At 41.3% G+C, this 235533-nt stretch overlaps 1 protein-coding gene across 18 annotated transcripts; it reads left to right on the top strand.

Annotated features, from left to right (window-relative positions):
• The first annotated feature begins 93962 nt into the window (after positions 1–93962).
• Positions 93963–225323, top strand: SVIL (supervillin). Of its 18 annotated transcripts, XM_079302057.1 has the most exons (42): positions 93963–94071; positions 120953–121037; positions 161607–161673; positions 166719–166810; positions 171455–171512; positions 171638–171789; positions 172178–172841; positions 177689–177772; positions 179772–180659; positions 180980–181144; positions 181755–181789; positions 182836–182897; positions 183252–183391; positions 184125–184220; positions 185432–185684; positions 187157–187180; positions 188211–188682; positions 190241–190457; positions 195676–195805; positions 199771–199848; positions 200433–200501; positions 206128–206278; positions 208933–209016; positions 209099–209185; positions 210239–210416; positions 210657–210829; positions 212063–212218; positions 212993–213129; positions 213651–213798; positions 213926–214071; positions 214876–215051; positions 215152–215296; positions 215737–216013; positions 217678–217829; positions 219004–219109; positions 219920–220127; positions 220914–221047; positions 221708–221863; positions 222045–222188; positions 222869–222990; positions 223762–223917; positions 224042–225323. In XM_079302057.1, exons 5-42 carry the CDS (start codon positions 171505–171507, stop codon positions 224126–224128), a joined length of 6660 nt encoding a protein of 2219 aa, XP_079158183.1. In that variant the 5' UTR covers positions 93963–94071; positions 120953–121037; positions 161607–161673; positions 166719–166810; positions 171455–171504; the 3' UTR covers positions 224129–225323. The 18 variants fall into 18 exon arrangements, with proteins under 18 accessions (XP_079158183.1, XP_079158185.1, XP_079158191.1 ...); XM_079302065.1 differs by lacking the exons at positions 93963–94071; positions 120953–121037 and adding an exon at positions 125971–126099 and having other exon boundaries at positions 177692–177772; XM_079302054.1 differs by lacking the exons at positions 93963–94071; positions 120953–121037 and adding an exon at positions 125971–126099.
• Positions 225324–235533: the final 10210 nt, after the last annotated feature.

The following is a 235533-nucleotide window of genomic DNA, read 5'->3' as shown; positions in this document are numbered from 1 at the left end:
TGACTTAAAAGCCTTTATGTCCATTCTTGTATGTTTTTTGTAAGTACCTGTGTACTAACATTCTTCTGATGACTTGTTCATTTACTTCACCAGTCTGTTCTATTGGCCTTTTCTGGGTTTTAGCATAATTTTTTTTTTTAAATCTTGTAATTTCTTGAAATATTTTTTCTTAAGTCTGTAATTTGGAAAGAACAATCGGGAAAAACACTCATCCTGTGTTTTGGCAGCAAGACTTTCTTGTCTGTAACACATGATTCTGTTACATATGGACTATTTAAAGCTTGCTTGAAAAGAAAATGTGGTGTATAATTTATTTTATTAACTCTTGTGCATGCTGTGTAGCAATACTTTTTGACAAACTGTTCCTACCACTCTTACTATAGTCACCTCTCTTCATCACCGTCTAGGATATCTGGGGACTTGTAAATAGCTACAAAACATGATCCCCCCCACCTGTGCCCCTCCACCTGAATCCTGCCCATAAAAAACAGTTCTTAAAGACCTTCATCAACTCTCATCTTCCCACTTAACCAGTGAAGATGAGATGCATAGCAATTAATTGAAAGTTTTAATTTAAACTTGTTTGCTGAAGAACTTTAAATTGTGCCATATAAACATTCCTGTGTTACCTTCTGTTGAGGTCTCGATGGAACAAAAGTTTTCTGTGCATGTTATTTTCTTCTGATAGGAATAGGTTAATTGATTCTGCAGTGTGTCTGTTTCATCAGTCATGTCAAGTAATTACTTTTCCAAAGCACATAAAGAGCCAAAAGCTAAAAAAAAAAAAAAAAAAAAAAAAAAAAAAAAAGCAACAATATTGCAGGGAAAGTTTTATTGGCCAAAACAAAAATAAATTAAAAACTAAATAGTGGATAAGCTTTGTTTTGCAGTAGTTTGTGACTGACCAGTGGATAAAGGAGCAGAGTTAGTAGTCTTTTAGAAATGGTGTGTTCCACTAACAGCACTGGTAGTTCCATTTGACACTATGATACAGACAACTGAGAAATCCATAGGGTACAGTTTTCTGAACAATTTTGCCTCAGTGTTTCTACCGTGTCAATGCCATGGATCAGCTATTGGAACGGACTGGATGGTACTGTAGCTGAACCAGCTTTCCAGAAACCTTTTGCCAGTTTGCAGTCAACAGGGAGCCCCTTTTACACCAGACATGGTTGAAAACCAGAAAATGGTGCCTGCCAGTGCCTGTCTCAATGGGTACATAAAACTGTCTTGGCAACAGCTGTCACTGGTAATGGCACCAGCAGAAGCTCAGGGCTGAGCGGGTGCAGAGGTGGAGGATGCAGCAGGCTGCTTCCAGTGCCTCTTGCAGTGCAAGCACAGTGAAAAGTGAGCAACTCTGTCTTTATTCTAGGTGGGAAATCAGAACTAGAACCTCAGAAATTACGTTTTTAGATCGTGCTGTGTATCCAGCTCATGCTGCTGCTAGTGTTGTTGTAGCTGGGGAAGGTGAGGTCGGTGGAAGATACTGATTTCATGGGCATTCTCAGAAATCCATGCAAAAAACCCACAAACTTCAAGGATTCATACATTTAAAAAAAACCAAAAAAAAAGTTTAACGGGGACACTCGGGACCTGGATGGCTAAAGACCTGCCATCTCCTTCCCTTTACCGTGTTGAAATCCAGAAGGGACAGTCACATCCTGAGGAGCTGGTGCCAGTAAGGACGGGTGGTGGCAGAGAGATAAAAACGAGCACGACATTCCAGGCTGCTATCTCCTATCTGAGGAAGAGAAGCCACCCGTGAAGCCCGGGGCTGCTGAGCAGCCCGAGCCCCGCGGGCAGGGCAGGACGGCCTCTCCCGGTGCGGCAGAGGCGGGGAGCGGGAGCGGGACTGGGAGCGGGACTGCGATTGGGATCGGGGCTGGGAGCGGGATCGGGGCTGGGAGCTGGATCGGGACTGGGAGCGGGATCGGGGCTGGGAGCGGGACTGGGATTGGGATCGGGGCTGGGAGCGGGATCGGGGCTGGGATCGGGATCGGGGCTGGGATCGGGACTGGGATTGGGATCAGGGCTGGGAGCGGGATCGGGGCTGGGAGCGGGATCGGGGCTGGGAGCGGGATCGGGGCTGGGAGCGGGCGGCTCCGCCGGGGCGGCGCACCTGGGGAGGGCAGCGCGCTCCCTCCTGCGGTTCCCGAGCGCCAGCAGGACATTGGTTTCCCTGAAGAACCGCTGTTTGCGGGCCCCACGCCATCCTCCTTGCTAGAGTCGTCTGGAACTAGTCAAAGTGCAGCCTGAGCAGAGCTCTTGAGTGTTTGAAATGCCACCAGCAGCCCAGCTAAAGGAGGGGATGGGAAGGCAAAGGAGGGAAATGCCTCTGAATGACCTGAGAGCTCCAGTGACAGAAATGTCCAGTGATACAATACACCTGATCCAACCATTGCTCGTCAGATATTCACTAAGGAAGCCTTCCTCAGGCATAAGAAGAAGGGCTGTTGTATTTCATACCACAGGTTTGTCTGTATCGAAAATACCAGCATGGTATATCAAAACGATCGTTTCCTTGACTCAGCTCCTGATATGGGGAGCAAGTTTTTGTACTGAAATATCCAATGACTCTGGGAAAACAAGAAGGACATCAATGCTTAAAATGGTGAAGTCACAGAACTAACCTCTCACCCTTAGAAAATAATCAGTCCTATCAAGCTTATTTAAGGATAAATATTGAAATTTTGTAAACTATTTCTGTTTAGTATCACAAATCAAAATAAATATCTAGAGTCAACATTCTATTGCCTTTGCCACATGGACAGCCAGTTGAATGTTAGCTCTATAGTGCACAACTTTCTCTTTGGGTTAAAATCTTGATATCTTCTTCACTGCCTCCTTTCAAAGGGAAAAAAAAAAAAAAACAGTGGAGTGATTGGGAGAAATGCAGAAATCAAATGTTCTTGCATTTTGAATGACAAAAGTTCTTGCAATTGCAAAGTGGGTCCTTTTGTCCAGCTTCAAAATCTGATAGAAGCAAGTATATGTGAGAAATGAATCTTTACTTGGCAGGAGCCTTCAGCTGAAAGAAGATAGACAAAACAGTGCTAAACGGAAAGGAGAGAAGTGACAGCTTGTCAGACTTTTGAATGTTTTGTGTAAAGCTGTCCTTTTGGAAGACATTGGTATTTTCTTGGTTGAGGATCAAACAATCCCCTAATTTCCCTCCACTGGCAATAAGCCACAGTGCTGTAGCCCTAATTTACTGGAGTGGATTTTAATTACAAATGGAGTCTACAAAATTTAAACTTCTTTTCTTCTGCATAATCCAAATAAAGGTTCAAGCTGAAGATTTCATGAGATGACAACTATATCACTGAATTAATTAGAAAAGTTGGAAAATTGTGATTTCTTAATCAAATTTGCATGAAAATGTTTACTGTCCCTTCCCTTTGGACTAAATGAAACATGTTTACCATCAATTCTATTTTCAAAGGAAAAAAAATATTTTAACAGAGAAAAAGGGAAATCCTGATAGCAATAGCAAAGCCCAAGCTACAGTGCTACCTCCCACCCATGCTGAAAAATATGTTTGCAATATGGCATGCAGAGCTGCACAGCAGGGAGAGGGTGAGGGGAACTTAAATCAGAATTGACCGACACATGGCTGAGATTAGAAATAGAAATGAAATTTCCCAGCCAAGAGAAACCACAATAACATACATATTATAAAATGAAGGAGGAACTTTCTACCCTTAACAGCCACAATCTCAGCTTTCTTTAGAGCTCTGAACCAGCAGAGAAAATAATCAGAACCATTCTGAAAGTCATTCCTGACCTGGAAAGAAAACAAGGAGATATATATACTAGACAGTGAATCATTATCCATGTGTCTTTGTCTTTATACAATACAGATAAGTTTCCACACTGACTTTTAAGATACTGTGGCCTTTCTCCAAAACTAATACTATGTCATTGCCTTGGTTTTCTTCCCTCACTAGTCCACAGGCGGATTTAGTGGGATAAAAATAGAGGAAATAGATGTAAGCAATTATACTACTATTTATATGATATCAGAAGATGAATGTATTTTAAGGTTTCTTTGTATTTTTTCCTGCACAATGCAAATACTGTTTCTAGGCTTACATGTTAACTAGAGGGGTGCTGTTTTCAAGACAAGACATTTTACAAATAAAGATTTTGCATGAGTATGCTACTCGATGATGTTGATGCTGTTGTCATGAGGGAAAATGGAGCATGTGCTCTGATGTTTGCACTGGCTTCAAGAAAGGTAAATGTATTGGTGAAGTGTTAAAAGGCTGCAGTATTCTCCAGAGGTCTTCTACTTCCAAACCTGTTGTCTACAGCATGAGGTACAGAATTTTTTTTACTTTAAAGAATTTCTTTCCACATCCACACTGTCTCAGACCAGCACAGACATTCATTTCCAGGTTGTGTTCTGTTTGTTTGCTACCTGCAGGTTGTGTTCTGCCTCTGTTCAAGGGTGGATTCCTCCTTTACTGCCTGGCAACCAGCCATGTGCACCAGCCAAACCCAACCATCAGAGCATTTTCCACTCCATGTCAGTGCTTTCCCCTCCCTTTGCAAAAGTTGATATGGCACTGGGATAGTTTACTTTGGCTCTGTTGCAGTAAAGAATGGCATGTTCTGTATCTGTGCTGATAGGACTTCAAGAGAGCTAAGTTATCAAGTTAATACAATTTCTTTTTCCCCCAGGCAAAAGTTTAGGTTGCTCATGGCTAGAACGTGCAGCTCTGTCTTTTGTCACTGGCTCACAAGCAGGTTAGATATTACTGTCACACTCACATGTATTGCTGTGTAGAAGCAGTGGATTCATCCCAGGACCTCTCACGTGTCACCAACAAACCTCTGGAACAAAAGACCCAACAGATCTGGGGAGGCTGAAGATAGAAATCATTGTGGCAGTTTTGCTCTCCTCTTCATCATCCAGCCAACCTGATCTCACTGTACCCTCTCCTTCCCCACCTGCTTGAAGCATAAAAATCTCTAGTCCAGCATAATCCCACCTTCCGCCCAGTTTGAGACTAGATACCAATTTTCCTACATTTTTTTTCTGCACGTAGGAATATGCAGGCATTCAGTTCTTTTCAATTGCTGATATGTGGGGGATTTTGTTTCTACTCTTTACCTAGTTTTGATCCCTGAATCAATTCAAGCATGCTGTTAATTACCTTTCCCAGAAACACATAACAGAATGGGCCCATTTGCTATCAGCTACAAAAGGCAGAAGTGCCCTGGGTCCAAACTCTCCTGTTACATTAAGACCCAACATTTTGAAGAAAGGAGCTGGCCATATGTTGGGGAACCCACACACAGCACCATAGGAGAGGTGAAAGAATAAGAGCAGAGACCTTTCTGACTCACCACCACCCACCCTCCCTGCTGCAGCAAGGCTGGTGCCAGCCCCTCCAGCAGGGAGCCATCTCTCACTTTTGCTCTTGGATGTCACCAGGCCAGCACTCTCATGCCATGCTTCAGGGGCACACGTTCTGCTTGCAGCTACCAGACAGGGACTGGGGCTGGCCAACACTCAGTGCTCCCACCAAGCAAACCTGTCAGTGCTCAGGCCACCCTGGCCTGCAGAGCACATCAGTGGGAAAGTGTAGTGTTGGCTAAGGATGAGCAGAGGTTGCTCAGCTCTCATTCAGAAGTTTCCTTGCTAAGTTAATCAAAAACACTTCCAGATGTAGGGTTTCCCTTCTCCCCCTCTCCAGCATTAATTGTGAGAGCCACCAGGTCACTCATCCTTTGCCACTCTAGCCCACACATGCCTGACCCTTGATAATCCATAAGACTCTCAGCTCTTATCTTACTCTACACACATCTCATCTCCTTTATCTTTCCCACTGAGCTCTCAGCCCCTTTGTTTGACCTTTCTGGGCAACAATGGTATGTTACCATGTTCGGTTAAAGCTGTTTTATCTCTCAAAATCATCCCTTTCTTGGGGGAAAGAAAAACAGCCCCCCCTGGGGAATCCCTTTGCACCATTTATGCAGTGAGGTGTTAACACCAGCCTGAATAAGTGTGATACCTCAGGAGATTATGCAGAAAGGAAGGAAGCCAACTCCTTCTTACTATACCTTAAAAGAAGATAACATTGTAACAATATTAAGATCAAGGCAAATTCCTGGGGGGAAAAAAAAAGGAAAAAAAAATTAAAATCTCAAGGTGCTATATTGTGCTCTGTAGCAGTGTATTTATAGGCCTGCTGTACCTCACTTGGCCATCCTTGGGAAGGGGTGGGTAGATGTTGTCCTAACCAGGGAGCTTCAGCTTCTCTTCTGACCCCTTCCCTACATGATTTAGTCTGCAGCATGTTTAGACTTTCCTTCCATGTACTGTCCAAGGTACAGCCTTTAGCCTTTCAGCATAGTAACAATACCACCAGTACCCTGAAACCCACATGAGTGTGGTGACCTGGCCAGCTCGTGTCATTTGAAGTGGCAGGGGATTATGACATTTTTTGGGCAGGAAAGCCTGTCATTTGTCCTATTTTCTCATTATTATTGTAGTGTAATGTTTAGAGTATAAAGGAAGTCCTCTGCTCTCCCAGTGGTGGGTCACACTATAAATACCCCAGATGGCACAGGACAAGGAGGGCTGTAAAACTCAGGATGTGGGTCACAGGATGGCTGTCTGCTTGCTGTCTGGGGGAACAGATAATAAACTCTTGCAAAGAGCTCTGATAACACCACATGAAAGGAGTACAAACACTGTAGAGGAGATCTTCAGCTGCTGTAAAATGTCACCGCTTTCTTCAGTTCATGATATGCTGCTTTTCTTATTTCCTTCCCTTCTCAGCCTCCTCCTGAGTGCCTGGAGTTGAAAAATATCCACAAATCATTTTTTTCTTTCTGCATTACTTTTCAGCTCCTTTTCCGTCTCAGTGCAGACACGCCTCCATGTTCCTGCAACCTTCTCCTTGCAATTCTGACACTTAGCCAAGAGTCCCCTGAAGGATATCAGCACCATGCCAAAAATACAGAGCCCTTTCCCCTGCCCCCAAGAGTCACAGGCACAGCAGGGAGGTGAGTCAGGACAGTCAGAGGCCATCAGGTTCCTGGGACAGATTTTAAACAGAAACATTCCTTATATAAAAATCATCCTTTGTTCTCCTGGAGAAGTTAAAAACAAAATTCAGGAATTTTGTCAAGTCATGCAGTAAGAGGATGTTAATTAAGAACATTGTGCCTTTTACTGCAGTTTTAATATCAAAATATTATTGGCTATGTCATTGGTGTTTAAATAATCCTGGGATAATATTTTTTGAAAGATTTAGAAAGAGTATTGGAGAGGAGCGGAAATAAAGAAACAGTGGTGGATTGATTGCAAACCTTTAGAAATGGTCTTTGCAAACTCCCTTTTCCCTCTACCCCAAAAATAGTTATTAATGGTTTTGACCAGTGTACCTCCATATTTCCCCACCCTCAACCTTTCAAACCACCGAATCCTGGTGTGGACCACAGCCCTATGGAGTGTCTATTGTGGCTAAAGTTCAGTGGTTGGTAAATATTTGGGACTGCATTTATATCTGTACAGTATTGTTAATGGCTTAGAAATTACACTGCTTTAGCTATGCAAGTGAAGCAATATAGTTTTGTAATGTAAGTCCACATTTCACCCAGACAGGGTTGAAAGGTGCAACTCATGGCTCCTGAGGCAAAGGAGATTTATTTCTTTTTTATTCTCCCTCCCCCTGAGATAGGAACTGCCCTCTGCTGCTGAATCAGCAGGATGTGCCCCGTGACACTGACTTCAGCTGGCTGGAGAGCTGTTAATGGGTCTGAAATCCATCCCCTATCCCACAGCGGGCACGGGAGAGGCAGGGAGCCGAGCAAACAGCACGGGAGAGGGAAGCGAGCCCCCTGAACACACAGCTGCTCTCGGTGATAAGCTGCATCCTGTGCCACGCTCCGCCTCGCTGCAGCGGGGAAGGCGTTTGAACTCCGGGACCTTCCCAGCTCAATCCCTATCTGACAAACACACAGCAGGCAGCTGCAGGGGGAAAAGCAGAGTTCAGCCACATGACTCAGTTTCTAAGATTTCTGACCAATTTCCTAAAACTCTGCCCTGAGGATTATTTTAGGCAGTGTCGGTATATTTGAACCATATAAATAATGAAGAAGTTCATAATGGCTGTGGGGTGGAGATGCAAAGAGATCGAGGTGAGATGGGAGTAAAAAACTTCAATTATGGGCAGGCAGGGCGGTAAAAAAAAAAAAAAAATTAAAAAAAGCTTTCAGGAGAGCATCTTGGCTGCAGCTGAGCTCGGTCTGCCATCGAACCCACCCGAGTGTGGCTGCTGCTTGCGTGTCCCCTTCGCACTGAGACTGTCCCTATGGAGCCGGGTGCGACGGGGCTCTTGAGCAGAAACAGCCCATCTCCTTCCCCACATCCTCCTCCTTTCATCCTCCCCACGTTAGCAGTGACAAAAGTCACGGCTGTAATGTGTGTCTGTCTGAACTTGGTCTCATCTTTGCCATGCGGCGCTGCCCCGCCTCTGCTCAGGTGTGTCCGGACCCTCAGCCCGGCGGTGCCGCCCGCTCCTGTGGGGGAAGGCTGCCACCGCGCCTGGCTACCTGCTTGTTTCTTTTCGTCACTGGAAACTTAGTTCGCTTTTGTTTTGTTCACGTTGGCGCTCTCTTCGAGCAAAAGGCGAGCGGCTCTCGCCCCTCAGGCCGCTCGGGCCCGGCGCGGCAGCGCCACCTGCGGGCCGGGAGATGGGAAATGGCGCCGGGCCCGCGGCCCTCAGGGAGCGGCGGGAGAGGCCGAGGGGCTGAGGGGACAACTGGCACCGAAACAGGCTGAGACAGGAGAGTTTGGCATTCAGGGATAGCGTGGGAAGGGAGGCAGGCAGGTGGGATAGATAGGAGGCGTTGGGTCCAAATCCTGTTGGGCTGGAGCCTGGACATGGGGCAGAAAAGGCTGGAGAGCTGAGGGGAGCTGAGGGGAGCTGAGCGTAGAGAGGCCAGGTATGTAAGGTGTGTTGGCTTGTTGGTGTAGCCGTGACATACTGTTAGAAGCATTGTTTGGCAGACCTGGATGAGGACAAAACATTCAGAAACCTTTCAATTGAGCTCACACTTCCTTGGGTTTACCTGCAAGGCGTGTGTCATAGAATCATAGAATATCTACCCTGAGTTGTAAGGGACTCACAAGATACAGCACCTTGTGCTTCCAGGTGCCCAGCCCATGTACTCATCAACCAAATCATCCTCTCAGCATCCCTGGGACACATGGGCTGTGCTTCAGCAGATTCCACAAAGGCAGGGGTACCCACAACTTTGCTGCAAGAGGATTTCCCAGGATTAGGAATTGATCACAACGTGGATGAAATTACTCCAGTGCCACCATGCTCACCAGCTGCCACTGCCCTTTGAAACTTTTCTGTCTGCTTTGCTGACATGTGCTCTTGATTCTGAACAAAACACCTCTACGCTCACTTCTGCCAAAACCACATTACCAACATTTGACTCTTCAGTAAACCCCTTGAGAGCATCCTACTTGCCATCCCTCCCACAGCCATCCCTGCCCTTGGTGTCATGCCTGGCTTCATCTCATTAACACCTTGCACTCTGGCCAAAACCCTTGGTTTTTAACCCTTTCCTCTTTTTTTAAACTGGAATGCTAGTAATCAGTCATCCATCTACACCAACTAATAGCCTATATGGACACACTTTGTCCTAATCTTACTGAATATCAATTTTTAAAATACAAAATTGGACTCTTCTAGAGGGAAGGACAGAGACATTACCTGAAATTTTAATTAAAAGGAATAAAAGCCAATGCATGGGAGCCACAGTCTTCTCTGTCTGGTACAAAACCAAATTATAAGGTTGGACTTAGGTACTCCAGGCTACTGTACTCTTCTGGCAAGGGAGAATCTTCGTTTTTAATGAATATTTCAAAAGACATGCGGTTTATTCAAATTATGGTTTTCATGGAAGCAGAGCAATATGATACTATTTTCAAAACTGCATTAAACACAGTTTCTTCCCACTTGCCAAACCCTAGCAACCAGAGTTCCATAACTTTTTTCATGCCAGCCATCCTATATCCCAGTCCCAAACATGTAACCCATAATCCCATTTAACTTTGATACCACAACTGAATTGTCCCGTCCCAATCCTGTGGTTTCAGACTCAGCATAGGCAAATTTGACATTTCACATTTGTATGGAAAATAGCTTGAAGGCTAAAAAGTCTGTGGAGATTGGGTTTGTTCTTCATTGTTGATTGGGTGGAGATGGCTAATGAATGATTGGGAAGGGAATAGGCATGTTAGCTTCATGCTAGATGAGGAAAGCTGTGTCTTGGCGTTTCTTTCATGGGTAATTGAGTTCCAGGGTCACTGGGAACACCCACTGAGTGGAATAATTAATTGTTGAGCTGCTCATTAAACTCACACATCACTTACATATTTTTTCTCAATGTTTGAAAAAGCTGTTGTCAAATCAACACCATTTTTTTCCCGAAATCCATCTCAATTCCAAGTCTAACTTAGATTTTTCTCCATCTTTGAACTCAGAGAACCTCAGTTATGAGGACAGAAACATTTATATTGAAACATGTCACAAAATGAGTTGGGACAAAGAGTGCAGTAGCATGGAGGTAATTTTTCACTCTTGATTCTCATGTAAACACATTTGGTGAACATGGCAATGGGTTTTGTGTTCTTCCCATCTTATAAAGTAGTGAAGCATTTTGAGATCTGAAGGTAAAAATATATTGTACTAACACTACATATTTATGACTGTGTTCTTTGTTGTTTCTCATCTGGTTTTCTTAAAATGTTTGTTTTTCCATCTGTCTATCCATCTCCTCCTTCCTGGGAGACTGCAAATGCCTTGCTCCACCTCCTTCTCTGTAGTGACACTAAAAGGCAGGCAGTGCAATCACATTGTCAGCCCTGGTTTGATACACAGTCCTTGGAATTCATACACCAAGTCACACAGCATGGTATAAAATTTTTTATCTATGCTGATCCCTTTGGACTTATGGACTAAAACAATGAAGTGCAAGCAATCCAGATCTACCTGGGTGGGACAAAACACATGGCAACTGCACTTCTTTTGTCTCCCCTTCTCCCCTCAGCTTCTAATACTGCCTTTGATAAGGTAGGATATTCTTCTGAAATAGAGGGAGAAAATCCACAGTCAGGATAGCAGGGAAAAAAAACCAAAAAAAGAAACAGGAAAAGTTACAAGTCGTGTGAAAAGAAGCTACTCTTGTTTCAAATGAGTAGTGTATCAGTCTCTCCTCTGCAGATCTCCAGAAGTGTTTGTAGGGCTTTTTCTACTGAACTGACCAAAATCACAGCACAGGCTGCCCTAGAGGGAAGTGCCTGCCAGACACAACCTCCAAATATATATTTCTCAAATTAAGGTGTTTTTTTTGTTTGTTTTTTTTTTTTTTTTTTTTTTTTTTAACAAGAAAAACACAAAATCCAGCCTGATAAAAATCTGCATGTGATGGAAAGAGTCAAGCATCCCCCTTCTGCTTGAAGCCAGGAAGGGGTGAAACCTTTTCAGGGACAACCTCTGCTTCGTCAGGCTCATCTTCCTGCTCCCACTGTACTAAAGGCCAGGTCTGAGTCCACAGCTGCAAATCTGACCCTCTGGCCAGTTCCCAGCACCTGCAGGCTGCTTCCTACAGAGCCACGCCAGCTGCTTTCTCAGGTCTCTAAAGGGCATAGATTTTTCTTACACTGTTTTTCTGCACAGTTTTATTTGCATAAAATGAAAGTTCTTTAAACTCAGATTTTTATTTTTTTTTTTTCTTTTTTAAGATCAAAAGCCTAGTGCCCTTTATTGCAGCTGTGTGTGTTGCTTAGCATGTAAGCCAGTTTTAAAAATCGACACAAACCAGCTTTGGGGGACTCTTCTTTCCTGCAGTGCAAGAGGCTTTAGGGAAAACATATATCAGTGAAAAGTAAATTCAAAAGAATAGACATGAACATAAAGCCAAAATCCTGAAACGTAAATTGGAATTATAAATATTCCAGCATATCTTACATTAGGTATCTAAACCAGAACCTTTTTGGAGTTCCTGTTTCAGTGCCTACATTTTAGCCCACAGGAAAATAGGTACTGAGAGGCAACACTCATACAGACAGTGTCAAAATAATGCTTTTCCTTTCTCTTCCAAACAGGCTTTCTACAAATGAACAGTAACATTTTGAAGAAATCATCTTCAGAAAGAAGGTGATTTATACAAGTATTTGTTTTCACCTTGATCTAATAAGTGATCCATTATGGTCTGTGAATTAGTCCTACAAATTGTTAGTGTAGAACAGAAATCTAGCAATTCAGTCTGAAGAGACTTGCTACTCACATTAAGCAAGAGGCACTATCACTTTTTGGCTGTGGATTTAGTTCAGTACAACTCTTGGTGTCAGTCTAATCTCAGTGAATGTCTAGAGGCAGACGTAGAGCATTTGCTGCAATCCTTCCACATCTATAAAATACACCAGTCCTTAGTTTATCAACTTTGAACCCTATGTGGAGAAATGCTGAATATCACATGAAGTGATATTTTGGAGAGATCTAGCAAGTCTACTCATTACTTGGGTTGAAGAGTTTTCTAAATCCTCAGTCTTTGTGATTTTGACAAACTTTTAAAAATGTTTCAGCAGGAGATTTTCCATGACATCCAGCTTAAGCTACTTTCAAGATCCAAGTTAAGGATCAAAAAATGCTGTTTTTTTAATGGCCTGAGATTTCTGAGTGGCCTTTCTTGTATGGGCATTGGGATGACTGACAGTTCTTCCATTCTTTGGAAAGGGTTCACAATGTGGCAAAAGAACTGACTAGAGTGCAAAGCATGGAGAAAAAGAACTGCCTTTGAAAGACCAGAGCAGTTTTCAAGGAACATTTAGACTGTGATTTTAGAACCTCACAGAGTCCATCTTCTCTGAGCACAAACAGAAGGGAAGCACATATTACAACCAGGAAGGACAGGAATAGAATGGATAGCATTGCCCCAAAAATGGACTGCCCTGTCCCTCTGTCCCAGGTGATACAGGGCACTGCATTCACACAGTCTTTGAAGAGACTGAAAGTCTTCTTTGGGCAAATGAGGTGCCAGGTTTTAAAATCCTGAAAAATCAGGGACAAACAGAAAAATCAATTTTCTGGCAGGCTCCAGCTGTCTTGATTTATATTGGTGAGTACAGAAGGGCTCTTCATTCATGGAGATACTAATTGCACAGACCATGTGTTTTCTGTGGAGGACAATGATGACTCCCCCATTCAAAGTTCTGAAACTGAGCATAATGACCTTATTTCTGGTATTGCCTGGCTTTTGAATCCTTATCTTGGCAACCTTTGGATTGTTCATCTAATCGAAGTTTTATGTGCCATAATATGACTCCTACAGGCTGGAATGCTAATTATTAGGCAGGCTTCTTAATCTCTTTCTAGTTTTACTGTTCCAAGACAGAAAAAGCTCAGCCTTGAAAGTGGGTTATGAAATATGATTGATCTAAAACTACAGTTTTCAGTCATCAGATCTCTGGAACAACTGCTGTGGAGTTTGTCCAAGGGAACTGCTTGTTGTCAGTCAGCTTGCATTTCAAATCCAGGCTCCTCCCCTCTACTACACGGTTCTTGCTTTGCAAATTGAAAACACGGATTTGAAGAATCAAGGCTGGTTTTCCTGGTGTTCTATTGCTGATGGCTTGCCAGTGGGGTTTAACTAGACATATCTGAATGTTGCCATGTGATTAGAACAGAATAAACTTTTTGGAATAAAGATAATCTTTGGATGGTTTAACTTTGTGTGTGTGTGTGTGTGTGTGAATTGACCACAAGCAAGTTATGACTATTAACAACATTTTTGCTTAATCAAAATTACTCATAGGATAACTCCCTGGTTAAAAGCAATTTAAGAGCAACCTATATCTAATATGCACTATTTAGACACTGAGTGATTTGAATGAATTCATGACTCATAAGGGTGGTTTTGCACCTTGTTCTCCCATTGGCCAAGTAAAATTTAGCTTCACGTTTTATGCAAGATCACTCCCACTGCACAAGTCCAAAATTTCCCTTTTCTGTGAATGTTACCAAATGTTCCTTAAAAATCTACTGCTTGGCATAAACAGTAGATGCTGTCAAATTCAATGTGCACTCGGACACCTGCAGGGACTCTGGAAAGCAGCTCCTGATTGCTGGACAAGTATGAACAACTTAAAGGCAGTAAATGCTTCACTTCACACTTCCTTTTTATTAAAAAGCCAATAAACTTTTTTGGCTTATATGATATCCCTAAGTAAAGATGTGAAAGAATGTTTCCAGAAAATCATTTGTACATACAAGATGTGGCCAGGGAATTTGCTTGGTTTTGTATACAGGACACCCTCTGGAAGAGCTGTGTGTCACATGTAGGTCACTGCAGCATATTAGATCTGCAAGAGCAAAATACTTATAACATCACATCATAATCAAAACAAGTAACAGTTTCCCTTGGTCACTTCTATGGTCTGTTAACTCCTGGCTGTCGTGGATTTTGACTAGCTCAAACATGTCTGATACTAAGCTGTACATTACTCACTGGCTTTGTTAATCACATTATAGCTTTTTATGAATTTTGAGAGAAAAATCTCATTAAAAAATTAGAAACTTCCCCATTTTTTGGATAAAATAATTTTCTTTAAAATAACAAATATAAAGGGTCAGTTAAAGAACAGGAAGTTTTACTCAATTGTTTTGCCCTCTAGACATAAAGGCTAACAGGCATAAACTGTTTTTAGAGGAGAGGGAAGAGAGAAGGAGACTAGAATAATTTTGATCTATCCTCAGGATTTCCCCATCTGCATCCAGTTGTTGTTTTGCTTCTGCCAATACAGACAGCACTGTACATAGCTGTGCTGTTTGTATTCTGCCTCTTGGGTAACTGTGACTTGAAGACTGCAATTGATACAGGACCTGTGGAGAGACTTCACCTCGTCTGGGTCCAGTCAGCCCCTGGCTGCTTTGGTAGGCAATGAAAAGATGGGGGCTGTTGGAGAGCCTGTTGGTTTAGGTACACATTAAGCATGAGACATGCTCAAGTCTCCACTGCTCACACTGACCAGGTCCCTGCTTGTATTATTATTTATGATGCCATTATTTATTATTGCCATTATTATTTATTATGCCATACCCAGATGCCATGCATGTCTCTTGCACTGTAGCTCATACACCACTCACACCTGAGCTGCAGCTGCCCTTCATAACCTTGCTGGGCTGTACTTGCAAGTCTGGCTGGAAGTCACTCAAAGTGTGAAAGGTGTCTGCAGGGCCTCAGCATTTAGCTGTGTGGTTTTCTGAGACAGGAGAGCTGCACTGGGGAGGCAGTGAGCAGTGGGAGCTGGGACTCCCTCATTCCTTGCAGCTCTCCTAGAGCTACTGGAGCACACAGGAGAGGAGGAGCAGGGTGGTGTACACAGGACCACAACAATCCCAGTGTGGTTTCATCTTGCTGAGACATCTCCTGGGATGTCAGCAGGTAAGAGGAGGGATTGAATTCTTTCTCCGGATCTGTGTCACATTTCCATATGAAACTATTCTCATTCCAAGAACCTTGCTCACAGGCACTTCTCCCCATAATTCAGATTTTTCTTTCCTCTGTAAATCACATGCACTATGGAGCCTCATTTATGAAAACAAGATCTATGACAAAACCCTCCAAACACCAGTAAATCTTCTTTTAATGAATTGGGCCTGTAGCATCAATTATGAATCTGGGATGTGAAGGCTGCTGAGTGAGCCATGCCAACAACAACACTGAGGCAGATCACTGTCATAAGGGTGTTAGGAGAGTCTTGGGAAAGACTTGGATGGTCCCCCTTTCCCTTCAAGCACTTTCACATCTGCACTTCATTATATCCCTATCCAGATGACTTTGCTGGGATCTCCAGTGCTCTTGGGAGTATTTACATTATAAGAAAAAACCCATGAATTTATTTGTTCAGTCTTCCACATAAATACACCCATAGTCTAGTGTGAAACAGCTCACATTTATCTGGTTTGCTTTGTTTTCAAATGCAACTAGCCTGGATTTTCAGTTTTAGTGTATGTAAAGAATAAAACCCTTTAATTACATTATAAAACCTCTGGATCTTTTCTTTTTACCCTGTTTCTGTGCAATGTATACCATAAGATGCTACTGTCCTTCAACATTACTGGGAATAAAGCACTTTAAGGTACCTTGTAGGAGTTGAATGAGCCTTTTACAGGGAGGGGCAGATCTAGTGGCTCCCACATGGACAGGTGATGTGGGAAGGATGAAGGTGCTATTTCTATCCCCTCCCTTGGGAAGTCCATTTGGGCCATCCATAAGAAAGGGTGTTGTCAAGTCCAGTTTTTTATTTACCATTGAGAAATTGCCAGTGGATTGACACATGATAGGTGATGCTCTTATCCTTCTGGCCTTGGGAACAGAGAAAGCAGCAAAGCACAAAACAAATCCTCACCCTCAAACCCTCCGACACCCATCTGTGACCAGTGTGATGATAAAGGCAATGGGGAGGAGGGATCAGATTGCCTCAGGTCTAGGAAGTTTTAATATGTTCTTGTCGTATTGATACCAGTAGCAAGATTTTCTGGCTACTTCCTTCTGCTGCTCTCCCAGGGCAGCTCTCTTGAGTTTTGGTGCCACAGTAAAACTCAGTATTGCAGAGGATCTCTTTGACTCCATTTTAATATTTGAAAGTCTGCACTTTTCCTGTCCTCTGTCCTCCTGCATCAACCTGGGTCATGTTGATTTAGTGATTGGAAGATCCCTTGGTTGAGAAATGGGAGAAGGGAATATTAAAACAATAAATTTTACATACTGGAATGCTTGGCCAAGAGACACCTGTTTCTGTGTATTTCCATCACTTGGAGTGGATGCTGGTCTAGGAGCTACTGCAGCACATAGGTACTCTTGTGGACTGCAAGGTGGACTGCAAGTTTCCTAAAGAGAGCTGGATCAAACTTTACTATTGCTTTTGTTTCTGTGAAAGTGCCTGGTTTGTGCAGCAGTTTCAGTTTGGGAGAAATTTCAAAAATTTTGGGGAATATTTAGCTGCAGACTTTGTGGTTTTCTTATTAAAAAAACAGTGTACAGCTGCTGGAAGAAAGGTAACAGCTGTCACCTGTGTGTGTACCCAAGCTCAGGAGAAAGGCTGCAGATGTTTCAGCTCCTGAAGGGCCACAGCATTTTGGGGTGTGGCAGAGGAGGGATGTGTGGGTGTGCATTTTTCATCCTGGTGACAGCCACGTGACATCTATGGCGCTTGGGAATTTGAGGATGAGTATTTCCCCTGATAGCACAGTTTCTGAAAACCAGCTGGGGGCACATCAGTAAGGTCAGGCATTACTCATGAGTCAAAAATGAGTCACTCCTTATCTAGATATCAAACTGCACATGTTCTGGAAAATCATTTTGCCGGTATAGACTAACCCCATGGACTTGGGCTCAGCTGCATAGCCCAGAAGGAGATTGCAGGCAAGGGTGTGGCTGAGAAAGCAAGAGAAAAGACCCTAGGACTGTGGCCAGTTTTAGTCAGAGGAACTGCTTTGTTATTGTACTACAGCTGCACAGTGTTTTTAACTGAAAACTGCTTCAGACTCAGGCTGAAATGGGTGCCACAGCAGTTTGTATGGCAAAACAAATTACAAATCCCTCATGACACGCTGCTTGAAAGTCCTTTGAAAGCATTGTTTGGGCAGCAGCAGGACTCTTTTCAAACCCTACTAGGGTTGCAGATCTTATTTCTAAAGGTACAGCTATACAAACAAGTGACTGTGGGGACATGCATATACATCACATCATGTTTTCCACACCAAGATCCCATTCACAGCCTATGGTAAGTGAAAAGCTCCCTAACCATAAAGGGAAATTTGCTTCAAGGCAAGAGGAAGAAGTTGCCACGAGCAGCTACACTGACACTGTAAATCCACACCTCCACTTCATTCAGAAATATCTGTAGCTGTGCCCTGTGTTACTAAAGCACTGGTTAGAGATACAGTGGTGCAAGAAGCACCACAGAAGCAGGATGTACTTGGAAAGTGCACGGGGTGCTGGAAATGGATACAGTACTTGTGCTGTCAATGGGAAAAGGGAAGTGTGTCCCTTTATATGCCTATGTGTTAGAGTGTTATCTGCCTCCTCTATCCATTTCCTGGAAAATTCTGGCTATTGGGATGTTTTCTATGTGGATCCCAATCTAAACTCTCACAATTAAAAGGAAATGGGCTGAATTTGCTGCATTGGACACAATGAAATGCAGAAATGCTGCTGCAGGTACTTGCAGCATCACAGGAAAACAGCTCCTGCACTTCTGATGAGCTCCTACGAGCACAGCACAGCCTGGGCTGGTGGAAGGTCCATCTCAATGTGTGGAGAGGCCATAGACTCAGTACAGACTTCATTTTATGGACTTTATTCACAGACCTCATTTTATCTGCTGCTCTCCTTTATATGAGTTAAAGGAAAACTGTGAGTGAATGGGACAAGGATTGCATTTGAAGTCTACCCATACTTCCCCTCCAGCTAGGATTTCAAGTGCCTCTCCCTAAATTAGTGACAAGGTTAAATACTGCCAGAGAAATATGGGCTAAGGTTGGAGCTCCAGCTAGCCAATATCTAAGTAATAATTTAAAATGTATTATTCATGAACACTTTATTACTGTTCACATTAAATTATAATTCTTTCAGTACCAATGTCCCTGCTTCACATGAGTGATGTTTAATATTAGCTGCTGTTCAGCCCTTTCCAGTCAAATAAAACCATTCTTAGTTGATTCTGTCCTGCTTGGATCAACAAAGATGGAACTTAATGAACTCCCCTGTGACTTGCATTGCCAGGATGGGAGGGGGAACACACCACCACAAAACATCCTGCAGAACTTTCCTTTGGCTGCACACAGTCCAACTTGTACAAGGACCATGGCAGTGCCACAGGATGCTGCACCTGCCAGCTCCTCTGTCTGCCAGCACAGGAGAGCCACTGTGCCTGCCCTCCTCAACACAGCTGCTTTGGGAGGGCACTTCAGCAATGCAGTGCCTCCTATAGTCAGTCTGCTTCCCAGAAAGACTCACTGGGGGTTATTCCCTCTTCCTCTCTCATCCCCAGTAGCACCTGTCCAGGGCAGCAGTTTTTGACAATGTGAGAGCAACCCTGGTGCTGGTTTGGAAGCACAGAAGGTCCAGCTATGCAGCATATAATGTTAAACCAGCCCATCCCTTGAGTGAGGCTGACATATAATGATGGGGACTGGAAATTTTGGGTACACCCAAACCCAAACCAATCTCTCTTAAGAGTTTGAAAGCTGGACACTGGGAATGTTTTTGAACTACGAAAGCAATGCCAAGAAGAAAACCATAGAATAATGTCAGGTTCTTTTGATTAAATCTAAAATGTTCCCAGTATTACATGAAAACTAAAAGCAGACAAAATTATCCATCATGTTATGGATAACTTGGCTGCAGAAATATGGCATCAGCATATGCTGAAAAGTAAAAGCTAACATGATTAGTAGACTATTAGTTCTAGCATCAGACTTGCCTACATGAGATCCACATGTACAGAAAATAAAGTCTTTGGAGCAAAGACCAAAGTTTCTGTGTATCTGTAAAGCAGGTGGAATAGGTCTGAGCATTAGAATAAAAACTGTGATATTGAAAAACTGGCAATGGCCTTCAAAACTATTTGCACATTTGAAGAGTTGCCACAGACTTGTGCTTCTATTGAAGCTGGATGATATCCATATGTTTAATTCCCCTGAGCTGGTTAGGCTAACTTGGATCTGGCATCCAGGTATGTCTATCCAGAAACTAGGTTTTAAAAGCACACTGCAGCTCCTGGAGTTCATAAAAGCTCTGATTACAGAATTTGTAGTCAGTGCAGTTTGCATGATAACTGGCCCCCAGATCTCCCAAGCCTCTGGGGTTTTGCACTTAACTCAGAAACTGCAAATAACTCTTTCCTCATTTATAGTGGAGGGGAAAGGGACTTGATTAAAGACTTTTAGATACTTGCTAATATTAGATTAGATTAGACCCATGGAACTGCAGTGGTTTTCATTTCCCAGGGAACATGAAGAAGAAATTGCATCCTGCTGAGTTTTGACATTGGAAGGTACATAAAGAAAACACTATCAGTAGAGGTCTTGTGAAAAACAAACTTCAAGATTGCTTGATTCAAAAAGTCCTGTTAAATAATGTTAAATATTTTTTATGCATCCACAAAGGATTTGACAGCTAGTGTCTTCATATCACTGCAGCCTGGATTAAGCCCTCCTCTGCTGGTCTCCCTCTCATGAGTCCATCTTAGCCCTTCCAAATCAATTTGGCCATAGCATTTTCTGGCCTGGTCTTCAGTCTCCAACACTAATAATGTGTGTTGCAGTTTATTAATCCCAGGATTTTTGTTTTCTCTGTGGGATCTGAGGAAATTCATGTTCTGTTTCCTGGGAAAAGCAGTGACTTCCTAGTGGTAGATGAAAACTTGCCACTCTCTGCTGAAATAGCTCTTCCCACCCAGGAACATGCTGTGCTGTGAAGCTCCCAGCCATGCCTCATCTGACCTCCAGTAATCACCCCATACCCCATCTCAGTCATGGGAATTTTGACAGCCAGAGCAAACCCACAGAAGGTCAGAGATCAGGAGACCCTTCCCTATCCATGACCTCTCTATCATTTTAATGTTACCACATTTAATTAATTCCAGAAATTCTTATGTTAAAAATCTCATTTACAGGTGAAGGAGAAACTCACTACATACCACTGGAAATGTGAACAATAATTTGAAAATTACTGCTAGTCTAGATTTGATTGTTACAAAGAAAGAAAGAATAACAGTGCAGTTAAAATTGTTTCACACACACCTGGTTTCTCCCCTTTTCCTGGTGTCAGGCTGCTCCTCCATGCCTGAGCTGGGTGGGCTCCGTCTGGTAGGGCTGGGGCATTGCAGAGAGTCAGGGACATCCAATGGGTTTTGCAAGGAGAATTGTGATGTTCAGATTGATGTTCAGGTTGGTGTTCAGGTTGGTGTTTCCTTTCTTGATCTAGGATCCCCTTGGAATAGTTTTCCTAAGTTTTCTAACTTACTTTTTTCACACCTTTCTCTTTCTGCACTGGTCTGCAGCTCCATGTTGCTCTGGAATTTACTGTATATAGTGCCTTCTACATATGTTTAGAACGGTTTCTTTTTCTTATTTTACTCTAAAACCAGGTTTGTCCAATTCCACACTTCATTGAACTAACTCTACTTGAATTTTATTGGAGGGAGAGATATTTATAGCTGTGTGATCAGCAGTCCCTGTCCGTTCCACATCTCTGCCATCCCATGCCTGTGCTCCTCTGTACTGCATCCTTACATCCACTTCTCCATAGATGTTGTGGCTGACTTGTCCACCCCTGCACTGCATTATTGTACTGATCAAAAATAGCTTACTCTGCATAGAGTAAGTATAGTCTCTGTAAAGCTATGGCCATAACAGGCAAAGATGTGCAAAAGTAAAACCAACTAACTTTGTACATGTGGTCACTTCAAGAATTTACTGCCACATCTAAATGAAGCAAAACAAAGTAAAACAAAACTGCAAGCAGATCAAGAAGAGTTCAGATAGAGCAGAGCCTGGAAATCTCAGTCCTGAGTATTTTGAAATCCAGTGCAAGGCTTCTGGCCTGAGAAAATCAGTGGTGCACTTCAGGGCTACCTCATCACATGATGCCCTGCTCAGCTTCACAGACAATAATTTTTCCAGTGCCTTACATGAAAATAAGATTGCAGGCACTGGAGCATGTGAGGATAGATGACAGTGGCACATGAAGGCAACAGTGTCTTTCAAGTGTTAGACCAGTTTGTGCTTGCTTTTTTATTTAGCTGTTCAACATCTGCTAGTGGGGAAGTGCTGCTGTGGGTGATGGAGCAGGTACCTCCTCTTTTTGTCTCTTGAGCTTCTGGCCTATTTTAGCAGAGGCAAAGGCTGGGTTTGACACCCCAGCTGTATCTCAGCAGGACTGGGAAGGTGCCCATCTTCAGGGTTACCCTGCTTGCTTCCAGAAGACAGCAAAACACTTCACATTTGGCATGGGCAGCATGTCAAAATTATTTTCTTTTCACTTTCAGACACATTGTTTCACAGATAAATAGCATCTAATGACTTCTGGCATCACTGAGGTATATTCTATTCTTTAAAGAGATATGAGTGTCCACATCTGCATCAGTCTGGCTTTCACTGAATTAGAACCATGGGGAACTGGGAACTTTTATCCCAAGCTGTCAATAGATCTCTGACCCTGACAGTCCTCTGTAATAAGGTGCCTAGTGCCACTGAGCAAGGAAAATGCCATTTCTGTTTGCAAAATGGACACACTTCCTTGGGTAATAAGTAAATGAAGCAGGTCACTGTCTGTATGGGCTGACAGTTATCTTCAGCTCCTTTCTCTTTGATTTACTCTGTGTGGGAGCAGCTTGGCACATCAATATTGCAAATTAAATACCAAGCAGATAGGTGATCATTTGAGTTTGCATCTGGGAAGGAAATAGCTTTCAAACAGAGGTTCAGCTCTCCTTCAGTTCAAATCATGTCACTCAACTAATGTTTGATCAGCAGTTTCTAATGCAGTCCCAGTTTGTACAGTCTATTCTGGGCTTTTTCTTCTCCCTCTTCCTCTCTCTGCCTCTCTTTTGCAGCAGTCAAATTCTACTTCAAAGGCTGGTTGAAGCTTTTAGACTAGTATTACACCACTCACTGTTTAAGTGAAAGCTGCTTAAAATGCTGCATAACTGCATTGTCTTTGTTTATCTGTTTTCCTTGGGGCCCTCCTGGTGGGCTCCAGATTCCAAGATTCCTCGTGTGGAATCAGTGGGTCTCAGGACTATTAGGGCCAGGCACAATTTAGCCAATGAAAATGCTAATTAGGATGAAGAAATATATTGTATGCATTCTACATGTTTAGCCCTAAAAAATATGAAAAATCCATAGCCTTAACACTCTAAAAATGCCAGATATTTTCTCAGATGATGTCTTGGGTGTTCTATGAGCCTTGGCAAAGAAAATTTTGTTAATGCCTCCCCGATAATTAGATCCACATGCACACAGGATACACCATGAGCCCTGCCTTGCCTTTTAGCTTCAGGCCTGTGACAGTGCTTTGTGCTGAACTTCAGGGTGTGTTTTAAAATAACACAGAAATATGTCAGCTAAGTATTGAAGCTACCAAATGAAGCCCCTGGGCTAGGAGAGGCCAGTACCCAGCCCTCATGTGTGCCTTGTGTCACATTCTTCACAGGCTGGTGCCCCATCTCCTATAGGACCTCTGTCCCACCTGGGATACAGCCTAATTAACCAACAGCTAATCAAGAGGTGGGTTTCATCCTGTTCCTCATAGGGTAATCCAGGACCCTGGCTCCTGTGGCTAGGGCAGGGTCAGAGCTCAGGCCCCACAGGTGGAGCTCAGTAGCCAGTTGCCAGCACCCAGTAGAGCTGTGAGGATGTGGCTGTCCTCTGCCTTCTGCAGATAACCCATCCACCCCGACAGAATGGCTCCTTCCTCTTTATCATCCTTCCCTTCTCCTTTTGGGCAGACCCTTCTGGTTTCTCTGTCCTTTACTTCCAGCTAAAGGCAGGATGTTGAATCCTGTCCCTTGTCACTCTGTTGGCAAAGGGACATTTGGGGTCCTGTGAGGGAGTGTGTGCCAGCAGAGGGAGACCCTGGAGCAGCCCAGAGCTGCTCAGTGCCTGCAGCAGCAGGAACGTGGCTTCTGGTGGCACATCTGGGCCATGCAGCAACAAAGGGCAGTGGGACAAGCTCACTGCTGGGGCACCTCGAGAGCTGGGCAGCTTCTGTCTCTGTAAAGCACGTGGGAAGTGCAAGTTCTCTGAGGCAAGAGCGACCCTTCACTCAGGGAATGTTCTCAGAAGGGCATATATCTGTAATGGCAATGCCAAACCACTGCTGCAGCACAGGGGTAGCTGGAGGAAGCTCATCAGAAGGGCTACAGAGGAGGCTGTTAATGTTTACAGTGGGCTGAGCAATGTGTGTTTTATCTTAGCCTTACACTTGGAAATGGATGAACTGTTTTAAACTGCACTCTCAGTGTCACAGGGCCTCTTATAACATCAGCACTTTGCTACAGACCATTTCTGAAAGATGAAGGAGGTGAGAGCACATTTGCACCCACTGGAGGAAGGGCTCACTTGCTTTACAACCTCCCCACCTGCTCCTTGTGCTGGGTCCACGAAGCCTCTCTGCTCTGGCATGGGCTCAGGAGAGAAGAGGCACGAGGGGATGGTTTCCCCACATGCCTGGCCTGTGTCAGGATTTGCCTTCCTTCGGCCCCAGGGCTGCTGGAGACACGGAGATTATGCATTAGTGAAGAAGAGGGGATCCTCTCCCATGGAGGAAGAGAGCATTAAAGCATAAATAACTGCAGAAAATGAAAATGATGTTAAGAAAATAAGTCCAAAGGTTTTAACTGTTAAAGTGGAAAAATAATGTTTTATAAACATAATCTTCCTAATACTCCATAATGTACTTCTCCATGTCATGCAGCACAATAATTTCCTGTTCAGCTTCACTTTCTGAGCAAAAGCAGAGCCCAGGATTGGCAAGCTGTAAGGTGAGAGCCCGGGCTCATCCCCAGCCCGGCCGCCTGAGATCCTGCTTTCTCCTGCCTGCTCCCAGCAAAAGCCTGCTCAGCCGCCGGGTGATCCTCTTGAATCGCTTTTTAGCCGAGTCAAGAAGACTTCTATGGCAACAGCCTTGTTTGTGTGGAGTAAGGAAAGGGATTTGTAGCGAAGTAGTGAAGGGGGAGGGAAGAGAAAACATTTGGCTAAGAACTGCTTACACAAGTAAAAACCATATTTCCTCCACATCTTGCTTCTTGCTATTTGGAGAATGGGACCTCTAGAAACATGTAATTACCATTTGCTTTCTCTACAGATTTTTTTTTTATTTCTGTCTTTACGGTGCTGCCGCGGTGGGAGCAGCTGGCTCTGCAGGCTGTAGGTGTGTCTGGGCTGCTGTCGGTCTGTCCGTCCCGCTGCCCGAGCGCGGCTCCGCCGTGCGGGCGCGGCTGCGCCCCGACTGTTCTCCCGTTCTGGCGGGGCTGTGTTTAGGCTGCCCAGCAACTCTGCCCTGGACTTGCTAAATAAATCGACGCGCAAGGCCCTGATTTAGCGGAGCGCAGCCTGCCCTGGCTTTGAACAGCCGCGGGCAGAGACCCCGGTCCAAGCCCGGGTTTAACCAGACTCAGCTCCTGGCCCGCTCTGCCCTTGCTGCCACCTGCTGACCCGCGCTCAGGTTAATACAGCCCCGCTATGAGTGCAGCTGAATCACAGATTTGCACCTATGCAGAGAGGTCAGAGCTCCTGGCCTCTTTTCCTATTTTAACCATAGCTCGATACATATTTAGATTTGTATGAAAAAATAGCCGCCCGTCTTCGACCTCTGTAGGAAACAAGTCAAACAAAACAATCTCTTCTATTGCAAGTTTGGTCCTAAATCTGTATTTTAATACCAGGGATCTACTTACAAACTGAACCAAAGGTTCAGTTTACAATCTGAACAATTACTGACTGTAATTTTCCTAAGTTGTTCTGCAAAACTTGGAGAGCCAGGCACAAGAAATTTTTTCCTCAGTCATCAAATACCTTTTTTTTTCCCCCCCCTAACATGGACTGGACGTTGTGGAGCTAGTTAGAAAGTAAGTCTGCAGGAATTAGGCCTCAAAGCTTAAATACAAACTCCCCTTATTTCAAAATATAAAGACTGATTTTGGCCCATGTCCTCACCAAACAGTGGCTGGGTTTGTAGCCACATGCTGCCACTCTATCTTGCTGATACTTTGCAGTGTTTCTGTAAGGCTCACTGGCATATTTATCTTGCAGAGCAGCCAGTGATGCTCCCTGCACACAGACATCAGCTGGTGCTGGTAGCATCATTCAGAGGTATTTGCAGAATTGAATTCCCACTGGGCTGGCAAGGCTGTGTGCCAGCAGCCTGTCTGGCCCCACAGAGTGGAGGATCTCCAAGATGAAACTGAGTTTCATACCTAAAATATCAGCCTTGAAGACAACCACAGTGTCCTTTATTTAGAACTCATTTGAGACAATGTCAGTAATTAATTTGCTGTTCAGTTTTTGTGGTTGGGATAGGATTTTTATCAAGCTCATGTAGTCGAAGCACACATGGGTTACATTTATAAATAAAAGGTATCATTGCTGGGGTCATGTAGATCTTGAACAGCACACAGTTGTTCACTGAGGTGCAAACTTGACAGGCAATATGAACTTCCAAAGTTCAAAGGAATGGTCAAAACCTACCAAATGGCAACATTTCTCATAAATATAAATGCTCCAATGTATCAGCTGTCAGGAATTCAGTGCCTAATCTGTCCCATCATTGGAGTGATAGGGGCACTGCAGTTGGAAGGATGCCATTCTGGGAAGCAATCACATATAGTCTGTCAATTAATTTTTGAAGATTTTCAGCAGTTTTGTCTAATCAGCATTTTTATTGCTGTTTTCTTTATAAGATATCTTGTGACTTCTGCTCCAGTGATCTGGCCAAACCCAAGAGTGAGGGGCTGAGAAGCTTCAAATCAAATCAGATGTGAGACCTAAATAAGTTGGGGGGTTCTTGGCAAGGCTTCTCAGAAACATAGAAACAGATGTAAAAAGAGGCACAGAAGAAACAGCAATGCCTCATCTGCTCCTAATGAGGGTCCCAGCAGGGAGCTAGTTAACCCTGCTCAGGGGCTTGCAGGCTCCTGGCTAACCAGAGGAGAACCTAAAAATGCAGTGTCAGCACATGTGAAAGTTAAAATGGCTCTTTCCAACCTCGTAAGCTGACACCACATGCTGCTGGTACTGTGCTGTGGCATGTATTGCACAGCCTAGCAAGGATTCTGTCTGTCTTGGGAGCTCTTGTGCAGCAACCCTGAAATGATCAGTCCTCCCATTTTTGGCAAAGCTTGACTAGAGAATATGTCTGAGAAAATGCAGAAATGCATGGACTGTCACTGTCATTAATGTAGCCTTTTTGGTGGGAAATTCAAGGTATATGAAGGATTCAAGAAGAGTAATTTTCCACTGGTGCCAGATTTGGGGCCTGTCATGCTGCACCGGTGGTGTCAGCCAGCTCTTTACTGAAAGGAAAAAAAAATAGAAAATACATCATAACACCCTCCCCAGAAGAAAGGTTGCTCTGAGCACTGGCTGGAAAAATTCCCATGCACTCCAAGTGCCTGTGGTTGTGTTAGTCATGAGAAAGTGGCCTGCCCTGGGGGCTCTGTTGGTGGTGAATGGGGGAGTGGGATGGAGCTGGCTGCTCCCAGCTCTTCCACCTTTCCTTTCCAGACCAACAACACTGACAAACATGCATGGCAGCTCAGGTCTGAGCCAGGAAAACTGATTTGTTGTTGAAGCCATGCTGAGGACAGCAGGAGAGGAAGACATGCCCTGGTTATTTTCAAGTACAGAGAAGCAATACTTTAGCAAATGTTCTGAAATGCAAACAAGGAGAAGTTTACTGTGTAATATTTCCTGGCTCTGAGGTAATCTTTGTTACAAAAACAAGTTATCACTTGTAGATTTTTTGTTCATTCCTGATTAACCAAACTTCAGACTGCCTGCCTCTGAAATAGTCCTATTTTGTGACTCTGTCATAGTTAGAAAATTAAAAAGAGAACCCTTGACTGACATGAAAGCTTCTTTCTTGCCTTTTTTGGTAGCATGTCTTACTACAATAATTCTGCCGAAACACAAACAAAGGGCACTTTCTAATTTCTAAGCAAAAAGCAAAACAAAAAGTATCAAATATTCAGTGGGGTAACCCATGCTTTAAATATGGTATTTTTGAGCATTGTGTCACATTCTGAAATGAGTGGTAAAGTCCTGCATCTCCTCTAGTGCTGAGGTTTGCCATGCTGATATCCAGCAGGTAGGTAAAGAACTACAGAGTGATGTAAAACTACTTTTTTTTTTTTTTTTTTTTTCCACATGGGAAAGAAATTAATGAAAAAGTAACCAAAATTGACCCTTACTTTTGCTGAAAACCAGGTATTGGAGTAAGTATATTTCCCAGCAGTGGCTCACAGGCTCATTCCACTGCTGGGGTGCAGCTCCCATGACAGACTGAGCCTCACATGGTGTCCCAGGTGTCCCCTAAGCCCGAGGAGGAAGAGAAACATGGAGCTCAATCCAGTGGTAATTTAGGAATGGCAAAACATAAAAGATTCTGGTTTCTTATGGTTTCTAGGAGTCCACTTGTTCCATATAAAGCCAACACTCTGAAAACTGAGTGGCACTAGAAATGTAGTTTTCACAGAGGAGTTAGACTGCCTGGAAAGATGTTGGCCACCTATAGCAACAAAAAGAACATGCTGGTGAGCCAGTCCTAGGGGGATACCTGCAAAGCTGAATGTGCCCCATAGTTAGGAGGTTTCCATGCCTCTGCATTCCTGGCCAGACAGGAAGGGCTGAGTTTGGACACAGAGGATCCCAGTGGAATGCAAGGCAGGTCACGAGCTGCAGCAAGGACAGTCAGATGGCCAGGGGTAGGTGTTCAGTGTATCTGTCTCTTGGTTGTACAAAGTGAATTTGAAGTATCTATATAAGGAGAAGCTGAGGTAGGTATAATCCATTAGATTTGACAAGGAACATTACTGGATATAATATTGTTTCCTAGTGGTCTTAGAGCCCCTGTTGCAAAAGCTATTCCTATTTGTCTTGTTATCCTTGCTAACCCCTATTTATCTCCTCTCTTTGTGTTTATCCCTGCATTTCTTTTAGATAGCACTTGCAGCATCCTGTGGTATTGGGGAGAAAATTTGGATGTGAAATTGCACAGCAGGGAGAAAGATCTCTGTAGAAGTAACAAGCAACAAGGAAAGATATGCAACGTTTAACTTATTTCTTGCTTCCTTGCCCTGGGCAGGCTGGTACAAATTGTATCTTGTGTCAGACTACAAGAATCACAGAGGGAACATGGGATACCAAGGGATTTAGCTAACAGGAGGCAGAATGTGTTTGTATTAATTGCTTAGTGCTCAAATGTGTTAGAAATATTTATATAACTATAACAATCTATTTCATAGCTTACGTATGACTTGGTATTTCCAAAAACACTGTTAAACAACAGTGCTTGCTGGAGTCTCTGACAGTGAGGACAGCTGGTATGCACATTTAAATGGATAGGTTGTACGTAAGTAGACATTATATTCTCTAACAGAAGTCCCAAATTCAGATCTAAAACTTGGGAAATTGATGGAGTTATGCATCCTTAACAGAAAGTTTGGGAAAGATTATCTTTTGGTACTGCAGCCAGGGGGAGCATCTACAGATACAAAGACAAAAAACCACCAGCACACAAAATTTTCAAGAAATCTGCAGCTCTCTCATATAAATATGTTTTATGAGTGTCCAGAACTGCTTTAAATCTTTCCTTGTCAAAGTGGAGTCTCAGTGTTGAGGAGAACAGCTAGAAAATAAATTATGAGTAAACCAAGCTGTACCAAAATTAATTGTCAGCTGTACTACAGCCTCACAGACAATATATGATTGAAACTCCGCATAGCTGTGATGTGTGTGTCTGAGGCAGCTGGACTGGCATTGACCTTCTTTGCAGAAAAAGAAAAAAAAGAAAAACAAAAACAACCAGAAATCTCACCAAAGGAGGGGGTAGGGGGGAAGAGAAAAGCCCATTCCAGATAACGAGACCGCAGAGCAACTCTTTGTTTGGAAGTTGGTTTCTCACTGAGCCGCTGTGTCTGCAAGGGGCTGAGCTAATCCCCAGTCATAAGCACCAGCAGGATTGATCTTGGCTGAACTTTGTGACTCTTGTCTGTCATGCTCAGTGAGAGAGGAGCCAGGAGTCCCTCAAATGCCCTTTCCTCCCCTGGCTGGGCAGTTGCCCTCCGTGGCTGTGTGAGCAGATTCCTGCTCCTCGCATGCTGAGCTGCTGGTGCCAGGGTGAGAGAAGAGTGCTGCAGACTGTTCAGCAGCTGTGCCCATCACAGGACCCTGCTGCTGAAAAGGGACTCTACTGAATAGTTCAACTCTGGTTGGCCTTAAAAATAAGAATGAAGGAAAAGCATGAGAAGCCCATTGAACCTCCAAGGTTTGTCAGCATCTGGCTGAGCCAGCTTGCTCAGAACAGGGGAATGCAGCAGGAGGGCTAGTGTGTCCCTCTAGCTTGCGTGTGTGAAGTGACCAACCCAAACAAATCAAAGTGGTTTATAGCCTGCTCAGAAGTCAGACTGGTTAAACTAACACAGATCTTTATGCTATAACAAAACCTGCTTTTCTTGAAACAAATATTTGAGACCTTGAACAACACATCTGAGAAACTATAGAATAAGAATAAATGTAGATCTCCTTGGAATAATTACCTTGTGTGCACCTTTGAAACACTCAACACCCTGACAAACCTTTCAGTAAATTTCCTGAAACTTCATGGACCTCATTATTAAAGGTATTGAAGTCATTTTTATGAAGGAAAGATGGAATGCTTTCTCTGCATCACTTCACACTGAACCTGCATCAACTCCATTTGATTTTATGTCATTTCTTGTAAACATGACCCAAGCCCACTCCAACATCAGAGGAGAGAGAAAAGGTCAGAACCATAAATTTGTGACCTTGCTGGGTGAAAGTAGACATTACACTCAAATCCCTGTTACTAATGGTTGCTATACTTCATGGCAGTGCAGGCAGCCCAAAAGGGCACCAGCAATGACATCTTTCATCACTTGTGCTAAAATGCTCTTCGCTTACTGCCTCTTGCATGGGGTGCCAGCAAAATGAGATGTAAATGGATCTGTTGACAAACAGGTTAAATGTCAACACTCACAATGATGCGTTGTTAATAGTGAGGGCACAAGATATTACAGAATTGTTTAAAAGGGGCAAGTGCTGAAAGGTGAGCAAAGTTGTCATCGCGGTTATTTACTGCCTAAGGACCGTGGTTGGACTGCTGGCTCTGGTTCAAGGCAGCTCTCATCCTAATCTTCCTCTTCTTTCTGCCAGCCTTGCTCCAGGCTTTGCTGCTGAGCACCCCCAACCCTGTGGCTCCCCTGCCAGGGCTGCAAAGCAGCAGAAGCCTCAGAAGACACAGGGAGGCACTGAGCCCTCCTGGGACCCCAGCTGGGCACCAAAATGCCTTTGCTTGGTGGGAGCTGCTCTGGGGCATGGTGAGAGCTCTAGTAAGAGATGTTGTGCAACTCAGGGCAGCTATTGGATGCAACACTCCTTCTGTGTGCTCTGACTTGTTTGCCTTAGAGGGAGACTTTTTAATCACACTGGTATTTATGTTGTTTTGCAATGCTTTTATTGCTATTCTGAGTCTCTGTTCAGGGCAAAGAGTCTCTGTTTTGCTAGGCACAACTTAATAACTTAATGCTGTTATTCTCACTCGATTTTCTTCTGTAATAAGGATCTTGAGACACTGACAGTTGCTACTAAGGGAAGCAAACTGAAAACTTCCCCTTCTCCAATATTGAAATACACAGGTTTTTTTCATGGGTATGGTGCTGGAGTGAGTGACTGCTGTTTGTTTCCACCATACCTCAGGCAAAAGAGGAAGGATCCTACAGAAATATATTAGAAACATACACAGACAAGGTGGTATTTGTGAATGACTTAGTGTCTTCCATGCAAAATAGTTTATAAGCAGGATAGCAATTAAACAAATGATTCATTCTTTTTGTAAGGCTGTATTACTGTGTCATGTTTAATCCACAGTCATGCCCCATGTCCCATGCAGGCTGCAGTCTTGGGTGATGTGTAAACATGGTGAGATATACAATGGGCAAGATTAGACTTATTCCAGTCAGTTTTTGATGAATAAATATTGTGATGGTATATTTTAATGATGTGAATGCAGAAACTATCCCATGAAAGGATGTTAATAAAAAATAGCCAAAGGGAAAAGGAACTTCTAACGAGATATGCACAGCCCTGAAATCAGTGTTTCCCATCTTAAGTTGATGGATTTGTCACTTCCTCCCTTGGCTCTTTCCCAAATGTAGATGCCAAATGAAACAAAAATAATAACTACAGATTAAAATCATCCTAGAGATTTAGAAGAATCAAAAATCTCCATGCAGACCATTGGCAGAGTATCTCCAGGAAAACTGAATTTCAACATAAAATGTAAGAATGTTTCTTACTAGAAAAAGAGAATATTTTAAACAATAAAAGGAAAGCATGGCATGTAAAGTCAGCAGGAACTTCTGTGTAAACAGGACTGGTTTATGGCTCAATCAGGGATCATCTCAGATATTTCTCACAGCTAATCCTTAAATAACTTCTTCTTCAGCTAAAACAATGTAACTTTGAAATGAGAAACCAGGGGGAAAGTAAGAATTCCTGGCACAGAAAAAAATACTTAGTAGTTTCTATATTTTGGAATTAGAGATTTGAGGGAATGCTCTATTAAAGATATTTTCAAAAATGCCTTTTCAAAGGTATTTTTCAAACCAATGTTTGAAAACAAAGAATGGCCACTTACACTCTGAGCTGAACAATGGAATGGATCTAAATTTTGAGGCCCTAGAGCAGAATGGCACCTCTCTCCTGGGGAAACCTTTCCTTGCAACATCTTTTCCCTAATGTCAGCTTCCCCACTGTTCCTTCCTCAGTGTCCATAGCTGTCATTCCACAGGAGGTGCTGGCTGTGAGTGTGATCCAGAGCAGCAGTTCCTTGGTCCCCCACAGAAGAAATAATGGAAACATGGGAATATCCCAGACACAGTGGTGATGAGTCATTAGGCTACATGGCAGCTACCAGGACTCTGCTTGCTCTCCAAGCTCTCTGCATCCCACTTTGGATGTGACCTCCAACTCCTCCTGGCTTTCTGCTTCCATTTGCTTTTTCCCTGTGTTATTCTTAGGGCTCCTTCTTTCTGCTCTCTAACAAGGCAGCTCCATCTGGCTCCTTCTAGTGCTTATTTTGTTTCATGGTTTCCCCATGTGTCCCTCACAGTGTGCCAGGTAGGAGCATACAGGTACTGATAGCTCTCTTATTGTTTGCAATAACAAGAAAGGGAGTATTATATGGCCCTTATATATGAAATTTCTTGCAGGATTACAAAGCTCTCCCTGCTGTGGTGCTAAAATGCTCACTCCACCTCAAGCTGTATAGTCCTGCATATCCCTCCTCACAGATGCCTTCATCCTGTAATAAAGGAAGTACCTGGAAACTGTCCATTTATAGGACAATACTTGAGTGCTCTTTGCTTGAGTAGTGCATCAGTTTTGCTTCTACCTACTCCTTCCTCTCTTTCTCTTTTCTCCACAGTAATTCCCATGCTTTGAGCCTGACCTCCCTTCCTCTGCCTGTTCATTAATCCTGTGTCTCTTGGCCAGGTCCTGGCTCTTGGCAATTTGTACAAACCAAGGAACTTCCTTCTCTCCAGACCTCTGCTGAAGTCCAGATCTCTCCTATCTTTCCTGCCTTCTCTTCTACCACTTCTTGTGTCTCTCAGCAGTCACAGAACATCTTCCAGTTCCAGCTATCCATAGCTGTGAATTCAATACCTGTCTCTCAAACCCAGTAACAGCAGTAAATATTTATACTGTATCAGCATTTAAACTGGTATTCAGTTATTACTGAATTATTGCACAAGCTCAAAGGGAAGCAATCTTTGGCCAGACAGCAAAAGCTGCAGAAGGTGGGTTCAGCAGTGCCTCAGGGCAGGTGTATCAAAGGGTGTCTGTGCTGTGCTGAAGAACTCTGTCTTTTCAAGTGGGAACTTGAAAAACTTCTGTGTACCATAAATTTGCAGCCTGTGTTCTGCTCTCCTGTCACTGTGTTGCCATACAAATCCCAGCCAAATCACTCAAACTGCATACTAAGCACTGGTTAAAGAACATCACACATTACATTAACTTACATAAACCACTAAGGTTACCAAAGATTTAACTTCCCAAAACAACAATATCTTACAGCTCTAAGACCGTAGCATGAACTTCCTCAGGAAATACCTCATCACTTCTGCCCTCAGCATAAACTCTGTTTCTTTGATGTTACCTTCTTTTAAATATATAATAACATGTGTGTGTTGTTAGAAAATTCAAATAACTGTATATACTGGAAGCGAGAGTAAAAGAGAGCAAGCACGTGAGAAGCTAATCCCAGTGGGGAGCTCAGGAAGGAGCTCAGATGTGTTGATGGAGTGTATAAGTTTCAGTGTGGGAAGGATGGAGTAGCTGAGTGGCTTGCCAGGATGAAGAAGTGACTTTGTACTGATGTAGGAAGGGACTGACTCACAAGGTCTGACTCCAGGCTCTTTGCTTGATCAGTTTTTGCAATTAAGAAAAGAAACCCCCTTTCTTCCTACCATAACAGGCACTATTCAAAATAAGACATTAACAACATCACAATGTAGTTTACCACAGTTCAACCCTAAGGTGAGGGTAGAGATAACATTATTCCTCCAGTATTTCTTCCTGGCCTTCAGCTCTGGTCAAGTGCAAGGCTATTTAATGGTGTCAGTGGGTAACTGCAGGACTTGATAAACTTGTCTTTATCAGTGAATTCAGAGCATGTTATCATCAAATGCATATGGATTCTGTGTTTTGCTATAGTATAGCCTTTTCTGACACTTAAAGATGTGCTAAGTTTCCTTGACAGAAAACAGACATTTTAATAAAATGGCTGTCATTTAACTAGAAACTCCTGGGCAAAGCTCTATGGGAAACAGTTCCCATGACCTTCAGGGGGGAAAAAATATTTGTCTTTTAATAGGGTTCCATTCTGTAAAAAAAAGTCCTTACTCTGCAGTATCCAGGCTTTTTTAACACAACCCTAATGATGCAACTCCTGAGGAACTGCATATGCCCTTTGCAGAAACATATTGTTAATCACATTAGTCTTTACTTTCAGATAAAGAAACTTTGAACTATTTCAGAACAATGAATTTGAAACAGAGTAAGATTGAAGCAGAATCTTCTGTAATGCATCTAATTTCATTACACAGTGCATTTTAAATTTTAAATGACAATTGCATATTGATTTACTTACCCATTTATGCAGCTGACTGATAGTTTTGTGTGTCTGGCAATTCATACTTGTACTTTGCATTGGTTTTGTTTTGGATCATATCTAAGTTCACATTTAATGTATTTTTTAAATATAAATCATGTTTTACAAAAGTAGCAGAACCTATAACCCAGCTGTCTTTATTCAGCATATTCTGTTCATGCTTAAGGGTCACCAGCTTGAATAAGGTCCTTATTCAACATTGCAGGATTGTTTATAGGCTGCACATGTCACTGAGCAATTGTAAGAAAAAACTTATTTATGAGCTGCCCTGCCTGGGAGTGCTCCCCAGTGGCAAGACAAGAAGTGAGCAGTGGGAGCTGAAGTTGCAAAGGAAGTTGCACCATCTGTCTTGAAAGCCAGACACAGGTGAGAGATAGAGAAGGGATGAAAAGGGGCATTCATAAAAAGCTGATTCATCACTAATTTGCTTGTACTCAAACAAAGAAAACAATAGCTTGTTTTGTGATAATGTTCTGCCCTTCCAAAGCTGCATTCCCCTTTGTCAGGGAGAGTGTTGTGTATGCCACAAACCAGAGGTGATTTGCTTCATTTCACCAAAGAGCTTCTGCTGAAACTCCAGTTTTTGTCTGTGTTGGCACAGAAAGAGAATGGGTCTACTGGGCAAGTAAAAAATGAGAGAAGTTCTGCAGAGTCCCCCTGGACCCATTGCTGTGCTGTTTGGCAGAGCTGGATGGGCAGCCCTGCTGGATGTGAAACCTGTGCAGCTCCTCAGGCAGCTTTGGCTCTGACCCACCAAGGGTCACTGCTCACCCCATCTGCAGTGGCACCACCTCTGTGCATCACTAATTCAGTCCCATAGCCTTAATTACCTAAGTGTCACATGGCCTGTGGGCTTGTGCTGTGTGTGCTGTGCCCACTCTGTACAGCTTAAAGTCGACCTGGGTTTAAAATAACAGCAAGTTTCTGTCTTTTTCTTGCACACATATGAATAAAAATAATTTTAAATTAAAAAAATAGCACAGTCCTTTCTTCCTGCTTCCTCTGGTAGGGGCTTTTGCCAGCAGTGTGCCTTACCCTGGCATTTGTGCCACCCTCAGTTTTCCCTTGGAGCTGCAGCATTTCTCCATAGTAGGATGGCTGGCTGGCCCCTGAGCACAGCCCCACAGGCTGCTGCACTCATGAGGAGGGAGCCCACTGCTGCACACAGAACCTCCACACTGCTCTCCTGGCACTGTCCCACACGTGTGTCCCCAGCTCACAGTGCAACCCATGACCTATGCCAATGCATAGTAAGGCAAATAAAGGTCACATACATGTGGTAAAACAAGAGAATCCAAGAGGGGTGAAGATTTTCTGAGCCTTTTAGCAGCTGCAGAAAGAAATCCTTCTAGAAAAAGGCTTGCACACTTTTTGACCAGCCTGTTTTCCAAAGAAATGATGCTGGTGAGGCTGCACTCTGTCAGACTCCTTTCCTCTCCTTTCCTCTCCTCCAGCCAGCACCTTTCCAGCTTGTGTGATGATGAGTTGGAACAGGATGAGGCTCCCAAAAGGCTCTTTCTCCCTGTCACATGAGACCTGGGGGCTGCTCAAAGGACTAAGACCCAGGTCAGTGCCTGCCCTGGGGGAAAAGCCCCCAGTGGTGTTCAGCAATCACCCAGTCCAGTTAGATCACTTGCTGGCAGAGCAGTTCATGACTATCTGTGCAGGGGAACACCAGATATTGATACCAGAAAACATTTCTTCAATTCATGGGTCATGAGAAGGAAAGGAAGAATTCACATGGTGACATCAGGCTGCTCAACTGCTGATTAAACAGGATTTTCTGTGTTGGATTTCAACAGGGAGAAAATCACAGCATTTTTACAGGCTTTGATTGCAGAGCAGATAAAACACAAAATGAGGGTCTCCATTTTTCAACACGTTTTTCACACCTGAAATGAGAATCACTGGGACTTGAGGCTTTGCTAGTTACAACATGATAATAATTGCAGACCTTTGTTTTTAGAGGGAAGGCAGGTAGAAGAATGGTATTCATGGAAGAAAATTTCTGGCTGGGTGTATAAAGAGCAAATATTACCTCCTGCTTTTGATGTGAGTTTTCTTGCAAAGGTTCAATTAATCCTATATGGAGGGGGATGTCTTTTCACTGTAGGCAGCATGGGAACATCTTGGTGTCCCAAACACCAAAGGCAAAGGACAGTCTGGAGCAGGCACTTGGGGCTGTGATGCCACTCAGGCAGTGCAGAGGAAAGAAAACTGCACAGCCAAAACTGGTCTGAGCACTTTGGGTTACTCAAGTTACCTCTCAGATAAATTGCTTTCATGACAGTGGGTGCTGAAGTAACATTCTTATCCTGTCAAGAGATACACCCCCAAAGATAGACAAAAGAACTTTGCACTGCTGAAAGCAAGAGAAAAAAACCATTTTATGCAGATAATTGAGGGTAGTAACAATTGTTATTTGACTTACTGTAAACATTATGGGAGAGGCTCTTGGAGAGCTCTTAGTGAACTTGCACATTTCACACAACTTGCAGAAGGAAGAGAGAACAAAAATAGCAAATTGTTTAGTCTTCAAGTTGTACTTTAAAATTATAATGGCAAGGCAGGAAAGGTGTAAAGCAGCACCATTCCATGTATATATTAGTTTATAAATGCCTGTCTTCACATTTTTATTGCAGCAAACAAAATTTCATTAATAATTTTAACCACTTTCATGGAAAAATTAGTGACAAAAGATTGAAAGCAAATTACCAAGCAGCTTGTCCATGTTTAAGGAAAATTGTACTAGGGACTGGTCTAAGCTCTATTTTCAGTCATATTCTTCAATTTATTAAAATATTTTGAGTTTTTAATGCCCTTTCTCTCTTCAAGTGCAGAAACAGAAATAATATTTTCTTTGTATAAACAAGCTGCAACAGAGCTCTACAGACAGAGTTTTATGAATTGGAAAAAAATCCATCAGACTAAAATTGTCTATAAGTAATGTCTTCAAAAAACCTGAATTATATTGAAGGGCAGTAGCAGTGTATACTTAAGAAGGAAATGAATCATCTCTAATGGAGATATAGTACCTCTGACTATCCCATTGAACAAAAAGTTGTTCCACATTTGTGCCTTATATCCAACCAATACAGGCTGTGGTACTAACCACCATGTTGTTGCCAAATGGGAATACCTACAGAAGATACAAAACTTATTTACTTGCTGAAAGACACCATCACCCCAGCATGAATATGGGGAACAGAAGTAAAAAGTGAGGGGCTCAGGGTGGTGGTCTACAGGTGGGTGACTGGCATGGTAGAAAGAATAAAATTCAGAAAAGGGAATTATGAGGGAATAAGAGGGAATTGAGACCACAAGAGAAATATGGTATATGGGTTGCTGAGTAATGGTCCATGAATGTACCATGAGGTGATGCTAGCCACCAGATCATGTGCAATTCAGCCCATTAGCTGAGCTGCATCCAGCAAAATCTGATATTTCTTCTGGCTCACTCCTAATACAGTGCAGCTCACAATGTGTGACAACTGCAGTGCCAAGCACACAGTGGCTATCAGCCTGTGGCTTACAGACATGGGGCTTGTCAAAAGTAACAAAGAAAAGACAGGTTATCATACAGGTTCCAACTACCTAGAATGTTTCTCTCTTCAAAAATATCAGAGCTACTCAAGCCATGGAGGGTCCAAAGATGGCTCAGTACATAATATCCAGTGATGTCATCTGTTCATTGTCAGAGGATAGCTCAGTGGTCTGATGGATTTTAACACTGATGTGCAATTTCAGTGTAGCAGAGCTTCATAAATTACTGCCATGCCTGTCTGGTGTTGTTAGCTATCATTCATCTCCCAGTGCAGGCACTGCAGGAGATTTTGTGCTCGTGTGATAAGAACCCATGCATGATAATGATGCCAAAGTGAAAGGAGGAGATTTATATAAGGTATAATCCACTTAATGAGGTCTATTTCCTTCCAGTGTAAGTCTGTGAAATTCACTCAGCTGCTCAACACCTGCAGATGCAGCTACATGTCTGTAATTAGATGTGGTCACTGACATTGCCAGCAGTGCTCAGTACCATTGTACAAAGGAAATTCAGAAGCAGTGCATGGGTGTCTCAATGACAGCCACATGAGTGGTGACCTCTTCAAGCCTCTATGATATTCAGGCTCATTACATCCACTACAGTTACAGAATATCACCTCTTCCCTTCTTTTCCATTGTGCTCTTGTGAAAAGCTTCACACAGGGAAGAGCACTCTCTGCACTGAAGGTGATTTTTTGCCCACCACTTCATGAAAATACAACCACAACTGCATCTACAGGACAGAGAAACATGAAAAATCCTTATCTTATTATTTGTGTCATCTGAGTTGCTGTCTCTGGATAATAATTATCTCCTGATAATGTTTTAGCTTGCACTTTGAATCTTGCGTCACCATGTTTGTAAACTTAAAAAGAAACTTCTGTTAAAAAGAGGCATCCTGAGCTACCAACAGACTGCACAAGACTCCTTTTCAAAGAGCAGAACCCTGCTGCTGGTGCTGAGTTGTGGCCCAGGAGCTGGCCACAGCCTTGGAAAAGCATGCACCACCACGGCTCCTGTCAGCCTTCAGGGAAGGAAGGGAGGGAGAGCAGCAGCAACAGGACTTGATTTTTCAAAAGACAGGGTAATCTTCAGAGATAGTAAGAAAAAAATAGCAAAATGACTTCCAACTTGCATAAAACTCAATATCATGTGGAGCTCATCATGTAGTGACATTTTTTTTTTTACTCTAGCTGCTCCTCATCTAATAATGAAGGTCCTCAGATTTCCATCCAGAAGACTTGTGTTTTGATAATCTACTCTACTGTTTCCCCAAATCCCCTTCCCTTTGTAATCAGACCATCAGTCACTACAAAGGATCAAAATTGCCACATTTAAATACTATTCTTCTTGTGAGAAACTACCATCTGATCAAAGATTAACAGCATGAAATACGTTTCTTGTTTTTGCAGTAAACCTGCATGTCCCTTGTTGTCGATCCAAGTTCATGGAGGTTTATTTTCAAAGCAAATCTCTTGTTTTCCTTTCACCAGAGAGCTGTTATAAAGCCAGCTATTGTTATTGCAGAGTATAACTTTATTTTTTTAGCCCAGCTACTAGAAGCAAATGGTTTTCATCAGGTAAAAAGTCGTTGTATACAGCATTATATAGACAGGTCCTGGACACAACAAGCAGTTAATGTTTTTTAATTAAATAGAGTGAGACAGGACACTCGAGGAGTGACCCAAGGATTACTTGTAGAGGAAGTTTCTCTCATGACTAATAGTGACTACAAATAAGATGGGGTATTACAATAAAATTCTACTGCTGACAAAAATATTAGCAGTAAACGATGACAGAGCCTTCATCTGGGACTAGGAGAGCATCTGGAATATATTAAGACTGTAAAATTTCCCTTTAAGTGTGGATTGCTAAAGTTAAAACCAGCCACCCAGAAACTATGGCACTCAGAGAAACTCAATATTTTTTTTCATTAAAAATTACTTAAGGAGATTTACATCTTCCCTTGGTTGACATTGTGATGTTCTGCTTGTCCAGACTTTGAGTCCTGAAAATATGCATGTGATGAGAAGGAATGGAGAAAAAAATTGTCTCAAAAATGTCCTGCCTATGTTGATCTGGGAAAACAACCCCAGTTCCAGGCATCCTTCTGCAATGCAATCAGTCAGATGCTCTTGCAACCACTCTGTGCAGATACCCACTGCTTACTAAAACCACATGTGAAGCTGATGAATTATGTATCTAGAAATGCAATATAAGCACCAGATATTGACAGAGATAAACAGGAGTGAAGAGGGATGTGCTGGGAGATCATTACAGAAAAGGAAAATTTGCTTTAAACAAAGGACAAGGACAGAGTGCTAAAAGGCCAGCATGGAAGCAAAGTTCCTGCTTCCCAGCCTCCTTTCTCCCTGTCCCCAATGGTCATGACACCTCTCACTGCAATCCTGTCTCAGTATGGACTGTGAGTTCCTGGAGACAGAAACTGTCCTGTGACTTGCATCTACTGTGTGCAGCACAAGAAGGGCTCCAGCCTCTCCTGGATATTCAAGTGGTGTTTGGTAGGCAGCTGCACTGGGAGCTCAGTGTGTCTGCAGGTGCCCTGGGAGCTCCATGTGTCTGCAGTGAACTGGGAGCTCCATGTGTCTGCAGCTGCTCTGTGAGCTCCATGTGTCTGCAGCTGCACTGTGAGCTCCATGTGTCTGCAGGTGCCCTAGGAGCTCCATGTGTCTGCAGGTGCCCTAGGAGCTCCATGTATCTGCAGGTTCATTGGGAGCTCCATGTGTTTGCAGGTGCCCTGGGAGCTCCATGTGTGTGCAGCTGCACTGGGAGCTCCATGTGTCTGCAGCTGCTCTGTGAGCTCCATGTGTCTGCAGCTGCACTGTGAGCTCCATGTGTCTGCAGGTGCCCTAGGAGCTCCATGTCTGCAGCTGCACTGGGAGCTCCATGTATCTGCAGGTTCATTGGGAGCTCCATGTGTTTGCAGGTGCCCTGGGAGCTCCATGTGTGTGCAGCTGAACTAGGAGCTCCATGTGTCTGCAGCTGCACTGAGAGCTCCATGTCTGCAGCTGCAATGGGAGCTCCATGTATCTGCAGTGGACTGGGAGCTCCATGTCTGCAGCTGCACTGGGAGCTCCATGTGTGTGCAGCTGCACTGGGAGCTCCATGTGTGTACAGCTGCATTGGGAGCTCCATGTGTGTGCAGATGAACTGGGAGCTCCATGTGTGTGCAGATGAACTGGGAGCTCCATGTGTCTGCAGCTGCACTGAGGGCTCCATGTCTGCAGCTGCACTGGGAGCTCCATTTGTCTGCAGCTGCCCTGGGGGCTCCATATGTCTGCAGCTGCACTGGGAGCTCCATGTGTCTGCAGCTGCACTGGGAACTACATGTGTCTGCAGCTGCACTGGGAGCTCCATGTGTCTGCAGCTGCACTGGGAGCTCCATGTCTGCAGCTGCACTGGGAACTACATGTGTCTGCAGCTGCACTGGGAGCTCCATGTGTCTGCAGCTGCATTGGGAGCTCCATGTGTCTGCAGCTGCACTGGGAGCTCCATGTGTCTGCAGCTGCATTGGGAGCTCCATGTCTCGCACAGTGTTCCTGGGAGGGCACTCAGCACTTGCTCCTGTAAAACTGGTCCAGCTGAGGTCTCAAGCCACCAAGAATTAGGAATAACCAGCCATCTTGTACTGACTACCATTTTCAGAGTAAAACCCAGATGATGTTGGCTTGAGGAGCTCCCAAAAGGCAAGTCCAGGTTTGAAGAAGAAACTGAGAGACAAAGGGTGGCAGTGAATTCCTGTTCTCAGCAAACAAGACCAAAACCTGAGAGATAAAAAGTCCATCAACTGTGTTCAGGAATCAATCCCTCCGAAGAACTTTCCTGCCCTATGTTTTCCACCATGAGGTGCCTCCTGTTTGTGGAGGAGGCTTGGAAATGGGAGTGCAGCACAGCTCAGCACATGAAGCACAGGAGGCCTTAATTTGCCATCAGTTAGCAGTGGTAGGTTGTGGTATCTCTTGGAGCCAAGGATCCCACAATGAAAGAGATTCACAAATACAGAACAGAGAGTTGATCCAGAATAAAAGCCAACTCACTGGGTGGCCTTGGTAAACATCTTATGTCCCAGTTGAATATTTGTTTTTATTTCCATTCATGCAGCATCTCCTCAGAACAGGGGAACATGAACTTTCCTGTAAACCTTCAACACAATTCCTGATGTTGAGGTAACAACCCATATTCAAAGATCAAAAAATTGTGTTAGGGAGAATAAATGAATCTTCTCTCTCCTCTTACCACCTCCCTCCACCTCTCATTTCCTCCTTCTTCTGACCATGTATTTGTGTGAGTGAAACATTCAAAAGTAGTGATAGAAATAAGATCAAGTTTTTCAGAGACTGTCAAGGAACATCTTTCCATCATGATCCTTACACATTGACAGCACACAGGACCTAAGCTCTGACGAGCCTGTAGCTACCTTTTCTGGCATCTAAGAGGAAATTTTGAAATGACAGCCTGCAGTTTTAAGAAGGACAAAACCCTGTACATGTCTCCCATTAGGGAAATCTGAAGCTCTTGATCTACCCCACGTCTCATCCTACCAAGAAGTTGGTGAATGCTATCAAAACAAACCAAACCACAGAGAGAAAGTCTGCTCCTGGAAATATTCTGTAAGGAGAAAAATACAGATGTACACTGCCCTGGGCACTAGTTCTTACCACCCAGCCCCACTTCAGGGCTTGGCAGTAAGGGAGTGATGTGTGTGTGTAGGAGACAAACTAGGGGAGCTGGAATAATCCACTAATGTCCTCAAATTTTCCCTCCTATCAGTAAGTCCTTGCTGCTAAATGCAATGAAGGAAACCTGCCAAATATAACAGCTAAAACCGACACCCTGAAAAACATAACATTTAGGAGAAGTTGTGTGCTGGGTCCAGCTTGTGCCAGCTGCCAAGTCTGCAACCAGGAGAGGCCCAGGGCATGGGGAGGTGTCCAGGAAAGCCCCTGCTGGTGGCCAGGCACAGGACAAACCCTGCCCCTGTGCAGACAGGGGACTGTGACCCTCACAGCTGATGCATGTCCTGCTGGCAGCAGGGAGGGCTCAGTTCCCCTCCCTTCAGCTGCTCTTTGCAAATGGGATGGAGAGAAATGCTGGTGACTGTCCCAGGCAGGGATGCATGGTCTTGGTGAGCAGTGTTCTGACAAGGACTGAGGCCATGACTCCAGCTCACAGGGCCTTAGCAGGAGCTCAGCACCAGCATGGAGTGAAATAGGGCCTTAGGGAAGACTTGGACCTGCTAGAGTCCCGTGGATGTTATTGGACAGGAATATGGAAGTTCTTTTCTAACTCATCTCTGTTAGGATGAGGGCAGTACAATTCCTTTCTCTGTGCTTCTGGGGGGATGTTGGGAGGGATGCACATCATGACACAGGGATGGGGGACACCTTGTTAGAGTTGAGAAGACTGATGTGGAATATGCAAAGAATTCCCCATTCTCCCTGTTTATATACCTGGGGCCTAATTTGGGCATACAGTGAAACTCCTTTTCTCTACATGGAGATGGCATTGCCTGGTTACCCTGCAGGGGGATTTTGATTGAGGAATTGTGTGTGGATTTTACAAGGGTGATTCCTGATCTTTTGCTGGTAGCAATGAGTAGCTCTAGTCCATGAGGATTTGTGTGTCTTTGTCTAATTCATGGTTATGGGCTCCAGCAGTAAGTAACTAGGCAAAATTTTACTGGCTAAATACCTAATTTGCAGGTAGTTTGATCTTCTGGCCCTAAGCTCAATGAAATCCATGGCTTTGGGTCCATGTGAGGTGCTCATCAGCTGTTTCTCTCAGCCAATGTTGCTGTCCTTGGCATTAAATTCTCCTGAGAAGCCTGGGACTTGAGGCCATGGTGTTCAAAACTAGTATGGCTTGGGATGAGTAGTGGTGATTTCTTCCAGTAGATGTGAACTTTGGAGCACAGCTGAGCACCTGTTCTCCAGTCAGGCCTGTTCAAGCACAGCAGATACATATCCAAGGGTCAGGTTTGCTGGCTCCACATTTCCTGTGAGCTCTGCAAAGCTTCTCCCGCACCAGACAGACCTTGTTGGAGCACAGTTTCTGGGGAAGCAGAAACAGCGTTCACTGTACATCATAAAAAGTTTACCTGCTTATTTTTGATGGTCATCTCTGTCTAAAAGCTGCCACAAAACAGCTTTTACAAACTTCACAAGTTCTTCCTAAGAGATCGCCTTAATTTTCCAGTATCCGAAAGCCTCTTCTCCCCCTGGGGCTCCTGGGAGCCATTGCAATTGCTCCTGTCTTGCTTCTCCTTGCAATTTTCTGCACACACTCTCACTCAGCTGCTATTCCTGTGCTCGTTTTTATCTTCACGCCAGGCTTGAGCTGTGGCTCATTGTGACAATATTTCCTCATAAGGCTGTGCTTAAAAAGTGAGGAGCTTGTGTTTGTTGGTGCTGGGTGGTGGCATGTGAGGCTGCACAAAGGAAAACAAATGTTTGAGATGTTTCTGAAGGTGCTGTCATGAGACAAAACAGGGCCCTCATTGCTAAGTTTACTTGTGCTTGGATGTACCAGAGACTGTTCAGGCTCTTTAATAACTCTGCCCTGGGAAGTTTCCATCACCTCCCTTCCCTTCCTCCCCTCCTGCCAGCTCTGCTTGCTACCAGAGCTGAGCACTTTGCAGGGATTGTGGGGACAATCTCCCCACCCTGGAGTCTGACCAGCACTGCCAGCTTGCAAAGGCCACTTCTTCTGCCCTGTTTGCCACATGGGTGACACAGCTGGGAAACCTCCTGCAGTCACAGCAAGGCTGCATTTGTTCTACTCCAGGGAAGAGTTCCACTCAGACCCCAGAGATTTAAGCATTCCAGAGGCTTTGTCCTGGCTCTAAGCAGTTAAGGTATCCATGCAATATCCACTCAGCTCAGGAGAAGCTGTAAGAGGAAGCACTAAGTCTTATCTCTCTCAGGGTCAGGGCAGAGGAAGGGACAATGAATTGGCCACTGCACCAAACTGAGCTTGCTTGCTCCTTATCCAGCCTGATTTGGAAGCAGAGCTGAAAAGCTGTTTGCTTAGGAGGTTTGTTATAGCTATGAAAGCTAAGGCTGGAGTTATGCTGAGCAGCAGGGCAGAGGGTAAAGCAATATTTTATCCCTAAGTTAAAACACTGTCAGCAGGGTAAAGTAAGTCGTGTGCTCTGTCAGCAGCTGGTGTGTGCAGGGTGGGATCACCTGTGGGTGCCCCCATTGGGGCTTTCTCCAGGGCTGCCTGGGGTGGGAATGCTGCACCTTTGGGTCATCACCTCACCCTCCCTATCCTCTGGACTCCCTGCTGATTCTCTGGGGTGAGAAATGGGGATTATTTCACTAGCCAGCCAATCCCAGGGAAAACAGCTCTGTTAAAGCCCTCAGAATGTAAGACCTTCTTTCCCCACATATGAGGTTTAGAGCTGTGAAGTTATGATTCCTGGAAACTGGTGTCTTCTCCTACAATATTTATGTGGACTGAGTAACAAAGCACTACTAGTACTGAGGAGAAGATTTCTTTTGGGCTTGGAAATGTTTGCTACTGGTCTGGCCAAAGAGCTGTGCTCTTCTTTGAAATAAAACTCTATCAGGCTTTTAAACTATGGAATTTCTTAGTTCTCTTTTTTTTTTTTGTTTTTCTCTTCTAAAATTTGGGTACCGATTTGCCCTGGAAATGAGATATGCAAAGGAAATACATTTTTAAGGAAGAACTGTGCTCTGAATATGAGAAAGTGAAATCCCAGGAGGTGAAGGAACTTGCCCCAAGCCCCATAGGGAGCTTGTCCCACACTGTAGAACTAAGGAACCTTTTGAACATTAAAACTTTTTCTTAGTTGTAGTTTTCTTGTAAATATTTGGGTCTCAGGTTTCAAAGTTCAAGCTGGGTTAATCACAAAGAATGCAGCTCTTCCTGCTTTCCATGCAGGGTGTAAGGTAACAGTCTGTGGTGCCCTTCCAGACACCCCATGCATCTGCATGGGTTTCAAGTGACAGCTGGTCTTTTAACTCAGTATCACACATACAGATTAATCATTACCTGGCTGCTGTCCTGGCTTCCAATCAGTTCCACTTTATTGACTTAGCCTGGGCTCAACAATGGTTTATTAATCTTGCCTTTGTGTCTACACAGCAGCCTTATTGTGATTAAATAGTTCCCCAGTTTTATTAGCCAGGGTTGGTACTGTAAGGCACTAAGGACTTTGTTAGCTGGGGCTACCTGTCTGCAGACTGGAACAAAGGTGAGATCCTTACCAGGGTCAGATCAAATTCCACTGCGTGGGAACTTTCTCATATGGAGAGACATAACAAGATGCTGCTGCACCCTGAGGAAAACACAGGAATGGACCTGGGACACTGTCAACACCTGGAAGTTGCCGATGCCAGGAGGTGCCATCAGAGACTGTGATGCAGCCTAGGCTTGCAGGGCAGGGATATCTGTGTGGCAGAGATATCTGTGTGGCTTAAGGTAGCAAACATGTTGGGAAAGTTGCTCCAAACCATCCACCAGAGCCTGTTCCTGGAAACAGATAATTCAAAACATTTGTCTGAAGGATGATTTGTGGGATAACCACAAGCATTTATATCACAGAGCAAATATTTGAGGCACATCCAGATCAGCTATTACTGATGTTATTGCTTTCAATCATCTTTCAGAGGAGTTCCTCAGGGCTGCCTGCACTGGGAAGTGACAGGAGGAGAGCTGGGGCATGAGGTGCACCCCAGAATGATGATTCATCTGCTCTTTGCAGATGCAAGTCCCACTGCAAGCATGGATCTGAGAGCCTGGGATGGTGATGCAGAACCTCCAAAGGTTTATTTTTAGGGAGGCAACCTGCACATGAGGAGAAAAAAGAGCCTATTATAAAAAAGCAGAGGCAAACAGCAGCTGTAAAAACTAAAACTTCCAACAATACAACAAACAGAAAATTACATTTCCCTTCATTGTGTGGAAGGAGCCAAGCTTCTAGCCAGCTGTGGAGGAAATAAGGAGTTTACATTATTTGCAGTGTCAGTGAGGACCAACATACAAATTTCCTGTCTGTCTCTCTCTACAAATTAGCAAAACTTTGACAAAAAGTACACTTTCATTTTATTAATTTTATTCATTTTTCTGTTTCCGTGGGGAGAAGATGCAGCCCAAGCAGTGTGGTCACAAATAGAGAAGCTGAAAAGTGTCGGGGAAGCTGAGCAAACAGGAGATCAGAAGAAAAATACAGAAATGGGATGCCAGAGCAACACAATTCTGCCCCTCACATTTCTGGGCCCAGACAGAGCAGCAGCTTCCAGGTATGTGTCAATGTCTGTGGTCTCACAGAGCAGCACATGCCATTTACTCACAAACCCAAGCTCAAAGATTTTACAACATCTCTTGCCATGCAGAAAATTACCTCCCCCTATGTTTGTTTTAAGTTTCAAAGCATTGACGTGTAAACTTAAATTATTATAAAAAAAATGACATATTCTGTCTTGGTGCTTGCTTATTCAGTCTGTGTAAGCAGAAACCACAGCTCATATGTGCCAGAGAGTTTTCCATGCCTTCCTGCACTGCAGCACAGGGTATGTCAGCCAGTGTGGGCAGGCATGAGCCCCACAAGATGCTGGCCCTGGGTGGAGGCTGGCGTTCCTGCTGCTTTCCCAGCTGCTTCCAGCATCCTGTGACTGATGTTGCTGGGCAGGAAGAAAAGCAAACATGCAGAGTCAGCAAAGTACAAGTCAGGTGTACGTAAAATGAAGCAGTTGATAGTCATGAGCAAACTGCTCAGCATGGCACAGGCTTCCTGAGGTACACTGGGGGACTGTCAGGGGTGCAAAGTGTCCTGACTTTGCATTCTCTTTCAGTCAATCCCACTGAAAATAAAACCAGTATTACCAGCTCATCTTCCTATCCAAAATTACAACTTTTATGTTCCTAATTTAAGGCCAGCTCCTGCCTGCCCTTTGCCTGTGTTTGAGGTATGCTGGCTGCTGGGTCTCTGGTCTGAGTGTCTTGGAATAAATAGCAGAGCAGTCATCTGCCCTGTTCCAGGATAGTTGGAGTCATCAGGGAGCATTTCAGGGGACCAAGGGAGGAATATTTCAAACTTCTTCACTTGAAACAAGGGAAAGAGCATGGAGGAACCTCCAAATGAAAAGAGCTGGATTTCACATTAAGTTCTGTATTACAAATTGACCTAATTTAACTGCTCTCTTTTCTGTAGCCAAAGAGATGACCTCCCCTTGCTTGGTGCTTCCAAGACTCCTCTTCCTCTGCTACTGGGTGCCCTGTGCAATGGGGGCACTTTCCATGGGGGGCCCTCCCAGGGCAGCCCATGAGCCACTGCTGATGGAGGAGGATGGCCAGGAAGGGGGGTCAAGGGGCCAGGCTGAGGTCTAGGAAGAGATTGCACTAGAAAAGAGACAGAGCTCTGCTTTGGGAATGGCTACAAGGATTGCTGGCTCCAGGGTCTCCCAAGCTGATTAACTTCTGGTGCAGAGTAGGCTCATGTGTTTACCTTCTCAGGAGATGAAAAACAGAGTGAGGTTTTGCAGCACTCAGATTCCCTGAATTTTTAAAAGATTTTGATTAATCATGAGGCATTTTGGCAGCCTCCTTGGATACTCCATCACCCCTGTTTAATCAGTCACTGACAGTGCTTGCTCTGCCTGGTCTCAACTGCAAGGTTGACACTACAGGGGAATGGGTGGGCCTCAAGATGCTGGTGGGGCAGGCAGCTGGCTCTGCTCAGGGTCTGTGCCAATATCCCCTTGGTTTCTGCAAGGGGAGACCTCATGACAAATGCCCTTACATGGATGTAAGGCATAAAATAACCTTAGTTTATATTCTGTGCAGTGACAGTTGGTCTGTGGGGCTCAAGGAAATAAAAAGAGCCAGTCTTCATGGACCTGGAGGCAATCATCGTTAAAGCTGGACAATTATGCCATCAGTATTATAACAGTGAGGTTGAGGAAGTATTGCCAGACTGGTAATAAAAGTGGGTTTTCACTGTGCTCTTCAGCTCTCTGAGTGTCTCTGCTGTGCCAGTGAGGGACCCCCTGAACTGTCTGTGTCTCCATTAACAACTTAGTGCAGACCAGGATGAGACTTCTAAAGCAAAAGTCTCTGTGTGTCATGTTTTATTATGACAGAGAGGTTTTGGAGGATGTGAACTGCATAATCTTTCACACAAATGGGAATGCACTCCAGACATGCATTTGACAGCACGTGGGACCACATCCAGATAGTGCAAAGCAATCCCTCCTTAGTGTGTAGGTATGGCCCCACACATGCACTTTCCACTTTCCACTCAGCAATTTTGCTCCCTGGGCAATGATACACAGCCAGTACTGAGCTGGTCAAAAAGATAGATACCCTTTTCCTGTCCCTTGTGCATGATGGAGAGCTTGTTCAGTTCCAAAAGGAGCTGGGTGGTACCTCCTGTTAGCAAAACAGCTTTTCTTGTGTTTTACTGAGATGGAAAAGCTGCTTCTGTACACAGAAAGTACAAACATGATTTGCAGAAAAATCTTTTCTCTCAGACAGAATTGAAGCTGTGCTTCATTTTCCCTTCTAAATATTTGCTTGCCTAAACCAGGAAAATTTAGCATTCTTCCTTCCAAAAAATGAATTCCAGGAATATGCATAAATATGCCACATTGCAGACCTTGAATAATAATATAGGCCACTGATTAGCCTAACAAAGTAAAACCAAGCATGTCTGAAAGAACATGATGAGCATAAATTGGCACGAGAATAAAGATGAACTTCTACAGTAATGTGTCACTTATGTCTTACAGTGTAGGAGAATTTAAAAATGTACAGTTCCCTGCTGATTGCAAGTTCATTTGGATTTACTACATTTGGGAACATCATGTTTCCATCATCACTGTGTACCCATTCCTTGGCTTCTTCTGTGGTGATGAATGTGGCTGGTACATGCACAGTATCAGAAGTGTCATCTGTCTCTTCTTCAGTAACCCAAGCAGATTTTCCTACCAATCTTCTTTGTGCACCATCTGCCATGGGGGTGCAGGCTCTTAATTACCTGGTTTTGCATTCACAGCAAGGAGCTGATGAGTGGATTCCTTTCTGATATGTCTTGAAGACTCCTACTGGTGCTGTATTTACATGTTAAACAGAGTCAAAAGTGTATAATGAATCACAATGTCTTAGTCTCGGGCATTTCCATCAAAGGATGGAGCATGGACTGGCTGAGAGCAAGCAAAGCTCATGTGGGAATTGTTCAGCAAGTTATGTGTGCAGGAAAGCTGTCAGCTGTCTTACCTGCCTCTTCCTCTGTAGTCAAGTCTGCACTGTGACAGCCATCAGATTTTGGGTGCACTATAACCATTCTTTCTGATAAAGTGATAAAACAATTTGTTCCTCATTTATTGTTACAGCTGAATGACATGAAAATAATATTGATGCTGTTGGGGAATACAGCTGAGACTGTTGCAAGTTTTAAGCTATATGGCATTTAGTTAGTTGTGAAAAAAGGCTTGTTCAGATAACCAAGCATTCAGTTAAATGCCACGCAGACAGTTTGTACTGAGTGTCCTGGGATCTCTTTTTCTCACAATTCCTGAGAAACTAAAAAAGTAAAGGACAGTTTTCTGCAGGAATTTCCCTCATGGAGGTATTTATTAGTTCAAGAAATATCAACATTATTAGGGGAACATTAGAGGGAACATTGACCTCTAACTGGAACCAAATTGTTATCCAAAAGAACACTCTACTCCTTGAAACCCCATGTTTATTTTGCAGCTGTCAGCAGCAGGAGAGGTACATGTGATCTGAAATATGCTGCAGAAATGCTCACTGACATTTCCTGATCAGGCCTGTAGCTGGGCCAGGCAGATGTGCAGTGAGACTCTTTTTCCCCAAGAATTATACAACTGGCACTGATTTGTCTTGAACTCTCAAGCTGCTAGGACAGACTGTTCACACATGAGTTCAACAATGGCAGTGGAATAAAATATCCCCCTTGTCTTCCTTGTTGCTGGTTCCAGCTGTAGATTGCTCAGCAGCTTTCCTGTGTCTATCCTCAGACTAGAGAAAGATCAAAACTGTGCTCAGCCAGTGCCCCTTAAAAATTCTGAAGAGCCAGTGGAAAATACCTAATGAATAACTTGTGCCCATGTGAATTTTAGTATTTTGATGCTGCCATTTCCCTCACTGCTGGGGCAGAGTGCAGTAAGGGTAGAAAATAAACCAATGAGGACAAGAAGTAAGAAACAGATTATTCATTGCTCTTGCAGCTCCTGCTGCACAGGGTGCTGTGTCCTCTGTTTAATAGCTGATGGAACTTCCATGTCTGTGGCAACTCAAGCTCCCTCATGTGCTGTACTTCCTATCTATCTGAAATAGTGAAATATGAGGAGAGAAGATTATTCTTAAGCCTTAAAAGGCTGGAAATATAATCTTTAATACAGCATTGAAAGCTTGGGACTTTCTGTATCTTGCCTCGAGCTTTAGGTTCTCAGTCCCCAGTTCCAATTTGTACCTTCATGGGAATTACTGGGATAAAACAGCACACCACAGAGCTCTGCAGCTCTGATTTAGGTTTACACATCCAATGGGGGAATGGGAAAAAGGGGTTTACTCCAATTATTAAGTTCTTTGGACCATTGCATTGTGTGCAAGGGGGAAGTTTGCAGAAAAATAGTGATCCACGATTCCTGGACATCACTAAATTAAGCAACTAGAGACAAGATAGGAACTGCAAAACTGCGCCAAGAAAACTGGAAAAAAGTTATCCTTTAAATTAATAAAACATGTCACCCACAATAAACAGAGTTTAATACAGATCTGAATGCATCAAATAAAATAGAACTAGATGGAAAAATCAATTATGTGTTCTACAGAACTGAAATAGAGACCTGGCTGGAAGCCTTCCAATGGAAAAATTTTACTTGCAAAACATTGACTGTAGTTAATTGTCTTGAGGATACTTTTGGCCTTCAATTAATAAAATCAACTGAAGGGAAAAATTGAGATATAATTTTCTTAATATTGAATATTTTTCTATTTGGACATCATCAGTCTTTTTCTTTGTATTATGAGCTATAATCTATTCCCAAAAGCTTATTTCAATCAAAGTCTTCATTTTTCTTAGTACAAGAAGTTTCAAGATGTTTTAACAATCTTGTATTTCTTTCACAATTAGGATTCATTTCCAATATTCATTCTGGAATAAAAAAAAAAAAAACCCCAAAGAAGTAAAATTTTCTCTGCAATGAAAACTCTAACTTTTGGATTAGCTGTTTATGTTCCTCTCAGAATATCTTTACTTACTGGCCTTTCTTTTATTTATTTTATAACATATTCCAGCTTTTGAAATAAAAGCACAGTTGTTGACTAGGACATTCTTCTAACACCTTATAATATGTCTGCACAAGAATGCAAGCAAATTTTACACTCTTTGATGTATACCATGTTCCTAGAAATGGTTGTATGATAAACATGTGTCTAAGTAACTCAGATATATTAAGTTCTGCCAGAAGGTTTGAAAAGCTCCATTATATTATTTATTGAATTTATTTTTTCTCTTTTGTTCATCCCTAAGACTCAGACTGAATATTTCCCCAGTCTGTATGGAATCCTTCACGGAGACAAGGAAAATATCTGCATTTTTAAATTTTTTTGTCTGGATTTTCTCTTTTCTTATGGAAATAGGAATGAAAAAGACCACAGAGAACTTCTCTAACAGAGATTTGATGATTTTAAAAAATGTAGAAAAAGCCTGCTTGAGAGGTTCCAGGGAATGGAAGAAAGACAAGAGGCAAGGAGAGATGACACTTTCTTGAGCAAGTCATGGTGCAGGGATGAACATCCTAATTAGTCTGGTGACTAGCCTGGCTGAAACAGAGCCTTCAGGAGCCACAGGGAAACAAAAGTTGTGGAAACTATATTGTATGAATTAAGTATGATGCATGGGAAATAGAGGAAAGTCAGAGGCAAGAGAGAGGCAAGAACAAACCAGGAGCAAGGGGGCAGGAGGTGGCAAAGGTGGATTTGCTACTGGTGATGTCCTTCAAGGTTCAGGACCCAGAACTCATACAGAGAAACAGCACATTTGTCTGACAAGCTGACAGAACACCAGGCTGGGGGAGATGCAGGAGCTGGCAGAGGACACAGCAAAGAAAATTACAGCACACATCCAGCAGCAGCTAGCAGGTGACATCTAGAGGAAGGGGAATCCCTTGGATAGAAACATTGGTAAAAGAAAAAGACCATGTTTCACTGCTCAAGGATGTTGCAACTGTTGGCAAAAGACTTAAACTTATTGCATTTTTTTAAATCAGTCTTTGCTGTAACCAGGTAACCAGTTAATTACATATTAGGGGAAAAGAGGAAAGGCTTTGTCATTAATAGTTAATTTTAATAGTCTCAGTATTCAAAAAATCATAAGCAAGGAAATAAATAGCACTCAGCATGGAATTGTCAGAAACAAAGTTATTTTCCCCCTAGGGTAAATAGCAGGCTTTGTGGGGGAGGGCAAACAGTTTCATTTTAGCCAGGCACTGAATGCCATGTTTGGCCATTTTCAGAAGCAGGGCATGGAAATGTGGTGTTGATGGAGGGAATGGACACCTTTGAGAGGAGGCTACACAGATAACTGTGAACGCTTATAAGGTGAAACTTTTAGAGACCAGAGAAGAGATAAGGGATTGTTGGAGCATTTTCCCTTGTGTTTTTCTATATTTCTGTAAGTTCACATGCACATCAATTATTATTATTTCTTACTATGTTTTGCATTCTGTTCTTGTCCTGCTTTGAATCCCATGCTGTTTTTCCTTCCCTAATTGACACTGAGTTCAGTGGCTGCTGAATTATATCACAAGTGTTTCTTAGTTCCAAGTGGCATCGAGATCTGACAGCCTCTTTTGCCAGAGGAGTTTCTTTCTTCTTTGAAGTCATTACATTCAGTAACACAGGAGACATGACAAGGCAGAGAGAAGGGATTGCAAACAAGAGAAGCCAGACTCCATGGAATCCATAGCAAAGCTGACAACTGAACCCAAATATCTTGGATCCCCAGAGAGTGTCTCATGTGAATGACTGTCCTATTAATCATGGGGGCAGGACAGCCTGTCACGAGCCACATCAGCAGCTGCCATCTTCTCTCTTTCTCAAGTTAAGTGAGTACAGGAACTATTGGACTGAGTCTGAACTGTGAAAGCCCAGGAATTACTCCTGAGGCTCCAACATCCCAATGAATGCGAAGTTTTGATCTCAGCATCTCGAGCTAATGAGCCTTTCAAAGCTCCCCTCAGGTTGTCTGGAGCCACTCCCCAGCCACAGACTTAATTTTCTCTATACACTCTGAAAAATGTAGTCTATTTAATATTCTACCCACAAGCTGGCTTGAGGCTACTTGAAGCTATTGTTTAGGGTTTTTTTCCGGTCTGTTAATTATACCTAAAATTGGCAAACCACCATTTCTGATGTAAAGCTACATGTGATGTGTCCCTAAGCCAAATCACATACTATTTTAGCCTGGAAAGCTGGCAGCTAGCAGCCAAACACAGCAAAACCTGGGCTCTGGAGGTGTCCCCTGAGCATGTGTAGGCAGCAGCAAAGACAAAATGAGGAGGTGCCCGAAGGGCAGATCCTGCAGCACTTGTTCAGTTTTTATGGCAATCCTTTGCTCAGGCAAAACTCTTATTTGTTTTAGGAAAGTGAAGACGTTGGAGTGTGGATTTGCAGCACTTACAGGCAGACAACCCTTGGGGAAAGATCATGTACTACTGTGTTGGGTTGATGTGGCCAGAAATGTGTATTCTATCAGCTGTTAAAGCCAGGTGGGGCAGTGATTCCTTATCTCCATGGCACATATTATCTGCTAATGGGCCATCTTTAAGACAAGGTGGGGCAATCATCTTTATTTTTTCCACAACCCATCCTCCCTCCTGGAAGATATCATCTGCTGCTGGGCCATTGAGTCCCACTATATGACTGATAAAATTACATCATCCCACTGGGAGATGCTCCAGGGGGAGGAGCCAAGCCTTTCCTACCCAGATAAAAACTGATATTTTGGACAGCTCAGGCCTAAGCAGCCATGACTTTTAGTTGCTGCAATAAGAAATGGAAATGGAATGGAAAATGGAAAAAATCTAACCAGAATGGAATAAAAAATATTTTCATTTTGCAGAGCCTGAAGTGAATATTGTTCTACACTTTTTGCAATTCGTGGAATGTTTTTGAAGTATTTCGTCTTTTTTGGTAGTTTAGCTTTTAGTTTCTTATTTGCTGCCAAGTATAATAGACTAAGTAGTGGTCACAGAGTAGCACTTTTCCCCACTTTCTAAAATATACCCTTGTCACCCTAAGCTTTCAAGACATTATAAAATTGTGGAAGTTCTGAAAAATTAAAGAGTGGCAGAAAGAAAATCATAAGAAAAGTGATGAGTGAGGAGAAGAACAGGGGTTATTCAAGAAAAAAAAAGATCAATAGACTCTCATCTGGCAAACGGGCATTTTCTCAGAAATCTGGACAGACTGAATGGCAGTCACAGGGCCACCCTCACACAGTTTGTGCAGCCTCTGTCTCCTCAGCCTCTGACTGTTAGATGTGCTGTGCAAAATGATTTTGTGGCACAACATTTATGCTTTAATTACATGTGCATTCCATGCCATGTAGCAAAGAAATCTGAGGAAACTTAATTTTGCCAATTACTCTAAGATCATGGCTAGTGAAGTCTCTTACATAAACAATTGCCTATGCAACCCATTTCCTTCTTTGCACAAATAAACCTCTCCCTTCTGTAAAATTTTGCACACAGAATAAAATTGGCTAGAGCAAGTCCCCTGGTAGAAAGGCTGCTTTCTGCAGCTACTCAAAAGAGATATTTTACAAGCAAATCTATAAAGTTGTGTGAAACAATGCTCCAGCCCCAAGAACAAAATGGGGTGAGCTGGCTGGATCTTGGGCTGTGGCTGTGGAGGGGAAGGGCTGGGTCAGCAGCAGCCAGTGTGGTGGCAGTGCCACTCTGGGTGGTCCCTGGTGGGTTTGGGGCCCGTGGCTCTGCAGGCACTGCTGCAGGGCTCACAGGGGACTGGGCAGCCTGGCAGTGCAAAGCTGCTTCCCCAGTCTGGCAGCTGTGACTGGGCTCAGGCTCAGGTGATGAAACTGCAATATTACAGAAACACAGAATTTAACAACAAAAAAAAAGATACATTTTCCTTCTCACCTTAACAAATTACTCAACAGAATGTTTTGTTTGTAGAAAATTTTAGAAATTTGATCACTGCTTTATATTAAAACCCTGTTATTCCCTTGTCACCCTTGCATGATGCAGGGTTGAAACCACTGTGATCTGGCAAACAGCAAGAGAGGGGAAGAGGAAAGACATGCCAAAGGTGTCCACATATTTTAGCAGTTACCTCTTACTGAATATATCTGAACCAGTCATCATTGCTTGGAAATAAAATAATGTAAGAGAATTTAGAGGGCAACATCTGTTTTAGTGTCAGAATTCATTAGTGAAGGAAAGGGGAAAACAGGTACACTAGGGGGATTTGGAAAACCTGAGATTACAAGCAAATGTGTCATTCAACATACACTATTTTCTGTTTCTTGCAACTTTGCTTGACAGATGAAAAGAATTTGAGTACAGCTAAAGAGTGTATGTGAGGCTAGAAGTATTATGGCACTCATTATCCTTCATGGAATCCTCCTTAATGATTTGTTCTGTGGCCATATAAAAGATCACAAATGCAATAAAAGTGGGAAATATTGAGTTAAAGCAATGTCTGGCATGCTGATGTCATCTACACGATAAACAAATGTCAATGTGGAGCTATAAATAATCTCTTTATCATAATCCTGAATTGATCCCATACCAGATGTATACACACTTCATGAAAATTCCTTAGCTTTGAAGAAAGAGGACAATAGCCTGTAACACGAAGCTGTATGAATATCTGTGTGTGTTTCCTGTGGGTAGTGTGTGCTATGGCAAGAGGGCACAGGGCTGTTCTGTCCTGCTGTCAATGCCTCTGTGCAAGCACGACACACTCCTGTGAGCATGCAGACTGCAAGGGTCACTGTGGCCTGGAAAAGGCCTCCCCAGGGACAGGGGGCTCCTTGGAAGGTTAGAAAAAAATTAGCAAAGAACATCTAATTTATGAGAGAGATCTGAGCACACCTGAGCTTTCCCTCTCCAAGGCAAAGTGAAGTACATAGTGATGAAACACCACATGAACAGACATCCGTGCTGAGATACCACTCTTGGGCATCTAAATCCATCCTTCTGTTTCAGACCTCTTTTTAATGCTGCTTACATGAGATATTTCTGTCCAACAGTAGCTTTTACACTGTAATGATTGCATTAAAAAAATAAAAAAAAATCCATTTCATCGGTCAAGCAGCATCTTGGGGCTGACTCAAGCCAATGAGAATCTTTCCATTGACGTCACTAAGCTTTTATTCAGGCCCTTAATCTGCAATCAATCAACCTTTAATATTATTCCATGCAGAGCTCCATGCCTTCCTTTGGTGATAGAAAAAGATGAGACCAAGCACTTGTCCCAGCTACCAGTCCTGGCAAATGAGCTGGTCATGATTGCATTTCCAGGGAGCCTCAGTCAGGAATTATCCTGAAATGCACTGTTTTGCTTTTTCTCCCTTGTGTACATTCCTCCAGCTTCATGTTTTGGCTCATGCTGCATGGGTCTGCTCCTGCTGATCCCAGCTGGAGAGCCCAGCCCTGTGGCATCCCTGTGGCTGCTGGGGACAGCCTGAGCCATGGGCTGTCTGCAGGGCAGGCAGTGTGTCCCAAAGGCAGGCTCTGGGATGGTAAATCCTCCTACAGTAGCACAAGGTATTTACTAACAGCTGAGGAGCTGCATGAGATTGTCAGGGGAAAAAAAAAGCAAAAAACCCTGATCTTCCCTGGTCTCTCCCAGCAATGCATACTCCTCATTTAACTTTTTCCTCTCCAATGGCCATGGCTGCATTTTCTCTGCACAAGCTGCCAGAATAAGGAACTTCTGTCTAGGGCTTTGATGACAGGGACTTTATCTCCTGTTATGTTCTGGTGGTCTTTCTGCTATGTTTCCATCATACCTTTTTTTAGAGGAAAGAGAACAGGAGCCTGGGTCTACTCCTGCAGGGAAAGTTTCACAGGACCATATACAGCTCAATGAATCACACACACCAGGACTATGACGTGTCTGTAATGGGTGAAACAATATTCCTCATGTAGCAGCAGAAAAGAACAGGCAAAAAAGGAAGAACTGAGATGCAGGGCATTATCAGAGGTGATGAAACATGGTCTGGTACACTGGACATTGAGAGGATACCTGGAAGAGGAGTGACATAAGGGAAGGCTGCACACCAGAAATAAATTCACACAGGCACAATAGTGACTGCAGAGGTGCCAGAGATGGCGAGGTCCCATGTGGGAATTGTGCCTTGCTGCTTCCTATAGTAAGTCTGTCACTTACATTTGGAAATCATTCAATGAAGCCTTGGCTTTATTTGCTTCAGTGCCAAGTTGCCCCTGAAAGAATAAAAATTAACCAGCAACCCCATGAGGTCAGATAACAGGGAGAATGGTCTTAGCTTTCATGGACAGGGAGTTCAGGATAGCTCTCAGGGCTAAAGACAGCAGAGCTGCAAGTACCCACCTGTACTTGAAGGTGTCAGAGTCCTGGCCCAGTCATGAACTGGAGACCAAATGGACAGATTTAAAGGAGTACAGAGCACCCAAACAGAAACTGCAGGTCCAGAGAGTGTCCATGTGTCTAAAGCAGACCAGGAGCAGAGGAGGAATCACTTCCATGTCTCTCCAAATTTGTTTCCATATTTTATTCATGCCAACTCCATCATTCATGCCATGGATTGAGGAGTGAAGTGTGCAGTCAGACAGAAAGGAAACTCCTGGGCAGAGGGATGCAGGGCTCAGGGCTGGCCTGCTGTGCCAGCAGACAGCAGCTTTCCCCCAGACCAGGGGCACACAGGGCTGCTTTTGTGGGCTTTAGAGGTGGGGAACCCCCAAGGGCAGAGCTGAGGCTCAGGGAGAAAGGAGAGGAGCAGTAGAGTTCAGAAGCCTGAACTGTGCACATCTGGGTGAGGGTAAAGATGGTCAGGGATCACTCACAGGAGGTTGGTGTGGCAAAGAACCTTACTGTATCTGTAGCTTCATTGCAATGCTAAAGATTAAATACTTGCCACTTAAGAGTTAATTTGAGGTGAAACCATAAATTAAATTTTTTGTATCTCTCACCATTCATCTTTTCTGGGAGGATATAAGCATATACAAGTCAGAGCTGGAAAATGAGGAGTAACTGATGGAGCAGCCAGAGGGCTTTGTTGTAGACACATTCATTTCGTGCTTGTGAATTATGCCAACAACAGCAAATAGATTTACATTAATAGCACATTCAGGATAATCTCTTGATGTGTAAAATATGCACAGGTACCCTGATAGTACAGATTCTGCAGAGATGTGCTTTATCAACAACACACAGCTTTGTTTCTGAATTAATACTGAATATTCCAGGTGCTCTGTAAGAATGAAGGCCTTTGCACTATAAATCACAGGAGAGCAATAATTTCAGCCTTTTACTATGAGAAAGCTTGTTCTGGGAAATCTTTCCCTCTTGAAGGCCTCCTCTTTACTTTGAGTAGTTTGGGCTTGCAGGTCTCTCTAAATTTCTAGGCTAGAATTTGCAGATAAAAACGTAAAAAACAGGTCTCTCAATATTTGTCCCAAGTGTGAATATAATATGACACTAAGGCAATGATGCTCAGCTGGGGGACGTGAGACCTTTTCTTTTGTGACTTAGGGCCACAGGAAATTAAAAACTTTAAGCTGAGAAGGGACAAAATACAGTATGTGTAATATTGTTTCTTACATTGCTTCCCTCTGGCATCAGGGGACCCACTGATAGCCTGACTCTGCCACAAGGTTTCTGCCATTTCAGGTGTCCTTGGAATATTACCATCTGGACATGCAAGAAATGCAAATGTCAGTTCACAAGACACATTTTCTTCCTTTCAGCACAGCAGGAAAAGAAACTCACCTGGAAAATGTGAAATTAATATAATTAATGACTCTCAGAAATTGAGAGGAGAAAGTATCCAAAGTAAGTAATTGTAGAAATCTCATGATGTTTAAATTGAAGTGCTTGTGTCTGATTGAACAGGCTGTTTTCAGAGGTGTATCAGCCCTGCAACCAGATAAGCCAGCCTTTTTTCAGCATTGTAAAACTGTTAAAAATGGATGATACCCCAATTTTCCCCTTTTAATGCTGCTTGGCCAACTTCAGTTGAATGAATCTGATAAGTAAACAGCTGCAAAGTGGTGCTGGTTGTGTTGGAGCTCAAAATCTCTCTGCCATGCAAACCAGAGCTCCATCATAAAAGCAGGAGAGGGACCAGAGCCTGGCTGGGAAATGCAGGAAGGCAGGATGGGCTGTGAGCAGCCTGGTGTGGGAGGAAGGCTGAGCTGCCTGTGCTGAACCTGCCTCCCTTGGCTGCATCAGCAAGTGCTGGGGTCAGCTGCACCAAGTGAAAAACCCTGAGCAAAACCATGGCTGGAGCTCTGCAAAAACTACCTTGTTTCTGTCTTACTTAAAAACAAGAAAAAGAATTAAAAAGTAATCATCTATCTGGGTCAAGTGAAGGAGGAGGATTACGATGCAGGGAGGTACCTGGACAAGCATTTGTGCAGAGGGGATTAGCACAGCTGGGCTCATGAGCTGGGTTTCCAGCTGTTTTGCTTCCCCATCTCTGGCCTCCCCAGGCTGGGACACCTGCAGTAAGCTCCTGGAGCACTGTGGCCAAGTAGCCTGGCTCCCAGGGGACTTCTGCCTTTGAGCAGAGGAGCTCACCAGCCTGGGGAAAGCTGCAATTCACTTGCTTTTTAACTGGTCCTGTCCAGCCTTTTGTTCCCAGCCACCAGAAGGTGAATTAAGGAGGATTGGGGTTGCACTGTTATTCTTCTAGATAAATGCTACTGACGTCTGGCCACCCTTGCCTGGCAGTTATTTTGGATTTCTAATATATTTGCATATTTTAGAAAGAAAAGAAAAACAGCTGAGGTCACAAGCTAGGTACTTTCAGCTAATCTCAGAGAAGAAAACAAACCGAAACCCAAGGAAAACCAACACAAAACTGTCTAATAAAGGTGCACTTAGAAGATGGCTATGTCAGTGTGCTGCCCACTGGCCCTGGGCAGGGAGGGGCACACTGAGGTGGACACAGGCACCAGTGTGGCAGGGAAAGCTGGGCCAGCCTGCAAAACCATGCAGCTCCTGTGGGGCTGCAACCAGGGGGCACTTTCTGAGCCCCTCCAGGCCGTGTCCTAGATGAACTCTCAGCCTGGGCTCTGCAGATCCTGCACTTTGCAAAGGCGTGCTGCAAACTCAGCCAGCATGTCAGCACAGCCTGAAGGCACCCAGCAGGGAAACAAGCCCAGGTCTGGCTTTTTCACTCTTTCTAAATATATGGGCAGTGACAGGTGTAAAATTACACCAACCAAGCAATAACTCAGACCTGTTTGAGTGCCAATTATGTGTCTTTTTACAACATTGGGCCTCTGCCTGAACACATCATTTAGGAGAAAAATATGTTGTAAAAGTGTATTCACTCTAAAGAATGCTATAAAAAATGATTCTTAATATTGGTCTCACTTGTTTAATCTTCAATCTTTTCCTCTGCTCCTCCCTCATCCTGGGATAAAGGAGTTTTGGATGCCCTGTGTTTCATGCACAATCTTGCAGGGTTAGCGAATAGGCCATCGAAAATAAATATACATAAATCTTTGCCATGTATGGTCTCCAGACGGGGAAAATGGCTCACAAAACACAGAAAGATGACCACCCATTAAAAAAATGCTGGGCAGTGTTATTTTGATGGCAGGCTGCACAGTTTACAGAAGAGGCTGCTGGTTGAACACACTGGCTTGGCAGGCACAGCAGCGCCCAGGGCACAGGGTCAGGCTGGGCTATGCTGATTGCCACCACAGCTAACAGTTGAGCCTGTGTTATCTGGTTAATAACAACTAAAAATTAAGTTTAGATGGTGGGAATCCTGTCTCTAAAACATACCAGTGTGGATTCTGTCCTTTGCTAACAGGATGCTTTGCATATGCTCACATTGTGGGTGGAACCACTGCCTGCTCTGAGCCATGGGGGACTTCTGCAGGCAATTAACAAAACTTATCCATGGAAGAAGGCTTGAAGAAGATAAGCAAGAATGATGTGCTTATGAAGCTCAGAAAACCACACAGGAAGTGACCACAGATGCAGTACAGGAAGCTGAACTTTACACAAAGAGGGCCAGAGGGTGGCCTGCATTTTAGATAAACAGCTGTATCTGTTGAGTGGGTCAACTGGTTGTGAAAATGGCCCTTCCTGAGATGATTAACAGGCAGTATTATCTTCCTAAGCCAGCCATACCAGCATGGGGGAAAACAATTCATGGTTCAGCCTCACACAGAGTCTAAAAGTCAAAAAAAATGGGCCCTGAAGAGAACAATGGGGCTGAGCTGCTCTCAGCCAGTAGTGGCAATCACGTATTACAATCCAACTGTTTATCCAATTTGCTTTATTGTGTTTGCCTTGTGATTTCAGGACATTGCTATATCAGCCTGTTACATCAGAATTCCATGCAGTGTCAAATACCTACTAATAAGTAAGTTTGATACTAAACATCAAACCTTCTTGAGTGAAACATCTGAAAGAACTTGGTCAGAGGATGACAATCATCTTATTGGGTCAATCAATTGAGTCATGACAATTCCACATGTTACCTTTCCCAGGAGATAGGCTTAGGAATTGGTTTCCCAAGCCCTTTTGGAGCATGTTACTCCTGTCAGTAAAGCTGAGTGCATATATATTCCTGCAGACTGTATCACACTTAGTGTCACTGCAGTTTCCAATATTTCCTGGCCTGCAGATGATTCAGGGAACTAATGTGAAACCACAACTTCTTTGCAAACTTCCCAAAGCACTGCATAGGCCTCTAGAAACCCTCTTACCCCCATGCCCCCAAGTTTCTATCCAGGCTCTTCTCCCTCATTTCCTTATCCCTTGGGTTGCTCACAATCACTGTGGGACTCAAGTGAACAGAAAAATCATGTGCTTATTATTGTTCATATTCTGAACAGCTGAAGGGGGAAGGCTGAACCCATATTCTTGAACAGAAGTAAGCAGAACAATTCAAAGCACGCCCATGCTTTTATTTACATGTTTATAATTATATTATACACAATTACAACATCCTATAATGTGGTATTATAATAGCAAAATATTTGAATATTTTTATTATTACATATGGTGATGTATTTTTACATTTAAATGTGTAAGCTTATAATGTTTAGCCAACTAGTGTAAACACTGAAGCCTTAAACTAGTTGAAATGTATCAGATGAATGTGGTAGTGCTTTGTCTTGTGGCACAGACATATTCATAAGGAATCATTTGACACATGCAGTTATTCTGCTGAGAGACAGTTTTCTTTTGCTGACACTGTATTCCTCAGTCTGCAGAAGCTGTTTCTTCCCTTACAAGTCCTGCTTTAATAACACTTCAAGCCATTTAAAAAGGCACAGTGCAAGCTGAGTGGAGGGGTGTAGAGCAGTGTGGAAGTCAGGGTGAGGAGCATGCAGCAGGCCTGGGGCTGCACAGATGTGCTGTGCACAGCTGCAGAGGCACCCTTTGGTGAGGGAGCTGCAGAGCAGGGCTCAGGGGCTGCACATTCCCATGCACAGCAGAAACACTCTTTGGCTGCCATAAGAAATGATCTGCACCCAGTCTCAGACACAGGTTCCCTGGCTCCAGCTTCTGCTAGCTCCTTTTGAAATGAGGTCTCTTGCTGTAAGTTTTTTATGTGAATTCATGACAAAGCCTGAGGTAGCTGCTCTGCTTTGACCTTCTCAATATCCTCCTGGCCTGGGGCTGCCTTTACCCTTTCTTAATTTGCTCCCAAAGTCCCAGTTCACAGCAACCTCATTTCAGCTGTGAAAAAGAAGATGCTTCCAAACTCTTGAGCATTTCTGATCATCATCAATATTTCTGAGCATCATCACAACCCTTCCTTCCCTCCCACTGCCATTGCCAAACACTGAACTAAAAGTTTACCATTTCTGTCCTATTTATATTTCAAATTTGTATCGATGAAAACAACAAAGCTAAAAGAGACTTTGTGCTCCATGAAACAATCAGACACTGAAAGGCATTACCTTTGTCCATGGGAGGAACCTGGGTGCAAGGCTTATTTCTCTCCCAGGCATTGCAGAGGGAAGTGGGGGGAGAGCTGGGGACTTCTGGGTTTGGGACATTTAGAGTTCTCAGGACTCCATCAGATTCAGATCTAGCAAATTGGTGGACAGTGGTATTGAGTATCTTTTAGAAACCTAAAAAAAACCCAGTCAATGTAATGGTCCAGTGGTTCTGAGGCAGTCAGCAATTAACAGTCCCCTGGGGGAGAGTCTGTGGAAATTGGTTTATAGAACTGATTAAACTGGGAGAAACATCAAAAAACAGATTATAAGAAAGAATGAGAATGCACTTGTGAAAGGAGATTTTAATCACTGTAAAAGGGCAGCAAAGAGGCTGCAATAGCTGCTTGTTTTACCTATTTGCCTTGGAAAGGCCAAATCCTGCAAATATAACACCTCAGATATGTTCTGTATGGTGTCCTGGCATCAGCTTGGTTCTATTTCCAGAATACCTGATGAAATAATTATGTGTTTCAGGTCTGTAGAGAATAGTGATATTAGAGGCAATACAAACTAAAATGCCTTTTATTCAAAAGGCTTTGGCTTGTTACTGAGATTGGACCAGCAGATGGTAAATACCAGCTTGTAATACAGTATAATGCAGTTTGCTGCAAAAAAATGTAACATAATTTAATGTGAGAGTAAGGAACCAATCAGTCAGCGCAATGAGCAGGGAAGGGATTGAGAGTATTACAGAAAAATCATTGAAACCATGAGGCCAGCACACAGCTGCAGTAATAAAGTCTGCCATAAAGTGGAAGGGACTGTAAGAGGGGACTTAGTGTAGATGGTATTAGTCAGAGCCCATCTGCTCTAAGCCCCACACCACACAAGGGAGATGTTAATGGCTCAGAGGGGCACAGGGCAGCTCGGGGTGAGGGCACCTCTCTTACTGCCAGGTTTATGGGAAGGAGTGACCCACATGGAGGTTCCAGCAGGAGCAGGATGCTCTCCTACAACAGGCAGGGCAGCAGGAAGGGAGCTGAACCCAGGTTTGTAGCTGCCAGGCCTTCAGGTCTTTACATAGAGAAAACTTGTTGTATTCTTTGCATGATTTATGTTTAATTGCGAGTAAGACCCAAAAAGATGTTTCATTATTTGTGTGACCAGCCTGCAAATGTGGACCATCCCTGGTACCTGTATGTCAAGTAAGGATTTTACAAATGCTTCACTGGTTAGTGAGCTTACCTCTCCTTAAGCCCACCTGCCTCCCAGCAAACCTTTCCAGAGAAAACAATAATCTTCCTCCAATTCCACAAAACCTGGGTTAGATTTCTCAAGTGAAATATTGGAAGACCACTGAATTATTTAATACCATTATTCTGAATTTTTGGCAAAGTTCTGTCTCAGATGATCATGATTTTCTGATTTGTTGAGCAAAAAGATTCACTTTAGATGTGAAAGTCAAGCTGAAGTTCCCCTCCCTGTGTCTCATGCCAGCCCAAACAGCCTGAGACCTGGCTAAGCTGCATTGCCCCTGTGTGGTGCATGTCATTGTACCCCATCCCTCCACACCAGGCACCTTCTTTGTCTTCTGTGGGATTGCAGGGTGATGAATGAGTGCAGAATCTGACTGAGCAGGAATTAATGAAGTTTAATACTGTCTTTGGCCAGACACAGTGACCACTACTTGATAGCTGAAGAAACGATTGCATTCCACAAGAAACCATATAATTAAACCTACAGGAACCTCCACATCAAACACAAGTATGTGTCACTGCCCCAGATGAAAGTACACATGAGGCATAGAAGGGGGGAGAGTTTTACTGCCTCTCTTTCACAAAGGCTTATGTGTTTGAGAAAGAGGCTGTGCAGCCAAGGGGAGCTAGCAGAGAAGATGTAAAAGAAGCCCTCAAAAACCCCATCCCAATAGTGCAGTATAAAAAGCTCTGCAGAAAAGAAAGGATGTTTGACTGGGTTAGAAGTGTAAAACAAGAGATTATCCCCTTTTGTCTGATTTTTCCTGTGATTTGTGGCCAGTGCATACCCTTAGTGCATTAACAGATGTGTACCAAAAGGTCTTTCTTCATTGTCATTTTTCCTTTTAAAGGAAATAGTCCACTATTCCTCATTTGGCTAAAAGCTTAGGGTTAAAAGAGAAGTGCAATACTGCTGTTGCCTGAGATTCAAGAGTGCAACTCAGCCTCTCTACCAGCAACACAAAAAAGGAGCATGTGAAAAAAATTCTTGCCATTGAAGTCACTAGACCGGTATTTTGATTTCACACATGGAATATATCTGTTAAGGAAGCAGATGCCAATTTTATACAGGCAGTCTTTAGACCAAAACCACACTTTAAATAATGAGGGAGTGAGGAAGTGCATCAAAGGCTGGAATGAAACTTCATGCTAGCATGAATAAAGGCTAGCAGGGCTCTGGATGCATTCAGAATTGAATCTTTGTGATATTCTCTCAAATAAGGGAGGTGAGTGTGATGGAATTTTACACACATTAATTCACTTCCCACAGATACAGGAACACAAGGCATCCCTAACCCTGTCCCTGTCCTGGACCCAGGCCCAGTTACCCAAGCTGATGTCCTGGTTGTGTGCACAGCCTCAGAGCCACTCCTGGCCCACTCCCCTCCTTTGCCTGCGTGCTCAGCATCCCTGGAGACACAGAGCTTGCTAGAGCCAATCCCAACCCCACCAGGGCCAGAAAGGGCCAAACCCACTCCCACAGGCAGGAGCAAGGCTGGATGTCTGTGCTGCAGTAAAGCCAGGGGCAGGACTGGAAGCAGTGCCACAGCTACACAAACATCTTGGAGGCCTTCTGACCATGAAATCTGCAGTCTGCCTTTTGAACATGCAGAAGTGCAGAGGGCTTTGGGCATGGGGGAAGGATCCAGTTATGACACCTGCGTGCTGGAAGGATGACTCCCTTCCCACCTTGTGCTGCCTGACTGTACAGTGGGTTCATTCTCTCTCCTCATTAACCAAAAGAAATCCATGGGTTCACTGAAGCTCATTACATCTGTCAGAGGCAGCAGAGAGAGTCTTTCTGTGAGCAGTTAGATTAGTTTAGCTCCATTCTATCCCCAGCACATCACCATGTCCTTGTCAGATGTACAACAGACTGTGGTGTAAAAGGGATCCCTACAGAACTGGCAGCCTTTAAGGGACTTTTATTTTTTCAATGTACTTTGGGATAATTGTTCCAAACAACTACAAACAAGGTTAAGAAAAATACCTCCACTCTTCATTTTAACCTCAGTTGCTAATTTGTAGCTGTTCCTGTATACATTGATCCTTACATGCCATAACAATCTTTGATCTGGCATTAATCCTTTCTTAAGGAGGAAAGGACCAAACAAAAGGCCATGTTCTGAAACACTCACCATGACATTCAGATCATTTTGAAACATCTGCATAACCCTAGCACAGATCAAAGCCTGCATGCCTGAAAATGCTCCCCTGACGATGAATGTGGGATTACAGTGTCCATCACATGACAGGTGCTGGGGTACCAAAGGATCATATTTCTGGAATCACTTAGGTTATGTGCCAGGAGGAGTTTCACACATGAAACAGATCAATCAAAAGCAGCCTTGAGCTCCACTTTGAAGATGTAGAAACCTCTTGGTCCTCACCTGGCTGCTGCTGCAGGTCAGTGCTGGAGGCAGGACTGGCACCTCAGTGCTGGGCTGTGCTGCTGGCAGGGCAGGGACAGGGACAGGGACATGGATCTAAACACCCTGAGCTCCTCTGGGCACAGCACTTGAGTCAAGGAGCTCTCAGGCACAGCATGGCCTTATCTTTTATCACCCTAAGACACAGCCCTTATCATGGGGTGCTGATCTGCAAGTTACAACAGTTAAGGTAATTAAATTCTTTCTTGCCAGTAAATTTTAGACCCCTTTAGGCTATTGCTTTCAATGATGAGAAAGCTGGTAGTTACTGTTTATGAAGCCAAGCTTGGTAACAAGCTACACTGTAAGGAAGGTTCCACTCTGGGAACTACTTTTCAGGGATTGTTAAAAAAGAATGGTTTTCTTTAAATTCCAGTGCCATCTCAGTACATGTAACTATAGATCCATATATATATATGTTAATGCACATGCATAAAAATAAATTTTATATATATGGTACTTATATATTTGCAGTTATTTATAAAATAATTTTCCCACTAGACAAGTTCAGTGCCAAAAATAATGCTCTTTGCATTGCATTTGCTTTAACTTTCACAACAGAAGGATGAAAAGGAATTTTCTTTAAAATTTGAATATGTTTTAGAGGCTTGTTTAAGCTGCCTTTTGCAGCCCATCCAGCTGCTAGAAATGGGATTCTGTCAGGCACAGGAAGTTGAAGGGCACTGTCCTCTTCAATGACAATCCCAGCACAATACCCTAGAGAACAGTGTAAAAGCCTTGCACTGCATAAGCATAAACCCAGTATAAGTAGATTTAATGGGATCTTCCCCTGGCCTGAATTTTACAGCACACTCTTTCATCATGTGCTGTAAACAAAATGCAATCTATTTACCTAAATCTTATCAAAGAGTTTGCAGTGAAACTGTGGCAACTTCATATAGATATTGTGGATGAAGAAATTCTGTTCTCCCAGAGAACACACAAAGAAAAGTTTATGTCCTTCCTTACTTTGATGGTATGGCTCTGCCCTGCAGCTGACCTCCCACACTCATCTGTCACCAGAAACAACACTGGTGTGCACCTGCATCCCTTTGGGAAGCAATTGTGAAGGTTACCCACTCTTGCTAAGAGAATAAACACAGGTTTAGGAGCCCAGGCTTAAAACTGGCCTTGAGACTGCATGTTACTCAGTTAGAAACAAGAACTTGGTGTCATTAAAGAGAAATTGAAAAGAGTGATGCTCACAAAGTAACACCTTCCAGTAGTTGAGAATGTGTTGGCTCACAGCCAGCATCACTCACTCTGAACCAATTTTAAGGTAAAAGGTCATTCATTAAAAAGTGTTGCTCAAGAACAAAGCAGTGCAGGTGAAGAATCAGGATGAGCTCTGTGCCAGGGCAGTGGTCTGGGCACATCCCACGTCTCCTCAGCTGCAGTCCCTTGGTCAGAGGGGACAGTACAACACCACAGCATCCCCAGGTGCAGTGTCCTTCTAACCAGGGCTAGAAACCTGCAGCCTCAACAGCCCTGCTTCTCCCAGCCTGATGTAAACCACAGTGAATCCCAGAGGGAGCTGCAAATGACCAATGGTGACTGAATGTTACACTGCCTGTGATTTTCTGCTTTGCATTTTTGGATAGAAATTATTCATTCTAGGCTAATATCCAACAGACTGATTTATTTGTAAAATTTCATACAAATGATTAAATATTAGGTAACAAAATTATCTGTCAACTAGCTTATAAATAGATATCTCAGTTACTGCACTGCATTCCAGGCCCCAGGGACAGCCCTAACGAGCTGATACAGACAACCCTATTAGGAAAAGGTTTTGCCATGGTTTTGATTGGGGTTTCACTTCAGATGAAGAACTTTTTGACAACTTATTCTTGAGAAATAAATGCAAAAAAAATTTTGTACCTGTAACAGAAAAAGAGTAAGGTGGGGGAGGTGGGCAAAGAGGGAGGAAGGGAGAGAGGGGGAGAGGGAGGAAACAGGATTGTTAGATATTCACTCTTTATTTCCACAAGTAACTCATGAGCAACAAATTTAACCATAAAAATGTCATTGGAACAGATTTTGGATAGCACACCCCTACCTAACAGCAGTCCCATTGGGGCCTCCCTCTTCTGATCCTATTACAATTAGCAAATAGCAATAGTTTGCTGCTCAGCAGAAACAGAGTTGTCCTCATAGAGGGCACAGACTTTCCCACTTCAGGGGCCTTCAGGGGCAAGGACACACATCTATCTCTCTCTGGATTGGTTCCACAAGGTATGAATTATTCCTGTTTAAAATTTTTCTCCCGTTTTTGCAACCAGAAAACACAGCCAGGTCTGAAGCTCCTTTTTTTCTTTAATTTTGAACAGGCCTAATTTTGTGTCAAAATGATCTGCAGCAACAAACTAAAGCATGGTTACAGCCATATTTATTGGCATTCCAGAACCATGACTCACATGGAATTAGCTCTTGAAGCAGAACAATGTGAGCTGAAGAGGTTTACACTTGAGGCATAAACAAAGCAGATGGATTGAGGATCCAACCTACAAGAGATCACATTTAGGAGGGCATTGGTGCAGTACAATTTTGTTAGTTACTGGGCTTTCTCCTTTTCTTCTTTTCTTCCCTGACATTGAGGGTGAGGTTTTTGGTCAGTGATGCTGAGGTTTCATAGTTAATCTTTCAGAGTGAAATGGGTAACAGCAGATACCCTGCCTTTGTGCACGCTACCTGACTGTGCTTTTTTCAACTTGCCACTAAGAAAAAAATGTTCAGTGACTAAAATGAGGAAAAGGATTAGGCCATGAATTACAGTTTATCCTTGAGGAATTTATTAGGTTTTTATTCAGAGCTCACCACAATATTCACAAAATCCTTTAAAGACCAGGCTCATAGGATGAGTTCTGCACATGGGAATTTCTCACCTTACTGGGGCAGTTGATAAAGATTCTGGCACTCCTTTTTTTACTGCTGTACTTCATTTAGAGTCTGGAGGGCAGACAGTGCCTTTTGAAAGTTGCACAAGTTTCCATGTTTCTGTGAGTCTGCACTCCCAGAGTTGTATCCTCCATCTCCATTCACCACCCAGCAGCTGGAGGCTACCTGACAAGTTTATATAAATGTAGGCACTGTTTTACATGCAGCCTCCTAATTTCTTCAGGATTCAGCTCATTTCAGTTGTACAGTGCTGAAAGCTGGTGGCTGCTGATGGGGCAGAGCTCCAGTGAGCTGTCGGTGCAAGTGCAGAACCAAGCAGTGTCTGGAGAAAGGCACAGCTGAGGGCAGTGACACCCAGAACAAGCTGGAGAAAGAGCAGATGTCATAGCAGGAGGCACACTAGGGCCAGAAATGTGGATCAGGCCTCGGAACAGATGGCTCCAGGGGCCACAGCCTGAGCTCCTGTGTGGACAGGGTGGATAAAAACCAGCTCAGGGAAGGGGCAGAGCTGGGATGGGATGAGCAGGGGGAGCAATGGCCTCAGTGTTTGCTTGTTACAGGTGAAGTTCTGCATGAATACAGTTGCTGTGGAGGGCAGTGCATGAAATGGGATGGTTTTGCTTCATTTAATGGTGAAAGGCATTTCACTTCTTGGAGGTCCCTTTTTCTCTTCCCCACCCCCCCCCCCCCACCATCTCTGTGCGTGATCCAGACTGGATTCCAAATGGGAGGAAGAAAGGAAACTCACAATTATTGACTTGCTCTGCCAAAGTTTGAATAGATTCCTTGGAAAACAAATGAAAGCCTGTTTAACTGGCCTGGAAAACATGAATGTGAACAACATTATGGACTGGCCTTTTTGTAACTCTATCACACTGGGAGATCATTATAGCAAAAGACAGAACAACATTATCCCCAGCTGCCTGAATTATAAATCCCAAGGGCTGTACTACACTAAAAAATCCCTGGGTGATGGCAAGAGTTGGTCTTTTTCCCTTACCTAGGCAGGGAACATCAGCTTCTTAGCTCAGCATCTCATTAACTTTTTGTGTCTGCTTTCTTCCTCTGCCCAGCTCCCAGCTGGTGTCTGAGGCTTCAAAATATTTAATGCAAGAGAAACTCGAGACAGTCCACCAGAATTTGGAGTAGAAACAAAACCCCTGCCACCTTGCTTGTAATTTGCCACTCCTTTTGAGTCCCAGTCTGGCTGGTGAATTAGTAGATGTGGAAAAATCTCCTTCACACAAAGAAATGATCTAGCAATGAAACATCTCCCACAAATAGACAGATTCAGTTTTTCAAGCTGCTCACTTCCAGCACAAATAAATTTAAATTTACTTTTAGAACCACTTGTTGATCTGACTCTATTAAATATCATGGTGATTTCCCAAAATTTCTTAATTTTCTTCATTTTTTACCAAGGCACTGAACCTTAAATGCTTATGATACTGCACCTCTGGGCTAGCAGCAGCTTCTGCACAGGCTAATGGGCAGGGGCAGAAAGGGGGCTACAAACCACCTTTGCTAACCCTTTCAGCTCAGTTTCAGCCCTATCCGGGCTATGTTTGTCTCTGCACTAACTTGTGTGAACCATATAATTTGACAACTAAGTCTTGAAGTGTAGTCCATGAAATAAATTACATAAAGTGAGGTTACAGTGAGGTTACAGTGCATTCACACAAGACAAATGGGGCATTGCCACAGCATGAAGGCATAGAAAATGCCTTGAAAAGCTAAGAAGAACTAGGCTTAAGAAGGCTTCACTGCAGACAAGCTGTTCTCTCCAGAGCACACACAGGGGCAAGGGTGACCAGTTATGCTGTTGCTGCCCCAGTAGGTATTTCTGGCTGCATGGTGTCCCCATACATGATCCCTTCAAGGTCACAGTAACATCAGAAGGTTGGACATTATTGTTGTGGAATTTTTGAGAAGAATTGAGAAGATGGGAATGGACATCTTATTTCTTCTTCTTCAAGTCTTCAGAAATATATTGGTTGAAAGAAGGAAATAGGAAGAGCAAACAATTATGGATAACATCTGTTTTAAGATAGATGCAAACTATGAATGAGGAAAAAACTTATAATAATTACAGTGAAAATGTTTAAAATGGAAAATTTCATAAATGTTTCTCCAGTTAGCCACAAACAGTGGAAGCAACTACCTGCAGAGAGCTGCCCCATCCCACAAGATGTCAGTGTCATCAGCTAAGGAAGTTTCTAGAGCAGGACTCTGCTTTGGAGGCAGACTGTAACTGAAATGCACCTGAAATGCTCCCATGAGTAAGGTTTTAGATGTTTATGATGGTTTCTATTTCCTTTTGGAATGAGGACCAAAAAAGAAAAAATATCACAAGAAAAAGCTCACTTTGCAGGGTTCCTAGCCCCTGCCAGAAGTCAGAGAGCTGAGAATTGTCATGTGAGAGTGTTTTACTGGTCCTTCATCTGGTGAAATATGGGGTATATGTAAATGCCAGGTAAACTTTACCTTTCAGGTATTTGACTGAGCCCAGACTCTGAAAACTGTGAAAACTACACAACCCTGTTTCTGATTTTTCTTTTTTTTTTTTTTTTTTTTTTTTTTTTTTTTAGGTCAAAACACATAGAGAATCAAAGCATAGCCCTCAAAATGGATGCAACTGAAACAACTTTCAAGAACCACACTTTTTTACTGCTCCCTCTGAAGGACACTTGAAATTATTCTCCAGTGCTTTTTTTCATCTGAGTAGGTTAGAAACCAAGACAATTTAAAACATTCTTTCCTGCTCTGTTTCTAATAACTTGTACTTTGGAATAACAAATAATTCAGTGGGTGATTAGGCAGTCTGTGGAATCAGTGTATCATTGCACCTTTTTTGAAACATTACTGTGGGGAAACAAACCTTCTTGGCCATCAGTCAACTACCTGGCTCTAGGAAGAAACTTGTCTTGGGCAGCCTAACCTTAGACTATCTACTCATAAAGTTACTTGCACATTTTTCTGAAATATCTGGCATTAACCACTGCCAAAGAAGGAACTAAATAGGATGAATCATTAACCAAATGTGGGAAATACACTGTGATTAAGGTGCAAGAGTTTGCCATGTTAGCTTGGTTTTGTGACAACATTTCAATATCAAGAAATCTCTCAAAAAGACATTGAGAAATCTCTCAAAATTTATACAGAGCTGCTTCCCTTTGCCTAATTGTCTTTTCCTAAAGAGAGACAGACAAAGTCAAAGCAGTTCCTACTCAAGCTGAGTGCTGACCCTGCTCATGGTGCCAGCAAGATCCCCTTTTCCCTCTCACCTCTGGTTCCCAAGCTGTCATTTTCCTCAGACCAATGCCAACTACAAAAGCAGAATTAGGAAATGGATTTGATCTTCTGAGAACACATCCAGAATTTAAAATCTCCATTTTTCTATTGTCTGACTTGATTTGCCATGTCACTTTGTGGAACCTTCTGGGGAATGGTTCTCCTCTGAGTTAGGCTGGTAAGTGTGGGGATGGCATTTCCATTCAAGCTTTGCAGACCACTTATAAGTTCTCTGTGAATGTGTTTTCACAAAGAATTCGATGTGAGTTGAGTAACCAGGCCTGCTTATCTACAGAACAAACATAGTAGGAGGTAAAACAGAGAAGTGAAACCTCTTGTGCAGGCTCATGAACTGGGTTATCAACAGAGAGATGGGAATAAGCCAGGTCTCCTGAATTCAAGGTTAAACCACAGCCCCATTTCCACATTTCCAGAAAGTGAGTTAATGAACTTGCTAACTGTTTGTTCATTCCCATCATCTTAGCTCTCTGCCTTGATACACTCTGCTGTGTCAAAACAGTTTGACAGCTCCAGTCTTGAAACTGGAAAGCTTTAAACAAACCTTAAAGTGCCTCCCTGTCACTACACTGAAAAGGAGCTTGGGCAGCTCTGCCATACACATGGACACCAGGGACTGATGCCTGTGCACAAAGGTAAATGGCCCCTGATATATCTGAGTCTACAAGGTGCAGCCTGAGATAACTGCCTAGCACAACAATAGATGCACCACTCCTGTCAAAATATGTGCAGATGTATGGACAAAATAATTTATTTTTCTAAAAGCTGATAACAAACTAAGAGCCTTGGAGGCAATGCTCTTAATTCCAGTCATACCTGGATGTGTAGTGACAATACAAAGGAATCACTAAACCCCTATTTGGAGTTAAAAGATCTCTGCAGAAGATAATTGGGGACAAAATGGGCTTGACAAGGTACTTGGCTTGGACGGTGAAGCTCTGGACAGAACGAAACTCTGACTGCAGGTGGGTCAATTAGGATGTGGTGTTAGGGAATTCTTAGCAGATGGCTTTCATCCAGGAGGGATCTAAGGAGGTGTCTCTATGACATTTCTCAGCTCTGTGCCCAATTCACTAAGGAAAATCTTGGGTTTGAACATCTAGGGTTTCCTCCAAGGAATCTGCCATACAATTGCAGGAAAATAATACAAATGGCTATTCCAAGTTTGGCAAAAGTGAGAAAATCCATTGTCAGGGCTGAGTAAGCTTCTGCATTTCTTATAGTCCAGAGGCTTGCTTTTTCTTTTGGTTCAACTCCAGCCAAAGCACACCTGAGACTCTCAGTTACTGTAATTAATATAATAGCAATGCCCCAAGCAGAAATTAGGTCCCCACTGAATGCTGTGCTGTCCAAATGCATGCAAAGATAGAGTTCCTGGCCTTAATAACTTGCAAGTTGAAAGAGCAAACAATGGTCAAGTTTGTGGGATATAATACCAGAGACAAATCAAGGGAGGGGTGATGATAGATGCATGGCTTGTTAGCTCCACTTCTTTCTGACTCATTTGCTGTACTTATATTACATAAACCTGGTTTCAGGGGATGTCGTGGGGAAATTATTATTGATTTAGGAGACGAGAGGGACTGTTGGAATAGGAGGAAAGGTGGGGTCAATTCAAGACTGTTACTGCACTCAGGACTCTGAGATGTAGGAAAAGGGAAAACAAAGGAGCAAAAGATGAGCAAGAGGAAAAGCTGAGCCCACTCATCCAACAGCAACAGAGCAGGAAACTGATGGCTTCCCTTTCTTCTAAGAGCTCATTACTTTAAACAATGCTGAGTACCAGCCTGCCCAGTTTCTTTATTTGACCAGTTGTTAGAAGGGGCCTGTGCTGGCTCCTCTCCTGGCCTGGGAAAAGAATCAACCAGGGAACTGGGCAGCTTTCCTCTCCAGAGCCTTGAACAGGCTAGCCCTGAAAGTGCTATGGCAGCTGGCACAGGTTCTTTTGGTGAAAATTCCTGTGGAAATTCAGGCAATCTCATGACCTTTGAGAACCAGGCCTTTCTCTAAGCCAAGAGTCAAGACAGCCTGAGTATGCCCAAAGCCGGAGAGAACCAGAGGGCCAAAGTTTCCTGCTCTCTCAGCCCATTAATCACCCATCTCAGGGACTTGCTGCCACCTCTTCAGGTCTCAGATGAAGGCACTCCTGTCTCAAAGCCCTGGCTTTGACCTCCAGTGCTGCTGGTGCTCTTCTTCCAAAAACCAACTGTTCAGTGTTTTAAACATATCAGGAATAGCATACATGGTGGTAACATTGCAACTGCTATGTGCAGGATCACTGCCTGGGTAAGATGTATCTATCATTCTCCAGGGACAACAACCCACTGCAAACCATCTTCAGGGAAAGTATCCTTTACAGCTGACTCCTTTTCCCACTCTCCTTTAATTTCAAGGTACCCTTTCACACTGAACAGGTGGCAAGCATCATTGGTTACTTTGCTCTGTACATCACTTTTGTGTAGCAAAGTTCATTTACATGAGTCCATATGCTGTCCCTCACTAAGTGGTAATGAGATATTTCTAGTGTCTTCCCAGAACATGGTTCAGCTGAGTGTTTGATGTTCCAAATCAACAGTGCAGTGTCAAAACTGTTTAGTAGAGTCCCTTTATAATTGTAGGATTTATTTGGTGGCTGTCACCATGATAAATAGTGCTTTACAAGGCTTAGTTGGAATACAAACCACATGAATAGTTTCCTAGTTTTATCAGGGTTTTATTGACAAATGGTTTCCAGAGCTTGTTTCTGACCCTCGTCTTGTAGAAATAATGGTGTCTCCTTAAGCCAGAGTTTGTCCTACATTAATGTCTGTCTGTAGCTACAAATCTAAAATAGGCAGAGGAAAATTAGAAATGAGCTAATTTGCCAGTGTTTCTGTATTTAAACTTTCCTCTCCTTTGAAGTAAATCCACAGGTATTTAACAATACTGGCTTCCAGAGAACACAAGTATTTCCTCAGATAATTATCATCTGGAACTTTCTGCATAAATTCTTTTTTAAAACTAAACAGGCAGAGTGACAAGGCCAACAGGAGGGAGAAAGAAATGAGGAAAGAAGGAAAGAATGAGAAAGAAAGAGAGAGAGAAAGAGAGAGACAGAAAGTGGAAAAAAAAAAAAAAGAGAGAAAAAGAAGGAAAGAAGGAAAGAGAGAAAAGAAAGAAAGAAGGAAAAGATGGAAGGAAGGAAGGAAGGAAGGAAGGAAGGAAGGAAGGAAGGAAGGAAGGAAGGAAGGAAGGAAGGAAGGAAGGAAGGAAGGAAGGAAGGAAGGAAGGAAGGAAGGAAGGAAGGAAGGAAGGAAGGGAGGAAGGGAGGAAGGGAGGAAGGGAGGAAGGGAGGAAGGGAGGAAGGGAGGAAGGGAGGAAGGGAGGAAGGGAGGAAGGGAGGAAGGGAGGAAGGGAGGAAGGGAGGAAGGGAGGAAGGGAGGAAGGGAGGAAGAGAGGAGGGGAAGAGGGGAGGAAGGGGGGAAGGGAGGAGGGGGGGAGGGGAGGAGGGGAGGAAGGGGGAAGGGAGGAAGGGAGGAAGGGAGGAAGGGAGGAAGGGAGGAAGGGAGGAAGGGAGGAAGGGAGGAAGGGAGGAAGGGAGGAAGGGAGGAAGGGAGGAAGGGAGGAAGGGAGGAAGGGAGGAAGGGAGGAAGGGAGGAAAGAGAGAAAGAGAGAAAGAGAGAAAGAGAGAAAAAGAGAAGTTACCATCTTGACAGCAAGGAGCTAACAATCATGAAGAGAGAGCCTTAAGGCTCTTTTTCCAAATAAACTAAGCAGTTGGAGCCACACTGCTTTGTCTTTTTCTTGGGTGTGAGTCCTGCAAATATGAAATGTTTGAGACATAATGGAAATCTTGCACATATGCACTTCAATAGCATAACCATAACTACACTTGCTGCACACTCACCATAGCAGGAGAGAAGTCCTGCCTCTGTAAAGGGCACCTGGGAAGATTTTACGGGCATTAGCAGTACAGCTAGCTATATATATTGGTTCTAAAATGTAAAATCGATTTATATTATTATAGTTAAATAATATATTATTTGATAATAGTATTTTTCTTAGTAATTTATATTATATATTTGGGTTGCTTTCTGGGCATAAATCCAGAAAACATAGAAATGTAGTCAGATTAAGCCAGTACTAAGCCAGCTCAATGTTGACTTTCTGTTTGTGCCCATTACCCCAGTAGTTACATCTGTTTGAATGGATGGGAAAGGACTCCCACAGCTCCCCAGATGGGCAGGAGTCTGTGACACCACTAATCAACACCACTTCCTTAAATAAACAACTCAAATCCTGCTACATGTGAAAAACAACCCCATACCTGGCAGAGATTCCCTCCTCCCCTGCAGCTGATGTTGCAGAATAAAAACTCGTCAGCCGCAGGAAGAGCGTTGGCACCGGCTCGGCATCAGCACACGGCTGAAATTTTTGGGGACAGGAAAGTTGCTCACCCCTCCCTCCCAGGAGCACAAGGAGACTCGGCTCCAGTTTAGATTGGTGCAAATCTGCCCGGGCAAGGGCGGGGAGGGATAAAGCCGGTGCCAGCTTCTGCTGTGGCTGTTTAAACATGATGGTGGAAGTAGGGCTGGGCTCAGCCAATATCCTCTTTTGGTTTGAATGGATAGTTAAGAATCATTTATGGAGAGAAATCTGCCAGTCTGCCTTGGTGCTGTTCTACTGAAATCTAAGAGGAATCAGTATTTTAATTTCTGTCGTGTCTTTTATACTTTGTGTTAATTCCTTGTGCTTTCTGGCAAAAAGAGTTGCCCTAATTTTGGTCATTTCATGGCTTCAGAAATGCATGTGTAATTTTTAATTTTTAACCCTATGTACACACTCATTCTTATTTTTAGATTTTGAACAGTTTTAGAATAGAAATACATTCTCCATCCACCTTTAAAGCAGGAGTTAGGAAGCTGCTTGTGCTCACACCTGGGCTGGTACCTGGATTGAGTAGGAGCCTTAAGTCTCTTCAAAGTATGTCTGCTTTTGATATGGTTGCTAAATCTGGTTCTTGTCCTTGTTAAGTTTGGCTGCCTCGTTGGACTAAGTCACTTTTCCACAGAACAGATGACTAGAAAAGCTGGTTGCATTTTTCAAGCAGTTCCCTTTTGGGGATGATCAGATTACTGCAAATGCATTGGAATTTGCACAAATAAAAATGTATTTTAATTTCAATGGCTTGGGATTTTTTAAAGTGGCAACACAACTGCAGAAAATGTGAAAAATATAACATCTGTTAGAGGTCTACAGTGCTTGGGAGGCTGGAGCACGACTTAAAAGCAGAGGCTGAGGCAATTTGGTCTGTTCAGCCTGGAGAAAAGGCTGAAAGTAGAGATCTAATTTCTGTCCTAGCTAGAGACTGGGTGGTTTAATACAGAAGATAAAACATACTTATCTTAGAGGTCATCAGTCAAAAAGGCAACAGAGATAAACTGCAAGAAGGAAATTCCAATTAGGAAAATATTCCTTGGGGGCAGCCAAACACCAGAACAAGCTGTCCAAAGAGCCTGCAGAGATCTGATCCTTGCAGATACTCAAATCTCAACTGGATGAGCAACCTGGTTGAATATTGAAGCTAGTCCTGTTTTAAGAAGGGGATCAGACCAGATGATTTCCAGGAGCTGTTTCCAACCCAAACTCTGCTTTGAATCTATGAAAAATATTGGAACTAGTTACCAAATCAGACCAAGGGGATAGGTACACCACAAACAGTGCAAGGAAAAAAATTTTTTTTAATTGTTTCAAGAAGTAGTTTGTTCTGCCAATATAGGAATATAAACTACAGAAAATATACTTATTACAAAGTCCTTTTATCTTTACTGGTTGAGCCTGGATTGCCAAGTGTCACAGCCTGTGCCTGAGGCTGGTGAGGTCCAGCAGCTTCCTAAGGAAGCCAAGACCTTTGCAAATCCCTCACTAGCATAAAAGAATCATTTCTCAGCCCTGTACCACAGGGGTTAGAGAAGATGCTCTTGAAGGATGTGTTTTTGTTTGTTTTCCATTCTGGAATGCACAGATCTGCATTTAATCAATCACAGAAGCTACAAGGCTGGAAACTCATTGGGCTGTTCCTGTTCAGGCTTCCAGTGGTACATCTGGTGAGGTGGACACTTTTCCTGCATCCACCCAGAAACCCTGACTGGCTTCACAAAAGAAATGTGGGGAATAATAGACACATTCTTCTTGGTTAGCAGGGCAAAGGGTAACTGCAACACACCCTGGAGCTATGATAAAGCAGCCATAATTTGGGATGAAATAATAGAACTCAAACCTTTACAGACATGGAGAATTGAGTGCTATATGATCATTTCTCTCTCCAGGGCATGCTTCAGAAGTGGGGTTGGACCAAATATGTGGAATAATTCAAGTTGAACTGTCAAGTAATCACAAATTTAAGAGTTCAATATGTGAAGTAATTTCAAACTTACTCCAAAAAACAGGTTTGGGAGGATTGGATGAGGGTTTTTTGAGGGGAAAATAATTGCTTGTAGCCAAATCTGAGTTAAGCATTTTGTCTAACTCCATTCTTATAGAAAATTTGGAGAAAGAGACATGTATAGATGTCAAATCACTTCATTCAGAGCTATGTATGTGTTTAGGATGGTGATGCTTACATCAGGTCAAATGGATGCCACACAAAGGTTTCTGTTCAAGAATGCTGAAAATTAAATACTGAGTTTGGAAAAAAGGAAATTATTTTGTCCTTTCTTTTCTCTTTTAAAAAAGGTGCTATCTAAATAAGAAAGTGTTTTGATGATAATTATAAAATTAAAAAGGGGGAATGAACTTCAAATAATTATTTTTCAGTTTTTCTATTTATCTGCAAAACAGAAAAAAATCTACACTGACTTTTGTTCTACAAGTCCAATATCATACCTATTGTGTGTGGGGTTGAGTCAGTATTTACAGAGCAAGACAAAAAAACTTCCTAAGTAGCAAATAGAGTTGCTAATAAGCTGAAGAATGCCTTCTGTTAATTTGTAGTATTATTAATCTGTTGCCTTATTTAGCATTTCCTCCAAATGCTTGTGGTTACTAACTTTTCATTTATTTTAGAAAAGTAATTATCCTCTAGAAGCAGAATATGTTAAGGTTTGATATTTTTATCCCCTGATTTATGATTCTATTTTAAATTAATAGTCATCCAGTCAAGAAAAAACAATGCATGAGAGTGCAAACACACAACACAGATAAAAGCATGGAAATGCCCAAAGGAAGCTGTTTCAAAGAGCCAAAGGGCTGCAAATTATTTGGGGAAGGTATTCAACAAGGAAAGTAGGTGAAAAGCAACACTAAAACATTAAAAAGCTCAATTCACATTTTTTTCCCTTTCCAAAAATAATGGTAAATCCATAACAAACAGTTCAGCCAGCTCTAGACTCAGCTGGGATCTGATCCAGTCATTATTTTGGTACTTGAAATCAAAAGGGATTTGATGGGAATGTATGATAGATTATTTTCTGCACATTTTTAATTGGGTGACTTCTTCCCTTAAAGGGTCTGTAATTTTTCACACATGTCTCCAAACATCCTCTGCCAATATTAAATTCTGCTCAGATGGATTTTCTGTTAGAGAAAAATTTGGCAGTTACAACTGTTTGGCCAAAATCCAGTAAATTCAGATGGGTGGAGCCAGTCAATGGAAATGCTTTATGTAGATAGTATGTTACTAGTTCATGCATCCAGATTTACATATTCTTGGAAGAAATAAAGTCTAGAAATTTATTTTGGTTCCTTTTTGACTTTGAAAAAAGCAAAAAAAAAAAAAAAAAAAAAAAAAGCTGCAGTAGCAAAGAACTTTCTCCCAAATCTTTGGAGTTTTCTCTCTGGTCTTTGGTATAACAGAAGTCACCCAGCTGAGTTTACATTGCCTACATATCTCTTCCCCTTTGTCCATCTTGCAGCATAAAACCTGCTCAAGGCACTTCTAGAAATAAGAAGTGATTTGGTGTCTTGAATTACCAATATTCTTCCTAGGCAGGATCAGTAAGGTGAATGTTTTATGATGTTATATCCTACATAGATATTCTGTCTTTTAATCTTCTGAAAAGAGATTTAAGAGAGAGAAATCACTAGTTAAATTTACTTGAAAAATAAAAAAATAAAAGTCTCAGGCTTAATGTGAATAAATTGTTCAGAGAGAGAATGGATTTCCAAGCTTGTAGATGAATATTTAAGTATGCCAATAATGAGCAGTTGAAATAGCACAGCTAAGCAAAGCAAGGCAGCTTTAAAAGGCCCCAAATGGTTCCATTCAGATTTCATGATTTTATGAGTGATTATTTCTGCCACAGATTTAAACAAAATCCATCTTCTCATTCCAGCCTGAGGAAAAGAGTGACCAGAAGAACAGCTTGTATCATACCAGTGATGTGTCCTTGACACCACAGAGTCTGAGGGCAGGCACAGGTTTATTGTTGGAAAGCTCTTGCTTATGAGAACTCCATCTCCAATAGAGACTATTGCAGGTATGCTTGAGTTACTGAGGACATGCTCATCATAAAAACTGCGTAAGTTATTTCTTCTCACAACTTTTTTTCCTTTTATTTCTCTCCTGCAAGTTTGGATTTATTTGTATTAAGGTAATTAACCACTGTTTCCCAATCTAAAGGCTCCACAGACAAGACTATGGCAGAGCTGGAACTTCTGTTTCACAGGAAATTCTGACATTTTGAAACATGTCCAGATTTGGAGTAGAAAAAGATCAGAGAATTCATAAATATCTATAAAATAATATGTTTTTTAAAAGTCATGTCAATGGAAACATATAACTTTGTTAAAATTCAATAGAATATCAATTTAGTTTTATGTTTGTTTGCTTACTTTTTTAATGAATTAAAGTTTTTCTGAAAGAGGAATAAAAAAGAAAAATATTTTTCAAAGACTTTTGCAATAAGCTTTAACCAAATTTCCTTTTACTGAGCATGAATATTTCCAATATAAAATTTCCACCTTGACATACTCTTACTGATGATTCAGCATTTTCAAAATGGAGAACATTTAGAAAACATTTTCCTAGCACTAGGAATAGATTGGGAAACTGCTTCAAAGTATTTGTTTGTTTCTGTTTTCAAATAACTGTTACTAAAAAGTACCATAAATGTTATATAAGTGTTCTCCATCTCCTGTACTTGGCATAGTTTGCATGAAAGTTAGCAGCACACTCACCTGGTGATTGTCTCAATGGACTGGAAAGAAGTTTGCTCAGGAATCACCTTCTTGGCACCAGCCAGAACATCTCAGGTGCTGCTGGCAGCAGGCTGCTCCTTTGCCACTTTGGGATTTTTGTGCAGCATTAAAAGGCCTTGCATTGCTCATTTTCACTCAGGTCCCAATGGTCACAAAGAAGCAGAAGACAGGACAGCAGTGGACATCTGAAGAACAAACTTCCTGACTCATTGTCCCCATCAATGAGATGTTTATCTACACACTTTCCTCCCACCTTTCACATTTATTGGCATTATTATCACTGGGAAAAACAACTTGGTGGTCTTGCAGAGCTGCTTCCATTTTCCTAATTCAGCCACTCCTAAGTTACCTGAATTTTCTCCCCTTGTGTTTCTGGATTTGGTTTGATTTGATTTGATTTGTGTGTGATCTGCACACATGAAACACCCTAAACTCCATCCATTCATAGGTGCAAACACTGTCAAGGAGAAGTAGTATTACTGTTTTTCTTGCTGCTTCTAGCATAAAATATAACATTTCATGAGTTTTTCATGGCTTGTTTGTGTAGTAATGAAATATAATTATATTCACATCAGATTGGGTAAGGTTATCTGCTTTAGTGAGAATGATAATAAGAATATAAAAAATTAGACCTGAGTATAAAGATGCCTGACACAGAAACCCAGAGCAGCACAGGAAGAAAATCCCACCCTATCATAGGAGGATGCAGTTTCCAAAACAGTGAGCTAAGTCTGCCCAAGTCAGGCCAAAACTGTGAATCTACAAGCAATCCCACCCAAATGTGTTCATTATATAGACCTGTGCAGCAGATTTAAAGTTCCTTGACGTCTTTGTGGCAGGTACTGGCTTTCTTTATTGGTTTTGGACAGGCTTCAAGATCATGGATTTACAGATTATTTGAACACACTGAGACATTTTAATTGGCTAAAATGCAAACATTTTGCAGTTAATGAGGGGTAGCTTTAGAACCTGATTTTCCACTGCCTTGTACCTTGTGTAGCCATTAGTTCACAGCAGGAGAAAGGTCTCACAGTGCTCAGTGCTTATGACCTTCCCATGACATTAAGCCCACTGAGCTTTTAGAAACCTTCTGTGTGGCTGGTTCTGTTCTGGCTCCTCCACACTGTCACAGCAACATGATGGGGTTCAGAGTTAATGCAACTGGTTCCCACAGATTTTCCCAACCTTTTTCCAAGGCACTCCCTTGCTCATCTCCAACTTCAGTACCCAGATTTTGGAGGATATCAATGGAGAGAGATTTGTTGCCAGATCATTTTGAATTTCAGCCTTTTATTTATTTTTTTTTATTTTTATCCACCCCCAGCTATTACAGCACTTGGTAGAACCTCAAATACCTGAAGAAAATGAGAAGCAATCCCAGAGCTTGAAGTACCAATGTCTTTTGCTACAAACCTCAATCAATCACAGTTTGTAAGGTCAGCAAAAACCTGGCAAATCACTTTAGCTTAACTTAAAGTCTTGCACTTCAACTATTTTATTCTGAGTATTACTACTGTGTTATTTGAGAGAACTGTTGGTTTTGAGTATATATTTTATGGTAAATAATTTCTGATCTTTACAAAATTATCATCATTATATGGAAATTACTCCTTGACACAGTGTTACTGCTGGAATTATTATGTTTCACATTTTGTTTTTCTTATTACCAGACACAAATCTTTGGAAACAGTACCTCCAGGCCTGGAGGAAAAGTGTGTGAAATTGTCAGTACTGCAAATGAATTTATAAGCAAGTCTCTTAAAACACTTTTTGTACCTTCTGCCTTACTGCCTACAATATAGTCACAATATTCTGGATTGCTTTGGAGATGTGTGCAGTGGTTCTCACACTCAAAGTGTACAACCAGAGAAAGAGTTTTCAGCTGAAAGACACTCTAACCTGCGTTTCTGTGTTTGGGAGTTGCAGCTGATGACCCACCCTGATTTCCATTTAATCTTACTACCCGAGTCATGTTGTAGATACCAGTGAATATAGAAGAGTATTAGCAATGTAATTTATAATGAAGACAATATTTACATCCCACAACACAGTGACATTGATGATGTTTTTGAAATATCACAGTACAATCATTCCACAACAAATTGCCAGGTCACCAAAGTACTTTCCATATCACTTGGTAGTAAACAGGAATTTGCTTCATAAAATCTTTCTATAAAATTCCTGCCTTGAAAGTTTTATATTTAGGCCTAGAAGAATTTGGGGCATTTCATTATGAGACAAAACATCTCTGTTTAGCTTTTTGCTCCTTCATTAATTCAGTTTGCTGAAAAAGCTCTGAGTTGTACAGAGTGTTACTTGTTTAAATTAGGGCTTTCCTATTCAAATAACCTTATTCTATTTCTCTGAAAAGTTGCTTCAGGCAAGCCAAAAATGAGATCTTTATTTCACAGATGAGATGTGGCCTGGAGGAGGATGGGTCCCATGTTCTTTTCTGAGACAAACACTGCCAGTGAGATTGCAAACATTTTCATTCTTGTAGACAGAAGTCACTCTAAGCTCCTGTTTCCCCTCCTGCAGTCTTTTACCCTTTGATGTGGATTGCCCATAAGAAGTGTCTCCATTGTTTCTGGGGGTTTTTGTGGCTCTCATATCTGTTGCTGGCACATGACTTTAAGATGGAAAATAAATAATGAATGCATATTAAACTGCAGGATCCTAGTGAAACATTGCAACAAACTCAGGCTTTCCTTGGGAGTGTAAATATTAATCATACTTTATGTTTATATGGCACTGGCAGCTCTAAGACTCTAAGAGGGATTAATTTAAAAAGATTGTGCTTTTCACATATTTCTAACTATTTGCAGTTGCAGAACTTCATGGGAAGTCTGTGTTTAACCACAAGAGTTCTCCAGAAAACTTATTATTGCTAGTGGATCAATCAGGACCATATATTTCCATCTTCTCCAGCCACAGTGATCCTTGCTCCAGCTAATGAGACAAGACACAGCTTCATGTAGAGGATTACTGGATGTCTGAGCTGTGGCCAGAGCTCTCCCATGAAAACAATAGGTCATGGACTTCTAATTCAGTGAGCTACAATATTTTTGAAAAAAGGTAAAATTTGAAAACTTTCAAAGTTGTGATTTTTCCAAGGAGTTTTGTCTCATGCTTAAATTTATTTAACTTTATTTATTTAGCTGTTTTTGCAGCTCTTTTAAAAATTAAACCAACTATAAAACTGACCTGGTACCTTCAAATTGAAATTTCAGTTTAAAATATCACCATTAAACATTTAGTGTTTCTGATTGTCCTCCTTCTATTTTCCAGTTGAAGCGATTAAGAAAATTAAACTGACATTCCAAAATACTGTTGTCTCATTGAATACAACTTGTTTATTGACTTGACTGTGTAAAATAAAATCCTTGTTACTCCAAAGTAGTGCAAAACAATCCTTTTTCTAAACCTGAGCAGTTCTGCAGCAAAAGCACTCCCACTAGGAGCTCTGCTCTCATACTCTCCCATGCAAGCAATCAAAGTTTGTGTACACATGAGGAACTAAAGCTCTAGTTGTAGATGTTTGCCAGTAAAGACTTTGCTTTCATACAAGGCTTTCAAGAAAAGTTAATGTATGTTAAGACTTTGTGAGTGAACTGCTTAAAGTACTGGTATTTTTATTTACATCATTTCTTGTAAATGGAATATGTCCTTGAAGTGTTGGAAACACAAGTGCAACCCTTGCAGAACACCAGCTCTGGGGGAACAGAGCTGAAAGGGCAATGGACAAAACAATCAACTGGTAAGGTCAGTCACACAAGTGCAAGGACTGAAAACAAGCAACCAGCAGGGTTTTGGCACAAGGAGGAGCCCTGCATGTGAAGGGCCCACACGGATTTTGCTCCATCTCTTTGTGCCATTGCAGGAAGCCACAACAGACTCCAAACTCCTGCCACAATTACACAGCTCACCAGGGCTGGAAGGCTGAGGAATTGCTTGTAGGTTCCTTGCATATTTCAAAGCCATTAACATCAGAGATTACCATCTCCACTGTGCCACAGGCACGTCAGAGGAATGACTGCACCGTGTCTGTGCAGAGGACACAAGGCTTTGTGCAGTCACTGGGGTGCCCTGGGTGCTGCTGGACCATGAATATTTGATGCCAGGAACTCTTCACTCTCTAACTCTCTTGTGAACAGCAAAATGAGATTGCTCATGGTGAGCTTCCTTGTCATTATGGAATTACTATTTTTGTTCCTCTTGCATGTTAATTGTTTTACAGCTTAATATCTGTTACAAGACTGCTGGTTGGTACTGGAGTCCAAGCTGAGGAATGACAGTCAAAATCCCATATATTATTCTACAGGCACTAGAATTTTGTATTTTAATAACTGTGACCAAATAATGTGAAGAAAACTGTGAGACAGGCCCACTGCCTTTGCTGAAATCTGTATGTCAGTGCCAGCCACTTTCTGAAGAGGCTTTCAGCTTCTTCTTGATATTTTTCAGATGCTGCCAGTAGCTAAAAGCTTCATTCAGCATGACCCTGTGCTCCAACACTCTACTGAGTTCAGTGGTTTGGGTGCAACCTCAAACTACAACAGTCTTGCTGAATTTTGTGACTGGTTTCAAGCAAAAATCAGGTTTTTTTCCCCAGGTAACAGTGTCTCATTGTGGGGAGACATGCAAACAAGTAAATAAAAAGTCAATTAGTTTGTATCAAAGAAATACTATGTAGAATTCTATCAGTATGTGAAGAACAGAAAATCACCATAAACCTGGCATGTCCAAGTATCAGAGGTACAGTGCATAAATTACAGTTAATCTGACTTTGCACAGTAAATGGGTTTAGTATGGGCTGTGCAGTTCATCTGGGCAACATATGCTCAGAAGGTTTAACACTGTGGAAGTACTGCAGACTTGGTAGAGTAGATCTGCAATGCACATGAATAAGTCTAGGATTTCCAGGTATCCAGCAGCTCAGGCAAAGTTGCTATTCTGGAGACACTGTTCCAAACAATTGTTAGCATTCTCAAATTTGTCCCCAAGAAAATTGCCAGGAATGTAATAGGACATTTCTGGTAAAAGCCAGGTAAAGGTAGGTAAGAAAAAAAAATCCTACCATATATATCAAACTTTTATTAATGACCTTATTCCAGTGCCTCAGACTAAGTCACCTCCTCAAGACCAATAAGAAACAACTCAATAACCTAATGTGCTAAATAGATGACAAATAAAAGAATTAAATAAAAAGCCAAATTAAAAATCAACCAACCAACCAACCCCAGTTCTACATATAGTTCCTAAACAGAAATACACAGCTCCATTGTCAGGCCAGGGAGAACAGGACAAACCCCTCAGTGTGACTCCCATGAGAACCTGGAGAAGCAAATATGCACTTGGTGTCTGAGAGCTGCAGTGGTTCTAAATGCAGCTGTGACCCTCTTCCAATATTCTTCCTCCTTAGAACTGAAGCCACTCACTGCAGTGGAGAGCAGGAATTTCCTGGGAAGTGAGGTGAGCACGGCAAAGCAGGTCACTGGAAGGCAGCATGTTCTGGGCCAGTAACCCCATTCATCCAGCCAGGATTCCTTTTCTGTCACACACTGTCTAGTGTTACTGCCCTTGGTATTGATTGCCAGGGAACTTTGACATTTGCTTGCTGTTGTTTGATGAAAGCAGCTAATTGGAGTGCTTCCTCTGAGGAAAACCTTTCACATGTGTGGAGCCCTTTGTACCTGTGCATATGGAGGTGATACATCCTGAAACGACATAAAGAAAAGCTGTTTACATGTAGCATAAATGTAACTAACTGCTCTTGCTTTGCTAAACATTCACTCATAACTTGCAATTCAATTCCATCACCTGTAACAAAATACTCGAGACAACTGTAAACTAAATGTCAGCCCTCTTTCTTCTCAGAGAAGCTGCCTTTTTCATTCCAACCTATCTTACTTTAAAAACACTTTTCTCTTTCGGAAAATACCCAGAGGGTTGGGTTTTTAAAGCAGTCTTAGAGAACCTCAATTGAAAATAATATGAAGTGATTCAAATAGAAAGGACTGAGAAGTGGAATATAAATCCTGACATAATACTTTTTTACCTACAAACTTTTTTTTAACCTTGGTACTCATCCATGTTATATGGCAAAATGAACAAGCAGAATCAGAGACCAACAGTAAAGCACAAAAAAAAATGTATTTCCATACTGTGCATGAAATTTAAAACAAATCATATGCTACAGAACAGTTTCTCCAAACATCTTTTTCCAAACTCAACAGCTTCTTGGTAAGATGATTTAGGTGATGAGCATGCTTGTATAAATGCCATGTGGACCACAAAATATGTACTCCACCTGTAGAAACTGCTGTCCTAACTTATCCAAACTTCCTTTGCACCCCCCATTTTCATTTTTTTCCAGTGCAATAATTGCAATAGCACTGACATAAGGCAGGACTTACTCCAACATTCTCCACAGCTCCATTTAGAAAATACATGAGAGTTTGTAATGAAAGGATCTCCTGACAAACAGGAGATCTCTTGGGGATTGTGTTGCCATCCCCTCTCCCCACCTGCCCCTTCTCTTCTCTTTATTTTTTGTTGCTTATGAGATGGATGGTTATTATCAGTTTATTATTACTGCTTTTCCACAGACTTTCTCAAATGTCAAGTGAATCTGATCTGGAGTTCAGGCCCATAATTACACTGGACCAACTCCAGGAACTCGTAAATAAATCGGTGGTGGCTGCTATGGTTGCCAGAGCTCTGTCATTTTGCTCTTCTGAGAGTGGACAGAGGCTTTGGCTCTTTTCTAAAATTCTACACTTGCTACAGAGTTTTTCACACCTTATTTTAAAAGACTCTAGGCTTTCTCACTCTAGTTTGGCAAAGTTTTACCACAGGCTCAGTAAGCTACTAGACTGCCACATTGTTGAATGTGTTCACTTACAAAAGCAGCTGAAATGTGAATTGTTATTTTTAGGGTTTTTTTTTCTTCTTTCTCTATATGTGGGAACCTTGCAGGAACAGACATTATTTCTGTCTCTCTGCTCTGGCCTCTTTGTTGACATTAATAGTTTACACTGGGCTCTACAATGAGGCTCATCTTTGTCACACTTTGTCACAGTGTATTGACTGTGCTCAGCCACAGAGGTCAGCCCCAAGAAAGTCCCTCAAGTGCAGAGATGTCTGGATTCCAGATCAGGGCTTTAAGAGGAGTGGGCACAGCATTCATTCCCAGACCTGGCTTACTGAGGTCTGAGAAGTTTACTGGTGATTTTCAGTGTAACTTTCAAGCCTGTTTCTAATCATGTCAATGCACATACAGCACAGCATCTGGTTACAGAACTGAATCTCCAGCCAGTCCAGGCTTGAACCGAAAATGTTGCAGATATTTATCTTCTGATATTTCTGACACTGTTTTCCTGAAAACCTTTAAATAAACTACTGAAGCACACCATGGCAGTTCATCCAGAATATGTAACTATTCAGAACGTGGTTCCTCTCCTTCAGCCTCCTCTGCAATTACAGCTAGTCCCCACATCAGCCATTCATTGATGCAGATGGCAGCACAGATCACAGCTTGCACAACTTGATCTACAGTGAGTTTTTACCAGAAGCTAAAATAATTCCTGAAATCAGAACTAACCCACAGTGCAGACAAGGCCTCAGACTGCCAACTAGCTCCAAATGTTTTTAAGATGTGAATACTTGTGTGTTGCCAGTGAGACCGAGATGACCAATTCTTTTCACGTGGATCACTCCAAGGCCAGCAAAAGGTATCAGCATTTCCCCAGAGCCACCCTGGCTCACAGACACACCAGTCACATAAAGGTGAAAGTTGCTGGATTCCTATATGGATTGAGTCATTGTGTCTTCTGCAAAGCACTTTTCAAAACAAAGCAAAATACTTTATGGAGTGGAAAACACTGAATTATTTGCAAAAAAAATGTCATTTCTTTTCTATATCACTCCCCAGGGAGCCCATTGTTCAAGTAAGTATTTGCTTGTACCCCAAAGTACAGATGTTTTTGACTCTTGTCATAAATCAAGCATGCTTATGTCTAACACATTAAAAAAAAGAGTAGAAAATTGCAGGCATGGATTAAGATGGTTGGTCTGGCCCAAATTGTAGTTCTTCAAAACTGTTAATTTTTTGCTGATTCTTTTGGAAACAAAAGGTTCGACACATCATTGTGCCTCCCTCTTCTCCCTTGGAATTAAAATCAATCTTTTACTCCTTTTGAAATGTAAATTTGAAATAATCATGTATCTGGATCATGGATTAAGTTTGCAGGAGAAAAATCTCTGGCAGAAGATGGCAGGGACCGTGCCTAAAGCTAAATCCAGACACACAAATCAGCTCTGAGCTAGGCTGAAAACAGAGTTCTGGTTAAATGGGTTGCAGGCTTTCAGTTGCAAAAGTTCCATCAAGAAACCAATCTGATATTTGAAAACAAGTAAGAACAGCCTTATGTCATTTGCAAGAAAAGCAAATTTAGCATTCCAATTACTTTTTTCTCCCCTCAGACATTTCTCTCAGGCCTGTGTTAAATGGCATTTTTTTTCAGAATCAGAATTCCATCTGTAAACCTTGACAATTCTAGTGAGATGGTGCTGCCTTTTTTTTTATATTTTTTTTTTTTATTATTATTTTTTTAAGGAAAGACAAACCTTTGATAGTTTCAAGTAGGTGTGTTGAACAGGACAAATTGTCTTAAAAGGTAGCAAGATAAACCATATTTTCAAGGCCAGTTTTTTAATCCATGGCTTTTAACCTTGCTATGATTTATGTTTAATCTCCTTTCCACAATAGTTTTCTTCCTTCTCTCCTTCAGACTGAAAGGACACATCTATGCTTTGTATTTGATGTGGGTTTCATGTATCTGCACAAAGTAATTCATAACCACTTGGCAAAGGCATGTGCCCACACCACATCATTATCCTGCAATTAAGAAAATTCTCCCTGCCACAAAGCTATAAAGCCCAGTGATGTTTCAAGCTAAGCCCTCAATATTCATTCTGAATTCATCTAGGGCACAAAGCTGCTGTAGTGCTGCAGAGAGATTTTGTGCTTCATAAAATAATTGTTGAGTGTTGATTGGAAATTCAAGTTTGCCTCATCTCAGCATGTTTCCATATCCATTTTCTTCTGCTTCTCTGCACAGAACTTCACACAGATATGGAGAAGACAGCTCTTCTCTGCAACTGAATGGAACAAAAGCATGTATTGTGTATGGTTCTGTGCATCCTCTACTTAAGTGGTCAGGTTTAACACATTCTTCAAATGATTTTTAGATTTTTGATTATTCTCTCTGTGTTATTAGTCAGGTTGCTTTTTAAGACTTGATCAAGCAGGTCTTGAATTATCCATGTAATTCACTTTTAAAATCTTTGATTTAAGTAAAAGATTGAAGTGAAAGTAAGATAAAAAGATTCTACCCCCTGAGATGTTTAACATGAGTCAGTTTCAATGCCCTGTTTCTCTTTCACTGTGTGGAGGAACACCTTTGCTGCATCAGAGGTGAAGTCTATAGCATTTTGTTTGTATTTCCTCCACCTTCCTAATGATGCCTAGATTTTAAATAAGTAGATCCGAGGGGAAAAGGTTTCACCTTTAAATAAAATGTGGTGATGACTTTCCAACTTCTACCTCATGTGGCCCCAGTAGTAGGGAGAGAGCAGGACATTATGGAATTACTCCTTTAGACAGCCTTCTCCCCAGGGTCTTCCAGGATCTGCTGCAGCCCAGCAGGAGCAAACTCTTCCATCAGGTCGAGACAGCTTGGAAAGGTCGTGCAAGTCAATAAAGAATGGTGGTGTGCCTCTGAATGCACGCTACCGAGAAACACTGTCCAGAAAGGCTGCCAGCGCAGGAGCTGCCCATAAACGAAGGGGAGTGACGCTGCACTGGAGCTCTCTCGCTGGGCCTGCTCTTCTTTGAACGATTGACGATTCTATTGGCCAGGCGCGGTGAAAGGAACCCAAAAATGCCGCTCCCCGCCGCGCCGGGCGCGGCTCCTTTAAGGCGCGGAGCGGAGCCCGCGGGAGCGCGTTCGGTCCGGTCCCGCTCGGTCCGGTCCCGCTCGGTCCTTGCCCAGGAGCATCCACCCGGCCCCGCCGCCCCCGGCCCGCTGCGGGGGGTTCCGAGCCCCGGTCCCGCCCCGGTCCCGCCCGGCCCGGTCCCGCCCCGCCGGCAGGAGGGGGCCGCTCCCGCCCCCCGCAGCCCCCGCCGCGCTCCGCCCCGCCACCGGCCGGAGGCACGGACGGACGGACGGACTGACGGACGGACGAGGCCGCCGGAGGCAGCGGCTGCCCCCGAGCCGCCGGTGAGAGGTGAGAGGCGGCGGCCGCGCTGTCGCCGCGCTGCCCGCGGGAGGGGACCCGGCCGGGCGCTGCCCCGGGCTCGGTCCCTGCCCCGGGCTCGGTCCCTGCCCCGCCGCCGTGCTGGAGGCGCCGCGGGCTCCCCGCGCTCCCGGGCAGCGCCGGCGGTGCGGCGGTGCCGAGCCAAAGTTGCCCGGTGCTCCGGCGCTGTCACCCCGCTCGGGCTCTCCCGGCAGCCGCGGCGGTGCGGGCTCGTCCCGCACTCGCCCCGCAGCACCTGCTCCGGGCCGGGCTCAGCCGGGGCTCCGCGGGTTCGGCTCGGAGCCCGGGCAGCGGCGAGCGGGGCCGCGGCGCAGGAGCCGCTCCCGGGCCGCCCGCGGCGCTGGGGCCGCCCCGCAGCGGGGTGAGAAATGTTTGAAGGAGTTTCGTCTCCTTTCAGCTGGAAAAGGAAAGGCAGCGGCGGTGGCAGCAGCGCGCACGTGTGATGTAAAGAAAGAGGCACTTTATGATGCTGGCTCGGTAGGATACCGGGAAAGGCGGGCAGAATCAACAGGGTGCTCGTTGAGCGGTGCACGGAACCGCTTCGGCCCAGAGCCCCCGAACTGGTTTGGAGAGACTGAGTGCTCAGCCTGACTTAAATTGGTCAGCAGTGGGGTTCCAGCTTGCCCCGACTTGTCCAAACTGCAGAAAACAACATGACGTTTAGAAAGGGGGAAACAATGTGGTATTGTGATTGATGGGAGAAAAATGGGTAGGGTATGCTGAGAGTTATCAGTGCAGTGCTTGTAGGGTTTTACATAAAGCTTGGATATCCAGTGCTGCTATTACACCTTTGCATCCATTCTGCTAATAACACTTACTGGAGTCTGATGGATTATGATCATGTGTTATGACTCTTTTGATGAGAGACTTATGTGGTCTTTCTAAGCCTGAGTGTACTCAAGTTTATTACTTGGCAGGGGGCAGCAGCATGAAGCCTGGGAATGAAAATAGGAAGTGAACATTACTCATTTAGTTTTGATATTGTGTCTTTGACGGTTATAAGTGTCATCATAGACTGATCCTAGCTCAGATAGCATCTCATGTGCTGAGAGACATTACTCTTGTCCTGGTTAATACCTACTTCTAGCTGTGCAAGCACTCCCTCTGATATGGAATATGTTCTGAACAAGTCTGGTTATTTCTATAATGGGCGAATGTGTTTCTGGAAGAGTAAACCAAACTGTATCATACTGAAGAATGTTCTCAGCCTGTCATATCTTAATCTTATGCATTCAAATTGAAAACAGCAGCCACCGGAAAACTGAAACCACTCTTGACTGATTCACATGGCTAATGAGGTTTATGACAACAGAACTGTGTGCAGTGTTACTGCACTGAGGTGTGGTTACCTCACTCCTGGAAGTGTGGCTCGAGATGAGGATGTGCTGTCTGCTGGCTCTGTGTAACCAGCAGTGGCAGGGGTCCAGCCTGAGTTTTCAGAGAAACAGTCCTGGCTTCTTTATGGTCATTTTGGGGCCTTCATGAGATAGAAGTGCTTGTTCTGTGGACTGGGAAGGAATGGTGGTAATGTGCCCCAATCCTGAAGCACAGGCTTGACAGCTGTTCTTGCCAAGAGATTTGTTTCCCTGGTGGGACATTGAGAGGCTTGGGATGCCACCCTGTTTTTCTCTGCCCCCCAACGCCACAATAAAAGGGTTTTGGCCTGATCCTTAAATGCATCTGGCTGTAGGTAGCAGCATGGTGAAATGCACTAAAGTAGTTTGCTCAGTTTCAATTCTGCTTTGTTTATCTGTCTGAAGGCTTTGTCAGATGTTACTGTGTTAAGTGAGATGCACTTAAAATTTTGATTTGCTATTCTGACAGGAAATGTGCTTCAGCTTTCACTTTAAAGTAGGTGAGTGTTAATTGTAATGCTTAAGGATCTGTATCCTAGCATGGATGTGCATGCCTTTATCTGGCCATGGTATGCTTACTAACCTCCTTGATCAGGCAGGACCAAAGTGTCTCATCCTGTATAGAAACTTCTGAGGTCACCAGAAGAAAGTCATGGGCTTTTTCACAATAAAGCTCTGAACAAAATTCCTGTCTTCAGGTGAGTGTTAGCTCCTGCTAGGTGTGGCCTGACTGTATTCCCCTGGGGGAATCATTTCACGCCCTTTGTTTCCCTAGAAAATTTATGGTTCCCAACTGCACTGCTCAGTTCTGAGTGGATGCAAACCGTGCTGACTCATATGCTGAACTGCAGCCTTGCTCAGTGTAAACACAAGCACACTTCTAAAATATTTAATTTGTAATGTCCTCTGTGGAGAGCTATCCCACAGCTCCTGGCATAATTCCCAGAAGCAGCAGATTTTGGGGTTCTGGGAGTTTCAAAGGCCATGGGTGCCCAGCGGGATAATCATCTGAACGAGTTTAGTGTAGTTTATCCTGGCACTGGGACAGTTCAAACTGAACAGGTATTTAATCTTGCTTAAAGCAAGTCTGCTTTGAACAATACATGGTATGTGTATGAACGATCTGGAGCCTGTTGGGACATGGCTGTCAGGAGATCTACATGGAGGGAAATCTTTGTTATGGCAAGTACACTCTGGTGTAGATGTACCTCCCAACAATTTCTAAAACAACCTCTGTGGGCAGTTATAGTAAAATCAGGAATAAGCTATTAGAATATTTGTTTTCTTAGTTCCTCTCTGGCGAATACCAGAGATAATTGTCTTGTAAAACACCCAAGTTTATATCCACAGGTAAAATGCATGTTACAAAAAACTTATTAGAAATACAGAAACTCACTCCTATTCATGTACACAAAAAATCTTATTATTTTAATTGAAAATAAGTTACAGTATATGATTTGGCTACAAAGGAGGAAAGTGGAACCAAAGAATGATTTCTATGTACACTTATTTTGTCTGTACCTGCTAAGTACATTATTGGAGTTTAAGACAAATATCTTCTCCTTTAAAAGAGTAATTAATTCAGTGGAGACTAGTTGATAAGAAATCAGAGTTCCTTGGTTCTTATGTGACTTTTAAAATTTGGGTTTGTTTTTTTGGTTATTACTGTGAGCTGGGTTGAAAGAGTGATCCATTACAGTAAGTACAGGTAATTTGGGGGAGGTTCAGTGCATCTTATGGGTGGTCTGGATCAATCCCATATCTCTTGCTCAGGTGGGCTGACTGTCAGTGCATTACCTGAAATTGTTAAGCATCATCTGTTTGCTGAACTGAGCTCAGCTTCACTGATGTTGTGACATCATCCCAACATCCTGCAAAGTTTTCAGTTCCATTCTTAATTTTCTGCTTTGTGATCAGGATTCTAGAAACGCTAGGGTAGTGAGATGTGCTCAAAACTGGGTGAGTCTGGGTAGCAGAAGTGGTTCCAAACCCTGGAGGAAAAGCCCCTGGTGCAGATGGGGCTCTGGAGCTCACTGAGGTCTCTGGGGGATACAAACATCATTCCCAATGCCACAGCATGGCAGCACTTGCATCCATGCACCGTCAGTGCAGCAGGAAAAGCAAATCTGTGCTCTTACCTTTGCAGATGGTAGGATTTGAAGGTAGTGTGCCTGTCACTTTGACTGGGGAAGGGTACCTGGCATAGTACTGTTTTGCTACAAGAAGCATCTTTTCTGTGAGTATGAGTCAAAGCTCAACTTACTTTTCTTCTTTATTAATATAGGGAATTTCCTTACAAATGTGGCTTAAACCACAAATTAATTTCCCTAGAAAGACTACCTGAAGTCTGAAATAGAAGTGTACAGATGTGGCATTTTGTTACTTGATTGTGCTGAGAGATAAGCTTGCCATTAGCAGAGTCCCATTAGCTACAAGGTAGTCTTACAACCCATATTTCAAAATCCTGCTGTCTATGATGGCTGCTAGTGGCATTTTTCTTTGTAAAAGCAAAGGAAGTTAAAAATTGTGTCTGCATCTGTTATTGTTGCTATGACAGCTGTCTTTGTCCAGTTTTAACCATCCTATTCTGAGTAGCTCCTAACTGGGGTTGTAACATCAATGGTTATGTGTAGAGGAAGTAGAAGTGGAGGTCTTTGAGTGCTGTCTCCTTCTCTCAGTCAAAAAATATTTGAGTTACACTAGTTTTAATCAAGATGCAATGAGTCGAAACATTCCACTCTGTTTTGGTGCCTAGTGTAATTAGGACTGATATGGTTACAATATAAATTAGCAGCCAGTTCCTTAGCAATATTTAATCATGGTTTGTCTTGAGCAAGACAGATGGTACCACTGATACTGTGCTTCTGAGACTTGAAACTGGGAAGATCACTTGAAATAAGGTGATGCAATTTTTGTAGGAGGTCACGTACAAAGTTGTCCTCTTCAGATGGCAATTGTGAAACAAACCAGTGCTCCTTGCAACATGCTATCAGTTATTGCATAAGTAGGCACGAAGTAAGGGCCACCCCTGTGTCTAGGTGAGCAGTGGGATGTGCTGTCTTCAGGTGCCAACTAACTTTCACACCGATGTACAACACCAGTGTAAAAAAAGATGTAGAATAGCCCATGTTTATTCAAACCCTCCTTTCTAGCATACTCAACATCTTCCTCTGAAGTGGAAAGCTAACTTCTGTGTAGTCAGAGTCTATATTAAGAGTTTGTAAATGGCTGTCTTCCTGGCTCTAGCTGGGAAATACTGTCATGAGAGAAGTTTTTTTGTAAGTTAGATGGCAACCAGTTAGTGTGAGTAACACATGACTGGAAACTGTTGGTGGTAAAGTAGCAGCTTGGAAAGCTCTGTGACCCTAATCCAGACTTGTTTTAGAGGGTAACTTCTAATACAGAATCTTGTACAGTTTGGTCCAGTTGGAAGGTCAGCTGTCTATTTTGGAGCTCAGACTGCTGCCTTTTAAGATGAAAGCTGTATTTTGTGAATATGAAGTCCTTTTTATCTGTTTGCTTGCCCTGTCTGAGGGCAGGAGCAGCTGTAGTCCGTTCTCCAGACCTGCATTTGGCTGTTGCTGCCATTGTGTTGTGTGTAAACATGTACCATTATTTTGGATCATATAGCAGCCTGTTCAAAAGGGTCTCGCATTCCCCAGCTGTTCTGCAACTTTTCCATCTCTGAGCTTGCCAGCTGCTTAATACAGGCAACTGTAGCTGCATTTGTTTCTCTGGTGTTAAGTATTAGTGGAGATAAAATTGACTTGTTAAATGTTAGGTGCTGTGAGCCCCTCTCCTGCTTCGAATGGACTTAAAACAAAAGCAGACTGTTCTTACCACAGTGAAGTCGTTACAAGTTTTCTTTGTCACTAGTTGAACAGATTGTATAAAAATCTTTGTTTTGTAGGTTTGAAACAGACAGGAAATACAATTGTGTTTACATATATATATAGCCACAGGTTGTAGCAACAACTACTCTGAAAGAACTGGGTTACAAAAGGTGTGCCTTAAAGCCGTGTCAACAGCTCATTTGTTTATCCACTTCTCTGAACAATGTTCAGTTTGACAAGGCATCCTGTGCTCTCTTGTCAGCCAGCCCTTTTGTTTATTGAATCTGGGGACTTTTGTTTCAGTGGCAGCACTGCTCAGGCTGGATGTCAGGGAAGGAGCAGCGGCTCTGCAATGTCTTGGACCTGCAGGGAGTGCTCAGTCCAGGTGGGGAACCACAGGCTGAGACCTGCCTTTTACAGCCTGCTCTCCCTGCTATGAAAATGATAGCAAATGTCTGGAAAATGGTTTGTGTGACTAAACTCCTCTTTACTGCAGCCATGAATCCAGAGCTATCTGCCTGGAGATACAGAAGTTAAAAGTCAGTGTAAATTCAAGCTCCTTTGGAAAAAGGAGATAATTCTGTTCATGACTGAAGTTACTATTCTAACCACTTAACCTGTTCTATGATGTCAGTAAAAAACTTGGGGTGAGGAGGAGTGTATCCTTGGTTTCTGCAAGAGACTGCTAAAGATAGACATAAAGCAAGGTTTTTAGAGGCTTGAGCCATTAGTTAATATTCCTTACTCCCATACAAGAGCATTAATACAAACCACCATAGTGATAAATCAGATATTCACTAGAAATCATATTTAATGCAGTTTGTATTTGAAAAATGTAGATTTGGTTTTTGATGGTTCTGCCATTCATTTCATGGTGAAGGAGACTGGAAGGGAATGACTTGTGCATTCTTGCTCCTGATAGCAGAAAAGACTGCCTCTGCCCCAGGGTCCAAGTTACCCATTGTAACTGGCCTGAATACCCTATTATTCAGAGAGGAAATTTCCAGGTGACTGTAATTTTTTTTTTCCCACCCTTTCACCAGACCTGCTCTATCCTTGCTGGTTGTAGCTTTCATGTTAAACATCAACACTACCTAAATCATGCTAGGATGACTCTGCCTTCATAATAGAGACTTGGCCTGTAAAAACAAAAGCAAAACTATAGAAAAGTCTCTTGATTTAAGGTCGCATGTTTCAGGATCTGTGTTTTGTATCTCCAAATAGCTGAGAGTTTGAACTTTTCCATTCTAATGCCAGTGGCTTAAAAGAAGTTGAAACACTATTTGGCTAGATGCTTGCATTTGTCTTCTGGAAAGTTGATTTTTCGAAGTCAGTATTAGAGCACTAAATCACTATTTTTCTGAAATTATAGCAGAAATACAGGCCTATAGTTTGAATTGATCATACTAGATACATAGTTATGTTAGCTGAGCAGTCATGGATACTAGATTACAATGTCCAGCTAACACAGAAACTGTAGAAATTCATGTGTGTTCTGGATTTAATATGAATGAAAAGTTCTTTAGAAAACAGGTAACAGGGAATTCTCTTTCAGAACAGCAGACTGACCACACTTCAAAAATAGAATAAGGAAACAGAGTGTGATACTGAGGGAATGGAGAAAGGGTAGGGAATGGGGAAGGAACTTCTGTCACAGAGAATGTTAGGGAGAGCATCTTAACATTTTCTTTCTTTTTAGTGCTGCTGATTAATTCACAAACCCCTTTGGAATGAGTTTAGGGAATGGACATAGGGGAGATTGGGAGAAGTAGATTTTGAGAAGTAAGAAAGTAAAGAAGTGTTGGTTTGTCCTCAGTTGAACAGAAGAGGAATGCAATCTGATTAATAAGTATTGTTCAATTATTGAAGGTTCTAGGATAAATAAATATTTCTTTCAGAACATTGTGGGAAGTGAAGTGAAAAGACTTTAAATGGCTTTAAATTGCTTAAATGCGTTTAAAATAATGGGGGGAAAGAAAGCATTACCCTCTCAACCCACCTCCAATGACTGTTTTTAATTGTTTTAAGTTGGTGGAAGTTTTGGGAAGGCATAAAAAGAAAGCATTTGAGAAAGCTTTTTGTTAGGTGATTTTGTTTCTTTCTTTCAAATAAAAGGTTCTGCCAGTGTTTTTAACTTGGCTTAGATTTGCTCCATCCTCTACAGGGGAAAATATTTATTTTAAAGTTTCCTCTAAACTTAAATTGGCTTCCCAGCCAATTTAAAGACATGTCTATGTAATACCTTCCAATCCAGGAAAACTGAAAACTCTAAGGCTTAATGAAGGAGGAGACCTTGTTGATTGCACAGGAGAGCAGCATTTCCAGCAGCAGAAAAATTGCTGTTCTGAAAATGTAGCTTGAATTAATCCCTTCCACCTTTGTTTCCTTTTGCTGTTGTTAATGATTTCCTTTACTCAGCTAGTGGTAAGTGTTGTTGTGCCTGCCTCACTCCACTGATTCTTCCACTACTCTCTGGGATTGAAAATTATAGTATGTGTCAATTTAAAGACAGAAATAGACCAATGGCAGATAGAGCTTCTTCACTAAGCTGCAAGCTTATGGGAATTATGATCTTTAACTTTGACACCTAGTATTTTTCTCCAGGGTGGTCACTGCAGCTCTCAGTGTGGGTTGTCCTGCACACTGATGAGTTTGGGTGCCTGTAATCTCACAGGCTGTGTGGATCAAGTCTCTGCCCTGTATGTAGCTTATCAGCCCCATGAACTGCTCCCCAGGGACCACAAAATTGTCTCTATCACTGGAAAAATTCAAGCCTTTGAAAGAAGGTTGCTTAAGCAAAAGATGCGATAATGAACACAATTACAAAAAGAAACAATCTGTTTACTCAGGTAATATGTGAGGACCTGGCTCAGTTAGGCTCTGTTGTTAAGATTGCCTGTTACAGCTGTTTGAGTTCTGGATGCTTTGCCTTGTTTGTGTGCTCTCATCTGTAATCAGCATTAGGTGTAAACTGCTCAAAAGTACCAGTACTGCTGCTTCTCCCACCTTACCCCACAACACTGCTTAGCTGAGGTGTTCCTGTTCAGATCACACTGCTGGCTTTAGGCTTAAACTACTTTAGTCAGAGTCTTCTGTCTTTGTGGTTTAAAGTATATGCTGTGACAAATATTACTTCAAAGGAGTTTGTACAAAACTTGACCCTTGCAAAGCTCAGAGAATAAGGACTCTCCAGAACTTTATAAACAGCCTGACCATGGGATTGCACCAAACCTCTTCTCCCCCTGGGCCTGTCCCCTTCCTTCCTGTTGCATTGCACAGTGCCAGTAGTTGACAGGCAGAGGGTTTGTTTTTCCTGAAATACACTTGTTTGTCTTGTCTCCATAATATTTGTTGCATGCCTGACCCAACGACTTGCATGCAAATGCCTATTTTTGTACTGTTTCTGTGGGTTGGCAACAAAGCAACTGTGGCTTCCTACTGCAAGCAAAAGCCTGGTGTATGGAAGTGAGTTGTTTATATGGATTCCTGGTATGGAATGCAAGTTTAATTCTTTTAGCTTGAAATTAAATTGTGTTGAGTAAAATTAACTTTAAATTTAAGTGGCAGTGAACCCAGCTAAACAATTTTCTAGGGCTTACATTAATAAAAGGGAGCTATAGCACAGCTAACTTCTGCTAGGGATGCATTTCAGGTTCTTAAAATTTGTGGTTTAAGAGGGGAATGCTCAGCTTATACTTCTGTAATAAACTTCATGTCTGATGTGCACTGTATGGTGTACCCTGCTGGGATGTACAGCCACAGATAACCTGAAGGGATTTGTGTAGGCAGGGAGAAGGCAAATGAGACATTCCAGGTGAGATACAAATTTCCATGGCCTGGTTTGGGAACCTAACCTGCCTGACAGTAAGAGATGGGGGAAAAAGAAGTTACCAGTGATTTTCTTTCATCTGACCTACTGTTAGAGGACCTAGTAGCCTTTTAAAAGAAATCTTTAAATATTTGTTTGAATGTGCTTTTTCTGGACTCCCAGGAGGTGCTTGCCAGCAAGGAGCTGCTGACATCAAAAGCAGAACCCCGACAGGCCCATATATGTGTGTGAAGTAAGGAAACCAGGAATGAGAGTGGTTTTGTGCTGAACTTCAGCTGAAAGATCTTTCCAAATGCAATAAAGAAACAGAGCACCTTAATTACTGCCTTCAAGAGTTATGATGACTTGTGAGATTCCTAGAGTAACATGCTAATGAAGGCAGTGTCCTTGCAATAAAACAAATCTTGCTTCATTAAATGGTTCTTATGCAAGGACCAATATGAGAACTTCTAATCACACCAATCACCTCTGGAACAAAGCGAGCAATCTTGGTGTTACAGAGGTTTGTTTCTTAAGGAAGCCCTGAAAAAACTTTTTCCATGAACACGTTGGTATGAATTGGCATTCTTCCTTGCACAGGAAACCACAAATTCTTACTGCGGAAAACTTCTAACTCTTGTAAAACAGTCATTAGTTTTGTGTCTTAAATGTTCAGAATGTTCTAGTTATTGGTGTTTTTTGGTGGTTGTTTTTGTTTTGTTTCTTTTTTTTTTTTTTTCCTTGTGTGGCCTCTGGAGAGCTGCTCTAAGAAATGCTTCTCTTTTGATAAACAGAAGATCACTTGCTCAGATGTTTCCAGGCCCTTGTAGTCTCTGTGCATGCTGCTCGGGCTTGGATACTTCTCAAATGCCTACAAGCCTGAGACCATCTTTATTGCTCAATTATTTTTACCCCCTCAAGTCTGACAGTTGCAGCAACTGAACATGATCCCTGTATGAAATGCAGCAATGTGTTTGAGGAGTTGCTTTGCTTTGTTAGGGTTTCTGGAACTGGGGCACTTGAGATTGCCTTTGGTGGTGGGGCAGCTCCCAGACCAGCATCACTCAGTGCTCACACACAGACAAACTGTGCTTGGGTGCACTCCTTGGAACACCTGTGTGCAATGTCAGTGTGGCTTGTGCACCTCTAGTGTGTGATGTGTACTACAGGCTGGGAGCTTGAGTTTCAGGTGACTGGAAAAATTACTTCTGTGACTTCACTGAGCATCCCTTTTTTTCTTTATGCTAGTCTTTTTGCTAGTCTTTATGCTAGTCTTTTTCAGTGTTTTCCTCTTCCTTTATTTATTTATTTATTTTTCCCAAGCCTCTATTGTGGATTTGGTATGCAATCTATTATCAAACATCACGTGAAGTAAAACCCTTTCTTAACTAAGTTTTCATTCGTTTTTCTTCCTTTCAAACACACTATTAAGAGTAGAACTCAAATGTAAAACTCAAATTACAAATCACATTCTTTTTATTTTTTTTAATGACAGAGGAAAGGACAGTGGGTGGGGATGTAGCAAATCACATAAGCTAGCAGTGACAAAAGTGTTTGTTGGGGGTTTTTTTGCAGTGCAGGCTACTTGTCTGAAACAGATTTATCATATCTACATCAGTGTTTTATAGTTTCTACTATTTTGGAGTGTAAGCTGGGTTCTCAAATACTGGAACGCTACTGCTGCTATTTAAAGCAGGACATCTGTCATGATGTGTCTAGAGTCTGATTTCCCCAAGCCTGAACAATTCTTGCCTTTATGCTCTACCTATGCAGCCCTTGCTCTTTCTACAACCTAAAAATAACATGGAAGTTAAACAACTCTTTGAAAGTCTGTAATTTCTGAGAGCAGCAACTTGCCAGTAGCTGTGTCTTGTGTCATCTGGACAATGCTTTGGCAGAGTTTTAAGAATTTGCTAAACTAGGCCAAATTAACTTTTCTTTCTGGTCAGCTGTAGCTTTCTGTACTGGAAGGATGTGCACAAAATAAATGCATGCTTCTCACAAACAGTGTGAGCACTGCCTCATGCTGCACCCACTGAGGCTCCTGTGACCCATCCCAGCAGCATCCTCCTGGTGTCCTCCCTTGGTTTCCTCCCTTGCTTCTGGAAGTCATGTCTTGCACATTGACTGTCTTGGGATTTGGGACTTTCCCCATCAGTAGCCTCAGTGTTAGCTGCTCTCTCTGCTCTGGTTTGTGTCCCAACAGCTGTTCAGTTTGCAGACTTTCATTGTAAACACTTTGTACAATATTATTACAGTATTATCAAGTATGCTGTGCACAGGATGATGAGGCTACTCTGTGGAGCCTCAGAGCTCTTCTGTAGAACAGGCAGACTCTTTTAATCTAGAGAAATTATTCCCCTTCTCCCTCTGAAACCCTACCCTGAAAACTTTGTTCTAGAGTTTAATGAGTTTTGAAACCTGTATCACAGTTTTCAGAACAACCCCTTTGTCTGTTGCCTTGCAATAATGCCATTTTTGGGATGAAAGTTTATTGCTCTAACAGCTCTCTTCCCATTTCCCTCTTTCTGTCCTGCTCCCAGCTGTATGCATGTGCTGATTATTCTGGGGTGGTTCCAGTCCACTCCTTCAACTTTGTAAGCTGCTTTATCTCAGGTTTTGGTTGTTGGATCAGCAGATCAGTGTCTGCTGTTAGTGAACCAAGGGAGGTCTCAGACCTCCAAGGCATGTGGGAGGTGGTGCAGTGGGGACAGTGTCAGACTGAACAGAAAATCTGTTCTCTGCACAGTTCACTTTGCCTAACATGGATCTGTAGATGAATATGAGTTTTCTGATTGTGCCTCTCAGTTCTGATTTGACAAATTAAAAGCTTTCAAGTGGAACCCTGAAGCAGTGTTCATTTGAAGCTTAAAATGCTGGAATTGGATTCTTTTTCCTTTGTATTTGTAACTCCTATACCACACTATGTTTTTACATGTTTTTTGTTTAAAGGAAACTTTGCACTTCCCAGGAAGATTGCAGCTGGGAAAGGCCTGAAACTATTGCAGTTGCTTGGCTCTATTGCATTGTATGTATGACTCTTACTAACCTAAAATTGTAGATGCCTTATTGTTTGTTAGATTGTAAAAATGCTGTGAGACCATCCAGCATCTTTTAAAATTAGGCTGAGTTACATAATTTTGGAGTTAGAATGGTCATGATGACAGCATGTCTCTCTGTACTAGTGGAGAAAATTAGAGAGAGTGGGGAATAAATGCTAAGGAGTAAGGAGATTTGAAATAACTATACATGGATCAATCCAAACAATATAGGAAGTTTTGGGAAGCTTTGTAAAATGGGTTGAGTACTTAAAGGTTTACTGGAGAGTAATACATGCTGTTGAACCTGATGGCTTTGGCTGGTGATCACCAGTGAAGGCCTGTTTTTTTACCTAGTTTTGCAACTGGGAATTTATCTGGGAAGATAAGTTTCTTATTTGAGTTAGCAGAAGACATGGAAACATTCCCAGCAATGATCTGATTCCTACCCTTTTCTGTAACTTCTCAATAGTGCCACCAATGCATATTTGGCCACAAAATAGTTATGACAACTTGCATAAACTCCAGGATTTTTTAATGTCTGAAAACACTTTAATATAGCTGGTCATTTATAAACACTGGCTTAGATAAAGTAATCAGATTTAACAGAACAGCTTGGTAGATGGTCAGTTCCAGGTGCCCTGGCTTCCTAGGAAGTTCCAGCTGAGTTTATCAGAATTATTCCTTCTGCCTGCTGAGTTCATGGCATCCCAGGCTGCAGTTGGTAAAGTGGCTGCCAGCCCCTGGCCCTGCACACCTTCCTCACAGCTCAGGAGTCTTGTGACTGAAGACAGCATCTCCCAGACCAAGATCTCCAGATTATTGCTGGGCTTTGTTTGGAAAGGACACCTGAGCTGCTCTGTTCCTTGCTGCAGGTGTTGAATTGCTGCAGTGTTTTAGAGGAGGCTGTGCTGTAGTATCAGCATCTATTCTGCAGGCTAATTCATATATACATTTTTGACCAAAACAACAAATCACCAAAACAAAGCAATTTGATTTCTCACTTCATTCTGGCAGTAGAGGCACATCCAGTGTGTGAAGGGAAGACACATGACTGTGTTAAGCTCCAGATGTGAGAGGGTGATCTGCACTACAGGTAGATGAAATAAATTTCAGAGCCATCTGGCAATGAGCAGAGTGCAACTGCTTGACTGCTGTGAGCCTCACTTGTATAAATGAACCTCTTCACAGGTTTTCTTTCGAGGAGTGTCCTGAAAAGATTGTCATTAGATTGTTAATTTTTTTTTTTATGTTGTTGTCTGGTGATTTTATTGTACAAAATACTGCATAATTTGGATTTGAGATTTAGATTCAAAGTTAATATATCTCCATAGCAAAGTCCATGTTGTTCAGAGATTTTGCCATGTTAATTGTTAACAAAGGTGCTCTTGCTGCTCAGCAGAGCTGCAGGGTTGGTTAGCTGAGCACTGCTTGCAGCACTCTGTTGTTTAAGTGCTGTTTTTGATGTCTCACAGCACCAACATGTGTAATTTGATTGATGTGACATGGAGGAGCATTATTCTGAAATGTGCTTCTGGAGCTTAGTTGGGACTGTTCAGATTATGCTCAAAAATTCCACTTTAAGTTTTCTCCAGGGTTAATTGCACCATCAATTCAGTTCATTCAATTTAAATAATATACTTACTTTGATCTTTGAGCATAAGATCTGATTTTATTTGGTTGTTCATGGCAACCTGAGCATTGTGTTTTATGTTTGTTTTTAGTTTTTTTATCCTTGTAATACCTTCTTTATTCAGTGCTGTTTAGAATGAGGATTTATTTGTGTGTGCACCTTGTTCACAAGATTCATTGTTGTGTTTCAGGTATCTTCAGAGTCTTGCTTCACCTTGTCCACTGCCTTTGCTTTGTTTCTTTCTTGTGTGGTGCTACCCATTTGCAAGACCTTGGAACTACAGCTCTCTCTCTCATTATAGGCAACTCTTTTGTCTTGTTCCATAATTGCTCAGTGAAGAAATCTGAATTGTTGTCAAGGAAGCTTGAGATGCTTTGAGGTGTTGCAGATCAAAAAACAATTGTAGTTCTGTAAGAGTTGCTCTGTTCTCCAGTGTGGTCACTAACAGAGTGTTTTTGAAAATTCACATAGGTGAACAGAAATGCAGTGGGCTGCATGAGTCCAAAATGTCCCCTTAATATGCTATTTTGTTTGAAAAATACGTATTTTTAAAACTTTAGGAATTCCTATTGAATTTATTTTTAATGAAATTAGTTCCATTAGTAAGGGAGTTGTTTTCAGTCATGCTTTCACAAAATGCTTAAGTCCAGGAGATAAATCTAAATGTGGGGGATGTCTTGAATGCCTTGTAAAGTGATGATCTCAATGGACTTACTGGTTAAGGGTCCTGCATGATTAGTCATGTGTTTCTGACTTGTCTGAGGAAATCAATGTTTCATGTTCCTTCCATTTCTGAATGTTTATAGAGACTGTACTTAGCAGTGACTGGTGCCTTTGGTAGGAAATTCAGCTGTTTCTAATTCAGATTTTATGGTCTTCTTTCTATCATTAGTAGATTTTTGGGTATTTGGGAAGTTTCTTTGGTGTGTATTCCTCCTTATCTTGCTCCAAAGATTTCGTTGTTAAACACCAACCACATCCAGTTGATATTCAAGTAGTCCAAATAGCTGAGATAACTTGTTTTCTGTTGGAGATGGATGATGAGTAATAACCTGAGCAGGAGAGATGCCTGTGGAAAAAAGAAGAGGAAAGCAGGATTCCTAATTATGTGACTTCTTATTAGTTTTAGGGAAAGGGCTGCTGGAAGGCAGGTATATTTTAAGAGACTACTTTTTTATTATGAGTCTGCATAACTCAAATTCTCATTTGGCACTTCAGCCTTTGCCTGGCCTCCATCAAATGTTTTTATTTAGCCATATTGGCAGTATCTTTCTTTTCTGGAAAGAAAAAAAAAAAAAAAAAAAAAAAAAAAAAAAAAAAAAAAAAAGCACATTTTAATATGTCATTTTTTTTGCACTACTCTATAATTTTGCCAGAGTGGGGAAGTAGTGTGAGTTTGGAAGGAGGATGTGAGTTATGTGAATGATATTGTCTCAACAAGTTTTGTAGGTGTAGACTCAATAGGGGTTAAAAAAAAACCAAAACAACCCTCCAACTCTCTTTTTGAGAGTTTTTGAAAGCAAACTAATTTGTTTTTGAGAGCAGACTTACCTGAAGTACTTGATGTTCAAAACATGATTATTATATGTAGAACTTTCTTTTCAAAAGATATTTTCCCCCTTAATTCTTGCGCAGCAGAAATGGACACCTGTCTCTGTTTGGATAAGTGCTGGCAAATTCAAAACTGTCAGTGGTTTTTATGATGAACTGGAATTTCAGAGGTAACACTGCTGTCAAGTCTTGTCTGTGTCCTTGACTGTAGCAACTGTTCCTCTGTGGTCCCATGGTGAACACTTGTGATCTCTCCACTTCTTGGCATGTAAGGAGTTGAGCATCTTTAAAGCAATGAATACTTCATGCTGCTAATGGCTTTGGAATAACTAATTTAAGTAGAAACTGAGCAGTCTCTGACTTAAATGTGCTTCAAATTGTGTTTGTAAACATTCTAGAGATTAATTGCTGCATCTGACTTTCAGTATTTCTCATATATTTCAGGGAGACAGTAAAGTATCAAAATTGATGTGAAATTGATTTGTTTTGGAGAAAGAGCACAGACTGACTTGAAGGAATGACTCTCCTGACTTTAGTGCTTGGTATAAACACTGAAACTTTTGTACTGGGAATGCCATAGACTTAAATTGCAGTAAGGAGATGGCAGAAAAATGAGTCAGAGAAGTGAGGTAATCTAAGGAAGTAAAATAAAATTTACCTTGTAATAATGGATTATTGAATGTATGGGGATTTTTGAAGAGATGGTTAAGAACTGTAATCTGCATAATGGAATGTGTGTTCTAAAGGAAAAATCTGCTACTGTTAGGAAATCAGAACATGCAAATGTTTCTGAGAATGAAGAAATGTTTCAAAAATTCATTTTGAGGACTTGGAAGCCAATCTAATAAGCATTTATGGAAATCTGCTCCATAGTACTAACGAGACTAAGGACCTTATAATTTGGTTTTGCTTCTTTTCAGAAGATGTCCTACATAATTGATGCCCCTGCCAAAGGAGCTAAGGGAGGCATTGTAATGAAACCATCTCTGATGTCACATTTTAGTTGTTAAGGAGCTATTAAATAATGAAACTTTTAAACCTAAGATCATATTTTGTTTTGGCTAAAACTGTAATTTATTTACTTACATATGTGCTCCATTTCTAGGGAGTTTGTGGGGAAATTTTGAAAGTTGTAATTGTTGTTGCTCAGGTGAATAGTTGAGCAGGCAATTGACTGCAGGTCTCATCAGACATTGGTGTTTGCCTGTGTTAGGATGGATGGCTGTGACTTGAATTAATGGCAGCTGGTTACAGGTACAGAAGGGATCTTCTCTTTACCAGGTGCATCTTAGTCAACTTTGCTGAAGTTATTTGAATGTACAGTCAAGTGTATACAGGGATCTGGGTAAAACTTGGACTGTTTATCATTGGGATACCCACTCTTGTGTAGCAGTTGCAGAACTTTAAAAAGTTCTGAACTTTAAAAAGTTCTGCAGCTGGTGCTTGGCTTTTATTCTGGTGCATCTAACTGATATGTAGAAGGAATTCAAGCTGCAGATTAAGGAGTGAGTGTGCCTGTGAGGGCTCAAGCAGTGAGATTTGCCCTCTGAACTCCTGACTGAAGCTCTGACCACAGTCTGTGTTCCTGTCCCTGGCAGTCTGTCAGGAGGGGTTCCCACTGCTGTTATTTGCACACTGCCCATGTCAGGGGGAGCTCCCAGCAGGAGTGCAAATAGCACAGCCCCAGTTTCTACCCAAGACCTGAGCAGAGCTGGGCAGTGCAGGTTAGGAGTCACTGAGATAACAAACAGCACACTTGGGTCTGCCAGCTGGCTGATACACAAAGTGAGAGTTTTACAGCACACACTCTCTGAACTGCAGGGAAGATACTGAAGACAAGAGTTGATTCCCAGATATAGGAGTTCCTCTGTGCTGTCAACCCAGGAGTTTTAATCTGTTTGTTTGTGCTATGAAGGTTGGTTTGGGACTTTTTTTTTCCCTGCCCTTTTTTCACCTGTAAGTAGTGAAATTCATTTGAATTTAGATGAATTTCAACAGTGATGCAAATAGTTACTTTTTGCATTAGAACAGCAGCTTACCTGGCTGAAAGGGCATTGCTTTCTACACTTTACCTTTTCAGTGGCCATTACTAGCCTTAAAGAACACTCACTCATTTAAAGTGAAGCATAGTTGTCCAAAACTCAATTAAAAATAAAAAAAAAATAGAATGTACCTGTTGTGTGTGTTTCAGGGACAGCACTTGCCTGCTGCTGGCTAAGTGGCAGACTGAACATCTGCCCTGGTTAGGAATTTCCATGGGGCTGGGGAAGAGTGAGAGGACACCCTGTGCAGGGCAGGCTGTGCTGGCATCCCTGCTCTGCAGTTTCTCAAGCTGTGGAGCAGGGAGGGCTGTGCTTGGGATGCTTTCCCAGCTGTGTGGTGGAGGAGAGGAGTGCTGGCTGAGCTTGCCAGCAGTGATAAGGCTCCAGGTGGGGGGATCACAGTAAACATGCTGTGGGAATCAGCTTTCCCAGCAGTTACACCAGGCAAAGATGTTCTTCTGTCACTTGTTCTGCTGGAAGCTTTTTGCTGCTAACAACTAAATATGCAAATCAAACTTGTGGCTCTTCCAGCCTTCCTGGTGTTCTGACTTATGGTACTTGCTTCTGTTTTCAAAACTGAATTTGTCAGCACAGACTATCTCTGAAAATGTAAAATCTTGCCATAAGTTATTCTTGTGTTACAATAAACATACATAACTTTCCTTTAGATAATCTGCATATCATGCTTGCTTTTTCTCCCCACTGTTTATTCACTACCCTGCCAGCAGCATAGGTATCTTCTGAGCAGGTTTATAAAAACTGGCAGATTGAATGGTAAAGTCATTGCTTCTAGTGAATTCAGACTATTGTACTCCATACAGAGTATTCACAGCTGTATTACTGACTAACAAGACTGCTGTTGGCTACAATGAAGTGCACCACAAAATTGCTCAGATCTAAGGCTTAGGTTATAATTTGAGACAGTTATCCTAAACCAAAAGAACCTAAGTCCATAAATAAACTGTTAAGCAATGTAAACTTTATAATGGCAGAGATAGTTAACAAGGAACTATGAAAACCCCCCAGGCCAAGATAATCTCTACCATAATTATGTAGTCTACTAAGTGAGAAAAATTCCAGAGTTTTGCTTATGAATAAGATTGGATTATTTGTGATGCGATTTCATAAAATAAACAAAGAGACTAAAGGCTCCAGAGGCTACTTAAGGTTTTGCAGAAGGGTAAATGTTAATACTTAATTGTTTAAAGATGTGTGAAGTGATACATGGCAAAGTTGTGCAAAGTTGTACAAAGTATGCCTTAAGAAGTAACTTATTGTTAGATATGTGGTGAATTTCTTTACCCATATAGCTGTTATTCCTACAGGTCACTTCAGTAATCTATTCAAAATAGCCTTGAAATGTACAGTGAGCTTTTTGCTACTTGTTCTGCTAGATAATATATATTGGTAAATACTTTCTCTTCTGTATTCTAATCGTGGTAATAAAGTGAGCATTGCTGTGACCTTTCTTGTTCTGCTTTGGTACTGTTAACACATCTCTGTTCTGATCCCATTTATCCCATCTAATTCTACCCCTAAGACAGCTGTGCCAACAGAAGCACTGGGAAGAATAAAACAGTTGCACTAGAAAAAAGTGCTCCCCATAAGATGGGTTCTGGAGGAGAGTGTGGCTGAGATGCTGGAGTTGATGGAGTTGATGGACTTCATCCTAAGGGCTTGTCCTGCCTGCACTTTGAGCCAGCCCCAAAGAGCCACAGAGATACAGACAACACTCTGGAGATCTTGGGGAACTGTAGCTTCCTTTTGGGTGCTTTAAGAATGAATTGTGTCTCCTCCATTTTTTGAGAGAGGAAAAGAGTTCCATCTTTTGGGGACACCTTATCTAGGGAGCATCCTCAAGACTGTCTTATCTCTTTTTTTTAATGCTAATTTTATCCAGTTGAGATAAAGCACTATGGATGCTTCTGATACAGGAATTTGTACTTGTTCAGATAAATCTGTGTCATGCTCCACACCCAGACACAGAAGGAACCACAGAAAGAAGCAGCAGAAAATGGTGATCTTGTATGGGAAGGCCCCTTCTGTGCCTTTTCCCTTTTACATCCCTTGTACTGGAGCTGCCTGCAAAGCAAACCTGTTCTGGAGTCTCTTCCTCAGCATGGATCCCTTTGTAAGCTTTATTTTACTTCACTAAGTCTCTGACTCAAAATCCCTATGGAGCTTAGAAATTTGAGTGGTGGAAGCCAAAGACTTAGACCAAAATGGGTGTTTGGTAAAAAAAAATCCCCTTCCTAAGACAAATAATCTAAGCAATTGCCCCAGTGGGTTAGTATGAATCTCAGTGTTTTTTACACCTTCTGTTACTGATGCTCACCAGACTCCTGTGAAATTGAGGAGTTCCCTTTATGTGAATGATGGGTTATGGGGCTGCTGCCACATTCTCACCCACATGTACCAGCTTCCCCTCACCCTGCTCTGCCCTCCTGACCTGCACTGAGTCATCTCTGTTTAACAGGTACGAGAACAATTGAATTATTTTTATGGTTGCTGGTCTGCAGTGAGTCAGTGCAGGGTCAAACATGTGGAGCAGGGAAGGGAGAGGAGTGGGAATCTGGCAGCCAGCAGCTTGGAGCCACAGACCAACCCCAGTGACTTTGCCAAGGTCACACAAGCTTCTGTCAGCAGGAAACTGAAACCTCTTGTTTTATACAGGGTGCTGACCACAGCTCTGTCAAATGCATAACTGGCAGGAAGTGGCTTTAGATTTATTTTACTTATTTTATTGTTTGTTTGCTAATACTGATGTATGAATTAATAGTTGCTTTCTAGTGTGTGCTTTCTATTAATAGATGTGTTCAATTAAAATTAATAATATTATTAATATTTATTTGTTAATATTAATAATTCTAGTGTATGCCAAAATCCAAACATATTGAACTGGAATTCATAATTAGCTCGAGCTAACTTTCCTTTAGAAATGTGATTTTTGTATAGGTAGTGATCCCTCAACTACAGCATAATTCTGTATAAGAGCTACTGCCCTTTAATAAAGATAGCTCAGGAGTTAGTGCCTGAAAGAAATCATTGCATGGTATTATATTGCCATTTTGGTAAAAAAATCAGTTGCTTGATAACTCACACAATCTGCAGCTGATACTTTATCACTGGCCTAATACAGAATTTAGAATGGAGCTTTTCACCAATCCTGGGCACACAAATTTCTGGATACACTCAAGTTTCTGGATGCACAGCATTTTGAGCTGCGTACATTATGAAAGCAGTGCTTAAAGTAAAGGTGTGAGGGCTTAGGTCATGCATTCCAGCATCAATTTCCATGCTTTACTTTTCTGTTTGAATTCATTTGGGAGCAAAGAAACTAAGAAACTTCTTTGAGTGCAGATTTTGGAGCTCTGTGCTGGTTATAAAGTTATCTGCATCAATTCTGTCTTTTTAAAGTTTCTTTAGAAAAAGGGCTTGCTAAAAATATTCTGGCTGTGATTGTATGTAACATATGTGCATTTTCTTTACACAATACACGGCAGTTAATTCAATTTGAAGGGCTTTCTCCTAGCTCTGACAAATCTTGTCAACCTACCACTTGACTTAGTTTCTGTATCTGTTTATATTTTTGTTTTGTTTGTTTGAGTTTTTTTTAACTTCTTGAAATCAAAGGAAGCTTGTTGCAGGTGCGCTTTTTGGTTTTGTTTTGTTTTTTTATTTTTAAGAAGGATAATACTGGAGAAACCTGTCTCCAGCAATCTAATATATTGCCTGGTGTTCTTCTAGGAACAAATATATCATGCAGATTTTTATGTAGGAGGCTTTTTAGACTTTTAAAGGCTGGGTATTAGCCATAAGGTTCATGTGACATGACAAATGTGGAACATCTGTGTACTGGTGCACATCACTGTTCTAAAAGTCATTCCCCTCACCACATGCATTGAATTAAACACAAGAATTTAGAGAAAAAATAGTTGGAAGGACACATTCTGTCAAATACAATGGGAAGGATCTGTTGTGCAAGCTGTTGGAGCTCACTCACACAATTCTCCAGTCACTAATTCAGGGTCTGGTGTGCTCTGTGCCTCAGCTCTTCCTCCCTTGGAGCTGGGAGAGTGCTATTGTGCCTTCCTAGCTGGTGGTAAGCTGTTTTCTGCATGGAAATTAAAGTTGAGCATAATGTTAACCTCTAAAGGGATTTCTAATAAACTACAGGGATTTCTCAATGTAGTTTCTTGTTTGAGTGGTCTGAAATTGTTGGGTGTGGACACATCATTAAGTGTTAGGTTTTTAAAGTCATTTAAAGCTAGCTTTTAGATGTTGTCATTGCAGATAAGGGTTTATTGATACAGCTATAAACCAATATTAAAAATGTGGTCCTTACTTCCAGACTCAAGTCTAGGACTGCAAATGTAAAGGACTTCTTCTAGCTGACCTGAACTTAGTTTCAAACATTTACCTCTGAGAGGACTTCTGAATATTTCCTTTATACATTATGATGGCTGCTTTCATGCTGTGCTTAATTCTTTATGAATTTCGTATTTCTAAGTCTTTTAAAATCTTGTTCAAAAGGTAGTTTATAAGAGCTCCTGCTCTAGAGTGCATGTAAAAGCTATTTTTCCAGCACAGCCACCTATGCCAGACTTGGGAAAGCTTGTTCATGTTGAAAATATCACTTCACTTGGAAACAGCCTCTGGATGATTCCTTGCTTTTAAAGGAGGTGTGAGAAGTGGTCTGGAGTAAAGGAAGCATCTCTGGGATTTGTTGTCCAGAGGCAGGTGCATAGGGAGTGGACAGAAGTGGCATGCATGCCTAAAGAATTTGGGCATCCATTTCAATTGTTCTGGTTTCTTAGAATTTGCTGCTCTAATTAAGTAATTCTTGTCATAAAACTCTAGTTAGCTCATAACAGAATGCAGATTCTATAATCTTAGAAGTTGTGGGGAAACCTTCCTTGTTTAAAACAGTTTTTGAAACTAACTTAATTTTGTTTTGTTTGTGTTTTTTTTGTTTGGTGTTGATAGGCTGTGTTTTTACCCTCTTCAAAAGCTGCTAACCCAAACCAAGCAGCCCCTCTCTCACCCAGCCTGCCTGGGCTCAGAGGGCACCTCCCTGCACCTTTGGGAGCCCTGAGTCTCAGGGAGTGAGCACTCATGCAGATTTCTGTATTGCATTTTCAGCAAACTGCAGTGCTGGCTGCAGGACATTCATCTGCCTGTATTCCTAAACTGTATTTAGGGAAAAAATCTACACATTCAGAATGTGTAGGTGTTAAATTCAGCTGGGTTCAAAGAAGTGACATGCAGCTTTGATGTAAATTGCTTTATCTAAACACAGTAGGAACTTCACATCTGTTGAACAATTTGAGTTCTGTAGCTTCTTTCACCCTTGCTCCAGTTTTCTCAAACAATTGAGAGTAATCCTGGGAGACTCTTCTGACTTGAGTCTGTTTTACTGCATGAAAATATTCTTCAGAGTCCTGGAAAAAAAGCTGATAATTTTTCTGTCTTTGAAGAGGCTTCTGATGTTTTGAGTCTTTATTACACTAGAGGTCAGTGTATGATGGGAGCTTCTGTGCTGTGGTATAGAGTTTCTTGCAGAATCCTATTTCATCAACTTTGAAACCAGATTCTAAGAGAAACTGTAGCCTGTTACTATGGAAAAAACTTAACATTGAAGTGTCTTGTGACTTTCTTGGCTAAAGGACTTTTTTAAGCTTCCTACTTTGAACTCTCCTGGCCTAACAAATGCAAGGCAAATATCAGTGAGTGTACTTCGGTGTGGTGAGCATGAATATGCACCCCAAATATTCATCTTCCATTGCAATGCCATGGGTTTTTGGTTCATATTCCTGTATGCCAGGGTATTTCCAGGAGTCATCCTCAGCTTGTGCACTGCCCCTCTTAAGGGCATGGTGGGAGAATTGCACGTGCATCTATTATTTTTAGAGTAGGTGTCAGCTTCCTGAGCACTGAGCTGGTAATTTCCAGGTGGGAGGCTTCACTTTTGGGTGTTGAGGGAAGCACAGTCAAGTATGACTGTCATGATACATGTAGAGATTCTTTCCTCAGCAGGTCTTCTTCAATTCTCAGATAAGTAATTTATTTAAACATCTGGAATGCCATGTCCTGCTGACATCATTGAGCAGATATCTGTTTGAAACACAGCAGTGTTATGTGATGGGGAATGGGAGGGAAATGCCCTGGAAGAATCCTGCAGACTGGGGCAGGTTACAGCACAAATGACAATTGGAGTAAGATGCTGGAAATACTCCACTAGGGTGGATTTGAGCTCTTGGATGTTTTTTTATGAGAAATGACTGCAAACAAAAGTGGCTGTATCCTGTTGCTCTTGTATAGAATTCTCCTTAAATGCCTCAGAAAAATAAAAGAACAGGGGATGTTACAAGTTTACAGGCTTGCACCAATGTAGAGGATAAGTGCAGGCAGAGAGCAGAATTTTGCTGTTTTAAAGTGATTTTCTGAGTGTTCAAGAGACTTGGACTGATGAACATCTTTGTGGTCTTTCTTTTTGATGAGGTGGAAGTGGGAGGGACATAGCAAGAGGAAAACCAGCAGTCTGAAAATGCCCTTTGCACCTGGCTGCTGCCCAGTATGTTGTGCTACATGCCTCTGGAGCATTGAGAAGGGCAACACTCAGCTGAGATAGTGTGAAGGAGCTGCTAGACTCTGCTTTAATTGAACTGTCTGTGAGGATTCCTGGCTGCACAGGAGAGATATTGCACTCTTCTACCTCTTTCCTGAGTTTTTCCAGGCAGCATTTATTTTTTTTTCTGTAAAAAAATTAAAATGTACCAAGGCTTTTCAGAATGGAGCTTTATCAAAACATCTCTGTGATGTTAGGCTTCATTTGTTTGGGGAAGAGCCTGAAAAGGCTTTACAGCACTGTGTAATGACAGTCATCAAGCAACAAATAAAGCCTCCTAAAAATTGCTTTCTTTTTCTTATCCTTTTCTGATTGTAGGGCATGCAACCTTAATTTGTTTCAGTGGAACTCATCAAAATCTGTTCTGCATCTAAGAGCTCAGGATATGAGAGGCTTATCTTGAAGAAAAGAAAGTGATGTAAAGGTGTCCTGGAGCCAACAAAGTGAACAACCTGATTGATCACTGCAGATTCTTGTCTGTTGAACATAGTTACAGTCTTTCTTAGTTTACCTGCCTAGTGTTAAATCAGTCCAAGTGTTGATGCTATCTCCACCTGAAGAATATTTGTGTAGAAGAAATGTAAGTTTGATTATTCTCTTGGATCAAAAATGATGAATCTTTGTGGCTAAACAGAGATGATTATCCACTAGCCCCTCTTTCTAGTTCATAATATGAAGTATCCAAATGCTATTTTCATGTCTGTCTTTCCTTCATGATATACTGACTATTTCTGGTATCTGTCTGTTGTGTAATAGAGTCCATCAAAAAGGCAAAAAATTGGTATTTGGAGTGTCTTTTCCTGCTTTTGTTCTAAGCTCTCAAAGTGCAGGGCTTATCAGACATACAGTTCAAGTGGCTTGCCAGGCATTTCTCAGATGAACTTCAGAGAGAGCACAAAAAGCTGCAGTTTTGAAAAGATTCTTTTACAATTTAATTGTCAGCCCTCACATTTTGATTTCAATCTCAAAAGTTTCCTGATGGGTGATCTGTATTTGTTAGATATTATGTTTTTCTTGTCATGTGTTCTTGCCAATACTTCTCCTATGACTCCTGACAGTATCAAAGATCTGTAAATATAGTGACACAGGCAAATACATGAATATATAAAAAGCCCCAAACCACTCTGTCAAGATATTTCAACTTTCACCAGTTACTCAAGGTTCCTTTAAAAGGGTAAACTTTGACAGGCTTCAAAGCTGCAGGCTTTGAAAAAAAGGAAGGAATTTACCCAAAAAATGAAGAAGAATTAATAAAATGTATTAGTGCGACAGTGGCAGTGTGCACCAGGTTTAGTGTGTTCTGTGCATTATAAATGTCCTCTATTCCCACCTCACAGCTGCATCCTGGAAGTCTCTGAAGAAGTTGACCAAAATGATTGCTGGATTTAAGATCCTTTCTTTTCTATTTTTTTTTTTTTTAATACATAAAGAGGAAGAAAGTAGGAACAGCAGAAGTAATCAGGCAACCCTATAATTAAGTAGCAAGAAGAAATACGGAACCAATAATTAAGTAATGGTGGAAAATCTAGTTTATCTTTTTTTCCAACTATCCATTGCTGACCATTTAATTTCTTCACCTTTCCTACCACCCTGAAGTGCCCACTAATTTACCCTTCTAAAGTGCAGGAGTGCTCATTTGAGGGGGAAACAATGGCATGTAGTTTACCATATTCTTTAGGCTAGTTTCCTCCCTGAAATGCAGAGATAAATGTGGGTAGATCTTAAAAACTGTCTTAGTTCAATTGCTGTGAACAGTTACATAGCATTAGGGACAAGACTGTTTTGCTGCCTTACCTGTCCTTCTGCACTCTAAGGTAGTCTGTGTTTGGGGGTCTGTTTGTCTTCCAAAATCAGAATTTTTCCTGACTAAGGCAAAATTTCTGTCTTATCTGTCTTTTCAATGAATTATTTTTGTTTTGACCTCTTCTCTAGATGCTGTTATTAGAGTCTGACATGTTCAGCAGCTGCAGGAAGCAGAGCAGTGACCTGGCTGCTCTTGAAAGTTGTTGCTCTAGTCTCATAGGATATCATGACTTCATTTTGTACCTCCTAATAGATTGAAAAAAAAAAAAAAAAGAAGTTGAATAAAGCAGTTATGAAAGTGAAAACAGTATATTTGGCACTTAAACATACACAAGTGAGCTGAGCCTGAGCTGAGCAAGAGTAAAAATGTAATTTCACTTAGCAGCTGTAAGAGGAGGGAGACAATAATCTGTGCAATAGCATGGGCTGCTTCAGGTGGTTCAGGTCTGCATTGGAGAGCTCTTCACTCTCTGGAAAGAAACAACAGCATATGGTACAGAATAGAGAAAGAAGCCCAGAGCAGTTGGTTGTTTAAGTTTTTATAGCTTCAGGGAATTGGCATCTTTAAGGACAATGTAGTGCTCGGATAATTCAGCTAGTTTGAAACAATCTAACTTGAATACTTAATCAGCATGAGTATCCACATGGGCTGAATCACCCTGCAGATGATGTTGCAGGCACAGCCAGAGGTGGTTTTATTTGCCAAAGAATAAAATAAAACCAGTTGTGGCTCAAGGTGTGGGGATCAGAAATCAGGCCATGTGTTTGCAGAATTGCTTGACAGGTCAGGGGCTCTGCACTGGGTTGGGTCTGTCTTCTGGCTGCTGTGAGAATTGGCTTTCAGTTGCATTCAGTGAGTATGGATTTTGAGAGTAATAGTATTTTGGTAGATGCTTCTGGTTTTGCTATTATCTCCAGTGCTGCTGGACCTTATTGAAAGACTGAATTTACAATAATAAGGACATCCTCTGTGGTGGCTGAGGAAAAGTTCAGCTCTTGTCTATATGGATGGGCAAGGTAGCAATGTGCTCTAAGCTGCTCAGCCCTTGCAGTCAATCAGTTCATTGCCTTTGTGCATCTGCCTGCCAGTTCTGAAATGGTCTCCTTATCCTGGGATGCACTGTGATTCTTACCCATGATTTTGTGTTTGTTTCTTGTAGGAGGAGTGCCTTTGGACTGTGAGCCACCTGGACAAAGTGATGCTGTTGTACCCAGAGGGTCAGGCCTGGATGGCTGGGATTTAAGGTAAACCTTTGCTGAAAAATGCATGCAGATCTGAAACAAGAACTATGGGTTGTTGTTTTTCTTCTTCCTTTTTTTTTTTTTTTTTTAATTTTTTTGCTGGAGGTGTTTGCATCAAGCATTTAAAGAAGTCTGTGTGTCCCTTCTAGTGCATATGTACTTTAATAAAATGAAGTGATATAATAGTTAAGGTTCAAGAGTAGCCCATGGGAGCTTCAGAAAAGCTGATTGGTATTTAAATACCTAGAGGTGCTAATGCTGCCTTGGGAAGAAATGTTGCTCAATAAGAAAGTAACAATAACAAAACAACTTCTCAGAATTTGCTGAGATACAGCAAGCAGCTAAGATGGACCTCTTGTTCAGCCTTTCTATTATTCCTTCTTCCAAATATTGTATAAGAAAGAGAGAGTAGCTTCAACCACTCTAGACAATGTACAATACCTTATAATATTATATATAATATAATATTTTAATTATTTACAGGTCTGTATTTTCTTTGATGCTGCACACTCTTCATGTTGAAGACTTTTGATTAAATATTTGTAGTTTAGATTTGATTTTTTCAGCTCTTAGCTTTGGAAAAACCTTTCCCTATGTGAACATTAACCAAGAACAAAAGAGACATTTTTTTATGTGGAAGTGCATACCAGGCTCTGTAGGTCTCACAAGGCAGAGCTTGCAAAATTTCTGTGAAGTGTCAATTCCTGGAGAATTGTGTAATTTCACTGGAGAGATGTGATTTCTTGGATGTGATCAGGAATGTCTCAGTGGTTTTGAATCAGCAAAATTAGTATGTAGATGATATAATTTAACCTTCCTAAAAGAGAATTGATATTTAATTCTGGTCATACTGCCAGACAAGAGCTGTCATCCTATTAGTTCTCTTGCCACATTTTTCCCTAAGTTTTCCAGCCTTTCTAGGCTCTAAGTAGTCTAAGTTATAATACTCAAAGGTATGAAAGGCACCATTTTCAGCTGTTGCTCCAGAATTACATAAGAACTGTTTTCCTTGCAACTTATCATGGCTTCTGAAGTCTGGGGAAACACTCTGTGAAGAGTGGAAGTTGGAGTGAAATCATCATCTGCTGGTTTTAGCATCTTACTTAAAAAGAAGGAAAGTGAGAGACTGGGAGCAGTGCTCACTCTTACATGTGATAAAAAGCCTGAAAAGTTGTAAGGCCTTGCAGTAGAAAAGCAAAACCTAACCTTGGTTCCTGAAGATTTGAGCTTGGAGCATGAAAATGGAAGACATTAACTGGATTTTGATAAATCAGGATTAAAACATATGAATAAAGTCTCCTCAAAATGTTAGAGCAAGCACATCACATCACACTTGTTAGCTGTGTGCTTTCTATGCAGAGAATAATTTAATGGAGGTGAGCAGAAGTAGTGTGGTCTTGTAAGACTAATGCAGATACTGAAAATTATGTGAATAGTCATGGGAATTTATTTTTTAAGGGTAATATGGGTTTAACTTCTTACAACAAAGACTCAAATCAAGCCTTCAGAGAATTTCTTGCTGAAATTCTTGTTTTTTAGTATACACCATCATAAAATGGTTGTAAGCTTCAGAAGATGATGCTATTAGACCATGTGAATGAGTATTCTGCTGTATTTTAAAAAAATCAGCAACAAAAAAGAGGTTTATTTTAGTAGAGAATTTACAGAGCTAGAGTTTGTTACCAGTATGCAATTTGCACACTTGATGTGCCATAGCTGGACCTTGTCAGATAACTAAGCCATGGGCTATTTGGATACAGCCTTCAGATGAATGTGCTCGTGTTTTTCCACAGCATCTTGGAATATTGTGCAGTATTTCCTGCAGCTGTTACTGCCTTGTGATATATATTCATTAAGCAATTACATGGAATTCAGATTATCAGACTGAAAAGTGATGGGAAAAAAAAATTGGTAGTTTCTGGAGGTCATGACCAGCTTTCTACTTCATTGCTGGAGTTGCATCTAAGACTGGCCAGTTGACTTTAAAGGCTGGGAAATGTGCACAGTCAGAGTCTCTTATCAGATGAGTCACCCTCTTTTCATAACATTACAATAGAAACAGTTTATGGACTGTTTTAGGTATTTGTTTTTTTAATTTATACAATTCTAACATTGCTAGCAGCATACCATTTATCATGTGCTGTCTGTATTGCATGGCTTCCATAAAGTCAACAAAGCCAAGGCTTTATGTGCAAATTCATGTGCTGTCTTGCTGGACACTTTAGCAGCCTTGCTGATATGTGAAGAAACATACACTGTTCACTCTAATACTGGTGTATTTTTAGTTGCATAAATTTCAGCCAATGTAGGCTAACACAGCTTGACAAACAGTGAATGGGTTAATTTCTGCCATCTAGAATAGAATTGGAACGTTGGGGATGTCCAGCTTTTGTAAATCCTGTCTGTGCAGCAGTCCCCTTCAGCTTAATGTTCTTGCTAGTCTAAGTGGAAGCTTCCTTCTCTCCCTTCTGAAGGCAGAGATGTATTTCCTGTTTATTTTTCTAGGATATCATTAAGATTTCCCCCCCCCTATGGTTTCAATTCAGCTGTTTTTCCAAATACTTTGTAAGCTGAATTATTAATGCAGTTTTAAAAAATAGTGCATGCAGTACCTCACAATCCATTGCTGACCCAGCAGTTGAGGTTTGGTTTTTGTTCTTGTTGTTCTGAGAAGTTTGCTTGAACTTCTGCATTTTGCTGTTCCAGGACAATGCTACTGAACTTATTGCAAAAGGCAAGCTTACAGGAAATGTCATCCTGTCAAAAGTGGTTTGTTCTTGCTCAGCATATGATAATACTTTTCTCAAAATGTATTTGTTTGGCATAGGACCTGTTGTGCCTGATATTCTCTGGCAGTGTTATTCACTCAGTTTACCTGAGGATGGGAGTGTTAATGTTGGGTTTTCCTGGTGTCTTGGCAGAGTTGAGGTCTTCACTTGAACTTAAAGCTCTTCCCTCTACCAGCTCTTCCCTTTCTACCTTCTTGTAAGGACAAGTGTTACACTCTTTTCTCCACACAGTTCCTCCAGTCTTTGGGATTGCATTACTTGAAGGCATCCTCAGAACTGATTTTTGTTGTCAAGAATTTTATTTAGACCATTGGAAATTTTTAATGAAGGTGTCAGGTGAAGAAGGGTGAAATAGGAGGAGTGCAAAAGTATCTTCCTTATTGCTGCATTTTTCTTCAGACTAATAATTATTAGTGAGAAAGAAGCTATGCCTGATATCAATCCCAAAATTTAACATGTCTGCACATGGTCTGGGCTGTTGCCAAATGTCCTTAGCTATTTATTATGGTCAAAACATTGTCCTGACTATTTGTGAATTGTGAACTTTGGATGAAGCCAGGAATCCATTCAGTTGTGACACTGCACTTCTTTCTGTAGTGTGGCTTTTGAGGAGCAGCCTGTCCACTTGGGTCCTTTCTCCCTAATTCCCATTCACTGAAAGATTTCATTTCTCTTTCTGGAATCTGGATTACTCCTACCTCTTCCCAAAGCTTTTATTGCAGTGCCCTACAAAAAACATCAGAAATTTTCAACCTTAGGAATGTGTTTCCCCCAAACTCTTGTGCCTCAGGTGTGTTGCTGTAAAGCCACACTACAAAGTGAGAGAGGGTCAAGAAATCTGAGAAGCAATGATGCAATTGTACTGTTTTTGCTGATTTCTTTGAATTGTGCATTCTGACTTCATAAGTAGTGTCTACAAACCTTGGTGTTTGTGACTTGCAACTGATACCTTTTCTAAAAACAGAAGGAGGCAAGAGAGAGAGTACTCTGTTTATTTCAACAACCACAAGCAACACTTCCAAAATACACTTGTGGTTGTATCGCAGAGTTATGAATCTTGGGTTATCTGGTGGTGAGTAATGTGGTGAGACACTGGCCTAATATGTCCAGGCTTTATTTAGAAAAGGTAGTTCCTGTCAGGGGCAAGGAGCACTGGTGTTTCATTCTCTGTGCCTGCTGAATCCCTAAGGACAGACAGATATCACCCTGTTGACAGTGTATGGTGCCAAGACACAGCACCTCCCTCTTGGGGTCTGACTGCAAGTTCTTAAGGATTTTGCAATATAAAATAAATAAATTCCTTCCCCCCTCCAGCTGCTCACTCAACTGCTCTTTTTAGTCTGTCCTGTGGTTTCATCAAAATTAACAATGCGCTTTGATATCTCTTGACCAGATAGATTTATTTATTTTATTTTATTGTTTTACACTATTATCTTACTAGAGAGGAGGCTCACAAATAGATTGTAACAGCTTTCCAAATTCTTCAGACCGAGCCTAGATTGTACCAATTATTGCACCTAAATAATCCTGGAGATTAAGAAAATATTAGTTAATTTTCCTCACTGCAGAGTTAAACCTGGGTGTGTGTCTTCACTAAGGCAATAATCTTTTACTGTTTTACCTACTTAAAAATAAAATGGAAGAGCAAATCCTCCCTGATAAACCAGGAGATGCTCAGTTTTGGGATTATATACAGTTTGCATTGAAGATAAACTGGGCTGGGGGCATGGGTTTTGACACAAAACATGTGGCTTTATTCCCATGGACAGACAATGCAGCAGAACTGGGGATTACTGGAGACTGTGGGACTGTCCTCCCTGAATTGCCACCTTTTCTCCTTGATTCAGAGCACAGGGAATTGTTCATCCCTGTGGCAATAACATCACTGCAATTTGTGTCTGATAGTGAAGGAATGAATGATTTCTTCTCCCAGAAAAACAGAAGGTGTTTGTGTTGGGTTTGGGCTTTTTGTTTTTTAACATTGTTGGTGTTTGGCTTTTTCTAAGATAAATAAAAAATCCTCTGTGAGTCATTTTTAGCTCTCACAGAAACACGAATGTGCTAAATGAGTAGGTTCCCCTGGCTGAGCCAATGGGGATGGCCAGGCACAGGCAACACTTTTATCCCACGAAAGGGAGGAGGGGTGAATGAGCCAGAAGATATAAGCTGAAACAAAGCCATGCTGTCCTTCTGAGTCATTCGCACACTCTGGATGGGTAAGGCTTCCTGCTTCCTGGGACACACAAGTGGGGTCATGATTCTAACAATGGATGCTGGTAAGTCGCTTTTTATTAAATTTGTCTGGGGTTTTTTCCCTGGGAAGTCTCTCCTTCCCCTCCTCCCCCAGCTGAAAAGAAGATATCTGTAAACTGGGAAGCTGAATTGTTAAATAAGAGAATGCTTAATCCAGACTTTGCACACTGTGTGAACTTCATTGTGTGTTACCCTGGTGTTATTTCTTGAGTTTTACTCATTGAAGCACTTATCCTCTCCTGCAAAGCAAGACTTCAGAATCAAAAGTGTGTTTGTTAGTTTGTGCTTCTGTCTTTGTTGGGTCAGAACCTGTGGCCTGAGAAGTGTGTGATGTCTCTGTCTTTGATGATTGAGCTGATAGTGTCTAGAAGATACATTCTAGATGTTATGCTTGTTGTAAAGGGATAGTGGTTAACTACTCTCCTGTCTGTGGCTTCCTCTACTCTGTGTTTACAGAAATTTTGTATTGGGAGAAAGAGGAAGAAACTTCTGTATTTCTGTGGTAGGCAGCTCTGTTTTATGTGCTTGTAGTCAAGGGAGTCTATGTTATATGAAAAAGCACATTCAAGATTTTTATTTGTTTTTTAAATTAAGTACAAACATGAAATCTGCAACATAGTTTCTCATGTGATATGGAGAATGAATGTAGAGTGGTTTCTATAAAAGAAACAAGCAATCCCTGTCTTGCTTCTAGAGGGGGTGTGTTTCCATGTCATAACTTGCATCCTTCAAATTCCACAGTAATAAAAGACCTTGGATTTTAATGGTTATGGATAGGGCATAAAGCACCAGTGGTTGTGGCAGAATCTCTCGGCTGCTCTTTCTCTGTACCAGCTGCAAGCATGCCTTCTGCATTTTTGAGAGCTCTGTTGAACTTTTGTGAGCAGTTGGTTCAGATTCTTCTTTTTTTTTTTCACCACAATGCAGAAGCATAATGTGACATGTTCTACAAGCTCTGTTCAAAGTGATAAACTTTTGATAAACAGGCAGATCTTGCTGGTGTGTTTTATCTACTTGTCACATGCTGAGTTTACTCCATGCTAATGAAAAGCTCACTGTCCCACAAATATCTGAATTGATTCAGTTGGGCATTTGCTAGGTCCTAAGAGAAAACTGTCTGTGCCTTTGTATAGCTCTGTGACTTTACTGAGACTTCCAGAAGGTGACCCAGCTGGGTTCTTCGTGCACAATTTAGAGAGACAGCAAACCAATTCATTTCACCCACCCACACTTAATTGAGGTTGTTTTGTTATTGTCTTGTAGTCTAGAGACTCTTTTTGTGTTCAAGGTATGTTACATGCTTTGCAAATCAGTTAAAACCTTTAACTAAGATGATAAAATTTAACACAAGTGTGAAGAGGAATACGATGGTTTATGGCTGACAATTTTCCATTAAGTACAAGCTGGTGATTTTTATATTTTGACCTTTTCAATAGAGTAGCTTCTAGAGGCCCTTAAAGCAGTTTGCATACCAGGAATGGGCAATCCTCTTTACCCTTGCTTCAATAAAAAGGATGGATGCCTGCATGTGGATGTCCTGCCCAGTATTTCAGGAGGATGCCCTGGCAATGTTCAGAATTTACACACTTGTGGGAGATAAAGATACAGACTTTGCCACAAGACACTTCTTCCCCTTTGAAATGCCAAGTACTCCTGTACTGCACTGGAGTAATTGGTGTTTTGGGATGTCATGTTTTGGAAAGACTGGTGGGATGTTAATAATACATGTTAGAAAAAAATACCTTTTATTTGCATGTACTTACGTGCTTCATTGTGTACTGTTTCTTGGCACTGCGAGGTGAGCCATGAAGATCATACTGCTCACCTATGTTTTGTTGGATCCAAACCTGCTTTTTTTCTCAGAACAATGTCACTGCACTGGTTTCTTAGTAATTACCATGCTCTAGTACTCCTAGTGGTAATTTTCAGTTATACCAACTTACATGGTTAGTAAATATATATTTTGGAAGCTTTTAATTCCGTGAGAATTCTTAAATTACAGTTCTCAACTTCTTTGTGGGAAAATGGTTCTAACTACCTGAAAGGAAACATTATAGTTTAAGGATTTATAACAGGGTATTCTAGTACTTCTCAAGTGTATTTAGGTTACAGAAAAAAATATGCAAATAATTCAGTGCCTTATGCCTTATTCTGGGACATGGATACTGCTCCATGAAGTTTATCTGCTTAGTTTCACCCACCTTTTAAAGCTGTGCTTGCTGCTCCTGGAACTGTTTGCTTATTTCAATTTATGTGTTTGCTTTATAAGTCAGGGCTGATAACTTCTTTTTTTATGGGCATCAAATACTTAAGCTGTTTTTTAAGAGAATAAAACTTGTCTTCCTTCAGGTAATTGTAAGAATACTGTGCATGTGTTTCAAAATTTATTTAATGTGCTTGATTCTGCTGTTTGCCTTAGCAGCTTCTAATTTCTGTCAGGAGGAGGACTGAAAATGTTTTGGACCAGGGGAATAAAAGGGAGAGCTGCAAGCCAGAGTTGACAGTATAATTGGATTTGAAGCAGCTACAGGCTGGGACTGTTGCAACAGCTGATTTGATCCTTCTGAGTTTCAAGAGCTATTTATGGTAGATTAGCTGTATCAAAGCTCTACTGTTCCAACCATAAAAGGCTGGTCCTATGTGAAGTTGCCACACTGCATTTGGCTTAGTCCTCAGAGGTTGGGGAGCCTATAGCTTTTTATGTGGATAAATCCAGTGATGGATGGAAATACTAAAGGCAGATCAAGGAATCACACTGTTGAGGACTTCAGATGGCAGCGAACTCTTAAAAGGAGATTTTCACTAATAAATTTTTTGCTCTGATGTTTGGAATCAGCACTTGGATATAGCTCCTGCATATTTACTGCATTTGGTGAACGCATGCTTTTAGGAAAGCGCTGTTCTAAATTTATCTGACTTATCTGAATCATCTTGACTGCACATGTACTTGCCAGCCATGCATGTTGATATTTGGTAACTTTTGTGAAGTCACTTTTCTGTTTTCTAAGTGGGTGAGTGTCAGGTTCTTGGGAAAAGAATCTTAGCTGGTGCGAGAAACTTCTTTAAAACAAGAATTATGAAGTACTTGGCCAAAGAGAGCTACTGGCGTTATCAGTAACTATTTTGAGAAGACTTTGACCCCTTTTGCTGCATCTGTCCTCTTTGTGCAGAGGCAGACAAGTGGATTTTTTACAGGATTCTGAAGTAAGTAGCACCTCACTCGGGGAGCCTGCACGCAGTTGCTGGAGCATTTGTTTGAGAATATTCACAGCATTGTCAGGCTGAAATGCAAGTGGGTTTATTCCAGCCTGTGCATGCCAGTCCTTCTTGTGCTTTTATTCTCGTGGTTTTGCTTAGAAGATGAGTTCATTCTGCTGTGAATGGAAAGTCCTGTTGCTGGTTGGTTTATGTGTGTGTTTCTCTTTTCTTTTTCAGTTTTATTATATTAACCTTAGCCACAGTACTACAAGTGGCTGTAAGAACACTTCTGTAATAACAAAACTTTTCAGTGGCAATTTTCTCTTGTGCTTAAAAAGTTCTATAAATACATGTGTGTACTGTTGCATTGGATAACTCTGCTCTATTTTGAGACCTGGAGCATTCTGAGGAAATCTTGTTCCAACTTTCCATTCTCTTAATTTTAAACATTACCAGGACACTGCAGGTAGAAGAGGTATAAGTTACTGGCAGTATTTTACTTTCTTCTCCTGCAGCAATATCTTTGCTTGCAATTCCTTCAGCCATTTGTTTGAGAAAATTTGCAGCATTGTCAGTTTGAAATGTGAGTGGTTTTATTCCAGCCTGCTTAAAGGGGGGGAGCATAAGGGGCAGGGGGATTGGAGGGTGAGTTTCCTTGCTTCAAGGATATTCCAGGTGCTGTATTTTAATCACCAGAAACACAACAATAGTGTCCTTGAAAAAAAAAATAATCTACTTCTCAATTTTCCTTTTAGGAACTAGCAATTTAAGGTGACCTTCTGATTTATTTGGATTATAAATCTGTATTTATCTGTCAAATGGATCTAGAATTTTTATTCTGAATTTTATAAACCTTTGTTTTAGCCCTGGGAATACCAGAAGACATATATGGAGCATTACTATTTTAAAACCACTTTATGAGTTTTGTGATAGGAATATTGTATTGGAATAAACTGCCCCATGTAGTGAATTACTCTCCCATAGACTTTGTTAGATAAATATTTTAATTATCACCTATATCTGCATGTTTCATAGGAGGTTGAATCCTTCTACCTGCAGAAGCAGTGAGGGCTAGGAAGAAACTCCTGATAAACATACCCCTTCAGACATCTTAATTTTTGTATTGTGCAACAGATGTGTGCTTCAGTCTCATACTGACTTTTAAATGTTTTTACATTGCTTCCAATAAAATGAGTATTTTTAATAAGCATCCTTTTTATGTGATCTGATTTTCTTTTCCTTTACTAATTATATTTTAAACAGCAAGTTGCTATAAATTTCTCCACCATTTTAATATGCCTGTTGTGTTCCTGTAAACCTGCTAGAAGGTGTCAATGCCTTTAAGTCTTAAAACAGATCATAGAGACATCACATATGGAAGTTAAATACCTCAGAGTGTGCAGAAGCTCTTAACTTGAATTTCAGACTGAAGTTCACTAAGGGTGGAATGCAGGAAACATTTTGATTGATGAGAAGTAACAATATCAGCTTCTCTTTGTACAGCAGAGGTTTAAACTTGTTAGAACAGGTACATTTTCTTCCCTATCTCAATTTAAAAGTTAATTCTGCCTCTCCCATGTTGTTTTGTCTTGATTCCATTGCTAAATGACATTTTTGGCAAAAGTTTCCAGTAGGAAGGAGGAATTCAGATTTCTCTGAATTTTATTCAGCAGTGCACTTGACATTTATTTGCTAAATTCTTTGTTTTTGATACTTTATATGGGATAAAGGTGGAGGGGGGCATAAAGCAGTTTTAATATGTATTTAACTCAGCCATATTTACTTTTTTATACAGAGAAGGAGGATTACACTACAACTGTACACAGAGCTCCCCAGAACTATGTAGTAGAGGAAAAGGGAAATGGAAGTGCACATTGCTCCTTCACAGTGAGTCCAGGTGGACTCAGAGATGGTGGAGGTGAGCATTTGTGACCATTAGACAGATCATTGGAATCTTTTGCCAATTTTCTGTTTGGAAAGTGTCTGTCTTGCACATCAAAACCCAGTATGAGCTGAGGTTTCTCTTGGCTCTATGTTGATGAACTGGTTGGAAAGCTGTATATAGTTTAGTACATTTGTTTATGCAAAAGGTGATTAAGAATGTGTGGAATTTGTGGTTTGTGGTTTTGGGTTTTTTTAAATGCAGCATTGTTATTTTGCTTTCTTAGAACATGTTCACAAGATCAGGTGTCTATGAAACCTTTAATGTAATGAACAGAGGAGAAAATTGCACAAGCTTATTTAGTTTAAATTGCCATTGTTTGAGTTCATGTTTCTCCCCAGTGTCTTGGCTGTTGTGGATGGAAATTTCACTGTAATTTTCAGGAGGCAAAAGCTGTGGAACAGTTTGCAGTACCAGGGTGGCTGAGATTATCCTCTTTGCAGAGGCCTGGCAGTCTGCAGTGTGCTTTTCTTGCTGAATGCAAAAGTTCTGTCTCCTGTTCCTGCATGGAGAAGCTTCCCTTTGGCTGCTGCAGGGCAGCAGTGAGATTGCAAAGGAATTAATGTGCTCAGTGGTCTCACCTTGTTGATTCCTTGCTTTTGCTATATTCCCAACTAAGAGTTAATAGACATGGAAGGTCGTGATTTTTAATGAGCAAAACATGTCCTACTTGGAGTCTGCCTTAAGCAGATAAGAATGCATTGGGTAATTGGTGATAAAAATGCTTCTGATGTCACTGCTTCACGTGGTGGTGTGTTGAAGGGAGTCTTTCAGTAGAGAGGGTACAGCAATTATGCATTAACTCTTTGATGATTTATTTGGATTTAGTTGTTGGAATGTCTCTTTGTTCTAATGATGCTCAGTTTTCAGAGTTAAAAAAAAATACATCTGTAAAGTCAGTTTTCAAAGACCAGATTAAAATTATTTGGCTTTCCAGACATGTCACTCTTCATGTAGACAAAAAAAACCATCACGAGGAACTTGGACATCAAGCATCATGTGTCATAATATTTAAGGCCAGATATATTTCTAAAGCAACTTGAGTCTCCATCAGACCCTGATGAAGGAAGTGTGCAATTTCCTGACAGAACTGAGCCATTTGACACAAAAAATGCTATGCTGTTACCAGTGTCTGTTACAAAGGGACTGCACTCAGGTGTTAGTCCAGAGATGGTGTGCCAAAGTCCTGTGAGAAGTAAATAATATTTCTGTGGGGTTAATGACTGCCAAATGTGTTCCTTTTGGCTTATACCTGTAAAACTCTTGGCAGTCAGCAAAGATGTGCAGGATTTCATTCTTCCTCTGTTATATCAGCCTTAGATTTAGACAAAATTACTGTCTATTCCCTGAAATAAAACAAAGGTAGCACTGTCTCCCATCAGCTCTCTGTGGAGTGTGGATTACTGTTTTTAAACAGTTGCACCAAATGGTCTAGAGAATATGCAAGTCATATGTGCTTCACATATGACTTTTTCAATCTTTCCCTTTCTGACAAGAAGCCCAGTTAAGCCTCAGAGACAACTAGAATAACTCTTAGAAAATAATTGTCCCAACTGTTTATATTAGAGTGAATAATGGACAGTATTTCAATGTCATTTTCCATTAAGTGACAACTGGCCCTGAAAGCAAGGTGAAATCCTACTGAAAGCAGCATTTCAGGCAGCTGCTGGCATTCCAGTGGTGCCTAGGGTTTGGTAAGGTTAACCCTGGAGCCACAAGTGAGATCTGGGAGTTGAGTTCTCTTGGCTTTGGTGTCAGTCATTGCAACACCTGCCTGCCTTCAGTTCCAAAAAAAAACCTGCCAGATGTTTTAACACAGGCAACTGGAGCTGAGCAGCCAACACAGTTGTTGCTCCAGCAGCACTGAATTTCACTTTTTTACCTCTTTATTGTGAAAAGAAGTAGCTATTTTTTGTGGTGAGTAAAGCTAACCTTGAATGATGCATTTCTTATTGTAGTCAAACATCCAGAGCATATAATTCTTTTGAAAGCAAACTCAGGGCTTTGGTGTTGGTAATCCTAAGCAACCTGAAGCTGAGGCAAATAAAGCTTACTGCATGCCCTAGAGTTAGTTTTTACTAACCTGTTTCAAACAAAAAACATATGCTAACTCCTAAGTTGCTCTCAGCAAAAGCTGTGTGAATTGTACACAGTTGCACACTTTGAAAATACAGCTCAGCCCCCAACCTTTCATTCTGATTAGATAGTAGGGGTTGGCTTGGCAAGGAAACTTCATATTTATAGATGAAGGTTGAGTTTTAGAATGAGAAACTTCATTTCATACCTGTAAAATTAATTCAAATCTTTAAAGGCTGCATTACAGATTTAAATAGCAAATTCTGAGGTTGAAGTTTCCCATCTTTCTTTTTTTTTTAACTTTTATTCCTTAAACTATACTTTAAAAAATAGCACAGAATATGCTTTGGTTATAGAGCTCTACATACTAAAATACTCTGTTTATCAGTACACAGCTTTGCTGCAAATGTAATTGTGACAGATGCATTTTCAACTGCCAAAATGCATTGTCAGTTTATATGTAGAATTACTGGAAACTGTAGCTCTGCAAAATATCAACATTGCATTTTCAGTCAACTAACTGTATTAAGAATGAACAAAACTGTTAGAAGTTTTCTTGTGGTCAATTCTGCTTACATAACAATCATCTAGAATTGTGTTTCAACTGACTAGAGTGGTTTTGTACCCAAAACATTAGTCAATCAGAACACTTGTGGAAGAAACATCTGTTTGTTAAAATTGTTTGTGTTTGATGTGTGGGCAACTTTGATTTTTTTTTTTTTTTTTTCTCCCTCCCTCTTGTTGACATTCCTAGAAAGGATAAGGGTTTTTTGGCTACTTCAGAGCAATAAGGACTAACTGAACTGACCACATATGCTGAAAAAGGTGAATTTTATGAAATAACATGTAAATCTACTCTGGTAATCTGCCAAGGATTTTGGAGGAGTGGGGACCAGGCAGGTGTGTACACATCTGTAAAGGGCAAACAGACACAAACATGAGGCTGCCTTGAAGGGCCAGGGTCAGCCAAGCCTTCTCCAGGGCTCCTGACTGCTGTCAGGTCAGTGACATCTGAAGAGTGACCTGTCCAGATGGAGATCTTGCAGAAGTGGGAACAGCATGCTTAAACCTGGCTAGGTGAAGTTCTTTGAAAAAGTAGCCAAGGAATGGTTGTCTTGAAGTACATCAGAGCTGAAAAGGACAGGTTTGATGATTGCATGCTCATTGACAGCACAGTGTGCCAAATAAGAGATAGTGTTTGGATCAGAGGGACTCTGAAAGGAGCTGAAAGAGCTGTGAAGTTTAAAAAAAAGCTCCTGTATATGCAAGTGTTGGTAATTTCTCCTCAGATCAGAGGCTGGAAGCCTTTGCTGTTCAGTCATTAGATGAAGTCACAACCTTTTATATGTAAGAGCTATGTTTAGGTGGGCAAAGGAAAGTGATCCATCCTGGCACTTACTCAGAGTGAGTCACAGAGGCTGAGATTTTCTGGTGTTAATCGTGTTTCTGGCTGTTTGGACTATGTATATTTGCTGGCTGTAAGGATTTGTAAGTGTTAAGTCAAAGGAGAAAACATAGTATCAACTCTTCAACATTTTGCTCTCTGAGTAAGTAATATGTTCCAGACATATTAGCTAGAATTCAAAGCAATTACTAATTGCTGAAAAAGAACATAAAATTATCCATGAGACTGTGTTCTTCATAGCTGCCCTGCTTTAAACAGGAGAGGCCAAGAGTGGTCTTGCTGTTTGTTTGCTTGTAGGCTGGTGCTTAGGGCTGTCTTGAACTGGATTCAGACTTCAAGTGGGTAAGTTTCAAAATCAGATCTCCACACTTTTTTGGGGGTTTTTTTTTGCTGTTTTCTTTTTGTTTGTTTGTTTGTTTGTTTGTTTGTTTGTTTGTTTGTTAAATGCCAGGGTTACCAATTTTACTCTTCTGACTACTTCAGGCAGCTGATGGCTTGGATTGGGAGGTAGGAATAGTGAAAGTGGCAGCCTTGCTTTAAAATACCAATTTAGGAATCTCTCCCACTTGTCTTTCCAGTCCCAGTTTGCTCCAGAGCCACTCTACAATAGCATCAGGTGGATACATGGCCACAGAGATTGGGGAACTGCTCTGTCAGAAGTTTTTCCCATTCCTCCCAAGTCCTGTGGCTGCTCAGACCTGCTCACCATGGCTGTGTCAGCCTGATGCTGAAAGCAGCAGAGGAAGAGTCAGGGTTTGAAAAGAGTCTCTCAGTGTGGGGGTGAGCATGTAGGACAGGTGAGTAGGGAACACTGTGTTGGCTCAGGTTAGAGAGAAGAAATAAAAACTATGAGCCCTGTGAGGTTCCTCAGTGCTTTGCTTTCACATCTCACTCATCAGGTGGGATGTCAGCATCTAAAGGTTGTGCAAGGTCTATCAGACTGTGCTTGTGACAGCCTCAGTTTGCTTGATTTAGAGAGTTAAATGATGGCAAGGCATGCATGAAATGTGTTGTGTGAGTGTTGGGCTGATACTCTTATGCAAAAGAGAACTTCTCTTTTATTTTCAATCACTGTATTGATTCTTGGACCAAATCTACTGCAGTGTCTTCTAGCCCAGTATTAAGACTGCCCATGATCTTCTTGCCTCTGTGTAATGCTGCTGGAAGAGTGTCATGAGAACTTAAGTTTGAGCAGTCTTCTACTTGAAATTACTTAGATCTGCACCTTTGATTTGAGATATATGTAAACTCTTTCCTTGAATGACTAAAGCTCATATACTGCCTGTGCTGGCTTGTATGGACCTGGGTAAAAATAGGCATAAGTAAAATTGGGGACATAATTTTGAATTGCAGCTGTGAAATAATTTTATTTAATATCACAAGTACTTTACAGCTTGATTGAAGCCAGCACAGAAGTAGCACATTTGTAGTGAAATATTAAATGGAGAAATATTTTTGATTTATACCTAGGGCCCAGTAATTGAACAGAATTTAATGAGTGACTTCCAGTGCCTGTAAGAGACTGAATACAGACAATCAAATGTCATGACAGCACAAGTCCATGGAAGTTAATTGTCAGGAAAGAAGTGACTTCATACATAATCCTCTCAGCAAATGCTTCAGATAAATCAAGAACTGTTAGGTCACTTTGTTGTACCTCCTGGTGTCATGAGCAGCCTTCCACAGCAGGGCCCTTGCTCCCTGTCCCTGTGGAGAGACAGAGAGGAGAGAAGCAGGAGCTGAGAGACAACAAGGATAGGGACCAGGCATTGAGATGGAGAGGTAGAGGTGTCTTCAAGGGAAGCACTTGGAGAACCCTAGAACGTGCTGAGTTGGAAGGGCCCTGGATCATTGGGTCCAATTCCTGGCTGCTCACAGCACCATCCCCACAAGAGGAGCTCTCTCATGTTTTTGTTTCTCCTGTCTTGATTGGATAAATGAGCTAGTTTAAACAGGATCTTCAGACACCTCTGCTGGGAGCAGACAGGGTTGATATGGTGGGATAAGAGTCTGAGATTTAATCTGAGTATTTCATCATGGGATTACACCCTAGGAGGTGCAAATGACTCGTTCTCACCGTGACTTCACTTACATGACCTGTGCCCTGGCAATGCCTCATCAGGTACCTGGGGGTGTTTTACTCCTTATTCATATTTTTGACTCAGTCTGTGAAACACAACCTGCCCAGATTCAGTCTAATGAATGCTTTGAGTTGGAATGAGCTTCAGGCTGATTAACACTTCTGGATTGCTCATCTCTGGTGAGTGTAACAATTAGCTGAATTACCATGAAGTTTTCTGGTGTCTGTGTTGCTTTCACGAGGACAGATTTTTATTGAGCATTTTTTTTGCCCGGAGAGCAAAGCACAAGTTGCTAAACTGGTGGGCAAAACCCAGCCATGAAAGCCAGTGGAGCTGAGGTGTGTCCTGCCTGCTGAAGGATGCCTTAGTGCATCTCCTGCTGGGCAGACATGTGTGGATCCTCCTCCACAGTGCAGTGATTTTCTCAGTTCACTGGAGGTTAAGTGTATTCAGTGGAGTTCAGTAAAAATCAGTGTAGCTGGTGGTACTGTTCCCATGGCCAGCAAGCTGTACTCCCTGTGGGTGGTCCAGCAAGGCAGACAGGCTCAAAATGTTTGGAGATATTTGCACAATTCAGGACCCTGAAGCTGGCCAGCATAGCTGTCTATCCTACAGGAGTATTGGGTGCCAAAAAAAAAAAAAAAAAAAAAAAAAAAAAAGGCATTCAGCTTCATCCAGCCCACCATGGGTTTTTTGTAGCTAAAAGTCTTTCCTAAAACCACCTGCCTAGTGTTGTAGCTGTTTACCTTTAAGGGTTGACAGCTACCCAAACCTGATTTTATTGTGGGCTAGAGATTTAACTACCCACTAAAAATAAATAAATAAACAGTGCTGGAAGAGTTTTGCAGACCAGATTCAGTTTGGATTTTTTTAACCTACTTTTGGGGCTCTTAGCAAAGCAACAATCAAGCTTTTGGATCAGATTCTTGAAGTAAATTATTTTAAACTTCTGTTGCTTTTTAAAATAATCATAACAGTTTAAAAAAACCCATTCTGCTTCTAAGGAAGACAAGTGAATGGCTCCCCTTTTCCCTGCACAACAAAGGATCTCTCCTGATTAGGGCAAACAGGCAGCTTGTGACTTTGACAATAGGTCTTTGTGTTCTGAGGACAATAAATTATTCCCTCCCCAAAGAAGGCTAGGAAGCTAAAAAACAAGTCCAAATAAGCTGGTTTCTCTACAGAAGCCAAGCAGGAATAGTGTAACTCAAGCACAGTTGATGCTTGCTGTCCCTGAGCAGTGCCCAGGGTGCCTGGAGTGCAGAGCTTGCCCCCAGGCTCTGGTGGGAATTCACAATAATCTTCCCAAACAGCAGCCTCTGGCCAAAGCTGTGACCTGGGAGCTGGAGGAGGCATCAAGTGATGATGTTCTACAAAGCCTTTTTATTTATGGTACTTCAGACTTTCTGGATTGGCCCATAGGCCATTGTATCAGTCACAATTTTAGCCTTTCCCTTTTTAAAATAGAATCATGATTGCATCCTTCAGGACTTCTGACCTTTTTTCTTCATTGTTTCAGTTGCTGATCTCTAATTTCTTCTCCCTTTCCATTGAGGGATTATAGCCTTTTTATCATTTGTTATTCTTTATTTACATATCTCTTCTCTTTTTTCCTGCTGAGTATTCTGCAAGTTCTCTTTGGAGATGCCTTTAAACACTGCTTTTTCCAAATGGTGCTGTTGGAAGTTACTCTTCCAAACTGAGAGCTTTTCATTGTTCTATAAATATTTGGAGCAGAAACAAAAACCAGAAGCTTGGAATGCTCACTTAAGACAGATCAAGCCTCTTACCTTGTTTGTTCTGAAGCAGTGGTGCTGAGGAGGAAATCACATAATTGCATGAATTGTTGTAAGGTAAGGCTTGACAATAACTTAAGAAAGTTCTAACTAAATTTGTTTTTCCAGGAAATTACAAAAGTACAAAAGAGCTTTGCTGAGCTGCCTCTTTGCTGACTATGGAGAAATATAATTGAGTAATACGTAGGAGAAATTACACTATTTGGTTTTCTAGTTTTGCTTTACAGCTTGCATGACTATTAGGAGAAACTTCTGGCTTAATGTACACCTGGTTTAATGCATTAAATGTAGCCTTGAATTTCACATTCCTTCACATTCCTCTGCTTTAAGTATTTGTGCCCTCTTCAGATTCAAAAGAGCTTTTCATCTACCTGCACTATGAGGTCTTATTGAGCTAAATCTGGAGATCCTTCACATCTGGGGATGGCTGGATCCCATGTCTGTGACAGTAATGTCCAAGCCAGTGGTCTAGAATTTCAGCACTGTCACAATTTGGACAACACAAAATACTGTGGAACAAATTATACCTTTTGATACAGGAGAAATGTTCATGCCTGTTGGTAATGGAACCAGTGTCACAAACTTTGCTTGGCTGTTGCAGTGTGCCAGTTCCATCTGTGTTGTAGCACTTGCTGAAACAAGCTGACTGGGGAATAATTGCCTGTGCACATCTGATAAACTCTGTGGTTTGGGCAGCAGTTCTCTGACATGGGAGCAGCCTTTGAAGGGCTGGCTGTCGTGTGCTTGGCTTGTAATTGCAGTGGCATGGAGGAGGAGAGAAACAGGAGGAGATAAGGGAGAAACAGATTGTACAGCCTAGAACCACTGAGGCCTGTGAAGAAGCATCACGTCCACTGGAGGGATTAAAAGGCAGCCCTCAGTGTCTGCTGTGCCACTTAATCTCTGTGAATTGACCCAGATGGTTGGATCAACTGCAGGCTTGGTGCACTTCTGACTTGTAATAATAGGCCAAGGAAGAAGCAGAAGTAATAGAACCTCTTTGAGCACTGGCATGCCATTGGCTTTTCATAAATCCCTGGAAGTGTAATGCTGGCAAATGAATATTCATAAACCAGGCTATTAAAATTTTAAGAGAACCTTGAGGGGATGATGATGATGTCAGATTCCAGAGTTAATTATAGAGGTGGTAAAGTTCTTGGGTAACTAGGCTGAACATACTCTCACAATAGTTTTAACACAATGCAACAATCAGAGGGAGCCACAGTGTTGGATATAGGTTCTCAATCTTATAATATATTCCTTGAACTGAAAGTCTAGCAATGCAGGGAAGGAGAAGGATTTACATCCAGCTCCTCTGAAAATAAAGCAACTTCTAGTGATTGAGTTGCTGTTTGTCTTTTGAGCTTTTTTTTTGTCATTGATTTGATTACAGTTTGTGGTTCATTCACTTGTCATAAATTGCCCTGCAGGGCTGGGCTGCCCTGCTGTGGTGGCTCCCTTGAAAATTGCCAATTGCTATATTCAACCTGTAGTGTTCATGAGCCTTATTACAGTGAACACTAATACTTCACTAGCTTTACTACTCAGGGCAGCAGTCAGTTGCCATTGCATTTTTTGACAGCATTGACTAAAACTCTAGGAGAAATGCCAGTGCCAATCCCTCATATCTATTAGCTCACTTGGTTAGAGCATGGTGCTATTAACCATGGCTTTAGGTTCATACCCCATGGGCCATGCAGAGTTTAGAGCTGGACTCTCTTATCCTTGTGCAGCCTTTGCAACTCAGAATATTCCATTATTCTTCCCATGGCATGGTAGTAGTGCAATGGGCAAAACTACTGAACATGATTATAGCTGCCCTGGAATCAGGTGGTTAAAGTTTTAAATTGTGGCATCTTGTTGAAATTTATGTTACTGTTCCACTTCTAATAATATTTCCTTTCTTAAATGGAAAGCGTGAAAAGAAAGAAAGCATTACTTTGTTTCTCAACTAAAACTTTGTACCAGGGGACCCTTTTAATACCACAATCCGTAGAAGGAAGAGGAAGAAAATAATTCTTGGAATATTTTTTTTTAAAGATGTTGTATAAAATTAAAATTGAAAGCAAGCTACTTAATTTGGTTTGGTCAAGAAAACAGAAAAAAACAACTGTAAACATAGATTAAGCAGTTCTTAGATCCAAGCAAAAGGCCTGAAAACACTGTGGATCTCAAAACATGTTAAATAGATTCCAAAGGTTTAGGATGATTTAGAATATAGTTCCAACTTGCTTTGAAATATTTCTTCTTAAGAGGCAACTCTTCAGCAGTCAGTAAGTCTAAAAGAGATGTTTGCGACCATGAATATGCAAAAAGTCTTACATTTTGTAATACATTTTATCAGAAGTAATGCTTCCAAGAATTCTCATCAGTTCTGGGAGTGCAACAGGAAATTGGTAATGTCCAGTGAGATGTGATGCAGTTTTGAGAGAAGGAAAATAATTTATTCACCCCAGATTTCAGCTGCCCTTGTTGTAGGGTGACTAGAGAGGCATTGTCTGCTTTTGGGTGTAAAACACAGGCTGCCTTTTTGGAAGAGGTTTTCTGAGTGCTCTGAGAGGAAAGCATATTTATCACTTGCCTAATCCTGCAGTTTGCATGATGAAGTAAGCATGAGGTCTTCCTCACTGCTCAGGCTTGAGTCCTTTTCCTACAAGAGGGGCTGATGCCACAGAAACTGTGTCCTGCCCACCTTCTTCCTGCTTACTAAAGATGCTTTAACAATATGGCCTTTACACATAAGATCAGGTGGAAAAATAAAAACATACATCTGCAAGATGTGTGTCATGATGGAAAGCAAAGTTCAAGACTGCTGTGGCTGAAAGGCTTTTGAATGTCACGTGCTGGCAGCCAAAGCTGGGCTGAGGGGACAGCACAGTGACATGTCACAGAGGAAGAGCTGAGCAGATGCCAAACCTTCATCATGGATCTGCCCACTGGAAAGGAAAACCATGTCAGTTGGAAGGCTGGGCTTTTCCTTAGCAGAATAATATTTTAATAAGTATTTCCCATTCTTTCTCATATCAAACATCTGTCAGAGGATGGGTATGAGTGGTTCCTATTATAGAAGGCAGAGGATTCTGTAAACACCATGGTCTAGAAAGATTGGAAGTGAGAGACTGGCTTAGTGCTGGTGGTCCACCCAGCACCAGTGCTGGGATCAGCACTGAACTGGATATTTTTTCCTCAATTCAACAGCACTGGGCCAATGCTTCAGGAGTGTAGGGAAAATCACAAGCTAGATTGTGCAAAATGTGGTGACTTTAAATTGTGGAACAAAAAGGTTTTTTCTGAAAGGGATGAAGGTACCTTTAAATAGATACTTGCTCTTTCTGCTTTGCTTTCATGCCTTTTTGTATGGTTCCTGTATCTGACCTTGGCAATACTAGAGAGGAAGAAGGTAGTGAAGAAAACCTGAATGGAACTTGGATTATCTTTTTCCAAAAGAAAAAAGAAACATTTCTCAAGTTATGTCAGCTGAGTGTTTTTCTTGGTGTGAGAGAAAGAAGAGTGGAGAAAGAAAATGCGAGCAGATCCTGATCTTTCACCTCAGGTCAGGTTATTATTTCAGATTCTTGGGGTCTGCTCTTCTCACTTGTTCTCCTCTGCCTGTGACATTCCTGAGGTCCCTGGGAGAGAGAAGTACCAGGAAGATGACTGACCTCAGGTTTTACTTCACCTCTTTCCTCTCATGATTAATCAGCAATTACAAAGTGGTTTTTTGTTTGGTTGGTTTTTCGAACCGTAAACTCCACATTGTTTTTGTTGGTGTTATTTTTTTTTTTTTTGTTCAAGGAGCATATGGCTGTATTGATTGTGCAGAGCTGCCACTCATTTTGCCAAGTTGTTGTTAGCTTGCCTGTGCCCAGGCAGCATCTGTGGAAAAGCCCTGCCTTGCCTGCTCCTGCATTGTTTCCAAATAAAGGCATGTCTGAAACCAGAGCTAAGCCTCCAACTGCCAGACCTTAAAGAAAGGACTTTTTACCCATGGATTGAAAAGAGGTGATTTTTCTACAACAAAATGCTCCTTCCCCACCCCCTTCCTCTTCTCAAATTAGGTGAAAAAGTTGCTTTAAAATGTAAATCATGCAGACTGCATGTTTTGAACTCATTCTCTCTGCAGACAGGGAACCTAACCATCAGGCCTGGAGTCACCTCAGACTTATTAAAATGTCCAGTCTATATATTTCATTATACATTTACAGCAGCTTAAACAGAAAATGCTCATGTTCCTGACAGCCATTTAAAAGTGATCCTTTCCTCATCTGTGTGAGGAGTGGGAAAGGTGAATGACCACCTGTAATGCAAGGTAGTAGTTTGAGAGATTTTGTTTTTTTTACTATTTCTTAAGCCAGCATGGCATCTTTATCATGGTTTAATACAAGTGTGAAGTGTCATAATAGTATTTAGCTGTGTATGATGTAAGGACATAACTAACATGAGGTTGTTAGGAAGAGGTAATTTATTAGACCAGCTGGTATGGGGGGAAAAAATGAGCCAAGCTTGCAGGCACTTCATCAGGTCTGAAATAGAAGCAGCAGATTTCAAGGTTAAACAGGAGTTATGAAAAACTGTTCTGTTTAATCAGACATGCATTGAACTGCCAAAGAGGAGCTGGTATGATATTCCTTCAGTGGAGAGGGGAGGGTGAGAAGATGATTGTTATACTGTAGAAAGAAATAAGGACTTTACAGCCTGTTAAACAGGGGGAGGCTATAAAACCAGTACCTGATGAGGTCATGGTATCTTGGGGATAGGAAATTTTAGTTCTTTGTCTTTAAGAAGTTTTGGTTTTGTAGGATTTTTGAGAATCCTGATTGCCACATCAGTAATTTGTAGACAGATAGTTGGTTTTACCTGAAGGAACTTTATCAGACAAATTTAGTTTTAGGCATTCTTTGTCAGTTGGTTGCCATCCTTAACCTACACTGCTGACTTAAGAGGTTACTTAACACCAAGTTCATATTTGTAAAGATAATGGCTGAAAGAAAAAAAAATCCAAATAACTAAACCTCTTTTCTTTATTGGTTCTTTTCAAGTATTGAAACTCTAAAATCTGATCAAATCTACAAAAAAAACCCAAAAAAACCCAAAAAAACAAAAAAACAAACCTGAATGCCAGTGGGCTTTTTAATAATCTAATCTTTTACTCAATCAGAAGCCAAATTCAGAGTTGAAGTGTTTGGAAAAAAATAGATTTCAAGGCTTTGTAGAATAACAGATGCTTTACATGTGCTGTTATCAGAGTTGGCAATGTGCTGTTTCTAAGATTTGAATTGGGTTGTGTTAGCATTGTGGTTTCAATACAGATCTGGTGATGCACTCACTGTCAGTATATATGACAGTATGTACACTGTGGAGAGCAGAGGGCAACTACTTGGGACTCTATAAAAAGCTTTTCAATATTTTTCTGTAGTGCTGTATCCTAAATTGATAAATATTATAGTTAAAGCAATGTCAGATGGAATATGTTGAAGTCACAATCTTCTCACTTGCTCATCTGACTTCTTAGTTGTGTTTGATGGGCTGTCTGTACAAAAGTGCTCTAAATTAACCTCTGTGTGTATTTTAAAGTTATAGTATCTGCCTTTATCATGCAAGACTGACTTTTGGTATCAGTTATGATGGTCAAAGCGATTGCTGCTGTTGCAGTGGTGTCAGGAGTCCCAGAAATCAGCCTGTTTTTTGAGTCCCACTGCTGTGTGCCAGGAGGGCAGAGCTGTTTGCTCAGCTGTGTCCTGTTTGTATGGCAGGGGCTGCATAGGTAACCCTGGAATTTAACCCAAGCCCTGGCTAGGTAGAGACTGTCAGAAAAGATCAATCTAATTCAGATAAATTACTTGCCAGGAAAGTGTATAGTTGTACTAGCATTTGTCTTTCTCTGCCAGAAGACAGCTTCCTCCAACCTGCTGAACCAACAATTTGGAAAATGTTGTCAGGTATTGGGAGCAGTTAGACAGCAAGTGGGATATACTGAGGAGGAGATTGCAGCATCTTCCATGATCCTTGATGGTGTAGGATGTGGCACAGCTGTGCCTTGGCTTACTTGAAGGTAGTTTTATGGAAACTTTTAAAGTTTGAAGTATGTTAAAATATCCCTTGCATGGGGTACTAAGTCACAGAGCTCTGGTCACATGGCTAGCACTGGGGCTAAGGTTTTTGTGGTTTGCTCTCAAATTTGTCAAGAATTTACCTGTAATTAGTTGTGAATGCCCTCCATCACTGCCACTTTAGCAGTATTACCAGTGCTTTAGTTAGCTGTCTTATGAGTCTCAGGAAATATCCTGAACACCCACACTGGACACCAGATCACCCCTAGACTGGTCTCCAGGGATTGCCAGTATTGGGTACAGCCTCTCTGTAACAAGGTCATAGCAAAGGTGATATTAGAAGCTAAAACTCATATATTATTTTAATACTTGACCAAAAAGGAGTAGCAGTATTAAACTGATATGTGGTGTAGAACAAGTTGCAGAAAAGCTGTAATCTGGAGCTTGATGGAGTGTGGTGGCTCAGTTCTAACAGACAGGAGCTTTGTATATTGGCTGCACATTGTGTACATAGCTTTTATTTATGGCAGAGCCAGCATGCTCTATAAAGTTGAAATATGAGTATTTATAGGACTCCATCCTGATTAATTAATAATACTTGTGCTTGGAAAGAGAGAGAATTAGATGGCATAACACTTGATGGGATTAAAAATGGGAAGGGGAAAAAAGTTAATTGAAGCCATTTCAATAGCTTAAATGGGTTAACTGTATATTCTTCCAACACAATTGGACCCCAAATCTGTTCTGAGATCTTCTTTTCCAACTCCTATCTCTTCATGAGGGTAACTGAAAGGAAGCAAAAGCCCTGCTGCAAATTTAAATGCAGAAAAATTCTACACGGAGCCCACACTCGTTTATTTTTCTCACAATAGAGGATATTAAAGGGGAAAAAAGAGTCAATGAACAGAAGCAGTTAAGCCCTGTAGATAAGAGAACAGAAATACAATGTTAGTTTTATTTTTGCCTAGTGAGGGATAAATTTGTTACAATATTTAACAATATTTGCTATTGGATGTTCCTATTAAGGCATTTTCCACTAAGTAGTGATCCTGGAACACCCTCAGTAGTTTGCTTTGCAGGTTTGAAAAAGAAGCACAACTAACAGTATGACTTCCACAGGGGAACAGCTTTTGAAACAAAACTTGAGAGCAGTCCACACTAAATGTAGATTTCTGGCATTCCTAGAGCTGATTCACCTTGGCATCCTACAGTTTACTCCTTTTCTTCCTCCCTGCCTTTCTGTTTTTGGAAGCAATTTTTTGAGATTACTTGCCAAGTTGACTGACTTCTGCTGTTTTTGCAAGACAAAAAGACAGGACAGGTGAGTTGTATGTTCATTCTGACATAAAAATTTCTAGTAATCAATTGATTACTAAACAAAACCCTAAAACAACCCATCCCAACCAAGGAAATATTTCTTCTTGTAAAATGCAGTTTTTATTCAGGTGTGTTTTATGCACCCACAGACCCTTGAAATTCTAGAAATTGGATGCTCCTACACTGTTCCTCATAGTGACTTGCAAGAAATAATAATACTTAGCCAAAAAAAGCTCTCAGAAAAGGAACCAGTTGAGAACTCACATGTGCCAAATTGTTTAATGGGATACTTTCACACATATGCACACATACCCTTAAGGGCAGAAAGTGAGAATTTGACTATTAAAATGAAATTATGCTGTCCAAGTGAAATCTCTACATAGTGCCCTCACTAGAACAGTCCTCTAGTTTTGTTCAGCCTTCATTAAATAGCATTCTAGTGCTCCAGATCTCTTTGGATAGGATTTTGTTCTTTTCTGCATATTGTGAACTAATGCAACTCCTGGACTTAGTCCAGCCTGTGATGACTTTACATCTAGACTTTGAGTTTAAGCTGCTGATTATGGTTTCAAATTTCTCAGGAAACAAAAATAAAGAGCTCAAGAAAATGTTGCAGCTTTTCACAGTGATCTCATGCATGGCCACATGCTGTCAGGAATTTAAAGTTTCTTGTGCTGGGTTTGAATGCAGGCATACTTTCCATGGCAGTCTGAAATACTGCTGCAGTTTGACTTACAGCCACTGGCAGACAGTATATTTACAAGATAGTCTGGGTGTCCTAAAATGTAGCCTTCAGTGAGCCTTTTTTTGTTTTTGTTTTTGTTTTTGGGCTGGGCTTATTTTTTTGTTTGTTTGGTGTTTTTTTTTTTTTGGGGTGTTTTTGGTTTTGTTTCGGTTTTTTTGTTTGTTTGGGTTTGATTTTTTTTTTTGTTTTTTTTTTTTTTTGGTTTGGTTTTTTTGTTTTTGGTGGGTTTCTTTTGTTTACTTGACTATTTGTGAACTTGATTTTTTTAAGTGAAAGCAATCTATGTGTATGCTCAGCTGCGCCACAAATTGTTAAATCATCTAGAGAAGCTGCTGGATTATTAAACTCTTCTACTGCTGTCTTTTATTCAGTTTTTCCATTAGGACTTAAAAGTCAGGCCAGGTATTGAAAGGCAACAAGGAAAACAAGCATCTTACTGGGACTTCAACGTTGTTTGTGTGGAATGTAGATATAGAACTTACTAGGAAATATGCCAGTAGTGCTGGTGGGCCAAGATGAAGTTCCCAAATGGCTCCCTGGAGTAGGAAGGAGGACTGTTTTCATGCCATAAGAACAGCTTTCTGTAGACTCTGTGGGCAGGACACTGTGCTGACAATAAACTCAGTGCATGAATTTCATGTGTGTCTGTGCAGTACATGTTCTGTCAAGGTACTGAAACTTGTGAACAGCTGACTATCATAGATTAAATCAAACTGTGGGCCCAGTCTTTATGATGTGTGTGAGGGTGATGGAGCATTTAACAAGCTCCAAGGAAGGTTCTTAGGGTCCCTGTACCCAAAAATTCCCCAAGGCTGGCAATGTCTTATTTCTCCTGAAAACTGCAAGGTCCTGGGTTTGGAGAAAGTGTGGTTTGGTGGCAGAGAGAAGTCTTGCTGCAGAACATCCCCCTTTCCCTGCTGGGGTTTGCAGCCTCTCCTGAGGTCTGTGCTGCTGTGGCAGCTGAACCTCAGCTGAGCATCAGGCTGTGCTCACACATGACAGGGCCCTGGGCACTGAGCAGTTTTGCCTCATTTTTAGAGAAATGCCTCGCAAGGCAAGGTCCTTTTTCTTTGCCTTGCAAGGATCTAGTCCAGCACCCTTTCTGTAACTGGTTGTTGGTGTATTACTGTAATAACCAATGGCTATTAAGACATTGAGGGAGTTCCATTCTTTCCAGCTCTTAATTTGTTCAAGCTGCCTGTCTTTTCTCTGTTTTAAGGGATGTCTCTTTCCATTACACATGCTTAGTGCCTCTCTTCAAACAGTGCAGCATTCCTTTGATGCTATTCATGGGACAAACAAGTTGACTGATTAAGGGAATCTACCTGCAAGAAAAAAAATGTCCAAGAGTATCAGCATGCTTACATTGTGACCTTCTGGTTGTTGGGCTGCTCCACAGTGTGCTGCTGAAGTTAAGCTTTGGGCACTGCAGTTGGTTCAGCTCTCACTAATACACCTCCTGAGTTTCCCATGATCAGTTCTCTCCTAATAAAGTGTGCTAGTGTTGGACAGACCTTTACTGAAATCTCCTGGAGAAGGAAAACAAAACCCTTCTCAAAAAGATGGCTGGGTTTGTGCAGGAGGTGAGATGAAGTGGGTTAAGAGAGCCACTGAGGAGACTGGGTCTCTAATGGGAGAATCTGCAGTGGGAGCAGAAGAGCCAGGGGAGAAGTGGAAATACATTTAGGAACACTGGAGAATAGAAATGCAGTGAGATTACCCATAGTATGGGGTATAGAAGGAACGTGGAAGTATACAGAAGGCAGCAGAAATAAAATCAGAAGTGAGAGATTGACAGCAATGAGAGCTGGGAGACTAGGAGGAATAGAGCAGGGAATGGTGGTTCTGGTCTTGGGAAGAGGGACTTTGGGCAAATGCAGCTGAGCTCCTCCATGAGTCAGTCAAAGCTGGGGTGTGACTGGGCACTCCTCTGCAGCCATCACAGGGGCATCAATACTGCACCAGCCCTGGGGCTTCCCTGTGTGCTCATGAGGTGGCTCTGGGAACCTGGACCATAACAAACCTCTTGGTTTCTCCCCAAGCAGCTGTCTTTGTCCTTTCATTTGTAGGCTGTTTTCTTTGCTCATTTAATTTCAACAAAGTCATGATGTTTTACTTTGGTGCTTGAACTGACCATCTGTAGACCAGGGGAAGAGCACCTCCCCATTAGCTGACTGAAACCCCATCTGTCTTCTCAGTGAATGTGTGCCTGCAGCACATAACTGGTGATTACATGGTGGATGTGTTTCCTCTCCTGTGACTGAGAGCTGGGGTGGCAGCTGATTCTTGTAAGGTCACTGGAAGAGGTGGCCTTTTTGGGGCACTGAGAGTGGAAAATATTCTTCAGCCTTGATTTAAGCAGAGGTCTTATGTGAATCATTATTCTGTTCTTTCAGCATCTCCTTTGATATGCATATGCAGATTTTGCTGAAATTGCTTTTCTGGCCTGTTCTTGAAAAATTCAATGAGAACTTTAGTCTCTAGCTCTGCACCAGTCAGGTTTAACTGAGTACAGTAACTGTGCTTTGTCCTGAACCATGCAAAAGCCAGGTTTCTTCATGAGGGTGACTTCCCAACACTTAGGTATCCTTTTGTGTTAAAATATTCAGAACACCGATTTTTAAAAAATGTTAATTCTACCTTTTCCCCATCTTTAGCACAAGGGAGGAGATACTGCTATATTTCCAAAACTCCTTCCTGAAGCCTGTCTTGGAATTCATAATGTCTATGAGAAAACATGAAAAATGGGAGTGTTAAAATGGAGAAAAGTCAGCTGTAACATTATCTTCCATTTAAATTTAAAACTGTGAAAGCATAAAAGCATTCTAAAGCTTTTGCCTCTGTGCAGTTGTACAAATAATCTTAAATTAACTGGTGTCAAATAGGAAGTCACCTGTGAGGGTGTCAGAGTGTTCCCTTCCAGATGTGCCTAAGTTTATTGAAATTCTCCTTTTTAACCAAGAGAAGTAGTGTTCTCTTGGTGCTTTGGATTTGTCAGTGTGTGTTCAGAGAGACTTGAAATAAATGGGTGAGCCCATTTCCTCTAGCATGGCATGTCCAGTAGCTTTTCTCTCATCCCAGCCTGAAAGTCTGTGCAATGTCTGTGAAATGTGACTGATTTTCATAGTTCAGGGCTATCTGGTCTTCTTTCTAAAACTCTTAACAGGTCTAGTGCTCGCACAGCAGTTCTTCTCATTTCTTGTGTGTTGTTTAGTTTCCTCCAGCATTCATTATTGATATTCATAAGAGCATATTGTGCTGCTGATCTAAGCAAATTGGACACAAAGTGAGTTGGCTTATTTTAGGACTCACCTTTGTGTAATCATGTCTGACTGGCCCTTTACTGAATGTGTGTGCCCCATTTCTTTGTATAAGTGAAGCTTATTTTGGGTGAGAATAGATTTTGAGCAGAAAGTCAGCAATTCTGAGCCAAGATTTGTGTGTGCACCTGGGCATGGCATCAGCCCAAAATGATAATGGCTAAGCTTACAAACTAGCAGCTGTTAACATGTACTGTTTTAAGAGTGAATGGGCCATATATTTCATCTTTTTAAATTATAATTATGTGAACCCCATGTTTGTAGCAGGAGCAGGACTAACTGTGGTAATTTGGTTGCTTCAGTGGGGTGATAATCAGTTTAGTTTTACTCCCTGTGCTCAAGACAGTTTTCTAGCTGAATCATATGACAAATACATCATTATATCAGGTAGTGTTAGGGAGGTATTTAAACCTTACAGGGTGTTTTTGATGAAGGATGGAAATGCACTGTCTGTACTGACCTGAAGGGAGACGCCACTGTGCACAGCCCCTCGCAGGGGTCTGGTGGCAGCACCCTGGCAGGAGGTGACCTGGCTGCTCTCCTCTGCCTGCCAGCTCCAGCCACAGACTGTGCTGGGAAAGAGGGTAGGACAGTATCCCAATCTAGCATCTTGCCTTAGGAGATGTTTAAAGGAGAAAAATAGACTGAGTCACAAGGGAAGCAGCAGCAGAAGGGATTTTTCTATTTAGCCAGCTCGCTATTTTTGTGGAGGGTAAATCATTACTTTTGAAGCCATCTGTCTGAATTGCAGTGAATCTCACCATAACTGATCAAGAGTAATAAATAATTAAGCAGTCGTGCTCAAATGAGCATCTCTGCCTTGCTTTCATCTGGTTCCCTCGGTTCTGCCGTTTGACAAGTACCTGCCTGCTGCCTTGGAGCTGTGAAGGTGGCTGCTCCTACCTACGCTGCTGCCCTACTTTCCAGCAAGTCATGCAGTGAGAAACTCGATTATTTTCTCAGTCTAGTGGTCCTATAATGTGCTGTGGCCAAAGTGTGCCTGCAGTTTCCCGCTGCCCGTGGTGAAAGCAAAGCGCGTCCCGGGCTCAGCTGTGAGTGCGAGCCGACGGCAGCGCTGGCCGGAGCAGAGCCGGGCTGGGAGCTCGCAAGGTAAACACTGCTGACCTATAAGCCAGCCAGTCAACTCGCTCGTGGCCTTATTAGGCAAGCTGTGGAGCCGCGCCTGGGGCTGGGACAGGCCGGGCCTGGATCCAGAGCGGGTCGGCGCAGCCCCCGCGGGACGCGGCCCGGAGCTGCCGGCGGCCCCGCTCCGCCCGGCGGAACCGCGCCGGAGCCCACACACGGACTGACACCCTGCTGGGCTGGGCTCCTCCTCCTGCAGGGTTTTATGTGATTAGTTACAGCCTTAGGATGCCGGTTCACACCGTCAGTCCGTACACTGAAACACTTCGTGGGGGCTTTTGCTGGAAAGTGCCTTCATTCCTTGCTCTGCCTAAGGAGTACCTGGACTAAGAGGAACTAATTTATATATTTTTATGACTTTGGGACTCGTTTTTCCTTTCTTATTACGCAGTTTTATGCCCATTATTGGAAAACTGTTTTTGACTGGCTAAAGCAATTATCTCACTCCCAGAGGAAGGGGATTATTGGCACCCACTGTCTGTGTACAGACCAGGACTAAGCTAGGTTCCTTCACACCCACCTCATAAAATCTGACTTTCACATGGAAGAAGCCTTTGGAAAAGTATTTACGCTTTTCCTTTGGTGCAATCTCTGTAGATTTAGACAAGCAGATGCTGTGCAAACTTTCCCAGGCAGCTCTGGGAAGGCTCTTCAGATCTGACTTGTGATTAACTTCCTGGTGCCCCCCTGAGCTCCAAGAATATTGGTGATTTTTGCAGGGGCCTTGGCAGTGAATGAGGGCAATAAAGAGAAAAACACCATCACTGCCATGGATTTAAACCTGCTCTCTAGAGAACAGACTCCAGAATTGCAGCATCACTGGGTTAGATTTTCTTTCCTCATTAATTTTTGCTTAGCCATGCTGGTTGCAAATTAAGCCTGGCACATATGCCTTTTCCACAGTGCAGTGACAGTACTTGTAGTCAAGCTGTCCATCCTACCTTGACCATCATCTCTTGAATAAAGCATAGGTTTTTTTTTTTATTTTTTTTAATAAATATTTAATTTTCTGAGAAAGCATTGCAACATGCCATAAACAGGATGGGAGCTGGGGTCATGCATTTCTTGTCTTCAAGGTTCCTGTCTGCCTGAGGCTTGAAAAATTGTATTTCAGGGTAAGTATGCAGGGATAGGATGTGGCCTGTGAAATGTCACATCACAGTGGTAAACAAAATTGGTGTTTTCCTTAGATGATTATCACGAAGAGCCAAAGAACTTTGTTATAAATTCTTCCTTGGGGTATGTGTGCCTCTCTCTACTCCCTTATTGGGTTTTTACACACATGCAGAGGTGTTCAAGAGCAGCCAGGAGAAAACTCAGTAATGTGGCTTGGCTTTTTGTGGCACCTAACTGCATGGGGCCACTTGCTGCTGCAGGCAAGGAGCTGTTCTGGTTGTAGACACTGGAAGTGTCAGAGGATGGGGAAACCCATCCTAGAAACCTTGGCTGTTTTTGAGGGACACAGGTTTAACAGTCTCCCAGCAGCAGTTTAAGCCTGGGGCCATCTCAGCAGCACAGCTCTCATTCACTGCAACAGCAGGAGAGAAGCTGAGGCTTCACAGCTCCAGTGAGGGTTGACAGAGCTGTGACTGTCCCTGTGCCTCCAGAGCCAGTGCTGCAGCTGCTCCACAGAGAGCTGTGCTGTGAAAGGCTCTCCAGTGCTTTTCCCTGGGTAAAACCCCATGTCTCCTCAAAGCCCTTGACCTGTTTAATGATTGAGATGAGTTCCTGCCTTATCCTCCTTTCCAGCCATTTGCTCAATGCAGAAATGGCTGTGTTCACACCTGACAGCTTCTGTTACTGCTTTGGGCCCAGAGACAAATCAGTGTGACTGAATTCAGATCATGCACTCCACTGATATATCTGATTACCACATGAGAAAAGGGCATGTGCCCTTTGAACTTCCTTGAAGGAGTTCCTCCAATCTGATCCTACTCCTAAAGAGGAAAACTTGGGCATCTTTTAATTATATCTTGTCGTGCAGTTTTTCAAACAATGGTATGAGAGGTAAGGACATTAGATTCATGTTCCTTATTCTGAAATGTGTTCCAAAACTGAGAGATACCAAAATCTCCTTTTAGGAGTAATTAATTGCTGAAATTAATAAGTGGAGTGAAATCTGAAATAGTAATCTGGAGATTGGAAGTGTATTTCTAGTGTGGGTACAAAAATACCTGTTGTTCTCCCTTTTTGCAGAGCACATTACTAAATAGCCAGTACAAAAAGACCATCCATATTCTTTCAACACATTTTGTGCTACAAACCTCAGTCCCCTTTATAAATCTTACTAAATCTCTTCACATATGGCCTGTTTAAAGTATGCTGCACAAACAATGCTGAAGTTAAACTGAAGACTTGTCCAAAACACAATCACTGGCCAAACATAAATCATTATTTGGAAAGGATTATATTTGCCTTTCGCTGGAGTGATGACACCATGTCAGGAAACTTTATCTTATTTTTAAAGTTCATACAAATGGCCTCAATTTAAGAAATGAGAAAATACCACTTCCCCACATACATGGGGTTTGGGTGGAGAAGACAGACCTGACTGGCACTGTCAATATGTACTGTGATTGCAAGGTGGGCTGCAGGGACATGATGAGCTTTTAAGTGATTGTACTACTGAAGTAATCTGGGAGATTCTTGACCTGTCCTTCATCTTTGGGCTGACTTCTTGAACAACTTTGCAGAGATTGCAGGAGAGTGAGGAGAAGGGGAAATAAGAAAAGGGAGTGCCTTGCCACTTTCCTTTGGAAGATGTGCCTGCATGCCAGAAACTGTCAGGGTGGTGTGGGGCAGGCAAGGAGCCAGCAGCCTGGGAGGCTGATGGAACAGAGTGCTCTGCTTTAGCCCAGTTTTCTGACCTTCATTCCTGCAATCATCCACAGCATCTCAGATCCTGGCTTAGCTCATTTTGACTAGCTATTCCAGGAGTGCTCACCTTGGCCAGAAGAACAGTTGAAAAAAATTCATGGGCTCCTTTAGCTCACTACCCATGCAGAGTGGATGAAAATATGAATTCATCATTACATTTATACAGATCACCTCAGTTTTCTGTGCTGCTCAGATTCCTGTTTACCTAACTAGCATATTTGGAAAAAGTTTAACTCAGTCACTGTGGGTTTTCTTTCCTCTGCATTGTTGATTTCTTTAAAATTTTATTTTATTTTTAGGTTTTCTTCAAACAGCTGTCATGGGTTTCTTTGATTTTTGCTTTTATGATAACTACAAGTCACAACAAAGTATCTACTTCTCTTTATCACTTCTAAACACTTCTAAATATAACTTCATAAGTGATCAAAATTCAAGAGGAAAAAAGGCCTGATCTTGGTGGGACCTGGTTCATAACTCCTCAGTGCTTTGGGGCTGGCAGGCCTGTTAAGTTGGGAAGTGTTTTCAAGTCATTTATACTCCAGCTTTGATTAGAGCTATTAGTTTTGCCAGACAAAAGGAAGATATTTTCCTTCTCTTCCTGTGGGAAGCTTCAGAACAGCATTTAACTGCCAGCTGGTCTTTCATGAGCAGTCTCAGATTTGAAATGTATACATGCTTAACCTCGAGCTCTAAGCCCAGATTGCTGCAAACTTAGCTTCCCACTGGGCTGCCCCCCTTCTGACAGCTGAACTGTTGTTCTCTCTTTGTTTGCTTATGTTGGAAGCTGCTAATGTTCAAGAATTAATGATGGCAGAGGGGGACAAGAACATTACTACTGATTTGTAACACAGCCTGCATAACATAGTTTGGCTGAGCACACTTGTAGGTCCTGGAGACTGGATCATTTTTGAAGGACAAACTGCTCTTCTTCCTTTCTTCAAGTATTTGGAGATTGATTTCTTTACCTATGGAAAAGATTTGCTCTTAAACCTGCTGTTTTCAAACAAGCAGCAAAATGCTAAATCCAAAACTTCTTTTCTTAATCCCCTTGGTTGACTCTGCTGACTTACTGTTTTTGTGCCCTGTTTTTCCTCCACTTCCAAAGCTGGTTAAGGGCCAGCACAGAGACTTCTCTTGCTGTAGGTGATCCCATTTTGATGGAAAGGAGGGATGGAAGTAGTCAGATACCTACAGTTCAATATTCCGAATGATCTGTGTGAAGTGCATAGCATTGCTGTAATACACCAAGGCTCCAACATCTCAGAGGTTTAATACTGGAATCCACATCCCTCATCTTGAATCGACACTGAGTGAACTCTGGGATCACAGATTCTGCACAGCAGCACAGTTTCAGTATGAACAGCAGTGGCACCAATGTAAAATCGTAGGTACTGTGCACAGAGCAATGGCTGGTGATCACCTTCCAATCAAATGTGAAGATATCTTGAAGGTATTTTTGTGAAGAGCTTGATAGAGATTTTTTTTAAAATTGAATATTTTACTTTCCCCTTTAATAACTCTCTTTGGTCCCATGAGGTAGCCCCTGGATTCTTGCTCTGCCAGCTGTGTATTGTGGGAAGAGGAGTCCTATTTGCACCAAAGCCTATCACAGATGTTTCTTCACAGCTGGTAGCCAGACCAGTTGGAGACAGTGGCTTTGTACTGTGTTCTGTAGGCAGAATCTGAACAGCACAAGCAAGAGCCCATTTTAACATTGCACAACTGGAAAAGGCACTCTAGAGTTTTCCTGTCTTTCTGCAGCTCACTGTGCTTTCCCTTCTGCACCTCATTCACCAGGAGGATGCTGAGGACAATATGTTGAGGATGATGTATAGCAGAGGAGTGGGGGAGCCTGATCCCTACCTCCACAAAAACAAACTCCTCTCTGTTGTAGGGGACATTGCCAGGCAGGGGGGTGACATTTGAGCTGAGCTCACCTCCTTTGTTATCCTGAAGGGTTGATCCCATGCCTGATTATAAGATCTTGTGCCTTTTTCTTTGTTCTGGCACCTCCTGAAAAGCACACCCAGCAAAAAATCAAAGGGAATATTTACTGCCAGTATAGTCATCAGGCTGGGTCACTAGGGGAGCAGGACCTAGAGAGGTCCTGCAGCAGGAGGAATGGCTAGGACTGTCTTTCTTGGCAGCCTTCAGCTATTGCATCAGCTCAGCTGTCAAGTCTAACTTCTTCAACCTTGCTAAAGATTGCAGACACAAAATTTATCAAATGAGTGGTGTTTACATGTGTTTTATCAGAAACTTCCCTTACTGTGTACCAGATGCTTAAAACCAGGTGCTTAAAAATGCTCCAGGTAATAATACCTCTATTCACAAGATCAGGTAAACAGTCTTCAGACAAGCAGGGTTGAGAAAAAAGGGGGTTTTGGAAAAAAAAAAAAAAAAAAGAGGATCTCTCATTACTGTACCAACACATATCCTGGTTCAAAATTTCCCCGTTGACTGTTACCAGCAGCTCCTTATTTTTGTGTTTTAAGCACACCTGCACTATGCCTAGCCCATAAAGCACCAAATTTTCAGGTTGATTGCAGATTTGGACTTGAGTCAGCAGATTACATGTTTTGTTTTATATTAGGCTCAAGTACATGGGAGCCTTCACAGCTGGTCAAGAGTGCACAGCAGTGTTATTTTGTGTTCTGTTGGTAGTGCTGGGGTTGGTTAGAATTGAACACAAGAGGTAGCAAGGTTACAGGCAAAGAAAAGAAACGTGGTATGTACCATCAAATATTTCTGAACAGAGAATGTTACTTGGTGAGTCAGAGGCTTCAAGGTCATATTCCTGTTGTTGGGTGACTCTTGTTCCAAGGAGCTCTGGGTTGTTGGAAGATCAGTTAAGAAAAGGTGCTTTGATTAGGTTGACTCCAACATGATATGTTTTTAAAAATAAATAGACTAAAACAAATATCAGGTGCATTAGACAAAGTGGAATATATGTTCTTCTATCCATTGCAATAACTTGTTAGCATGAATAGCAGTTTTTGATGACCTAAATAGGCTAAATACAATTTCATGATGAGCCAACAGCCAGTAATAGGTTTTTGATTTAATATTTTTTTCACTCGTGGTTTTGCAGTCTCTTTCACAGCACCATTGCTCATATCTTGTCTGTACATTGAGGTTCCCAGCATAGATCAGGGCTCTGTTGTACCAGGTATCACAAAAACAGGTGAGAATAGTCAAGAACTTCAGCCTTGTGTTTCTAGTCTACCTTTTAATGATCCTGACAACCCCAGTCCTGCGGAGAGATTTCTACTCATAGAATCACAGAATGGTTTGGAATGAAAGAGTCCTTAAAGATCATCTCATTCCAACCCCCCTGCCAGGGACACTTTTCACTGGACCAGGTTGCTCAAAGCCCCATCCACCCTGGCCTTCAACACTTCCAGGGATGGGGCAATTCACAGCTTCTCTGGGCAACCTGTTCCTCACCACCTTCACAATAAAGAATTTCTTCCTAATATCCAAACCTACCCCTCCTCAGCTCCAAGCCATTACCCCTTGTCCTAGCTACAGGTCCTGGTAAAGTCCCTTTTCTGCTCTCTTGTAGCCCTCTTTAGGCACTGGAAGGTGCTCTAAGGTCTCCCTGGAACCTTTTCCAGGCTGATCCACCCCAGCTGTCTGTAATACTGACAGTAGCTGAAATCTTTTGGAAGGGAAGAAGTCTTTTGGAGGGAAGCTGAAGACTTCCCTATTGGTTTGGATGGGGTGAAGTGCATGGACCTGTTTCAGTCACACATTTCATGCTTCTTTGTGTCTGTGTTTGACCATCAGGTAGTTCATTGTGGGTGACTGAGGCAAGGCTATTGCACCATTGCAAACAAATATTTCCAGACTTTCAGAATTAACTAAAAGGGTGCCAACTCTTCAATCCAAACTCCATCAAATCTGTTTAATAAACAAATAATAATTTAAAAAAAGGTAGCTAGAAAGTACTTTAGTGTAATTTTTCACCTTCTGTCTTGAATTAAAATATTTGGAGCTGTGGTGTCTGTTCTTAAATCCCTACCCCCACCAGTAATTTTGCTCATATGTTATCCATAAATCTTGTCTGTTTTAAATGCTCCAAGTAATAGTTAGGCAAAACATTTAAGCATAATGCTATGATTATCAGAGTCCATTTTTTGGCAGCCTGGGTACTGTTTTTCTTAAATAAGCACTGCAGTTTATCCTGATTGGAGATCTGAAGGAATTATTCCTCTTCTCGGCATTTCTCCTGTTGTTGTTGGGTTTTTTTTTGTTTGTTTGGTTTCCTAATATGAGGATTTAGGGGTTCTGCATTCGTTTTGCAGGAATATAATGTGTGATTTGGCTGGATCTTTGAAGTGGTAATATTATAAATCTCCCAATCACCGTTGCCCAATCTGTTTTAGCATTCATGTGCCTAATTTCTGTTGGTAATCTGATTACTGGCTTGAGCTGCTGGGGCTTGCAGCCTATTGCTATGCATTTACTGTACTCCCTGGGACGTGAGAGCCTGACAGCTCCAGTCCTGTGCTATGAAAAATCTCTACACGATATTGCTAAGACAGGCCCGAGGGCTGGGGCTGGCTCAGAATTAGCTGCTATTGTAGTTTCTCTTTGCTGAATCCTTTGTTTGTGCAACCATGTTCAGAAATCCTTGGATCTCCAGCTATTTGGGAAATGTTAAATACTCTGAGGAGCAAGGTAAGAGTTCCAAGTAGATAAAAGAGAATGCAGTTTGTGTGTGTTTAATCTGTCGTGTGTGTGCCTGCATGTGTAAATATTGTTTGACTGGCTCTCCTGCAGCTGCATTAGGTGCTTTAGCAATCAGTATGCAGTTAGTCACCAAGGCTATTTTGTTATTTCCTAAAGGACACTTTTGAAAGATCCGATTAGATGGATCTTTTAATTAGCTTAGCATGCCACCGACTTAGGGCCTTTAAATATACTGAGTAATGCTGGAAGGTTGCATCTACTTTTTCTTTTTGCATTCTGCATTTTAAATTTCCTACATATTAAAGTATGGGTAGTGGTTTTATCGGGTAGTTTGTACCTAAGAGAGAGCAGAACTCGACTGAACAAATGGTTAAACTTGTGAGCAAGTCTGATTTGCACTTCAGTGAAGATGCTCTGAATTTTGAATAAAAATATTATATTGCTATAATATGATTATGAACATGTTTAGAATTCTTCAGTAAAAAAACAGAACAAAATGCTGTTGTAAATATTTTCCTTCTGTCTATTGAGTACTGTGTGGGTGGTTTTTTTATCTTTAAATTAACCATTGAACAAGACTGTGCTAAATTGATGTTTCTTTTGTGGGCATATTTATTGTCTTTTGATGCATAGTTGTTTTACTTTTCCTCCTGTGTTTGTATTTAAGACTTCCATATTGTGGTAAGTAAGTTTTATTGGGCTTTAATCCCCCCCACATGGTGTTTAATTTGAACAGGAGGAAATGCATAAAATATCAAAACTGTGTAATGGAATTTAATTGTCTGCTAAGTTTTTCTGTGTTTGGGGGGAGAGTGGGACTCAGCCCTGTGAAACACAGCAAAGTTTTAAGATGATTTTGAGGCATTATAGATGTGGTGTGTATGAATGTGTTTAAGGGGTGCAAGAGCTGGCTTGTGCCCGTCCTGGCAGCCCTTCTCCCTCCCAGCTCCCAGGGAAGCAGTGCAGGCTCCTTCCTAACATTCTCAGATTCCCTCCCCAGTTTTGGCTGGGCTAGGCAGAATTTCTCTGTGGTCCACTTGTGGTTTGCATGGTGGACAGCTGTTCCAGTGCCAAAACTTCTAGGATGGGTTGCATCCTGTTGGAACAGCTATAAATTTAAGATATGCCTGGTTCTGATTAGCTAAGCTGATACTGAGCTGGGCTTTGGAAGTTAGTGCATAGTCTTCTCAAAGTAATGTAAATCTGGCCTTTTTAGAGGATCCGTATGGCTCAGAGTATTCTTTTTAATGCTGTAATGTAAAATATAATGATTTATATACCATCCACACTGTTTTTCTTACAATATTCTGTTTTGGTCTAACAAGATGTTTTTGTGTAATCTATGTGCTTTATTCTCCCTTTAATGGAAATAGAAAATGAATGTTAACAAAAACAGGAAAAAGTTGCCTATTAAAGTTGAAGAATGCTATTAGCAAAGCTGCTTGAAATCTGCACTGACTTGTAGCAGATGCCTAAAAAATGCCTTTTTGCACATTTTAAGCTTCTTTATCTAGTTGTTAATGTCCTCTTTTTAATGTTACTTTTTAAAGCTTTTTTTCAATCTTTATACCTGTAGAAAAGGTAGGAGGAAATGGAAAAGGATAACAAGTTTTAAAATACATAGACAAAATGTACATTCTCTAAATTAAGACCTAAATTGTCAGCTATAAATTTCACTAAACCTTTGTTGTAAAAATAATAGATACTCTATCCAGACTTAAAATACTGTGCATAAGAAGAAAAATTTTTTTTGCAGTTAGATCTTCCTTGAAATAGTTAAATCTCAGCTCTGAGGTAGAGTAATAGGAGTGTAGCTGCAACTGAGTTGTTCTGAAGTCTGGGTCTGTCTTTGAAAAAGAAAATGATTGCTGTGTCAGTGACCAACTGTTTATTAATTTAGTGTCTTGGGTAGTAGATTTAATACAGATGGGGAAGGAAGGCAATTTTTCATTGGGAGTAAGTTGTCAGTTGCTCCATGTGTTTTTGCACAGCAGTCCCAGAGCAGGACCTGCTCCCTGGCTCTGAGTGCTCTGGGGTCTCTTGGTTGCATCCTCAGTGAATGGAGGGAGAGGGTACTTGGAGGACTGGTGCCCCTTGCCTCTGGGCATCATTCAGACCCTCTGGTGATGCACTGGATTGCAGAAATGAAAAAGTTTCATCTAGGAGAGCATGAGGAGATTGCCCATTGCTTGTTGTGGTTCACACAGTTTTGGGAGCCCAGAGGCTTTGTAATATATGCTTTTTGAACATGGGGCTGCAATTCTGCAATTTCGCTGTCTGTGTAAACATGTGTTTCTCTGTGAAGTGCAAGTTGTAAGGCTATTCAGAAAAAAAAAGAAAAAGAAAAAAAAAAAAGAGGAACTTCCAAACAATAGGTAATCTTCAGAAATATTTTTGTCATAGGTGGTGCAATACTGTTGCAACAGATCCTCAGCTGGACATCTCTTGGCTTCTGCAGTGAATATGCAGTTTTTATAGTATTGCCAGGCTGCAGCCAAAAAAGCTTTTGCTACTTGCAGCATTTCTCATTTGCAGAGTGCTTCATAAATATATCCATTGCCTATTTTATAAGCTGGGAAACAATGAGTTTAAATGGTCACCCCAGGCTGTAGGGCTACACCACAAATAATAGGAATAGAACATGGCAGTTCCATAAAGTGTTGATGCTTTTGATATATCTGCTGTCTGTGCTAATTTTTGCAAAGCTTTGGTTTATCACCATCTTGGACATGCCAGCTGATCTGGTGCTCCTTTGCTTAGAGAGAAGGCCTCTGCAGAGTCTTTTGCAGGGGAAAAAGTCTATGCTTGGAAACTATAACCTATTTTTACCAAAAGTTCCCCATTCATTACAACATCTTCACCATGGTGTGTTTTCTATTTCACAGATTTTGCCAAAGGAAACTCAATCAGATTTAAGCCTTCACGACTGCTCCTAAGGAAAAGAGCATTAAGGTAAGGTTGAGATTTCTTGCTCAGTGCATTTATCCTTTTGTCAGGAAAAGTCCTCTCACAGGACCAAGCTTTTGCTTAGGGCAGATACTCTGATCAAGCATTTAAAACACCAACAGCCTCTAAAACAGTGTTAAATTTTATAGCTGACATTGCTTTAGGGAAAGCCCCTGTGCACTGAGCCTCCTATCATTGCAATGCCCATCTTTCCTTGCAGGGCTTGGGCAGAGTACAGACACCCAGTGTGAACCAGCCTGGAGCTCTTACCTGCCTGTAAAATCAGGTGGCTGAAGTGGTGAATTAATGATAGATCCTTGCAGGGAGCAGTGTGGGGGAGAGAGGAGGTGGCCACTGCAGAGATGAATGGACTGGTGGTGTTGCTCCCATGCAGGGCTGTGTCTGCCTCATGGTCTGTGTTCTTAGGGCACAGTTCCACAAGGCAGATAAGGGGATGCCATTGAACAGTTAAGCAAGAAGGCACCTCACATTCCCTCTGTTCCCATCCTTGCTCCAGCTGCCTTGGGTGTCCACGTTTGTGCTTGCTGGACTCATTCACAGTGGCACAGGGAGGTCAGGAGCTGGGAATGGACCCTTGCCCCAGGAACCAGCTGTTTCACTGGCACAGTGGCACAGGGAGGTCAGGAGCTGGGAATGGACCCTTGCCCCAGCTGTTTCACTGGCTCAGCTGCACGGGAATCCACCTGCCATAGCTGCACAGGCTCATGTGTGCCAGCTTCTCTTCAGTCAGTGCACACACCTGGAGCACACCTGGTTCCCTGCTGTGTTGTTTCGGAGGTCCTGCAGAGAGATGGAGGGAATGGGTGTGCAAGTCACAGTGCGCTATGAAAGCAGGTAGGGGAAAGAAGAAATGAGAGTAGTAGAGAAGGACATGACTGTAAAAGGACCTTTTACATAAGAGACCAGGGAAGGAAGTTCTCCTGCAGATAAAGAGAAGTGAACAGTGAGCCCCGAGCTGGCAGGTGTACAAGTGGGTTTTGTACTTCAATCACAAAATCTCAGTACATGTCATAGCTTTAATTGGGATGGCAGGTCAGTGTTGCCCGTGGCATTTGGTTCAAACTTCTGGTTGCTTTTGGGCATGTAACTAGGTTAGTGGGACAGCTATTTAGAAACCATATGCTGCTGCTGCAGCAGCAGAGGAGGTTTTCAGCCTGATGTACAGCAGGCAGCTTGCACTTTGGAAGTTGCCAGAACAGTCCAACTACTGAGACTGTCAAGCACTCTACTAATCCTACATTATACATTGTTTTTAAAGAAAACTATTGAGATTGTGAAATATTGTTGCCTATGTTCTGAACTCCTGAACGTTGCAGAGTATAATGAGTTTGTTGAGAATCTGAGGCCAAGCCACACACAAACTCTGTGTGAAACAAACTGGTGGAACCTCATGCTGCTGACTGCATTTCATGAACCCTGATCAAAGGCTGTGTTTCAAGCAAGGAAAGGACAATAAATTCCTCTTTCAGTATCCACATTTATCAGGGACTTCAAGAAAGAATTCTTTCAAACTTCTAGTTTATTTTTTTTTTTGTTTAGAGAAACTCATGCATTCTGTAATTATTTTATAATAAATGTGCATACCCTAGCTATTAAGTGCAAAACTTCATAGTGTTGCAGCTCAGAATCTGCACCTAAATTTACAGCATGACTGGATGTACCTGTGGGATTTCTAAAAGAGGGTTTTGGATGAGGTTGAAGGTACAATATATTTGGCAATCCAAGTCTGACTATCTGACTCTGCTTAAGCAACTGAAAGGGTGCTGTGACTGCTCCTCCAGCAGAGAAACTAACAAAGCAGGGAGAGCTCTGGAAAGATCCCTTTGAGGAAAAAGGAATTGCTCATGAGTTTGTTTTTTAAAACAATTGAAAAATGGTGATGAGTAGCCTTCTGCAATTTTTTTTTCTTTTTTCTCTCTTTTTTTTTTTTTTTTTCCCTATTTGAAATTGCCTTAGCATCATTCCAACTCAATTTAGATTCCTAATGAATGTTCTTATTGAACACTGTGACATGTCCTAAATATGCCTGCTTTCATTTTTAGAACTAATTTGATGTATGTGTCTATAAATACTCAATTGTTTGGCTTGACTCTGTCATCTTCAGAGCAGTGCTGTCTCTGAATCCTCTGTGCATGGGAGAGCAATGTAGTTATGCATTGGATTAAAACATTTAGGTTTTCTCATGTGCAAACGTTTAAAACAAGCAATTCCACCTGCAGCTTAGCAGGAGAGAGGGGGAAAAAGTGTCTGAAGAGATAAAATTGCTAAATTGTGGATAAAATAGTATATGAAAATTGTTAATCTTTAAAAAATAAATGGTAACAGTTGAGAGTCTGTCCAGAGGGAAAATGGAAAATGAGGGCATGAGGGAAACTGTGAAGGGGCTTTCACAAAGCTGATAACCTGTGATGCTGTGTAGTGTAGCAAGGGTTAAGCTTAGGAAGTTTGTGGTTATTTAAAGAATTTTAATGAAATCTGCCAGTGAGCAAAGGCTGCAAGCCACCCTCTGTATAAAGGAGGAGGGAGCTCCCATACAGGAAGAACTGGATGACCTTGAGGAGTAATAGAAAAAGGATGTAATGTAATAATACTAAGTGCACTGTTGTGCATTGGGGGCTGATAAATTTTTCTGTCACTTGCAACTGGTGAAAGCAAAGCCTTTGCATATTAGTTTCTCATGTAGGATTGAGCAACCAAAACAGTGTATATGTAAAATGGCAAATGTGTTGCATATGCCAGCATTCAGCTAGCTAGTCATATAATAATGCTTTCTCTATTAAAAATCATATTTTCATGAGATACTGCTAACACCCAAGACTGGTCACCATATTAAAAAAAAAAAAAAAAAAAAAAAAGAAAAGATAATAACTTAGGACTGGAATAAGTAGAGAGCATTGTAGCAGATAATGAGTGAGACTGAGAGCCTCTCCTGACAAATCTGAGTGCATGTAGATAACCTCTGTTAAAGAAAATAAGTAAAGTAACTGACAACACTGGCACAAGAACAAGTGAAGGGAAACCTAGTGCCAGACATTTAACCAGGGTTTAAAGGATCTCTGCCTTCAAATTCCCTAGAACTCCCTAGAGGGAGGAGCAGGAGTGAATGTAGCCAGTTTACAAGCAATCCAGTAATACAGTTTATAAACCACAGTTTATAAACCATCAGGCTAGTGCCAGTCCTGATTCCATGATTTTATCCCTGGAAATTCACATAAGAATTAGGCATGGTGGTGGGTGCTCACACACAGTTCATTTAAACAAGGATTTTGCTGTTGAGTGAATGCTTTTCTGTACAAAGCCCCTTGTTTAGGGAAACTTAAGGTGCTGCACTGTCACAGGTATTATGAAAGCAAGTGGAGACACAGCTAAATAAAAACCAGGTATTCAAAAGTTATGAGCTGGATCCTTCAGCACTTTTGTCCTAAGTAATTAAGTTGATTTGACAGAATAAATTTGGGGTTGGTTTATAGCCTTATGCCAATATAATTTGCATTTTTCAAACTCATCCTCAGCTAAAAGGAATAAAAACTGTTTTCAAATGGGAACTGGGTATCTCTCCATCCAGGACTCTCCAGAAGTGTGTCTGTAAGAAAATAATATATTGTGAGAGTAGTAAGAATTACAAATGTTGGCAGTGTGGGGTCAGGCACAGAAGAACATCCAGTTCACTGAGAGTCTCTGCCCAGTCTCAGATGACACATGGATCCATCTGCTTGTGGCTGCTGTGTGCTATTTTCCATTGTGTTTGGTTTTTGTTTAGTTCAATTACCATGTGTTTGCCCTGTAAGGATACACAGTTCTCTCTAATGACAGCTTATTGCAGCTCTCCATCTTCTGTTTGTTATTTTCTGCAGTGCCTAACACTGCTTTTCTTGGCAATACCTGGAATAATTTCTCTAAGTGCAGTTGTTGGAGACAATTTGCAGCAGGTGGCACAGTGCCTGGTAGTGACACAGCCCAGTTTCTTCACTGTCATTTCAAGGGCTTTATTCTCCCCTCAATATCTTAAAAAGAAATGTTATTTGTAAATTATGAACAGGGAAATACTTATGAAAAATATTAGTCAGTATATGTTAAAACTCTTTTCAATGAGACTTGTTCTTTGTAAATAGTGAGTACAGAATTCATGCCCTTAAAAAAAAAGCAGCCATTTAAAATCTGTCCTGAGGAAGGATTTTCCAACAGTAAGACTGTGCAGTTTATCTTATCAAAATTACTTTAAATCATATAGCACACCACTACTGTGACAAAATGAAGAACCTGGGAGGATTTATCTGTTACACCTCTCCACAGAGTTTACTAAAGGTTTTAAGACCATTATAATTTTCTTATGCCCAGCTGGGATAGTTACAATGGCAGAATGCAATAATTTGTTCTCTATAATTTGTTTTTATTGATTGAAGAAAAGAAATCTTGCTTACAAGAAGGAAAATTTCCTCTCTGTAGACAGTTGGGATCTACTTTAGAGCATTATGATACCTACATTTTACAGTTAATATTTGTATATTTAATGGAGATATTTAAATAAATATTTTGTTTCATCTAAATGGGCAGTTATCCTTTTTTGAGAAGACATGGTATAAAATTAAATGATCTGATACTCCTATTGGCATATTACAAACTCTATAAACTGTTCCAGTGAACAGTGCAGTAACAACAACAGGGTAGTCATGCAGAAGGTTTCTAGGTGGTGTACATGCAGTACTGCATTTGATGACATGTTTTAATATTTATGAAGAACCATTCAATATAGATTGTTTTAAATGTAATTGCTTAGTAGAGCATTTTGAAGGCAGTCTCCAGTCAGTAATTTAATGCAAAAATGTGTCACAGTCAGTTCCAAACAAGTTTCAAATTATGTTAGGTTTGGCTTTCTGAGTTTCTTTGGGTTATTTCTTAGCTCATTCTCAGGGAAAATATTTTCTTTAGTATCTCTGTTAGACTATCTTGCAGTAAATTGGTTATGTCTTGGGTTTATTTGATTTGTAGCAGAGATATCCACAGTTCTGTAAACCAGATGTTGCTTTCAGTTTTCAGAAGGAGTTCTCATTTGAAGATAAAGAAGAACTTGTGAACAGCACAAAGGATATTGATGCTAATCTCTTAGCAGTACTTCCAAAAGGTAGGGAACACATCATCAACACAGTGGCAACTTAACAGCATGTGGAGTTTTGTCTATGCAAGTACAAGGCACAGTTAAAACCACTTAGGCACAGGTGTTTTGTAAATGAGTTTTCCCTGTGAAATATGCTTGAAGGATGAAATAGGGGATGAACCACAATGGTCTTTTCTTACAACTCTGCTTCAGAAAGTTCAGCTTTGTTTTCCTAGTTTCAATAGATTAGTCGTTGAAATTTAAAACTTCAGAATTTCTTTGTACAGTAGCTCATTCCAGACCCCTTTGGTGGTTGGTGGAGTCCCTGTGCTTGCAGGACCAATTGACTGCACTCAAATTTTTGCCTTGCATGTTAAAGGGCTTGCAGTAAATATGGAGTTTAGTTTGGGGTTTTTTTGTTAAAACTTCTATCTTAATCTGAATAATTTCTGAAGTAAACAGCAGTTCCATCTTTATCATTTGACACAGTTGATGTAGAGGCAAGAAATAATTCTCTTGAATTATTTAGAGAAAAATCACAGTGTGCTTGACCCATAGAGGGTGACATTTGACTGAAGAACCATGTGCAACTGGCACAAAGGTGTTCCCTTCATTCAAGGGTGTTGTGGACCTAACTCTGACTAAAATTATGTGTATGTTCTAGTGATTTACTCTTTTCAGACAAGCTGCAAGGCTAAATGCACTAATCCCAACATAAAGGAACTGGCTTGCTCTTTTTATGTCATTTGCTGCTGAGTTCTTCTGCAAAGGAGCACTTCTTTCAGCATAACATTAAAGTGCTACTTAAGTGACATGCTTGCTTTTAAATATAATCATTACAGATGTTCACAAAGAAGCATTGTTGGCAAAATGAGGGAATACAGTGATATGCATTTATACAAAAGACTTCTGAGAGCACCAGATAGCAATAATCCATATTTCCTCATTGTTCCTTATGTTTAGCCTTACAATCATGTAGCCAGCAAGTTAACTGAGCCTTCACTTGAGAAGTCTTATCTGTAAGTTGCTTCTCAGTGAACTAATTTCTATTCCAGGATATTTCTGTTTTTCAAAAAAATATTCTCATAATAAAAGCATCATATTTGGTGTGTACCAGACTTAAGAAACAGCAGTGAAAGCTTTTGGTTGCGTTCTGAAAGAACTACTTGAAGTCCAGAGCTTTTTGAAAATGCAATTTATTTGTTCTTTCTAGAGACTAATTTTGATGCAGATTTGCACAAGTTGAGAAATTGAGGGAATGTTTACTTTTCAACTGATACAGACTGAACTGAGGCCTGCAGTTGAGCACTGAACATGTCAATACACCTTTGCTGGCATAAGCTGAAGATAAATGCTTCTCCAGCCTAGTTTTAAGACCATCACCTTTCCAGTTGTGGAAAGGAAGAAGTAGGAATGAGGCTGGTAGGCTTTGCCATGGTGTTAAATTTTCCTCAAAATGAAAAGGTGTGTTACCTGTGTTGCAATGGTTATCTACTATCTCTGAGAAATTAATCCTCTGGCAGGTAACCTTTTCATCCATGTCTATCCAGGCTTCACAAATGAATGTGCTCCTCCTCTATCATGAACTTCTAGAAGGCTTAATTGAGTATTTACAGCATCTGTACTGTAAAAATAAAACTGCTCTCACATGGCTGCAACTTTATTCACATCTCCTCTGCAGCTGTCAAAGAGGGCTTTCAGCATAAACATGTTTATATTCTGTTGCAGGTTTCTGAAAGATTTCCATGAATATCTATTTCTATAAAAATATTTTACCTTAATTTAAGGAATTTTTAAAATATAAGATGCACTCCAAATGTACTTTTTGCTTTCATTCTGGGACAACAAGGGGAGCAATACTTTTTTTTCTGAATAATGGTATTTCAAAGTAAATTTTGTTTCAAAGGACTAGAGTTACCAAAGTTAAGATGCCTCTAGACAGTTTACCTCAGAGGGTATCCTGCCACAGCATGCTAAAATAAAGCCTCAAGTTCAGAGCTGTTTCTGAGCTGTGGCTGTTCTTCCTCTTGCCCTTAACTGACCAGTGGTGCTTACTAAGTGTGTTGCCATGAAGTAATCTAGATAAGGAGCTTTTACTGTGAAATTAATTATTTTAAGCCTCTTAGTCTTTTCTTGTGTGCTGAATCAGATTTTTGTGCTACCTTTTAGGTGGAAGTGTTGCTGTTCTTTAGCACTCCCATGGTGTTGTTTGTGATGGTCACATGGGAAAAACATCCTATGAACAGATGGGAACTGGCACCAACTTATTCAAATTATAAGCTAAAAAGGAGAAAACAGCTAAATTTACAAGGACCAACCAGTGTCCTTGGGAGTGAAATGTTTCCAACTGGTTTTTATGTTTTGAAATAAAATTTGGAAGAAAGAAACCACTAGACTAAAATACTTTCTATTTTATATCTTCTTTTGTTTTTGCCTTTTTTTGTGCTTCTTTTTCCCACCTTACCAAAGGAAGAATATTAATGGAGCTGCTTTCACAAAAAGAATTCTGCAGATGTTGGCCAACCTAGCTGAAATTACTTCTGTAAACTCAAGCTTGGAAAAAGTGTAAGGCAGCATAGAGTAGTACCATGCTATTTTTGTCCCATGTTGTTTGGGGAGGTGTTGGGAGATTTTTCATGAGACCAGTGCTCTTTTTAGGGCTGCAAAGTGGTAGTAGAATCTCTGGAACTTCAGCTAGCATGTAGCAAGAGAGTGTTGAGTTAATGCTTTGGGAGTTCTTTGGATGTTCCACATTTCTTGTATGTGGACAACTTGTAATCAAGTTCCCTTTTTTGGGGATGGTGAGAGAAGGGTTTCTCTAGTAAATGAAGCTTTAGGGTTTTACCAAAGCTGTGTAAAAGACCTGTTGTCTGATGATGGTTTTGGTGACTGTATAAATTGGTGGCTAGGGGAAAAAAGGGATCAGGATTTGGATGGAATGTGATTTTACCAACCAACTCTGAGCTCTGGAGGCCTTTGACTTGTCTGAAGAGAGACAATTACAGGTTTTGTTTTGACAATGTTGTGTATACCTAGCCAACAGATGGAACAGAAAATCTCTAATAACTAGTGGAACATAATTAAACAGAAATAGATTTGGGGAGGAGAGCAGTCTTTATGAGAAATCATTTCCTTTGGTGTGGATCTGAAATGAAGGCTGGTTTCAAATGGCTAAATTCTCTGTTTAATACAGTTCCACTGCTAGCACAGCTTGAGTAGACAGGGCAGCAGTGGAAACTGCTCATGCATTGAGAGAAAAGTGTATGAAAATACAACATAAGGGCTCATCTTTGCTGTGGTGTTGGTTCAGGATCAGAGTGTGTTCATTCTTGCTGATCCTGTACATTTTATCTGTAGTCCTACTTTCAGGCTTTTCAGCATGTGAGGTTGATATGACAGTCAATGTCAACAGTGTCTATGAGGTGTGAGCACTGGTACTGAGTACAGCAAACTTCCTGCATGAGTCAGCTGAGCTGGAACCCTGGAACCTGTTAAGTTCTTGCAGTAGAGGGAAGGCAGAAAAGGTGTATCTGACCTTTAAAAGGGTGGTGTTTTCATAATATTTATCTTCTAAGTATCTAGAGCAATGAGGTAGCAAGAAAAATAAGGAGATAGGTTTGCCTCTGCAGTGGAGCAATATCAGCTAGACACTCCTGACTCATCAGGTATTTCTGATGGCAATCTCTGCAATTTAGCAGGTGTAGATTCTAGCTTGCTGTAACTTTTGATCCCTGGATCTAGAGAGTTGCAACCCCAGAGGTGCATTGGCTCCAGAATAGGTGCACACAGCTTTCAGCACCACATGTTTGCCAAGCCCACAGTACAGGGGTGTCTGGAGGTGCATGTCTCTATTAGGCACACCCCCACCCAATCCACTGCTTCCCTGGACAGCCTGGACAGTTTCTCTTCCTGGTGGTGAGGAGTCACACCACACTTATTTGTGTAGCACTCACTGCTGCAGTGTGGTTTGCACATGTGTGTGTATATATAGGGATCACTTCATCCATCGTGCCTCCCCGTGCTTCAACACTGTTTGTGGACAGCTGGCAGCAAAGGGTTCAGGGCAGGAGAAGGAAAGTATGTCAAATTAAAACTGCAAGGGAAAGTTAGCAAAGAAGCAAGTGATTAACCATGCAAGAGTACCATAAGGGTGCATGGTAATGTTCACTTCAGCAATGAGTCACTGGGATTATTGGGATTTGATCAATATAAGGGTGTGGAGGAAAGTAAGGAAGAAGGAAACTCGTCCTTACTGCTTCTCTTTAGACACAGTCAGACCCTGACCTTAGAGTGGACAGGGTGAGCAGACTTTCCATACTACCTGGTTTTGAAATGGGTCACTAGGGCATGTAAGCTTGACTTCAGCTAATGAAAATACAATTTGTCCAGTGTATACTAAATCTTGGAAACTGCTAGGATGGTAGCAGATTTGGGATTAGCCTGGAAGTACATGTAGGGGAGGAGTATTTGATGGTCACACCTATGTGCCTAATGCACTTTTGGCAGCACAACCCTAACAAACTGGGAAAACAAGAGGAAAATGCTCATTTCCTGAAAAAAGCTATTTCAAACCTCTGAACTTTATTTGACTGTTCCTTCTTATTCTAAAGCATTTTAGCAAGTTTCTGAAACTTACTGTTTTATAAGCTACATAATCTTTTGTTGTCTCAGTTTCAGAATTAAGAAAACTCTTTGAACCAAACAACCGAGATTTTTTGGAAATGAAAAGGTAAAGAAAAAAATAAAATGAATAAAATAAAATAAAACACACAGTTTGTTTTGTTACCTCCTCATAGAAACTCTGCCCTCGAATCTTCAAGGTGCCTGTTTTCACATTTTTCACATATTTTTCAGAAAAGAAAGAATAGCCAGACGCTTAGAGGGAATTGAAAATGATACCCAACCTATGCTTCTGCAAAACTGCCCAGGATCAGTCACCCACCGTTTGCTAGAGGAGGACACACCAAGATATATGCGTGCAACTGACCCCTACAGCCCCCACTTGGGTAAGTGACACAGTCAGTGGGACTTGCACTGCTGAATTACTTCATGTTTGCTACACTACCAGTTATGCAGTGCTTAGAGAAGAGCTCTGTCAGCTCATTTGGGTTTCTTTTAATTTTCCTCTTAAATCTCCAGTTGTCCTATTTGAAAAACATTGATGGTTCTTATTGCTTTAAAATAACTATTTGAATCGAGAGCTATTGCTTACTAAAGAACTATCCCTAACACGTATTTCTTAATTGTTTGTATGTGCTTTTGGAGACAAAAGTGCAAAAATATGTGCAGTCACTTAGATTTCTAAGAAAATAGGAAGCTCACTCGGTTTGAGTGGTGGGTAGGGTGGTTGGAGTTTTGAAAAGCACTTGCTCATATATGTTGTGCTTTTGACAGGCAGATCAAATGAAGAGGAGGAAACTTCAGATTCTTCTGTAGAAAAACAGCCCAGATCATCCAGATACCGATCAGAAACCACAGGAGGTAATACAGAGCCCTTGTACAGTCCAGCAAACATGGATGTCCAGGAACTAGAGTCCAAAGCAGAGAGAATAGCTAGGTACAAGGCAGAGAGGCGACGCCAGCTGGCAGAAAAGTATGGATTATCTCTTGATTCTGATTTGGATTCTGACTACTCATCCAGATATACACGGGCAAGGAAAGATCCTGACAGTGTGGAAAGAAAGGGAATGAAAAGTGAAAGGCAGGATGGTGAAAACAAGGACTATGGCACCCTCTATTTGTCCAGGACTGAGACGAAGGCATCAAAGAGTGTGATTTCTGATTCCAGAGAGTACTCCAGCCATGAAGATAAAAATGACCTCTCAAATGAGAAGAGTGTTAGAAAAGCAGATGACAGTGCCATTAGACAGGCTCCTGACCCTTCAGCAACCTTGGATAGTTCTGTCTCCCTTTCACTTTCTGGAAGAGACTCCTCCTGCTACAACGAAGTGCCAACACCCAAGCAGATCCCCCGAGAGTCCCTGCCCTCACCAAAGCAGGCAGCCTCACCCACCCTGCTGCAGAATGACCAGCCCCTGCACAGCAACACCAGACAGAGGTAAGCAGGGCTGTTATTCCTGGTTTCCCTGTGGATTCCTTCATCTTAATCAGCTTCTGCATCAGTGTCTACAGTGTTAATGAGAATGTGTTTATTGCCCTTGAAGAATGTATTTAGTTGATTTGGGTGTCTCAAGATGGATTAGTTGGGTTTAGTGTATCAGTATGTGATACAAGGAAGTGGCTATATATTTCTCTAATTAGCTATGTCATTGGTTTCACTTTATATTTATAGAATTTTTGCTAAAATTAGACCCTTTGTGAGGAGGACACAAACTGGAAATTGAAGGAGTTATGGTTCTAAATCTCCTTGTGTTTTGTTTTTTACTTTTTTAAATAACCAAGTATTTAACTTTCTTTCTTCTCTATCTTGTAATTTTTGGCTGGGAGCTTCCAAGTAGAAGCAAGCTATTTCTCAGTGAAGATTTGAATATCTATATAATGGCTTCTGCCAAAATAAAACAGTCTGCAGACTTAAAAGCTGAAGAGTGTCTTGGGTCAGTTGAAATAATAGCTGACTTGTTTTCCTGTTGTGAAGCATAAAAACCCTTTTGAACTGTGATAGTCAATCCTTCAGATAATATCAGGCATATATGTATGTGAAGGGGCAGAGGGGAGAGTTAAAATTCTATGCTGAATTGCTTCAGACTTGACAAATCTGCTATGGTAATAAGGTAACCAGATTCTTCCAGAAGGAAAAAATAACTAGTTTTCACTAATTTTACATTACAATATCTCAGTGTGGTATAGAAATAGAGTCAAATTCTTATGCTGACTGAAAACAATGTGTGACTAAGAAGTTTTTAAAAGTATGTTTTTTTCTAAGTGCAAATCTTTAATTTCTTTGTAGGTGACTAGATAGAAGATAATAACTGTAAAAGCCTAAGTTAAAATGTTGCAACTAAAAATTATGTAAATGAGAACTTAATTTTAAGCATATGTGCATAATGCTGAGCAGTGTTGACTGTTTTTAAGAAACTGAGATAACTGGTATAAACTCAACCATTTATGCTTTCCATAGAGCACAAGAGCTCTCAGTTCCCAGTTGAGAGAAATCAGGAAAAAAATGGAAAGACACCAGCATGGATTATTAAAGAAGTAAATGCACAGTCAGTGAGCAGAGACAGGTGTTTAGGGAGGAGTACAGAGTCACTGCCCAGTTGTGTAGAGACAGGAAGGGCAAGGTGAAGCTGGAGCTGAACTTGGCAAGGGATGCAAAGCATAGCAAGGAATTCTACAGGTGTGTTAGCTGGAAATGGAAGGTCAAAGCAAAGCTGGTAACAATGGACAAGGAGAAGGTTCAACTACTTTGTTGGCTCAATGGCAACCTCTCTTTCCACGCCTCACAAGAGGGTGGACAGCAGGATGGAGACTGGGGAAGCAAAGTACCTCCCACTTATAAGAAAAAATAATGTTCCTGACTACCTGAGGAAACTGCACAAAAGTAAGGCTATTAGATTTATCCCAGAGTCTTGAGGGAATTGGCTGATACATCTCCATGATATCTGAGCAGTCAGGTGAAGTCCCAAGTGACTGGAAAAAGAGAAACATTGCACCCATCTTTAAAAAGGGTAAGAAAGCAGGATACTGGAAACTACTGCCCTGTCAGCCTCACCTCTGTGCCTGGGAAGATCATGGAACAGATCCTCTCAGAAGCCAGGCTGAGGTACAGGAGGACAGGGAGGTGATTAGACAGCCAGCACAGCTTCATCAAGGCAAGTCCTGCCTGACCCATCTGGTGGCTTTCTGTGGTTGAGTGGCCACATCAATGGACAAAGGAAAGGCTACAGATGTCTGTCTGTCTCCTGCAGGGCCTTCCACACAGTTCCCCAGAGCATCTTTCTCTCTAACTGAGGATAGATTGGTCAGTAGATGAGGAATTGGATGGACAGTTGCATCCAGGGAGTAGTGGTCAGTTCAGAGTCCTGATGGACACCAGTGACAAGTGCTGTCCCTTAAGGGTCTGTATGGGGACCAGGGTTATTGAATGTCTCCCTCAATGGCACAAGGGGATTGGGTGCACCCTCAGCAGCTCTGCAGAGGACACCAAGCTGAGTGGTGTGGGTCACACTCCTGAAGGGTGGGATATCACCCAGAGGGACATGGACAAGTGGGTTCCTCAGAGTCTCAGGAGGGGTTTGGTAAGGGCAAGTGCAAAGTCCTGCTCCTGGGCTGGGGCAAGCCCCAGGAGTGCCAGTACAGGCTGGGGGTTGAAGGGAGAAGAACTTGGGGGCACTGGTGGATGAGGGGCTGGACATGAGCTGGCAATGTGCACCTGCATCTCAGAAAGATGAATGTGTCCTGGGCCACATCAAAAAGATCGTGGTCAGAGGTTGAGAAAAGTGATTCAGCCCCTCCACTCTCATGAGATCCCACCTGGAACACTGTATCTGAGCTCTGTAATCCTCAGCATAGGAAAGACAGAGCAATGGAGCAAGTCCAGAGGAGAGCCACAAAAATAACCAGAGAGATAGAGCACCTTTCCCATGAGGAAGGGCTGAGAGAGTTGGGGTTGTTCAGCTTGGAGAAGAGAAGGCTCCAGGGAGATCTGATTTCAACCTTTCAGTGCTGCAGGAGGTGATTATAAGATTGGGACAGACAGACTTTGTAACAGGGACATTCCTCCTTTCCTATAGGACAAGGAGGAATGTTTTGAACTAAAGGAGAGATAGACTGGTACTCGCTGTAAGAAAGAAATTTTTTACAAGAAGGGTGATAAAACACAGGTTGTCCAGAGAGAAGATGGATTTCCCTGATCATTGCAGAGGGATTGGACTGAATGACCTTTAAACGTTCCATCCAACTCAAATTATTCTGTGATTCTGTGAATAAGTAATAATGTAATACAAACTGCTGAGTGCATTATCTTTAATTTTGGATTTCTTTCTGGATAAGGATTGGGTCACTATTTGCATAAAACAAATTTCCCCTGATTGCTGTCTGTCTGTTTTGTGAAGGAAACCATCTGCACCCATCAATATGTGGTGCAGTGCTTATAGCACCCAGGAGCTTAAATGTAGGATTTGGTCTCTTGTTTGGATACACAAGTAGGCAGCAGGATTTTAAAGGCCTTGTTGCCATCCTTTAATACCCCTGACACTTCCAGTGCCAGTGTGTTCTCCCTGATATGATATTCAGAGATGTAAGAATAATATTTCTGAAACTCTTGTGCCTGATTTTGAGTGGTAAAAAAGTCACTGTGTCCATGCAAAAAGTTACTCTGTGGTGGTCTCCTATAAGGCTGTTTGTACAAGAGAAAAAAAGGCTAAATCCAGTTTTTCAGGTGACTCCTGTTCTGAAGTCAGTTCCACATTATATACAGACTGCAAAATTGGTTTTGTTAAATTTAAATTTCCTGAGTTTAAATTGGAAAATAAATGCAACTCACTTTAGTGCCTTCAGTACTAAGATTTAATAATTAATCCAGTTAGCCATCACTGAGGAGGTATCATTTGACATTGCCTACATTTGGCTCCTGAAATGGCTAATTAAATTCAAAACGTGGCTTGTGTTCTTCTGATTGCACTCTTCAAAGGATGAATGAGCAAGTACAAATAATTGCTGCATGGGCCATGCCCACTATAAAAATGTGCCAAAGTACACATTAAGAGAGAAGGAAGTTCCCTTGCTTCAAAACAATTCCAGATAGCTTCTAGTCAGCTTCTGAGCAAAGGCTTTGCCTCCTGTTTGATCAGTTCTGTTAGGGATTTAAAAACGTTTGGAAAAACAGAAGGTGTTCAACAGTTGGTGTTTGTCTTTCTAAGATAGATTTGGATTCACTGACAACAGTAGGTGAGTTTTCAAATTTAAACTTACTTACATCAAATACACAGTTGTTGATTTGACGTTTTTCAACTGTTTTTCTTAAAAGAATAGTTAAGAAAAATTGAAGTATGTGACCTGGAGCTTAATTTGGGGTTTTTATCCCAAATGGCTCTTCTCCAATAGAAATTCTTTCAGATGTTGCAATAAGTGATGGAAAGCATCCTGGATGCTTGTCACCTCTGGGGATGAGTATGTAAATGTTAATTTGACAGGACAGGCTGTGTTTGCAAGGTTAAAAATATTTGATGTGTTCTACTGTTGCTGGGGGACCATAGGTGAAGGTGAATTTTAGGAAGTTATATGAGAAACGTTATGTAGGAAGTCTGCAAACACCCTTTCTTGCACTGCTGCAGGGCTTTTAAAAGCTCTTCTTTCTTTTTATGCTTTCAACTTCAAAGTGTAAACAGAGTAGTCAAGGCAAGATTAAATTAGGGGTCACTTTGTTTCTTAAGTTTTCCTTTGCCAAGTTACCCAGTGGCACAGGGTGTTTGACTTGTGCTAACCAGGGGGGCATTTCTGAAGCTTTGTGATACAGGGTTATAAGAGGACAAAGGGGTTCTAGATGCTCCTGAGAATTTCTTAGGAAATATGATGTAGCCATGAGAATTTTTCACTTCATTAAATTTCCATTACTATTTTGTTTTGTTTGCAGCAGTCTTTACCACTTTAAATCAAAAATTAAAGGAATGGTTTTAACAACTTTTTCTGGTGTCCTTACACAAACTGACCTACAATGGCAAATGCAAAAATAAGGTTGTGTAGTTGCTTTCACTTCTCATGTAAAGTTACCTCTGCAGAATCTTTACCATTTAGAATACTTCGTATATGTTTGTGGGATTATATAATAGTTTCTTTCAGTTTATCACTTTTGAAGTGGATTAGTGTACATTGCTTTTGTTTTCTGAAACAATCCTCTGCAGCTGACTAGTCAAGAATAGAAAGCAGTGGGGAGGGGAGATTGGGAAAAATGACAGAAGCGTGTGTTGAGATCTCAGAAATTACCTGAAGTTCTGTTTTCTGTAGTAGTGCAGGGAAAGCAAAACCTGAATGGTTTCTTCAGAAAGATTCGGAAGGGGACACACCTTCACTTATCAGCTGGCCCTCCAGGTATCATAAACAAGCTGTGTGGCTAACAACCAGACTGCAAACCTCCCCGTTCTTTCCTTTTACTATCTACATTTAACACTTGCCCTTAATTTTCCCTTAACAGCAGCAAGAGTGAAAGTGGGGGTTTTTTGTGAATAAAAAGCTGTTGAAACTTTTCTGAAGCATCTGCTTTTATCCTAACTTAGAACCAACTGGCATTTTGATGAAGAAGTACAAATTCCCCAAGCTTCTTCCACAGCTACTATCATTCTGGCTTCCACTAGGTTTTATAACTTATTTTATCTCATTTTGTGCTCTGCAAACCAGCATATTTTTATAGTGTACACCATTCCACCTGAGCATTTCCTTCAATTAATTCCTTGAATTCCAAAGGAGATGGTACAAGAGAAGTAAAAAAAATAATTACATGGAAGAGTAAACCAAAATCCTGATCAAAGCTACAGGCAGCTGCTTTCTCCTGCTTTGGTAACACATACAGTGAGCCCACCATGAAAAGCATTGCAGGAAGTCTCTTTTTCATGTTCCTGATTAAAGTAATACCTATAACCCAGTACTAACATTGGTGTGGATGTTCTGGAGAATGCTTGCTACATGTAGTTTAAAGAATATTTCTTCAGATTTAACATACTTTATGTGCTTAAGCAACTTTCCCTAACAAGTGTATCAATCTTAAGAGGTAAGAAGCACCAAAATATTAGAAAGATTGGTGTTTCAAATAACTTCAGATATCTTGAATTATTCTCTTTGATAATTTGCCTTTTTTTCCCTAAATCTTACTTTTTTCTTAGTAATGTAAACTCCAAAAAGTCTGTTGGTAGCAAGCCTGGAATCGCACATACTTTGAGCTGGATTACTTACTTTCAAAGAGAGCTAGTTTCCTAGCTTGAGTCTCTCTTTCCTCAGAACTAAAATGATTTTTTCCTACCCATTTGGGAGGGGAGGAAGTACAGGGCTTTCATTTTTAATGCTGTGTGTTATCTACAGACACTTGCCCTGTAAGCTGTGTGAGCCCCAGCAGGGCTGTAAAAGTGCTGGGGAGCTTTACCTGCAGTGATAGCCCCAGAGCAAAGGCTGCCCTGGCTGCACGTGCTTCCTCCCCCTGTGCTGCTCTACTCAGTTTAGAAAGGTTAAATAAAACTGTTTTGCATGGATGTTGCAGAAGTCCAGAGGTGTTTCTAGAAAACACACTGAAGTAAGGTAACTTTTGGGAACAAGTGGTTTTTGCAAGTTTTGCATGTTAGAATGTAATGAAACATTTAAAACAGAATGCCTGTTTTGGTTTTTAAATGCCCTTTTTCCTGCAAGCTCTCTGAAGAGCAGCAGCCATGCCATAGTTTCACTTTCGGGTTCAGAACTTGCCCTTTCAACGTTTTCTCTCACTTACTGAAACAGGTTACACGACACGTGACATTTCAGATGTCTTAAATCATACACAAAACCACGAGTGAACCAGTCTCTGGTGAAATATCTGAATGTCTAGGTGTAGATAACATTTTTTTTCACCCCTTTCCTCAATGCACCAACATCTTGGTATGACGTAAGTTTCCCAGTGTTTAGACATCTTCAAGTATCTGACTGCATACACAGCTGCCAGTAGAATTTGCAATTGCAGGCTGAACCCAACACTCTGATAATATAAAAAGCAGCTTTGATCATCTTGTTTGTTTGAGACTATGGGTATGTGCTGTTTGGCAAACAAACGCTTGTGATCACACTTGTGATCTCAGGAGAACATCCTGTATGTTCCCAGAGCTTGCACAGTTACCTTCTCAGGAGTTTGCATGTCCAAGGGCCCGTGAATCACTTGACTGTTTTTGAGCAGTGTTACTGCTATGACTTGGGGGGAGGAAGGGGTTGCATCATAACATTGCTTTATTTTATTGCACTGTTTTTTTTTATTTTACTACAACGTTGATGTCTGTACCCACAGTAGGTGTCTGTGTTCCTTTCCAGATTGGGTATTGCTGTTCACAGCTTTAATCCTTTTTCTTTCTTAAAGAGTAAAAGTTAGAGAGAAATTGGTGAAAGAGGAAAGTGCTCGTGGAAGCCCTGAACTTGTCACAGACACAGTATCTCAGAGAAAATCCCACCCAGTGCCAGCCCACTACATGCCTCTCCAGCCAGAGCCGTCTGCCTTTGACAGGGCTGTAAATCAGCCCGTCAGTTCCGTTCGCCAGCCAATCCATGGCTATGTGCAGCCTGCTGGCATTGCTCACACAGCTCAGCTGATGGCAGCACAAGAACCAGCACACAGCCCTGCTGGCAGCCTGCTCCCCCCAGACACTGCCAGCCTCGGAACAAAACCCTCAGCAGCCGCTGCTCCAGACAGAGAAAAGAAAGAGGCACCTGGTTACGGAGCAAAACCCCATGAAGAAGATTCCTTAGAGGGTGAACAGGCTTCCAAAGGCAGGAGGCCAATTCTGCCATCCGAGATTCGCAAGCAAGGCAAGAACCACGAAGGCCTCTTTGGAGGAGGAGAATTGGAGACCCCTGTGGGGAGCTCCTCCTTTGCAAGCAAGCCGAAAGTTAACTCAGAAGTTCAGAGGGAGTTGGAATGCAATAAGAGGCAGGCCCCTGAGCAGCAGTTTAAGACCCCTGAGAACATAGAAAGGAGTGAAGCTGTTATGTACATACAGAGCGGATCTGTGTTGCAGCCTGACAAGGCAAAGGCTCCTGTTTGGAAAGTGTCAACAACAAAGCATAAGGTCCTGACCCGCTCCATGTCTGACTATACTGTGACTGCTAAGCTAGAACCTTTTAAAAGTAAGGAGAGCGTGGAAGCAAATCCACCAAATGGTGAGATTGGCATGGTTGACACAAAGGTCTCTGTTGCCCAGCTCCGTAATGTCTTTCTGGAGTCTGCTAATGCCAGCAAGAAAACGGAACTGTAGGTGACATTTCACTCGTATTTTCGTGTGAAACTTGCACGTCCTTGGCAAAATTACACCCACTCAACAGCAGTTGTTGTTCGGCACTTAAAGCACACGGCTTAGCTCTCACCAGTGTGTACTGGAGGCTGAGGTGGTTTGGATCCTGCTTCTGTGCTTCTGCTTGCTGGTGCGAGTTGTGATGTGGGGTAGCTGGAATGTGTCCGTCTGCGCATGGAGGAGCATGCAGAGTGATCTCTGGGGAGTTGTTGAGATGCTCAATCTGTGTTTTACTTCTCTCTCCTATTTTCTTTCCTGCGTGCTCTCTGCGGTTTGAAAGGGAGTCTCGGTCTGGGATGTCAGCAGCAGGCAGTACTGGGTCTGCCAATGGGGACCAAGGGCCGCGAAAGGCCAGGCGCTATTTCACTCCTGGTGAAAATAGAAAGACTTCTGAGAGATTTAAAACTCAGCCCATAACATCAGCAGAACGAAAGGAGACAGATAGGTAGGCACGTACACAGCTCTGTGGGCGCCCTGGCACAGGTGGATATTGACAAGGTTGTGAAAAGATTTGTTCATAGATTAGAATAAACATTTTGCAAGGTTATTGTTTGTCTTTAAAAACCGTCAAGTATTTATTACAGCTTCTTATAATATGAAATCCAATCCCCCCTCCCTCCAAACCAATTTGTTGCAAATTCTTCCCATTTGAAATAATGAACAGTGAATCATCACAAAGTACTGTAGCTGTCTGGTTAGAATGTTAAATACTTTTGGTTTCCTTTTCATCTACTCTGCTTTATCATTTACTCTCTTTGTAAGCCACCAAAGCTACCTATTTTATGTTAAAAAGCTGGCAGCAAATCTTAGACTTTTATTTTCTGCAAGGTGAACTAGAAATAATGTTCCTTTACTGTATTTAAGTTTGCCTGCAATTGCTTGCCTTTATACTTTATTAAAGGATGTTCCCAAATGGACACTTCTGAAACCTGAAAAATAGATAAATTCTCCCACTCTTAAGACTTTGAGGTCCTGCTACTTCAGATTGAATGTGAATTTCATTTTTGATGTCTTGTTTCCAGCTAACTTTTTTCTGTTTGATAATTTTTCACTAGGTCAATTTTGTATGCAGAAATACCAACTGCTGACGGTATGTTACTGTACTGTTTTCCAAGGAAGAAATGGGATATGATGTGTTTTATTTTAACTGAAGAACTGTTTGATAATACAAACAAAATCCATTCAAAATGTCTCTGTGATATATAATTGGAATTCCCCTTTTCTTTGGGCCATGTCTACTATAGACTTGATTTCAAACTCATTTCAGTCCAAAGATGTGTCTGTGGATGCCAAACTTCAAATGGGAATCAAGTGGAGAATGGCTTGAAATTTTTCAATATAATTGGGATTATGTTTTGTCCTAATTTTGACAATGAATAAGCTGGTTGTTGGGAAAAAAATTAGTCATTGGTCAGTTTTAGTCACTGGTGTAGACTTAAGATTTAAAAAAAAAAGCCTTAAGTAGAATGTGAAAGTGATGTTCTAACTTGTTTTTGGCTAAGGAAGTTGCAAAATGCAGGTAATTAAATTACAGAATTCAGTCTGCCATCTTGCTTCTCCTCCCCTCTTGTCACCCTTGGCAAGTCTGGCACAAATTAAGTAGGTAATCTCATGAGTAGCTATATTTAGATTTAATGCCTTATGCTATTTGAAAGCTGATATTCCTTGCAGCTCTGAGATGCTGGCTCTTGGATCTGGAGGATGCTGATTTCAGCTCCTGAGGATACCAATTTAGCCTCTGAGAAATGGGCACACAAGGTGGTAATCAGAATGGTCAGCTAGTAGAAGATAGATGTTCAATACTCTTCATTGACCCTTAAGGCAGTCTTTACTTTCTCAGTCCATGTATTTTCATAGACTGATGCAATAAGTGTGATTATTCATCAAATGATGAAAGGACTTGAACTGTCCTGAAGACAGTTGCTTTTGTTTGCAAATCATGTCAAGATTTCTCATTTGATGCAGTACATGTAAAAACAGATAAAGTTTACACAGCTGGGTTCACAATAAGTTTTTTTGTTAAATGTGAACCAGCTTATTTGCTGGTTTGTAATCATTTGTATTAAAAAAACATTACTCTTAATATGAGATTGATTCATTATGTTCAGCCTCCTTTTTTTTTTTTCCTTTGTGTAGATGAAGAAAAATTGGATGACCGAGCCAAACTAAGTGTAGCTGCAAAGAGACTCCTTTTTAGAGTGAGTATTGCATTTGCAAGTAGGAAGTTGAATTAAACATTTCAAATGCAAGATGCTGAAAGAACCCAAAGTGCATTTCCATGAAGTATAATGCAGTTAACCAAGTTCAAGCTACGTGACTTTTGTTTTTCACTTCATTCTCTATCCACACAGTAGACCTGTTGCCCTAAGAATGTAATTTAGAGAGAAATGTGTAGTTAAATTCCATGGTGCATAGTGTGCCATTGCACCTTGCTTCTAATTCAGAGATTGGCATTTGGGAACTTCACTGCTGTGCGTGCAAGAAAGCTAAGAGGAAAGTATTGTTTCAAAACTTTTCTTCCATGGTTTTAATTATGACATATGCCCTGTTAGGAAATGGAAAAATCATTTGAAATGAAGAATATTCCCAAGCCCCCTGCAAGGAGCTCAGCAGTGGAGAGGAGGATGCGGCGCTTGCAGGACAGGTCCCACACCCAGCCCATCACCAGTGAGGAGGTGGTCATTGCAGCCACGTAAGTCCTGCCCTGGGAAAAATCTGGGAATAAGCTTCATATCTCTGTGCTTGTAACTTTGTACTGAGGAAAGTATTTATTGCTAAGGGCTTGAGAGCCACAGGGGAAACGATATTGAAATTCCTTTTTATGTGTAGAGGGACTAGTAAAGCATGTGCTTGTATGAACTGTAACTTGGCAGAAAGTTTAGGAGCCTGTGGATTAGGTAAATGAGATTAATCATAGCATTGTTTCGTAACCCCAATGAAAAGGATAGTGCTGAGGGAAATCTGCAAAATTTCTTATGGAATGTATATGTTTTGGGGAAAACTTTTCACACTCTGAAATCTCAATGGTACTTTTTTGTAAATGCTTTTCTTGCACTTTGGTCATATATCATGACGTTTTCCTGGAAAAGGGAAAATCATTTTGAGGGGGGAAATGAAACAATGGTGAATTGAATGGATGTTCCCCTAATGGTCAGCTGAAAGGTAGCTTACTTTATGGATTAAGAATAACTTCAAGACACAGCCTGTTTGCTCCTCTAGGTTTTTAGTTCTTTCAAAGTATTTGGAATTGTTTTGCAAATGTCACAGCAGATAACTCAGTTAATTAAAAATGACTGCTGTTTGTTTTTTTTTCTGTTTTGTTTTGGTTTGGTCTTTTCTGTAGTTAACACTTAATGTATTGCTTTTCTTAATGCTTTTTTCTTCTCTCTCCCTGTGAATTTTCCCTCCTTGGCAATTCTTTAAAGTGAAACTACCCCTGCTTCACGTTCTGTGAATACCCACACAGTAGTGACAAGAGTACCTAGTCCCACTGTAGTTAAGAGCACTGTACAACCTACCAGGTACTGGGGGGGTAAACATGCATGTTACATGGAGCACAAGATTCCTCAGTGGCAGATGCATCTTTAAAGTCTTGAATGCCTTTTCAATGTGTCAAGTCAATACTCATTTCAAGAATAGTTAAAACGTTTGTCAACTCCATTTATGTTTGCATGACAAAGCAATGCAGCTTTTTTTTTTTGTCAAGCATCTGTTTTCAGGACCCTTCTAACCACACTTTACCTGTTGTAGAAGCATATTCTTCTTCTGAAAGAAATTAATTTGCATGTAAGCAAACACAGCAGAACCCTCTTTGCTCTTGTAATTTTTTTTGTATGGTAATGTCATCCTGAGATGAAAATAGCACAGCTGAGTGCTTGATTTCACAAGGAGTACATGTCCTTTGTCTGTCTCTACATGTATTTTTTAGCTCACAAAATTAAAGGAAATATAAGAAATTGCACCACCTATAGGTAAAGTTGCAGAATACTGTTTGCTTATTCTGAATGAGAGAATTTTAGCAGAATGCTACTAATTTAATAAATGTGGAAAAAGTTGAACAATTAAACCTTTTAATGTAAAGGTGAATACAATACATTATTGTAGAGACAAATGCAGTTACAGCTTTTATGAATTAATATGTCTGCCTTCAGCATTGGTCAATCTTCAAAATCAATGGAATATGTTTCAAAACTAATTATTGTTGTTGATTTATCACAGATAACTCAAAACAAAAGAAAGTCTGAATTCTGTTCCACTTCAGATTAGAAGAGTCATTGCAATTTGTTCTGATTTAAAAGCAGCACTAACTTGGAGTTTAAGTCCATCTTTTAAATGTTTTTATCATATATGGTCCACAAATTGCTTTCAATAAAATTTAACTTTATATAAATTGCATTTATAGGACCTTAAAGGCATCTTAAATGTCTCTCTATAGCTCTGTACTCTGTATAAAGAGATTGTCTGTAAAATCTCTCTTCAATCTTGAGTTCCCTCTTAAAAACATGTTGTGTCCTAATCAAATGAATTCTTGATTGAAAATGTAACTTATTTAAATCTTCAGCTGTTGAATTAGAATTCATCATGCCAATGTTGAACCACTGCATACCCACTTAGGCTGCTATATTACATTGGCTATCGTGCTTCACATGCAGACCTTCTGCTTCTATCAGGTTGAGATTTTGAAACCGCACAATGGCTTCTTCAAAACTAATTTCCAGTTCTGCTTCTTCAGCTTGCAGGCATCAGCACACCAAAAAATTTTAGCTAAAGAGGAGATAAGAGCAGCCAAAGAGGCGATGGGGCAAGATCAGTCAGAGGAACCAGATTCTTCCACCTTAAGTTTGGCAGAAAAGATGGCTTTGTTTAACAAACTGTCTCAACCAGTGTCCAGGGCCATCTCCACAAGGAATAGAGGAGATATGAGGCACAGGAGAATGAATGCTCGTTACCAGACCCAGCCAGTCACCCTGGGAGAAGTGGAGCAGGTAAGTGCCATCAGAGCTCTTTTACTTTGCATTTTATTGGGGAAAAAAACTTCAGTTTAGGAAACCACAAAGGCTGGCCTTTCCTTTGCTCTGAGCTACACACAGAGAAAAAAGTTTGTCAGGAAGCAGCCTTCTGACATTAAGGAACAACATTCCCTAAAGGGCTCAAATTGCTTTGTGTGTTTTTCTTCTTTTTTAAGTAATTTGAGAGTATATGGACTTCCTGCCTCTAGTGCAAGTTGTACTTTCACAGTGTGTGTCACTTCCACTAGAGTATTACATGTTGTCTAAAAGTAAATTCCTGATCAAAGAGGTAAAAACTGAGACATACATCATTTTGCTTTAGGTGCATTTTCAGGGCATCTCAGAGGTTTGTCATGTGCAATTTTCAGGCTCTTTCCTGAAAGCACAATGTATTTCCATTATTAGAATGGACACAGTCTGTCATTTTCCTCTGGGAGGAGGCATTGATTTTTATCTGTATCTTTCTCCCTAAAAGCAGAATACTTTTGAAATTCAGAAAGTCAAAGAGAAATTATTTTATGTATGCAGTGAAATTTGGCTTCCTGTTCTAGAATACTTCGTCTAATTGGAACTGCAAAGGAATGCCTTTCTGGTAAAGCCTCAGCATAAGGTGGCCCAGAAGTGGTATTTTAGATCTCTTCTCAATAGCAGAAACAGCAGTCCCTTTGCATTACAGCTTTAAAAGAAATCACTTTAACAGTGAAGCATAACTCCTCTGCATGACATATTTCTGGATAAATCTGAGTGTTAGAAAGTCCCTACCCTTTTCTTTCTATATGCTTCATTCATGGTTATACATTTTCCATATTTAATAATAACAGGATAGTGAGAAAGCAGGTTTTCTCTAAACATATTGGTGCAAAGCTGTACAGATTCTAATTGTACTTTATGCCTACTTCACTTGCACATGAAGTGTAGTAAGAAATGCTTGACAGATTTATTTAAGCAAGATTTCCAGACCTTACATAGTCCTTTTTCCATTCACTTTCCACATGCCAATCACTGTCACAGCATGGCCTCTTTAATGATTGTGTCACTAATTTGGGGGCCAGTAAGGTGGTGAACAGAAAAGGGCTGAAGCAGGTGGGGAAGAAGTGACAGTTATGTTACTGTGCCAGACTTACAGAGCAAACATGCTTTTCAAGCAAGGAAAATCAGAGGAGGCATGTTGTGTTATCTTTCTGAACCTAGCAAATAAAATCAGAGTTGCCTCTGAAGCAAGCTCAATGGGAGTGTATTTTCAAAAAGACTTTCTATAGTGAACTGTTCATTGGAGTGTTTGGGGTTTTGAGATGCAGATTTCGTTTTTCTAGGAAGAAGCAAAAGAGAGTTGTCAGAATAGATAATTAGAGATTATATTCCCAAAATGCATATTTGAAAATGTGAATATCTTGTAATTAAAACAGAATTCACCTTTCTGATCTCCTTTAAATTTTTAATTCTGATAGATGCAATGGAAAAAAAATAAACTGGTAACTATTTTCTTAATCTTGTTTTGGAATCTTTGAGCTAACATAGTCTTTGCTCTGCTTTCCAGTTTGCTTAATGAATGACTGTTGTCCATGTTTTATGGAATCTGCATGCACATTTTAGGTTCTGAGCTGATTCCCTCTTACTGGTGTGGTCTTGTCTGTCCTTTTGCATACTGTTCACTAGCTCTGCACTTTTAGAAAACAGCAAAAAACACCCCTCTCCAGATGTGTATGAGGCATGTTTGTCACTCTCTTTCATAGCTTTTATCTCCTTTGGAGAAGATAAAAGAAAGCTCTGCATTTCAAAAAAACCCAAAATCTTAATTGCATCTAGGAAAATTTTAGAAAATTATTATATTAGAAGAGTAGAAAACATAATTGTTCCACTGTGGGGGCTGTCAGAATAAATTTGGAAGTATTTTTAATATGCTTCTTAGTCTCAAATACTTTGCTCATGACAGCCAATGTTTGTATTTGAAAAAGTCCCATGTGAAGGGGATTTATGTGGCAAGAGCATCAGGAATGTCAGCCATGGGCTAGGACAGCAGGGAACAGTCTCTCCCTGGTGCTGAGCAGCCTCCAGGGCTGGGAGCTGCAGGGCTGTGTCAGAGCAGGGCTGTGCCAGAGCTGGTGAGTCCTGCTGGGATGCTCAGGTGAGCAGCTGGGCACAGGGCATGTCATCCAGCATCCACCCTGAGCTAATGCCTCCCATGCTGCAGGGGCTGAGCACTGACACCCTGTATGTTGCATGTCCCACTCACAGCCCTTCTTACTAAAGATGCTGCTGTTCACATGCAGTTGTTTTTACCTGGACTGGAATAACCCATCTGCAGACAAATTGTGGGGCATTGTTGCTTTTCTCACCTGTTCTAGTCTCTACTGATAGAGCACAATATTTACAGGAGACCATACCTTTGATGAACTGATGTGATTAGGCTGGTGTGTGGAATCGATAATTTCAGAGCTTGCAAGCTCCATTTGGGTTTTTTGGGTTTGTTTTCCTTTTGTTTGTTTTTTTTTCCCTTCATAGGTACAAAATGAAAGTGGAAAGATTGCTCCCCTGTCACCTGCAGTCGCAACATCGATTTCAGCCATGGCCTCTGCCCTGGCCCCCTTGTTTGGGCAGCTGCCTGGGAAGGCAGGGGCTGATGGAAGTGTGAGTGCTGCCACCAGATCCCACCCTGCAGCAGAGAGCTTGGACTCCTCAGGAAAACACACACACAAGTCAGAGCAGTGGCAGCCCACGGTGGAAGCACTAGAAAGCAGAAGGGCATCAAAGAAACATGAAGAAGAAAGAAAGAGGTTTCTAGCACATGAAGCTAATGAAATTAAAAAGTATAGCTCCTTTGAGGATGAAACCACACATCCTGCTCCTGAAAAAACAGGAGACCACCATAAAGAGACAGCATACAGCTTCCTGAGGAAGGGCAGCTTGGAACTGTTTAGTTCACAGCCACTTTTTCAGCCTCTGGAACAGAAGGAAATCGATACTGGCATGCAAGGTAAATGGGAAGACAAAAAAGGCCAGTCCTTTGAAGAAAAACTGCATTTGGAAAGTGTTATGAAAAGCAAGACTTGGCAAAGAGGTGTGGTAATTACTTGCTGTTGGTGTGGTCTCAGTCACCAAATGCTGTTTCAAACTTTATCAAGGCTGGTTATGTTTCCTTTTCCTAACACTGCTTAGAAGTAGAGAAATATATGTGAAATATTAAATTTTTAAAAAATAGGTTTTATTTTTTATTCTTTCAATTCTTCAGTCTTTAAGGATGGCTCAGTTTTATTCAGATTTATTTACTTTGAAAGTAGTGGTATTATATGCTGAAGCTAAAATTTATTCTTTCTTTTTTTGCCCTTACCCCTGCCCTCCAAAATTCTGAACAAACTAAATTTGCTGCTCTGGGTCAATTATTTGCCCTTAATTTTTGCCTTATTGTGAATATGTAGTTATGAATTACCTACATATATGCATACATAACTAGGAGTAGATAATTTTCATATAATTAATTTTGCAAAACTAATATTATTTTCTCTTTAATGTGGTGATGAAATACAAACCAGGAAAGTCTCAGAGCAATTACATTTTTACATGCACAGCATAATTTAAACTTTAAAAATAAACTTGCCTATCTTTAAATAAAGTACTTTGAAAATAAACAGTGAATATGGTTGTTGGATAAGTCCTATTCTGTTGAATTTAAAAGGATGTTATAAATGTTTTCTATATTATAGTGATGGGTGACAGAGTCACAGTACCCTGTAGCACTAAAAACATTTTTTTTTTGTCCTGTGAAGTTAATTTATTTTTAATTTAATGGTCTTGACACAGGCATAGAGAGGAAGGTACAGCTCTGCCTGTATCCTCTAAAGCAGTATCCATTCTACCCAATTAACTTTTGATGACTGCAGGGGAGATGGAGACTGGAATACAATAGGAGCACTCTTATATCAGAGGGGTGTTGTGCTTATAACACTTCAAAAAGAAAAAAGAAGATCACTTATATTTCTTTAAGGATAACTGTAATAGTGCATTTATCTTTCATGAAGATAATTTTTTCTCCTGTGGTTTAATTACTGCTTTAAAAAACAAACCCAAAAGAGCCACCAACACCCCACTAGAAAATAATACCTCTATTGAGCTATTAAATGCCCTAGTATGCTGCTCAAGCATTAAACTGCTTCACCAAATAGTCAATTTTCTTGTTTCAATTTTGTCTGCTTCTCTTCCCCTGCTCTTTGTTCCCTGTCACTTTCATGTGTTCATTTTCCTGTTGCTGGGATGATTGGGAGCAGCAGTTTGTGCCTCATCCATATGAAGTTCAGAATTGTGTGTTGAACATGATATTCTGTGGCTTCATGTGAACGTCAGTCACAAATGGCTACTCCCTGCAGCAAGCAATGCTGCACAATTAATCTTTGTGCTCCTGCTCAGCCAGAAGTTTCTCCCTGTTAGAACAGTATGTGATGTGAATGTTTAAAACACAGATTTGCTTCTTCAGTGTTAGTAATGTAAAGTGTCTTTGAGAATTGAACTAATTCAGCTCTTCTCTTTTGAATGGGCAGACCACGCTGAGCCTTCTGAACTCACCAGCACATCAGCCATGAGGACAGTCTCACAAACTGCAGCTGCAGCATCCTGTAGGCTGCAGGAGCTCTCTGAACAATTGGAAGGCAAATTTTATAAGAATTCCTGTGAGATGTTTTCCATGGGAGAGAGCAAAGCACAAACAGCTGAGGATGTCCTTGACAATTCCAACAAAACTATGTCAATTAAGGAAAGGTACTTAAACTTCTCTCTTTTTTCCAATGATCCCTGTAAATAGTTATTATATTGACAATGGTATAAAAAGAAGCTTTAAAACTGTTTCTAAAACAGCTAAGTAGTGATTATTAGGCTTTATTATTACTAACAGCAGAAACATGCAGCTAATCTGCCTGACATGCTCATAAAGCAGATGATGGGGAATGAGAATTGCCATTCAAGAGAACATAATGACCTGATTTTGAAAGAGCCACCTGAATAATCAGTGAATATTTCAGAAAACTGAAGTTGTAAAATATAAATGTTCAAGTTACATTATACTCTTATACTCAATATACTTCTCCAGGTTCTGCTTTCAGTTACAACAGGTATAATGTGATTTTGGTTTATTTTAATAAACATTTCTGGTTGCTCTACAGTAGTCCCTTAAACAAGCTGAGTAGAGGGAGTCAGATAGACTCTGATACTGCCCCACTACTTCAGAAGTACATGGTTGCCATTTTAACTTCTTGGAACTTGCTGTAGGGATTTTTAAAGGATAGTAAGCTGGACAGGTTTATGGGAGTACTAGAAATACTATTTCCATCCCAAGATCATTCTGATCTGAAGCAAAATGTTAGATTCTGCACTTGTGCAGAGAGTGGGAGTTCAGGATTGAAGTGCCAATAGCTGCTGTAGTACTTGTAAAAGTTTTTCTAACCTAGTTAAAACTTTGAGAGTATAAACTCAGTCCCAAACTGGTAGCAGTCCAGTGAGTAGAATTATGATTAGTTAGCCTATCTATACTTAAGTTTTTCAGCAATGAAAGCAGAAACAATAAATGAAAATAGCTGCCTGATGAAACTTTTACTGTGTAAAAGTATTCCCTCACTTAGTGAGGTGAGTGTGATATTAGTCATTCTAAAACTTTTCTTTAAAATTTCATTTCTTTAAAATGCAATTCTAAAGTTTGCTGCATAAATTAATGTGTTTCTAGGAAGTGTGTGAGTCATTCTCATTTACAGAGCATCACCACTCCTGTCAGCCCCTTTACACAAAGGGGTGCAGGGGCAGCTACAGCAGCTGTGCAGTCTTAGTGCCCCTTCTGAAGTTTATACTGTTGTTTTGTTTAAAGCAACTTTTCATCCCCATCCCCCTCCTGTAAATATTTCAATTTGACAACTTCTGGCTTATAGGTGGTAAATGATCTGCCATCCCTGATCCTGGTGGGGAGAAAGAGGTCAGAGGGAAGGCAAGATCCAAGTTTTAGCAGCTGTTCCAGTCCTGACTTTAATGCCTCAGCTGAGCTGATTTCTTGAGGAGCTGAAGCCTGTCAGTCACACAATCAGGGACCACTTTTGTTAGGACTCTGAGACTGTCTGCTCAGCCCCAGAGCTGACAGAAGAAAATACCTCCTGCTGTCTTGTCAGGAATTTGTATACCCTGATTCCACAAACATCTGTAAATGACTGAGCTGGTATCAAAATATTTTAGCCTTCCAAAATACCACAGTAGTCTACTTCTTGTCCCAGAATTAAATTACTACAACCAGTAAGTTTCTTTTGCTTGGCTGTAGTGGATGCCAAGTATTCATAAACATCAAAGAACATTTCTGCTAGAGATTAACTATTACACTTTGATTTTTTTTTCCTTTTACATTCACTAACTTCATCTTCCCATCCAGTGGATTTTTCTGGCTGTGTCAGACATTCTTTCACCTTATGGAAGAACAACTTTTCCACACATGCAATAGTATTTGGGCAGGATGCATGAATGCTGGTCTGGATGAGAGTGATTTTCCACAAAGACTTGCTTCACTGAACTAATACTGTCCTTGAACAGTGGGTGTATAGCTGGCATTTTCAGAATTATCTACATTATATAGAAGAATGAAAATCACTATTTTTTAAGGAGGAAAGAAACCTATATTCTCTTCTCCTGTCTTTGTCCATCCTGTCAGCTCCACTATAGAATTCAGCTGCATGCCATGATCATCACTTAAAAAGCTACATCTGATTAATTTCTGGTGAACTTCTTACATCATTGTCACCTTCTGAGGAAGAATCTAGTCTAAACTTAGTTTTCAACTTTTTTGATGTATGGATGCCTAAGCAATGCTTTCTTATGCAGTCTGGTCCCCAATATATTGAATTTATGCACTCTTTTAACAGGCAACTTCTTTTCTATAGTTACATATCTCATATTGCCCTCCAGGATTTATGATTTATCCAAAAAGAACTGATCAAGTGCAGCCAAGGCAGAACATGTGAAAATCAAACCTACATCCAGTTTACTCTAGCTCAAGGAGACAAGCAGCAACTAAGATACTAAAATATTGCCACAGAAGAAACATATGTCATTTTGGACATTTTTTGCCACGATTTTTGCCAAGGCCTTTCATCCAGTTCTCTTTGTTTAGGCGAAACTATTGTTCAGATCTTGTTTCTGTTTCCTTCAGTATTTGCTGTCCAACATTTTGCCTTCAGCTCTGAAAGTTTTTGCTTTGAGGCCACCCTGACACCTCTGGGATTAAGATCATTCTATCTTGATGTCACATAGTCTGACTCAGTAGCAGGTGAAAGAAGGATGCAGAACAAGCTGTCAAAGTGGGCAGACACACTAAAAGCTTTTTTCATTCAAGGAAAGAGTAGAACTTACTTTCTTCATATTGGAAAAGGAACTTTTGGAGGCAAAAGCAGTGTCTAAACTGTGAAAAGCGACTACTGAATGATTATTCATTCTTTATAAAAGCAGAAAATTAGAGGTATGCAATGAAACTAGCAAGCAGTAGGCCTTAGACAAATCTAATATTTGCCTTATTTTCTAAGATTTTCCAAAGAATCAATTGCTCTGTACTGCTGAGCTGGTGGGCTTGCTTTTAGGAACCATTTCAGTAGTTCTTGATCTTTATTCATACAAAAGGGTGTCCTCCATTCAGCTGTAGCTGAGTCAAGGCAGTCTGACTTTATTGCCAATTCCATTGTTTGAAAGAAATGTGTTCCTTTAGATTTTACACAGCAGTGAAATTTTTATTGGCATACAGAACATACATGTTTCTTTAAAGTGATGATTTCATTGCTCAAAACAGGCACATGTGTGTTCTTGCTAGTAGGAGTCAGTTGTTTCATTACACATCCCAGTGAAGAATGGAGGGCTAGTATCAAACCATCCTTATGGCAGAGAAGAAAACAAAATCTCTAAAGACACAGAAGTATTCTTAGAATTACAGATTTTTCTCTCTCTGATCAAACAGACTGTTTGTGTCAAAGGTCTAGAGCAAATACCCTGCAGTAATGTTAAATAAAAAAAAAGATATACCAAAAAAACACAAAACCAATTTTTTTCTGCTGCCTGCTATGCTGAGTAGCTGCAAACATTTTCAAAAACAAACCCAGCTTAGGCCAAAGCTGACCAATATGCCTTCCAGCTTCAATTATCACAGATCATTTCTAAGCAAAACTGACTTGAGAGAACATAGCTACTGAAGATAATCCATTGCATGGTGACAATTCAGTCCCATCTTGGTCTCCTCCACAGTTTCACACATGCACGGATGCACTCCAGAAGATTAGTTCTGGGCAGTGAAATCTGTCCTTTCTGCAAACAATGACCATGACCTCAGCTCCCTATTGTGAGTCCTCCTCACCCCATTCTCATCCTGTGCTGTGAGGTATGAAGCAACCAGGCAAAGTGAAGCCTGCCAGCACTGCCTGCCTGGGCAGGGAGAGAGGAAATAACTGCTTTCTTGAATACTAACATTCTTACTGCCATTGTATTCTGTAGATTTACTGTTTTCTGCATTCCTTATTTTTCTCAAGTGACTGCTTTAGGCCCAATTGATCATCCCCAAATAGGTCATAGCATGGATGCACCCCTGGATTTTTTGCAGGAAGCAGCTGGCTGAAACTTCTATCTAGGCCTCTTTGGTTCTACCCTTTCCTTCTCCTCAGAGTTTCCAGACAAGATTTGCTGTAACAGTAATCACATCTCTGAAAAAGAATTTCCATTTCTCATGGTCAGAATAGGTTTAACTACTGAACCTGTTCAAATATTAATAGGGTTAAGGCTTTTAGATAATTCTTACTGAAATGCTGTAGATTTGAGAAAGGTATGTTGTAAGACTTAACTAAAAAATTATTTAGTAGATCAATGCAACTGTTTGCACAAGTGCTGCAGATACACATTTTATGGTTTGCTAGGAATAACTTCTGAAGCATAGAAAACTCATATAAATGTTAATTTCTGAGGAAGGTAAACTGAAGATCATCGTGCCTGTATAGACCTTGTATTCCTGACTGACTTCCCCTACCCCCAGAAGTAGTCATCTCAGGGTTTGTATGGTCAAATGTAATTCTAACAAAACTAATCTATGTGTTGTCCCCATTGCAGCCAGTCATTTGTACTACATTCAGAATTTTGCTCAAGATTAGGAAACAGTGCTTTGAAAAGATCCCACTTACTGAGACTGATGATAATCCACATTTTAAATATAAGACCTCCTTTAAACAAGTTGAATCTTGCTGATAGATTTCACAGCTGCAGGGTAGTTAGCATCAGGTTATTAGTGTATTGGTGCTGCTGATTTGTCACACAATGCCTGGACTGAGCAGGGAGAGACAAAGTGATCCCAGGGAGTCTGATAAGTAACCTCAGCCCTGGAGTTGTAATGACAGCAGTAACTGCAGAGTTGTCCTTTGATGAGACCTAATTGGTGTGTGCCTGCTGAACAGACCTCTTTCTTCTTGGGCTTTAAAGAAAATAATTTTAGAAGTATTTTTAAATTAGTGCAGTGAAGACCAAAAGTAGGATGCATATGCTTAACTTTGGACATCTACAGGATAAGCATCCCTAGCCAAGCTACTCTCTTGCTGTACCTGAGTGACAGAATGGAGGGGGGAAAAGCAGTTATTAAATCTGACCTTTTTGTGTATCTACTTTAAGAGGATCTGTGTTGTACCTTGGTCTCCCTTGGCTGTATTGGCAATTTCCACAGATGATACAAATTTACTGGAGTGTCTGTCTCACTCTAGATGTCTATATTTTGACAGATGGTTGCCACGCAACATGTACAGTATAAGACTTGGTGTTTGTTTGTGAGCTTTGTATATGTGTATGAAATGTAAATAACTTAGTTAATGCTATAAAACCTAAATTCAGATTATCTTGAATGCAGCACTAGTGAAACAATAAGGTTATCTTTTGAGCATAATGGGAAGTACAGTGTTTAAAGTTCCTGTTGGCATGCTTTTCCTTGTAGGTTGGCACTGCTGAAGAAGAGTGGTGAAGAAGATTGGAAGAGCAGGCTCAGCAAAAAGCAGGAGTATGCAAAAGTGCCTGTCACTGATCGTAGTGTGCAGATGCAGGAAGTTGAGCAGCTATTGAAGAAGGTAACTCTATCTCTATTTGAGAAAAACATCTTGCTTGAAATGCTTTGGCTTCTTGAAGATGCATCCAGCTAGACAGGCATGCCTAATATTCGCTGCTAGCTCCTGCTACTCCTCTGTTGTCAGGCTTGTTTAAAAGACAATTCTCCCAACGTGAGAGATGATTTAATGAGAATGTCTTCACTGTCCTGGGATGTGTGATGCTGGTTACAGTGTCTTCACAGCAGGAGATAATGAACTAGTAAGTGGGTCTGTAAGGCTTCTGCAGATGTACAGGTATAATGATTTAAGCCCTTTCTCCTGCCCCTCTTCCCTCTCCCCCTTCCATGCCCCCACATTCCTAACACTGTGTTATCTCTGTGCACACAGTGGGTTTTTGACCAGTAATTTTGAGTCCTAGAGCCACTGAGGTCATGCAGGTACTAGAGCATTCATGAGCCATTTGGCTTTTGCCTATCTTGCATGATCTTTGCTGTTTGTGAATAGCCAGAACTGGCAGGACCAAGATTTTGTCTATCTGTAGGTACTGAACAGAGAGGGAGATGAGTAGAAAGGTGTGGAGGAAAGGGTGATCCACATTATTAGCACATTCTGATTATGTCTGTACAAAAGTAAGTTAGGTTGCCCAGCAAGAGGGGATCTGTAAATCCAAATAATTACTGCTGAGGACCTGCTACCTGTGTCATACTTGCTTGTTTTGGTTCAGTGAAATTTTGTTTCAGACTAAATTTTGTTTTAGTTTGGTCCTGTGGCCTGACAGCCTTTAGCAGCAGTGGTGTTACATGGGGATCTTGGAGTGCACTTCAGGGCTTGGTTTCATGCAAAAGTCTGTGCATTCTGCAATGTGAACAAGGTGCAGAAAGTGAGAACTGGAATATTTGCTCCGAAATGAGCTGTCTCCTGGCTCAAAGTACAGGATCAATGTAGACTTGTTCCCTCTCTCTCTCAGATGAAATAAGCTGTCTCAAAAGCCTTTAATTTCTGAAGGAGTACTTCACAGAGGACAAGTGAAAAAAAATTCTGTTACAGAATTTACTAGTGGGGATGGCAGTATTTGGATCCAAATATTTAGTTGTGAAAATACTGTTTCTACTACTCAGTATAGGCAAACAGTAACAAAAAGTCCCCTGTTCCATCAGTGCATTACAAGTAAGGACACAGTTTGTCATTATCGAGGATAAATCTGTGTTTGAACATGTGAACATGAACATCAGTTGTGTTAAATGGACAGAAAAGAATAAAGCTGATTTTTGCAGTTTGGCTTATGGGGTTTGTTTTGGTTTTGCCCTGTGGACTTGTTCAAAAATCCAGCTGCTAGTTTGAAATACGTCCCAAAGCAAAAATAGTTCCAGGGAGGAAAGCAAAATTGTGGTCCATTTTTAACAGGCTAGTCTCCAAAATGACAACTGTTGAGATCAGATAACAAATGTACTCCAGCTAAAGACAATGGGGTTGAGAAAAAGCTTTAAACAGCTGCCAAGATTTAGGCAGAGACAGACCCTTTGTTGTCTGTCCTCAGCACCCATATCCTCCCTGCTGAGTTGCCATGTGCAGCAGCTTCACTCAGCATGGCAGGAGTCAGGCTGTTAAAGCAAGTAAGGGAGCATGAAGTGCTTGAGGGATACAAGCTTTGAAGTGGCAGTGCTAGCAGGGGGAGTTTCTGTGACACTGGGTCACCCACTCTGATAGTTCATATTAGCTCTTGGCTATTTAGAGCTAAATCAAAGGATTTTCATCTCTGCCTATGGGTGAAAACTTGGGTATGTAAGATACACAATCCCATGAACTATATTGATGTTTGGTGTGCTGATTCATGAGAAATATGTAAACCTTTACTAAGGTGACCACACTACTTAGGAGACACCATGTCAGCTGCCCTTAAATCTAGAAATTCTGGTTTTGATAAGTAATCAGTGTGGTGGCTGTTATCCTTTGAGGACCATGAAGCTCTGTGCTATTGAAGTCTGCTTGCAGAACTTTGAGACTCTGGTGTACTTGAGAATCTTAAGTATTTTCTGTTGCTGGATTACAGTAAAAATGTAGGAATTGTATTGTTTATTGAATTTAGAGCTAGTTAGAGAATTTCCATGGCAGTCATGCATCAACAGCTAGAGTATGTAAACTTCTGTCATGCCCTGCTGGTTCAAAACAATGCCTGATGTTTTGATGTTTTTAGTTGCAGTATGGTGCTTCTTTAAATGTAGTCAGACATCTTTTTAGGGGGTTTTTTGTGTGTCTGTGTGTGTTTCTCTCTTAAAAGGTTACCTAAATTTTTCTGGATTTAATTATTGAAACATATCTGAAGAAATTAGAAGTTATTAGAGTATGTTTAGATTTCATTTAAACAACAAAAGTGGAAAGATTCATACTCTTAACAAAATAGCTACATTAAATACTGCTGTTTGATCACTTCTAGTCAAAATGCTTCTGTGTGGTATCTACATGGTGAAAAATTTATCCAAATGTGTTATAGTCATTTGTATGTAGACTAAACTGTATAAAAACACCATAAAATTCATGGAAAAGCTGACAGAGCAACCTCAAACAGGGAAAAAAAAAAAAAGAGACTAAGGAATTAACTCAAGCAGATACAGATGAGGGGGGAAGTTGAGATTTACTTGGAGGTCCAGCATCTGTTTTGATGATTGCTGCACACAGGAGGAAAATTTTTTGGAAGTTATGAGACTTCTTAAGTTATTTATATATATGGTAAAACATATTTGGACAATTCAAAGAATATCTGTAACATCAGGGGACCAACTGTATGCTGATGAATGTCTTACTGGAAAAAAAAAATCTCTTTTATTTGGGAAAAATATTTTGGATTTAGTTCCTTTGTTTTCAACATCTTAGGCTGGATGGAACATTTGCAGTTTGTTGGACTTCTTCATGAGTAGAAAAATTAATTAACTTCAAAAATCTTTCCATAATATCAAAATAGGAAGATTTACTGGAATAAAAATTTCTATTTTATAGTTCACCATTTTTAACAGAGGCCCTGATTAATGTGATTACCAGCTGCATTGCAGTTGCATTAAAGCAGCGACTGACATTTGAAACACTTAATTCTTACATTATGTTTAAATTGCAGCACAGCACTGGTGTTAAAGGCTAGGGCTCAACAGTCATTTCAAAATTACTCAGAGATGAAGTGTATAGAAATCTTAGAGAGGGTAAGCCCTTGAAAAGTGACTTTTCAGCAAAATATTAGTCTTTTGCTGTGGTAATAGTTTTATCCATTTCATATATGGCCTCCACCAAGTCCTTGTATCACATTCTCATCAAAGCTGAAACTAATTATTAGACTTCATCTTGAGCCACTCTAATAGGCTGCATTTATCCACCCACAGTGCCATGTTCCCCATTTGCTTTAACCTACAGAAAGGGAGAAGAATTAAAGCTGATAAAGCCATGTCTAATCAGCTTTGGCTAAGCCCAGCTCTGGGGCAGGGTTTATTTGTAGGCTGTGTTTAGAATGGTGAACTCACCTTCACTGAGTACTCTGGGCTTAGCAAATCCTTCCAGATGGCTTTTGGAGCCTCCCAGTTTCAGCAAGCATTCTTCCCTTTCATCCAGAAAATAGATGACTTGCTGTTTAGCAGGGTCTGATTAAACTTGGAGCAGAATTATTCACATTGTGGTTGACATGGTTCATCAATTTAATGGTGCATGAAAAGAGAGATATATAAAAACTATCAGCATACAAAAAGTGTGCTGTTTTGTTCTGTGTTGGCTTGTAGTGATATTGTTACTAACTTGGATAATTCCTGCATGGAATGGCTTTGGTAAACATGCTGTTGTATTATCACAACATTTTTGATCTCTGCTTTCCAACAGGGAAAACATTTCTAGAAGATCAAAAGATTTAGTAAGAAATAAGGGAAAGAGGAGTTATTTCTCCCCCATTTCCATTTCTGGTAGTCCAGTTCTTTTCTAATTCCTTTGCTTTGCTTCTGTCCTTGTCATAGGATCCTGTATATGCTTCTACTTACTCTCCTGTTATACCTGCTCTCCATAAATTTCATCCTTTTCTACCTATTAATCAGGTGAGCAAAAGTTTGCACAATTTAAATGCTCAACAATTTCAAGTAAGCACATTTTAACAGTGTTTTTTAACATATGGAATTAATAATCCTCTTAACTGATTAACCAGCTCAGTAAATGTAGCTTTAAAGGAGCATAATATTGTGCCACTATGCCGTGTGCTCTTCTTCAATATGCATTATGCTACTATTTCTCTTATGGTTGCTTTTCTAAAAATTCTTTATCTGTTTTAGACTGCATAGGTGAGAAAATGAAGGAAATATAAAATTATAAAGGAAATATAAAATTATAAAACTGAAAACTTGTAAGTTGCTAAAAAGGGTACATAAAAGGAGTAGTATGTAACTGCACAGTATTTATTAGAATAAAATGCTGTGTGCCCTGACCTCCCTGTAAGTAATGTGCATGTACAATGTAAAACATAACATCATCTAATTTACTGACTGTAAAAAAGCTGCTTTTGTTCAGAGGTGACTTTCCCATAGTGCTTTTCCCTCGTCTCTGTGTGAAGGATTTTTGCTTTGGCATGTCCTGCTTCTGTTCTGTGACTATCCCATCTTCCTGCTTCTCTCTTTCTTCCTTTAAGGTCTGTAGTACTAGTTTGAAAGAATCAAGCTCTCTGGTTTCTGATGACCGTCATCCTTGGAGATGGAAGGTGAAATGTTTTATAAACTTTCTATTTAATTTTTGGAGGGAGAAGTGAGACAGGAAGTTATTCTCAGATTCCTAAAGCAACTTGTGGCAGTGGAGTTAACTTTGTGTTTGCTAGGGAATAGAGTTCTGCTGCTGTTCAGTAAATGTTAAGAGAAGCTTCATGTGAAGTGTTCCTCAGCATCATGTCTGTACCTCTGCAGTTCCATCATAGACAACTTGAGGAATTAATAGATAATGAGAAATATAAAATTTCTACAGCCAGAGCAACATAATGAAGTTGTCTCTGAGCAGTGGAATAGCAGACCTTGATCTGAGGAAACTGTACCTGGTTACCATGATCAGAGGTGACAAATGCAAAGGCAGAAGTGGGCAAAGAAACAAGAAAACAAGAAAACAAGGAGAGCTCACTGGATGCTCCCAGCAGATCTGTGCAAATCAAATTCTGTTCCATTACACCTCCTTGTCCCTTGCCTCCCAGGGCACACTTGTGGTTCTTGTGCTGCAATGAATCCATTGGGTTCTTCATCCCACAGTCTGTGCTGCATGCAGGGAGCTTTGTGACCAGCATGGGTCATGGCAGTGGATTCAAGGAGCAGACAATCACTGCTGGGTTGAGGATGAGGCTACTGGATATATTATAAACATTTAGATGACTGATATTTACCTTCTCCACATTCACTTCCATTGAATATGATTTTTATGCTGAGTTTTTTTAATTTAACATTAAACTTTGGGATGAAATTTTTTAGTAACTGGAATGTGTTAGTGTTGCCTCTTTCCTGTAAACTCTGGATTTAATGTAGCTTATTTACTTTGGATCACCTTTTAATTTTGTTGTGACAGAGTTCACCAGCTTTATGTATCTAGAAAATAACAATATAGTTTTAACTTAATAATAACCCTCAGTAATGACAGGAGGTTCTTTAATGAGCTCATTCCATCTTTCTTAAAAGGAAAAACAGTAAAAAAGGTGTTCATCTTTCCATTGATTGTGGTGAGATATAGCCTGCTCTCTTAGCTAGCTGTTTTCTTCTAGCACAGGGCCAAGGTACATGCAGACTTGTCTGGGGCTTTTTTTCTGGCACAGTTAATCAATTTATTTGCACCAAACACGAGGTGAGTGTGTTCTGTTTTCCTCAAACCAGTGCTGTACTGAAAGCCTTATGTTTGCACTGGAGATTTCTCTCCATGCTCTCTTTTAGCAAGGACCATATAAAGTTGCAGAGGAAAACAACTCAAAAGACTTTATACCACATTTGAACAAGTGCTGGATTTTCCTTATGGGTTTTTTTGGTTTTTTTTTTTGTCTTAGGAGCTTAAACTAGACAAGTTACTTTCATTAAAAAAACAAATAGATACTTTTTGAATTCTTCTTTTATGTAATTTATAGCATTGGTTTTAAATAGAACCCTCTTTTGAAAAACAGATTTTATGTGTGTGTTCTTTCCTGGTTTGGACTCCCCTAGGTAGGGGCAGTCTTGATTTTCTACATAGAAAACCATGAATTACTTTCTTTCTTGTATTAAAACAAAAAAATCCATAAAACAAAACCAGCAAAACCAAACAGAACACCAGCATGCTAACAGACCTCTCTCTCAGTTCTTGTCACCTAAACGGCACAATGCTTGGACTGCAAAATTGTAGGGTACAAGATGGAGCATTGCTTAGATGTGGCTCCTTCCTCAGGAGTTCCTGCCCTACCCTCAAAAAATGTGTTGCAGTTCTAGAAAGGACCAGTGTCATCATCCAGCCTAGCCAAGCACTGGAAAAAAGTAATCCCTGTTTCTAACTGTTCTTGCATTGAGACTATAAATCCTCCCCAGACTGAAAACAGGATCTTTTAGAAAAACATGCAGTCTTAATTCTAAACTGTCAGCCTACAGAAAATTCTTGGCAATATTAAGTAATTTTTCATATGTTATTTTTCTTACTGTGTTAAATGTAACTCTTAACCCTTTCTTCAGTGAAAATACATACTTATCTGATATAATCTGAGGTAGATTAAAAAAAACCCCCAATATTTCAGCCCTTTACTGAAAATTTTAAAATTGTCAGAATCATGAGTAGAAGCATGGAGTCTGGAAATTTCAGTACAGATTATCTGTTCAGAACAACTTTCCATGGGAGTTTTTGTCTCTCTTGTTTTTGTATCTTCCTAATTGCTTGGGTTTGGGGTTTTTTGGTTTTTTGTTTTGTTTTCTTTTGTTTAGTCTTTTTGGGGTTTTGGGTTTGGTTTTTTTTGTTGGTTTTTTGTTTTTTTGTTTTTTTTTCTTTTCAAATGACATTTCTCTTAAAAGCCTGGATTTTTCTGATATTACTTTTTTTCCCCCAACCATTTATGTGATTATCTCTTCTTTATCTTCATTATTCTTCTGTACGTTGGTGTCATCATTAGGGTCTTCTCAGGGGATGAGACTACATCTTTTGTTTTCCATGTTCATGAAAGCATTTTGATCAAATTTGGGATGAATCAGATCACTGCATAGCTCTTTCCTGTTCAGAAATAATTTTTCAGTCAGTTAACCATTTACAGGCTGTAAGCTGGTTTGATATTTTTATATTGCTCAAAAAAATTCCTCAGAATGTCACCTGTGATTAACTCAAATATATTAAAGAAATCAGAGGTAACTGTGTTAATATATATAATCATGCTTGAGCTCATCAAACTTTCCATTTTGATTAAACCTATTTTCCATAATGCCACATGGAATGTCATTAATTATGGTGATTTGATTCTTCATTGATTGTCTTTGCAGCAGTTCTTTCCATGGGTGTCTGGAACAACCCACAGTTTCTGTGACCTGTTCCTACATGCTTTAGTTTTACCTCTAAATATTGTCTGAGCTTTTATCCTATTTATTTTCCCATTTTCAAAGGCTTAAAAAAATTAATTATTGTGATTTGGGACATCTGCTTTTCCACCTATTTTGTCCAACATATCCATGAACCCATCCATCTATTGTGCACAATAAATTATAGTAGTTCATTGAAAGGAACAACTTTTTAAATGAAAAAAATTGCATTGGAGCTGTTTTATTCCTAAGTTTTTCTATGTTATTTTTATTTATTCTTGATGTAGCAATTTTTGGTTTGACTTTTTTACAGCTGCAAATTTGAGGTTATTCTTTTCATGTCATCATTTGGATTTTTTAACTCAAAAATAAAATTTGGACTCAAAAGGTTTTTGAGTTTTAGCTTTTGTAACATATTTTCTCCCGAATAGAATGTGCTTTGACAAGTTAATTCCTCCACAAATGCTCCATGTGGCAACTCTGAAAGCTTTCTAAACTGTTCCGAACTAGCAGGTGGATTTTTTCTGAAATTTCTTTTGACAGTTGTATTGGCTCAAATTAGCTTACTAGCTGTAGAAAATATTGTTTATTTAATCATGGCATATACTTCTGTTTTTCAGCAGGACTGTTAAGGGAGATTAAGTTGATTGGGAATTGATTGGTGTCTATTTAGTTTATATTATTTTAGTTCATTTGTTCATTAATAAATCAAGGTAGGAGTCTTCATGGATTAGGAAGAGAACTAGTATAAAATTACTCCCAATTCAGTAACATATGCACCCAGTCTAATTTTTTTTTTTTTTTTTTTTTTTGGTTAGGAACTCCAAAGATGTTATTGCCCAATGGAACAGCTTGAAATCTTTTATTATTAAAAAAAACCAAAAAAAGTTTGTTTCTCCTGTCCAACAGCTGTTTTCTTTAACCCTTTGGCACAGCTCCAGAACTACTGACAAACTTTCTGGCAATTCATGTGTGTAGTGATTAACACACATATTTTCTAGGTCTGTATTTTCAGAATTTTCAGTAGCTCTGTAGGCTCTGAAGCATCAGGTATTTGCTGGAGACAAAATCCAAAATTAAGACTCCTGTACGTTTAAAAACTCAAAACCAATTCCATATGATTTTACTTCTTTCTGCGTTTCCCTCACTTCCCTCATATTGTAATGGGAGTCAGCATCCTTGCTAAGTTAAAAGTATTTGTTTTGTGTACTAAATTTTACCTGTGGCTTCACTAGGTATTTATTAATTTCCTGCCCAGGTCTCCTTTAATACATTGTTGAGGGTTTTTCTAGCAACTTTTCATCCCAGAGCTGGCTGTGCTGACACTGCAGTGGGTAGAGACAGGAAGAAATGAAAGAGTTTTTCTTTCATTTCTTCAGTGTTTTTCTTTAAAGCATTCAGAGACTTTGACAGATGAGGAAATGATACTGAATAGACATGTATGTTGTTATTTCTACTGGACATTTTGTAGTTCTAGGGGAAAAATCAGAGTTTTTAATCTTGATTATCATGGCTTGCAGTCATATTGTCTGGCTGTCCAGCTCACTTTCCTGATAAATTGAAAAGAAGTGTTTCTGCAGAAGGCTGAAGAAATATGTGGAACCAAAGGGAAATAGTGAAGGGCTCTCATGGTCCTAGTCTTTGTACAGACTATTTCTTGGTTTGTCTTCATTCTTCTGGCTGATGTGTACTGATCCTGGTAAACTCTGAAAGCTACAGAGTCACTATTTTAAAGTGTCCCCTGCAGTTACAATAGTTTTCTATATAAAATGCCTTATTTAGGTAGTTTGATTGATTTTTTAGAAATTTAAAAATAATATTTTCTTTGTGTCTTGAAAGGAGAAGAATGTTTATGTTCACAAGCTTGTACATACTTTCACATTTCCCTTCTGTGGTTCTCTGAGCTAGAGTGATAGTAAAGCTTGTGATTTTGTTTTTTTTTTCAATTCTAGCAGCTAGGTTGTGAAGAAAAATGATGAATAGCATCAACTTGGAAGTAATTCTAGACTTGACAGTCCCATGCACTAAAAATACTTTCATGTTTGATTTCTATGCAGTGTAATCCCTGGAATGATGATAGTTTTTAAATATAAGTGTATTAAAGTAATAGTCCTTTGGCCTGACCTAGCTAGAGCAGAGTATGTAAATTCAGTTTCTAGCCTACTTAGTGTAGCATCATCAATCCTGTGTGAGAAGAGCACTGAGATAGTGCACCTGCTTCTAATCACTCCAGCTGTTGGCTGCCAACCTCTAAAGCAAGAAAGGGAAGCTAAAGGTAACCTAGGAAGAAAAAAAAAAGGTAGAGACAATCATGGTCTTTGGAAAAATATTTAGTAGAGTAAGCTGACTTAAGAGCTAAAGTGAGCAGCATCTGGAGAGGCTGCTAATCCTGCCTGGAGAAGTGAGTTACTGTAAGAGGCTGATTAGGAATCACCCACTGAAGTTACACCACTTCTCTGTTTTTCCCTGAGCCACCTGCAGATTTGCACACTTGAAAACATCTGCTCGTAGTCAGTAGTGATCTCGCTTGTGTAGCAAGTCATGGTCCAAAAGAACAAGGCCTGGAAAATTATTTCATACACAATAGTTTGCTGTGTGTAGAGGAGTGCCATCTGCCCTGGCTGGTAGTCTCAAGCACAGACCAAAACCTTGTACTCACAGTGCCATGGGGCAGCAAGGCAGTGGAGCATCACAGGGTCACTAAGCTGTGTGTGACTTCACTCCAGCAACTTCTTCCCTGCTCCCTTCCCTCTGCCCCTGGCAGTTGAAATGTTCAGCCACTCTTCAAAAGTTTTTTTTTAAACATCTCTTTCTTTCTTTCTTTCCCCCAAAAAGCAAAGAATGTCAGATAACCAGGAGAGTCAAATGACCATTGAGGAGAGGAAACACCTGATTACAGCTCGAGAAGAAGCCTGGAAGTCCAAGGGAAAAGGAGCAGCCAATGACTCCACACAGTTCACTGTAGCTGGCCGAATGGTAAAAAAAGGTCAGTGATGAAATGATCCCAGTGTAAATAAGACACTTCTTATCTGTCTAGTCAAAATAAAGTCAAGCTAAAGCTATGCAGAAGTAGCATCTGTATTTAGCAAGAGGAAGACTGTTTATCTTCAGCTGAATATTGTGTCATGAGGCTGTTCACTTGGGTTCTTGTGGGCATGGTATTGACCCATTCTGTTCTGCACTGTTGCACTGCCATCCATTTATTACTGGGCTCTGGCTGGCTGGGGGAAATCTATCACTTGAACAGGGATATATGTTTTGGTTTTCTTTCTAATACAACCCACAGGGCATAGTTGGATTATTCTTTCTTACTTATTGTTCCTTTGAAAACCCAGCTGCACTGTCTAGAGAATAGTTGTGAAATCGAGTTGTTCCTGTTGCTGGCATTTCCCCCACTCCTAGGATCACTGGGAATATTTAGCAAACAAGTATTGTTTTTATGGATGCTGTCTTGGACAACAGCTTGAAGTGTTATGTTTGGCTGAAGATTCCCTGGTTCTGCATAAAACCACAGAGTAGAAATTACAAGGGAGCAATGTTGACTTTTTTGGGATCTCTTGAATTCAGCCCCTGTTTCCAGATCTAACCATTCTTCTAAAGTGGACAGGAGTCTCTGAAGGCTGGACATGGTAGGAATGCAGCTGTTCACACAGCATGCCTGGGGAGATGGTGGCTTTGGGAAGAAGGCACCTAAACTGATCTCTTGTGCTTAAGGAATGCTAGGGTTTGGGTTGTTACCAGGACTTCATTATTAAACACAACAATGAGCCTTGAATTAAATTATAACTATTAAAAAAAAAAATCATTGTAAGGCAAGGGCAATACTGCAACAGGAGTAACTGCTTGCAATCCAAGCCACAATCTGTTGGCAGACAAATAAAATAAACAGTATTAGGAATTGTCTCTGCTAGTAACATATTTTAGCTGCTGCTTACACTTTACATGGTTTTGCAGCTAGAAATGACCGTTGGTCACTATTTAAAGAGCAACCCTTTTTGGAGGGTCACCAACAAAAACTGTTTAGTTATCCACAGACCTGGTCTTTGAGATTTGTTTGTTTTGCAAATAGATTGCTCTTTGGAAAAGAAAAGAAGGTGGTAGCATTTGCTCTTCTTAATCAGAAAAAAAAAATATTTTGAAAGGATCTCTTTAGGTGCTATGATCATTCTTTTGAAGAAGCAAGTTAATGCAATGACAGTGAAATCAATAAAGTAGCCCAAGTGGGATTGTAGTTAGATGTGTACCAGTTTATATCCTGAAAGAATAAATTATCATTATGAGTTTTTAATTTAAGGGATTATGAGAAAGCAATGCAAAATAACATCTTTGTTATGTTCACAGATGCTGTATTTTAATTGCTTCTTATGGCTGAAAATTATTCAGTCCTAATTGGAAGGTGATCCTTTCCTAAGCAGTTCTCAGTGTGGTCTTGTGGATTATGTGCTGGTAGAGCTGCTTAAGAGCTGTGTCCTCTTGAGTGTGTCTTGAGGAAGGTTTTTCCCATTGACTTAAAACCTGCTGGAATTTGGTAATTAGGTAACAGGAGAAGAAATTGGTTGTGGATAAGCTACCTACTTCTATTCCAAATTTAACTTGGTGTTTAGCAATTATGACAATTATATTGCTAGGATTTTGTGGAGACATGTTTAGTATGCATTCTCCCAGCACAAAATTGGTTTAATCTGATCAAAATAACTAAAGGCTTAAACTTACATGGCTCAGTAATTAGTAAACTATGGCCAAGTGGAAAATAGATAATAGAGAAAAGTGTAAATGTCTGTTTCCCCATTACTGAAAGTCTAGGCAAGGAAAGTTAATATGTGCAATTCTTTGCCTCAGTATGCTTTTCTACCTAATAAAACCCACAACTTCTATAGAGTTCAGTTCTCTTACTAAAGCAGTGTAGATACACATGAAAACTAAAACTAAAAAATCCACCCTTATTTTATCCACTGGGCTCAGAATGAGTTGCTTTGTGATAGTTACTGAAAAGGATGAAGGCGAGTACAACAAAAGGAGAGGGTACTGCTTGATATGATGGACACTCTAACTTCCATTTTTACTTCAATTTCTATGTGTTCTTAAAAACCCAAAGGGGCTCAAAAATCTCTGTGAAATCCAGGGACAGCATTCACAAGTCAGATGCATCCTGTTATATGTATTAATTGAGATGTGCTTAGATTTAAAAAAAGGGAATAAGAGAGTGGTGGAAGTGAAGGTGCCTAGCAAGATCATGGTGACTTCTCTGCTAAACGTATCATTTCATTCAGAACACTTCCATGTTTTCAAAATACAGCTTGTGGTACAGCTGGAGCCCAAAATGTAGACCAAATGAACTGCTGCTACCTTGAAAAGGAGCAAAATTACTACAGTCCAGAGAAAGCCTATATATCTTGTGTTAGCTTGCTAAGAGACGTGTAAATGAAGCTTTGTTCTGGTGAATGGTTTCTGAGGCTGCTGTTGATTAAAGCAGCAGGCAGGGCCATCTCTAATACAGCAGCTGGGGAGGCTGGGGAAGTGTGCTGGCCTGTAGGAAGCAGCCAGGCTCATCTGCTTTCCCCAAACAGCTTCTCTGCTGTTACTGCTGGAAACACAGGCTGACTCATGGCTGCATTTCCCATGTTCTGTGTCCCTGTGCAGGCCTGGCTTCTCCAAGTGCACTGACACCAGTGGCGTCCCCTTTCCGGCAGAAATCCACCACCCCAGTTACAAAGCCCTTGGAAGGTAAGGAATAAAAATGGCTGAAGTACATGCAGCCTTATTTACTTCCTGTCAATTAACAGGTTTTACTTTCTGGTTTGTTTAGAAATTGAAGCCAGGCCTGATATGCAGTTGGAATCAGATATGAAGCTGGACAAGTTGGAGTCATTTTTGGGAAGGCTGAATAACAAAGGTTGGTAGAGTTATGAAGGGTGGCATTGTATCCACCATCTGACTTTAGTAAATCCATTAAAATGCCCCTTAGTTAAAATGTCTGGTAGCAGAAACTGAAGATTTCTTTGCTCAGAGTGCAGTTACTGATAATATTATTTTTGTGATTCAGTCTTTGCTAAATTTTAAGATGAAAAGCCTTTCACAATTGTATTACAAATATACAGTAGAATAAATCACAGATGCCTAAATAACTTTCTTAATTCTCTAAAAACAATGTACACGTCCTTCTGTAGGGCAGAACTTCCTAAGAGCACACAGCCAGTCTGAACCATATTGCCAAAAACAGTGAAACATCTTTAAATGTAGTTTAGTCCTATTAAAATCAAAAAAGGATACTAAGGTGTTCCCAAGCACAATTCAATTTCCTGCTTTTTTGAAAATTGACTTTCTGTAGCAGCTCATCAGCTTCCTTGTACAACCTGTTGGCTGTTATATGAAGCTCTCTAGAGCTGTCTGGTGTTTCCATCTCATATGTCTGTCCTCCATTTGTAAGACAAAAATCTTCATGTAATTTGTAGTGTAACAGATGCCATCAACAAATGTATTCACAATTCAGGACACAAGGCACTGGAGTAGGATAATGACTTTGCCACACTTGCTAGTCTGAAGTGGTGACTTTTCCCCTTGTGCTTCTCATATTTTCAAAGGCAGGAATTGCATAGTTGGAGGCAAGATGGAATATACAAGACCCTAAAGTGCTTACATCATCATACTATAGCAACTCATTTATAGTGTCTTAAGTTTTTATTTAGCCATATTTCCCTGCCATTTTGTATAATGATTATTGCATATGAGTAGCAGTTACACTGTTTTAGTATTCTTTATCAGTACACTTTTCTACCATCAATTAAAAAAAATCTGTCACAAAAAAAACCCAATAAAAACCAGAACACCACCACCACACTGGAAAACAAAATTTTCCAGACAACTACCAAACAAGCCATGTTTGCCTTTTCTAGAGTTAGAAACTCTAGCATGATTACCTACTGGGTGAGGTGTATTTTTCCTGCAGTTGCTGGGATGCAAGAGACAGTGCTGACAGTTACAGGAAGATCTGTGAAAGAGGTGATGAAGCTGGATGATGATGAAACATTTTCCAAATTTTATCGCCATGTGGATTTCCCTTCCTCCTCAGTGCCTTTGGACCTTGATGAGGACTTTGATGCCATCTTTGATCCTTATGCACCAAAGTAAGAATTGCTTTTTCCTCATTGTTTTGAATGCAGACACAAGGGCAATGTTCAAAATGTTCAGCTCTTGTAGGTATCTAAGTACTGGGCACGTCCGTTTCTTCTGAAATACTCTTCATAGTCCATTTCTTCTGAAATCATGCTCCTGCCTGAATTGAGGAACTGATCCTGATTTCTTGTCATTAGATGATTCTGACTAGAGAAATTAACTGATGTTTATAAACCCTACTTGTTTTTCAGGTTGACATCTTCTGTAGCAGAGCACAAACGTGCAGTCAGACCTACACGCCGAGTCCAGTCCTCAAGAAACCCCCTGAAAATGCTTGCAGCAAGACAAGATATTCTTCATGAGTATACTGAACAAAGACTGAATGTTGCCTTCATGGAGTCAAAGAGAATGAAAGTAGAAAAAAGTAAGCTAACAGGATGATTTGTGCAAGACACCATCTTGCCTTTTTAATTAAAAAAAAAAAAAAATCCCAGTGCAAAAAACTGAAGGAATGGAATGTATTCTCTGAGTGGCAATAAATTGATTGAAGTATAAGGTGTAATTTAGACTGGCTAGGAGGCCTGAAGAGAGGGGTGTGTGTGACTTCCTCAGGGAAAGCTACCTAGAGCTACATCCTGTACATAGATTGAATTTTTTTTTTTTTTAGCACAGTCACCTTGTGCAGAGAGGGAGCACCAGGATGCCTGCAAGGTGTGCAGGGTGAGGACAGGAGATCAAGGAAAGCAGATCCAACTTTGTCATGCTGGGGTGAGAGCTAGCAAGAATAGATGAACTTTTGTGCAGTCACACTGGCCTCAATTTTGGGTCCTAATTTTCTCTCAGAAAGTGGAATTAGCCTTCTTGACTCCTTACGATTAATTTCCATAAATGATCAGTGCTTTGTGGCAGGGCTTGTAGAAGGTGTTTTACTTGTGGAGTTGCTTTCTCCTGACAACCAGACAGACAGCAAAGACATTGTTGTGAAATTCATTCAAAGATTTGCCAAGCCACTCTTATATTTTTGGGTACAAGTTACCTTATTACACATGATTAAAGAAAGATCATCTTTAACGATTGTATTGATGAGAACACTAACTATATATGTAATACTTTATTGCCATCTCATGAGAAGGATTTTCCTGAGTTATAAGTTCATAAAGTATCTTGTCTTTGGTTGAGCAATAAACAAAAGTAGCCAAGAATTTGGGCTGTAAGTTTACAGTAAAACATGACTAAGACTTTGAAATGTAAATGGGTGTTGCAGTATTTTAAGGGAATTTCAGTTAATTAGCCTTGTCTCTATGCTGTCTTCTATTATTAATTATTTATAAGGTGTTGAAGATTGACACAGTACTTCACAAAACATTGGGTAGGATGGTTCCTAGCAAAGTTGATATTTCTGCCAAATAGTATAATTCTGACACTGACAGTGTACTCTTGGGTGATACCTAGAAATTTAGATAACCCTAAACCCACAAATCTTTTGGGCTAGTGCTTAATCTGAGTTCAACATGCCTTTGCTGTTGCTATGAAGAAGAAAAACTGCAAGTAATGGGCAGAAATTATTTTCTTAATGCAACAATCAATTTTTAATTATAATTTTGTTATTTTTATGTCTGTCTGCCTGTCTTTCCTCCAATTTCTTTTTATATACAAGTGTCCACAAATTCAAATTTCTCAGAAGTAGCACTTGCTGGCCTGGCAAGCAAAGAGAACTTTAGCAACATCAGCCTGCGGAGTGTTAATCTAACAGAGCAAAACTCTAACAACAGTGCTGTGCCATACAAGAAGCTAATGCTCCTGCAAATTAAAGGTATGCTGGAACTGCTTTCACTTTCCATAAATAGTAGGCTGAATGTAACATATGGGATTTGCTACCAAATTTAGAATCTTAGCTTGTTCTAGATCTTCAAGTCAAGATTTATATCCAAAATCTGAAAAAAATGTGATAAATATGTAAAAAAATGTGTAAAAAAAGTTAAACCTTACAAATAAGTTTGCATTGGTCCATTGATGTATGTTTCCCAAGGAATAAACAGAATATTTCAGAAATTCAGGCTATCCCCTGCAGAAATTTTTAATTGTCCCATTCTTCCAGAACTTAATGTAACTTGGAAAGGATGTGGCAGTGTTCTTGCTCCACTTCACTTTACTATGCACAGTAACATTTGATGCTGCAAATAGCTAGGTTTTGGAAAGCAAAATTCTTACAATTCTTAAATTCTTAAAACCTTTTACTGCCTACCAAAATTGTGTTATAACTTCACTTAAGCAAATGTGAAAGGTTCTGGAATTTTGCTGCTGTCTGCCATTTACTTAATTAATTTCTTTCCAGAAGGAGACAGAATTGTTAAAGCAAGAACAGGAAATAATAGAAATATTAGTTGATAGGAGGCAACATTTCTTTTGTTTCCTGTGAGTAAACTCTTTTTCCACTGTAGTAGTCTTTTAATTATTCTTAAACAGTCTGTTTCCACATATTTTGCTACATGTGCCGAGATTGTTTGTATTTCATTCAAAACAAATCAGATCGTGGCATTTGATAGTAGAGGTTGAAGGAATTTAATTAGCTTTGTTTTCTCTTTAGGAAGAAGACATGTTCAAACAAGATTAGTTGAACCAAGAGCCTCATCACTGAACAGTGGAGACTGTTTCCTGTTGTTAACTCCACATTTATGTTTCTTGTGGGTAGGAGAGTTTGCAAATGTCATAGAAAAAGCAAAGGTCAGTACTGTTGTGAGGTTTTATTTATTATTTATTTTTCGAACCATTGCAGTATATGTGTCTGATGAAATTGTGCCTTAGTGCCAATTCTCTCAAAAAGTGGCATGTAACTGATAGACTGTGACAGGGAGATATGCAGGGTTCCTGAAAATATGTTTTAGGTCATGCACTGAATGAAAGCTGACGTTTGTGAAGGAGTGTGTAGTTTGTGAAGCTGCAAGAGAAAAAAGGATATCCTCAGGATACAGACTGAACTAAAAAAAAAAAAAATAGTCTGAATTGCAGGATGTCCTTTTTATTCCCATGTCCACTGAAATCAGTCTTGCTTTAAGGCAAATGAAAGAATGAATGCATTTCTGTAACAATTTTTATAGTGTCTGTTTATTTAGTGCCATAAATGATAACTATTTCTTCCACTATTTGCTGTATTAGATCTCATTTGCCTTCTCACTGAGAGAGAATATTGCACAAGTATTCCAAAGACTTAAGCAATCCTGTTCAGATAACTGTTAATCTCTTAGGCTTCAGAACTTGCAACTTTAATTCAGACAAAGAGGGAACTTGGCTGTAGAGCTTCTTATATACAGACTATAGAAGAAGGAATAAATACCCATACCCACGCAGCCAAAGACTTCTGGAAACTCCTTGGTGGACAGACAAATTACCAGTGTAAGCATTGTTATAGATACAGTATCTGATGCTCTACCACAATAAAATAGTAGAGTCAGTTCTCTTTAGTAATGATACTTGGAAGTTAATTTTTTTTTTCTTATTTTTTGGCAATCTTTTCCTTAAGCTGCTGGAAGTCCTGAAGAGGATGAAATGTATGAAGCTGCAATAATAGAAACAAATTGCATTTACCGCCTTGTGGAGGATAAACTCATTCCTGAGGATGACTACTGGGGAAAGGTGCCAAAATGTACCCTGCTACAACCAAAAGAGGTATTGTGCCACTTACTGCTCCTGTGGTAAATGCAGGAACAGGCAACTGATAATGATTTGCAGTAACTGCAAATGCTTGTGGAGAGGATCACTGAACACTGAGTCCTCTGTGTTTCTGGAAGGTTTCTGCACACTTTGCTGTCTAGAGTGTGCTGCAGATCTCAATAAATCAATTCATATTATCTTTAAAGTAGAATACCATTTTAGGAAATGTCTTTTTTGTCAACAGTGGCTTAGCCCAGAATCATGAAGTGCAAAACAAGTAGCACTTTGGAAAAACAAAACAAAATAAAACCTGTTTTTATTTCTATCCCTAGCAGACTTTTCCAACAACATTTCACCTATCTAAGTCAGAAGAAGAGCAGGTTTCTAGAATGAGGACATGATGCATTTTCTTGAAAGTATTTAAGTCACTGGGTTTTTGTCTGTACTGTGTGTTCTGTCCCTGGCTGTAGGACAAGGCATAGTTCTAAATATCAGAGAAAGCCACTGAAACTGGACAGCTACCAGTCATGCAACACAACCAGGTTTTAGCAGTAAGAGCTCCCTAATCTGCTAGTGATTTCAGCCACCTAAAGATACACCTCACAGCATTCCCCTACTTGGTTCCAGTCATTTTCAAAAACTGGACATCACAGTGCAGGCCACTGGCCTGTCCTTACTTGCATTGCAGTGCTACTTGTTAGTGTCACTGTAGAAATTCATATTTGGAGAAGTTTCTGTTAAGCACAAGGAAACTGGATCAAGGTATCACCTAAACTAATGGTAGGTTGATTTTTTTTTTGTGTTTGGTTTTGATTTTAGGTGCTGGTGTTTGATTTTGGCAGTGAGGTATATGTATGGCATGGAAAAGAAGTTACTTTAGCACAGAGAAAAGTGGCATTCCAGCTGGCAAAACACTTGTGGAATGGCACCTTTGACTACTCCAATTGTGATATAAATCCTCTGGACCCAGGAGAATGCAATCCTCTCATACCCAGGTATTGTAACTTGAATTTAGTCTCACTGCAGACATTTAGTTTTATTACCCTCTTTTCACAGTGTTTAATTTGATGTTATATCTTTTGTTCCCTTGCACAGAAAGGGACAAGGACGCCCAGACTGGGCTGTATTTGGCAGGCTCACAGAACATAATGAGACGATACTGTTCAAAGAAAAATTTCTTGACTGGACAGAACTGAGGAAACTCAATGAGAAGAATTCTAGTGAATCCCTTCACCAGAAGGTGCATATAATAAGCATGCTAGGTATTTCAAACTAGATGACCTAGTTGGGATGGCAGCCAGGGAAGCTTGTGCTCAAGGATCAAGAGCATGTTTTTTGTCTTGTGGGCTTTGACCTAGGGGTCAGAACATCACCTCCTACAGCAAACCCACAGAGTTTTTTAATATTATTATTATTTATAGATTATAATATAATGATATTTAATGTATTATATATATATATATAATATATATAATGTATTATACATTATTTATTATTATTATTTATATATGAACCAGGCAGCTCAATGAATATTGCTGAGGTGACTTTGATAGGGCATGAAACAATGACAAGGTACTAAAATAGTAAAATATGCAGGAGTCAAAATGTTTGACTGGAACTGTGGGGCAAAAAAAAATAAATCTGTGCTCAAAGAAATCTTTTCTCTGTGTTTTCTGACAGGAAGAATCCAGATCTGACTCTAAACCATATGATGTCATGCTGATGGTTGCTGTGCCTCAAACAACTGTGGGCACAGTCTTGGATGGAATGAATATTGGCCGGGGTTATGGACTGGTGGAAGGAGAAGATGGGAGGCAGTTTGAAATTATCACTGCCTCTGTGGATGTCTGGCACATCCTGGAATTTGATTATAGTAGACTGCCTAAGCAAAGCATAGGGCAGTTCCATGAGGGAGACACATATGTGGTGAAGTGGAAGTACATGGTGAGCACTACAGGTTAGTGAACAATTCCACTTCATCCTGCTGAAACATGCAGAAGTGCAGCTAAAACTCCTACTGTGAGGGGTGAGATCCAGACCTAGATTTCCATGAAGATGAGACAGTTTGAAAGGTTAGGGATGCTAATTTAGCCTTTCTAGGTCATTAAAAAGTAAAGTTTTGTATTTTCTTTAAAAGAAAGCAGTAGAAAATAAAGAAGTTGTAGTTATTTTTGATACACAAATGTAATGCTGTCTATCTCTGCTTTTACCCACCATTGGTGGTGTATATGTGCACAGGACAGTTCATTAAGCCAGAATTATGCCCACATCTGAACACCAAAATAACTAGGCAGCTGGACTAGTGGCAGTGGTCTGAATGTCTTGCAAGAGAGGTAGGCTTAGCAACAAGAAAAACCTTTGCTGGTTATAGAACAGGAAATGGTTATGGTACAGGAAAAGCCCTTGCCAGCTCATTGCCCTTGCTATCCACTGGAAACCCTTTGATCTGGATTTGAGGCTCAGCAGTGTTCTGACAAAGAGCCTGAGAGCAGCAGGTAAAGCCTGAAAACTGAAGTCAGTTCCATAAGCCCATTGGAACTTCCCTTCTGGCACTAAAGTAAGAATAGGTGTTTTTTGTGGTAAATTAAAGACAAATAGTCTAAAACTGATTGTTCAGAATACCAGTATATTAAGGTTGGTTGGAAAGACCATAACAGTTATACAACTTCAGGCTCTTAGCCAAAAAAGTGTAGGTAGGTCTTAGTCAGAATTGTTGAGATCAGATACTGGCAAATCCAAGAAAAATACAAAAGCTTGTAAGTCTTGGGAGAAGTGGGTAACACTAGTACTGAACTGTAAACAGACTTCTAATCCAAATGGATGAAAACATATTCAATCACTCCTAAGCAGAATAAATTTTTATGTAGAAGGCAGTACTTTTATGGGCTGGATGTACAGATAAGAATGAAACCCATAAATTTTAAGAGTGAGTAGTGGTTTGAGTATTCTCAACTTGAAAAAAACAGGATGCTTTCTCCTAAGTGTTTGAGTTGGATGCTGCTCAGCACTGCTGGAATCAAGGCAGATGTTTTAACTTTTTTTAAAATCTGTCTTAAAAACTCTTGGGTTTTAAAAAATCTTTGATTTAATTCTACCTGTTTATTCCCTGGAAAGTGCAATATTCTATAAGTGGTTGTGTTGTGAATTTCATTTGCTGTAAACATTATTTGCTCATCAAAATAACTAAATACCGATTCTTAAGAAAAAAAAAAAAAAAAAAAAAAAAAAAAGCAGCTGCTGTCCTGCTGCCAAAGAGCAGTGTGTAATGTGGAAAATGAGCCATAATGCACTCTTCTGGTAACATTACTGGACATGCCATTTCACATGCAAATTGGCTCAAATGCTGTCAGTTATTTTTCTCCAGACAGTACCAGGTTTTTTCTACATCTCTTTCTGCAACCAACCCAGGCATCTCTGCCTGTGGGCTTCCATCCACCTGAGGAGACATGCCAGCTCTGCACAGGGACTCTCTGGCTTGGAGAACTAATATTCCTCCAATTGGACATTTTTTCTTTCCTGTTCTGGATGGGATAGTGCTGAGCTGGCAGATGAGATTAAATCATGTGCTGTTTAAACCTATAGCCAGAGTACATTCTTCAGCATGTGCTCTCTGTTTCACAGTTGGAAGCAGACAAAAAGGAGAGCAACAAGTACGGGCTGTTGGAAAAGAGAAATGTGTGTATTTCTTTTGGCAAGGAAGGCACTCCACAGTGAGTGAGAAAGGAACATCAGCACTCATGACAGTGGAACTTGATGAAGAGAGAGGAGCACAGGTGAGATCCTAGATGGCAGACTTGGTAAGATTTGCCTGTCTGGATAGCCACAAACAGTAAATAGGAATTATCTTTTTTGCCTCCTCCCTTTCTGTAAATGTGTTCTTGCCATTACAAATAGTCAGGCCTCAAAATTACTTTTGACATTATTCCAGCTGGCAGAGACACGTAAACTCCTTTATGGATTGTCATTCCCAAATGCTGCTTCTAGGGATATTTCTGAAAAAGGCTGGATGAGAAGGTCTTTTCTCCCTCCCCTGCAGAAATAGGTGAAGCACAGCTATACAGATTCATGCTGTCCTTTCAAGTACATGTTCAGATAGCAGCATATTTTCCTAGTGCTAAGGAGAAGCACTTTCTGCAGGCCAAGGCAAAAAAAAAATACATTGGAAATTTTCAATTTGCTTACTCTGTATTACATACTAATTGCATTGTTTGCAGAGGTTCTAGCAAATGCTGTTTGAAGCTGAGAGGACAGGCTAGTTTGCTTTGTCCTTAGGCAGACTTGGGCTTTGCTGTGGCTTCACTGTTACCAACATACAAGATGGGTGGTTTAAAGTTTCTATGCCTTGATCCTGGTTCAATTAGTTTTTTTAACAGCAGCATAGAAATGACCAGCAAGGTCATTTCATAGAGGAGAAACATAAGGGGCCTTGATCAGGAGTGTGAGAGTCTCTGCAACATAGCTGATTCAGGAACTGGCCATATCAGTTTCATACTCCAAATGCAATGTTCAGTGAGCAAAGAACATGCACATTACCATAAACCAGTTTTATAGCAAATTTTGAATCTACTTCGGCTCCTATCTTATCTTCATAATGGTTTCAGTGAACATGGGTCAAGGTGGACAGGTTCTGTAAAAATTCATAAAATTCAAGAAATGGTTAGTTTAAGCTAATTTAAATTAAAGTTCATTTGGTATTCCATTATCTTCTGAAACTCAATTGTTTGATTCCAACTAGAGGTTTCTTTTAATATGCAGGCTACATATGGAAGCCATTGCATACTGATATATGGTAATTTAAACAATAGTCAGCAGTTGTAAAGTAGAAGGAAACCTATCTTTGTGGGTGGCCATAACTATATAATTTTTAATAATCCATAGAGACCAGTTTTCCTGAGTCTGTATACTTGCTTTATTTTTCTAATGAAGAGTGGTGCCTTCAATTTCCAGGTACAAGTGCTTCAAGGGAAAGAACCACCCTGCTTCTTGCAGTGTTTCCAAGGAGGGATGATTGTGCATGCTGGACGAAGGGAAGAGGAAGAAGAAAATGCACAAAGTAAATTATTGTTAGTTAAGAGTTTCTGCCCCAAAATCCTTTTCTAGCTGTTGTGGAGGGCTTTGTATTCAGTCTCAACCTCCATGCTCTGTAGAAAAGAAAAATTAATGCCAGGAAACCCTTGAGACAGCTTTGCAGTGCTTTGTTTCAAGGTAGTCTTTTCTTCTTTGGGCAGAGAGTGGATTTTGTCACCCTAGAGCATGCTGACTTGATTGTATTGATGCACATATTAGTTTTTTTAGTTTGGTTTTACCTAAGCCAAGTGCCCATTTGCTTTAAAGTATGTTGTTTTCTACACAGTCTGGGGAAGAAAAGTGTTTTTATGAGCAGTTCTTCTACTCCAAAGAAAGCTCTAAGCTTGTATTATCCTATCCTTGCTTTTTGTAAAATATTCCTTGAATGCAGTAGCTGAGGTAGGAAAATTTCAATGTGTTGCTTGGAGATGTTCCAGTTTTCACTTGACTTATGTTCCTAAGGTGCAGAGGGGAAGAGGAGCTGAATAGGAAGAATACTATGTTTGTTTCCTTTCTTCACCATATGAAGCAGCAGAACTTGACTCTTCTGCTCTGTTAAGCTCTTCAGCTCTCAATACTGGTAGTCTTGTTGCAAGGTTTTAGAAGGCATCTTTTCTGCACAGGGTTTCTGAAGTAATGTTAGCCAAACCTGGTGCTTAGCTGGTTCATTCTGTGACAACCTAAGCATGCAGCAGGTGAAAATCATGTATGAGAGCAGCTGTTCCAGAGCAGAGGTTTTGAATTTTCAGTCCCATGTGATTTTGTAACAGTCCTGCACTGTTCCTGTCTGCTCCAGGTGATTGGAGGCTTTATTGCGTGCGAGGAGAAGTTCCCAATGAAGGAAACTTGCTGGAAGTAGCCTGTCACTGCAGCAGCCTGCGTTCCAGGACATCCATGATTGTCCTCAATATCAACAAAGCTCTCATCTACCTGTGGCATGGCTGCAAAGCACAGTCTCACACCAAGGATGTAGGAAGAACAGCAGCCAATAAAATAAAAGAACAGTGAGTGTCTGACCTGTATTTTGGAGATGATTATATAGATTACCAATTTACTTGAAGTAGTCTTACTCAAAGAAAATTTGAAATAAATAAAGCTGTCCTCTAAGTACAAAGGCAGCATGTGCATGCTTAGTCAGGAGGAGTGAAGGTTGGTAGGTTTGGTAGAGAGGAGAAAACTCATATCTTATAATTGCTTTCACTGGAGGTCAAATGCATTTATTAATAGAGTCATAGAATGGTTTGAATTGGAAGGGACCTTAAAGATCATCTAACCCCAATCCCCCTGCCTTGGCAGAGATACCTTCCACTAGACTAGGTTGCTCAAGCCCCATCCAACCTGGCCTTGAACACTTCCAGGGGTGGGGCGACCACATTCTTCCTACTGTACTAATTACAGTTAAAACAAAGTTGTTTTCCTTTTGGACTGAAATGCTAAATATCTGAATAGCAAAATAAAGTGCATTTGATAGGAGGATTAGAAACCAGCCTTGTGAATGAGGAAGAGGAAATTAACTTCAGAAAGCACGGAGGACAGCAGCTGTTACAAAAGGCAGTGAGAATCTCTACTGACAGCTCATGTGAGCATGTCCTTCACTCTGGGAATGGGATCCAAATGCTACAAGAATAGCTGTTGAAATTCCCTGTCTTGTTTTTCCGTAATTTTTCAAAGTGCCTGTGTTGGTATTGAGACAAGACTTTTGGGGTCCACTAATGCAAGTGGCCAGCAGGTTTGTGTTAGCTGTGTTTGGGGCAGGAACACTGAGTGCACTCTTTCTTTGTGTTTTGTAGGTGTCCACTGGAGGCAGGGCTGCACAGCAGCAGCAAGGTGACAATTCATGAATGTGATGAAGGGTCAGAGCCTTTGGGATTCTGGGATGCCCTGGGGAGGAGAGATCGAAAGGCCTATGACTGCATGTTGCAAGGTAGACCTGCCCTCCTGGATTTGGCTCTCATGTTTTGCTTTCCTAGTCTATGGTGTTGTCAGATTTAATGTAAAGTTTTTGAAGTACTTTTTGGTAGTTGAGTTTTTCAGAGAAATGCTTCCAAAAATCTTACTGAGTTAAGTAATACTGTTGTAGAAGGAAAGGACTGGAAAACCAAGTGTTTCATTTTGTTCTCCCCCGCTTCTGCTGCTCCTCTGTATTCAGGCAGCACAGAGCAATACTTAACACTGTTACAAATATATTTTGCTTCTCTTCTGAAGGGATTTAAGAGGCAGTTCTGCACAAATTCCCATCCATCCTTTGCTTTGAAACTGCCAACAAAGGTAGCAGGGGAATTGATTTACCAAGTGGAAAATTTATCAGCTAACTCTGAGATGGACTTGCTTCACGTAAGCTGCAAAACAGCTGGTTATGAAATGGCTGATAGTAACTAACCAGGATCAGATTCAGACTGATGGCAGCCAGCCACTCAGCTCGACTTCTTTACAGCTGTTGCTAGTCCCTCAAGACATCTGGTTGTCTTTCCTGATTTTTCGAAACTCAGAAAATTTGCAGTCACTTTTAAAGTGTATTGTTAGTTTTTACAATCAAGTCTAACATTTTTTTGTTGTGACTCTTCTTAATTTTTGTTCTTTAAAGATCCTGGAAAGTTTAATTTCACGCCCCGCCTGTTTGGCCTCAGTAGTTCATCAGGAGAATTCTCAGCCACTGAATATGTTTACCCTTCAAGAGACCCTGCTGTCATCAATTCCATGCCATTCTTGCAAGAGGATCTTTACACTGCCCCACAGCCAGGTATGTACTTTAAAATACTTAAAAAACAAGAAAACAAATAACTATTCTGCATCATAAGAGATTGGTAAGATGTGAAATGACCTGTAGTGATGCTGACAAGCATGTAAAACTGGGGTTGTTTAGGGGATTACAAAAACTAGCAAGTGGCTAATGATGGATTTGGCATTTTCTTACTGTGTAGCACTCTTCCTTGTTGACAATCACCATGAAGTGTACCTGTGGCAAGGCTGGTGGCCTGTGGAGAACAAAATCACTGGATCAGCTCGAATCAGGTGGGCTACAGACAGGAAATGCGCCATGGAGACGGTGCTGCGGTACTGCAAAGGTAACAGCTGCTGTGCCCCCCTGCTCTGAGCCTGTCACCCCTCCCTGCCTCCTGTCCCGAGCTCAAAGCCCCCCCAGTGTTGGCAAGAAACATCATTTGATCTGAAGATACATTCTGCACTCTTTCTTAGCAAACCTACCAACAGCCTCATTCCCAAATTGCCAAGATACTCTACTGACTGCTCTCAGTGGAAAGTGTTACACCTCAGAATCACAAATCAACAGTTTAAACATTCTCACTTAAGCCCCCAAGCTTAAACTTAGTTGCTTGTTAGCAGGACAGTTCTGCTGTCAGTTCTGCTGAACATACCAGGATGTTTTGTTTACCTGAATTTGCAAATTTCAGACCCTCACACTCTGCTTACTCTATTCTAAGTCTGTTTTTGTAAGATAAGAAAGGCATTGGATTAGAAGTAGCCATTGGGAGTTTTCAGCATATAAATTTTAATCTCTGCAGTCAGATACAGTAAAAGGCAGGTGTAAGAATACTGAAAAACATATTAAAAGATCTTGTATTATTTAAAAATAAATCCTGCAAAATTTTTTTCTGCCTTAAACTGCTCCAGCTTTTCAGGAAAAATGAAATACCCTTCAGAGGTAACTTTGCATAGTGGGTGCGATTGCAAAATATTGTACCTTTTGTAATTTCTTCCTCTTTTTTTGTATTTTGACTGTTTTTAGGAAAAAATGTAAAGAAGCCCCCGAAATCCTATCTAATTCATGCTGGCCTAGAGCCTCTGACGTTCACTAATATGTTCCCAAGTTGGGAGCACAGGGAAGATATTGCAGAGATCACAGAAATGGTAAATCTTTTCCTTATTGTGCCTTGTGTTGTCAGTAACATTGGTTGTTTCCACTGTCAGGCCCAAGATCCAGAAGATAAACTTAGAAAGAACAGTGCAGGAGTCTGCTCAGGGGAAAAAAACCCAACAGACAGCTAAATTCTGATTGGGAATGTGTATATCAGAGGCATTGCTGTTTTATTTTTCATGTAATTTCTCATATTCTTTTTCTCATAAATACAGAAGGAAAGTGTTACCTGAATCATCTCTTAGAAAGAGGTATGCTAGAGTTTGAGCTTAACAGAACAGCTGTTTCAGTCATGCCCCAATGTGCAATGTGCAGTTCTGTTCCCCAGATTTGAAATGCAGGGAAGCAAAACACCTCTCAAAGGATCAGCTGGCTCCAAGGGCTCTGTCACTTACTTCCTCAGCTGGGATTCAGAGTCACAGCCAAATTACACGTGGCTGCTTTAAAAGCTTTCAATCAAGGGGCATCTCAACACAAATGACATTTTCTGTTTTGCAAATCTTCTGCAGCCATTCTGAGTAGAAAATGTTGGCTTCATGACTAAACACAGATTTCAGACTTAAACTGAGATTCTGGGAGTACAGGGTGTCCTTCTGCTAAGTGCAGACCTGTTTTTAGCTTGGTTGTAGGGCAGGTCTGTTGGCCTGTGTGCACACCTGGATGTACAGCTTTGTGCCCACCATAGCCCATGCCATCTGCAGATGGCCATGGGCACAGCTGAGGCTTTCACCATTGTGATCCTGTTCTCTGTTTTCTCCTTCCAGGATGCTGATGTTTCTAATCAGATAATACTTGTAGAGGATGTGCTGGCCAAGCTGTGTAAAACAGTGTATCCATTAGCAGATCTCTTAGCTAGGCCTCTGCCTGAGGGAGTTGATCCACTGAAGCTTGAAATTTACCTTTCAGATGAGGACTTTGAGGTAAGGAGAGAATAGGTGCACTCTTACTCTCTTTGTCTATGCCTAACCATGCAAGAGCCATTTGCTGGTTGTGCTGCTCATCAGTTGTTTTTGCTAATAGTACACCCTCTCATTTTAAATGCAGGTTGCATTAGAGATGACAAGAGAGGAGTACAATGCACTGCCATCTTGGAAGCAGGTTAACCTGAAGAAGGCAAAAGGACTTTTCTAAGCTGTGTTCATGGAAGTGAGCACTAAAGGGATGTCCACTCTCACTTTCTATGTCCTTTAGAAGAATTGTACCCTACATTTACAGAACAAATAAAAATAATCTGAAGTTATTACCTATCTGGAGGTGTGTAATATTATAATAAAAGGCCAAGAGAACTCTTTGAAAATGGAATTCAATTTTGACTCTTAAAGGTAATGGGTTTAAGCTCCGTTCTTCTATGCACTTAAACAGTAGTTTCTTGAGCTACTGCTGCAGGTGTCCTTTGGCTATATCCAATACTTGCCATTTTTGTTTTTAAAGAAGTTCTCTTTGTAAAGTGTTATTTTGTTAGTTTGTGGATTACAAAGAATTTATATTTATATAAACACATAGAACAAGTATGTATTTAACAATGCAATATATATTCACTTTCAAAACTTCCATGTCAAAACTACAGAAAAGTAGCTGGATGGCAGTTGCTTGTACCGAATTAGCTATACCACCAATATCTATCTCCTTTGCATTCTGAAAAGTTTCTCTTTGCAATAGTTAATGAATTGTTCTCAGTGCTGCTTCAGGTGCTAAACCGAACAAAGCATTTGTATTTATAGCATGGATTTCTTGAGAAACTATGCGAATCAACCTTTATACTTTATATCCAAAAATGTATAGTGCCTTGTTTTTTGTGTACAGTTTATATACAAAAAAAAAAAAGATTGGTCTGCGTTTTGAAGATGGCTTAGAACGGTCTCCTATGTTACTTTTATAATAGTAGAAATAAAAACATCTCAGTTTCTAATACTTGTTGTAAACATTAAACATGTCTTTTGTGATATAAGAACCGAAAGTAAAGGCTTCTGAATAAACTCTTAGCGATGCTCTGACTTGTCAATAATAATTTGTACTGTAATCTGTACTAGCATTGGTACCTTCCAAAACATAGTATTTTCTCAAAATATTGTAACCCTAGATGTCTGTGGGTATTGTACAGAGTTATAATTTGAGAAGCATATAATGCAGAAAATAATCGATGTATGAGATAGAGTTGGGCAAAACTTTAATGCTGAATGTTGGAACATGTCAGTCACACAACTCTGTATTCTTTGGGTTTCCCTGTTTTATATATGAAACCAAAATTATTATACTGGTTTTCAAAATTTGAAAATATCTTTTCAACCTTTGTGCAATTGGGAGTAAAATTTGAATTGAAATCAAGCATTGTGTCCATTCTTTCAATATGCACTGAAGACAAAATTGTTTTTACTCAGTTAATTAGGACATTGAATAGAATCTTTGAGTAAATATTTGCTTATGGTTTGAAATGTTTTTCAGGCATTTGGCATTTCTATAATAAGCTGTGTGGTTCTCCTCTGATATCCTAGTGGGTTTCACAATTTCATTCCTGGCTGTATAGCTTTCTTTCTGCCCTGCAACCATTTAGAGCTGCTTCTGGCTTGGAGTGGTGCCTGTTGCTGCTCTTGTCTTTCTCCTTAGGCCAAGGGACTTGAAGTGGGATCTATGAATGTGTGAGGTGTGGATTTCTGCAAGATCTGCAGTAAGTATTACTCCATAGTTAAAGTGAATCTTGTTTTGACACATGGGTTGGTAAGTTGTAATCAAACCTTCAATTAAATGAATTAAACACTTAGAAATATACAAGTTAAATTCACCTGACATGAGATATAACAGGTAAATTTTGAGTACTGGAGTATTTCCTTTCATGTACTGGTTTCTGTCAAGAACTGAAATGAAATAACCCAAGAAAATGTTAGGAATAGTATTCAGAGCCAGAATGTTTCTTACATAGATGCCAGGAAAAAACTGTTTAGATGCCAGTTCCTCAGAGGTCCTCATCTGCCTTCTGCATGGGCTACACTGTTAGTTTGAAAATGCAGGGCTTTATAGCAACAAGTTTATTTTTCAAGCACTGAGAGATTTTCAAGTCACTGCTGTATTCATCTAAGCACCCATATATTTTTCTCTTTCACCCTCTCTGGTGATAAAATCAAGCAGGAATTAGGTTTTGATTATTCATGTTCAGTCTGTACCATGAGGGTACCAGGTTCCTCTGTTTTGATTTTTCACTCCAACAGAGAGCTAATTTGCATAGCATGATTGACCTTGTTTTTCCCTCTAGCATGGTACTATCATTTGCTTTTGTTTCTTGAAAACATTGTCAGTCCTTCAAGTGCTGCTGAAGGGCAACATTCACCCACCTCTAAAGCCTTTAGAGTCTCAGCTGAAAGACAAGAAGAGCCAGCAAGGGGGCCACAAGCACCGAAATAATTCACTGTTGTCAGATCTCTGAGTTCTGTAAATTGTACACTGTTTCATATATAATGGCCCAGTTCCATGAACCAGGACACAGAACTCAACTTTCTACCTCGGTGCTTTGCTCATAACATTCCCTAGGAAAGCTTTAAGGTTTTGCAGAAAATACTTTGTTCTCCATTATATACTTGTTACTTATCAAAATGCTTTCCTGAAATGTGAAGCTGACAACAGAAAGTAAATCAATGTAAGGCCTTAGACAGACTTGTAGATTATGCTTTAATTTTCTGCTACCTTCCCTCTCCACCACAGGGATGCCACTTATGGTTGGAAATTACAAAGGGCCATTAAAATATTCTTGAACTGGTTTTAGAGCCCTGCATAGGAAACAGAGCTGAAACACTTCCAGATAGGGGGACAGGGTTAGTTTGATTGCTTGTCTGGGTTACCTGGTGTTCTCTACTTTTTTCTAATAAGACACCTAAGAACTCCATGTTTAGGCAAAGTTTCTGGTGTAGGGAGTCTGCACATGAAAAAGGTAGTACATTGGACATGGCATTGTGTTGTCTTTCAGTCTCACAGCTCCCAGGCTTTCAAGCATTAAGCCATTATATTTCCTACAGTTTAAAATTGACCCATCCTGACTATTAAAAGTGTTGTTCTTTGATTACACAACTAATCCTACCCACATAAGGATTTGTTAGCAGCTAAATGGCCTGGAAACGTGAATAAATTGGTATGCCAAAACAGCAAATAAAACATTATCTGAAAAATCTGCTACCTGCATGCAGCAGCCAGAAGAAGAGAGAAAATGGGAGATAGGTAAAAGGAGAAAAAATACCCCAAAACTAATCTTGAATTATTTGGGAGAACTTTCTTCTGTCCACCACTGTCCCACCAGTCTCCCAAACAGGTACTTAGCTGAGGAGGAGTTGTGGACCCATGTGCAGAACTGGGTCTGCAGAAAGCTGATTCAGAGCTTCTCTGAAAGTCTGTGGTGCTTTTGTGGAAAGGGGCAGTGGCATCTTGCTGTGGTGAGTCCCAGTGTTTGCACAGCCCTGCTGGGATAGAGGTTTCTACTGGTGGGACAGGCTCCCCACAGCATCAACCCTGCTTGGCTGCACCGTGGGGAAGAACAGTATGACCAGCCCTGCTTCTAACTCCTAGTCAATGTTTCCCTTTTGGATCAAGTAGTAGGTGAGAAGAAGCAGCTGAATAACATTCTCCTGTGCCTGCTTCCCACTGAGGCCCCTGTTCACCTGCATGATGCTGGTTGCCAACAGCTGATGCTGCAGGGAATTTCCTTTTGGGCAGGGTAAGGACTGTGCTCAGCTAGTCAGTACTGGCTCTGAGGACACTTTCCTTCTCACAGGGCAGCAGTGAGATGCTGGCCAGGTAGATGAATGCTTTTAACTTTCCTCCTGAGACTGGATTGATGAATTGATGGGGATGAAGTGATTTGGGTTGCACTACTTGAAATGCCAGGTTTCTTTTCTCTCCTTTGTTCTCATATGTATATGCCCTATAAGATTAATGCTGATTTGTGTTGTTTTCATGCAATTTAAATGATGGAGTAAGAGGAACACATGGAAGAGCAGATAAACTGAGAGTAAGTAACAGCTAACTGTAATTCCTGCTGCTATCAAGGTGACATAGTAAATAAAACTGCCCAAAGAACAGACTAGATAGTTAATGGAGTTTCCTCATTCTGGCTTTGTAGATAAATTTTGTTGAAACCCATGACTGTGGGATGGTGCTGTCACAGTGTTAGTTTTCTTCTATCTTAATTCAATGATCCTGGTCCTATAATAATAATAAAATATTTTTTTTCCCTTTACATTAAGCTCTGTATGTGTTGTACTGGCTTCTTGCTAGCAGTATTTTTCTGGGCAGTGACTTCTGATCTTGGAGGTGGACAAGTGCAAAACCTGTCCATGGACAAAGGCACAACCCAAATAACTGAGAGGTAAGTACAACCAATCCCATCAGAAAAGGGATGCAGCCACTTGTTTTGTGACTCTTAGGTCATCTTAAATTGTTCAGTAGCCCCAAGATCTGCTCTGTATTAAGAATGTTTCATGTGGGATTTTCCAGTTTGTGAGACTCGGGGGTAGATGTGGCAGCTATTTGGCAGGATTTCACCAACCATTCACCTGGCAGCCCTTTCTCATGGGTGGGACAGTCCTCTTCCATGTGTCTCTGTGCTCACAGAGAGGAGTGTGGGCTGGGAGCCAGTCATCTGGGGCTATTCCAACAGCTGAATGGCCACTTCCAGCAGCAAGAAGAAGCAAACCCAAGCAGCCCATAATGCTGCATGCTGCAGAGCTGAAGTAAATCATCATCTCTGTTTGTGTTCCTCCTAAAGTGCAGCATATTTCAGAGAAGTGGTGAAAAAGAGGGAGTACCATACACTCTGCACACTGTCATGTTTTCTACAGCTGGTACTTTGCCTTTGGGTGCTTGCTATCCTTTAACCCTTGGGAAATTGGTGCAGTGTGCCCAAGTGCCCAGGCAGCAGGCACATGCGAGCAGCAGCAGGGACTGCATCTTCACATTTTCATGTCAAATCTTTTGCTCTTCAAAAGATGTACAACCCAAGAGGCAAAGATGTCCCCATCCTGTTTTTACAGCCACAGTCGTAAGGGCAGCCCCATAACACATTCACAGGCAGTCCTGATCCACTGACAGTTGCCCTCTTGGCAACAGAGTGCCAGTTTATAAAGCTTTGTAAATCACTCCTGCTCAGTGGAGCCTCTTGGACTAAGAATATATTTTCACAGCAAGGACCAGACACTGGGCAAATTTCTTACATTCTGTTGCTAAAATATACGATATTTATGTAAAAGAAACATTCATTTTCTGCTCTGTCATTGCAGTAGGGAGCTGGGGTATGTGAAGAAAACTCTCCTTTATCTATTCAAACAGAAGACAGTCAGCTGTAGAGATTCATGGTAAAAGGTACTGACTGTGCACCTGAGGTCCTTGGTCTGCTACATGTGCTGCACACACAGTCCAGGCCCTGTGCTGGCAAACCCTTGCAGTTGTGCATTTGTACAGTTCTGGCTCTGCAGAGCCAGCCAAGCTGGAAGGGGCCATGGGGGGCTGCCTGCACCACAGCTGCAAATGTTACCTAAACCACCCCAAAGTTCTGCTCTCTCCTCTGCAAAGACCTGCCCATGGAATTGCCAAGTTACTGAACCAGAGAAAAGACTTAGAGTGTATGCACTGCTGAAAGAGCAAGGGAAGTCAGGAGAAAGCAATCTGTATTGAGCCCATTTGCTGTTTCACTAACTGATACCTGCTCAGCTTCAATTTTACACTCCCCTATCTCCCTCTGCAGCCTGTGTGTTCCAGGCTGTGCTCACCAGCACATTCATTTTACAGGGGCAATTGCTGAGCCACTTGTGCTTCGTAGCAGAACACTGTGTAATTCCTTTAATTTAGAAATGTGCTGTATTAACTGTTTGCACATGTGGCTATTAATTGTCTTTAAGCAGCCAGTAAACATATAACCTCAATGCAATCACTACCCTTGGTCATGGCAACTGCCTGTGAGGAAAGACACCTGCTTCCTACTCCCAAAATTGGATGCTGTATATAATAATGTTGTTGAAGTGGTAACACTTTATTATTAGTGCCTCTGTTTGCTCACTCTAGACTTTATAAAGTGATCATGACTTACAGACAGAAAAGTAATTGATTTGGCTTGGTTTATCTACAGGGGCCCAGGCAATATTTTATCATTTCACTTCAAAAGCTGTTTTTTGAACTCAAGTCATTTATGTAAGTCATTTCCAAGTAAAAACTCTGCTAGTTCTAATGCTTTTTCTTTTTCCAACTCTGACTGCTACCCTCATTTCACTGAAGTTTTAAAATTTAAATATGTGGGTGTATTTTTAAACAATTCTAACTTTCATATTTGAGGAATATGATTGCTGGTACCTTGCTTTACAGTTGTAGTGGGTGTATTTCCCCCTACACTCTACCACCACCCCCTCAGTTCTTTCCAAGTGGTTTATTAATGATTTGGGAAATATGATTCTCTACTTCAGAAAAGATTTTCAAAATTTGGCTGCAAACGAGAAGCAGAGTACCAGTGCAATAAATGCCAAGGAAAGTTGAACATTCCACAAAAGGAAAACTACCAGAAAGAATCTGAAGTTTTGACTTCATCCAGAAGCCTCTGGTTTACTTTACTGATTAAACCTCCAGCAAAAATTGTTGAAATGCTTTTTGGTTTTGATAGAGCTATGCATTCTGCCAAGACTGGCAGATGGATGAGCAAAAACTTCCAAGACAGTCTCTGCAGTAACAGATGCAGGACAGAAGGCTGGAAGTGACATGAAGCGTAGAAGGTCCAACCAAAATTACACAGGGCAGCAACAGGAATGAACTTTGAAAATCCTGAGTGTGAGCAATAGAGGGACAAGCTGGAACACTTCAGGAATGACCTGTGAAGATGAAATCCTCTGAAACCACTGATCTTGGTAAAAGTTTGGACAGATGTCACTGTGGAATATCTATAGTTTGCCTTTAAAGTACATGCAAAGACTTCATAAGGTGAGGTTTATGAAGAGCCCATATTGGTTGAACAAACAAGACACCACCTGTCCCAGCACACCTCACTTGTTGATGTTCATACACCATAAGACCAAGTGCTAGAAGAATGTGTGGTTTTGTATTTTGAGGATCTTACCACATCTGCTTCAGAAGAGGCAGTGGTCTGTGAGAGCCTGGTAGCAGCAGATCTGTTTCCATGTTCTATCTCTAGAATATCAAACACAACCAAGTGTGGAAAGTGGAGCTCCTGGAAGCACATGTGCATGTGGCCTCCCCACTCTGTCATGGGAAGGATCTCTTACAGGTTGGTTCTTTCCGAAGCCCTCTTCTTTTTTTTAGCCAAACTCTTCCAGAAGAGTTAGAAAGTGTTTAAACACCATTTTCCAAAAAAGGGACTGAGTCTTGTGTGGAAAAGCAGCCAGAGCCCAGGAAAGCCTGGTAGAGGATGTATGCCAATGAGGAAAATGTCCTGGTAGATGGGATAATGATTGAGCCTTCTTAGGAGGGAAGAGACGAGGAAAAACCATTGTAAAAGTGCCAAAACAGAGTGATTAAAAGTAATTTCGTTTTATATGAGCAGGGCTGTGCCGCACAGGTAGCGCAGGTGAGCAGGGCTGTGCCGCACAGGTAACACAGGGAGCGGGCAGGGCTGTGCCGCACAGGTAGCGCAGGTGAGCAGGGCTGTGCCGCACAGGCAGCGCAGGTGAGCAGGGCTGTGCCGCACAGGTAGTGCAGGTGAGCAGGGCTGTGCCGCACAGGTAGCGCAGGGAGCGGGGCAGGGTTGTGCCACTTCCAGCTCAGCTCACTCGGACTGCCTGTGCCTGACTGCCGTGACTGATCGGCTGCTCTGCCCGACTGAGCTGGACACAGGCTGCTGTCTTTCCGCGGGCACTTCACCGGGTGCTCCCCATCTGGCCAAGCGTTGACAAGCAGGGCTGGCACGGGAACACGCAGCGGCGCCGCTCCTCTCGGACCGAGCGCCTCTCGCCGCAGCGCGGGGGTCCGTGTCGCAGGGCTGAGCAGCCGATCGCTCGGGCTCAGCGCTGCCGGCCGCCCTTTCCCCTCATGCCGCCCCACGGGCCCTGGAAGCAACTTCTGCGCCGGCGTTCAGCCGCCTCAGCCCGGCCTCGGCTCCCGCTTCTCCTCCCTCTCCGCCTTCCCGCCGGGCGCCGCCGCCATGCGGCCCGACAGCCGGCAGGGGGCGCCGCGCCGCCGCACGCGGGCCAGCGCTGCCCTCACTGTGCGCGGCGGGGCCCGGCGGGCCGGCCACGGCTCACGGCCCCGGCCACGCTCACGGCCCCGGCCACGCCACACGGCCCCGGCCACGCTCACGGTCCCGGCCACGGCTCACGGCCCCGGCCACGGCTCACGGCCCCGGCTACCGCTCACGGCCCCGGCCACGGCTCACGGCCCCGGCCAGCTTGGTGTGACCATCCCCGGCCACGCCACACGGCCCCGGCCAGCTTGGTGTGACCATCCCCGGCCACGCCACACGGCCCCGGCCAGCTTGGTGTGACCATCCCCAGCCAGCGCCACACGGCCTCGGGGGAGCGTGGTGTGAGCAGCCCCGGTCACAGCTCTGGTTATCTGTCTAAGCAAGCCAGTGCTGAGGTCCTGTTTCATGTGGCAGCTCTGGGAATGACTTCCTGGCACACCCAGGGTTTTGTGGCATTCCTTGCTCTGGAGTAATTGTGGCGAGCGTAGCTGCTCTTTCCTTCTCCCTTAGGACCCAGTTGTTTGGGCTAACCAGGCCGTGGCTGTCCCAAATACCAGGTGCTAGGGAATTTGTGATGGCTTTGTGTCAGTAAGGAAGATCCACATTGCTCCTCCTCCAGCAGCTCCACCAACACCACTTTTAGTGGTTCTTGCCTACTCCAGCAAATAATTGGCACATTGACTAGAGAAGCAACAGCTTGCAGCTGCCACAGATCAGCCATGACTCGCTGGCCTTAGTGGCTTCACTTTGAACTTGCTCATTTGTTTTTGCCTCTTCCTTCCCCCCTTTCCTCCAGAGCTGCACAAAGAGAGCTGGCAGGGCTGCCCACCACCCCAGCGGGCACCACTCCATGCTTCCTGCCATCCCCCAGCTGCTTCACCCCCATCACCATTGTATTCACTTGCCTTTGAAAGTGGCAGGAGACATCAGCTAAGCTCAGATGATGAAAAGAGAGGGAGGAGCACCTGCTGATGTTTGGGGCTTGGGTTTAGAGCTGTGCTTGTGCTGAGTACATACACCCTTATTTGGGTGCTCAGATGCAGAAGAGTTGGAGGGGGGCTTTTATTCAGCTGCTGAAATATTCAGTCAGATCACAGGGCAACAGTTTGCAGAGAGACTACCTCTCCCATCCTCACACCACCACTGTCCCAGAAAAAAAAGCTATTATTTTTAAGCACTTTAGGTGCTGAATGCTCAAGTGTTTTTTACCTTACAATGGGAACACTGTTAGGATGAGCTTAATGGACTAACCAACAGCAGACTTCTTACCCCGCTGCGCAATGACAGTGTGTGTTAGTTACCTGCATACATCATGTCTCTTTAAAGCACAAAATTTCGACCTGTAAGACACATTTGGATACCTAGGAGGAGTCAGCAGTCTCTAGCATCAAGTGGAAAGGAAGGGACATTTTTCCAATGCATGGGAACTAATGGAGTGATGGTGAAGTACTTATGACAGATGGTTGTTGGCAATTTCCTTGCTCACTTCCAAAGCACAGAACCAAATGGGTGACCAAAACAAGCTTGGACTTTCCTCCCTCTCTCTTCTATGACTTTTTCATGGGGAGGGAGGTGGGTCCAGCACATTTGGCCTGAAGCAAGGTTTTGGTTATGAGCCCTGCACACCCCAGGCCAGGCAGCAGCCCATGGCTGCCCATGTGCAGAGTTGATAACAGCACCTGGTGTCACACAGGCATAGCAGGGGCTCTGATGGCAGTACTGACACATTTGCCTGCCATTGCACCTGAGCTAATAAGCCTTGGGTTTGTTAGCTTGGGCACAGCACTGCACTGACATCAGGGGACCTGCACTGGTTCCCAGCCCACCAACTGGGATGCCTCTGGGCTGTTTTTCCTGGTGCTGGGTTAGCACAGACAATTTGAGTGCCAAGAAAGTTACGTCATTCAAAGTCCCCCTTCCTTTTTGTAACACTTACTAAGGCTGAAGCCTCAGTAGTTCCTCAGCTTTTACTCCTGCCTCCATCTCAATAGAAGATGGACAGGAGTGGGCAAGCTAAGGGAGGGCATGGGAGAGGCTATAAATGGTTTTGTCACTGTTCCCACTGCAGTGCCCTGCCTGCCCTCACTTCTTTTCCTCCATTTTCAGCCATTGGACTTGCAGGGCATCTTGCACCTGAATCCATCTCATGGCTCCACACAGTGGCCAAGGTAAGGTCTGGGAAATCAATCACCTGTGCTTAGATCTATAGTCAGCAGAACTAACTGTTTCAGCTGCTGGATTCCAGGATTGGAGTCACCTCATCCAAAAGGCAGCAGGCATATCATCAGTTGAATTGTATCCAAAAGGCTTTTCCCTTACACCACAAACTGTAAAGGAGCCATGGCTCCACTAGAGAGTGAGAGAGGAATCCCACCATTGTAATCCACAGGTGTTTAAGTTTTCTCAGTAACCCATGGCTCTGCAATGGATGTCTGCCCTCAGCCCTTGCCATTGCTGTAGGACTCCTCAGATTTCTGCCTAGAGCTGTGCAGGATGTCCTCCTACCCTCCCTGAGGGGAGGCACAGGGGTCTCCACTAATGTCTTCTGCACCAGTAACATCAGACATGGCTGTGATTAGGATGTGGAGGCAGCACTATCTTGCTTTTTCCCTTAACACCATTATTGCAGCTAAGGAGAGATTTGGGGTTCTGAACTGACAGGCTACAGGATTATTCTTCTAGGTCATCTGTCTCACTAAGATGTCAGACTGCAGGAGGAGAGTGGAGGGAACCAGGCTCATGCAGGGGAAGTTGGGCAGGTGACTGTGTCACTTACCAGGCACTTCAGTGCTGGATATTAAAGGTCTGTGGGCCACATCCCATCAGCCACTCTGGGGACCTGACCCTGCCTGCCCAGCATCAGGCAGTTGGGTACCAGGAATGCTGCATGGATTGAGTCTGACTTACTAAATATTAGTTTGCAGCATCATGTGTGATCTAGGGAAATGTAAGTAGTTTCCTGCTAAAGATCCTGTTTTCTAAAAGCTGTGTGGTGAATTTAGGAACACTCACTTTACCCCAGCAGACACAATGCCTCAGTCATTAAGTGGGAAAAAGCCCCAAGGAATTTGAGCAGTGCAATGATAAAAGGCTATGAACAGCTGCTGAAAGTGTTCATGAACCAGGAGTAACTCTGCATAAAGAACTAAAACAGAAATAAAACCCGGTTTGATTAAATGGTTGGATTGAGGAAAGCAGGTCACCTCCTGGAAAGCAGTTTATGTAGCTGTGAGATGATTCAGGCTGTTTCTGAAGAGGGAAAATATGTAACAGCTTCCTGGCTAAAGCACAGGCCACCCCACTCCCAAGTAAGGCCACAGACTTTCAGTGGCCTTTGTCATGGCTCCTTCAGGCCCTGTGCTCTCACAGAATACTAATG

This window comes from Erithacus rubecula, assembly GCF_903797595.1.
Source record: "Erithacus rubecula genome assembly, chromosome: 3".
Classification (NCBI taxonomy): Eukaryota; Metazoa; Chordata; class Aves; order Passeriformes; family Muscicapidae; genus Erithacus; species Erithacus rubecula.
This window is presented reverse-complemented; position numbering and strand designations above follow the sequence as displayed.

Bases quoted from the DNA above. Each gene is read 5' to 3' on its own strand.
- SVIL (XM_079302054.1), top strand. From the start codon at position 126,036: ATGGGTAAGGCTTCCTGCTTCCTGGGACACACAAGTGGGGTCATGATT. The intron at 182,898-183,251 runs GTGAGTATTGCA...ATGCCCTGTTAG, and splicing joins CAAAGAGACTCCTTTTTAGA to GAAATGGAAAAATCATTTGA. The intron at 223,918-224,041 runs GTAAGGAGAGAA...TTTTAAATGCAG, and splicing joins TTTCAGATGAGGACTTTGAG to GTTGCATTAGAGATGACAAG.